This window comes from Trematomus bernacchii, unplaced genomic scaffold, assembly GCF_902827165.1.
Source record: "Trematomus bernacchii unplaced genomic scaffold, fTreBer1.1, whole genome shotgun sequence".
NCBI lineage: Eukaryota > Metazoa > Chordata > Actinopteri > Perciformes > Nototheniidae > Trematomus > Trematomus bernacchii.
In genome coordinates this window covers 12,674,186-12,933,560 of record NW_022987828.1, presented here as the reverse complement: position 1 = coordinate 12,933,560, position 259,375 = coordinate 12,674,186, and the positions used below count along the sequence as shown (strand labels likewise).

General features: G+C 40.3%; 7 protein-coding genes and 1 pseudogene across 20 annotated transcripts; 6 read left to right on the top strand and 2 right to left on the bottom strand.

Annotated features, from left to right (window-relative positions):
- Positions 1–320: 320 nt before the first annotated feature.
- rgs17 (regulator of G protein signaling 17) lies at positions 321–21,199 on the bottom strand. 2 transcript variants are annotated; one of them, XM_034152464.1, is made up of 6 exons: positions 21,043–21,199; positions 18,092–18,433; positions 13,747–13,877; positions 8,761–8,832; positions 8,441–8,672; positions 321–7,965 (listed from the first exon to the last, which is right to left on the bottom strand). In XM_034152464.1, the coding sequence occupies exons 2-6, from the start codon at positions 18,092–18,094 to the stop codon at positions 7,777–7,779; spliced, it is 627 nt and encodes a 208-aa protein (XP_034008355.1). In that variant the 5' UTR covers positions 18,095–18,433; positions 21,043–21,199; the 3' UTR covers positions 321–7,776. The 2 variants fall into 2 exon arrangements, with proteins under 2 accessions (XP_034008355.1, XP_034008354.1); XM_034152463.1 differs by lacking the exons at positions 18,092–18,433; positions 21,043–21,199 and adding an exon at positions 15,632–15,712.
- Positions 21,200–40,684: 19,485 nt separating this feature from the next.
- On the top strand, positions 40,685–50,974 carry LOC117499742 (annotated as a pseudogene).
- A 34,992-nt stretch (positions 50,975–85,966) lies between these two features.
- Positions 85,967–116,164, top strand: oprm1 (opioid receptor, mu 1). The gene is made up of 6 exons (XM_034151825.1): positions 85,967–86,439; positions 108,643–108,992; positions 110,091–110,266; positions 110,949–111,127; positions 112,882–113,065; positions 113,526–116,164. Exons 1-6 carry the CDS (start codon positions 86,174–86,176, stop codon positions 113,529–113,531), a joined length of 1,161 nt encoding a protein of 386 aa, XP_034007716.1. The 5' UTR covers positions 85,967–86,173; the 3' UTR covers positions 113,532–116,164.
- Positions 116,165–123,265: 7,101 nt separating this feature from the next.
- Positions 123,266–124,699, top strand: sf3b5 (splicing factor 3b, subunit 5). Its single transcript, XM_034152716.1, has 2 exons — positions 123,266–123,410; positions 124,018–124,699. The coding sequence occupies exon 2, from the start codon at positions 124,044–124,046 to the stop codon at positions 124,302–124,304; it is 261 nt and encodes an 86-aa protein (XP_034008607.1). The 5' UTR covers positions 123,266–123,410; positions 124,018–124,043; the 3' UTR covers positions 124,305–124,699.
- Positions 124,700–134,499: 9,800 nt separating this feature from the next.
- On the bottom strand, positions 134,500–176,003 carry phactr2 (phosphatase and actin regulator 2). Of its 4 annotated transcripts, XR_004557733.1 has the most exons (13): positions 175,752–176,003; positions 152,238–152,423; positions 150,643–150,717; positions 150,279–150,419; positions 146,469–146,997; positions 146,084–146,259; positions 145,430–145,586; positions 145,020–145,075; positions 142,182–142,243; positions 141,652–141,789; positions 140,543–140,619; positions 138,222–138,289; positions 137,585–137,719 (listed from the first exon to the last, which is right to left on the bottom strand). XR_004557733.1 is itself a non-coding variant. In XM_034152575.1 (12 exons), the coding sequence occupies exons 1-12, from the start codon at positions 175,885–175,887 to the stop codon at positions 135,803–135,805; spliced, it is 1,749 nt and encodes a 582-aa protein (XP_034008466.1). In that variant the 5' UTR covers positions 175,888–176,001; the 3' UTR covers positions 134,500–135,802. The 4 variants fall into 4 exon arrangements, 3 of the variants coding, with proteins under 3 accessions (XP_034008466.1, XP_034008468.1, XP_034008467.1); XM_034152575.1 differs by lacking the exons at positions 137,585–137,719; positions 138,222–138,289 and adding an exon at positions 134,500–135,818 and having other exon boundaries at positions 175,752–176,001; XM_034152577.1 differs by lacking the exons at positions 137,585–137,719; positions 138,222–138,289; positions 175,752–176,003 and adding exons at positions 134,500–135,818; positions 167,919–168,056.
- A 2,316-nt stretch (positions 176,004–178,319) lies between these two features.
- Positions 178,320–195,530, top strand: LOC117499906 (pleckstrin homology domain-containing family A member 1-like). 9 transcript variants are annotated; one of them, XM_034152580.1, is made up of 14 exons: positions 178,320–178,432; positions 182,109–182,337; positions 183,113–183,169; positions 183,298–183,343; positions 186,804–186,901; positions 187,319–187,450; positions 188,044–188,184; positions 189,628–189,696; positions 190,219–190,283; positions 190,424–190,487; positions 190,600–190,689; positions 191,759–191,832; positions 192,638–192,712; positions 193,702–195,530. In XM_034152580.1, exons 2-14 carry the CDS (start codon positions 182,197–182,199, stop codon positions 193,931–193,933), a joined length of 1,284 nt encoding a protein of 427 aa, XP_034008471.1. In that variant the 5' UTR covers positions 178,320–178,432; positions 182,109–182,196; the 3' UTR covers positions 193,934–195,530. The 9 variants fall into 9 exon arrangements, 8 of the variants coding, with proteins under 8 accessions (XP_034008471.1, XP_034008474.1, XP_034008473.1 ...); XM_034152583.1 differs by lacking the exon at positions 193,702–195,530 and adding an exon at positions 193,307–193,356; XR_004557734.1 differs by lacking the exons at positions 191,759–191,832; positions 192,638–192,712 and adding an exon at positions 193,307–193,590 and having other exon boundaries at positions 193,702–193,871.
- A 3,093-nt stretch (positions 195,531–198,623) lies between these two features.
- On the top strand, positions 198,624–222,155 carry htra1a (HtrA serine peptidase 1a). Its single transcript, XM_034152656.1, has 9 exons — positions 198,624–199,083; positions 206,837–206,936; positions 207,817–208,021; positions 218,128–218,322; positions 218,403–218,435; positions 218,521–218,635; positions 219,313–219,370; positions 219,515–219,610; positions 221,486–222,155. The coding sequence occupies exons 1-9, from the start codon at positions 198,624–198,626 to the stop codon at positions 221,652–221,654; spliced, it is 1,431 nt and encodes a 476-aa protein (XP_034008547.1). The 3' UTR covers positions 221,655–222,155.
- A 2,886-nt stretch (positions 222,156–225,041) lies between these two features.
- wapla (WAPL cohesin release factor a) lies at positions 225,042–241,203 on the top strand. Of its 2 annotated transcripts, none has more exons than XM_034152169.1 (20): positions 225,042–225,346; positions 225,982–226,375; positions 226,559–227,261; positions 227,975–228,273; positions 228,414–228,535; positions 230,480–230,611; positions 231,220–231,381; positions 232,061–232,197; positions 232,992–233,103; positions 234,402–234,632; positions 235,046–235,157; positions 235,299–235,396; positions 235,671–235,747; positions 236,216–236,391; positions 236,703–236,818; positions 236,914–237,141; positions 237,877–238,093; positions 238,881–238,969; positions 239,069–239,164; positions 240,055–241,203. In XM_034152169.1, the coding sequence occupies exons 2-20, from the start codon at positions 226,009–226,011 to the stop codon at positions 240,118–240,120; spliced, it is 3,540 nt and encodes a 1,179-aa protein (XP_034008060.1). In that variant the 5' UTR covers positions 225,042–225,346; positions 225,982–226,008; the 3' UTR covers positions 240,121–241,203. The 2 variants fall into 2 exon arrangements, with proteins under 2 accessions (XP_034008060.1, XP_034008061.1); XM_034152170.1 differs by having other exon boundaries at positions 225,043–225,346; positions 230,516–230,611.
- The last annotated feature ends 18,172 nt before the right edge of the window (positions 241,204–259,375 follow it).

Sequence of the window (259,375 nt, the reverse complement as noted above, 5' to 3'; positions counted from 1 at the left end):
TATTAAATCCTGACTATAGCCATACATATGTGATGAAGGGTAATTGAGTCACTAAATGGCCACTATTGTCTACGAAACAAATGTGTGTTGGACAAGAAATACAACGTGTATAATATAATTTAAACACATCAATTCATTTACATATGGTCGGATAAGGAAATGTGATTTATTTTTTGCTGAGAAAGGGGCCTTTGAAATGTGGAAACCTTAATATTTGTGGTGTTGTAAAATTGCACCCTCACAGAACAATGTTTTAAAAAAACTGCATACAGGAACTACATCGCACACCTCCAGTCAAAGAAAGACACAGGCACATTTGGCAAAAATCTATTAAGTATTTATTGTAAGTTGTTACATTTAGATTTCTTTCTCTAGCAGCACTATTTAAATTACAGATATTCAAGGGCAGTTACCATAGATTGGAGTTTTCTCTTAATACAAGATGTCATCATGTAAAGAAAGACAGAGACTGAACCTCAAAATGAACCACAACTGAACACGCTGGTCATGTGACTCGTGTGAAGATAAAGGTGAATAAACAACACTTTCTGTGAACTGAAAGAAAACATGACTGAAATAAACCTGCTGTTAAAATAATTTATAAGAATACAAAACATTTTTTAAATAGTTCACAGGTTTTTTGTGACAATTACAATTTCAGTTGGATCGGTTGCTTGTAATCCAGATTTGTCAAAATGCTGTTTACAGAGTCTTGTAAAGGTATGTTAGTTACATGTCCATGAAGTAGATTACATGTGGATGATTCAGAGAAATGACACAAAAACCCACGACAGCAACGTGAAAAGACAGATAACAGAATGTGATTCTTAAGGAACATTTGCAACAGAATATATGATTTCATATTCCAACAATACCTTTGACCCTTTTGCATTATAACAAAAGTTAGATTATAAATTTGGCACATTTTATTTCCTAATACGTATCCTGGGAGAGTTGCATTGATAAGTTTGTCAGGGCAATTTCATCCTTTTTCCTTTTGACTTTACGTAGCTCAACAATTTATTTTAAAAGGATTTTACATTATTTTTGCTTATTTGAGTTAAACGGCACTCTCATGTCAGGAAAAAGGTAATCATCAAAAAAAGGGTGTTTTACAATTTTGCAACTTTTGGAAATGCTAACCAGCCAAAATAATAATAATAATAATAAAAAAAGGCATATTTATGTATTGAACTGGTGACAGGGTTGCACTCCAAAATCTCCTTGTATATTTTTGTACAATGACAATAAAGGCTTTCTATTCATGCAGAGGATTGCCAACACCAACATGATTAAATGTTTCTCACAATGTACAAATTCCCAAATGCTCAGTTGTGTTAAATCTGTTCAATCCTGTTAGACTCTACAACAGAAGATGGTGTTCAATCGAGGTTGGACTAATAACACAGGAATGTATTTTCTTTGCTACAGTGAAGAGATTCCTGCATATCGGGGCGTTCCAGACAGCGACTTCTGTTCAAGGATTGATTTACTTTTGAAAAAACTCAAAATGATGAAAACCCATCATATCCTTGGCAACATCTGTTAAACTCTTCAGCTTACTGGCTGCTGTTCGAAGCTCCAGCATCATTTTTTTTCACCTAAACATTTTACATCTGAAGCCTTGAGGTCACATTTGCGTTGTGTGGCAAGATGATACATTAACTCTGCATTTTGTTGACCATTAGTGCACAAGGAAAACATCTTCCTTCATGTGAAATAAACTCAGTCATCATCACATTTTTTAAGCTTCCAGTGGACAATAGTAAAAGTGAAGCTGGCTGCACTTTAACTGTCCAGGTAAAATTACTCTGTGAGTCATGCATGTGGAAATAACCAACCATAGTGTATATTTGTTAATACAGAGGGGGTCATTTAGTCATTCTGGCAATTCACGAGACACTCGAACAAGAATTAGGAACCCATAACCGTCAATATTAGTGAAACATACTAGAAGGAAAATATGAACCTCTCAAGAGAGTTTCTGATATTTTTAATGTCTGCATACTGCAGTACTTGAATACATACTCATACAGTATCGTTTATAGCAAATAACTGAATTATTTCATTTATTTAGCAAAAAGCATGCTGAATAGAAAAATGTCACTTGTATTTTATCGCGTAAAGTGACAGTAAAATTCTTTTTATTTTCACCTGCGGATCATCTCTTAACGACTGTGATCTATCTACAAAGGCATGACAAAAACCAGGAGGTTTAGGCATCTAAATCAATAAAGAGAAAAGTGATTGCCTAAAACTGTTGAAACTTCAACCAGGTACCTGCACAAATATAAACTCTTCCTTCAAGTAGCACAAACACCTCTCGAAGAGGTACAAAAGAGACAATATGAGGGTGTCAGTAGGAGGAATAAACATTGGTGTTATATTTGCTGTAAAACAGGACCATCTCACTTTAACTGCTATTTTATTTGAGAGACAGAAAGAGATCTTGAGGTCTGTTGTGAAGCGTAAAGAGGCACCAAATCACGTTTCTAACCACCATCAGTCGATAAACCTGTCTCTGTTCAGTCATGATGCACTGTGAGTACTTAAGGAGAAAAATCTATACATCAACCCTCCTATTGTCATTTCCACGGAGCTAAATCTTCTGTACAAATAAGAGTTAAAAAATAAATTATCAGACCTAAATCAACCCTCAACTCGAAGCTTAAAGTGAACGGTCTTAGAAGTAACATAGTATTGACTTTTCTTACACCTTGCATTAGGGGAGTATTAAAAAAACAGAAAGCCCACTTCTGCTGATGTGTCCTAAATCAATGCTACTGTATTAGCACAGTGATAGTCTGACTGGATGTGGCTACATAAAGAATAACAAGATGAAGGATTGTAGAGTAACTTCCTGCTGTTTGCTGACGACATGGTGCTGCACACTTTGAATTATTAACTCACACTAACATCTGTGCAGGCTCCACTGACGCACAACAAAAAGATTATTACCATCAAATGTTTATCATTTCATATAACATGGATTTTCTTTTTTATTAACGGATTACTGGATAAAGAATGTGACTTAATATGGACAGTGTCCATGCTCAAATTCAGCCGTTCAAAGAGAGACTATGCAACTTTTCAACAAAAATAACAAAAGCGTATGTAGTCCTAATGAAAAGTTTAATTAATGAGCAGTAAACTCAACATTTTCTCATTTTGATCAGCTCAAACATTTTGGCGTTGCAGCTTTACTTAGATTGAGTGTAGCCACGAGCGGCTAATCTTAGCTAATGCTAGCAATATTTTCCTAGATCTCACCCTTTTATTGATATTACAGTCAGTTGCTGACTTTATGACTTGTCTCTATTTCTGACACAATGTTTTGGCTTCCACCCATTTACTGTCATCAGTGGCATCTATAGCTTCAGTTAAGCAAAAGATACATAGTCTTGCTTTAAAATTGACCAAATGTTACACTGAAAAATGAAAAAGACATAATTCTGGGCAACCCGACTAACTTATCACCTCACAGGCTCAGGGCTGGAATAAAGTACTTGTCACAGAACGTCATGATGTGGTTTCTCCTTAGATAAATAAACGTGTTTCCCCTCAGTTAGGGAATACTGCAAAGGGTCAGCCACTGGTTTTGTATCCTGTTGTAGTCAAGAGAGTTAGTGAGTAAACTCTTCTGTCAGTCGTCATTTTACCAAGACTCCAGCACACAGCCACATGTCAGACAACACATTTATTTGTTTTCAGCAAGGTTTCTTTTTTATCATCACGAAGGCATATACTATTTTCTCTGTATATTAATTGTTATATATACAGTATATCTATATATATAGATATATAATATTTATATAGAAACAAAAGAAAGCGTACATTTTTGCTGAATAAGATTGAAGAATATCAGCAAAGGGCATTGTAAACCATGGTCCATCAAACAGGTGAAAGGTGCGGTAGCTCGCCCTTTCCCAACTCACCCACAGTAACAGATTTGCATAGGCAAAAATGGGATTAGCCCTTAGACAGTGGATTCCTGAATTCTTTATAGAGATGCAAAATCTAGTTCAGCTCAACACAATTAAAAACAAACATACAAACAAACAAAGAAATAATGTCGACTAGGCCAAGCTCTCTTTAACCCCTCTGGTCATATACATAGTCATTTTTCTGTGCACATTTTTGTTTACAGTGTTAGGCTTCAAGTAGATCTAAAAACAACTTGTACATTGACAACTAGATGTGAAATAAATTAACCAACATGAGAGGTAGTGAAAAGCCTACGGAGACGCTTGTTGTTTTTTTTATACAAAGGAAAAAGAATAAAACGTGTCAGTAAGGCCAAAGCTTCGCAAACCTCCTCCAACCAATCAGGACACTTCAGCTCACAACCTTTTTTTTTTGTAGTCGATAAAACCACAGCCACGTTTCAAAATCCCACTCACTTAAACCCATGGAAAGTCAAAGACACAAATCTAAAGTCAGCGATGACACTACATCACTTCACATCATCATCATTGCTTGTAAAATCTACATTTGAAATGCAGTTATTCAAAATAAACAACCGTGTACTTTTCCCCACTGTGTAAAAGTCACAATAAATGATGAGGAAAGGACGTGAGGCTCTGCTGCGTCTGTCCTCCCTGTAAACCCTGTAAAGTGCTAATGGAGTTAGCACTAGGCAGAGACTGGCTCTCTGCTCACACTGAGGACAGTTGGCTCGCCGCGGTTATTCAATAAGGTACACACATCTCACTATTTATAAATGTAAACTTGGTTTAATTGCACCACGATTTCATTATCTGGTTGTTGGTGAAACATTCTCATGTTAAATTACTGTGTAGTCAGCAACAAGGAGACGTAGCTGTACTGTGCAGAAGAAGACATTTTCTGCTTTTTATGAGTTACAGGCATTCTTCTATTCAGTCAAAAAGTGATAGAGTTGTCCAAATGCAACGTCTAAAGTGTGATTACTGATCCCTCAGTATCAGATTTGGCTAGTTACTCTGAATTCTTATGGATCTGATAAAGTCGGTGTAAGCATGCAGAGCTCTTCATTATAGCCGCCAAGCAATATCAATCAAGGTAGTAATGTATTGCCCATAGCATCGTTTCAATAAGGAACATTGTAAAAATGTTTGGTGATTATTAGTTTAGACTCGACTTCTTGACTTTAAAGTGTCAGTTTTACCGATTTAAAATCAATATTTGACAACAAAACACTTATATTGTCACTTTTATTTGACTTGGCAGATTCATCTAGTTAGCATTTTCAACACTGCAAATGTAAATAAGGGTTGAGGAAAACTCAACTATGGATAATCTTTTCTAGCAGAGGACCTGCAAGATAAAATAAATTATTTCTTACAATATTTTATTTAAATCCTCTAGTTAAACTGGCAAATGTTAATTGAATACGGCAAGATTTTTGAATAATCCAACAGTGGCCTTAAACATTTTGAGTATCCTAACAGGTGTCATGGTTAGTCATTTATAAGATAAACCTTTCAAAATGTATCTAACACAATTGCACTTCATTAGTCTGTGGACATCCTGCACCGTCTACTCTTTAATTTGATCTAGACCAAACTTGGCACATGGACTTCAGGTAGTTAAAAGAGGTGGCAACATGGACGCCTAGATTTATCAATGAGGAGTGGCACTGTTTTAATTGACACTTTAAGACTGCACTAACCACCTAACCAAGAGGTCAGCTATCCATCATGTAACACAATGAATATACTCGGAGGCCGGGTTCATTAAACAAAATAGCATATACTGCACTCATGCACTTTCTACTGCACATCCACAGGCCAGGAGCAAGGTTCAAATGTTCACACCATCTAAAAAAACAAAATGTCCTTTTATATACTAAAAATGTTAATGGGACATTTGGCAAGACCCTCTTAAAGTTATTTTTTTTCCTACATTTTCCTGTTAAGTGTGTAACTACACCATACACACACATAGCCATTATCATCGCATGCTGTGAAAGTCAGATTAGAAAAACAAACCAGAGTGTGTGAGGGCTGGCAGTTGGCTGGAGGGTTATCATTGGCTAGCACAAGCATGCTGACTGCTTGCCTAAAGCATGCTAACACCTAGTTAGCCTTTTTTTCGAGAAGGCTAGCATGTAGCATGACTACGCAAACGTCTTCGCTAGCCCGGCACGGTAGCTTGTTAGCATTATACCAACCCTCTTCACTAGCTCTGGAAAAAAGGAGTGTCTTGAATGGGTGGTAGCTAACTGAAGGACAACCATACATTCTCCCAGCTCAATCTGCAGGAGACACCGACATGCACCAGAAATACAGAGAGTCTCAACCTGGTGACCTCGTCACATCTGATATCACAGCATCTTTAAAATCATGTTTGGCACCCGGGTTACGTATCTGCAGCGTGAAACTGGACAACAAACTGCAGAGACTGCCATGTAACCTACAGCATCTAAAGGTAAAGCCTTACAGTCAAAGGCCAGGGCTCCAAAACCCTATCAGTTGGATCAGTGCCTGCTGCATCTGCGTATGTCCTCCAACCAGTTTTTCCTAATTAAAACACTAAAAGGTAAACCCTATTTATCTGCGCAAAAATGTCAAGATGTATCTGCAGTCAATGTGGGTCTGTTTCAATTCTCTCCAGCGGTGGTTTCTTCCCCCCCGTTGGGCACCTTGCCAGGCTGTGATGGTCAGAGTCGGAGGGAAAAAGATGGGAGGTAGGGATCGTTGGACAAACTGTGGTTGCTTTCCAGAAAAACTCCAGCAGCGCCTGTGCTGCCTTTTCTTACATGTAAAGGCATTGTGATTTTCTCGGTGGAGAGATTTTTTGTCTAAAGTTAACGAGTTATAATAATACATGTAGCTGCCCAACCACAATTCTAGCCCTTACTTCTCCCAGTTAAAGAATCCTAAAGAAGGAAAGTGCTTGGACGGACGGACGGACGGATGGACAGTGGGATGGACGGGTAGGTGCTGCTGCCTTTACTGCAGAAGCCATCAAATCTGCTCAATAAAAAAAACTGCAGTATGCTTCAAATTGGCAGAAGTGTACTTTTTCCCTTCACCGAATAAAGACACCCAGACAACGAGACAGGACCCCTGTCTAAATACATCTCAATATTCAAAAATAGTTGCAGTCCGCGGCTTACATCGTCAAGCTACTGTAGAGAGAGAGAGAGTTACATGCAGAGCCAGTGCTTCAATTGGTTAAACGGGCAGAGACACCCCGACTCCCACCAACTACTAAGTGTCATGTTTGGACAGTGAAGAAATAAAACTTTTTACACATCGGAGGAATGTGACAGAGATAGAAAAACAAAACAATATGACAGAATGAGTTTGAGAGAGAGAGTATTAAAGTGAGGATAGAAAGCATGAGGTCTAGATATTACAGTACAGGAACAGTTGGCGTGTCCTTTTCGTCTCTCTCTCTCTTTCTGTCCCCACCGCCTGAGGAGTCCTTGTCCACAGTTAACCAGCAGCTGGCCGTCAAGTTGGCCATTTCAACCGACAGCTGACAAGTGGGTTGGCCAGTAACAAACAGCACAAATCGCTAGCAAAACAATCACTGGCCAGCATTCATGGCCTTAAATTGACCAAAAACCAACCAGCAAAGCCCGACCTCGCTCCAGCGGAGAACTGGATATAAATTGCTTAAAAAATATAAATAAAAAAACAACCAGCTATCTTGGATGTCGTTCAGTCTTTTCAATCAAAAAAGAGGGAGAGATTTTTCCAAACCCGACTTCTGGCACCATAGTAGTATTTGAAATTTAAGTAGTAGTCTCGTTGGCGTACGATGGCGATGAGGGAGGGTCGAGGGGGTCTAGGTCTCCAGGCAGGTGCGCCTCTTGTTGGCCAGGAGGTCTCTGTAAACGGAGGAGTTGAGGAAACGGGGGAAGGAGTCGCGGTGCATCAGGGTGTAGATCTGGAACTGGGCCTCCTCGTACATCAGGTTGCTGGGCTCTGCCAGGGTCAGATTGATTCCTTCTCTGACCCGCGAGTCCAGACTCACCTGAGGAAGACAGATGATACAGGCTCAAAATGACTATGCTAAGACACTCTGATCAACAATGGTTTACCACTTTCAACATCTTCGTATAGCGTGTTGGCATGCTAACATTCAGTTTTGCTAACATTTAAATAGGATTAAAGCAAAAAAACAAAACAAGGTTAATGGGAATACTTTGAGTTTTAGTGAGCACCAGGAAAAGCGCTATATAAATCACATGTATTATTATTATTATTATTATTATAAACCAAAGTATTTTGACAATTTGACACATTTTCATGATAAAGGCACAACATAGAAGGTTAGTGAGAGGCATCTTCTAGAAAATGAATGTCCAAATGTAACCAATTTCATAACAAAAATGGATTTATGGGGTGGACTGACTGAAAAACAAACCAGCTTTACCATCACTAGAGCCATTTTTCTAACGTATGATTACAGCTTACATTTGCTGATCCAACACAAATACATCCGGTACCTCTTTGGGTGATAATATGGACACGTAGTCTTCATATATGATCCTGGACTTCTCCTCCACCACTGAGGGATCCGTCTCCTTCCTCAGCTCTTCACAGGCCAACCAGAACAGCAGATTGTCCTCGCTGTACTCCGAGCGCAGGAACTCCCTGAAGACCTCCCGGCCCCCCAGCGAGCGCAGCATCAGCTCAAAGCTCCGAGCCCACGACAGCGCCTCGTCTAGAGTGGGTTGTCTACAGACGGAAAAATTAGGACATGCATTTGTGAAAGATTACGAAACAATCGCACCACACAAAAGATTTGAGGGTTTGCTGGACTTACTGTTCTTCTGCCTCGATACTATCCATCTTGGTGCAGGTCTCTCGCTCACTCCTCTCAATCCTGTCCTCGGTCCTGGAAACAAGAATCACAAGAAATGATTAGCTCAGCAAAACAAAAGTCTGGACACGATTGAAAATGGATGAGGTATTACTGTATCATTTGATTTAAATTTGCAGACAGTCTCACTTAGATCAGGATTTCTCCCATTTAAGTTACATATTTTACAAGTTGTTGGCTATATTATTATAGAAACAATGTGTTAAAAACAGGTTAAATATTTCATTTCTAAAAGGTCCAAAGTGATATTTAACAATCACCATGTAAATAATAAGCATTCAATAACCTTAGTACCACCCAAGGAAAAATAACGAAACACCATTTCCAAACAACTTAATTTCTGTCTCACTGGGGATATCCAGAACCGATCGACAGTTCAGTATCAAAGCTCATTTATCTTGATTATAGTCCACATCGACTCTCAAAATACCTAAATGCATGAATAGTTTTACAATTGAATTCAGAACATCAGTAGCAGGTGAACCACAGGGCAGAACGAGCAAATAAATGTCCGCCACAAGTTTCAATTAACTTTATTTACACTGACAGCATGCACCAGTGACTGTCAGCAAGCACGGCTGCTCTGGGTTAATAAACGTTATTTGTCCAAACCTTCCAACCACTAAGCTACATTTGTGAAACAGTACAAAAGGACATGATGAAATTGTGTGTTTATTTTCAGGACGAAGGTAAAAACTCAAGAGGCATCGCATTATTTGTCGTGCTCAGCATTCACCTACTTAACAAGCTCTGATCACATGGTGTGAATTTGGCAGGTTCTTAAACTGATTTCCAATGGTTTTTTTACAATTTTTTTTTTAGGATTTTTTTCCTGTTATGCTTTATTATGTGATGTCACGAATGGTGGTTGATGATCTTTTGATACACTGTTATGCTCTTTGTGCACAGCAAATTCCACTGGGGGAAATAAAAGTTTGATTCATTCAAATATAGGATCAGCAGATAAAAGATGACCTCATACTGTATAATCCCAACAAGGATCAGGATCCAGAGATGGATGGAATCTTTGTAACACATAAAAACAAGTAAATCTCTCTAAAATAGAACAACCACCCTACAGTATGCAGACTGAAATAGGGGGCTAAGGTCCAGCAATATTCAGCCCCTAATGCACTAATCTCTCAGATCAGAAAACTTCAGAACCCTAAACTTAATTTTTATTTAAGTGATCACTTAATCAAACATTTGATCGCTGGAAAATAAGTCCGAACCAATTTTTATAATCAATACATTTTTCAAGTACTTTTCAAGCAAAGAAACAAATATCAACTCGTGAAAGCCTCTCACATTGCCTGCATTTGTTATTTGTCATAGTCATCTGAATATCTCTGGGTTTGGTGTTGGACTCGTGTCGGACAAAACAATCAATTTGAGGACATCAGGTTGGTCTATTGGAAATTGTAATAGTAATTATTTACAATTTCCTGACAAATAAATGCCTAAATAAGGAATTACTAATTAAAATGTGGTGAGTAGATAAAAAAAATTATTAATATTTGCATCACTTCAGTTGTACAAAACTTGTTGAAAGTCCATAAAACAATAAAGCTACTGTACAGTGCAAACCTTTATGTAAACACTTGAAACACACAGGGTAGCCTCGCTGTCTGTCGTAGCTCGGTCACACATGCTGAGTCCACAAAGCAACACACACTGAGATGTCTATTTATGTCCCACCACGGAGGATCTTTCCTTCCTCTTGCTGTCTCTTGTCAAAGTCCCCATTGTGCGGCGGTAATGGGCTAAGCTAGCCACAGCCCCGGGCGCCCTCACGATACAGCTAAATATACAGGCTGTTCTTCACAGCTGTTTTGCATGTGATGTGGTGATGGAAATAGAAGGAACCCCAGCTAGATAAGGGCCTTGTGTGAGGACAGATGAGGAGTGGTTAGAAAGTAGAGAGAAAAAAGAATAAATAAAAAACGAAATGTAACACTATGTCGTGACCCATTAACACTTTCCTAGTCCCTCGTTCCCTAAAACTTAACCAAAAAGGCAGATGACTGAGGCCCCGGCTCCAAGGGAACGCATACGGCAAAACGCATCGGAGTAACGCAAATGCAACCGCAAAAAACCTTCCGCCCACACGCAATATACACCGGATTGTGTCAAGCTCCACGAGACGGCTCCGTTTAAATCCAAACGCTGGAAAAGCTGCAGTACATATGCCGAACCTGTACGTGGCGCTGTAACTTCCTCCACAAAAGCAGCAACTTCCTCCACAAAAGCAGCGAAGAAGAATGGTTGTCATGGCTGCACTTCTGTTTATTCTCCGCAGTGGGGGCGGAGGGAACCGCGCAGAGTTTTTCGCCGGTCAATGTGTGTTAAAGTTTAAATCTTCATGCTTCCTCATGCAGCAGCTGATCCAGTAAGTAAACCCGACAGTAAAAATAAACATATTTATAACTAGTTTAGGTAGTTTGAGAGGTAATTAAAATAGCTAAGGGTGGTGATCTGACTTGAAGTGTGTGTTTTGCTCCCGCTGCTTCACAGCCGGAGGAGCTGCGTGTCTCCGTCCTGTCAGATTAGACTTCACTCGCGTTTATGTTCATATCGAGATAAAGATAAATAATCTGAATTCAGTGTGCAGTGTACTTTTGCGGGGGTGAGCAGCAGAGGTGGGGAGAGGCGGGGCTATGAAACGCATGACCGTATAGGCGACCCCACGGCCCCGTTGGACCCCCCAGAGCGCTCCGTACCCAGATCTATCCACCTTTGGACCCGTTGTCGTTTGCGGGGTCTGTTTCTACGTTTCTGTTACAGCGTCGTCGAGCTTAAAGGGCTATACGCATGAGAAATATGCGGATTCAACACGTTTTCGTCCTCGTGGAGCCTACGCCTCACACAAATAAATCCACTGTGGTAGTAAAAAGAGAGCATTCAGTAATTAACAGCCATAATGCTAAAATAAATAAACATATTCTGTACTGAAGTAACATTTCCAGGCTCATTCTGGATATGTGACACCAGCGTTTGATTGAGAAACACACAGCGCCTTCACTGCAGGCCCACAAGCTGCCACCACTTCAGATGGAGTGGTGTGAAAGAAGCAGCACATTCACCATTCACTGCCTGAACACAATGTTTCATTCACTGCTCTCTCCTGGCAAGAGTGCAGCGGCGGAGATACACTGCAGCTACTGGACTCAGTGCCTTGCTCAGAGGCAGTTGGTACAGGTTGGCAATCTGGAAGTATGAGGTTTAAAAATGTAAGGCTGGAACAATGTCCATTATTATTTATCTAGCAACAGATAGTGGATTTGTTTACTCCATATTTAAGTGATAGAAATCCTAATTTTGATAACTTTGATTTTGTTTATTTAATTTATTCTGTTTCGATATTCTGGTCAAACAGTATATATTTTTTTGTCGTTATAAATAAAACTTTTTGAGCTTAAATCAACAGACTACGCCTATGTTTACGAACGGACAAAGAGAACCCCGATTAACGAACCAATTGTTGGGTTTGTAAAATGTTTACCAAAGTCTTAGTAGACATATTTAAATGGCTTGTTTTGCTTCAAAAGCCAAATCAATTCCGTTTACAGTCACAGAAGATTAGTCATCATTTCGGGGAATTTCATATAAATGAATGACACAGTTTTCTGCTGAGTGAGGTAACACTGAGCCCATGACCCACTAATAAAGCCCCTTCCCTTTGAAGTTATGCAAACTGGATATCAGTGGTGATGCTCCTTGGAAAAATCTCACGCAACATTTTGGGACTTTTTCCTTATCCGAACAGAGGGTCTACAGATGGAGGAAGCCCTTGTGTGTCTTTTTTCAAATGCTTTTCTAGGAACTTAACATCAGCGTAACATCGCAGATAAGATTTGAAGCAGCAACTGTTTCATGTTTCAGGCAGAGGGGGATTTTCTTTCTTCCAAATACAACTATAAAAAAGGATGAAGTTGTAAAATGAAGTGTTCGAAAAATAAAGAAATTGCACCCATGAATGTGTGAAAGGATGTCAAAGTCAACTTTAATGTCAATTTTACTCAGTTTGTGTTTACAGATCGAAATGACGTTTCCAACCATTCCAAATATATGTCCAATAACACTTGGGAATATAAACTAGCAATCTCTCTATTTATATTATTTTACAATTAAATTAGTTTAATTCAGAAACTGCTTTGGCTGGGTCGTTGAATGTATACTTATGCTACTTCTAACAATTCAAAATGTAATTCATTTATGAGGTCAAAAGTCCAAACTCCATATTATGAATTACAAGCAACATTGCATATTGTTTTTCAATTGCAAAAAAGTTATTGGCTACTGAGGAAACCTGCTTAAATTCAGCAGAAGATATGATACATAGTTGCTTCAGTCTGCAAGCCCTTGAAGTGGCAAAATGAACATCTATACACATATAGATTTTATTAACAGTATTCTTTTCCTGGGCCACAGTCTACCTGAAATACCAAATTATAAGAAAACACAGAATTAAAGGTGGGGTAGGTAATTTTGGAGAAACCAGCTCGAGCGCGCTAGAATTTGAAAATACACAACCGGAACAAATCTGCCACTTCCTTACAGAGCCCCTCCTCCAACACACACAAACGCGCACATGACCAATGAGGGCACGAGATAAGTTTGTGCACAGATGGAAGGCTGACAGGCAGGTAGGCCATCCAGTTACTTTAGCCGAGCCGGCTAAAATGATTGGTCGTGCTTTTTACAGTACTACGGCTTCCACAGATGAAATTTTTTTATGGATTTTTTGTCAAAGCACTTAAGATATTCATTGCTATCGGGATGTTAAGAGCATTCCATGGAATATAACAAAAAGTGTATCTCGAGCCGGTTTCTCAAACTTACCTACCCCACCTTTAAAGTAGAAGAAAGGTAGAATAAAGTAGAGTATAGTATAGTATATAACTGCATAGCATAGCAGTATTTTCCTACCAGAGACACTTGCAGCAGCCGCACCAGCAGAGGCAGCAGGCGTTGGGTCGGGGCTGTCCGGGGGCCGGGGGGGGGGCCTCGATGTGCGCCGCCTGCCTTTTTCTCATCTCCACTCCACTCACACTGCGGGGCTTCACAATGCACACAGAAAATAAACACCGTTACATACCCTTCAAGTTAATAATAACATAAAAAGATATTATAGTTTCAAATTTGGTTCCCATGTTTCACTTTTGGCTCTCAATATGACTTATTAGAGGGAAAACAAAAAATAAACAATGTGTGATCGGTGTGTGTGTGTGTGTGTGTGTGTGTGTGTGTGTGTGTGTGTGTGTGTGTGTGTGTGTGTGTGTGTGAGAAAAAAAGAGAGATGAAGCGAGAGAGAGAGAGGGATCACTCAAGCAGGACAGAGAGGATTCCCTTCCTTATACGGTACGAGGGTTTCTGACGTCCAGCCAAGTCTTTCACTTGGCTTTGAGGGACACGACGCACATTTCAATGCAGCGGACCCAAACAGAGACACAGGATCTACACATCACATGCACACGGACAAACCTATGCAGTAAACACAGAAACTGATGCACACTCACATCAACCTGCTTTTGCATCAGAGGAGATGAGGATCCTCCCTCTATATAGGCACCCTGTTTCATGGGTTTTCTTTCATGTAGAACCATGTTATTAAACTGCATACATTCTCTTTTTAAGGAGAACAAAAATGCCTGTACGCAGTTACATGACTATCTACCAAATAACTGTAGAGACATTTGAATCAAAACCCCCGATGTTGGCCCCAGAAAAGTCAGGGGATCACTATCCTATCCTATCATCATTAAGTCCTATCATAAGTCATTACGATAACTCATCCGGGGACCATGAGTATGCAAATTACCACATTTTGTGCCAATCCATCTATAGGCCATGGTAATGTCTTCAATTAGCTTGTTTTGTATTAAAACGTTAGACCTAAAAGAGAATAGTTGTTGCTTGAAAAAATACTACAATTCCTTATAAATTATCAAAATATTTGCAGATTAGCTTTTCAGTCAGCGATTAATAGACTGACCTCGCTGTTAACATATTTCATTCCGAGTTATTTTAGGAATATTGTGGAGTTAAGCTGGTCGATGAAAAGTCCATAGAACACATTATATATATTTATTATTGAGTGCAAGACTCAACAAAAAGGGCCAGTTTTGTTTTCAAGCGCTGAAATGGTGGAAGAGTCAAACGGTATTACTATAATTGTATGACTTTCCACCATCAGCTGCTCTTAGACTGTATAATGTTTACAAAAACCTTACATTTGAACAGTTTAACAGGCTTTCATGAGATAGTTCTCCGCTAACACACTGCTCACTATCTAATAAAAGTCACTGGACGATGTGCCTGTCATGCCCCGGGGGTTTCACCTGGTCTTCAGAGAGGCTTTTGAAGGAGTATGAGGAGCAAACAACACTGATGGGCAAACAACCCTTAAGGCTACTCAAAATAAAAATACCACTCTCTAAAAACTGACTCTAATGAGATAATGATACACAATATAGTCTAGTCTGGCAATACTATTGTTCCTCTTCCTCCAAGCAGAACATAATAACACTTGGCTGGCTTTTTACGAGCTAAATTGCCCGGAAAACCCTGATCCAGCTATAACTAAAACCGCTCTGTCACAGACAGTCCAAAAGCCAAAAACAAGAAACACTGTGAAAATCAGACGAAGAAGAAGATGTCGGAAACAATTCATCCTCTGTGACCACATAGAGAAACTCCACTTCACAATTTGGTCATTTAAGCTTAATTTCACCAAGGGAGTGAAAAATGAACCTAATTACTTAATTAATTGAAGTCTTGTTGGCTTGTGAAATGAATGAAAGAGAACTCTTACCTCCAAAGCCATAATTAAAACTCCTTATTAAACAGTGGGCTCCAGTACCAACAGTGGAGTTTTCTATCTCACTTCCTCTACAATGCATACACACATGGGATTCACTCCAATAATGACACAGTGCATGGCAGGTCTAAGGCTAAGACAACCAGCCTGACATGCAAATGTTGTCACCTGACCAGCAGAGTGGTCATCAGTTATTCAGCGACCATGCAGCATCCGTGGAAAACCAGAGTGCTAAATGCAAACGACAGCGAGGGAACGGCGTTGTTGTGAGCGTGTAGAGGGAGGCCGCAATGACAGGACATGCAAATATGGAGTGTAAATACAAATACACCCAGATGAGAGGCGAAAAAAAACATTACAACAAGATCTGCCACAAATGCAAAGGATTTGGAAAGTACTCGGATGACCCCTGCCTTTTTTCGACATTCTATTAATGTAGACATAATTTAGGTGGATTAAGGATGCAATATTTAAGACTAAAATATCAGACATCATATCAACCAAAATCATTTTAATGTATGAAACCAAATGCGCAGCACTACACACAGGCTAAGAAGCGTATTGTATAGTATAAATGATGGCATTGCCTTCTGCTGCTGTGCTCCTGTCGAGCTCCAGTGGGGCGAGTGACTGAGAAAGTAGCACGATCAGAGGCTTGAACCCACCCAAACCTCACAAAATAGCCTAAGAAAAAAATTCTGCTAGGAGAGATTTGTCGACGATGTAGATATTTATGCAATATAGCAAATAATGCATTCTGCGTCGTTATTTGAAAATCAAACGTTTCCTGCAGCTTCACTAAAAGTGTTTTTAACTGGGGCAACACAAGTTGACTTTTTTTTAAAGTAGTCACGGGAAATCCAATGTTTGTCAGTGAGCTTAACACAAACTATAATTCGTCAGACATGCGTCTACAAAACAACAGCTGCAGGTAACACGCTGCTACACACCTCCAACTTCTCAGCGATATAACTACTTTCACAACTACTAATGCTGAGTGAAGCAAAAAATCTGATCATAGTTGCTCACAGAGGCTAATAAGTGTCTGACTTAAATAATAAACTGACAGCAGTTTTGTTGCCTCTAGTATTCCAATACCTGTAGTATTAAACCACATTTGCTGTTTCCCACCAGTGGATAAGGTGTCGCCAAAATCAACAAGTATGGAAACCTGGAACACATTTCCCCTTTGAACAAGCAAGGTGGATCATAGTTGTCTACATGTGGACAGCCATCCATGATCTGACTGAGCAGGACTAATGACAATACAGAATTTGCAATGAGATGTATTTTCATTTGGGAGTATCTTTGCTAGTTTGTGTAAGTCAATAATGCTCTTGTGGAAGTTTTAATATAAGTTTGCTGCTTTTATACTCAGAACCTCATGCAGAGGTGGAAGAAGTACTCAAATCAGATTTGTACTTAAAGGGGACCTATAATGCAAAATGCACTTTTGTACGTCTTTTATACATGAATATGTGTCCCCGGTGTTCCAGGGAACTCACCAAGTGTCAGAAAACACAACCCTCTCTATTTTCCTCCATACCCAAATCTCTAAAAAAGGGGCTGCAACGGATCTGATAAAAACTGATCCAGATTTGAACACTTCACTGACGTCACAGAAGTGGTGCTACGGCTATTGGGCCAACTCTCCACCTATCAGGGGAATGTGGGGTTGGGCCACGGCTGGCCATTGCCGCTCGAAAGCGCTGGAGACGCTGTAGTACATATGCCAGGCCTGTAAGTGGCGCTGTAGTCTGCCACAAAAGCAGCGAAGAAGACTTCCCGCCCATAGTTACCATGGTTACCCTTCTGTTTATTCTCCGCTGTGGCTTTCTTTCTCCCTCCCCGAGGCAAGCGTTTGCTCCCGCTGCTTTAATTCAATGCAATCCCTCCCCGTCGAGGCAAGCACTGTAATTCTCTCCGGTTAGTCCACCAGCAGATGACAAACACCCACCTCTCCGCCTCTTCCAAGGAAAGAGGGGACCGTGCGGCAGAGTTTCAGTTTCAGTTTCTTTCGCCGGTCAAGATGTCCGTTAAAGTTTAAATCTTCCGGACAAAATTAGAAAAGTGCCGGTCAAAGGTCTTCTTTGTTATTTATTGAGCTTTAAAACAAATGAATAACGACTCTATAGGCCTATAATAATATAATAAAACACGGAGGACGGAGATCTTTTTTTCTCCCCCTCTTGACTTGATCAGAGCACGGCTCCCCTCTCCTGCAGGGGGGCTTGGTCAGCTGCAGCTCACAGAATCAGCCCCGTAGACAGCAAACAGCACATAGAGCGAAATGAGGCATGGCTAAAATGCATGATCTGTTTGGTATTTTGAAAACAGAAACGTATAAATATACCTTATATAGGTATGGCCCTACAATATATCATTTAAATATAGCATGATAGGTCCACTTTAAGTGAAAGGAGTGATACCACAACGGACAGAAGTGCAACTTACCATGAATTAGTGATTTTCTGGAAACAGGTGAGACAGCGCAGTCATGGCGTGAGGTAACAGGTTGCTGGATGCTAGCAGGCTGGTTGAAGCAGTGAGGGTCTGGGCGTCTGATTGGCTAACGGATCGGCTGTCTGGCTCGTTGGAGGGGAGGGTCTTTTCACCACAGGGAAGAGAAGTTACTCGTCTCACCATCCCTGAAGACACTGGAGCTGAGGTGAAATGTAACTACTTCCTCTCCTCGTGTCCTGATTTAACTCGCCGTCGCCTCCTAGGCTTCCTCAGATCTCGGTGAAAGGGTCATTTATAGACTCGAGAGTGCAGGGAGCAGCGAAAGTACAGCATCTGAAAAGCACACAGGACAAAGAGTCAGAATCACAACAGAACCATTTGATCCAGCAAGTAAAGGTGCAGAAATGTTTGGTGACAACGATGTGGAGATATATCCACTGCTTGTGCAATGACATAGTGCATACTGTATGATGCAGTGAGAGCAGAAACTACACTACATACTTATCGCTGCATACTAACGATCTTATATTGGTTCTATCAGCTGATATACATTTTTAATACATCAACACTTTTGATAACAATCCCTGAAATGTGTTTTTGACCAGAAATGTTCGTACTCTACTTTAGTTTTGAAAAAAAAGTGTAAATGCTCTCTTGGGACACATGAGGAAACAGCCACACTGTTTAAGGCTAAAACAATTAGCTTATTAATCCATTACCTATCGACTACATTTTAATGTTGTAATAATGTTGGTCATCACATTATAGCATCTAGTGCTATTTTATTTTGATGTTATTGAAAAGGTATTTTCAAAAGGGCATGTTTCCTTTCCATCTTTTTAAATGTAGAAAAATACAATTTAGAGATTTATCAATAATGGCAACAATAATTTGTGACATTCCAATACTTTTATCAAATCTACCTCAACCATAACCTTGGCATTTATGCATTTATTTCCTATGATGCATCTCCCAACATATGCACTGAATACCGATATATCTGTAATAAGCTCAGTGATGTAGTCGAAAAAAGATGAAATAAACTGAATCAGGAAATGCATTATCATCATGATGGAAAAGGCTACCTTTAAAAATAAATCCCTGGGTTTATGTGGGGACTAGGCCTCAGTTTAGACACTCATCATGAATAGATTAGGCCAATCGTTGGTGTCACAACCCGACACTCAATCACAGTCAGATGCCATTAGCGTGATTTTGTCCCTGACGGAAACTGACTAAGAGCCTGAAGGAGACAGAGCAGCTCGGACACTCTCATGCTGCCTGTTTTCATGTTTTTTTACATGAATTACTGTTCAGACAATTTGCTTCCTCATAACATTAGCTCAGAAGTGTTCAGATGTTGACCGCAACACTGGATACTCAGAAACGGGTTTATTGCCAGGTAGGTTCACACGTACGAGGAATTATCTTTTATGTCTTTGTGTTGTGAACTATCAGCAGGCTGTTACATTTAGTGACTCAGATCAGGAAGTTAAGGTCATTGAAGAACAACCAATTATCACCGATAATCACTTATATTACTTATGAAACATTTGTTGTATTTATTTACTACTGTGTTTCTGAATCACCTTAATTGCAAAGTCAAGTCATGTATTTTTCTTTAGTTGTTTTTCCTGAATGTAGATCATTTTTCCTTTCAACAAATAGCAAACTGTTAAACCATTCCTGTAGCGAGGAGCCTCGATAGGTTTGAAAACAAAAGTTCCCCTTGTATATTAGAAGTCTATGATGAGTGATTTTCTTCATATCTGTGTGTAAAGAAAGGATTATGTGTAGTACTTATGAAAGTTCCCAGGAGGAAGATGGCCATTATATGCTTCCAAAAAAAGATGATAATTACCAAAGTGTTGGAAATGTCAACAATGGAACAAGAAAATATGAGGAAAATCCCAGTGTCAATTGATAATGAAAGTAAGTGTTATTTTGCAGACCTAATACAATATTTGACTTATAAGCTATTGAATCATGTTATTGATGATTTACATAAAAGCAGCTTGGCCTCCACATCACAATGATCTATCAAAAAAGAATAAGCCCTATAGCCATTTTAGCTCTATGAGATCAATTAGGATATCACTCGCACTGCATTTAGGGATCATTGAAGTGTTTGAAGTACATACATCAAGTCAAATATATCCACCCTAGAACCACACAACCTCAATAAGTAGATAAGAGAGCTTGTATTGTATAAAACCTCTCTGATGGAAGAGTAAAAGCTGAATGAGAAGATAAATCAGAAAGTGTCAGGATGTAGTAGCTCCCTTCACTCAAAAGGTCAACAACAGCACAACTTTATTGTAAGAAAAACGCGTTGTGGCCTTCATCAGATCAGGGTCATCCTCCTGTGACTCAACACACCCATGGGAGACTGCAGTGTGGGTGCTCCCTCAGCTGGGCACGACACCCTCTCTAGTCAGTGCATGACAGTAAAGGAATAAAAAAGGTTGATAGACACTTAGCTAAATCAACTTTAAAGTGGAGAGAGGTGGATGCATGATGCAGGGAGCTGTCGCAGCACCGTTGCATCTGCCCGAAGGCCCGTGCATATCTTCAGATAACAAGTAGGCTGATCGGACCCTGTGCAGTAGCTCTGCTAGCTGCTGGCTGTTTGCATGGTTCCTCCTGCAGCTGTCCGAAACATCTGAGCCGCTGCAGGTCGGACCAGCCTGGAGAGGAGTTCCCCCTCCCAGCTGACACCTCGGTGCCATAACGCGATTACAGAGAGGGCTGCACGGTGCTCACTGTCGCACCGAACATTTTTCAGGAATCAAACACCACCCACTTTCTCCTCGCTAGCTTTAGCCGACAGATCCGCTATCTCTTTGCAGCGAGAGGAGGAGGTGAAGCAGCAGCTAGCGCCGTGCTAACGTCAGCTAGCCTGCCCGTGTGGAGCTTTTTACGCACAATAATCAGCATCTTACCCCATTTGCGTCCGGCTGTCAGCGTCCTAGGGTGATGGGTGTGAAAACGCGACGTCCCGATGCTTATTTAACGACATCGTAAATGGGAATCCTGCGGTGTAATGTCCATCGCCGCTGTTTTTCTGCCATCCGCCCCACTTCAGCACCGATCGCCGCCGAGCCCCTGGATGCACTGCGCAGGCGCGCTGCTCCGGGGCTGCGGAGCGAGAGGATGCACCGGAGGCTCCACACGTACAGGGGATAATGCACAGAGGGTCACTATTACATCACTGCTGTTGCACAACAACTACAAAACACAGGATATTCTTTATAAAACCGTTGCTGCATTCAGTTTTATTTCAGTATATTTTGGGACAGAAATCCTTGAAATATCTGAAATGATGGAGAGATACACAGTCACTTAGTAATGACCTCAAGAGACAGAGGAAATGCATCCTTAGGTTATAAAACAGTAACATATATATATTTGAAATGCCTCCATGACCCACACACAATGTGTCATGCAATACATGGTGACCTCAGGAATGTAGTGTCACCCTTATCAAATCACAGAATATCTTACATTATTTTATTTATCTTTAAACACAGCCTTCTATTAGTTTTGTGTGTTTCTATAAGGGGCTTATTCAGATAGTGACCATACCACATTTTTGTATACTAATAAAATACTTGTTTGTCTACTTTATGAACAGATACGGTACATCTGAGAAAACATTTTATTTCAGCTGTATTAAGTTTGAGATCTTATAAATGAATATGTGAAATAAGGATGCTACAGAGATGGATTTCAGAAATATTTTCTCTGTTTTCAATTGGCAATCCTTTATTTTAAGTCAAACAGCACGGCCTGTAAATAGGTGTTTGATTGTCATTATTATTATGTTTTTTTTGGAATTCATACTCTAGCGCTGAGGCAGCTATTATAAATCACTACCAATCCTGACACAAGAAAGAAAAATAACTCCGGTTATGACTTCACCCATCCATTAATATATTCATTTGTTGAGTAATCTCTGCTACATATTATCAGAGACCAGACCGTCTTTTTCTGACTCAATATACTATTCTGTAGCTTATGAAGTCATGTATCATCTACTCAGTTGAAGTCTAATGTTTAAGAATACGTCATTAGTGTGAACATTTGAATGAGTGTCTCTCTGGGTTTTGTGTTCGGATGTTTTACTTGCAGCGTGACTCAGAGAGCCTCAGTAGTGATGACTGTTCAAACTAGATTTTCCTACCATTAACACAGGGGGGCACCAAAACTCTGCTCTCTCTCTCTCCCTCACACACACACACACACACACACACACACACACACACACACACACACACACACACACACACACACACACACACACACACACACACACACACACACACACACACACACACACACACACACACACACACACACACACACACAGAGATGTACTGATGCGGCAGTGAAAAATCGTTATGCATGTATGTGACCATTGCGTGAAAGGAAAATGGAAAACACATTATTACCGCTACAGTGGCAATAAGAGGCTTTTATCTGACAGATAACACACTTTGTTGCGCGAGTGCATAGAGAGAGTCATTCTCATGGTTTGGTGTTTATGAAAACTAGGCTAAAGTGTGCATGGACTTCATACTGGAATAGACATATTGAATATTTTTACATAGGCTATTTAGCGTTAGTCCTCCATCTTTATGCATACACTACACTCAGACATGAGGGACTCTACAGAGGGAGGGTGCAGGGGAAAAGGTGGAACATGTTCCCTGACACCATTGGTTCATTGAAAGGGATCTAAAGTGGCTTGGATCAACTCCTTTTTTCTTCATGCACTGAGGACTGTTGCACTGATTTGCATGTGAGAAGGTCAAGACAGTGCTCCGCTTCATTGTGGCTTTCAAACACGCAGCAGGGGTTAGAGAGGGGAGCCTCTATAAACAAGACAACTGCGTGTCAGTGTGTCTAAGGGATGAACATTTAAGTCCAAACATGTCTGTGCATTGTCTGAATTCTAATACTCTGCATGATCAACTAAGCAAAAACTACCCTTTGTATGCAAAGAAATCAAATGTGTGGATGTGGGTATTTGTTTGAAAGACATAAGATCAAAGGGGTTGGACAGTTTATGAAAGGTAATCCATTAGGGCAGCAACTAATTATTATTTTCATTATTAATTGATTTACAGATTGTTTTTTTAATTAAACAATGAATTGGTCTTTAAAATGCCAGAAAATAATAAAAAGAAAAAAAAGGCCATTCAATGTTTTTATGGTGCAAGGGGAAGTTTTGAAATGTCTTGTTAGGTCAGTCCAAAACTTAAGATATACATATAGATATGATATAAAATAGAGCAATATTTCTCCACATTTGAGCAGCTAAAAACTGTTAATAGCATGGTTGGCTAATTATCTTTCTTACCCTGACTTATCAATTAGTGCACTGATCCTTGCAGCTCTAAAACCCCTCTAACAGTTGTTGAGAGATTTCAGTCTGGATTGAAGCACTGGATCGACAGACAGTGGCCTCCCTGGAGCCTCACTGCTGTGTGTCACTTCAATCACATCCCAACCTGCAGACCATAACACCATCTCTGCTCCAAGACACTGTTCGACTGTTATCTTCCAGCCTGGGGTCATTGTGTTTGTGTGATTTCTCAAGTTGAGCTCAGACTGCCTTCTGGGGCTTTCTCTGGCGTTAATTCGGTTCACTGCTGTTGGAATATATGTGTGTGTGAGATACAGCGAGGGAGAGAAGGAGGAGTGATGGACCTACAGCCTGTAGGTATACGTATGGTACCTGTCAGGTTGTCTGAAAGTCTCACAGAGAATGCTTCAGCGCTGAATGCGCGGTTACAAGAGCATAGTTTGGGGAAATCAATAGCTTACAACAACGGCAAGTGTCTGTGAATCTCCTGTGTGTGTGTGTGTGTGTGTGTGTGTGTGTGTGTGTGTGTCATTCTAGGAAATACAATGATTTGAACAGCTTGAGTGCGATTCCACAAACAAAATCAAAGGGCAGTTGATTTTCATCTAGATCAAGAAGAGTCAAAAATAGTATATTGTTATGTCCATTAAAACAACATTTAATAATGAATACACAGTGAGCTTCTAACAGCTGTCTGATCCTTTCCCCAGATGTGTGCATATCTAGCATTTTTAATATGCCACAGAGAAAAAAAAATGAAAAAGAAATGAGATGGCTGTTAAAGATGCAATAGCTATCTCTCTGTCAGAGGCTCCTGTTCAGTAAAGCATTCAGTATTCACTGCCTCCCTTTTCCACTGAGCTGGATTTGAAGCCTGCCCAGACGAGTGTGAAGTCTTTTTGTAGGTGAGAAGGCTAGATAATATAAGGCTTAATAATCCCTGGCTGTCTATGGTCTAGCGGTAAAACTTAATTTTGTATTACGTTGAGAGATTCTGAGCAAGTTTCATCCATTTACGGTTACATAGTCTGCCCTCGGCATTTCAATTTGCAGTATCTCAACAACCTCTCTAAAATCTGCTATCCTGTCTGGGTTGTATACTTAGTCTCTTCTAAATTAGATTTTTACTTACATGACTTTTCAATCAGACCATCGTTGTTCATGAGGAGTTCAGTCCACCAGTATTATGCACTCTGAGTATCAAAACAACCTAAGTTTGTCATACAATTCTGCACATTGTGACGTTCATGTTTACCAGATCGTAAGACAGTAGTGTTCCCTGTCTTCTCCTTCAGATTTAGGTTGACATTTAGGGTCTTGAATGAAATGTCTCAACAACTCTTGGACAGATTGCTTTGACATTTAGTCCTTTTAAAGTCAGTTTTGTTGTTTTCCTTTTTTCACCCACACAAAAAACACAGTTTCTGGGAAAGCAATTCAAGGCTGGACACAAACTCAGAATTGTTGTTCAGGATATTATCTCAGCGGGACAAAGTGACAGCTCAGAAATTGCCCTTTACATTTCAGCACTGCCTCCCACTGAGTCTCATCTTACCTCAGGCCTGACTGATAAAGACTATTAGTCAGAAGCAGGTGCAGTATTACCGCTATTTTATATTTCTATATGATATCAGATTGATGTGATTTGATTTAGATAATATTTTAGATAGAGGTATTTTTACAGTATAACATTGCTTTGTGACACTGCTGTTGCCTTCTCAATCTACTACCTTGTTGGAATAAGACCGTATACATTTACATCACAACTTTATGGATATACTTTTGTATTTACTTTGATTTTTTTTACAAATAATAAAAAGTCCACAGAGCTATGAACACATCCATGCGATGTATTCTCTAAGCAAGAAAGGTATTCTTAATCATGGGGCAAGCATTACTAATGATAAATGAGGTTATTATCAGCTCCTCCAAAGAGTTAGTGTTTTCTATTTGTTTTGTGTGTCTGACAGCAGGATAACGGTGAAAATTAACGGACTGATTTTCATGAAACTTGGTGGAAGGGTAAAGCATAGGACAAGGAAGAACCCATTTCATTTCGGAGTGGATTAGCCTTAGCAGTAATCTGTGCTCTCTAAGTGCCTCTGTAGAAACAGTATGTGGGAGTCTGGGTCCTGACCTGTATAGCTGCTGTTATTACGCCCTACGACACAGAACAGCATGAGAGGATAATTATGGTATTAAGCATGTGAAAAGGTTTATTTATCTGTATATATAAATGTAATATTTGTTCACTTTAAGTAATGTAGTATAATGATAAACCCTATCCACGACGTACTGTAGTATCTCACTGAGAAAGAGAGGAAATAAAAAGGACAGAGCTGCATAAATAATATATCATCTTCAACACCTTTTTCAGATTGGACCAGAGAAACCTTTTCTCACCATCAGTCCTGCTCTTCTTATGTAAAAAAAAGTTGAATGTGAGACATTGAAGCAGCCTGGCAGTCTTCGGGGAGATAGCTTAGTGGGAACAAAGCTCTCCATTTTCACTTAGTGCTGATGCTGAAAGTGAAGCATATTATGAAGGTAATGTTCAAATACACAGTGAAGCACATGGTTAATGATATCATCAAAAAATAACTTCCCAGTACATGCAGTATCAAACGTCTGCACCTCATAATTAGGAAGATGAATGAGTCTCCAAACTATGAAGAATTGTAATGTTGTAATGGCAGTCCTGTTCAATCACAGTCACAGTCTGGTTCACAGGTGAATGAGTTTTAATCCAAGAGGCGTTGAGGCAGAATAAAAGCATTTTACTACCCAACTTGTTTCTGTAGCACTGAGGTAGTTTAACATGACAGCTCAAGTTGTTTGGAAATAAACCCTTTTCTTAGTCGGCACAGTGTTTCACATTTAATTTGACACATTTCTTGAAAAGTTCATGCTCTCAGTCAACACAACAATGAAAACAGACTTTCAGTGGAGCCCAACAAACCTGAAATTAAATTCTGCTTCAACTCAGGAACATTAAAACAACCAGGAACGTAATATGTTGAATAAAACATTCAGAGACGGCAGGTGGTAAAACAGTTTCAAAAGAGTGTTCAGCACAATACGTACCGAATGAGTTGTTCTTGACTAAGTTTATTTTGTTATCACCATTTAATGTGGGTTAAATGTTTATAAAAACGTTTAAAATAATTCTTATGTATTTATTACCAATCATATTGTCACCATGTTTATCTAAGTAATTAAAGCTCTTTTCTGACCACTATACTTTATTATAGCTGTTTGTTTGTTCTTCTTATCCATAAATCCCATGTAAAGACCCAAGCAGCATTCAATATATTACATATCAGCAAGTTGCATCCAAGTAAAGCAGGATTTTGATTTTTATGAATAATTTCAGAGGTCACAGGAGTCTTGCAGGAAGCAAACACAGAGATGCTCACTCTACTTCCAATTTTTAGCTTAAACCTTCAACCATTTTTCAAAATGGACACCAATGGTCAAGGTGACGAAGCACACAGTAACACAGCACTTCCAACCTCCTACGCTCTAGCATACACAGACACACAAACACACACACACTTATATAAAGATCCCTTCAACAGCATAATCAGCTAATGAATATAAATATATATTTTGCACCATTATAAGCCTTGACCAAAACACCATCAATCTTGTGTTTATGAACTGTCCCATTTTAGTCTAATTGCTGAAGTAACAAAATATCTTCTAGACCTGGCTGTTTTATTTTCCTTTGCAGGATCCTTTCTTTGTCCTGATGGCTTGAACCTATTGTGTAAAGGGTGAGTTTGGTCACTGAGGACTTACTCAGCTTTACTCAGAATAGGATCTTCACCGTACACAACTGACATCTGGTCACCCTTAAGGACCCTAATCGCCTCGCATGTGCTACACCTGTTTTATTCTGGGTTGCACATGTTTCCAAACACGCAAATCCGACCGGAGTAAAGGGTGCTATGTAAGGATCCACATTGAAAACAATTTCCATAGGAAGAACTATCACCGTCTGCTTCTTTCCCATTTCACTCCTCCCACCTCCACCTCACACCACCGGGCAGCCGCTCCTACCTTATCAGCCCACCTGGGCTCCCAGCTGCTTCTCATTGTTAATCAAGCCGGTATATAAGCCTCTCTTCCTTAGACGCTCATTGCCAGATTGTTGCAACAGTTTCCAGCACTGGTTCCCAGACTGATTCTCTGTTGCCGATCCTTCCTGCCTATGACCTGCTCAGGTTACAAACAAAAAAGTACTCAATAGAGAGCTAATAATATATCTGAATGTAAATAATGGCTATCACTGAAAAATGGCACCCATAAAAATAGAGAGATTTGTTTCTGGTGCCGGTTTGCCTGTTAATGCTATTTACCGGCTCATTGATCCACTGCCTGGCTTCAGCCTGGCTTCAACCTGTCTTCTGCTTTCTCCCTGTCTTTGATTCTGATTGGAAATGTACCTTATATAAACTTAACACAAAAAGTAAGGACATTTGTGTTTTGTAGATAATTTCTTTGTTGTAACAATGCTTCTTGGCATAAATCTTATACTGTTGGAAAGCCTGTGTAATTATCTTTCAAATGGTGCAACATTTATGAGGAACATGCATGTGACAAATCTCCTCTGCCAAGAAATTATCTACCAAACACAAAGGTCCTTACTTTTTGTGGTAAGTGTGTTAGCTGTCCTGCTCTGTACCTGTGGAGCTTTGGTATTAAATGTCATTATAAACTGTTACCTGCTATCCAGTGTGCTGCATTTTGGTCCTCAAACAACCCGTTTCAAGAACAACAGAGTAGCAGTTTTTTGACCGTTAGAGTGGTGCATTCATGGCTATTGATAATACGGAATTGTGACTGCTGTGTTGCAGAATAACTGAAATAACAGAATTTACAATTACAAAAAGATCCAATGAAATTAGTGAAATTCTAACCAACAAACTGAAAGGCAGCCATGATGTTTTTTTGTAGTTTGAACTCTTCATAACTTTCCAAAACGTACTCCCCCCACCATTTAGATCTCTATACAAGTATGATTTTTCTCAGTTGACATTTCGATGATGGAAAATCTTTGCATTTGACAGCAGTGATATACAGCTGCTGTGGAGATTTTAGGAAAGCCAAGATAATTAGTTCTGCAGTAAAGCAGTACAATCTGGGGCTCTGAAGTCACACACACACACACACACACACACACACACACACACACACACACACACACACACACACACACACACACACACACACACACACACACACACAGAGTTTGGCCCTTACTCTCTTTTGCTTAAACTCTCTGTCAGACCTTTTTTAATATATATTTAATAATGTATCTTCATTGCTGTGAAGCTGTGCTTGAAATGCATAATTCATTGTGTTTTTGGAAACATTCACCAGTTGCTTTCGAAGTCAATGATACGTCCCATCTCCTCATGGCTCATTAGCAAATTTGAAACATAACATTTAAAAACGTTGCAGCTCTCTGAATTACACCCCTTCAGATGCATAACACATCAACAAGAAAATCATTGTGCCAGAAATTGCCACATAATAAGATTAGATAAGATGTGGTATATTTTGCCAAATTCAGTTTGGTAATGGAAAATTGCAAATGCACACAGACACAGAGATGGCCTGTTTTCACAGAAATGTCTCATTACGTATCTTCAGAGATAGATTATACTTTTGACCTTTTAGAAACTTGGCCACATGTCTCTGCATCACACGATTGATGTCATTTTGTTTAACAACACCCTTTGCCAAGAGTTCGATAAGAAGATTGATACAACTCTTAAACTGGAAAGACTGGAAAAAGCGATAACAGCTAGCCTGGTGAGACCTTTGGAGGCAGACAAGTTTCTGCACAACATGAGTTGGAAAACCTTCAAAAGTCTTCTAGTAAAATACTTTTACAATTTAGACTTGGTCATATTTATTTGTTTTATTTATACATTTCTCATACTGAGACTGCAAACACTTCAGTTGTTGTCATGCGGGAATATGAAGCCATTCAGCATGCTCTCTGCAGCTCTCCTGTCTGAATGAATCATACTTAATATATCATTCAGCGGTAAACAACCCAGGAGGAAATCATAAACACAGAAGGAGAACATGAAAATGAGGCCCCTATAAATATCTGTGTTATTTTTGTTCAACCATCTAATTTTCTGAATATTTACAGAACTTTGGAGATATCATTTACATTTTCTCAAACAGAAAATAAATATTTATTGAAAACATTGAGACGCAGCGTAGTTTGTTGTTGTGAATGCAGTGTGTTTTAAACTTGGTTTCCTTCACATATTAAATGTCAACTCAGTCTTGTAAGTGTGTGTCACATCTTACAACAAGAGCATCATAATAATGGTAGAGGAGCAGTTGTATCACTCACTATGCTTACCTGCTAAAGTGCAACTATAGATTTAATGTCGTAATCCTTTTTTGCTGAGAAAAAGAAAACTGATGTGTGTTATCCCTGAAGTATATTTAGAATCGAGTGTCTAGAAATGTAATCATATGAATACAACTATGTTATATATGAAATAACGCTCTGAAGACGCAGCGTGTTCGACATGTGAGGGGACCAACCCACTCTAACTCTTGAACCACAGTCAAAGCTGAAAATCAATATTACACACTGCTCTTTTGTGACCCTGTACTACACGTTATTGATGTAAGACTCACATCACAAGCACATTAAATGTCAAGTGATTGAACCTGTGTCTGGTTTTTCAAAATGTATGTGTTACAGTAAAAGACACATCTTCTGTCATATAAGATAAATGAAACCGACCTATTTGGAGCCAGGGTTGGGGATATTTAATAACAGAATCATATGAGCTGAACATTTGGTAAATAAATCCTGTGCTGGTGATTGTGACTAAAATCATTTCCCTCCGACTTGTTTTATGGCCCCTTTAATAATCATTTGAGCCTCATTTATTCCCTTCCCACCCCCCACAATAATGTTGCAACCCATGACTCATGCACTGTTTGGTTTCCATGGCTACTCTTATGTCGATCTCAGAAGCTCTAGGGTAGAAAATTAGCAATAAACGAGTGACTGTCTCTCTCCCAATCATCCACATGTCCTCTTTCTGCATAACACGTTGTACATCCTCTCATACTCTGCTCTTCAATTCCTCCTCTCCTTATTTTCCCCTTCCCCTCCCCAGGTCCTCACCTTTGACACTAATGAATTTCAGCGGGTTGAAATGAACAAAAGGTCAAATTAAGGGGAAAAAAAGCCAGAGGTGCTGTGTTTGATCCTGCAGAAGAACATGATGTAGCTGAGCTCTACATAAACCATCACCCTTTGAGTCTTGGTCATGTCCATGGTCCACATGTTTGTGTTTTTTTAAAGATACCATTACTTTAAAGGATCATTTTCTGCGACATAGGGTTGCCCAACTGAATGCAGCACTTGAATGGTCTATTTATGCTACAAAAGAAAAACATGAAGAAGCAGAAGGAAAACAGTAGTGAACTCCTTTATAGCATATTTCAAATTAGCATAAAGAAGATTGTAGCAACAGCAGTAATGATGAGTTCCCCATGATTGACACATTGAGATATTGAATACTTTTTTTTTGTAACCAGGTTGTGGGTTGTGTCCATGTTTTTACTGGATTAAAATCACATGAAATGAGGCATGCCTGTGACCCAGCATTACTCTTCTCAGTACTGCTATTTCACACTGAACATCCCACTGCTGCTGCTTTACATAACAATAACAAGTTTAATTTTTATTGTGAAGCAGCCACAGAAGACCCATTGTAATGCTCATCGATGATCTATAATCAACCAAAAAACATTTATTTTTGGCTTATTTTTTTCTCTTTTTGGGAGTATTGAAACATGAACGAGTAGCCACACTGAGCTGTAAGACAAATACATATTTGATGTAAGGGATAATGTGCAGCGAGGCGGTCATTAATGAAAAATAACACAGACAGGGTGATCCCAGACCCTGTCCCCATTAGTTTGACTTCCTGTCTGTCTTCTGCTGCTGATTTCTCGGACATCCCGCTTCCTCTTTTAACCTCTCTCCTTCTCCTGCCTATAAATCCAGAGCTTTGTGATATTTTTTTAATTGAGTATTCAATTCCATGATGTTTTCTGATAGAGAAAATGTATGTTTGTCGTCCACAGCTGATTTGAAATTGAACAGACTTCTTTCTGCGGATTGATATGATTACACATCCCTTGGCAATGGTCTGTTCTCCTTCGCAGCAGTGTGTTAGCGATAATTAACAAACACTCGACCAATCAGAATCGAGTTCTCAACTAAGCAGTGCAATATCTAAACATTGTTAATTTAAATTATTTAACAGCTTGCCACAGGATTTCTCTTACTTTTACGAAAATTCCATTCTTTGTGTACATAAACATTTCCAAGTCACTTTTGTGTAAATAATATATTCAACACTGGAGTGCCAAGAAACTCTCTGAACTAACTACAGTAGTCTCGAGAATAAATGCATAAACAAAACTTTAGTGGTGTTCACACTGCTATGCAACATGGAGTTTTTTCATTTGTTCTTGATAAGTTTCCACCTCTAACTCATCTGCATTCAACGCCTGCCTTTGCCTTCTCTGCGCACTCTTCCATATTCTCTCTTATCGTTTGTTTTTTCTGGCTTGCCCTTTTCTTCAACCCTCTTCTTCCTCAACTCTTCTATCCAATGCATACCCCAGTGGAGCTTATAAGGCCTCCTTTTCTAAAACTAACAATACATTCCTGTTTTCACTCCCTATCCGCACAGACAACACACAGTAGGATGTGATTTGAAATGTGAAAACCAGGCAGCGAGTCAAAATACCAGTTGGTGAAAATAAAAAAACAACAGGTGGTAAGAGTTGATAGATGAATCCTGTCATATGGTCGAAACATAACATATTGCAGATTAGAAAATCACACATACAGTATACACACGATTCCTTTTGACTGGCTGACATTTAAGGTGAAAAACGTGAAAAAGCAATGTAAAATCATGGTGCACAATTACCTGTCAACTGTCAGAACCAAGAAAAATAACAGCATCAAGAAGACATCAATGTGCTTCAAACTAAGAACTTGACATATCATTTTACATACTCAGACCCCTGATTGACAATCTGAAACCTGTCTCCTTTAAAAAAAACTAAATGGCTTTCCCTTATGATAAAAGGGGAAGATGTATCTCATCCCGGCTTACGGTTTAAGTTTCGAACATGTGGTTGTATTTTGAAACAAAACCAAACAGCAACCAAACTACTAACGTTATTGTGAGTAAATCATCATAGTTTGAATATAATTATATGAATTCAACATCGACCTGTGTGAAATTAATCATACTTAAAAAAAAACACATGTTCCAAAACACAACACGTCAAAAATAAACTGTAATCCAGGATAAAAAAAGTTTCTCTCGTAATTGACAAAGTAATTTTGTTGAACTGTATCGTAACTTTTCAGACGAGTGCCCCCATTTTAGAGCAATTTGTCAGATGTGCCGAGGTGTGAAAGTATACCAGAGTTGCCCTATTCTCTCTAGTTCTTTTTCTTCTCCACTTTTCACACAATTATTTCTGACAATTTAAACCACTGAGGGAAATACCTTGAATACCTTTGATCAAAGAACGTTGAAAAGTGTGCGCCGTAATTCCCATTTGTACCAATCATCTTAAAAACTACAAACCTACTACAGCCTTACAGCATGGTTCTAAACGTGTTATTCCTGCACCACAAATGAGACGCACACAGGTGTGAATTAAGCCTTTATACCTTCTGCTTTGTAGGAATACTCATGGTTTATCTTGGAAAACAGGTGCTATAACCACGTCAACTCTAACATTTCACATGACATAACGTCGGATGAATCATCAAATGTTTAAAACTGAGCATACGTCAAACTGAGTAAAGACAATAATGGATTTCTGTTATTCAGAGAGCACAATGGGGAAAACTGTAAAGTCAGATATTCATCCATGAGAGGTAAAATGCATAATTGCCCAACTTTTTGAACTGTCGAGATAAAATGACTCAGCCCATTACAGCTACAGGGAACCTGATTATAATAATTTGGGTGTACAATGACTCAACACCATACAATGGTCCTTGACAATGGGTTCCTTACTTATGTGATGACGCTCAGGGACTTTTCTTTACTTGGATTTTCACTCTGAAACAGGAAGCATACTATGTAAAAGATCAACCTCTTTACCTTTCTGTAACGCATAAAGAACCATAACTTATTTTCAGACTGCTGTGAATTATTACCTTTTCAAAAATCCGTAGAAAAAATTGAAATCTTGTCCTCTTGCTGACGAACGTATCGAAAATAATCTAGCTTTGCAGATCTTGAACCCTTTGACACGATTACTTTTCTATCGCCTCTGCTCGGCGGTTGCCTCAGTGCAAGTCTACATGAATAGCATCTCCACTCAGTAATTAAAAAGCCTAATTAAAACCAGAGGGATGATGGTCCTCTCAGTCCTGTCTGCCCACTCGGTGCAGAGAGAGGAGGGGGACATTCAGCCGGGAGAAGTCTCATGGCAGAGACGACAGACTGATGATCCGCTGGGACTCTGAGCCGAGGAGGAATGACTGCCTTTGTGTTCACCGTAACAACCTCTTTAAACCCTAACAAACTAATTAACTACTGTAAGTGGGAAACGTCTCCTGCAAGAAAAGGAATCAATCATGCCCAGAGGAGAGCTGCGGTCCCTCATCACTGACAGCACCTCCCGAAGGCCCAATCAGTCAAAACCATGATCTCACATCACGCTCCTCACACTGAGCTGCTGGGTTTGTCGTTCACACACTTCACCGTCTGCAACTTTCAAGAAATACTCAGGGTTGGAATTATTTTCTTTTAACGACAGCAGCAGGTGGATTTTTTTCTGGGCTGTGACAGAAAACTGCAGCAGTTTAAGATGTTTAAGAATGAGGATGTGTGTTTTTGCTTCGAGGGGACTGTGTTACCCAGCATTTCTACAGATTATGAATTAACATGTTGTGCATTTTAATGCTTTTAGGGGTTTTCCTTTCCAATCAGAGCAGACTGGGCTCTGGTTTCAGACAGAGGGTGAAAAGGCAGGCAGTATGAGGAAAATACAGAGCTTTTTGTACATTAAAGCATGGAGACATGTCACAGTAGAGGCACAAAATACAATGTGCAGAAGCAGCAATGTAATGTGGTTTACAGGGAATTACAATGTGCATGGTTTTCTAACTTTTTATTGAAAGCCACAGTCAACCCATCTGCCTCGAACATCTGGGCAGCAGCATCTCTGCTGCTTGCCTAGCAACCTTGCCGTGATGACAAGAGATGGCAAGAAATACCTACGACTCGAGATTGGTTTTCTCATCTAAAGAAGATGAACAAGCATATTTTGTAAAATGATAAACCTTACCTTTTATATATGTGTGGTCCTGTTAGTAGAAATAACTTATTGTTATTGATCTATTAACTTCTTCAATTAAGGAATACTAAAGTCTTATTAAACATGGAGAGTATATTTTGAGGGTTATTTCCATGATGTTATTGTGGCCATTAGTTTCAGGAAGGTTGAATTTGTGTTTCTGGAAATGTCATGTGCATTTACAAAGAATTCTTCAGGGAAGGCAATTAAAACCTCCTTCAGATGCTGCACCGGTTTGGATGAGCAGGCACAATGTTTTGATTAAAAATCTGCAGTAGCAGACAGGAGTGCTTATAATTATTTGTGTATTTATGTGTCTGAGGGTGTGCACACTCATCAATAAAATGAGTCAGCATCCTTAGGGGTTTATTACACTCATCTCAGCGGCTTGGCTTCGATGGTGATTAGGAGAACCTCCCTGAAGCTACTTCCTAGAACACATTGTTTGCGTGTGTGTGTGTGTGTGTGTGTGTATATATCTGTGTGTGTGTGTGTTTGTTTGTCCATCTAGAGACAACAGGTTTGTTTGTGCCAGTAACACTATTAAATCTCTGTGTAACATTTCTTCCACTTTCACTAATCTGTTCAATATTTTATATTTAATATTCCATATGTCATAAATGTATGTATATATATATATTTGTATATATAATATCTAATAATAATAATTCTTGTTTATTTCTAGTTTTGTTTTATTGGCCTAGCCTTGTCTTTTATGCTGCTGCTGCAACAAAAACAATTTCCCAAATTGGGATCAATAAAGTACCATCTCATCTTATCTTATCTTATCTTATCTTATTAAGTGTGACTGGCACCTAAATGTGGAAAAAGACAACAATATAATAGGATGGATAATGCAAATAACTGGGAGCATCAAATGCATTTCTTTGTAATCTACCTGCTCCTTTATGTGGAGAAAGGTCACATCAGCTCTCTGAAACACCTTGGACAGCATTGCTATGTGGGGCAGCACATCTGCCTGAAGGTAGAGGGCAGCCACAAAGCGGTATGTGGCACAGAAGGTGTATAGACCTTTGGCCACTTGTGCTCGCTTCTTCCGCCAGAGCAGCCAGCACAGCTGGAAGGTTCCTCTGGAGGTTTTGAATGGCTAGGTCCTGCGATAGCCACCTTGTATCTTTCACCTCCAAACAACAAGTAGAAACACTGGTAAGTATAAAATAAATAATATGACCACAATAGTATTATGAAAATTGGTGAAAACACACCTTAACTTTCAAGTCGTTCAGTCCAAGAGTGGTAGCGGCAGCTCTGATTGTGGCTGACCTATTTGCACTATGTCTGAAGAATAGTTGCAGTTCCTGCAGCTGGCTCCTGAAGTTTGCCATATATCTGACAGCATATGAGGCATCTTGGCATGCCAGTGCTAGTCTGTGAGCAGCACACGCTACAGAAACCAGCTTTGGAAAACTGTCTGTGAGCTGCTTTGCCACTCCATTCACACGGCCTAAGTTTAAGAAGTACATTTAGTGTTGAGGGTGTCATTTTGTTTCCTTTAATAACAGCTGACAATAGGCGCGTTCACACCAAGTACTTTTCCCACAATAGTTCATGAGAACTTTAGTTCATGAGAACTCTTTTAGTTCTGATGAACTAAAGCAGATCGTGTTCACACCAAAATGAGTTCCTGGGTGTGGATTAGGCAAATGAGCCGCTGACGTCACTTCTTCTTCTTCTGCTTTGGGTTTACTGGCAGGCCGCAAACAACTTCACGGCGAGTACAGTAGGTGGCGGTATGCACCTTAAAGTTGCAATCCGCCAAAAAAACCGAGAGAAGAAGAAGAAGAAAAACCTCCCGCGTATACTGCCACGCCCACCTGCTGTATATGAGGCGTCTGTTTTACCTTCCGACCTCAGACATGAGCTTCGTCTGAGTTATTTAAGCAAACACAAATACAGATCATCGACCAGTCAAATGCAATAGCAATGCTGATTCGGAGTAGACGGCGGTTAAGAAGGATTGACAAAAGGATTGGACGACGACATGCACGCGCTATGGATTGCGTAACCTGTGTGAAATGAATAAACTGTGCCAGGTGTGTCGTATGCACACTAAATAGGCTCAGCAGTTAACACACCTTTATTATATATCCTCCTGAGAGCAACTGCATCCGTCTGCCATGAACCCTACAGAAACCTACGTGTTAGTTTTGGCCCATAGTGGCCTCCATTTGTGTCGTGTAAAATGGGGGAAATCAAAAGTTAGGAAATCCCCATGTCATGTTCATAAAAACATTTAGTTTTAGGTCAAATAATTATTACACTGCTCTGAAACTCACTACACTAACTCCTAAGATGTTCCCTTACTATAATGAATTAAAAATATTGAACTCACAACACTGGTAATAACAAACATAACCATTTATCTTTCTATAAATAAATAGTGGTTGTGTTGATGGACGCCATTTTGAAATACAATGAAATTATCTTTTTGAATAAATAAAGCTTCGCCAGTTTATAACCGATGAAACATGATGGTATCAGAATAATCACTTACATGTGATGTATAGGATGCTACACAGGTCACTGTAAAGATAAAGTGTCAGAGGAGAAATAAGCAAGCTTAGTTACATGAAATGTAATGAAAAATGTAAGATACAGGCTCTGTTTAATCGCCATGTAGGTTCTCTTTTATTGCACACTCAAGACAATATCAATAACAGCATCACACTGTCCCAGGTGTGTCGTATGCATGTAAATAGAAGTTAACATTTTCAATATAAAATAAAGTGTCAGTAGTATCAAAACATATATATATATATATATATATATATATATATATATATATAATAACAATAGGTAGGCTCAGCAGCAGACACACCTTAGTGCAAAGTGAAGTGTCAGTATTAATAACAGTGGCATATATATAATCACAATAATACAAAATTAACTGTCCCAGGTGTAGGCAATTTGGGGGGAAGTGTCTTGCCCAGGGACACAACGACATGCTGACTGCAGTGGGGTTCCGAACACCAACGCACCAGACCACTGCACAACACGCCTCCCAACAAGTCATTGTACAGTTTATCAACGAAGACAAGTTTTTCTTTATTTTTTTATTGAAGGCCTGTTGGATTTAATCAGCTCGCTTAGCACTGCCAGAAGCCCAGCCTGAAAGGTATTTTGTTGCTCCACCTGGCGCGCCGACACCTCCACCTGGCACGCCGCCGAGTCAGCATGGCGCGGCATCACCATGAGCAGCTGGTCGTCTGATTCCAGAGCCTTGTGTGAATGCAGCAGCCGTTCGTCGTGCATCTCCTTGGCACGCAGGTCCTCATTCTCCTTGCTGACCATGGCACGGCGGTCCATCGCCATGATGGTGTCAAGGAAGCTGTCATCCCGTGCCCGCTTTCCTAAGGAGAAATAAGCAAGATACAAGATCAGTTTAATCGCCTAGTAGGTTGTCAACAGAGACAACATTGGACATGGTGCAGGCAGGGACAGTGTACAAAATGCAGGTGTAAAGTAGAAGATAAGATAGGATCAAATAATATCAAATAAAAAATAAATATCAAAGTGCCCTTATTTATTGTTTTGTGCTTAATGTATGCTTGAACTTTGTTTTATAGGGATTAGTGGACATCAGTTAGATGCGTAACCTTCTTTCAAGGCCAGAGTAGTTAGAGTGTAAGTGGATTGACATCTAACATAACATGGCTGAGTACAATTATAACAATCAATAGAAAAAAGGAAAAATAAATTGAATTTCAATTACATTTTTACTTAAATGTGCAAAATATTAGAACATCAGTCTTTGTGGCATGCAGGTAATCAACTGTTTAAGCTTTTACCATTAACATGTAGAATGAATGTTGCAAATGACTCATGAAATTATAGCAACTACAATGTATTGTTAGAGGTAGCATTATGTCCAGCTAGCATGCTAATTGCTAACGTTATATTATCGTTTTATCCCGGAGGGGAAAGCTAATTAGTTTCCAATCCAGAGAGAAACACCTCGCCTGAAACACACGATTAGTGCCATGAGTTAGTGAAGCAAATTACAGAACATTGCACACTTATTCACAAGTCAAAACGTTTTCATAGCGGGCGCGGCTGAGAATAGCTAGCTAGCTAGATGTTGTTAGCCAGCTTGGAGCTATGATAGCCAGTTCAGCTAGCATGGCTAGCTCGATCTACTGAGCAAACAAAAGTACATCTAAGACCAGTATTGTGCAGATTAAAACAGTGCAGTGCATGTAGTTGATTTTACCTTTGTCGTCGTCCCGGCATGACTTTGTGCTGTGGACGGTTCCCAGGTCGGCTAACTTTGAACAACATTCCTACATTTTGCAGTAGAAGCTTCTGGATCGAGTCCTCCGAGTAAATCGCCAGAAGCGCCGACACATCCTCATCACTCCACCGCTCCGAGGATTTATTTAGTGTTGCTATAATAACTGCTTTCACAAAAGTAATCTCTTCGTTGGTGGCTGCGGCGCTGAGCTTTTAATGAGCAAATACAATGGCGGCCTTAAAAAAAAATTCACATACTCACGGGGCGTGGTTTGCATTCCGCACAGCCAATCACACGTATGAACTTTTTTCTCCCACGTAAGTCCCTGCTCTCGAGCAGGGACTGAAAACGGCGTAAAAATGGTTCTGATTAATTAATTTAGTTCCTGGGGCTTTTTGATGTGAACGCAAATATATCGTATATCTGATGAACTATTGTGGGAAAAGTACTCCGGTGTGAACGCGCTAAATACAAATTTCACACAATCCATTAGATTTAACATTAAACTCCTTACCCGTCATCACCACTGCACCGTCTGTCCCGAGTCCGTAGAGCCTGTCTACCGGGAGCTCCTTCTTCAACCTGGTCTCACCAGAATGCGTGACTCCACCACGACTCCTTAACACCGCAGTACGTGGTGGATTCACGCACTCTGCTACATTTACGTGTCGGCACCACGCAAACAACCCCAATGTAAAGTGAATGAGGCTCCTTTGTCGTGGTGCACACACACAGATTTCTACAACGTCCCACAGTGAGCTTTTATTCTATAAAACGTTAAATTAGTTAGTTTTTAAGGAAGGCCTCATCAACGTTTCATGTCGTTTCATCAACCTCTAGGCTGATTGCTTGAGATGACCTTATCTCTTCCAAAATAGGCAACTCTACTATATGTGCAAGGATCTCCAGCATATCATCCACTATTCTGTGTGATTGGTAATTGTTTCTTTGATCCACCTGAGAAAAGGAGATCTTTTAGCATTTAGCTGGGTAAAGTTCTTAGTTTCACAAGCATCAATTTGTAATAGGTTTTCAAAGTAATCACAACCCAAAAAAAACACTCCTTTTTAAATAAAAAAAGATCTTGTAGTTGCAATGATATAAACTAATACTTCCGTCATTTCCAACCGGTGCCTGAGCGAGGGCCAGGGTCCACTTGAAAAAATAAAGATTTCTTCTAGTAGAATAGTTAATGTATCCATTTAATAACCTCAAATGTGCATCTAATTAAAAAAGTCACGTCCTTCAAAATTATACAACAATAACATGCAACAAAGGTAGTCAACCTGTGAAATCACACACACACACACACACACACACACACACACACACACACACACACACACACACACACACACACACACACACACACACACACACACACACACACACACACACACACACACACACACACACACACACTATATATGGCCCCTTGCCTCGTTTTATTACAGTTTTGTAAGTCAAAGTCTCTATGCTGTCTGTTAATGTTTGACTTGAGTTGCTCCAGGTTGTTGGTTCCAAAGTTCAGATGTGCTCTGTGATTGTATTTCAGCTGAAGATGAATTCACAGAGTTAGACTGTATGTGAATCAGTAGAGCTGTGGAAACATCCTGCCTGGATTTAAACATTTGTTCTGTCTCTGCTTGGTTTCCTGCTTGGAGCTGCTGATTCATCTCACCTTCACTCTGCTTGATGCAGATCATCTTCAGCATCAGAAGGTAACGTAAGAACAGTTTTCATCATGTGTGTCAGCCGCTGTTAAACAGAGAACAGTAGAGATGATGCTGTACTGATGTGTTGTGTTCACTGCATTGGTGGAGGCATCAACAACAGTTTAGTTTAGATGAAGCTGAAACTCAGCCTGTTGGTACGTCACACTAAGTGAGCAGAACATAGATACAGCTTGATGAGATCAATACCACAGAGCTGCAGGAAATGTCGACTTTAGTTCAGATGACTTTAGGATTACAGTTTTTAGCTAGTTCTATTGACTTGGTCAGGTTTGGTGGCCAAAATCCAAACGTTTGTCTTGTAACTCGATACTTCAAAAGTTATTGTTCTTGGCCACATGTAGAGCTTGGGGATGGGAAGCAGTGTCAGACTCGCAGTACAAAATCCACTGGACGTTTCGGTTGCTTTTCAACGTTTTATTTCCAGCAAAAAACAAAACAAAATACGAAAACAATATTTAACGTAAATTTAAACAGAAGATCCTAGTAATCCGTCTTTTACTAAACATACTGTAAGGCTTCGTCTGCGTGTCAATGACGGTATTGCTGCTGCCTGCTGCCCTCCGTCACACACCGCACCTCCAACTTAAAGCTTTAGCCCCGCCCCCTTCACCTGAGCAAAGCGCACCTCTCACTGACACAGAAACATTTATTAATAAAGGTTCCAGATAAATCAAAACAAAATAATCTTAAATGCGGCGTCTGCAGTTACAATTACTTTAGGGTCATTAGGGTTAGGGTTGCAAATTAGGGTAGTTATGATGACTAGGGTTAGGGTTTAGGCTAGATCTGATGACTTTGTTTTCACCTCATTCTGTGGTTGATTTTGAGCCTCTACTTTGTGCTGCTGTTGTCGTTATGGGTCTAATGTTGTGTCTCCAAGATTTACATTTGCTATAGAGAAGCAGATATATTAGAAACAGCTGCACAATAAATGTATTCCTGTACATCACCACCATGACACAACAGGAGCACATATTGTAGAACTCTCCTGACAAACACAGTTTTCACACAGGTTGGATTTACTACAGGACTGTTGGTATTTTTCTGTCTCTCTGTATGTTGTCAGTCGCAGCCACACTATATCTTGTTTCCACGAATTGTCATTAGTTAAACGGGTTGTATCCGCATTTTTCTCTTGCGTATAGCCCTTTTTGCCACACGAGGCCGTAACTAAACGATAGAAACGGACCCCGCAAACGATAACGGGTCCAAAGGTGGATAGATCTGGGAACGGAGCGCTCTGGGGGGTCATACGGCTCTGTGTGATCGCCTCTATACGATCATTTTGTGATAATGATGACGCAATAGCCCTGCCTCCCCCCACCTCTGCTGCTCACCCCCGCAAAAGTAAACTGCACACTGAATTCAGATTATTTATCTTTATCTCGATATGGACATAAACGCGAGTGAAGTCTAATCTGACAGGACGGAGACACACAGCTCCACGCAGCTCCTGTGTGTGCTGCATCACAGCGGGAGGAGCAAAACACACACTTCAAGTCAGATCATCACCCTTAGCTATTTTAATTAGCCTACCTCTCAAACTACCTAAACTAGTTATAAATATGTTTATTTGTTACTGTCGGCCGGGTCACTCATTACTGGATCAGCTGCTGCATGAGACAGACACTGACGCTGTCAGAAGAGAGGAAAAAGAGAGGACAGGCTCCGTGTATTTTATTATTATATATAGTCGTTATTCATTTGTTTTAAAGCTTAATAAGTAACAAACTACTTGATCTGAGAGTAATTTTTCTTCACAACATCATTTAACTAGGCTGAGAGCTGCAGCTACACAAACTGTTCCAATCAATAACTTTCATCATATTTAGATATATAATATTATAACATAGAATAACAGATACATTATATAAACTTCAACATGAGCAATTTTAATCAAACTGTAAATTCAGTTTCTGGAATATCTTCATCGGCCTGCATGTTGTGTGTATTAAGATTTTACTTTACACTCTCTTATTGTTGCACTATATTATGAATATGTAATGTTATTAATGTGAAGGCTCTACTAATGTATCCCTAAAATCACTCAAAGCTCTGAACCAACATCTTTAATTCACAACCCTGGTTAGAGGGCAGAATTCAGATGAAGGTCAAAGAGATAAGATAAAATACGCCACGACTGCAGCAACTATAAAAGATAAACACATCAAATATAAACACATGATGCATCGATGTTAACCAAGAATCATAGTCCAAGCTCAATTTGATGGCCATGTGTAATAAATCGTTGTCCTCAGTGCCCTCTGCCTTACACAAGGAACACACACCCTCAGACAATAAACACTACATACAATACAAATACAACATACAATATAAAGTACAAACAATATGCAAAATCAGCCTGATCTTCTAAAAAATGATATCCCCATATACCAAAGTGAACTGTTTCCGTAGATTACATCTTATTTTGATTTCCAATCAGTCAGTGAAAGGGTTGGGGTTAGCTTTGTAGATCATTGTTGTAATACAAGTCTTTAACTGCATTTATATAACAAACGTGCATAAAACAAGACAAACCATGATCTTTTTTCCAAACATAATGCAACGTATTACAGGTTTTCTGTAATACGTTGTGACACAAATATATTTAGGGGTAACTGAGTCTCTGTGTGGGCCTGGGGCTGAGGGACACATGTTGGCCTGATCAGATCCTGTTGAGGCTCCATCAAGGTTCCTGTCAGCCCGAATATCTGAGAGGAGAAGCACTGATGTGTCCTGTGATGTGAAGCTTGTTGTAATGAATAACCACGTTGTTGTGATTGTGTGAAGGTGGAGGCTCTGCTATGGATCAGTGTGAGGACCGAGAGGAGGGAGACCGCCCCTCTAAAAGGTCTCTGTGTGGGGAACATGACCACCAGACCAAAGCTCAGAGGTGAGATCTCCAACTGTCCATGACTCTTCTCCATATCACAGCTCAGCACTCATTATTCACACTCAAAGCGTTAGCCTGTTTAAAATGTGAGTTTGATCATAAGTCCAATAAAAAGAAGAGCACAAAGATGAATTATTCTCTATTTGTATCAGGATCCAGCAGCAGAGTCCTGATCCCAGCTGTGAGTCCATGAAGAGTGACTTTTCTATGGAGTCTCCTCCTTACTTTAAAGCTGGACAAAGTGCTGATGAAAGGTAAGAATTTCAAACTGGACTCTGTTACTATCTGACTCTATTTGGAGAAGAGTACATCCTGCTCCAGCCTCCAACGTACCTCTCTAGGCAGCGAGCTGTTAATGGCATGAAGGGCGGCGTGAGGTGTCTGGTGGTTTTATTACTCTGTTCTTTATCAGGATTAGCATCCAGCAGCAGAGACCTGGACCCAGCTGTGAGTCCATGAAGAGTGACTTTTCTATGGAGTCTCCTCCTTACTTTAAAGCTGGACAAAGTGCTGATGAAAGGTAAGAATTTAAAACTGGACTCTGTTACCATCTGACTCTCTTTGGATAAGGCACCACAGATTGGTTCAAATCAGGCCCCAGATAATAATGGGGCTTTCTGTTCCTTGCACCATCAGCTGCTGTGAGGCTTTTGATGGTCGGACGCTTTCAGGCCTCAGTAATGTTGGTGTTTTTATAACCCACCCCCTCCCCGCTGATCCATAGTTACCCTGTTATTCTGTCTTCATCTCAGAACACCTTCAGTCAGCTGTGTGCAGATTAGAGTCTTTAAATGTTCTTGATGTTTTCTCCACAGAGTTCTGCAGGAGTTCTCAGAGGTTCCCAGTGATCAGTCTGCCCCGAAGCATCACACAGACCTGGACTCCATATTTATGGTGTGTACAAATATACATTTACTATGAACTACAGATGAACTACCATTCAGGTCCTGACAGTGTCCGTGCTGCTCTGTTTAGACCAGCAGGCCTTCAGACGGACAGATAATCACATGTTGTGTTCTTTAAATGAACTGTTGTTGCGTCGGGGGACCTGTATCAATCTCTGACTATTAATCAGACCTACTGATTGACATATCAGAAGCTATTGAGTCTATGCAAGTTTACCACCAGGCTCAGATTCACCTCTGAAAGGTCTCACCTCTACTAACTTCTGGAGAACCAGGTTCAATGAACTGCTGATTGAAGGCAGACGACTAAATCTGTTTAAGAGATCCCAGAGGATTCTGTAGTGAGGTGTGGCCCTAGCTAAGTGTGAGTGTGGCAGTCGTGCAATCCAAGAGGGTGGGATGATTATAGAAAAAAGAGGATATCAAGATTTGCGTTGGGTGTTCTTTGTTCAATAAAGTCTGCCTTGCTGCACATTATCCCTAACATAATAACTTTAGTTTTAACGTTATTCATCTGATCAATGTTCATCAATCTGTTCCAGCTGCTGGAGGAGAAGATCGCCACTTTTGTGAAGAACGAGAAGATCCAGAAGGCTCTGAGTTCAGATTACCCAGAAGGCTTAGAGAGTCAGAGTGAGGAAGAGGAGGTGTTGGACGGTGAGAATGAAGAGCAGAGGAGCAGCAGAAAGGCATTTCTGAACATCACACTGCACTTCCTGAGGAGCATGAAGCAGGAGGAGCTGGCTGACCGTCTGCAGAGCAGTAAGAGGGTTTAACACATTTAACATGATGGAGAGGAGATGGAGGAACATGGAGAAGTTTACATTTACAAACTCTGCTGTTAATATGCTGCACACATCTGCACCAGTGTGTCCTCTGAGGAGCTGATTCAAACTATACAGCCACACTTAAATGTTCAGAGTCTCAGTGTTTCTGCAGGATCCACTCACTGATTCCACTTGTTGTTTGTTCATTCAGGAACTCCTGCTGCAGTGTGCAGTCAACTTAAATCCACCCTGAAGGAGAAGTTCCAGTGTGTGTTTGAGGGCATTGCTAAAGCAGGAAACCCAATCCTTCTGAACCAGATCTACACATAGCTCTACATCACAGAGGGGGGGTCTGCAGAGGTCAATGATGAACATGAGGTCAGACAGATTGAACCAGCATCCAGGAAACCAGACAGACCAGAAACAACCATCAGACAAGAAGACCTCTTTAAAGCCTCACCTGGAAGAGGTGCACCAATCAGAGCAGTGATGACAAAGGGAGTGGCTGACATTGGGAAAACATTCTTAACACAGAAGTTCACTCTGGACTGGGCTGAAGGCAAAGCCCACCAGGACATCCAGTTCATATTTCCATTCACTTTCAGAGAGCTGAATGTGGTGAGAGAGAACAAGTACAGCTTGGTGGAACTTGTTCATCACTTCTTCTCTGAAACCAGAGAAGCAGGAATCTGCAGGTTTGATCAGTTCTCGGTCGTGTTCATCTTTGACGGTCTGGATGAGTGTCGACTTCCTCTGGACTTCCACAACACTGAGGTCCTGACTGATGTCACAGAGTCCACCTCAGTGGATGTGCTGCTGACAAACCTCATGAGGGGGAAGCTGCTTCCCTCTGCTCGCCTCTGGATAACCACACGACCTGCAGCAGCCAATCAGATCCCTCCTGAGTGTGTGGACATGGTGACAGAGGTCCGAGGGTTCACTGACCCACAGAAGGAGGAGTACTTCAGGAAGAGATTCAGAGATCAGAAGCAGGCCGGCACCATCATCTCTCACATCAAGACCTCACGAAGCCTCCACATCATGTGCCACATCCCAGTCTTCTGCTGGATCTCCGCTTCAGTTCTGGAGAACAAACCAGAGAGGGAGGAGAGCTGCCCAAGACCCTGACTGAGATGTACATCCACTTCCTGGTGGTTCAGTCCAAAGTGAAGAACATCAAGTATCATGGAGGAGCTGAGACAGATCAACACTGGAGTCCAGAGAGCAGGAAGATGATGGAGTCTCTGGGAAAACTGGCTTTTGAGCAGCTGCAGAAAGGCAACCTGATCTTCTATGAGTCCGACCTGACAGAGTGTGGCATCGATATCAGAGCAGCCTCAGTGTACTCAGGAGTGTTCACACAGGTCTTTAGAGAGGAGAGAGGACTGTACCAGGACAAGGTGTTCTGCTTCGTCCATCTGAGCGTTCAGGAGTTTCTGGCTGCTCTTCATGTCCATCTGACCTTCATCAACTCTGGGCTCAACCTGCTGAAAGAAGAACCATCAACCTCCCAGAAGTCTGAAGTCAAACCTGAACTAACACATCTGTACCAGAGTGCTGTGGACCAGGCCTTACAGAGTCTAAACGGACACCTGGACCTGTTCCTCCGCTTCCTCCTGGGTCTTTCACTGCAGACCAATCAGAAACTGCTACGAGGCCTGCTGACACAGACAGGAAGTGACTCAGAGACTGAAGAGGAAACAGCCCAGTACATCAAGATGAAGATAGAAGAGGCTCCCTCTGCAGAGAGAAGCATCAACCTGTTCCACTGTCTGAATGAACTCAATGATCGTTCTCTAGTGAAGCAGATCCAACAGTCCCTGAGATCAGGATGTCTCGCTGAAGAGAATCTCTCTCCTTCTCTGTGGTCAGCTCTGGCCTTCATCTTACTGTCATCAGGAGAAGATCTGGACGTGTTTGACCTGAAGAAATACTCTGCTTCAGAGGAAGCTCTTCTCAGGCTGCTGCCAGTGGTCAAAGCCTCCAACAAAGCTCTGTACGTGAACACATAACTATCCAGATTAAATGTATTTATTATTTAATCAGAAAATGATAAATGTGTATAATTGATTTCTACTGAATTACTGATTCCTCTCCAGACTGAGTGGCTGTAACCTGTCAGAGAGAAGCTGTGAAGCTCTGTCCTCAGTCCTCAGCTCCCAGTCCTCTAGTCTGAGAGAGCTGGACCTGAGTAACAACGACCTGCAGGATTCAGGAGTGAAGCTGCTGTCTGCTGGACTGGAGAGTCCACACTGTGAACTGGAGACTCTCAGGTTAGTGAAAAGCTGTTAACAAATGTTGACCCTCTGAACTCCTAATTACTTAATATTTGAACTATAGGATGGACCTTTAATTTAATTATTTTAGTGTTTGTACATTGTCAGAGAGAAGTTGTGAAGCTCTGTCCTCTGTCCTCAGTCCTCAGCTCCTGGTCCTCTAGAGCTGGACCTGAGGAACAAGTCAAATGTTGAAGTTTTCTTATCATCCAGTATTAAACGTGGCAGCAATGTTATACTGAAGTTGTTTGCTAATTTAGTAACTTTGATCATATTAGTCTGGATTTAAACTTGTTTGTGGTCCAAAGAGAATAATACATAGGTTCGGTTGTGATGTCGGTTCAACTAATTGCCATTTAATCCCATTGGTTAAAATGGTGACTGTAAAAAGCATTTTGATCTATTAGGCTATAGAAATGTTACTGCAGACCTGCAGATCTGATGATACCACCACATAGTTGGTCATCACTATTTGGTTGAAGGTTTTCAGCAACAAAAGACGAAGATGATCCACTGTGTGTGTGTGTGTGTGTGTGTATGTGTATGTGTATATGTGTGTGTGTGTGTGTGTGTGTGTGTGTGTGTGTGTGTGTGTGTGTGTGTGTGTGTGTGTGTGTGTGTGTGTGTGTGTGTGTGTAGTGTGTGTGTGTGTGTGTGTAGTCTGTCAGGCTGTCTGGTCACAGAGGAAGGCTGTGTTTCTCTGGCTTCAGCTCTGAGCTCCAACCCCTCCCATCTGCGAGAGCTGGACCTGAGCTACAATCATCCAGGAGACTCAGGAGAGAAGCTGCTGTCTGCTGGACTGGAGACACTCAGGTACAGACAGACAGACAGACAGACAGACAGACAGACAGACAGACAGACAGACAGACAGTGTCTCTGTCACTAACTGAGGGGCTTCCTGTTTGACTGGAGACACTTGGGTATGGACAGACAGACAGACAGACAGACAGACAGACTGTGTCTCTGTCACTGACTGAGGGACTCAGCTTCCTGTTTAATGGTGGATATGAGTGAAGGTGTATGAAGTTGATTCTGACTGTGTTTCTTCCCGCAGGATGGACCATGGTGGACTGCAGTGGTTGAAACCTGGTCTGAGGAAGTGTGAGTGTGTTTTCAGTTTGATTCCTCAGAGCTGCACATGTTACACTGCACATGAGATCCACAAACACACTGTGAACTGGAGACTCTCAGGTTAGTGAAAAGCTGTTAACAAATGTTGACCCTCTGAACTCCTAATTACTTAATATTTGAACTATAGGATGGACCTTTAATTTAATTATTTTAGTGTTTGTACATTGTCAGAGAGAAGTTGTGAAGCTCTGTCCTCTGTCCTCAGTCCTCAGCTCCTGGTCCTCTAGAGCTGGACCTGAGGAACAAGTCAAATGTTGAGGTTTTCTTATCATCCAGTATTAAACGTGGCAGCAATGTTATACTGAAGTTGTTTGCTAATTTAGTAACTTTGATCATATTAGTCTGGATTTAAACTTGTTTGTGGTCCAAAGAGAATAATACATAGGTTCGGTTGTGATGTCGGTTCAACTAATTGCCATTTAATCCCATTGGTTAAAATGGTGACTGTAAAAAGCATTTTGATCTATTAGGCTATAGAAATGTTACTGCAGACCTGCAGATCTGATGATACCACCACATAGTTAGTCATCACTATTTGGTTGAAGGTTTTCAGCAACAAAAGACGAAGATGATCCACTGTATGTGTGTGTGTGTGTGTGTATGTGTATGTGTATATGTGTATATGTGTGTATGTGTGTGTGTGTGTGTGTGTGTGTGTGTGTGTAGTGTGTGTGTGTGTAGTCTGTCAGGCTGTCTGGTCACAGAGGAAGGCTGTGTTTCTCTGGCTTCAGCTCTGAGCTCCAACCCCTCCCATCTGCGAGAGCTGGACCTGAGCTACAATCATCCAGGAGACTCAGGAGAGAAGCTGCTGTCTGCTGGACTGGAGACACTCAGGTACAGACAGACAGACAGACAGACAGACAGACAGACAGACAGACAGTGTCTCTGTCACTAACTGAGGGGCTTCCTGTTTGACTGGAGACACTCGGGTATGGACAGACAGACAGACAGACAGACAGACAGACAGACAGACTGTGTCTCTGTCACTGACTGAGGGACTCAGCTTCCTGTTTAATGGTGGATATGAGTGAAGGTGTATGAAGTTGATTCTGACTGTGTTTCTTCCCGCAGGATGGACCATGGTGGACTGCAGTGGTTGAAACCTGGTCTGAGGAAGTGTGAGTGTGTTTTCAGTTTGATTCCTCAGAGCTGCACATGTTACACTGCACATGAGATCCACAAACACAACAAAGTGAACACGGAACCAACAGAACCAACAGATACACATGTCTTAACTTCTTCTCATCCTCTCTCTCTCTCTGATCCTCCCTGTTCTCTCCATCAGATGCCTGTGAACTGGAGCTGGACACAAACACAGCAGAGAGGAAACTCAAACTGTCTGAAGACAACAGGAGGGTGACACATATGACGAAGCAGCCATATCCTGATCATCCAGAGAGGTTTGAGTACTGGGGTCAGCTGATGTGTAGAGAAGCTCTGACTGGTCGCTGTTACTGGGAGGTCGAGTGGAGAACACAGGTTTCTATAGCAGTGACTTACAGAGGAATCAGCCGGAGAGGAAAGAGTGATGACAGTGTTTTTGGAAGGAATGATCAGTCCTGGAGACTGGACTGCTCTAATGTTACTTACTATGTCTGGCACAATAACAGAGTAACAAACATCCCCCCCACCTTCTCCTCCTCCTCCCTGTACTCACCCCCCCCCCCCCCCCCCTCTGGTAGAGTAGCAGTGTATCTGGATCATCCTGCTGGCTCTCTCTCCTTCTACAGAGTCTCCTCTGACACACTGATCCACCTCCACACCTGCAGAACCACATTCACTGAACCTCTCTATGCTGGGTTTGGGTTCTGGCCTGATGGTTCCTCAGCGTCTCTGGTTCCTCTGCAGGTCTGAGAGTCTCTCCTCAGTGTCTCTGGTTCCTCTGCAGGTCTGAGAGTCTCTCCTCAGTGTCTCTGGTTCCTCTGCAGGTCTGAGAGTCTCTCCTCAGTGTCTCTGGTTCCTCTGCAGGTCTGAGAGTCTCTCCTCAGTGTCTCTGGTTCCTCTGCAGGTCTGAGAGTCTCTCCTGACGACAGAAACTGCACTGCAGACTGACTGTAATATCTGGAATAATACTGTAATGTTCTAAATGTCAAACTGTGATCTGTTTCTTCCAATGTTTCTAAATATTGTTGAATAAAAGACTCTCTTTTTATTCTGAGGCTGAGCTTTAGTTTATTGATCACTTTGATCACTAATGGTGTGTTCACCAGGCAGCGACGTTTAACTCTTTAAACTACGGACCGGCTAATCAAGTCCCTGCTTTATTTATGTCTCTCTGACCTTATGGGCCACCATATACATCGAGAGAGAGAGAGAGATTTGTTTTTTAATTTTAAAAAACACTTTTATTTTGATTTTCAACAAACAATGAACTTATCTACCTAGAGACATTGAGAGAAGAAACACAGCTGTAGTGAAACACCACCGGTTTAAAAACTCTTCCATACTTCTCATCAGACAGTGAAATCTAAAATCTACACTCACTCGTGCCTTCACCAAAGATAAAAACATGTTAGTGAGTTGCTGACCGGCTGTACTGATCACTTTATTTTTCCTACTTTTGTAGATTGATATTTTTGCCTGCCCCACAATAAAATTCAACAGTTCCCACTTACCTGCATTCTGTTTCTTGTAGCCAGCACCAACAATAAAAGCAGTCTCTGTAAAAACCTCCCCACAGTCTAAAAACACAGTTTTTAAAACATTAAAAAGAGGCTTCAGTCTGTGACAGTCCAGGTAGCAGTGTGTGATTGTCTCTTTGTCGATGCAGAACGGACACTCGGAGGACACGGTGGGGTTTATTTTCGACACAAAGGCGTTAACGCCCAGGGCCCCGTGGAGGATCCTCCACTGCAGGTCTCCTGACCGCTTGTTCAGTGGAGGTTTGTAGAAGAGCCTCCATACAGGTTCACAGCCCTCTGGGACGTTAAGCCTCTGTTTCCACACCGTGTCTCTCCTCTCACTTAGTTTCTGTTTGTTCAGGGCCAGAGTGCAGAGTCTATAAAAACCTTTTCCATTTTGCATTTGGGAGTCTGAATGAGTTCTGGGTCCTGGTCTGCTAAAATCCCAATGTCTGGAAAAGGGTCCCCTTCGTCAGGGGTTTCTTTTCTGTTAGAATACTCCCGCAGCATCTCCATCTCATCATCAGTTAGTCTTTTAGTCCACTCGTTCAGGATGGTTCTGGTGTGGCGGGCCGACTTCAGGCCGATCAGAGAGGCCACGGCCTCGGTGTTGTGGAGTCCAGGACCTGCAGCATCCACGATGTTCCTCAGCTTCACGACCCCAACGGACCGAAGCCTCTCATAGAGTGCAGGTCTGCTGCCGTCCTGGACATCCAGCCGGGCCCCCCACACCAGAGGCTCTTCCAGGAGCCAGAACAGAGATGCTGCGGGACCCACTCTGGCCCATTTAAAAAGTGTCCATACTTTAAAAAGTCTTTTGTAAAACGGAGGCAAAACGCGCACACGAGTAAAATCACAGTTTGTTAAAAACAATGACGCATCCAAACCCAGGCCTGCTACCCCCCTTAAAATGGTGCTGGCTACCGGCCTCCAGACGACATTATCGTTTCCTGTCAGGTATCTTTGTAAAAACTGTAGTTTAAAAGCAGCTGCTCGACTCTCTAAGTGCACCAGCCCTTGCCCCCCCTCTTCCTTTGGTAGGTACAGCGTGCACTGAGGAACCCAGTGCAACTTATCCCAAAATAAATTTAAAATAATAATTTGCAACTTTTTTAAAAGACCAGCAGGGGGGTCCACACACTTTAGCTTATGCCAGAGGCTGGATGCTATCAGGTTGTTGATGACTAGCACCCTGCCTCTGTAGGACATGTGGGGAAGCAACCAGCGCCACTTGTTGAGTTTCCCCTCCACCTTTTCTAAAACTCCTTCCCAGTTTTTCCCCAGTGTGACCTCATCTCCAAGATGGACCCCCAGATACTTTAGGCCCCCCCTTTTCCATGTCAACCCACCTGGGAGTTGAGGGAGACCACCAGTCCACTCCCCCATTGCTAGGGCCTCACTTTTGGCCCAGTTGACCTTTGCAGAGGAGATTTGTTGGAAAGTGTCCACTACCTGCCCTAACTTTAAAACATCCTGTTGATTTTTTATAAAAACAATTATGTCGTCTGCATAGGCCGATAAAATAAAACGTGTATTAAAACCAGGTAAAAACAGGCCCTCATTAAAAGAGCGGATATTGTGTAGCATGGGTTCTATTGCCAGTGTGTACAACATATTGGACATTGAGCAGCCTTGTCTTATCCCCCTGGTCACATTAAAGGGTCTAGACTATGGAGCTAATTTCCTGCCATAACTCCACAAACAAACTAAACAGGTTTTGCAAATGCCTCATGATTCACTAACAAACACAATGTGGTTTGCAAATACAAAACACCATCTACAAACTAATGCATTTAGTTTTGTAAAGAAAAAACGTATCTGTCAAACAAACACATAACATTTTTCGAATAAATCATGTTTCAGAGACAAATTCAGCATAGGTTTTACAAGTACACAACTTTTTTTTACAAGTACAAAACTTTTTCTTCTCACGGCGGAATATTACTGCCAAAAGTCACATGAGTGAGTCACGTGACTTTTGGCAGTAATATTATTAGTAGTATTGTGTACTTGTAAAAAAAAGTTGTGTACTTGTAAAACCTATGCTGAATTTGTCTCTGAAACATGATTTATTAGAAAAATGTTATGTGTTTGTTTGATAGATACGTTTTTTCTTTGCAAAGCTAAATGCATTAGTTTGTAGATGGTGTTTTGTATTTGCAAACCACATTGTGTTTGTTTTAGGCATTTGTAAAACCTGTTTAGTTTGTTTGTGGAGTTATGGCAGGAAATTAGCTCCATACTAGACAGACCGCCATTTATCTTAAGCACACTCTCAATGTTCACAAACATCACCTTTATCTTGGCGATGAAGCCCGGGCTGAGGCCGAACCTCTCCAGCACCTTACACAGGTAACGGTGCTCAACCCGGTCGAAAGCCTTTTCCTGGTCCAATGAAACCAGACCAGTGTCGAAACCCAATGAACCAGAGACTTCCAAAATATCTCGAATTAGTGACACATTGTCAACAATTGACCTGCCGGGCACACAGTAGGTCTGGGTCCGGTCTACCACCTGGTCCATCACCTTCCTCAGCCTGGAGGACAGGGCCCTGGACAGCAGCTTGTAGTCGGTGCACAGCAGAGAGACGGGCCTCCAGTTCTTTATTTCCTGTAAGTCACCTTTTTTCGGAAGGGGGGTTAAAACAGCTCTTCTGCAGCTCAGAGGGAGTAAAGAGTCATTAAAACTTTCATTAAAAAGGTCCATTAGATCCTCTTTTAAAAAGTCCCAAAATGTCTTGTAAAACTCTGGGGGGAGGCCATCTATTCCAGGGGCCTTCCCCCCCTGCATGCTCTAGAGTGCTGCACACAGTTCCTCCTCAGTCAGGGGCCAGTCCAGCTCTTTGTTTGTCTCTTCAGAGACTGTTGGTAGGCCCCTGCAGAACAGATTAAAACCTCCATCATCTTCGGTGTACTCACTGGTGAAGAGGTCGCAGTAGAAGTCCACCGCTCTCTGCCGGATCTGGCTGTTTCCTGTCAGCTGCTGTCCTCCTGCTGACCTCAGAGCGTGGATCAGCCTGCCCTGCCCGTTCTTCTTCTCCAGACTGAAGAAGCACTTTGTTGGTGAATCCATCATGGAAGCGCTCTGGAATCGGGACCGGACCAGCGCCCCCTGTGCTCTAGAACAGGGGTTCCCAACCTTTATTGTGCCAAGGACCGGTAGATACATTAAAAAAAAATCGCGGACCGGTTGTCAATTTTAACTGATTTTAATATTTACTCACCACCAGCAGGTAGCAACAGAGGCTAATTGTATGTAACAGCCTGAACAAATACTAGAACAATATGCATCCAAAACATATTAACAACGTTTAAAAAAGAACCGGTGTTGTTTTTTGGTTTTTCGGAAAACCAAAAAACCGACGTTATTCAGTTTTTAAACCAAAACGGGAAAACAGATAAATCAACGTTTTGGTTTTGTTTGTATGATTTACGGATAATCCAGTGAATGCTGGGGAAACGAGGAGAAGGCGCATTATGAAGGAGATGTCCGGTCGTGTGTGGTGTGTGTGTGTGTGTATGTGTGTGTGTGTGTGTGTGTGTGTGTGTGTGTGTGTGTGTGTGTGTGTGTGTGTGTGTGTGTGTGTGTGTGTGTGTGTGTGTGTGTGTGTGTGTGTGTGTGTGTGTGTGTGTGTGTGACACTGGCATTTGTTTTCAGAAGATATTATGATAGTGTCGTTCGTTCCGGTGCACTCCCGACAGCATAGCACTACATCGAGATTAAGATTAAACTAATTTATTTTGGGAACAGCCGCATATATGGAGTTAGCCATATGTGTGTAAATTACTGTTCATAAACATTTGAAAACAAATGCCGGTGTCGGACAGACACAAACACACCGAACACACAGAGCTGAGCTGAGCAGAGCACATACACACACACATCTAATGCGCCTTGGTGACTGACTGGACATCTCCTTCATAAAACTAATAAAAGGGGGAGTAATCGGGCAGTTCGATGTGTGTAGATGTGTGTGTGGTTAACACGTAGCAGCCTGCAGTCACTCTTAAACTGTTCTGATTAAGTTAAACACAGCGAAGGCGGTGCGTAAAAAAGGCACAGCTCTTTACCGAGTACGTCCCGCTGCCTCCTGATGCTGCAGCCATTTCATGAAGTGAAGGAGGTTTTCCTTCTATAAAACAGCTGCGGGCAGCAGATACCGTGAGAGTCCCGGACATGAATTCATAGATCAAGGCAGACTGGTTTACTCTGCTGTTTTGCCAATCCGGTGCTTAAACAAATAGCTCTACACCCCTGGCCGACATGTCCTTAAAATGAAGTCTGAGTTTGAAATATATCTCAAATAATGTGGGCACCACCATTTCGCCACATAAACATAACAGTCTGCAATCAAACGGTTGTCTCCTGTGCGCTCCTCTTCCTACTTGGCGCACCGGTAACATGCTCGTGCGCACAAGAGGCTGAGACCTTATAGGCTGAGCCGCCGAATCCCTCTGAACATCATAAAAGCCATTTTCAACAGTTTTCTGGTGAAAGATTAACTAGCTACTGGATGAAATAATATGACTGGTGGCATAGGTGCGAAAATTATATATATTATGATAAAATATTTTTATATATTTATAATTCTGCAAATATTACGATAAACTCACAGCTATTTTGCGGCCCGGCAGTAACACCTCCGCGGCCCGGTACCGGTCCGCGGACCGGGGGTTGGGAACCCCTGCTCTAGAACCCAGCAGGTCTGCCAAAATGGCTTTTTTAGATTTTAGGTCTTCAATACAACCTGGATTTTCTGTGGACTATGCAAAGCTCTGCAGTTCCACTATTTCCGTCTCCAGATCTCTCATAGACTTGGTGATATCACGAGAAACATTGAGAGTGTACTGAAGACAAAGCTGCTTGATGTCAGCTTTCCCACAATCCCACCACTGCTTCAATGAGTTACAATCCCCCTTCCTTTCTCTAAAACCTTTCCAAAAATAAATAAAAACCTCTCTAAAATGTGTATCTAAAAGCAGAGCAGTGTTAAAATGCCAATATGCAGATTTGCTTTTTATGTTGGCAATAAAAACATCACACAACACAAGGGAGTGGTCAGAGAAACCAACAGGCAATATAGCACACTTTTTAAAAACATTCAAATGGTGCTTAAAACAATAAAAGCTGTCTAGCCTAGCCATTGATAAAAGGTTCTCCCTAGTGTGGACCCATGTGTCAGGGCTCTCGACTAACTTTTTTCACTATCCTCCCGGAACCGTCCCGAAATACAATCTAAGCCGTCCCGAAATTAATGTGGACCGTCCCGAATTAAAAAATATTTGTTTTTCTACATTATCATTAGTTATAATCATTCAAAGTGACCTTTAACATAAATAAAAGATCATACAAATCATTAGATGTTTATTCATCAACCTTTTTATTTAAAGGTAGGGTAGGTAAGTTTGAGAAACCGGCTCGAGATTCACTTTTTGTTATATTCCGTGGAATGCTCTTAACATCCCGATAGCAATGAATATCTTAAGTGCTGGCCCGGCTAAAATAACTGGATGGCCTACCTGCCTGTCAGACTTCCATCTGTGCACAAACTTATCTCGTGCCCTCATTGGTCATGTATGCGTTCGTGTGTGTTGGAGGAGGGGCTCTGTAAGGAAGTCTGAAGGAAGAGGTAGATTTTCTCCGGTTGTGTATTTTCAAATTCTAGCGATCTCGAGCCGGTTTCTCAAACTTACCTACCCTACCTTTAAGTAAATCAGTCAAACACATAAACAAAGGCCAAATATATATTAAAAAAACACACAAACGAGAAAGTTACTCTAATATTGAATCCAATCAAGTCCCATCCAATTAACAAAAAAATCCAACACTGTCCTGAAGACAGAACCCAGAGTAACCACTAACCAGGATGACAGTCTGTAACACAGTCAGGAGACCTTTACAAACTGCCCCGCCCCCTCGCACACAGACGGGAGAGAGATCTCTCGTCTGGATTAGAAAGATCGAAAATAAGATCGAAAATTCATCATAGACGCATTTTGTAGTCTTATTGCATATTAGAAACAGAGTTGGCGAAACTAAAACTGCAATATAATGTTCATGTAGCAATAATACTATATATATGACATATTTTTTAAATGTCTCCAGTAGCCTACCGATAAAAAGACCACTGTTGGTACCACTGTCTTTAATAATTCCGGCCCGGGGCCCGTTTAATACCGGGGCTCGGTACCCATCCCTACATGGGGAGAGGCGCAGCATATTGCTAAGGACTAAATGCGATGGAGAGTTCTCATCTCAGCTGCAATGACATGTCTGGAAACCCGCCCCATGCATAGCGCACCGTCAAAAGCTGCTTCATAAGTTAAGTTTCGTTTCTCCGCACCGCTCCGGGGTAAAATAATTGCAGTTACATCACAGCTGTGCGGCTGGCTGACAGCTGTAGTTACGTACTGTGTGTGTGTGTATTTCGCGGGTTGCTAAATGCTTTGTGCGTGTGTGTTTATGTTAACAAGGAGGTTTGATAACTGTGTGCTACACAAAACGTGCAGTCAGTTTCATTTTCATCGCCGTTCATAGTAGAGTTAGCAGGGTATTTTTATTTTAACTCTCGTCCCAAATTCGTCCCAAAATTAATTTGTATCCTCCCCGACCCGATTTTTTTCGGCCCCGGGACGACGGGACGTCCTTAAGCTCGATCCCTGCCATGTGTACTGTCTGTGATGTGTGTGATGTTCTCTCAACACATTCTCACTCCCAACTCGGCCTATGTTGACGTTATGTCAGGGTCCCTGTCGTTACTTTCCAACGCAAGGGGGGGCCCTTTAGCGTCGAGTTTCAACTATCAGGGAGTCCCATTGACTTGCATAGAGCTCCCTGAACGTTGGTAATAGACGAGTTGGGAACCCAGGCGAAATGCTCTCCGCAGATCCATTCTCACAGCATTTATCAACCTTTTTCTTACTCAATATCAAGCCAAACTTATTGTTTTTACTTCTTTATTTTAATTGAATAATTTCGGGCTTTTGTTGCTGTCAGTTAGGGGGAGAGTAGGGGCTCAGAATACTGAAATCTGTATTGTTTCAAAGTTTTTTCCTTCTAATTTTCAGACTGAGCCTGAAGCAAACAGAGCTTCCTATGAAAAGTTATTAATTAGTAGCACAATCTGACCATTTCAAAAATACACAACACACAGAACTGGGGTTACGTACTGTAACCCAGTTTCTATGAGTATAGGCGCAGCCCTCTAAGGCTATCGCTATTGGGTAATCCCACTGCACGTGTGCAGCACTGACAGACTTAATCCATGCCCACCTATGACGTGGGCCCCACCTACTGACTCACTTCCGTATAAATAGGAAGTAGGCCCTCCAATCTGCTCCCACACAAACAGCTTTTCTTCAGCTATTCGCGGAGCCAGTGGGGCCCGAACCTTAGAGGGCTGCGCCTATACTCATAGAAACTGGGTTACAGTACGTAACCCCAGTTCTATATCGTATAAGGCTTCGCCCTCTAAGGCTATCGCTATTGGGTTAAGGGCGAAGCAGGATGTAGTCTACGCCCCACTGGTCCGTCCGTTACCAGAAGCACAAAACACACCTACTCAATTAATAACCCATGTCCATTTCGCCATGCCCAGGGAATATAGCATTAAAAAATGAATATTCTCCATCAGGGAATGAAGGTAGGCTAAATAGGCTACCTGACGTTATAGAAAGTAGAGACCAAAGTCCCACTTTCAAAGAGGAGAGGAATTCTCCTGAGCTAGGGGAGCGGGGAGATTTCTCTAGGCGGCCGCCTTAGAGATAATCTCCGGGAGTTCCAGGAGAATTCCGCCAATCGACGGCAGAGCCGTGGCGGCGGAGAGAGGGATCACTGGTTCATACGCCGGACCTACCCCGGGACCCATATCTGTCCCCTCTGTTCGGAGGGGAGAGATGATGGGGGAATCACCTGGTGATCCATGAATGGAGGGGACGTAGTCATCCGACTCGTGCCCGCCATTCGGATCCAGGAAATCAAGGGCTTTGTCCACGGAGTAAGCCTCCTGGACGGGCCAATCATCCTCGGCCGCAGCAGCAGCAGCGAGAGCGTCCGCTCTCTGCTGTCTGAGGGCCAGAGGGAAAACGGGCACAATGTGAGCATGACACCCCGGGAGTGAGAGCAGCGTTCGCATGCTCTACTCCCAGGCTGGACTCACACTGTGAGTGCCTGTCAAAGCTCATAATGTAGCCCGTCCCGCATGAAAGGCAATCTCTGACGCAACCCTGATTTTCCTGCCCAGTCTCCATCTTACCAGAAACAAAGCTTTTTAGAGGAATGTTTGCTTCTTAGTAAGTAGCTCTGAAAATAACTTGTTTTGCCTGACAATGCTTCTGCAACGGAGTGCTGAAGAAAAGTGGGAGCAGATTGGAGGGCCTACTTCCTATTTATACGGAAGTGAGTCCGTAGGTGGGGCCCACGTCATAGGTGGGCGTGGATTAAGTCTGTCAGTGCTGCACACGTGCAGTGGGATTACCCAATAGCGATAGCCTTAGAGGGCGAAGCCTTATACGATATAGAACCAGGGTACATACACACCATTTTTACCCGGGAATAGTGCTCAAAACATGGGTATATTAGTGTTAAAAGTCGGGGGGGGACTGTTTTAAATCAGGTGGAGAGGGCCATGCACTCATTAGTGTTGTTTTTAAATAGTGTACATTTGACTATATAAACATGCGGTGATATGGACAGAATAATGTCCATTTAGCCCAATTGTATGTCCTGAAATGTACAAGAACATAAAAACAGCAGAGTCACTGCTGTTAGCAGGGTAGGACACTCACAGACAGCCAGAGACCCAGAGATCCAGAGACCCAGGGACACAGAGACCCAGAGACCCGGGGAACAGGCCTCTGACCTGGGCTAAACTCACTGCAGACACCCGGAGACCCAGAGACCCAGAGACACAGAGACCCAGAGACCCGGGGAACAGGCCTCTGACCAGGGCTAAACTCACTGCAGACACCCAGAGACCCAGAGATCCAGAGACCCAGGGACACAGAGACCCATGGACCCGGGGAACAGGCCTCTGACCAGGGCTAAACTCACTGCAGACACCCAGAGACCCAGAGATCCAGAGACCCAGGGACACAGAGACCCATGGACCCGGGGAACAGGCCTCTGACCAGGGCTAAACTCACTGCAGACACCCAGAGACCCAGAGATCCAGAGACCCAGGGACACAAAATAACTTCCCAAAATACATTTTTGAGGGAAAATTCTGCGAAACTGAAATGTCTTTACCAAACACAGCAACAACAATCACACAGTGTTAGGTCTCAGCAGTGCAAATGTTCCACCATCATCCATCACCGTTAACGTTTAAAATATATTGGACATTGAATGGAAAAACAATTAGTGAACGTTCAGTTGAGCAGCTGGCAGAACAAATGCTACAAGTATAAACACAGATGCAGCCTGAATCATTAAAGGGGCCCCATTCTGCTCATTTTCAGGTTCATATTTACATTTTGTGTCTCTACTGTCACATGTTTACATGATTTAATGTTCAAAAAGGTCTTTATTTCTCTCATCCTGCCTGTGCTTCAGCACCTCTTTTCACCCTCTGTCTGAAACCAGAGCCCAGTCTGCTCTGATTGGTTAGCTCAGGGATTTAAGCCTTTGTAGATGATGCTCAAAAACCTTTGTAAACACACTATAGGAAAGGAAAAAAACAAAACAAAGCATGATTGGCCTTATGAATGCAACTATGAATCAGTGTGTCCTTTTAAATCGACACATGGTCATTTATCCTGTGTTTCCTCTTAAAAACGAATGAGGTTAGTTGACACTAATGCGAAAAACTATTTTCTCAAAATATGCTCTGAATAAATATGAAGGTTACACATAACTCGCAACAGTCATATTACTATTTTGGACTATTTTGGAAGACAAGTGCTTTTAATAATATACAATTTATATTTCTAGCAACAGAAAAAACACGCCTTCAAGACTTGAAATGCTGGAGCATCAAGGAAGCAGGGGGGGGGGGGAATTCAGAGGGAGAGCCTCCAAATATCAACCATACGATCTCTCTTAATGCTGTGCTGGATGTCATGGTCACACAGTTTATCACCAGGAGGAGAAGAGTCATGCTGAAGAAAGAGAAAGTGACAAAGTAATGACAGAAGTTTTAAATCGAAACTGGCTTGGCTCCTGGTGATTTAACCAAGCTTCCTATCTCTCCTCTGCGTCAGTCTCAATAGACTCCAATCAGCCTCAGGACAGATCGGCAGAATGAAACGAGGTGTTGGCCGCTCTTTAAGCTTTGGAGGAAAATCCTGTCTGAAAATGTGTCTGACACAAACAACAAAAACAATAGAAACCCCATGAGATGCTTGTAAACAACAGGAAGGTGGCCAAAAGTTGACTTGCTATTAGTAAAAAGACAAGCTTGGGAGATGGCAGAGTGCTGTTTCCATGGTTACATAAATTCAAAGGGATGTGGGTGGAGCAGATGACCCATGTTGGCATGTCTCATTAGGTGGAGGGTTTCGAGTTCACAGAGCAGCAAACAGTATTATTGGGAGAACACAAAGGGATATTAAGGCAGGAACGGCTGGGAACAAAGAGCTAGCTGCTATTAGCATTAGCATTTACTTTGTGCTGACTCGCCCTAAGTAAGAGAGCAACATTATGAAGATTTAATTAATAAATCAAACTTTATTTAAAAAGCTGTTCTCATAAACAAAAGGTAATGCAAAGAGCTTCACAAACTAAAAATATTCTAAAAAACAATTCAATGCCCCCCCCCCCCCCCCCCCCCTTCCAGTTCATAGACAGAGCAACACATAACTTTGCGATTAATAAAAACACACCACAATTTCTCTTTTGACTCACTTTGTGTTCCTGCACTCTTGCTGCAGCATTGATTCATGAAAGGGGTTCTTGCAATGTCAGAGATAAAAGCACTTTGTCAGTTCAATTAGTTACAAACAACATATATAAATAAAAAACTGAGTTTATTCCCAGTGTGACCTTGCTATCCTGAGAAAAATAAAGAATTCCTGGAACACAGACTAGTTGGAGCTCTACTTAAAGGGGACCTATCATGCAAAATGCACTTTTGTACGTCTTTTATACATGAATATGTGTCCCCGGTGTTCCAGGGAACTCACCAAGTGTCAGAAAACACAACCCTCTCTATTTTCCTCCATACCCAAATCTCTAAAAAAGGGGCTGCAACGGATCTGATAAAAACTGATCCAGATTTGAACACTGTCCTGACATCAGGACGGTGGCGCTACGGCTATTGGGCCAACTCCACCAATCAGGAGGAGACAGCCACGGCCATTGCCGTTCGAAAGCGCTGGAGACGCTGTAGTACATATGCCAGGCCTGTAGATGGTGCTGTTCTCACTGAATCTGCCCTTGCAAAAACAGAGCTAAAAAATGTCAAATTGAGCAAAATGAGGCATGGCTAAAATGCATGATCTGTTTGGTATTTTGAAAAAAATAAAAAGTATAAATATGCCTTATATAGATATGGTCCTACACTATATTATTCAAATATAGCATGATAGGTCCACTTTAACTTTTCTGAAATTAATGTGAAAACACATTCATCATATATGTTATTAACTGCTCAGAGAGTGTTTGGATTGTAAAATAAACACCCTGCAAGAATACATTCTTACTTTTATCAAATCAAATCAAGTTTTATTTATATAGCACATTTTTAAAACGATTTTTGGTCGAGCCAAAGTGCTGTACATATAATAATTACCTTACAGTAAGGACACTTTACAGCAAATATAACAGCACAGTTTGTACAGAATATCAGTATGACAATACGACACCCTCTGTCCTTAGACCCTCACATCGTACAAGGAAAAACTTCCAGAGAAAAACCCCACAGTTTAAAGGGGAGAAATGGGAGAAACCTCAGGGAGAGCAACAGAGGAGGGATCCCTCTCCCAGGACGGACAGACGTGCAATAGATGCCGTGTGTAAATCGAAGAGATAATACATTTGACAGCATAGGTAGACCAAATGTTTGGAAATGCATGTGTCTATAATAAGAAGATGAATCCACGAAGATGTCAAGAACAATCCTGTGGGAGCCATAAGGGAAGCAGCATGACGAGTACAACACTGTGGAAGCTTGTGTTTTTTCTTTAATCTCAATGTCTTTGTTGTGAGTATGACTACTCTTACTTTAATTACCTTTTGAGACCAAAAATGCATCCAATTACACACCCCGTATGTAATTACACCCTCCTGCACACGTCTGAAGTTGTGACTTTACATGTGTAATTGCACTCTTAATGATTACCTGGTGCAGGTGAGAACCCCTCTCTAATCAGCTGCATATTTTTTTAAAGCAGCAATGTATTTAACTTCTTTTTTTACACGCAATGACCATCAGAGGGGGATGGAATCATCACTCAAGTAGATGAAGTTGATTTAACTAAAACACAAAGCCATAGCCAGGAAACAGCAGGGAAAAGCCTACATTTGTTTTAGTTGTTTTCATAATTCCAACAAGGAGTTGTTTGAGAAATCCTAATATGGTAAGCTTGAAACTCAGCAAAGTCTCAACCCTGAAATGTACTGATTAATCCTGAGGGCACTCTGTTTCGTCCTTTCTTTTTGTCCTTTTTACACATGTCAACACAAGTCCACGAACAACACTGTAAGCGCTGTGGTTCATGAATATTCAATGCAGGCTTTGGTTTGATGTTAAACTGAAGCTTTGCGCTCTAGCGTTTGCTTCAGGCTGTTATAAAGCTGTTGCTTTTCCGGCCAGACACTTGTTTTTGTCTGTATATTCCGAATGATTCATATACACTGAGTGAACAACAGAGCTGTAAGGTTGTAAATACAGCTAGAAATTAAATTCATGCAGGGGTCATTTTGTGTCTGGGTTATTTCAGCATAATTGGTGACAAATACATGTTTGTGAAGTGAAGGAGAAAACAGATGCCCTATTACAATCTATCTAGAGGACTGCAAATTAGGTTTTGCATTAACTAAAAGAGAACCATGTCATACTGGTTTAAATTAGCTTACATAGTGCGACAGAGAAATTCCTTGATCTTCTATAGGCAAAGGCTAAGGACCAACTTCAGCACTGATCTGTTTCTCAAACAGGACCCCCTGGATCGTATTTATTGTCTCACTGGTATCTTAAACTAACACAGCCACCTGTTTCTTGGTCTAATCTCTGCTAACAGAACGTATAATAACAATTCCGCATTCATATTTCATTCATCCAGGCAGTGTATTTTTTTTAATTGCCACAATGAAGATACTATGTCAAAAAACAAATAATTGTGTATACTTGTCCACTTATTTGTTTGTGGTTGCTGGATGTCCAGAAACCAACAACAAACTGTTATCCAGCCACTGACTTATTGCTGGTTATTTTTCTTTTTCTCTGCTGGCCACCACTCTAATTGAAATCAGTGTGAGGAGAGGTGAAATATTGGGATTGTCTTGAGTGAAGAATGGTGCTACTTGTCAAATGTTTTTTTGATGGAAGCAGGGTATTCAATCAGTATTTACGATGTGACTTTCACAAACAACTTCTGGCCAAACTGATCAACTCACTGACCTTCTCTCTTATTGTCTTAATGCCGTTACTTTTTCTGACAAGCATACATTTGTGATATGCTGCTAGCTATGTACTGTCTGTATTGTTGTGTGTCTTGTAGCATGTTTTTACTCTGTACTGTTTGTTATTGTGCTTTCTTTATTTTGACCAGTTAAGGGACTACAGATGTGTATTACCATAAAGCTTTATTTAAAAATGTAAGAGTAAACAAATCAAAACAAGTCTGAACTTTAGCAGCAGCAGCGATGTTGACTTCAAGTGCAGTTAGATTTAAATGACATTTTCTCATTCAGTTGGTGAAAGGAGAGCTTTAATGTCAGACCTTTCTCCAAATGAAATGAAAAGGTTTTGTATGCCACCTAATAAGTTCTCTTTTTTTGTCCTCCACTCAGAGTCATTTACGGGTAAAGGTTGCCTATTTTTCAGCTCCACAAAGCTTTGCTTTTAAATTCCTGGAAGGGAAGAGAATATGAATTGTTTAATTAAAAGTAATCAGCATTAATCATAGTGCACCAGATTGGCTTCAGAGAAGACATTGATAAACACATACAGAAAAGGATGACCGATTATCATTCTTTGACCTTGGTAAAAGAAAGGAGCAAGTGGAGTGATTTGGAAGGAAAGTGAATTTGAGATAGAGAGAAAGAACGTGCTTACAGAAGGGCATTCAGTGACCATGAGGGTTGAAACATAGAAATTAAAATACAAGCGATGATGCAGTTGAAGATAGATGTTTACGTCATGTCATTCAATACCCATTCTTTCTTTTCATGCAGGTTTTCTGAAAAATTGTTTTTTAGAGAAAATGGAAATGATAAATGAAGCTTTGATGTACTGTACTCTACTGTCATTTAAATGAAAATACATGCAGTGCACTCATGGGTCTTGAGAAGAGGAAAAAATACACTCTGTATTTACATGAACGCAATGACATTCGTTTAAAAGAAATACAGAGTGTATTTTTTCTTTGTGTTTTAGTTTTGGATTTAGGTTGTAGCATTTGTTCCTGTTTAGCCACGAGAGCATCAGTGAGTTCGGTACGGATTTTGGGGGATAAGTCCTCGGGGTCTTTTTCCCAGCAGACATTTTGACAGGAAAATCTGTTATGCAAATCCCCTGTTTGCTGTAGCTTCATATTTAGTTGACAACGTAAGCAAGGCAATTATAAAACAATGGTCTTGCTAAAAATCTTATACTGTAGTTACTTTTTGAGAAAAATAATGCCAATAACGCTGGCATTCGCTATTCATTAAATAATGTTGACATTTTGTTTAGCTACAGTACACTGCCAGCTGTAGAGGTCTTTCTGTTTAAGCTTTATTAGGAACGCTTATTTAAAAACCACCACCAGACACCCGATTGTTGACGTGGATAATAATCAGATTACTCTGTGCACGGAAATTGTTGCCAAGCTACTTGCCTGCCACTCAGTGCCATTATCTTATTGGCACAGAAGGATATGCCAGTCGGCCAGTGACAAATTGCCTCAAACAGACACATCGAAAGCTTTTCCCCCCGTGGCTTTGTCCTTAAACAGTCGTGATTTATTTATCTTTTCAAATCTGTAAGACAATTGTCTGAAGAGGCTGAACGTCTTTGAGAAAACTGTTATGTACCAGAATATAAATAAAGGTTTCAGATTAGACCTTGGCTAAAGAGCTCATCTGGGAAAGCAGATTTCTAAAACAATTTAGTTTGACTGCAAGCGTGTTTAGGCTAACCTGGAGTCCCTCTGGAGGCTGTGTGGTGTATGGTCATTGTCCTCTAATGCCTGATGACAACATTAAACTGATTTATATAATGTATACTAATGAAATGTTGAGTTCATAACAAGTTGATGTTAATTAAAAGTGTCCTTCCTGCTCAGCGGACAGCGAGAGTCTGGGAGGAAAACACAAGCTCTCTTAAAGGATATTAATTAAAACCCATTAAGTGCCATTTAACTGTAAACACAGATGAGATACAGGATGCATGCTGAGCCTGTCTGTGTGTGTGTGTATGTATGTGTGTGTGTGTATAGTCAGGGAAAATTCAGACGGTGTACCAAGAACTGTCAAGTAATAAGTGTGACAAAATGAACGAGGATGCCAAATGTGTCAGTGACGATGATGCTGGACAGCGATTTTCCATTTGAAAGCATAAAAAATATATCAATCACAGATTTGAATAACAATATAGTGACAATAACAGCACGTCTGTATGGAGACTAATGAAATAAAGTCACTGGATGAAGGTCTGCATGCGTGTGTGCAACGTCTTTACATCTGAGTGTTGTAATCTGAGTGTATCATCAGTTGTCAGTAAACTGGCCTGCACTGTCAAACGCATATCTGGTTGGTTGCTGTTGTATTTATTCAGTATATCTGTTTTATTACATGCCAGTTCCTTGAATCACTATGACACGCTCAGAGTAAGTTCTCTGGAAATCAGGTGACGTAGAATAAAGAGCGGGATATCCGTAAACACAACGGGGGTGGATGAATGGGTTGATCGCCAGACACTGCAGTCAACATCTCAATGTCAGATTTGGCAACAACTAAACCTGCCTGTGATGGCATGGCCAACAGTGTGTGAATGTTAGTTTCTCCTATGCATGGGTGAAAGCAGACATATGTAAAAGCGTTTTGAGGGGTCATAAAGAAAATTGCTATATAAATGCAGTCATTGACCATTTAACGTTTGACTTAAAGAGGTGTTTTTCCCTCAGTGAACAGTACAAATACACACATACAAATTTGCACAAACACATTCATTTTTATAGAGAAGTGCCAGAGCAAAGAGGCTGCCAGGGTTTTTCGGCACCAGGGAGCAGTTTGGGGTTCGATGCCTTGCCTAAGGACACCTGAGTGTCCAGTAGTCGAACTGGCACCTCTCCATCTACCAGGCCTCACATTCTTTTTGGTCCGATTGGGACTTTTACCCCCAAGTTCCTGAGCCAATTTCCTACAAGCTGAGCTACATCCCCCAACTTACGTGACTTCATTTACGTAACAAACTAACTTATTTTACCCTTAAAGGTGGGGTAGGTAATTTGAAAATACACAGCCGGAAAAAATCTGCCACTTCCTTATAGAGCCCCTCCTCCAACACACACAAACGCGCACATGACCAATGAGGGCACGAGATAAATTTGTGCACAGATGGAAGGCTGACAGGCAGGTAGGCCATCCAGTTATTTTAGCCGGGCCGGCTAAAATGATTGGTCGTACTTTTTACAGTACCACGGCTTCCACAGATGACATTTTTTAATGGATTTTTTGTCAAAGCACTTAAGATATTCATTGCTATCGGGATGTTAAGAGCATTCCATGGAATATAACAAAAAGTGTATCTCGAGCCGGTTTCTCAAACTTACCTACCCCACCTTTAACAATCATCCTTTCCTAAACCAAGCCAGGTAGATTTAATGCCTAGATATATCCATGAAGTTTGGAATTCACAATGTATGTCAACCAAGTGTAAAGCTGCTACTGTACAGTGCGTTATGAAACGAAAAAGTATTGAAAAGCATAGATATGAAGCGCAAAATGTCCTTAAAAGTGACACGCTACTTACTGTATACGCCTTCTCATGAGATCGATCTTAAGGCAGTATTTTTCTGATTTATCTTTGAAGCTGGTCCTTGGAGGTGTCTCTTAACATCAGAAGTGGGCCTTAAGTTACAAAAGGTTGAGAAGCTCTGCAGGGAACAGAGAGCGTCACCTCACATTTGAAGTCACCTCACATTTACCTCTTTCCCTCGATCATTCACCAGTAAGAACGGAAATATTACTCATCCTTCAATTTTTTTACTTCTGGCTTCACTTGAGTGTCTGGAGATTAAACGATGAGAGGCACAGGGCTGTGGGGGGGAGACAGAGAGAATACTAAAAGCATAAAAGCAAATACACACAGCGATGGCTTGAATACAGAGGAGGATGGACGTAATTGACATCGCAGTTCTGGTGTATGGGGACACCATGTTTTAGCAGAGCAGGCTGGGTAGAGACATGGGCACGTTTGACCCTGTGACAGGATGATGTAAAAGAGAGAACAGTAGATATGATGTGTGTAATATGAAGATGGATGGCGAAGGGATGAATAATGGAGTTTTGTGTCATATTAATTGACAGTTCTCCAAATCTACGTCCTCTCTCTCTGTCTTTCTCTGAATTTGATTTATTGATCTTGGTTTTGATATATTCAGTCTGGATAAAAGTGGAGGAATAATACAAAACATATTCAGTTTCTAACTTTGAGAACACATGCATCAAAGTGAGCTTCAATGTCCAACAACATTAAAATGCGCTACACAACTCTTCTGCACTACACCATGCTTTGTACAGTACCTCGATCAGAGGGGTGATTGACGCTATTTCCACTTTCCTTACATATAGTTCATTGATCAGTCTTCATCCCTGTTCAACCTATAATAGCCCTGAAATATAAATACAAAATCTTAAATAAGACAACCAATTTTTTCAGAATATTCTCAATCAATACATTATTTAATCCTAACCCATCCATTTAAAAAATAACACTATTTGAAGCAGCAACATCTGTTTTATATCTACTTCATTTTTTAAAGCATAGCACACTCAAATCTTTCCCATCTCCAAATTGTCATAACGTAAATGACCTTAAACATAAAAATGTACAATTGTTCTAAAAATAAAATACAATCAAGTAGACTCTCAAAACAGTCCAATCCATTTGGTGAATACAAACTATTTTAGTTGCAATGAGCTGATAATTCCATATATTGACACGTTTGCATTGGTAAACATAGAACAAAGTGGTGTGTTGTCCTTTATAAGGCATTTATTGACCGTTAAATAACTGTATGGTAACATTACCTTCGGAGACATGGTTGTGCGATATAACTACATGTGTCTGCGGTTCTAAAATGTGTTTACAAAGTACTTAAAGTACTTCTGTCATGCTTCACATTTTTAACACACAGTCTGAATACTAAACAAAGACTTTGGCGCATTTGGAGTGAAGTGGGATGATTTCTTCCCCTCTTATCTGTGGACACAGGGGAGCATGTGCTGTTGGAAAAGAGCTGAACCAAGAAGTGATAGCTTGCTTGTTACACAGAGGAGGATATATTGGACAGATTGACAGATGAGAGCTACGAGCCAAGAGCCGGGCTAGCGATGCTCTTGCAGTGCTTAGAACTCAGGCTTTAATAGTATTTACTGCTACATCGATATCTCAAATAATTAAAATCGAATACACTTTCATAATCAGCTCCTGGTGTTAGAAAGGTTTCTCTCTATCTGTTTGTGTGGATGTCTAAAACCAGACTGAAAAAATAAAAGTAAATACAACACAAGGTCACAAGTTCCCGCACTGAAAGCGCCAAAGGGACTCACAAGATGAGTCATTCTGATCCTGTCATCGCATTGTCTCCCTCAAGGCCACACGACTTTCTGCTCAAAATGATTTGGACACATTCTCGTGCATCAAAGGCCACTTTTGTGGAATAAAAGAGTGTGCACAAGCTTTGCTGATCTCCTTTTTTCACACCTCAGCCTCCACCGTGTGTGTGAAACTCGAGAAAATAATAACGGGAACAGTTATCGAGGTTATTCTTTAGATTTTTTTTCTTTGAGTACAAGAGGTATTGTTGTTTCCCATAGAAGTGCTTCATTTTTGTCTTTAGGTTTACATTTGATGTGGATATTGCTTATTCTGGGTCAAACTTTACTTGCACAATCTCAGTTTTGTTTGTTTGGCTGCTTGTGTTTGTGCCTCATGTTGATACAGACTTTTGTGATATTCTCTACTCGTCTGGAGAGGCAGCAGACGTAAGATTTGAGCAAACAGACACATGCTGCTCTCTCTTTCTATACCGCTTTGTTTTTTATCACTTTTGGGAGTTGCAAATATAAAACGGCTGAAGGCTGTGGCAGTTTCCCAGACTGAAACTCAACGCATTTATCAAGAAAACAGGCTTTATCAAGGGTCCCTTCACTCTAGAGAGGGAGACCTGCAGCACAATGACATTTGCAGTATGAGCAGTTTAATGAGAAATTCAACAACACACTTCAAGGTGACCACTTCCAACGTCCCCGCAATGTTTTTGTAGTCAGTCATTTAGAAAAGAAGCTCTAAATCACAGTCTTGTGTCAAAACACGTTTTGCATTTCACAATCTCTGTGTCAGGGTTAAGTGTCTCAATTTGTTTTGGGTGACGGGAAGTGTCCAGCGGTTATGACCTTCAGGTATACTGAAAAAAATGAAAAATATGCAATGTAAAACATAGGGGTGAATTCTATTTTAGATATCACATTATATTAATATGACACTTTTGTTCAAAGCACTAAATCCATTCAAACTCTGTAGGAACAAAAGGTCACCAAAACCTGTTGTTTTTATCCCCCCCATGGGATAATGCAATATGTCACATGGTTTTACGATTAAGTGTGTGAGTAGTTGTGTAAGTAAGTATACAGTATAAGTGTGTGTCTGTGTTTGTCCACTACTAATTTGCATAAGACTGGACTATTTATATATATATATATATTTTGTGCTGATTTATGACTGTATGTTCAAGGAACTTTCACGGTCGCGCTGATTCACAAGTTTTTTTAAAGTATTTCAATTACTGTTTTATAGGTCAATGACTGACTCCTTATTACTTTTAACTGGCTTCTGTTTAGGACGGTGTGTTAGGCTAACAGCTAAAAGCTAACAGAACAAGACACACATCTGACCACATCGTTGTTGTTGTTTTTTGCAAACTTTTGTCTTTTCTTTTGTCTAATTAAGTGGTCTACCTCAAAACAATGCAAGCCACTCAGCCGTATACATTTTAGTACAACACCAGATGTTCTTTTGGCCGTTCTTCCTCTTCTCTTTTGCTAATTAACACTACAGTGTATGCCTCTGAAGAACAGGAGCTGCTGAGTCAGTGCCCAGCGGGGGGACAGAAAGAGAAAGAAAAGATAATACCCATCTGGAAAGAAAATGGGAACAGAAAGGCAAACATGTCTACTGGCAATGGGAAAGAAGTCTATTTCCTATTTTAGCAGGTTTTCCTGTGTTTAAAAACCTGCATATATAGGTTAATCTGGGTGGTACATGTTTGCCAGTTAGTAATAGATTGTGTGTAAATCTGTGGTAAGCTCGGCTAAGGTCAATAAGGGCGGTGGTGGCGAAGTAGATAGGGCTTGGCAACTGGAAGGTCACCAGTTCGAGTCCCGGCAAGACCAAGTGCTACCGAGGTGTCCCTGAGCAAGGCACCGTTTCCTACACTGCTCCCCGGGCGCCGTCCACGGCAGCACACTGCTCCTAACACTAGGATGGGTCAAATGCAGAGGAACAATTGTGTTACATAGTACCTGTACTGTGAAATGACAATAAGAGCAATTTCTTTATTATTTATTTATAAAGGTAAACTCAAATTACAAATGAAAGGAATTGTTTGAAAGTGAATTGATTCAAACTGAATTACTGTCTGGACGCAGGAAGAATGCTGTCCTGCTTTATCTTACAGGAAACACTACACTGATGGAAAGAGGAGGAAAATAAACATGTGGCGAGGTGGCTTTGTTTGACAAGACTTACACCAAAGAAAGACAAAGACTGTATATGGTCTGATTTAAGCAGCTTCCTCTACGTGGCAAATAAGTACCTGTGAGTCACTTGTTTACACTTGCTGGAAGCACTGCTGAGGTACGATTCCCAGAAGTGACGTTAACATAATCCATGACCACAGTAAATGCAGGAGCATCACTTTATGTTTACGCATGGTACAAACTGTGGGAGTCTGTTCTCTGTGCGAATATTGGAAGTAAAGCGAAACACAAACAATACAATTACACCCATTACTTAGTACATGGCTTTCAGGATGGCAATGTATATCTGTTTTTCAGAAGGTTGCTTTTGCCTGAAATACCTCAACAACTGCATTTCAGATGGATATGCGTGGTGCTGAGAGGACATGATAGATTGACAAATTATTTTGTACAAACACACATGTTCTCTCACGGATAAAAGAGAACATATTATGCTAGTTTTTTGGTTAACGAAAAGGAGGGAACTTTGAGCCTTTGCAGACCATTTACATGCACAACAACCTATATAACACACTAGAGAAAAGGCATAAGCGTAAAAAGCAGAAAAGGTACTACTTCATTATAACTTTAGTGATTTGTACGTTTTAATCATATAGCGTCATCATCAGGTCAACATTTCAACTCATTTAACACTGAGTTCTACTGTATGACCAAATTCCTGAAAAACTGATCAGCCTAAGCTTGTTAGCAATGATATTGTGAACATGTATGTTAAGAGCACCACCGTGCCTTAGAAGAGCCATACTGATAGCATTGCTGTAGAGTCTTCTGTTCCAAAGCTTGAATTATCACAAAACAAACACCACATGATAATACAAAAAAGGGAATTGCTACAACCTAGCCTGACTGCCAGGGATAGATGATAATGGTACATTGTCTCCAAAGTGTAGAGGAGCATGTCCATGCCAGTAATGTGATAGGAGTTAACACTTCAACAGCCACTCGATCAGTCACACCACTTCCTGTCAAAGGAGTGTGACTCTGCGATCAGTAACACAGCAGTACTACTTTCACCAAAGAGTGATTACAGTGGAGGAGGGGGGAGGGGCAGTACTGGATTTCATTACAATTTTGAGTAATAGGTTGCAGAATTTAATATACATTTTACAGCCGAAACACAGCTTTTCTGTGAGTTCTTTATCTCAAAGAGCCATTTGGGTGAATCCTTTAATTTATTACATTACTCAAGCATTTAGGATTCCTTCCCTCTATCATTCACATTGTTTTATTACAGCCGCTCATCATAATGTCGTGGTCACATATTTTATGGCAATCAATGTCAAAATGTTCTGTCACCCTCACTTCAGTGAGTGTAAAATATCCCATCAAAGTGAGGATCCATAAATCTGTTGAAGCAGAGGAAGTAAAAGCTGCCTGAGGCGACTTTCAAAGGGCAGTTTTCTCCAAAATGTCTAAGACCTAGTGTAAGACAGGTCAACACACAATATGATAGAACTAGTGGTTATGATTTTAAACAAGGAAATCAACCTGAGACAATTAACAGCTCAGGGAATAGAAAACTCATAAGAACAGTAAATTAAAGTCCTTAATCTCATGTTCTCTTCTTGGCCTTTTATTAGCTACAGGCTCCGTTGTTACTAGTTCTTTCATGTCTGTTGGTGTGTCTGGGCCTTTAGGTATGATTTACACTGTACTGTATTTCTTTTTATTACACAGATTAGTTTAATACTCGATTCTGATTGGTCAATTTGGACATTTCAGAGGTTGTTAACACTCGATAACACACCGCTGCTAAGCTAAATAATGACCGTTGCTAAGGAGGATCAAGGAAAGAGGTTAACAGACAGAGCGCTTGACGTCAAAGAAATCTTGTTAGTGGAAAAGAAAATGATTTGGATAAAGTCAAACGGTCGGTTTATTTAGTATGTGGCCAACTAAGGCCCCGGCTCCACGAGGACAAATACGGCAAAACGCATCGGAGTAACGCAAATGCAACCGCAAAAAACCTTCCGTCCCCACGCAATATACACCGGATTGTGTCAAGCTCCACGAGACGGCTCCGTTTACATCCAAACGCTGGAAAAGCTGCAGTACATATGCCGAACCTGTACGTGGCGCTGTAACTTCCTCCACAAAAGCAGCAACTTCCTCCACAAAAGCAGCGAAGAAGAATGGTTGTCATGGCTGCACTTCTGTGTATTCTCCGCGGTGGGGGCCGACAGAACCGGGCAGAGTTTTTCGCCGGTCAGCGTGTGTTAAAGTTTAAATCTTCCGGACAAAATTATAAAAGTGCCGGTCAAAGGTCTTCATTGTTATTTATTGAGCTTTAAAACAAATGAATAACGACGATATAATGATATATAATCATCAAATACACAGAGCCTGTCTCTTTTTCCTCTCTTCTCACAGCGTCAGTGTCTGTCTCATGCAGCAGCTGATCCTGTAATGAGTGACCCGACAGTAAAAATGAACATATTTATAACTAGTTTAGGTAGTTTGAGAGGTAATTAAAATAGCTAAGGGTGATGATCTGACTTGAAGTGTGTGTTTTGCTCCCGCTGCATCACAGCGGCAGGAGCTGCGTGTCTCCGTCCTGTCAGATTAGACTTCACTCGCGTTTATGTCCATATCGAGATAAAGATAAATAATCTGAATTCAAGGAGGAGCTCCTGTAGATGTTGCACAAAGAACTGTAGCATGGTCAGTAGCGACTGGAGCACGATAGCAACCCCGCGGGGGAGAGGCGGGGCTATGAAAACGAATGACCGTATAGGCGACTCCACGGCCCCGTTGGACCCCCCAGAGCGCTCAGTTCCCAGATCTATCCACCTTTGGACCCATTGTCGTTTGCGGGGTCTGTTTCTACGTTTCCCTTACGGCGTCGTGGAGCTTAGAGGGCTATACGCATGAGAAATATGCGGATTCAACCAGTTTCCGTCCTCGTGGAGCCGGGGCCTAATAAGCAGGATAATGTTCACAGAGGAGGTCACTAATGAGCAGGAACACCGTTCAGAGTGATCAACATCCTTTGATCCCTTTCAGAAGACCCTTACTAGGTTATTAAACCCACTTAAAATGCTTTTCCGTTTTCTTTTCATCTATAATCTTAATGACCACGCTTAATGACCACACTAAAAATGATTTGATTATTTTGCAGGTGCCGGCTTTATTTGCGCTGAGCTTGGAAAAAGCATTTTCTTTTCAATGTGTTTGGCAAAAAGGAATTGCATGCAGAGCCTACACTGACAACTCTTTTGTCCTCAGGGCAATTTGAATGTTTTATTCAATTCTATTAAAATCCCAGCTGTTCTTGCTGTAGTTGATTCGTTTGCCTTACATTGTAATTTATATATGTATTATTGAATGAAACCCAATAATCCACAGGGGTCTATACTTCTCTCCAAAACAAACCATCCCAGTGTTTAAAACCATGCAGTTAATGACAATAAGATGCCTTGTCTTGTGTTGTTGCACTTGATTGATGTTCAGATGTTTTATCAATGTTCGCTGACTCGTTGATTTCTTTAGATAATGTAAATCGTGTTATCATTCCAATATGTGCAACATAGCAGCTGTCCATATTATTATTACACTCGTGAATAAGTAAACTGCAACCTGGATGCTGAATTGCAAAAATACAGGATCTCACATTATGTTGCTTTAAGATCCAGATCCAGATCTATTCATTTTTGTACCCTTTATTTCGTAAATGTTACAATTTGTACCTTTTGTTTTTTGGTGCCTTTGATATTCTCCCTTTGTGTTTAAACCCTACTGTATTGTGAATCGCTCTCAAAGTATCTCCCAGTTAACAATAATGTCAATCTGTCATGACTGTAGTTAAAGGTCCCATGTCATGGCCATTTCTACTGATCATAATTCCATTGTTGAGGTCTACTAAAATAGATTTACATTGTGCAATGTTCCAAAATCTCATTGGTTTCTCATACAGCATCTCTGTATAGTATGTGTATTCACTCTCTGTCCTAAACGGCTTGTTGGAGCTCCTACAACCCCCTCCCTATGAGCCCAGTGGCCGTCTGCGAGACAGCGGGACACAGCGAAACCCAGCCCGAACACACACACACACCCGCAGCCTGGCTGGCTGGGAGTTTGTGTGTGTGCTCACACACCGACTCACAGCCTCACACTCAATCTTTTCTCAGCTGCAGCCCCGCCGATTTCTCCTCCCTGAGACGGCGGGGCTGCAGCTGAGAAAAGATTGAGTGTGTGTGTGTGAGGAAGTCCGCGGATTGGCCCATTTGGACCAATCCACGGACGTAACATAACGGCTCCACAGATTGGTCCATTTGGGTATGGGCATGTCACTGTACCCAGGAAGAAAACAATGGAAAAAGAGAAATCTCCAAAGAGGCGTTCTAGGGCAGCATAGACAGGTATTTTCTGTGTTAGAGTTTTACTCGCTACATTTCATTTCATCACGGGTAGTAACCAGAAAAGCATGACATTGGACCTTTAAAAAATCCTTTAAAGTAACATTTCTTACATACATTATATAAAAAGTGGACATCCTTTTACCACAATCTTTCAGTTTCACTTGTGTGAAAAATCCTATATTTTGTCCTCGTATTGGATTTTTCCTCACTTGTTTATATTCTATTCTTGTTTGCTTTCACATGTCAAACAATTGTACAAATACATGTGGCAGGTAGTAAAGTCTCAGAGGGGCTTATAGACAAGAGTTTCTGGACATCTTGTGCTGAAATTAGGTTTGCAATAAGTCAAGGAAAAATCAGAAAGCCCTAGCTGTACAATTTACTGGCTCTCGTGAGCGCTAAAGAAAGGGAATTGCAACATCCTAATTGGCCAAGTTGAGAAATACACCGAGATGCGTTCAATACTAACCAGAAGCCAGTCCCCCACACCTTCTGCAAACAACACTAGACATACATAGAAGGGTGTTATTACTCTAAATTGCTACGACAAAAAACGCTGCTGTCATTTATGATTACTGAAGTTATAGATCGGTTTGTCAAATCTCTTAACAAAATTAATTGAAACATTCTGTCCAAGCTTCCAAAATCTCCCCCAAAAAACAGTACTCAAAATCATGCCCCTCTTCTTAAAATAGCTTGATTTTACCAAAGTACAAAGCTATCATATATATCTTATAGGATCCAATAAACAATTGTGAAATATTTAAAACACTACCATCAAATAATGTTTACAGATGTATAAAACTTGTATAAAAACGGTTTATTTGTTCTCCTTATCAGATTTGAGGGTTTTGCCTGGTGCATTATCTTAATACAATACTGTGAATATATGATAACAAATATTGCATTGGCACAATTATTTAGTTGGAGTGTTTTGAAGTTATATTTGAGCAAAGAAAATGTTATTTTTAGAGTTTAACAGTCTGGAGTCTTGTGATACATGAGCTTCAAGAGCCAATAAAGAGTTGTAGCAAAGATAAAATGTAACATTATGTCAAAGAGTCATTTGTATCAGGTTGCATGAATAATACAGAAGTTCAAACAGTTCAGACTAAACTCTAGTAGAAAATAACCTGGAATATCCTCACATTCGCAAAGATTCATTTCCTTCTGATTGGCTCTTTTGGTTGAATGCCTCTGATTCATCCATTGGGTTGACTTTCCTCCACTGTCCCTCTGTATCAGTGCTGCTTGTCTGAATGTCGGATGCAATCATACTTTTTTTAGACTCTGTTCCTCTTGACCCATTAAATCAATCTGCGGTAATTTTAACTACTACACCCACACTTTGGCCTCAGATTAGTTCGTCAGCTTCACATATCTAGTGCCAGATTTTGATATAGCTGTCAAAAGCTGCAAAAGTGCATTCAAAATTATTTGTAAAGCGTACCAGGAATGGTGTAAGAGTTTAGCAGAACTGAATGAGTCACACTACCGTACATTTACAAATGATTTAATAGACAAAGACTGAGTGCTTTAAAGGGGGTATATTGAGGTCTGTTTCAGGTTTCTATTCAATCGGACCTTAAACATTTTGTCAAGCAGGTCCTTGTAGGTTTCCACAGGTTGGATTGTATCTGAACCATACACTGTATAACAGGTGCACATAGTCCCTGTAACGTCAAACATTGTTCGGTGTACTACAGTTTTAAAGCCTTGAGTTTCAAGCTTTGGCTTTGGTGTAGTTTGTTTAAAGCCTTCTGGCAAATGCATTAGCACTTAACATTCATAAAAGTGGTGTTCCTTTGTGAAGATTCACCTTCTGAACAAAGCTGTTTGCTGAAGAGCTTATTGTCTGCCATAATCCATGTTCCACTGGAAAATACCTGCATGCTTTAGAAACCCACACAGCTTACCTTTAGAGACTGTGAGGGTTTTGTTACTGTGACAGGCAGTGTTCATCTCACCATGGCAACAGGCTAAACCCCCCATAGCTCCAACTGCTGCACCCGAAATACGTGAATCTGCTGGCAGCGCTTCAAAGGAATATCAATGATACGAGTGACTTTCACTACAGCATCCCGCATCAACAGCTCCCCAGGCAAATTGCTTACTCGAGTATCTCTGTGGGAATGACAGAGTGTGTAAATAGACTTTAATGCATTTCTGTAATTCCTGCCACTTTTTTTGAAAACTCAAATCATTTTGTAATGTGTCTTATTGGAATACTTGCATTCCCAAATGTACATTAAAAGAGTTGAAGCAGTGGTGGAATTATTTGTTATTTTTCAAGTTTTATTTTAGCAGGAGTTAAAGGTTCCTTTAAAATAAACCTGTTTTAATGTATAGTATTTATATTTCAATTTGTTTCATCTTTATTTTATGTTTTATGACACAAAGCCTGTTGTGGCGAGAAAAAATGAGACGAGAGGCAGATCTGAAGAGTGAAGCCCGACGAGTTTTAGTTTCAAATATGGTACAACACAGCGACAATAACAAGATTATACAAATATCACACACATATATACTGCTTTTCCCCACCCACCTGGCATACGTAATGTAGTATGATAAGTTGCATGAGATGCCATGTTTTGTCATGACAAGAACATCCAAATGATCTTAACAAACTCTCCAGACCGCCTGTTCTTCCTGATGATTCCCTAGGGTCTTAGTTTGAAACCGTTCCCATGGTTCATAGTGTTGCAGACTATCTCTGGCACTGATTCAATCTTTGTTTCTCTAAACTCTCATGTCCCGCTGACCTGTTTTTGTTGACAACGAGAATACTTTTCTAAGTATTGCACTTAACAATCATATCGCGCAGACCATAGACTGTATATATAAATGGACGTAGGGTCCGTGACGTCACCCATAGGATTCTGCAGAGTTGCCGAGAAGCCCTTAGTAGGCGGAGTCGGCCACTAACGGCTCGACAGTGACGTCAGAGTCTAACTCCCGCCTGCTCCAAATAAGGGCAAAGAGGCGGAGCCGAGGCGGGACCTGCTGCCTCCAGCTGGGAAGTAACAGAGCTAGCTCAAGCTAAGAAGCTAAGCTAACATGCTCCCCATCTGCACACTGCCGTCACATTTTACGTTTCTAAGGTAAGCGGACATGAAACTATTCAGCAAAACTATAAATAATAATCTAAGTTATTAGCATAATACTTCAGAATCTTAAAATCCCTTAACGTTTGTATGCAATGTGCTAAATGCAACACTGGAATCAAGCAAATTAATATGTTTGCATGACATTAGTTATTTATATTTTGCTATCACTTAATTATACGTTTAATACATTTAAGTCAAGCTAAGGTACAGTACATGTGATGGTAGCTAGTTAGTGCTCTTACCTGTGAGGCCTCCTCCAAACAGCATTATAACCAGACTGTATCATTAAAACTATAAGTACCAGTTCTAGATCCTTGACTTTAGACAAACAATTCAAAAGACAAAATGTATTTAAAGACCAATCTTTATTTGAAGGTGCCTCTTAACCTGAGATATTAGTTATACAGTAATAGTATTGACAATCTAAAAAAACTGAGCAACTCAACAGTCAACTTTATATTTCTTATTGTCTAAAGCATTTATTATTTTCATTTTTCCCCTCTCATATTCAGTGTGGACGGATTGAGACAGCGTGGTGTCCAGAGAGCTGCAGAGACTTCAGGGAGAAACCTCAGTGTGATGGACGTCCTGTCTGTTGGTTTGGAGAGGACTGAGGGTCTTTCCTCTGCGAGGAGGACCAGGCCTGATGGAGGAGCCCATGCTGGGCATAGCTGATACCAACTGCACAGGCCTTGTCTGTCACTTTATTTGACTAAATGTGTTTACTTATACATTTAATAGGTTTACACCTTCTGTCCATATGTGCTTTTTTATTTAAAACATGTTTGATTAACTTTTGGTTCACATTTCAATAAATTGAATTTGCACTCCTTTTGTCCATTATTCTTACTGAAAATGTTAGATTACACATTCACATCCGACTGAAGATTGGCCCCATTTATTTGTGACGTTGCAAACTCTGCGGTACAAGGTACAGGTGTTGTGAAGCTCATAAAGTGAGGCAAATAGAATTAATCAGCTGATGGAGTGTAGATGTGGAAATAGGTGCATTCGATCAGCTGACTTCACAATAAAAGTAGTTTCTTAGTGAATGTCCTGTACTGGTCTTAAAATCTCATAAAATCTCATAACATCAGCTTTTAATTTTCCTCTTGGATGTTCTTCTTGACCCTCAGAGAAGGAGAAAATGTTGAGTCGTGTCTTTCAGGCATGTCCTTTCCTAACAAAAATTACAGGAAACATAAAACATATTATTGCAGAACAAGTGTGTTATTTATGAAAGAGGTGTGTTTGTGTTTAGGGGCTGTAGATATAATTATTTTGTAATTGTAATGTTTTATTTTATTTCAACAGTGAGCTACAAAGACAATCAGATTATGAATGAACAGTATGACATTCAACATTGAAATATATTTTATTATCAAAATAATATTTAACTGTTATCAAAACTTAGTGCAACTGTAGAAGCTTGCTCTGTTCTCTCACTGAAATCATAACTTTTACCACGTTTTTTACAGACAATATTGAGAGATAAATAGTAGCAGTTCTCACTAATAGAGTGGCGAAGTCACGCCCACCTACTTCCGGGTAATGGGACCTTATTTCGGAAAAATTATGCATTGAAGTCAATGGGGAGAGAAAACTTATCTTTCGATCCCGTTTGAATTGTGCCATGAATTACACATATGATGTTTGTCAATCTTAAAAAATAATTTCCATGTCAAAAAAGTCACAGTTTGTCGTAAAACTGTTGAAATATAAGACTATGAAAAATACGTAACTAGAAAGACTACAAATCCCAGAGTCGCGTAAGTGATGTCACAATTGTTTTCCTCCACCATTCAGATACCTAAGATCAGCGCAATATAGATATAATCTATCTATATGGCGCTGGCTAAGATAAGATAACTTTAACAAGATGCCTGTGTGCTTAGTACCAGGTTGTTATTATACCAGCAATGGGTCTTGCTCGTTCTTTTGCTTCCCGTCTGATGAAAGGACCAGGAGTGGCTTGATCAAGTTAGCTACCTAGCTAGTAGCTAGCACGTTAGTTAGCATTACAGCCTTGTCATTTTTATTAGCCTTAACATGAAGTAACATTAAGTAACCCAAAATGTTAAACAGTAAGAGTAGTAGTCATATTTCGTGAACCCTTTGAATAGTACTGTCACCGGTGTGATCATTCTATAATACACCATTTAAGCCCGGGGGAGAAATGCTAACGCTAACGTTAGCATCGGCAATCTTCTCTACTTCATGCTATCTGCACAAATGGTTGACATTAAACATTAAAACGACCAGGCAGTTCAGAGAGAATCAAAGGAAGGCAGGCAGGCAGCTTTGCATGACATTCTTCAGGACGTGTTTCATTGTGGTGATAGTCAATCGTTTTGTTGACAAGACAGTAGTGACGGCCATCTTGGTGACGTGTGTTGTTGACCAGAGATGTAGTTCATTGAGCGTTTCACACAAACAAATGTGTTACTTCACAGTTTTACTTCACAGTTTTACGACACTTTTTTTTTTTTGACTTGCAAAATTATCTTTTAAATTGACAAACATCATATGTGTAATTCGTGGCACAATTCAAACGGGATCGAAAGATAATCTTTCTCTCTCCATTGACTTCAATACATAATTTTTCCGAAATAAGGTCCCATGGAGGTCCACAGGAAGGGGAGGGACTTCGCCACTCTATAGCTTTGCCTTCAATACCTTAAATTAGAAAGCTGACAAAGTAATATTGCTTGTTAACATGTAACCCTTTGCATGGAAATAACCCTCAACTTCACTGATGTGTAGGTGATCTAGTATTTAGTATTGTTTAATTGAATGTATATCAGTGTATTAAAGTCAATACTTCATTTATTTAAACCAATATCTTTCTTGATTCTTTGTACAGTATGAAAAAAGAGTATTTGTACCTGTGCTGAAGTTCACTGCTGTGAGGAGTCCAGTTCTGTCTCTCACTCTCTGGTCCAGCCTGTCTGCATCACCTGGAAACTTTAAACAAACAGATATATATGTAAAGAACCATGTGTACAAACAATATAACTTATTCTCTTCTGTTGAACATGTTGGATTGTGTATTGTCCGAGTCAGGGTCCTTTTTATTTTACTGTAACTTTGGAAGTTGTGTTACCAATGCTTACTGTTTATTTGATACCAATTTGGTAATGCAATTAATAAAAACAACAAGGTTTGGGTTCGTTCTTCAGATGACTGTGACGTTAACGTGTAAGCTCAATAATGAACTCCAGCTCAACCAACCATATTGTAATATCTAAGTAATCATCTTGAAATATGACATTAATAATTGTAATATACACACATCTTATTGTGAGGTTGATTTCACATACACTACTTCGACGTTAGCTTGTCTACATACTTGAGCATAGCCAATTTAAATTAACCTTAGCGATGCATACAGTTCCTACCTACATAATAAAATATCTCTCTAAGTTACAAGGATAACCTTATTTGATCAACCTCAAACAGAAGCCTTTTGTTCTACAGTACTATCTCACTTAACGCTTAACACTTGTCTATTTCATTTTAACTTTTATATATACAGTCTATGGTTTTAAGTTAACTTGGAGGATACGATTAGCATCGTTAGCACCGATGTAGCTACCACTCGCTCACACGCTAACCCAAGCCTTAACATTCATTACGTAGCTGATTAAAATCATAAACACATAAATAAAGTACTCGAATTTCACTTACCGCAAAACGGCATTCATGCACCGTCTGTTTTAACCGCAGACCGAGTCACAATAGTCCGATATATAAGCATGAAGAACAAACAAACACGGCCAGGGTCAAGTTGTGTTCCCTGGATGAACTGAGCATGGAGAGTCCCTGTAGCTTCACGGAGACGGAGCAGCAAGCAGAGAGACAAGAAGCTAACAGCAGCAGTCACTTGACAGAGCTGTCACTCAATGTGACCACGCCCTAATTTATGCAAAAACTTTAAGACCTAATATAAATAAAAGGGTCATGTCAGAAAACAATTCACTCACAGATCCATAATCATGAAGGTGGAATCTAACTATATCTATAATAATATTTATTGGATCCATGGGTAGAAACATGTTTTTTTAGGCTGTAAAATTGGGCATTTTAACATGGGGGTCTATGGAAATTGCTCTTTTCTGCAGTCAGCGCCTATCGGCCAATATATGAACTGCAGTTTGTGGCACTTCCGTATTGGCGTCCCGGCTCTTCCCCAGAGTTTGCCGCTTGGCGCAGACCCATCCGAAACCTTGGAATATGGTTCTGAGAATAGAGATTCTCCTCATATCCCCCCTCTGCCAAAGCAACCTTGTCGGCATGGAGTGAACCCATCTTTACTTATGAGCTACACAAAACATTGTAATGTAAGAAAATGTTTAACAACTAAATTACATATTTATCACCTAGATGAAGGGGTTTCAAAGCCTTCTCTACAATGCGATGAATTACATTTTAGTGGATTCTGGGTCAAAGATTCCAGAAATTAAGCATTGAAAGTGTAGGTTTTACCTGTAGGATGTAAACTCCCTAAGGGTGCTTCAACTCTAGAAACATTACTAAATATATGACCAAATGTTTCCTATAAAGCTTTGCTATTAAGAGATACATTTGTAAAGTGCGAAAGGGAGAAAATACACAGTCCTTACTTCTTCATTCCTTATAAACAAGTGAAGTGTGTATTTCCGAAGGTTACAGTATTCTCCGTATGAAATTCCCTGTAGTGTTAAGACAGTCATGATGGATCAGAATCTGTCCTTGAAATTTGACGACCATCTGTGCTCTGTTTGTAGCGCCTACATCTCACACTGATGAATCATACTGTATACCTATCGGCACACAACACAGTACAGGAAGTTGACCTTTTTCAAAGACTGCTCAATCATAAGCCACATAAGTAAATCTACCTTGTAAAATATCAAGCTGAGAACTGAAAGGCCATTTTTCTTTGTATGAAAACCAAACAGAAGGGCAGCTGCAACATCCCAACTAAATGAAACCCTGTTTTTGGGTATTTGAAAACATCCCTATGCATTTAAAGTGATAGGATTATCTCTGCTTATCTGCAACATTAAAGCTTTAAAGTCCTGCCGCTGTTCAGGTTTTATCTGCTTTCACACATAATACCATTAGCTAACAAGGTTTTTTGTGGGAATTTTGTTGATTGAAGGGACTGTAAAACACATTTATAATAATGACTTTGAGTACGGGTAATGTTGAACAGTTTCACACCAAACAGGCCCCCAGCACGTTTAGTAAATGATCTTTGCCCATTTTGCGCCTCTCTGAAACTGTAATGAGACAAGCAGGGACATTATCTTGATTAAAATCAATCCCTATTGGATTACACTGTGCTACATTCCCGCGCTTGGCTTCACTGATTAGGATACAGCACAGGAAACCAAAATCAGGACTGAGGAGACTCATCAAATCGCTGCACGTACATGCACGGATAACTTGACAGATAATCCCAGAACTCCTTGTCATCGTGCATCACTGTCCCTTTTCCTGGTACTTGCTGCTGTCGTAGTGTTTTATTATCCAACATATTTAATGTTCTCTTGTGCTGTCGGATGTTTCACATGTAAAACATTTAGTTATAGGTCTAGTATGCTTCCATTACATTGCCCCCTAAAAAAAGAGGATGGAAGCAAGAGGGGGAGAAAATGAGGGAAATAATTAAGGGATGAACAAAGATCAGTGAAAACGGGGGAAAGGCCTTGAGGAAAGAAGAGAAGAAGGAATGATAGCCTACTATAGGTGTAAAAACAAGGAAGGAAAAAAGTATGGATGGAAGGGAGGAATGATATGAGCCAGGAAGAGGAAGCAAAAGGGGAGGACAGAAGGGAGGAAGGAGCCTAGGCAGGATTAAAGGAAGGTTGCGAACTAACTCATTTTCACGTCGTGGCTTCTGTACCGTGCAGGCTCAGTTTGCCGCGCGAGGGTCGTTAGTAAACTCGCGCATGCTGGTGTTCACCCGCCTCATCGCACGCGCCCACATTCTTCAACACGGTCAGCTTTACCGGCGGTGCGTCCCGCGGCTGAAACGCAGCGCTCGCGAAGGCAAAACAACAGAAAAGCACCCAGCGGGGCTTCACAGGCACACAGTCCGCTGACAGGCACCCGAGGACAGGCGAGACTCCCGTGCGCCACACAACACACGAGGACCATGGAGAGCGCAAGCAACAACTCGGAAACGCTCCTCCAGAGCCAGGTCTCCATGCTTTACAATAACAGCAGCTTCTGTGGGAACTTCAGCAGCAAAAACAACAACACCACCAGCGGCTTCGCGGAGGCGAGATGCGACAGGGAGCGAGGGCTGACCGAGGACGACACCAACCCGGTCATCATAGCCATCGTTATCACCGCTCTCTACTCCATAGTGTGCGTGGTGGGGCTAGTTGGAAACGTGCTGGTCATGTATATCATCGTCAGGTAAGACAGCAAAGTTCTTACAAAATGTGTGTGATACAGTAATTAGGCCTTTTACACAGTTGTAAGTGAGAAAGGACAGTACGGCGACCTGTTGCTGTGTTTATCATGCTGTAAAGACAGGTGTGCACGTGTGTTTATGTGAGAACATGGGAATGCAGTGCTGTTGACAACGCTCAGCTGCAGTGTGTGCGTAAAATATCTCCAACCTCACAGCAAGTTGCCCCAGCGCGCAAAACAGCGAGTCGAGTGAGGAGAAGGAGAGAAAATGTATACAGAAAGCACCCAATATATCCATAAAAACAGACAGAGGAATGACATGTTGTCTGTTGAAACAGCAAACAACGCTGTCTCTCTCTGTCTCCTTCGTCCAATTTACCACAATGGATAAAACGGGAAAAGACTGCAAATCATGTGAGCACATAACAAAAACATTATGCCTGCACCATATATCCAGTCAGATGCTTCTGGCTTCATGCTCTGTGGCAGTGTCCTGTTTCCTTGTACATTATTGTGCATGTAATGTAAATTAGATGAGGCCTGAATCAGTTTTGAACATGGTCTTACAACAAGCTGTTGCCATACAACCTGTGTGATGAAAGTTCTAAACACAACTTCAAACACATTACTACAAAAGAATACTATAGTAGTAAGTATTATTTGTTTTTTACATGACAACTTCAGAGACTTAAATTATATGTATTCAACTGCTTTCCCCACTTTAATGCCAAATGTGGTCGCTTGTGGACATCATTTAAAAAATATCTTCTGTAACCTGTCACAATTAGTCAGAGATAATAATAATACATGGTGAGTGGTCCACACTTCACTTGCTCTTTCATCTCTTCTGATCTCACAGTCATTTTGCACACTACATTAACTTCTGTTCATTACCCAGATAAACCAGCTGGCTTAGGACACTTGCAGGGAGAAATCACTCAGTATTAGGATGGTCTATTAGTTTAAAAGTGTCTTAATAAATGAATGACTAACTCTATATCTCCAAATAAATGACCTTTGGGTTACATTAAGACATTGTTACATTTACAATCACATATTGGGCTATTAACACCAGCCCCTAGTGTGGATTTCAAAGGTAGTGACTTTAATTACACATAAAAGTCTGACATTTATGTTGGTTAAATGCTCCCCAGCTGATGCAACGTCATTTCAGATGAGCCCCGTTTGAGGTAGCCTACTACAAATCACTAGATAGATGAAGCAGTGGGAGAATCACATGAGAGATGAACCTGAAAAACAAAGCTGGCCATGAGAGGAATCCTGAGAGGGAAAAGATTGATGGTGAGCAATGGGAACGCTGAGGAGAATTGAGAAAAAGCTGAGTGGTCCACCTCCGTTTTCCACTTGTGATTACCCACTTTGTCGGTGTGATAGAATCAGTTGAGAGTGGTCAAGTGGAAGATTTGCTGTGCTGAACCTGTCAGAAAAAGGGTTTTTAAATGGCTTTGAAATTGAAACAACACCATCATTAGATAAATGATAGTGGTAGAAAAAATTATTCTTTATTATTGCTATAAATTATCATGACCTTGTTTCACCAATATTTCTCCTCATTTCTCCACTGTTTTCAGGTCAGATGCAGTTCAAAATGAATGCTCATTTGCCAGAGTGCACACATCATCCCCTCAGTCCCCGAATAGTTCTCTTTTGCTTAAGAATTCTGACACACATCTACGCAGGATGTTACTGCATTTATGCCGGATGTTTTCTACCCCAAATTACTTACGCCAGAGCGGCCTATTGGGTCACAGATGGAAACAGTACGAGAATAATTTCCTCAAGTAAAATTCAAACTACTTGCATAACAAGGTTCTCAAATAAAAGGAAAAGGAAAATCTGTTGAAATGTAAATCAGAACATATAAAACCACATTGCATTTTGTAAAAAGGAGGTGAGACTATGATGTTGTATGATGAAACTATTGAATTAAATAACACTTCTAGAAATGTTTTAAAAGTGCATTGACATGTCAAAGTAAAATACGATGAAAGCAGTCTTTTTCAGTAAACACAGACATTGAAGCCTGCCAATAAAACTGTTGATTAATTATTAATATGACACCACCTTCCTCAGTATGGCATCACTCGAATGAACCAGAAGTGAGGACAACATCCAATACAATTACAAATAAACAGAAATGACAAATAATACATAAAAAAAGAGCAACGGACAACATGCGGTTGCAACAAGCATTATTTATCTATGTCAATAAAATACTGCAGAATAAGCATCACCAAGGCCACCAACACACATATCTATATACAATATAAACTTCAAAGCAGACACTAAAGCAAAACAAGGCATCACAATGCCACGTGCAAAATTAGATTCAATTTTTCCTGATCGATAGTTGACCTTCGTTAATCGACAACCGATAAGTGTCTTGCATGCAGGGCTGCAGTAATTGAAGCAACCAAAAAGCCGCCCAGCAGAAACAATAATCAATGGCACAATCAGATTAAATCCATTATGTATCGCCAGCTCTAACGTATGCGCTAAACAGGAACTGAATCCCAGTTCACCCACTGGGAGAGTTAGCAGCCTAGTTGTTGCGTTCATTGTATGGACGAATGCAGGTTCTTCACTACTTCGTCTCCACCTCTTCAATCAGTGTCGTTTTGAGATTGTCAGCTTGTGTATTGCAGGCCGGGCGGACTACAGTGTAATAGTGTGTAACGGTCGGTATTCATTTAGGGTTCACGCTATGCAACATTTTTCATTGCTTTTTACCGTCTCCTACAGCAACGCAGCAAAGACTCACATAAGTAGAAGTTCCTAAATGTATGTAAAAGTCACTTTGTTGGTGTGATTGATTTTCATTTTATTTGGAACACAAAAGGGTATAGTTGAGTATAGTAAGCTAGTAAGTTCTATAACAAAAACAAAGACAACACCCCGACCCGACAACATCGCGATAGTCAAACAAGGTAGCCACGCCTAAAGCATACGAAGCGATTTTCTTTTGGATTACGAAAAAACTTAATAGGAAAATGTTCACTGAAGTAATAATTTATTCCAAAGTAATAGTTATTTTTTCATTGTCTTCTATACAATCTGACTTCTTTTGAAACCAGTAGATTCCCTCTGTGATGGCCATGTAAATAAAGCCGGTTTAAGGCATTTCCCCATTGGCTTCACCTTTGGGACCCTCAGGTATCTTCTGTTCATGCACCGGCATCATTTTAAGAACTTCAGCTGTCTGGCGAGGGAACAAGAGTGTTACGATGTATGAGTTAGTATACAAGCTTGCATTATGTATTCCAAAGTACTTTATCTACAAAGCTGCTGTTAGATGTAAAGGGCATTACTTGAGCTCTCACATCCTTGACTATTTTGTGGGTGGGAACAGATTTAGGACACGCTCTGCATCCTCTCGAGGGTAATGAAACGATACTGACTCAACCAGCAGTGTGTGTATGTGTGTGTGTGTGTGTGTGTGTGTGTGTGTGTGTGTGTGTGTGTGTGTGTGTGTGTGTGTGTGTTTGTGTGTGTGTGTTCAAGCATGTACGGTTATGAGAGTGTTTGTGACCGAGAAAAGTTTGGTTGATTTGCCGGAATGAGGATTTAATGGAATTAGGAGGAAGGTGAAGGATGTGTCTCATTTCTCTGAGAACCACAATCCATTAACTTCCATCAACCTCAAAGTCTTCTATCTTTTTTCTGTCTGTATCTTTGTATTGTCTCTCTCTGTTGGCAGATCACACCCATTTAGCTAATGACACACAATGGATATTTACTGTTAAATGGAAATCTAGTCTTTTTATCTAGAACTTTTCATCCCCACTTGACAGTCATGGCCTTGGTTGCGTTTTGCTTGATTAAATAGAGACTGCATTGGATGAGAAGGTTTCCCACTCACTGTCTGAGTGCTGATAACCTTAAAGCCATAAAACGTTTCTCCCTCACTCTTTATGTCTCTGTCCTTCTGCTGTCCCTCGCCTGCTCGCTCGACACATCCGCAAACTTCTTGTGAACAAACAAACACAACCAGAGGTCTGCACGCTCAATCGGAAAAATAAATTGCGTTTGAACAGCAAACGGCTTGGCTCCCACAAGGAATATGCTGCCAGTGCAGAGTGCTTCCTGTTACCATGGAAACAATGGAAGGCATTTTGAGCTTGATGAGTGCAAAATGACTCCCCGTCCTTCCCAAATCCTGCCTTCATCCACCATGCACGCACTAGATGACCATCTTTCCCTGGTTAGTCAGAAGCAATTATAAAACGTTCTATGCTTAAGAGGCTTTTGAGTATATCAGTAAACAGCTGTTTTTATGGCATGTAGGAGCACAACGAATGTATAATCCTGTTGCAACTTAAAAGAAAAAGGCCAAGATCCTGCTCTGTGATGTCAGAGTAACTTCTAAACATCCGTGTCCCTGCTCTTAACGGGAGAATTTGAACCCAGTCACATGAAAGATGGTGTTATGATGAGAGTCAATACAATCTGCTTCACAAGACAAATGTCATATATCTCCGCTAATGTTTCCCTTTAATGGGTTTTTCATGGCTCCTGCTGCCTGACATGACAAATAGTCTCAGACTGAGTTTCAAAGGACTAACCTGCACTCTGCGAATGTGCTGTCGACAGCGTGGCTAATGCTCAGATAAGATCCAGAGAGCTTAAAGACTTTCCTAAAACAATCTCTCGTGTTTGAATCAATTGTAAGCAAACTAAAAGTCTTTGTGAATTTAAAGGACATGCGTATACCCATACAGTGAAAGGGTATTGGTTTGCTGTAATTGTTTCTCCAGTCCATTGCACACCCTACACTTCCTAAAAGCAACATCAGTTTAAGTGAAAGGGAAACTAAATTGTTTTGTGCATAAAGAACTTCTAAATTATAGCTGAAGTTAACAGACTAGTAAGAGTTATTTTGCCGTACCAATTTCCTTTCAGAAAGAAAGGCAAGCACAAAGAGGGAAATGTACGCAATAAAGACGATAATCACTTCATTTCTTTAAATTAGAAGCCACATTTTCACTTCAGATAACGAGAGAACTGCAAATTTTGTCCTCAATTATTGACATTGAAAAGCTTGAGGCAGGAGCCAGTATGTGCGTGAGGAAGGATAATAGCTGACAAAGGGCCAATCCTTTCAATGATTATACAACGACAGCATGGTGAAGCAGAGCGGACTTTATGCAAAACAAAATATCTGTTTTATCGCAGGTTCTGCTTTTGCATTCCAAGAAGTCTTCTTTACACACTCTAATTATAAACTACAGTTAAAGCAGGCGGGGGGGGATTAAAGAGAATGGCTTTCCCTTATTAACACAAATGAGTTAATGGGTATGCACAGTGGGTTCTATGCATACAAATCAACCACTGGGACCTCCTTTTAAAGCCACTCTTTGATGACACATGAATTTGAGTACCGTTCCTAGGTAATGCATGATAATGAGTCTGCTTATGTACCTGTGCATCCAGCTTACTCTTCTTTCAAGAGCTGTGATGGCAAACCTGAACGTCTAACCAGCATCCTTTGTGTGTTTGTGCGCTGTGCTCAGTACCTGGCACATCCTGCTCCTAACACTTCACACGCTGTAAACATTGGAAGCTGAGAGCTCTGAACTCAGTTTTCTAACAGCCGTACAGCGCTGAACATGTTAAGTGTGTACTATGGCATTGATTCTGGTAACTAATGATAAGTGGAGAGCTCGAGAATTGCCGATCGCCTGTGGATTTATGCTGCAATGACTTTGTTTGCTTTAGAGTACGGACGAAAATGACCTGGCAAAAGGAGTCGGGAAAAATGAATTCAGGGCTTAGACCTCTGCCCCGGGCTGCGATACAGAAAACAGTTGCTACTGAAGAGATAATGCTAGACGACTGCATTAATGAAAAAGCTGCCTGAAGTTAAATTATTGTTATCAGCATTTGACAGCACGTTGTTAGACTCAGAGATACTTTATGCTGCTCTTAATACATTTCTTTTTCAGCACACACCAGGGTGGTGCAGAGTCTAATTTCTTGTTAGGGATACAACAATGAGTAGAGTGCAGGGAGGTAATTAGATGGTCCTTCCAGTGTGTGTGTGTGTGTGTGTGTGTGTGTGTGTGTGTGTGTGTGTGTGTGTGTGTGTGTGTGTGTGTGTGTGTGTGTGTGTGTGTGTGTGTGTGTGTGTGTGTGTGTGTGTGTGTGTGTGTGTGTGTTAGGGCTGCACGATATTGGAAAAAACTGACATTGCGATATTTTCTTCCCCTGCGATATATATTGCGATATGAAAAAATACAGGAATTGAAGAAAAGACAGTTTCTTGAACTTTAATGCTATACAATTGGTATTTTTTTAACAATATTTAACCGGATGAAGGATTTTAGTCACGGACTTCTGGATCTTAAGTTATCAGAGCAACAAGCTGAGCTAGCTCGGTTATCCTGCTGTGATCTGATCAAGAATGGTTGTGATTGGTGGTTTGCTGTGCATGCAGAGCCTGCATGTCACTCACTCAAGTACCCCTGACATGAGAGCCGCGCAAGTTTTCCTTTTGTAGCAAGCAGCAAAATAATTGTAACATGATGTGTTTGAGTTCATTTGCCTACTTAATATCGCAAGTCCTAAAAATAAAAAATAAAGAAATTACAAAAGAAATTACAAAAATAAATGCAATAATCCCGCGTCCATGCGCATAACGCGATTATCGTCAGCCCTAGTGTGTGTGTGTGTGTGTGTGTGTGTGTGTGTGTGTGTGTGTGTGTGTGTGTGTGTGTGTATGGAGCTTCTGAACACCGGTGAACATTGGACAATGACACCCTTGTCAGTAGAGACATTATCGGAGGTGTTCTGCTGCAGGAAACGAACAGAAGATATAACGACAAAAAGGAAATATTGCTCATTGATGACAATTCTGAATTGTAGGAATGCACCCAAAGTCACTGTTCTGCTGAATTGGCGACAGAATTGTGGGACAATGATGAACTAAAGAGGAGGAAACAAAAGACAGATTCTTTGATGAGTGCTCTCGGCTCTTTTGTCCTCCTGTCAATTAAAAAGTGAGTCACTCTTACCCTACTTCAGATTCGTTATACTCTATGACAGGTGCAATTAAACATGTCCATCTTCATCACGGCTGGCATTTCAAACTCCCAGAGGGTATCCGTTTCACAAATCTATTTGACGATGTTGTTACACCCCCCTACTTGTAACCGCCTGAATCCTTCCATACATCCTTTAATCTTTTCTTAAACGTGGATTTCCACGAGAATCTCTCACAGTTGCAAAGTGCCAAGCAAACTAAACCACCCAAAGGGGTCAACTGATGGCCTCACCACAGTAAAAGTCAATAAAGTTTGAGAGCCACCAAACCTTTTTACTTAGAGGTTTGGTGGTCAGTGAGGTGGGCTGAAGATCGGAAGGTTGTGAGTTCAAATCCCGCCAACAACACCACCACTAGTGTGCCCTTGAGTAAGGCACTTAGCCCTTAGTTACTCCAGGGAGAATGTCCCTGTAATTGGTCATTGTAAGTCGCTTTGGATAAAAAGCGTCAGCTAAATGAAATGTAATGTAATGTAAAAAAAGGTAAAAACAGTTGCACTTGAGTTAAGAGAGAGAGACCCTTTGGAGAAGATCTTCAGTACATTACCAAAGTGTTCCTAAGCAACAAGCCAACAACCTCTTCTTGAGTTCCGCGTTTCCATTAACAGCTTTAGTGAGCCTATGGTTTAAATTAGTCTAACATTTTTAAATCATATTTCTGGTGATAGGAAACCATTATAGAAGTCAGGCCCATGAGCAAACCACAATGCTGTAGTGTTGAATAAATGCGATTGATGTCATTTGTGTAATTGTGACTTGCATGATCTCATGTGGCAGCAGTTTGAAGTGTTCCCAACCTACATTTGAGCATCTCTTAATGAGGCCATTGTTGTAAGTGGGTATATTATTGCTTAATTTCATCCTTTCATTTCTGACATCACCATGCTATAGCAAGGCATTGGCTCAGTCTCTGTCCCTCTGGGCTTTTCATGTCCACTTGCAACACATTGCATTACTAACTCCAAGAGAGAACCAGAATATTTTAAAAATGAATAAATAACCAGACTCAATCCTGGAATGAACTCTTCTCAACAACTTTGCTTGAACCAGACCTGAAACCTTGTCACATCGTTGACTGAGACATTAAGACTTAAATCATTAGTTGAGAAGCACCCAACTATAATTGGGTCACTCAAGTCACTGCAATTTAGTGGATTTGCAAAGTCATTACAACCAAAGCAAAGCAGAATAGTAACAAAACAGGCTATATACTTCTACAAAACAAAACAAATTGTAATGGAAACAATAAGATCTCAGCTGATAAGGAACAGCCTGAAAACTAGATCCCATCCAATACAAAGGAAGAAATATTACAAGTGCCTTCACATTAAAACATGCCCCTTAATAATAACAAAAAATGCCTTTTCAAAATGCTGAAAATATATCAGATTAAATGAGGTTTGCATCAAGGAAAGGTCAGAGAGCCCTGTGTGTGCACCAAGCTGCCATCAATATTAAATCAGGAGCCAGTACCAAGAGGGTTGGAATAACCCCGTTATCATTTCCACAATAGCAACAGCGACGGAAAAAAACCATTAAGCCATTAGTTTAAAGTGGACCTATCATGGTATATTTAAATGATATATTGTAGGGCCATACCTATATAAGGTATATTTATACGTTTCTGTTTTCAAAATACCAAACAGATCATGCATTTTAGCCATGCCTCATTTCGCTCAATTTGCACTTTTTTTTAGCTCTGCTCTGCAAGGGCAGATTCAGTGAGAACAGCACCATCTACTGGCCTGGCATATGTACTACAGCGCTTTCGAACGGCAATGGCCGTGTCTGTCTCCTCCTGATTGGTGGAGTTGGCCCAATAGCCGTAGCGCCACCGTCCTGACGTCAGGACAGTGTTCAAATCTGGATCAGTTTTGATCAGATCCGTTGCAGCCCCTTTTTTAGAGATTTGGGTATGGAGGAAAATAGAGAGGGTTGTGTTTTCTGACACTTGGTGAGTTCCCTGGAACACCGGGGACACATATTCATGTATAAAAGACGTACAAAAGTGCATTTTGCATGATAGGTCCCCTTTAAGACAAAAATCAATGTATTTGTTGTTCTTTTTCATTTAGTTTTGTTGCCGTTTGTCCCCCTGTTTTGTAAAGGAAAACAAATATTTCTTCATTACACTGTTTAAATCAGACCTTTGGTACACTGTCTTTAAATTAGCACAATTTCAACACATTTATGGAAAAACCTTCAATATGAAGTAATTTCTCATGGAAAAGGATTCATATTAAAGTGAGAGCGGTGAAGATTTGTAAATCTAACCTCATGGTCAAGAATGGTTGAACTACAGAGCAAATGCAATCCCTCCTTTGTATCTTTGTATAAAATATGAATGAATAAAGCGGATGTGCTTTCACACTTGACCTTGTGCTTTGTGTGTGTCTTTTATATTTTTATATTAGTAGAACTAAATGGTGTACATTTCTCTCTGACAGTCTTTTAAAAACCAACGATTCAGGGTAATAGCGTTTGTATCACCCATTGAGAGTCTCTATGACAACACGGCTTTTGTAATGAAGAACATTTGACAGTGGTTACTAAAACTCAATTTTAGAATGTGATGAGAAGCCATTACCAGCAACTCAACACGTTGCCTCAGATATCCCAATCCTATTCGACCCAAATACTAATTTTTCAGAACTTTTAATAAGAAAAATCTATTTCTAAAAGACTTTACATCAGACAAAAAGTGGATATCTCATTTAGTCTGCCACTGCCATTCACAATGTGTGTGTGGGGCCATTTTCAACATTTAAGGCAGGTTTGGGATCTGTTTCCCCTGCAGAGAATCCCCAGCGGCGGCTGTCTAATGACTTCCATTTACTGAGATGATTTCCAAGAGAGTTTTGGAAAAACAATAATGTGGGATTACTTCAATTGAGCTTTTACCATGAGGGAAATACAAACATATTAACACTAATAAAGTAATAACTATCCGTTTTCATGCAGACCGAAGATAGAAGTCGTTTATTTAATTCTCTTATGGCTGGTAATACTTGTTTTTGTTGGTCTGTTGTTGCCCAAGGCTGGAACATACAGTACTTTATAAACAGATCTGTCATTTAGCACAGCGTTATCACTCTCTGGGTATACACCTATAAGGGAACATTCACACCACAGTAGGCACAAAAGACACCACTCCTGCAAATTATATAAATGTGAGAAGTGCATTTAGCACAGACGACCCAACGTGATGCTGTGGCGGCAGGTCCAAGGCCGAAACCCTTTTATAAGTGAGCACAAAGACATTAAACCATGTGCAGCCATTTGGTGTTAATAGATACTAGTAGTGATACTGTCACTCACTGCCGCACAACGCTGTGCAAATCTCTGCATAACAAAATGAATAAACCTAATGGTTGACCTTAACGGAGGATGTGGCTCAGTGGATAGTGCGCTGAACTTCGAATCAGGGGGTAGCAAGTTCGAGTCCCACTGTAGTCAGCATGTCGTTGTGTCCCTGGGCAAGACACTTCACCCCAAATTGCTCCTGTGGGGATTGTCCACAGTACTGAATGTATGTAAGTCACTTTGGATAAAAGCGTCTAACAAGTCAAATGTAATAATGTAATGTTAACACTCTGAAGTCCTAATAACATCTTCACATCATGTACGGCTCTGAAGACAAATTATTCTATGATAAGTGTTTTACTGTCAAGAGTAATGCATATTATATCAAGTATTTTATTACACCACGTATTACATAGAACATAAACTACATTCAATTACGTATCCTATAAGTCCACTCTACTTTTTTATAATGACATTAAATGAAAATCTAATGATTCTCTTGAGAGGCAAATTAAAAGAAAACTTCATTACAAACTAACAGTGCCAGTTTTAAACACTGTTATGCTTTAAAAGTAGTTCTGAAAAGTGTAGCCTTCTGCTTTAGAGGACAACAGCTGTGGTGATTCAGGCGAGAAATAAAAGTATATAGAAACTATTCCTGCAGCATACATCTCCAGTGTCCATACGCTATTTTGTATGCGTGTTTGGCTAAAGTATCTTTTTGTAATTGCACAGTGAAGTCTGTTGCTTGCAAAAAACATAAAATGCTAATCATGCTTTGTGTATATTATTTATTTATGGGGCATTTAAGCCATGATAGCGCATGGTTCCAGGCGGGAAAATCTCAACAAATATTGGATGTAATGCCATGAAATTATGTACATTTTCATGATCCCCACATGATAGTTTGGTGATCCCCAGACTTTTCATCTCACCAGCAGGTCAAGAGTAATCCTGTGAAATCTCTCCATACTGAGATATTGCCATACTGCTTACATTAGGTCAGTGGTTCTCAAACTTTTTCTGTCAGGCCCCCCCTTTGGAGAAAAAAAAAAGTCGGGCCCCCCCAACACAAATAGTCACGTAATGGGCCAAGTTAACATTTATTAAAATACATCAATATGAACGTGAGCATTCCTTTCAAAAAAAATAAAAAATCACTTTGCTAGAACAGTGATAATAAAACAATGCTCCATAAGTCTGTGTGCTCAAAAAAAAAAATACATAATACAATTGTGTAATCCCTTTGCTAGAACAATAATAGGGATAATGTGCAGCGACGCGGTCATTATGGGGAAAAGAACACCGACAGGCTGATCAGGACCCGACGCGAAGCGGAGGGATCTAGATCTGCATGCAGTTTGCTTTTCAGCCAAACTGTATACAGATAAATCGACCGGACTTCTTTGTGCAGATGTGAGCGTCCTTAACAACGGTCAATAAGTCCTTGACAGCGGTCTGTCTGTTCTGGATTAACAACGTGTCACGTGTTCTGAATTGACCAATCAGAATCGAGTATTCAACTAAGCCATGTAATAAGTATTATAATACTTTGCCACTTTGCAATTTGTTCCAAAAAATGAAAAAAAATGAAAAAAAAATGAAAAGAAAGAAAATGCTGATATTTGGCAGAAAAGTGTGTCTTATCAGCATTAGTGGCTGCAATGAGCCTGTTTTGCACTGCACATTTCTTCAAAACGGGGTTGCAGGCTCAGTGGCGGCAGCAGAGATTTCTTTTGGGGGTGCTGTGGGGTATCTTGACGTTTCATAGAGGGTGCTCAAACATGTAGGGTTTCCCATTAATGTACCGGTCGCTACAGTGGAATTTTCTACTGCAACACTCCCCACACGCAAATACACAGTGTACCCGCGACTGTTACAATGAAGGCTCGATAATCAGCTCACGGCATATAGGTGTAAGCAGGGGTAAAGTGCTATTTCTATAAGTGGGGAGTGGACCTAACATCCTCTTGGGGGGTCCGGGGGCATGCTCCTCTGGGAAGACTTTTTTTTAAATATTGAAGTTAAAAGCATCAATCTGGTGCACTTTGAGAGCAACATTAAGAGATCTATGGATACATCTCTCAACACCCATATGAAACAGAACTCTAAACAGATTTACTTTTTCTTTATGGATATTTTACAAATCACTCCCCTTTTAAACTCTATTCTTGTTTTACTGTCATATAGTATTTCATACCTGTTTTGCATTTATTCTCTTGTTTTTTTATAACTATAATGATCATATAAACGTGTGCCTCGGAAATAATTGTTAACATTAATCGTGACCAAACTGTTTGAGACCCGGCCACTAGGTCGCTAACAACATCTATCTATATATCTATATATCTATCTCTATATATCTATATATCTCTCTCTCTATATATCTCTATATATCTCTCTCTCTCTCTCTATATATCTCTATATATCTCTCTCTCTCTCTCTATATATCTCTCTCTCTATATATCTCTATATATCTCTCTCTCTATATATCTCTCTCTCTCTCTCTCTATATATCTCTATATATCTCTCTCTCTCTCTCTATATATCTCTCTCTCTCTCTCTCTCTCTATATATATCTCTCTCTCTATATATATCTCTATATCTCTATATATCTCTCTATCTCTATATATCTCTCTATATATCTCTCTCTCTCTATATATATATCTCTATATATCTCTCTATATATCTCTCTCTCTATATATATATCTATATCTCTATATATATATATATATCTATATCTCTATATATATCTCTATATCTCTATATATATCTCTCTATATATATATATATATATATCATGCCTCTGGTCTCTCTGCCCCCCACTTTGAGAAACACTGCATTAGGTTGACTTTCCCTTTATCCCTCTGGGCCAGTAAGGTCACTGAGTACTTTGGCAAATCAATAAACAAGATATGTTCATGGCAATATTGGATTTTACATCGTCATCACTGTGATTTAGTGCGTTGATTTGACAGGTATATCATTAACTCAATCAGTCCAAAACGGTCTTTGTGATTGAAACGGTGTTTGAGAACTGTTATCCATATTGCACGCCAACATTAATACTACATGCATGTAGTAAACACAGATCTCATTTACCCGTGCCCAGCAGCCAGACATGCTAACAGCCAGCGCTTGCCAATCAATCACGCGCCCCGCTGTGTGCATGGACGATGTTATTGGTCGGAGCCAAGAGGCTTCCAGATGTCTGCTCACATAAGAAGTCTCTGTTGCTGCAACCTGGCCTTAATGGTTTGTCTGCCCCCAGCAGCAGCCCATGAATCATACGGGGCTTCACATACACCAGCATCGCAGACCAATGATGAATCATGTTTATCTTGCTGTGTAACAAAAGCCATGCAAATGAATCAGCTTCTGTCTCTAACTGTTGGCCACGAGTGTGTGGGTTTCATCTTGACAGTTGTTGAAATATGTTGACAAGACTGTTGATTCACTCAAGCCTTGTTCCAAATTTAGACACACAAAGTCCACACTGGTGTTTATAGGCTGGCTTTGAATGTCAAGCCACCATTCATCTCTTTGTATCTGTTAGCATTCCAGAGTTATCGATTTGACACATTAAACACCACGCCGTTCAACAAAACCAAGAGAAAATGTTTATTTTAAACCAGCTAACATGAGCAGGTCATGAGCTGTAAACTATAATAAATCCTCATCCAGTTTGTTTTATATAAACTCATTTGTTCTATCTCCCTTCACGCAAAATAATCACCACTTCTCCCTTTTGTTTACATACTGTGCCGTTAACTGAAGCAAATGAAAACGTAATTAGGTTAAAGATTTAATATTCTTGTTTAGGGCATGTGAATAATTGAAGTGAAGACGCAACACTCACTGCCTGATGTTAAACCCGTTAGACAGTATCAGATAGTGTGAGTATACTGTAGGAAGATATGAAGAAGAAAACCTGCCACACATTCATGCCATGTGCTTTTTAATTGGCCTCAGAAACATCAATGTTGTCTTTCGTGGCTGCCTCATGATTTTTAATGCGCTATAACTGTTATTTAATCACGACACAAGACACACTTCTGCCTTGTTGCGTCGGTTGCCATGGTGAAGCCCGGTCCAACACACAGTTATGAACTTATTAACATTGGCACAGCAGGAACCTTTGAATGGCTCCATGCAGCGTACCATATTCATGAACTGTGGACATGCTGGGTGTTTTTTCTCAGTCCTGTTTCATCCCTCATGTGTTCTGGTCAGTAATTGAACTCAAGAAGCTAGGTGTATTTTCTCCAGTCCTGTTCACATTTCCCTGGTGGGGAATCGAACTCAAGGATTGGAGATTATTGGCAGCGAGAAACAATTGGGCAGCTATTTGTGTGATTGAACAGCTGGGGTCAGCCTGGTTCATCCCAACGACACACACAGCGCCAAATAGTTTCAGTGTCTAAACATTCATGGCACTGATATCAAATAGGTCTGTTATTGTGTTATCGCAATTGAAAATGTGAGAACATTTGCCAAAGCATCTACAGTCACGGAAATATCTCAGCACCTGTTTTGTACAGACATCCATAGTTACAGGACAATAAATCCCAATGGTATTTCTCTCTGCTGCCAACATGAAGATATCATTTGTGGTTTTGCAAGAAATGTCTTCATAACTGATGCATGTATTGTATCCAAATTTGGTGCAGAACATGGATCTCTAAGGATGAATTATAATAACTTTGGTAATACCCTCCAATGTCACTATAGGGCCACCAATGGGTCCTTTTAGTTTTTATCTGTCACATTGCCAGGCTATATAAACCAAATAAGCCGGTTGATACTGAAATGTGGCATTTATATGTAGGATTAAAAAGGTGGTAACTTCTCTAATTGCAATTATGCGAAAGTCTAAATGTATTGCCATTGACCTTTTCATTAAGATCAACTTCACAAGGACTGAAAAGAGTAAAGAAATTGTCATTTACAAGAAAAATGGCAGACTATAAAGCTGCTTCTGGGTTTCCACATTACAGTTCCAGCAACAGATGAGGCTCATAAGGAAGCCAGGCTAGAGGTTATTGTGATTTTAGTTTCACTCATTTGTCATACAGCCTACATAAGATTAGTACGGGTCTTCAGTCATAGCAAGGCCGAAGCCAATGTACTTTATTATAATTACGTTTTTGTCCAAAAGACCACATTGAGCTCTGTTGAGCACATTAAACCAACCAATTATCATTTGAATGTTAAATAATGCATCTGGCTATGAAGTATGGCTGGAATTCTTCTTCTTTTGACTGGTACTTGTGAGTTTGTAATACCAATTTCTCATCAGAATGGCCTCAGGGACAATTACCGTCAATAATTGAATCTGTTTTTCTCAATTAAGGGGAAATAAAGAGGAATAAGAATGCATCTCACTCCCCAAGGGGGGAACCACAGCTAATGGGTAGATGGAAAGCTTTGAATTATACATTATTTCTCTGAAAGGACTGTTATGGATAATTTAAAGTCCAATACGGCACATTTATCTGCCGCCTCTTTGGTTCAGTGGTCCAGGAAAACACCAAGTCAAGGTAATTTAGAGACAGATCGTGCAATTTCTATTTTCAAGTGTTGTTTTCCTCACAGAGGCAAAATGAAGATTACTCAAATGGTCTCTGTGGCTTCACTGTCACTTTCCCTACCTGTCAATAATAGGCTAAGTATTTCCAGTAAACATTTTTCATTGTTCTCTGTTTACTGAAATATAACGAGACAATGCTCTTATCTAATGTGTGTGTGGAATGAAGACAGGATCAATTTCTTCTAGTCAAAATGAGAAACGGCCAGGGAGAGATATGTATCCTCTTTTTCAAAGATTCTAATCAAATGATTGCTGCTGGCAGGACAATTAATGTTTTATTGTGTTACATTTCCTCAGCAAAAATCTATATTGTAATTCTAATGAATGTTGCCAATTGACATGACACAACAGTCATTTAAGCTATGCACAGCTCATAGGTGTTTTGAATTCACCTAACTCAGAGAAATTACCTTTATACACTGAAAAATGCCAACCTAAATACATTTAACAACATCATAATGAGGATACATTTATTTACTGTCAGAATATATTGCAAAACAAATAGTTTTCCTTCAAAATCCATTAGTTTCAACTAAAACCTTTTAGTAGATGTCGTTCTGCACGCCCAATCTTAAGAGAAGTAGACAGGAGTACCAACACTGAAGCAACGCAATGTATTACTATGGACGGGATATGCATCAAAAGTACAACCAAATAAGGTTTAACAAAAAACTGAGTTTAAGTGTATGTTATGAGTAGAGTAATTCCACTGATTAACCATTGACTAAATATGTAATTATAGACACAGAAGTTTCAGGTCTAAAGCCGCCAATACTGATTATTAATCAGCTGTTTTTTGACTTTGTGGATACAAACTATCTTCCCTCTCTCCCTATTTCCTGTCAATCCTCTACTATCCATAAAAGCCAAAAGATGAATGCTTGAATAAAAACAACCACCACGTTACATGATAACACCAACAAAGAAGATGGAGGACCAGAGTTCATTGAGATCCAAGAGGAGACTGCAGGCATAGCGATGGTGGGAAGGATACAACGCTAGCCCAGTTTGCTCTGATTGGTTAGCTGGACAGCTTTGTTTTGATTGGATGTCCCACCCCTTTGCCCCCATCACTTACAATGTGCTGGAGCGCTAGCCAGTGAAGAGCAAGTGTTACATATTGATGTCACTATGATACAGATGTACGTTAATAAAAAGGAGTCCAATTGGGATTTTAGCCTTTGCAGACCATTTACATCCAAAAAATATATACACAAACATTTTGGTATTTGGTATTTGCTTCTCCGATTACTGTCTTTATATTCTCAGTGTGAAATGGTGGGTCACCACATGCACCACGTTTTATACCTGGCACAGCAACTTCTACCAGTGTTGGTACGGTTAATGAATACAATATTTTTTAGAGTCTTCATTGCCCACAATAGTGTAATGCTGGAAAAATGACCTATAATAACATGATATGCCAACAAGAATATGTTTAGGAAGTAAATTGTGAATTCTTCTGTACATTTATACTTATTGATTTTTGGATATACATCAGGTTTCAGAAATGTAGAGTAATAAAGAGTGCAAGAAATGTATTATATAATCAAAGCATGCTGACAATAATGTGGCAATCAGTGTGACAAAACCTCAAGGGCGAGGAATGAAATAAAAGATGAAAACTCATTAATACAACACCTCATTTAGTTAATTTCAGGATGTGGACGTACACAGTAAGCCTCAGACATACAACACACAGGAGAAACACAAGCAGCCATGTTAACGACAGCCTCAAAGTCAATAAGGAGATGTTGGAAAACACCAGCAGCACACAGCTCAGTGCAGGGCGACAGCTCTTACTGTATCTCCAGGTGTCTCATCGGTCCCCGCTCAAATAAAGCCTGAAATAACAAACACACTAAGCTGTCTGTGTTAAAGTTAATCAGAATTTAATGAACTCACTGTCATCTCTGGTTGTTAAGAGGATTTAGGATTATTGAAGCGAGGGCTGCAACAGATCAGGAGTGAACTACCTCGAGATAGAGGGACAGTTAGGGCTTAATAAACCAAGGCCAAAGGGTGTACTGTATCATTGTCACTTTGTGTGTGCAGATTAACTCAATAACATCATGGCAGTTTCGAATGGCATTGGATTACGAGGTATGATTACTGTTGAGCCTTGGAAATTACATTTAAAAACCTTTTTCAACATGTACATGTTTCACAAGAACATTTTGTCTTAGTCGTCTGTGGAGCTCTATGATAGCTCGCAGGCAGACTGACCTCACTGGGGACACCCAGCATAGAAATCACTCTCACATTTAACGTTATGAGAAATGAAAAGCAGCTTGATTTCAATCTCATACTGCACTTAAGACTCCTAAAATATTCAGATGTGGTGTCGAACTGCAAGCTAAACCTTTCAATCCATTAAATAAATTAAACTTGATTTGTATATCACTTTTTATACACAAAAGGTAACACAAAGTGCTTCACAAACCAAAAATAAAATCAATTCTACTGTAAGTAAAAGCCTGTCTCTGTGCTGAGAGAAACAGCATCAATACATATTCATGACTTTGCATGCCATTTGTTTATCTGAGAAAACATTTGAATATTTATTACACATTTAGTTTAATCGACAGGTTTTGATGTGCAAGATGCTTTTAGACCTTTTTTGACGTTATCCAGCTCCACCCACGTGTGATTGCTATGTGGACAGCCAACAATAACATATATCCCTTTGTTACCAGAGACATAAACAGAAGAGCCTTTCCATTGTCTGTCTTCCATCCTTAGCGCTAATGGCTGTACGCTCGTTCTCCTGTTTCATATAAACACCACAGCATCCTCTGCCCTCTTTGAACAACCTCTTTTCTCTGCACAATGTTGACCATAATGATGTCCATATAGTGATATACTATATAAAGAGACTGTCCCTGAGACCTTTTGATCACCCCTTCATTAAGATAGAAAGTAAAAGCGACTGCAGGTTTTAGAGTAGGATAAGTAGAGGAGGGACAGGTTTGTTCTTTCAGTCAATATTAACCTCTTCATTCATTTATCTAAACTCAAGCTTTTAAGACATTATGCACAGTATGCTCTGGAAAGCCCTAAGGGAAGTTATTTCTTTGAGATATCTTTTCAGATTTCAAGGACTGTGGGGCTCCTGTAGTCCAAATGTTTTCTATCCTAAAATGAGTTGGTAGCTGATGCATGGGGTCTGAATTATTCACAAAACATCCCAGAATACTCTGTCAAGCTCCAAAAAGGCACCTCCTGCTGACATACATAGGCCATCGAATACTTGTCGGCCATGCTCCAAATAAATGGTCCTCTTAAATCCCTCTGGTCTTCTGACACTAGCGTTAAATGATTATGAGTTAAATGACTTTGGACATTGGGGGGGGGGGGGGGGGGGGGGGGGGGGGGGGGGGGGGGCAGCACTTAGTGCCTCTGATCCTCCTCTCAGAACAGCCTCCCATAAATGCAGAGGTCATCACAATCTGTTGACCCCATACGAATCATTCACAATGCCAAATATCTTGATCACACTAATGAATTATTCCTGCAGTCAAAATTGTTAACATTCACAGACCTGGTAGAATTCCAAACGGCACAAATCATAACGTTTGGAGGGAAGGTGTTTGACTATGTGTATGTGTATATGTGTGAGTATGTAGGTGTGTATATGTATGTGTGCATATATGTATATCAGTGTATGTATGTATATGTGTATATGTCAATCAACAGGTAAAGCAGATTAATAATAATAACAATAATAATGCATAATAATGATAATTATTGCAGATTATAAATAAATCATTTAGGGACAAGGGGGTGAGATTAAATAAATTATACTTCTTCTCACTCCTTTTCGAACACTAGATGTGGCACTGTTTATGTTGCTAATGCTGTTGTTGTAGTTGTAAATGTCATTTTTTTGTTTTGATTTCTCTTACATGACTATGCACTGCAACATTTGTTTTGTTTTGTAATTATTTATTTTACTTGTTCGAAATAAATGTATCAATCAATCAAATCTGTTCATTTTGTTAACCTTGACTTTATTTTTATCTTAATCCACTGAAATATATTCTGTTATCCACCCGTTTTGATGGGTTGTGTTCACTGTACTGTTACATTGTATTGTCAAGCACCTTGTACATTTGCACAAAAGGCACTATATAAATAAATAAAGCTTAAAGGTGGGGTATGTAATTTATTTTAGAGACACTTTTTGTTATATTCCATGGAATGCTCTTAACATCCCGATAGCAATGAATAAATTAAATGCTTTGACAATAAATACATTAAAAAAATGTCATCTGTGGAAGCCGTAGCGCTTTAAAAAGCACAACCAATCATTTTAGCCGGCCCGGCTAAAATAACTGGATGGCCTACCTGCCTGTCAGCCTTCCATCTGTGCACAAACTTATCTCGTGCCCTCATTGGTCATGTGCGCGTTCGTGTGTGTTGGAGGAGGGGCTCTGTAAGGAAGTCTGAAGGAAGAGGCAGATTTTTTCCGGTTGTGTATTTTCAAATTCTAGCGCACTCGAGCCGGTTTCTCCAAAATGACCTACCCCACCTTTAAGTGTAATTTTGGCTGTGTATTCAAATCCTGCAAATGGTGCTCAAAAGTCAGGCGTTCAATGATTGAAGCTTTAGCTGTCCAGAAACAAACTGAACATTTCTTGGCACTTTACTTGTGTCCTTGTAGTGCCATCTCCTTTATTTACAGTGTGTTTATGAAGAGTACATTTTTATTTTATTATTTCCAGAAGTGCTTTTTTTCATTAAATTAAGTTCTACTTGTGTTTACAAATAAGATGATTAATTTACATATTTTTGTTTAGGGTAAATCAACTGAAGGAGATCTGTGCCGTAACATATATATCAATAGTAACACTCACAATTTAATGATTCTGTTGTTTCAATATAGATGTTGCAGCAGCCCTGTCGATAATTCACTTGGAGATCATTTAATGTTTTGTTTGTTGAGGAAGGAGGAGACATTTCTCAATTGATGTTTCAATTAGTCTCAAAAATGTTCAGAGTCAGCAACAATATCAAAATCCCATTATGCGGCAAGGAGACACACATGATGGTTTGCCAATGCTTTCACTCAAACTGAACCAAGTCTTTTGTACATCTTACTGATTTTCTGTCATGAGTTCATCATTGAATGGTCCATCAGCCCTAAGGGAGCCAGAGCATTTATGTGAAGTGACTGTTCCTGTTAAAAATGTGAAAGAGCTTCATTAAAAGAAAGGATGTCTTGAACACAGAAACTAAGAGGATATTCACAATACATTTGCAAAGACACACAAGATGAGCAAAGGAGACTGAATTTATACGAAAATACTCAATGACTACTTTTAAGATATTGGTACAAAGAGAACCTACACGACTAAGAGATTGAAGGTTACTCACTTCTAAGATGAAAATGATGACAAAGAGACGACTGCAAAGAGTAGAAAAACAACTACGGAGAAACATAAAGACTCACAAAATGACTGCAAAGAGACTCAAAATGATGACTGAGAGTATATATATAAATAAAAATACAACCCCAACACAAAATGACTACAAAAAGACTCAAATGACTACTCAGAGAAATGTGTACGGAGACACACAAAATGACTTCAAAGATTGAAGACTTCAAAAAGACTAGGAATCACTGACAACAAACACACAACATCACTGTTGGGGAAATATTTTCCAAGGAACTGTTGGGGAAATATTTTCCAAGGTCCATAACTTTGACCCAGTTGATCAGTTCATACTGTCCTGACTGAGCAGACGCACCTGTAACCTTGGCTGCTGTGCTCTCAGTGTTTTGTCTCCCTGTTCCTGCCTGTTGGCGTCAGCTGATAGACGTGTTATGATTCTATCTTGTTATGCACAATGTTGATTATTCTCTCTCAACTAGCTAAATACATGGGTCTGGGGTAGAGTTCTTCAGAATTGACGTGGCAACTCTCCCGTGAAGTCAGACCCTCTGGCTCGTGACTTGTGATGTGAATTCTCCGGCCGAAGCTCCTAATAAACCATCAGTGTTTGACATCAAAGCTCCAGCTCTATCCCGTGTCTCCTTCCTGAGTCGATGACTCCCACTGCATTGCTACACAGAAGTTTTCCCCCACAATCACTACAAAGAAACGTAGAATGATGGCAAAGACCATCAAATACAAAGAGTCACAAAGCAACCAGGATGATGCCGTCAGTAATAGCAATAGCAGTAGAAGTTGTTTTACAGGTCTGTGCAGTTTAGTCCAAAGTTTCATAATCAATCTACCATTTGTGTGCAGATACACTAAAATGAAGACCGCCACCAACATCTACATCTTCAACCTGGCTCTGGCGGACGCCCTGGTCACCAGCACGTTACCCTTCCAGAGCGTCAACTACCTGATGGGCACCTGGCCGTTTGGAAACATACTGTGCAAGATGGTGATGTCCATCGACTACTACAACATGTTCACCTCCATCTTCACGCTCACCACCATGAGCATCGACCGATACGTCGCTGTGTGCCACCCGGTCAAAGCGCTCGACTTCAGAACGCCGCGAAACGCCAAGATCGTCAACGTCTGCAACTGGATCCTCTCCTCGGCCATCGGGCTGCCCGTAATGTTCATGGCCTCCACTGCCGCCGCTCGTAAGCATGACACACACACACACAAGCAACTATTGTACCTACACTGCAGGAGGAATTGTGTTTATATTGTACATAAAACACCTCTAAACATTCAGTATGTGACGCATGAGTAGACATACTGTATACCTTTTGTAACAACTACAATACATAGATAAAATAAGCTCTCCTAGAAATGTCCTCGAAGCTAACAACAACAATGTGTTGAGCTCGAAAAGTAGCAGGCACAAAACAGGAAGAAAACAAATTAAGTTTACTTCTGCATTCCAGCTTTAAAGAGCAATTATGTAGGCATACTGCAGCAGGCTTTATAAAAGGAGACAAACCAGAAGAATCTTTGTAATTGCACAAAAGAACCAATTAATGCTTTGCCTGGCTGGAGACCCATAGAAGTGTCTGCATAGACAAGAGGCTACCTGCGTGTCTCCGTGTAATTGCAGAGGTAATGGAGATGAAAATTGCGAATGGAATAGTTAAAGTGTGTTTGGGGAAAAGAGGGTGGCGAGAGATTTACTGACTCGGTGAGGTTGCAACCCTGTGTGCTGCTTAAAGATGTTGTTTTTTAGTGCCACAAAAGAACGTTTTCAGACCTGACAGTGGTGTTTTTATGCCTTTTTTTAAAGAGATGACAGAAAAAGTAGGTAGAGAGATAGGGAATTAAATGCAACACTTTTGGACACTTAAAAGGATTATTTGCTTCATGGTTGAGGTATCATGAAGTTTATATATTCACTTTCAGAAAAAGAGATAATTCAAATTCCTATTAAAAATTAACCGGTTCCAGCCACTAAAATATGATGATTTAATGCATCTTCCTTTTTCGTTTCATTAACTTAATATCTTGTTTCTCATTATTGGTCTCAAAAAACAAGCAAATTAAACAAGCCACCTTCAACATTCAAGGACATTTTTTAGAGTCAATTATTGATCAATTAATCATAAGCCCTAAATATTGTTATTAACTTGTACAAAAACGCATTTGTTAGTGAAAAAAGGGTTGACACACGTAACCTCTTGTGAAATTGCTTATGTGGAAGTAATGATTTATTCCACTGTGCTCATGTATGTGTGTGTGTGTGTGTGTCTCCTCACCCTGCGCAGCCTCCAGCATTGTCGACTGCAAGCTGATATTCCCTCTCCCCCCCTGGTATTGGGAAACTCTGCTGAAGATCTGCGTGTTCATCTTTGCCTTCATCATGCCCGTCCTCATCATCACCGTCTGTTACGGCCTCATGATCCTCCGGCTGAAGAGTGTTCGCATGCTGTCGGGCTCCCAGGTTAACACAAATCTGTTTTCTTTTACATTGGATGCAAAATAAGTTCATACTGTGAGTATCACACGTATGTTTTAATCACATGCAAATGAGAATTGTAGAGCTTTTGTCTACGAACTACATTGCCTACGCTATTTAGACAATAACTAAATAGTTTTTTGCATTCAGAGCAATGAAGCAAAGTGCAAGGCTGCCCAAAGCTTGCATACAAATGTGGTACACGCAATGTTTTCAAGAGAAAGCAATTAGGGAAAAACAACTTAAGCCTGAGGTTGTGGTGCAGTTTTAATTCATTGCAGTAGAAGAAGAAATGACCCAACAACAGTAATTTTGAGAAAATGTACCAAATGCTGGAGGTAAAACATGAGCACATTCAAGCGAAGATGTATTTACAGAAATGGGAAATGGGATATCAAAGTGGAGGTATATGATTTGTTTCTACCCTTCAGCCATTATTGCACTTTCATGACCACTTTTCTTTCTTTCCATCATGCTTTTTCCTCTTTACCTCTACTCTCATTCCTCTCTGACCATTTCTTCTCTACCAATCCTCCACTTCACTGTCCTTCCTCCTTCATTATTCTCTTCACTACCTCTTACTCCTACTTTCCTCTTTGTCCTCCTTCCTCTTTTCCCCACCACTTAACACAAAACCCTTCTACACAAAACCCTTCTTCACAAACAGGAGAAGGACAGGAACCTGCGTCGGATCACGCGCATGGTCCTCGTGGTGGTTGCCGTCTTCATTGTATGCTGGACCCCTATCCACATCTTTGTCATCATCCAGGCTCTGATCAACATCCCCAGCTCCACGCTGCAGTCCATCACCTGGCATTTCTGCATTGCCTTGGGCTACACCAACAGGTAAGCACCCCATAAGAGCTTTAGATACATATATTTACTGTAATAATACAACTATTAGTCCTTGTGTGAATGTATAGAAAGTGGGGAAATCAATAAAGCCTTAGTAAGATTGATAAATGATGCTCAACTTAAAGGTCCGCTATTACGGTACGTCCACACAGCAGCGTTAAAAAAATCTTGGAGGTGGGCGTATCTGAAGCTTGAGGACTTTTAGCGAGCAACGCGACCAACAACCAATCACATGAATCTCCTGCCCCCGACATACAAAGCAAAAAAGCCCGAAGTAAACTGGATATAAACTCCCCAAACAGGCGAAAACCTACCACTGTCTCTGCCACCTCCCTCCATGCCTGGCTCCTCCGGTTTGTATCCCGGTAGGTAAATAGGGACTGGTCATAAAGCACCGGGTGATTCCCTACCGCTATAATTAATTTCTCCTCCATTTTTTGGAATATGAGGAAATGACCTGCGGTATGTCTCTCCCAGCATACACACGGTTTGATTGGCTAGCGCTTGTACTGTCAGATTTGCATAAACGGGATTTGATTGGCTGATGCTTCCACCTCAGCTTCAAAAGTTGAACATTGCTCAACTTTTGAAGCCTGAGATGCCTGGAAATCTCCACTTTGCTTCCCACAATGCAGTTCGGCGAAAAGTGAGGCAAAGTGACGTCACCCCATTCAAAGTGAATGGGCAGAAGCGTTGGAAGATTTTTTTAACACTGCTGTGTGGACGGGCCACTCTACTGTTTTTCATCAATATATTATTTATAGGTCTCAGATATATACAAAACATGTCTCTGAAGTTTTTGGCTCGAAAAACAGATCATTGTAGCATCCCATAAACCCCTCTGTTTCAGCCCCGTTTCAAAAGTGCTGACTTTAGATGAAAATAAGGAGCCACTCCCCACGCCCCTCTGAGAGATATTTGGTTAAATGGAACACAATAGGCGCTTTCACACCGGAGTATACTTTTCCCAGGAATAGTTCCGATAGTTCCTGGGATTTTGCGTTCACACCAAAAAGATCTCGAACTAGAACTTTTTTTCGGGAACCTTTTCACCCCTTTTCAGTCCCTGCTACTTGGTGGTACTTTCCTGGGGAGGAAAAGGTTCCAATTTCTGATTGGCTGGGCGAATTGCAAAACCACGCCCGTAAAACTCAGAAAAGTTTTTGTGAAGCCGCCATTTCATTTGCTCGCATTAGCATTAGCCCAGCGCACCAAGGGAGAGAGACTAACTTATGGCAACACAAAATAAAACGAACTAAAGAGAAATATGTTCCGGGAACTATTCCTGGGAAAAGTACTTGGTGTGAAAGCGCCTAATGGTGCTCTAGGAGGAGATTCAGGTGACCTTGGTTACCTTGGTTGGTGATTGGCTAATGGTTACACAAGACAAAAAATCATTATGACATCATAAAGTGGCCAAAATCTGATCAGCTCATTTTCAGACAGGTTTTTATATAAATGGATCAGGACAAAAAGAGAGGGGGTCTTTGTTCCTGAAACTTTCAGAATCTCTTTACACAGAGGGGACACATGTTGATGTAGAAGAGACATGAAAAAGTGGATTTTGCATAATAGGTAACCTTTAAGAAAAAGATTTGAGAAAATAGAATAGACTATTCAGCATTGTGCCTTTAATGATACAAGGTTTTATAGAATGACTAAGGTGCCCTTGTACTTTTCATAAAGGAGATAATTGAGCGGTATTTTCTATTGTTAAACTGTGACCTTGTTTCTGTCCTCTGCAGTAGTCTGAACCCAGTCCTTTACGGCTACCTGGATGAGAACTTCAAGCGTTGTTTCCGTGAGTTCTGCACCCCGAGTCCCTCTGTGGTGGAGATGCAAAACTCGTCCCGGACCGGATTAACCAGCCGCAAGCTCCCACAGCGCTCCCACAACAGCGCAAACACGGGAGATAGGTCCAATCAACAGGTAAACAGTGTCCGTGTGTTCATACACCACTACAGGCAGTTTCAGAAATACGCATAGTTGTTTAATTCAAAGGGTAAAATGAGAAGATCGATACTACTCTCATATCTGATCAGGGAATATGCTGTTAGCTTAGCTTAGAATAAGACTTATAGTAGCAATTAAGCACCGAAGACACTGAACAGAAGCCAATTCTTCTGGCTAAGGAATAGCCCGGCACATAAAACGACACTTTGATTTTTTTGGAGGACCGTTTTACATTTACAGAGAGCGACGCTATTTTCAGTCTATATGCTAAGCTAAGACTGCAGATTCAAATTGACCATACAGACAAGGAAGTGATATAAATCTGTATTTTAGCATTCTGGCTGTGAACACACATGCATGTAAGGGTGCATATACAGTATATCCTGTATACGACATAACATGAAGATACTTTCTCTTCTTCAACTCCTCTCTGCAGGTATGACTAGCCTTGGAGGGGTCGTCGGCGGACTCTCGCTGTTGTGGCGGCGTAACCAACGACGACCTCAACTCGGAGGTCACGCAGGTCACCACAGGGCTCTGACCTCACAAACAACATGACCCGTACAGACAACCAAGGACATGACCGAGACTCGATAGCAAAGCCCTTTTGTCGAGCAGCCCAATTCTTACTAAGTGCATGGCTGTGCAAGGCCTTTACTCTAAAACTGATTAAGAAATGGGTTTGAGATAGACAGAAAGTAATTACAGTGCGACTCCTAACTGAAGAAGCTTTTGCACTCAATTGCAGTCAACGCTATTTAAGTTTTCATTATCACTATGATAATATAGACTGTACCGAATGAAGATGTGCAGTGAACAAAGACAGCTGTATTTATTAAAAGCCACCCACACGAGAAACATAAATGATTTTGTTCTGTATGCTCCAGACAAAGCTTCGCCATCGATTTAATCCTCCTCTCATCCTACCGCTAATTGTCTAGGTTGTAAAAATAATCTATGATTTGTCTTGTTTGCAGAGAACAAATGACTTCCCTCCAATCTGTCATTCTTTTCTCCAGATGTTTTCTCCTTGAATTGTTAGTACGTTCGAGAGTGTAAATGTTGATTTATAGGAGTCACTGGACAATAATGGATCTAATCTGATTTTGGACTTGTGTTATCAAAAGCTCAAAGGCTTCACGGATCCCTCACCACACAAATACATCACCAGTCAGGAGGTATTTTTCAGTTCATTTACTCCACCAGCTGTTCTTTCTATCCATTCTGTATGGCTTCCACCGTATTGACACTGTTCTCCATTCATTGATCTGCACAGTAACACGCTGGCTTTGGCCACTTCAGGACGATCGACCGTGTTGACATGAAACTGTGCTCCCGCCTCTCGACACAGCTAACCTTGTGTTGTCCATCAAGCCCCCCTCAGTGTTCATTCTGTCCTTCTTCTATTTTGATAGAGTCCCTGTAAAGAAGTATTATACCCTTTTTCTGGACTTATCCATAAGCAGACTGAAGTTCTGCTGAACTGTACTAACCTCTGAATGTACAGAATGAAAGAAAACAGCTGTGTTTATCACACTGCGTCCTGAACTGTGGATCCTCCAAACCAGCAAAGACCATGCATTAAGCCTGTTTGCACAGCACAGAGCTGCTGGAGCATAAAGGGCGAACACATGGTACCACTAGTGTATCATTAACTACAGCCATTACACAAGGTATGGGTTTAATGGAGTCTTCTCCCGATTAAAGAAGTTAATAAGTGAGCCAAGCAGGATTGTACATTTCGCCGTAATATTTGAAATTGCTTGTGCTTATGTGTTGTGCTGTATGCTTCTCTTGCCTGTTGCCTTTACAGTAGCTCTACTCGATATTCTGTGTGCCAGTATTTTTTTAATGAAGATGAACTTGATTGTATTTAACTTATCTCCCATGTAACATACTGTAAGTATTATGTTGCTTTTTTTTTTTATAAACATGACATCATGAGGTTGCAAAGAAAGGATTTTGTGATGATCATGGTGGACGAGAAAGTTGCTGTGCTTTTAAATGTACATTTTGTCATATTGAATCAGCCATGTTACTGAAGAAATGTACATTAATCAGAAAACGTGTGTAAATCTTTTTGACTGAAAACCTATGAGAGGATGTTTCTCTGTACATACAGGTCTATATTTGGTATTGCTGCTTTCAGTGAATAAAAAAACTAAACTAAATAATTATTTTCAGTCATCAAGCCATGAGCTACAACAAAGAAGAAACTGTTAAAACCCATGTGGCCTAACTGTTAGAGATTGGTATATTACAAAACAGCAGCTGAGTCTTGTATTGAGTATTTAAGTGCGACAAAATGTACATTTTGTTTCACATAAAAGATGTGTACAAAAACATGTATAGGAGCCTAGTGTCACCTTTTAATGTTATTGAATGAGTTAAGAATTATGAAATATGTAGCATAAGTTTAAAAAGTAAACATACGCAGAATATTTTTCCAGAAGACATACAGTTTCAGCTTCTGTCTTTCAGTACATTATCATGATGTAGCAAATATTTTACATTCAGGTCCCCTTTTACAGGTTTCTTGTATTAAAATGGATGTTTTTAACCAGCCCATTGTTTAACATTAACTAGCTAACTACAGCTGATAACATATGAGATTTCTTTTAAACATCTACGTCTGTTTGAAGTTGAGCACAAGTTTGAAAGGTGCAGCATAACCTCATCCTAAATAAATGGTATTTATTCATCAAGTGATGAAGAGATTAATATACATTTTCCAGAAGAAAAATACATTTGTACTATTAAAACAAGCATCCCCCATGAAGGATATATTCTTGAAGATGAATTTAAATAAAATGTATTTGATGCTTTCCATGATCTGTACAGACACCACTATTAAACTCTTTTTTTATCATGTACTTGTTAACATGGCTTGTGAATCATAACTTGTCTTAAAATGGCATTTATTGTATGTTAATGTAAAAAAGACAATTTATTCTATATGTACAACACTATGGTAAACAAAACACACAATCTAACTGTTAATCAGTGCATTGTCTATGGAATAAATGTATTTCTGAATCTCACTGAATGCCTTTTTTCTTGCATCTGAATAAAGTATCATCTACATTGTAGTCTGTTCTTCTTTCATTCAGTACAACTACATCTTCCTGAAACACAACACAGCTTTCCTCACTGCACACTCAGTAGTACAAATAACAAACAATAAAAATGATTTGTGAGGTTGTCCTCCCAGGGCGGACCATCAATTTTAAGCTGGAGCTTTTCCCCATCAATCACTTCTTAATTTAACCCCATATGATTGTTGTAAAGCGACTGCCTAATATGCCATATTTCAGCCACAAAGTGCTGAGTCGGCTCAGTGTACAGTAGGTAACTTTATCTGGCAGAGGATTAAAATATCAAAGCAGGAACTTAAATTGTAAATGCAGTAAAAGCACAGCTGTGACACATAACATTAAAGCCAGCTCTCTTCTATTTTAAAGGGTCCCTATATGCTCATTTTCAGGTTCGTACATTATTGGTTTGTATTTTGTGCGTCTACTCTGACATGTTTCCATGCACTGCCTTTGATGCAGCACCTCTTTCCACCCTCTGTCTGAAACATGAGAGCAGGCTGCTCTGATTGGTTAGCTGGCCGGCTCTGTTGTGATTCGTCAACCGCTCGAAGATATCCCGCCCCTACGCTTATCACGTATAATGTGTTTGAGCGCTAGCCAATAGAAGCGGGAGTGTTACTTAGTGATGTCATTATGTAGAGGAAGTAAACAAAGGAGTACAATGGAAGCGTTTCAGGCACGGGGAGCAGGTGCTCTGGAGGGAGTTTTGGGATATTTTCATTTGCAGACCATTTACATGCAACATAATAGGGCCCTTTAACCCTTTATCTGGCGAGGAACTATATTTGGTAACTTCTGCACACACCAAACATGGCGTCCCCCCCGCGACTCAGTGAGGTCGAGAAGCATGTGGTTTTCTCCCAGCCGAAGATCAGCGAAGATCACTCTACGCCACAGAGTACGCCATTGGGGAATTTGACCAATCAGCAGAGGCCTGAAGCGGGTTAACCTAATAGTGCCCTATAAAAGGGTTAACTCCCCCGTATTCCAGTAAGCCAGCATGCAGGGCACTGGAACTAGTACACCTAAATGTGTGAGCAAAGATAAATGTCCTCCATGTCAGTGACAATTGAAAAAGTGGACTTCTGTAAGATTGACAGGTCAAGGGCTGAGGGAACCAAAATGTAGATTCAAAGGGCATATTTTAAATTCTGTATTTTCTGCACAATGCTAGACTGCATAAGGTATATTATAACAAATACATTCTACATAAGACCCTACAAACTTTTAATTTTATGTTTTAAAAAGTGAGTCATCTGCCGTCCTTTGCTCCTCCCTATTCTAAATCTTAAAGTATTATTCTCAGTTTTTGAATGCTCGTTTTATAGCAGGTGTGTTTCATTGAGAGTCCGATCCTGCCCCGTCGCTCAGCAAGAGGCCACTCCCTTGACATATGGCACTACGTATGTATTACCCGGTGTCGAGGGGAAGTGAATGAGGTAATGGAAAGGACTGAAAGCTGTTTCAGGTGTTTTTATGATTTCACACCGGGATGCATTGATTGCAAAGAAGTAAGCTTTGCTGCTTTCTAAAATAAAATGATTTCCCAAAATGAAGTAAAGTTGGAGCTGTTGTTGCAAAATGTCTAACATAAAAATGTGTTGTGTGACCATTATCAATCCCAGACATGTTGCCAGGTCACTGCGGTGTCAACGTGTAAGCATGCATGTGTAGTGTGCATGAGCTGTTTACACTGGTGTCTGTGTGAGAAAACGTCATCAGTGCGGTTTGTAGAGGGCGTGGGCGTGTTTGCGTCATGCATGTCTGCACACATGCACTAAACTCTATCCTGTCATGTACAGGGCTGTCAGGGAGCCAGGCATTATGTTATTGGAGTTGGCAGCATGATTATTCCTGTCATAGCGATTAATATCAAGCGGAGTTGAATGTCCCCTCTTTCTGCAGAGAAGGAGCGCTCGTTCAGACGTCATGTTGTGAGGATGCCCTTGTCTGTACGGAAAGCTATTCACCCAAACATAAGTTAAATGGCGAGGAATTCTCATTCATTTTTATGGAGAATGATAAGGCTCTTTATCAGAAGATTTAGAAACATTTCGCATTTACAGAAATGTAATACTGTGGCTCATTTATTTCCCCTACTGCAACATGCTGTTTATAGGATCACCTGCTAACTTAAAGATTTTCTATACATTGAACTCATTTAATGATCTCAAGCGATGCATTTAAATACAGTTATTCTGCACATACATATTAAGATGTGATATCAACGATTAAAAGTGCATGTTTTGTACATCCTGGAACTCATGTTTATTGAGTATCTGCCACAGGCATATACTAGATAATGCTCTTCAGCTCTGTATCTGTACTTAAAAGGAAATGTGCTTACTACTCAATTGAGAAAATATAGCAGTACTGAAGACCTTGTACTAATCTGCTTCATACTGTACATTGCTGTTACGCTCTGAAGGCTCCAAGGATATCGCCAAAGACTAGAGTCTCGTTGTATCTTTGACGCCGCTTATGGATTTTCTCAGGTCATAACCTAAACCACAGGCTCTTTACTGTTCGTAGCTTGTTTGAAAAATGGAAAAAGTAATGACTTTTTAACAGCAAAAAGACATAAATCCTTTATGAAACCCTAAACGACCTTGGGTCCCTTGAAAGGCGCTATATAAATGCAAGCTATTATTATTAAACGGCAAATGTAAGAGATTGTATGTTTAGAACCATGCCAAATCCAATTGGCTTTGAGCTTGAAACTTCGCACTGTCAAAGAGCGGCAGTTTCCTCAGGCTATTTCACAGCTTGATGAATGGCGTACTAGCTGACATCATCAGAATGAGGAACATTGTGTTTTGGTGTTGTGCTTCACAGCGTGTCGGGAGGATGAAAAGTGGACACTGACGAGAAAATCTCAGGTGTGTTTGGAAAATAAAAAGCCTTGGGCTGTTCAGGGAAAAACAGTCGGGAGGTTGCCTCAGCCAAAACAACAAACCATGTCAGCTGGTCGAGCTAATGAACCAGCAAACAAATGACCACTGAGTCCTGTAACGCTGATCATTACTTTGTCCGCCAATAAACCAGCCACCCAGCAAAAGCCTGCAGTTCGACAGCTGACAAATGAGACGCCTCGGTTTGTCTGTCGACTAACCAGCCATCACCGTAACAACCCAGCAGGGTGTCGTTTCTTATGGCTTCTTCCCCCTTAAGCCTGGTGGTTGATCTTTAGGCATTTGATTTAAATCACTGGACGTATCGCTGACTCCATTTTTTACTGGGCGATTACTCAGCAGGACTGTGGGGCACAGGAGCATTCCAGTCAGGCAATATTCCCATCCATCCACCTGATTTCATTACCCTCCTCTCCCGTAAGTGCTTTGCAGTTCCCAGGTCTGCAGAAAGATTGGCTATGAACATTTGATTATCATGCCCCTGTGACTATTATATTACCATAGATGTACCTCAACAAGAATGAGAAGAAACTACATATCTAACCGAGTGCAAAAGGGGAAAGGACAACCATTTAAATGAAAGTCTTTCCACGTGTGACTCATGCACACATGTCCCTATAGGTAAAAATGAGATGTGTACTCAATAAACACATTAGTGATACTTTAATGCATTAGATACTGGTATCCTGTATTTGAAGAGCATCTTCAGACTCTGGAGCTAGTGCACACTTGTGTACCTTTCTAAATGGCATTATAATATAATACAACCTCTGTAAACACAGTCCTCACTCCACAAAAACTAGGACAAGGTATTCCACTTAGGGATGTCCCGATCACCTTTTTTTGCTCCCGATCCGATTCCGATCATTTGATTTTGACAATCTGCCGATAGCGATTTTTCCCGATCCGATCTTTATGCAATGCATTAAGAGAAAAAAAAGGTAACAGATAACGGCTGGTCATCCAACGCGATGAATTCAGCTATCTTGGCTGTTTTTTTTTTGGCCTTTTCACTGTTCTGGGGCAGTTTCTCTTTCCTTTTAAAAGTCTCTGAAAGTGTCGGTTGTTTCAGTGCCGTTACCTGAGTGGCCGCTGTGTACTCGTCGTGTTGTTGTTGGTGGTGTTTGTATTAGATTGGTCATGTTGAACGTAGCTCTGTTCTTTCCACCACGCGGAACCTCCGCCTTGCAAACATTGCATCTGGCTGTTACACTGCCTTCGCTTTCAATTTTATAATACTTCCAAACTCCTGACATTTTCTCTGTCCCGACTCCCGAGGCACCAGCTGAACGTAGCCTCTTGTTAGCTTACTGCTACTATTAGACACTGCGCCCACTCTGTTGCCAGATTTGAGAGAAATAAGCAACCAGGTCTATGAAAACAAGCCCAAAAGAAGCAACACATACATGATGTTGTGTAATTTTAAACCAAAACTAAGGCCTCAGGATGACTTTACGTGAACATGGTCATTTTTGTTTTGTAACATTAAATACATTTAAAAAAATTATAAAAAAATTAATTAAAAAATTAAAATCCCGATCCCCGATTTTTTTCTCCCGATTCCGATCTTTTGAAAATCACGTGATCGGCTCCGATCCCCGATCACGTGATCGGATCGGGACATCTCTAATTCCACTTGTATGCTTGTATGCTTCAACTACTGTAAGTGGAGCTGAATGGATACAGATAATAGTCTTGTATAACCAGGTTGAATAACATATTTTCTGTTGTGTGCTAAGATGCTAAATTATTTAAACTTAAGATAGAGAAGCCCTCTTCTGTGCATTTGTCTCAACTGATTTTCGCATGAGCAACGGTTTACTCGTCATGAAGGACTACTAATTAGCTTGTTAACCATTGTTTAACGTCCTAAAAGTTATAAAATGCAACACTTTTTGAAACGACGGCCTGAATCATAAATTGGGTCATGGAGGTTAGGAGATTGAGTTGCATTATGGGAATTGTGGAATTTGGTCTTTTGGGGTAAATCATGAGACTATAAACGTCTGCATATACGGTATGAGCCTCTAACTCTTCAGTATGGACAATTCTTCATTTATTGTTTTACTATCACATTTTTGTGGGATGTTATTTAAAAATAATGATGATAACATTGGTCACGATCAAACACACATGGAGATAATGAGAAAGGAGTAGAATAATTGAACAGGCTGTATAGAGTGCGCATCTAATTGTTCCCTCTTCAAAGTCAGTTCTCCTTCAAATGGATGTGAGAGGTCTCATGACATCATATAAAGTCATTTGTATTCTCATTCTGATGTAAATCTAAAATCTTTTTCCCAACTGCTGCCCTCATTGTGCATTCAGCCAGATGGAGACCTTCTCACTGTATCCCTCAAAACGCATTGAAGTCCTTACTTTTCCTATTTCACACTAAAAGATTGAATACACTGCACTATGCCAGAAAAATAAAGGAATGAAAACCAATCAACGCTTACAATCTCCTCTCGGCATTCTCACTTTTTTCTCTTTGATGAAATAATGAAAATAAACCATCCCCACCACAGTTAAAGTGTTTTTGACCCCAGCAGCTTCTGTCAGGATGTGCTCCACAGAAAAGTCATTTCCACCTCTGTAGGAGAAGTCTGCAGAAGTGTGATAAATGGACCTTCCTCTCTTATTACCATTATCCTTCATACCAAGATATCTCCTCAGGTATTATTCTACAGAGCGCGTACAGACTATTAATAGTCATGAGAAGCAGTCTCCAAAGGATTACTTGAATAGGTGTGCTGTCTATAGTTCAATCATATATTAAAGTGAATCTCAATGATGTGATCTTACATCAAGATGGATCTTTTCTCTATATACCTTAACTTCTGACAATAGCGTCAAGCTTACAGCATGTTTATTGAATGCTGGATTAAAAACAGAAACAATACCACCCACATCTTAGGTTAATTAACCCCTTTCCCATATGTACCATAACTTATAAATACTCAGGCAATTGCCTCCTTATCTATCTATTGGGATAGGAAGCATTTACAAGGAGTTCATTTTCCATGAACACATTGCCACAACATGAAAAATAGCTGTAAATCTTCCACAGTGGCTCTGGTGGGGGGAAAAGCAGTAACGTTCCTGCGTAAGGTGGCAAAAAAACGATAATGTTTTATGTATGAGGCTTATGTACCATATCTGTGCTGATAGGATAGTCAGACCCAGTGGATGTTATCTGCTGAGGGACAGCACTACAACTGACTATTTATATGACAATTGCACTCCTGCTTCTAATGAAAATGGAGTGGACACAGGTCAACAAGCAACAAACTAATAAAAGAAACTTTAAATCGAAAAAGAAAATAACCTGTGCTAGAGCCAGGAAATTAATTATCCAAAGTGCAATGTGTTTCCATCAAGGGACTGGGGTTGGAAATGAGATTTTGGCTATAACAAAAATAAGATATACAAATACTCACTGATAACCCTAATTTAAAAAAGCTGCTTTTTCTGCATTATGGAGCTTAGGGGTTGAATGAACTTTATAAGCAGGATGAACAACAACTACACAAACAAACATCAATAGAGTTATTATAATAAAGATCAAATGTGCTTAATAAATACAAAATAAGCTTTTTTCAAGCTATTCTGCAACATTAGGGGAAATCCTTGAGAAAAGGTTTGCTTGTGATATTAATTTGTTTTAAATGTCATCTCAGAAGATACAGGCAGTGGCTTGATAAAAGGATATTAGAAACTGTGTTTACAATTTAAGCAATACTAGCAGGTGACACATGGGGTTACCTTAAATGTTGTATTAGCAACACATTAGCCTCATACAGTCAATCTCTTTACATATGCATGCATACAGCTAAAGCTATTAACCGTAGCTCAGTCAGCACTTAACTAATGGCAGGAAATGTAGCAACTCAAATTATTAATAACAGTTATAAAATAGCTAATAAAGTTAGCCTACCTGAAGATAATGGTCCAACGAGGGTCTCAGATACACCTTGCAGCCTGTATAGAGACTTACACATATTCTTGTTTGTTACCAAAAGCACACTTAATCACCAACATTTTAAACTTGCTCGTGTGCAAATAAAATGTTAAACTTACATGTGGGGGGGGGGGGGGGGGGGGGGGTTGCCAAAGAAACAGCGTGTCAGAAAGTTTCCAAATAATTTGAATCTGTAATTGAGAAGCGGAACGAAGGTTTCGACCTGTGTTTCTTACCGGTCCGTTTTACAGGGACACCCTACCAGAAGGCTTCACCATTTCAACGAAGTGAGGACGGACTTTAACATAACGAACATCTGTTACCTTTGCTCCTACACTGTTTAATACTATCAAGTAAGTATATGTTGCGTTTTAGAGACATGTCATTACTAAGAATCCTTTATTTTTACAAAACGTTCGGTTGATTTACCGTTAAAGAGACTTGTATGGTGGCTAACAACAACTAGCTAACATCACGTTACTGTTAGCCACAAATACATTGAAAACAACGTTAGCATGCTAACTGCTTCTTTGTGGAAGTGGTGCAAATGTATTCGACGCGAGGAAGCTATTTACTTTTGTACTTTTACGGTTATATGGAGCATGTAATGACGCAATTACATATACGCGGTTGTTTTTACGTGAATTATCGAGAGCATTTGTGTTAAAAAGATTACATTATAGTAGTTTTCACATTACATGTAATTGAGGAAATAACACTTATTTTTAGGTATAAAAAGATATATATATATTTAATTGTGTATATATAACAAATTATTCTTCAAAATAACCTGTATCGGCAAAAATATGTGAGACTAGAAGTGGAAGCAACTGTTAATAAGTATGGAAAATCACTTTGATTGTTTCAGATACATAATTGTACTTGCATTATGACTTTGATGTTATATTTTGGCCTCTGCATGAACATTTATAGTAACATTTAATTTGACTTTTGTCTTAGCCTCTGGGACTCTCCTCTCAGCAAGAATGACGGACAGATACAACATCCACAGTCAACTGGAACATCTTCAGTCTAAGTACATCGGCACAGGACACGCTGACACCAGCAAGTGGGAGTGGCTGGTGAACCAGCACCGTGACTCTTACTGCTCCTACATGGGACACTTCGACCTGCTCAACTACTTCTCCGTGGCTGAGAACGAGAGCAAAGCTCGCGTTCGCTTCAATCTGATGGAGAAGATGCTTCAACCATGTGGACCTCCATCAGATAAACCTGATGATGCATAGATTACCCTGGAGTGAGCTGCGAATATTTTCTACTCGGTTTTTTCTGCTAAACACATTTTATTTTGTCCTCTTCTAAAATGTCTGATCATCAACTTAACCCTGTATGACCCTGCCAAGACTGAATCAATTGTCCATTTACACAACACAGATACCTGGACAACGGTCTTAGTTTTTCTTACATCCGGACTCTATCACTGAAACACATGTTTTAATACCACATGCAACTGTAAGAGAGTTTTGTTCCAAGGGTGAAATCATTAGGAAATGGCTCCAAAATGTAAACATGTATTAAGGAAGATAACATAACAAATTGGTGTAACATCATCTGTTGGATATTTGTATTAACTAATATAAACGTCTGTTTTGATTTGATTAAAATCCATTACGCTTTAAAATGTAGTAACTTATTTTTCTTCTCGTCAAAATGTCAATACCCACACTATATACAGATCGGTGACAAATTCAAATTGGAAAAACAAAAAGGGACTTGGTTCAGTGTTGGGCCACCATGAGGAAGCAACGGGCCGTTTCTCAATGTCGAGTAAAGCTGCTACAGAGCCACTATTTCAAGCATACTACGTCATCGAGTGGCGCCGAATCACTGTTTAAATGCCCAGCATACATGTGCTACCAAGCAAGCCTCCTCGACATTGAGAAACGGCCACAGATTCAATGCTCCTTGGTTCAGCTTTCTCAAGTCTCTGTAATGCAATAGAAGGGATAAACTCTATCTGCTCAAAGATATTGCCTCATTCTGAATATGATGGTGGTGTAGCAAACTCATCTTCAGCTGTGTTAACATTTCCACTCCGATTCAACACATAATCATACCAATTTAATCCTTAAGTGACCTCTCATGTCCTGATTGGAGGCATTTGCATATATGGTATGGTTTAAATAAGATATGTTTTATTCCATCTCATGAATTTAAAAGAATGGGAAATAATTATACTCAGAAAAAACATTGACACATGTCAAATTATGTATTAAAGTGGGACTGAAAAGTGTTAGTCAGCCACTGTTGAAAACTATTTCTTATTTTGAAACATAAAGGCATTGTCTTTATACATGTTCATATGATACATGCAAGTATAAACTCAGACTTTCAAATTGCCCACCTACACAGTCTCACATTTTCTGTACCCAATCATCCACCCACACGGTAGTGCCCACAGATCAGCTGTGCATGACATAAACACACATCCTGACATGCGTTGTCATTATATTTCTGATTGCAATCTGAAGTTGCAACGTGATAAACATGCGATTGTTTATTTCCATGGAGATTCTTATGTCACTCAAATCCAGAAACAATTTTCAAGGAACGTAATTTGAAGAGACGGCTGATTATATACGATGTCAGTGGTAAATAGAGCTTCTCATTGCCTGGTCTCGTACTCTGAATTTACATATCTGTAGAGCAAGTGATAGCAATTAGATCCCAAAGTGCAAATTATCTTCTGTTTGAGCAGTCGCAGCGTGAAAGAAGAAAATCGGTTCAGTGTTGAATTTGAATCAGTCCCTTTGAACAGGAGTTTAATATGCTACCAGTCATGAGAGAAGGCTGTTATAATGCAAATGGCCTCAGGGTTGTTGAAATATAATAGATGTTTGAAGTTGCAGTCGGTACAATGACTCTTGTTTATACTGAGGTCCGCTGCGTGGCCAGAAAAGAGCAGCAGGGGCCGAGGTTTGTCTCGCTGACTTCAGGTGAATCATCAAAGCATACTGCGGGCTACATTCACACACAAACACAGAACCTTACTTTGGAGAGGATGCTATGCATGACTCATTGTTGGATTGAGAGACAAGTCAGTGGGTGCCAAGGAAGTTCCTGTGTGGTGCATCTCGTCTGTGAGTGTGTTTGTTGGAGGGTTGCTTAGTGGGGTAAGTCCTTGCCATCTGTCCACACTGTGAGAGTCGTGAAGTCAGTGCTGCCAAGTCAGGCATGAAAGCAGCGAGAGGTCTGTCTGTGTGCCGCCACACTCCCACATTAAACACTCACATAAAGAGACGCCTCAGTTTCCAGCGACATCAGTGGAGATGGACTTTTTAATGGGAATGTGGCTTGCAGGTGGGTGTACTTTAATTATAGGCTCTCACTGACACAACATGCACTCAGTAAGTGAAGCACTCTGACAGAGACCTTTCTGCACACCTTTCTTTTATTTGCATGTTGTTCAGGGGAAAATATTGTGTTGAACCACTGATAAATAAACAAGAAGAAATGATTGTATCAGAAACACGTCTCAATTTCTCACCCCTGCAGCTTTCAGCCTGAGAAAGAACTCACAAGGTGCATTTTACAGTGGTAAGAAATGTTTCTGTGGTATGTGATATATTTCTGTACCAAAAGCAATAAAAACGGTGTATAATGTTTTTTCCTGCAGCAGAGGGTAAGGGGCAGAGTAGGTGAAACCGCTCGTTCAGTGTTGTTTATTCCTTCTGGAGACCTTACAACGACCATAAATATTTTGTCCTGCACTGTATTTATAGTCACTTCACAAAGACTTCAACACTGCAGGGAAATAAAAAAGTTTAATACAATCATAATACACATCCTATATTTGAAAGTAAAACTGTTTGCAATTCCTGGAACTTAATGATCACATGTCAAATGCAGCTATAACGTTGTTGAATACCCATTAGGGCCACTAGCTGATGGATGGACCCTAATAATAATGGAATCAAATGTTCTTTTGTTTTCCCTCAGTGTGTGCTTGAAATGCGTTATACTTCCATTTCTACTCCGGTTATGAAGGTGTTGATCTAAATCTACAAAATTAAAAAAAGGAATAAAACTAGAAGAATAGTACAGCAGCTGTAAAGAAAACATGAGCCAGAAGAAATGTGGCTAAACATTTCATTCTCATCATAGTTTTTTCATCCTTCTGCTTTTGGAGTTATGACCCAAACACACCCGTAAACTATGAATAAGCCGTGGTTGAAAGTAATTAAGTATATCTACTTTTTTTGACATTTGTACATATCCTTTACTTGAGTATTTCCATTTAATGCCACTTAATACTTCATTTTTTAGGCAAATAATATATTTGTTTACTCCACTACATCTATTTTAACACTCCGTTATTTTTGTACTTATATAAAAACACATGATAAGCTGATATGGCATAATGCAGTACTGTACTACTAACCTATACACAGTATTTCACGTACTTCTTCCAACACTGCCAATAATGAAATGCTCAATTTGAAGTAGTCTAACTGTACTACCTCACAGCCCAACACCCACTGGATCGATCTCCTCTCACATAGCAGTTCATTATCACCCCCCTCTGTGAACACTCAGGACCCCACAGCTTCTTTATGGTTCAAGCAATTAATGTCATCCACTCACATGACCCTTTAAAAGCCATAGTTAGAACAATACATTCATGGGCATTGGTGCATGTTTGCATTTGTAATAGTCGTTGAAACAGTGATAGGCATCTTTTAACCACTCTGTGTTCGTGCTGATGTGAGCGTCTTGTTTGCGCTCTCTGATTACACAAGACATCGGTTGAAAAGGTCCAGGAAGTACATTCACCCTTGTCAAATATGAATGTTCCCACAATCCAATTATCTCTGACCTTCTATACCACCCACCTGTTTTCTCCGTCTATCTGCCTTAACCTTCCTTCTCCATTGTTCTTCTCCAAGCTCTCTACTCTCATCTTCTGTTCTTCTTCAACCCCTCCTACCATAACATCCCTTTCTGTTTCCTTCTCCATCTTTGATGATACAGATGCTTGCCAGTAGAGTGGAAATACCCGAGATAACAAACACAAGTAATGGACTCTTCAGTGGGGAAAGAACACATGAATATTTTCTGTGAAGAATGCAGACTAAAATGCAAAAAGGGATAGAATAGTGACGCACAGAGGAGAGAAGCTAATGGATGCTGGATGTGTCTGATAAAACCTACATTGATGCGATGACCGGATTTTTCATCGCACGTCTCATATGTGCGATGACAAATCCGGTTTTATCCGGTTTTGCAAAATAATGGTTATCACCCTCGCTTCTTATAGGGCTATCCTTTTCATTACACAAGCAGGGAATGTTAAAAGCCAACCTTTCATGCATTTTATGCAAATAATGCAAGGAATTGGATGAGGGCAATGACTGCAATAAGACTGGGTGGGAAAGACCTTTTAATAACACACTTTTTGTTACCTTGTGTGATATTTAACTGATGATTTATATCCACTCCATTTTCCAGTCGAGTAGAAGTCCTGCATTACAGTCGAGATCACCAGGCAGTGTGCCAGAGACCAAACTGCCTTTCCACTCTGCCTGGGGAACTTCATTACCTTGGGTGTGTGTGTGTGTGTGTGTGTGTGTGTGTGTGTGTGTGTGTGTGTGTGTGTGTGTGTGTGTGTGTGTGTGTGTGTGTGTGTGTGTGTGTGTGTGTGTGTGTGTGTGTGTGTGTGTGTGTGTGTGTGTGTGTGTGTGTGTGTGTGTGTGTTTTTTTTTTGCAGCTTCTGACTCTTGGGGGATTAAAAGAGGACACTTTTGGAGGAGATTGGCTGTTTATTACTTTATAAAAAAAAGAGCCCAGTTTGGATTTAAGGTCTATGTGCAGAGTTCAGGTCGGTAAACAGCACCGAGATACACTTTACAGCCAAGATAAAGTTGAGGATTTAAGGGAATAGTGTGTTCAGGTGAGAAAAGTAATAACTTTAATCAACACGTTTTCTGTCATTGACACACGGTAGCACTATGTTCTGTAAAATCAATTCCAAAGCCAGCAGGTTACCAGATAAGTTAAATATCCCTGCTGGCAATTCAAGTCTTTGACTCTGATTTCCTACCACCTCTCTTTACCAATCTCCCTGTCTCTTGTCTCCTTCAATCTCTTCCATTTTCTTCTTCAGAACCAACTCCATTACGACTGAATGCTCTTAAAAAGCTGGCAGGCTCCGACTCGTCCTCTGAATGAGACTGAATAGATAGGCTGCTGGTACTTTGATACTTTAATGGTCATAGATGCTGCTCCCATACAAACCGAAATAGGTTCGGAGCTGTCTGCAGCATACGCTTAAGATGCCAAGCAGTATGGGACCTCACAATCTATTTAGGAAAATGTAGTTTTAATGGCACAGCAGAATAGAGTCTCAGTCCTGTCACATTGTATACGCAAATTGGTTTGCTGAAAACACATTTGAATTAATGAGTCCCTGTTTTGGAAGCAGCTATTACTATTAGTGACTGGAATTGTCTTATTTTGCATAAGTCATATTCAATTGATGTGTATAACAGCTTGAAAAATATTTGATTATTTTATTTTCAATATACTCAGCCACAAGGGCGAAAAGACAAGTGGAGAAGCATGAGCAGACTAAATTAATTATCTTTATGTTGTTTTAACTGCGGCAGACAGTGTAATTGGATACATGACATTTATCAATGTGACATAAAGAAAGACTATAAATCATTAACACAAGAATCTACAGACATGCCTGGGCTCTGTGAGGCTGTACAGAAACACACAAGTGCTTTGAGCTAAATGCTAACGGATGCTAACAATGACAAGATTCAACGTGTCTTATCAGAATTCCTTTATTCGTCCCACAAAGGGGAAATGAACGGTGTTACAGCAAAGTATAGAGACAAAGAGAATAGAACACTATTATAAAAAGGAGTGCAAATTGTATTTCAAGCATTTAAGAATTTACAGACGTACAAATTCAAGTAGAAAGTAAGTAGCAGGTTTAGCTAGCATTTGCTAATTTGCACTGGATGTAAAGCATGTCAAGCTATGCTAAAAAGCTATTTATAGGAGAAAGTCATTCGTTTTGCAGGTTTTCAGTCAAAGGATTGCACAAATACATTTTTTTTTACATGATTGGTGTTTGTTGAACATTTTTGTACAATAAATCATGAAATGTATAATAGTGAAAGTATTTTACTCCACATGTAGTTTTTGTGATGACACTGGATGAAAGTTTAGAGGATCACGTTTCATGTTTAGGGGTTCATCCTTCTGGAACAATGAACTTCTCTCCAACAGTTTCTCTCTGGACCAAAGTGGTAGACTGAACAACACTCCATATTCCTCTGAGCCAGACAGCTTCCTTGGCGGAAAAGAAAATCCATATGCGTCTCCTCTCTTTGGGGAGAAAGTTATGAGAGCCAAAAGGCACAGCAATGTTCAAGGCAGATTTCTCAGGATAATTACAGTGTCATCCTCCACAATTATTCAAATACTGAGTACATGGAAGGTGATGAGAAGAGATTGAGTTAAAGGCTTTCTTCATTAAAGAAACAAATCTAATACCCTAGAAAGGCTTAATTGACACTAATTGCTCCACTAATGAGTTTCTAAATAGGCTCTTAAGATGTTTTACAGCCGTCCTTGTGATACAAGTGGAAATCCAAAAGATTGGCTGCCTTTTTAATTATTTTAGGAAATCTGCTAGGAATGATGTATTTAAAGAAAAACCCTTCTGACACTGTCTTTCCATTTCATGTCTCTGAATAGTGAATTAGGAAATGTAGCCTCCTAGCTCTAAAAAGGAGTGCAGAGTGATCAATGCAATAAAAAAAAAATCTGACATTGGCTTTGTGAATGTTAAAAGATTGTAAACAAATTATTTCCATAATCATCTCTACATTGTGCACTCCTGCATGTGCTGTATTCTATTACTTCATTGATAAAGGTAAAACTGCTCATGTGACAAGAAAAAAAACAGGCTGACAAAATCAATGTTTTTCAATGATTCTTTATATACAAAAACAATATACAGTCTGGACATAACAATAGCTGTTTTGGGGATATACTGTATGACATCATCCTTTGACTTCACAGATCATAAAAGAAAAAATCAATGCATTTCAATGGCTGTTTTTCAAATTGGAGGCTTAACATTGTGACTGACACTTGTGAATCTCCAGCAAATCACTACACCTTCCTGTGAATCGCACATGATGAAGATAAAATAACATGTTGACGATTAAAGGCTTTTGGCAGTCAGATTATGGCTCTCTGATTTGATTTGTGAATGTGATAAAGGAAGCCTCAAGAACCATCACAAGAGCAGACATCCTCAAATGTAAACATTTTCATGAACTGGTGGTAGTTCTGCAAATAAACAGCAGCACCTGGGAAAAGTTTGTTGATGTCTGTGTTTAAACCACCTCAACTGGAATTTTAGAGAAGTTTTTTTTTAAATCTAATGGCAGGAATTGTTTGTTTGCATCTTTAATTTCACATGATCAACAATGCAAGCGCTGTGTGGTGTGCTAACACTTTGATTTGGTCTCAATAAGGTTAATTGTGTTTATCTTACAGCTTCATTTAAGATGAGATGAGACAGACTGCAGTCATAAACGTTTGACAGGACTCGCTCCTTGTGATTAATACTGTCTGGTTCAACCATCTGTCAATGCTCGTCCACACTAGACGCAATACCTAATTCTATACTAAAGTATGGATGTGTGCATCGGTGAACAGAATAAAAAGGGCCCCTAAATAGAGATATGGTGACAGCCCAGACCAGCACTCCATGGTATTAAAAAGTCACCTGTGTAATAAAATAGACAACACCAGATGCAAGCAGCATATTCATGTTTACTAAGCCATGACTGGATCGAAGCTTTCCAAGTAAGACTTTTGATTGTATCTAAAGCGTTATTTATTTGTTTACAGTATTTGCTGTATTATGTTCAGCTTTATACACAAGAGGCTGATATAGTTTTCTTAAGATATGTTTCTGGACGCTGTTTCCTTTATATATAGCATAGCTAAAGAGGTATGGGAGATTTGGAGGGGACTATATGCAGCAAAGGGTCGAGGGTGGGAGTCGAACCCGCGCCTCTGCGGTTCGGACTCAGCATTAGTACACGGTACATAAAGAAGCTAATTTCACTCTATGTGCAGACAACCAAATTGACTGTGCCCAAGCCAATGTAGTTTACATTTTCATATCCTACTTTGTGCAAGGTGACCTAAGGTTATCGGAAGAAATAAATCCAACTTAAAGTCCGGAACGGATAATAAATTGCTTTTCAACTGAGTCTTCATCCATCAAAAACCTACTGCACTGCACCTGCTGACTAAAGTTGAAGTGGACATGGAACAGACTAGGAAATAAGCCGTGAAAGATGATTTTGTCAGTGATCTATTTAGGAAACAGGAAGGTCTGGTAACAGGACAGTCCTTGAATGAACTGTTCTCTGTATGAAGGGAACTGTTGATTTCATTATTATTGTCTGGGGATAATAAAACATAAGACCATTAAAATCAGAGCTTAACACATGTACATGTTCTATTGTATCATACTGGTAGTAAAAGTGATTTCAATGTATGCACATGCTCGATATACATTATGTACAAAATAACAACATAGGCATTGACATGAAGGAATACTGTTGGTTGTTTTCCATCACTGTACATCATTTCATGAGACAACCTCCGCACAGATCCAGAAGCACAAAGAAGAAATGTGTCCTTTTCAGTTACTATTGTGAATAATGACGGGTCATGTTGAGGTCTGTGGTCTATTGTGAGAACACAAGCCTTTGGACGTCAGCAAGCTTAATCTGTCAATCAGTATTCAGCAAAAATATCTCCTTGACAGTTCAATGTGCTGGGGAGAAAAATCACTTTTTGTGTGTTTTGTTTTTCTTCTCAAATTATTCCTTAAAATACATCTGAGAGCAAGTTATAAATTCAGATTATCTGTGTTTCTACACCAACTTTCTTTTTGCGTAGGCTCAGCAAACATTCTGGCTTTCACACACACAACAATAAAATCATTATTAATTGACCGCTTTTGCATTTTGCTTCAACACACACCTTAAGCAGAACATCTTAAATTGCACCGAAGGGGAACATTAAAGCATAAACAGCTTGACATCTTTATATTTAAACTCCTCACATTAAATATCAATTTAGATGTAAGACAGTCTTCTTTTTAAGAGTGCAAAAGGAAATCCCATTAATAATACATAGAGCCGTTTACTAATCTCCACAATGACTGCTTAGATAACTACAACACAGAGACATTTTATTTTACCTTAAATGTGAAATTAAAGGAATAGTTTAACATTTGGCGATAAGCTAACATTCACATTATTTGCCAGGAGTTAGATGAGAAGATTAATACCACTCTCATGCTCTGTGATAAAGAAAAAAGTCTACCATCACCTTTACCATCCCCCCTGCTCCCAGTGTTCATGCTAAGCTAAACTAAGCTAATCACATGCTAGTGGAATCGATCTTCTTATCCAACACAAAGCAAGAAAGTGAACAAGTGCCTTTCATCACTGGAACAATGATTTTGACTGACAATGTATTTGCTGATTATTTTCTCAAGAAATATGATTAAATGTTTCATCTATAAATCATCAGAAAAAGATGCAAAGTACTGAAAAACCAACCAGTATTCAGTTTGATGTTGTTTAGGGTTAAAAAAGAAAATCACAATCTCTCTAGCAATTTCTTGGCAGTGTTGCTTAAAATCTGACTGAAATGACTTGCACATTACGTTTTGCAAAATGAATCAATTGTTTCAGCTCTAGTCTATTTCCCAAAGTTAAACAATTCCTTTAAAAGGGCCCATGTCATGCTTTTCCGGTTATTACCCGTCCCCTTGTGTGTTATGAAGGTTTGTATGCATGTGAACGGTCTGCAGAGTCACAAACCCTCAAAGTACACCCTGTAGCGAGTAAAACTCTAAAGACAGAAAAGACCTGTCTATGCTGCCCCAGAACGCCTCGTTGGAGATTTCTCATTTTCCATTGTGTGCTTCCTGGGTACTGTGACGTGTAAACACCCAAATCAACAACAAATGACCGGATTGGCCCAAATGGACCAATCCGCGGAGCACCTCACACACCAGGATCCCTTGGCTAACTAACAGGGAGTCCCCATTCACTTGCATAGAGCTCCCTGAACGCTGGTAATAGACGAGTTGGGATCGCGGAGAAATGCTCTCCGCAGACCCATTCTCACAGCGTTATAAACCTTTTTCTTACTCAATATCAAGCCACACTTATTGTTTTTACTTCGGCTGTGAGTGTTTGTGTGTGCTCAGGATGAGTTTCGCTTGTTCTCGCTGTATCGCCGACCCGAAAACCTGTCCGCTCCTCGCAGCAGCACACTGGGCTCACAGGGAGGGGGGGGGCAGGAGCTCCAAAAAGCCGTTTAGGACAGAGAGTGAATACACGTACTATACAGAGATGCTGTATGAGAAACCAATGTGAGTTTGGAAAATTGCACAATTTAAATCTATTCTAGTAGACCTCAACAATGGGAAATATGATCAGTAGAAATGGCCATGACATGGGACCTTTAAATGTTCTGGTTTGAAATAGAATCAAACACATCTTCAGCGCTGGATACAAGGTGCATGTAAGGACAAGATTGAAAAAGGACCACTTGTGAGGAAATCTCCTGCGTATCTACCGCGGGCTGACAGCTTAAATGCAAAAGCATGTTCGAGGAAATGGAAAATAAAGTACTTCTTTGAGAGGACTGTTCTTTGCTTCAGAGGTGAAAGCATCGTTCCTCTATTCATAAAACCATCAAAGGGAATCTGCCAGATGAAATCACTGAAATAAGAAGATCAACATTTAAAATGTCTGCTTTTTCTTTGGAGGTCAAGTTAAAAGCCACAAATGAAAAACTGGAGTCAAAGCTTAAAGTGGATCCAACAGCAAGTCGAGCACTTTGTGACCAGGCACTAAAATACTCAACACAATAAATATGATGGTACATGATCAGTGTGTATCATCAGGAGGACTGCTGAGGGATTACCATTGGCCAGAGCTGGAGTCATTTCCATTGCACTTCACTGTGAGGGCCTCAGGTGCCGAGCAACCCGTCATCTTTAGCCATTATAAATATAACACTCGCAGATTATTCTTTATCTATATACACATCTTCATCCTCACAGTCTATAACTCTTATGATATAATGCCCTCTAGTGGCCATATACTTTAAATATGTCTATGAATTGAACTGCAGTATTTCAGATACAGCGCCAAGAGGCCCTCTCCTTCCCTCTGATCTATGACATAGGCACTGACATCAGCACACACACACCCAATCACTGCCGTTTCCTGCTCTGTGAGGATGTCCTTATATGGACATTTGGCAGCTTTATGACAAGGCATACCTCGGCCAATACACAAACCATTGAGTACAATTAAGCCACATTCACTGCTAAGAGGGTTATCATTTCAACCCTTAGGACTTCTCAAGACAAATCCTGAAGTGAACCAAAAACAAACATACTAGCAGGTTTTTGCTATCTACAATAAATAATCTAATCGGAGCGCTATACACACTACTGGTCTGCTGACTGTAGATATGTACAAATGTTTCACTGGTGTCCATGATGGCCGAGGCCTTAAGACACACCTGTAGCCGTCACTAAAGACAGAAGTACATAACATCAGGTGCACGAGGGTCCCCAAGCAGAGTGAGCTGTCCTGCAGGGAGCCGTGCACGAGAGCTTGTGCTGCTGACGTCCAACTGGCAGAGAGAGCACTTAGGGCCGATGGAATCTGGAGAAAAAAAACAATACACAAACACACAGTCTTAGTTCATTCAAAAGCAACACACATACAGTTTAAAATTACTCAATCAATAGAAATCACACGTGTAGTTGCTGTCAACGCAGAGATAGTCATTTAGGGTTTTATGGGTTGCAATCAAATTGCACTTAAATTGTTTGTTATTAATCTTCCCATAAAGTTGATTTAAGTGAAAGCCCTGAACCACATAGAGAAAAATTATTTAGCAGGTGCTTAAAAAGCAGAAAGATAAGAACCTGCACAGCGTTTAATAATCCAGTAATACATTCAATGATCTACTGCTGCCACAATTTCATCTGATATGGATTTTTACCAGGCGCAGAAACACTTCTTAAGCACCTGCCTTCACAGATTTCAATGTATCGTGTGCTGCAGTGTATTGCTTTAGAGAATGAAAATGGTCTGATGTGATGATTTTTCTGTTCTCTTTTTTTTGTGATGAAGATGAATGATGTAGATTCTGCAGGAATAGATGAAGGTGATATTGGTTTCACTTAATATTATGGAATACAAAAGATATGGTAAGATTATATTGTGTTTATCCCTTGGGGACATTGATGTGCAGCAGTTGCAATAAAAAAGGGGGGGAAAGTGCAACATAATAATAACAACATTAGGGTGAAAATCCCAAATAAATTATATACAATATACTGTAAGGTAAACAGTTTGGATAATAGAAATATAAACAGGTTAATGTTAACAGTGTTTGTATTCTATTTTTGTATTGAAAAGCTGTTCTTTAGGACTTTCACGCTCACAATATTTGTCAAAAGACATTGGCGAAACAACAACTATGTAATGTAACACATATTGAGCATCTTCTACTCAAGGTAAAGCCACCATATTAACTGATTTGAGTCAGAGTGTAGTTCATTTGGAAAAATATATTAGACTCAAATGTGTATCACTTTTTACTGGTGGATTAAATCCCTCTGCCACACAGATTACATTACATTACATTACATGTTACTTGTTAGACGCTTTTATCCAAAGCGACTTACATACTCAATACTGTGGGCAATCCCCAGAGGAGCAATTTGGGGTGAAGTGTCTTGCCCAGGGACACAACGACATGCTGACTGCAGTGGGGTCTGAACCTGTGCTCCCTTGATCCGAACACCAACGCTCTATCCACTGCGCCACACGCCTCCCAGATCTAATAACATACGAGAGCGTGAACCTGCACTTTATTGGCAATCAATGGCGGAGGCTAGTGAACTGGAGCAGCAGACGCAGGTGTGTATATCATCATGACTTTACTGTTGGAGGAAATGTCTTCTGAGGACAAGAGTCGTATAAATATTGATCAATGTGATCTAATAAAACAGTAGGATTTACGGTGATACATTACTAATGAAGCAGGAGCATAGACTGTATATATAAATGGATGTAGTGTCCGTGACGTCACCCATAAGTTTCTGCAGAGTTGCTGTGAAGCCCGAAGCAAAAAGTCAAAATCAACAAAATGTATTGAAAGACCAATCTTTATTTTCAGGTGACACTTCTTTTAAATTAAACCTTCAGACATGAGATATTATTTTGCAGTAATAGTATTGACAATCTCAAAAGACTGAGCAACTCAACAGCTAACTTTACATTTCTTATTGTCTAAGCATTTGTTACACTCATTTGTTCCCCTCTCATATTCACAGTGTGGACGGATTGAGACAGTGTGGTGTCCAGAGAGCTGCAGGGACTTCAGGGAGAAACCTCAGTGTGATGGACGTCCTGTCTGTGCCGGAGAGGACTGAGGTAGAGAGGTATTTCCTCTGCGAGGAGGACCAGGATTCATTTTCCTCGTGGATGTTCTTCTTGACCCTCGGAGAAGGAGACAGTGGTGAGGCAGTCGTGGCTTTCAGGCATGTCCTTTCCTAAGAGAAATTACAAGAAATATAAAACATGACATTATTGCAGAGCAAGTGTTTTATTTATGAAAGAGGTGTGTTTGTGTGTTTAGAATGAACAGTATGAAGTTCATCAACATTAAAATATATTTGATTATCAAAATAATATTTAACTTATCAAAACTTAGTGCAACTGTAGTTTCTTGCTCTGTTCGGCTGTCTCACTGAAATAATCACTTTTACCACATATACACAATATAAAGAGATAAATAGTAGCAATTCTTACTATGTGTTAAATCATTTTTTCCTTCAATACATTGAAATAAGAAAGCTGACAAAAGTAATGTTGCTTGTTAGCATCTAAAATGTAACCTTTTGCATGCAAAGAACCTTCAACTTCATTGATGTGTAGGTGATCTAGCATGAGGTAAAGTTTAATGGAATGTATATCAGTGTATTATAGTCAATACTTCATATTTTTTAAATGTTTCTTGATTCTTCGTACAGTATGAAAAAAGGGTATTTGTACCTTGGAGTATGTGAAGTCCACTTCTGTCTCACTCTATGGTCCAGCCTGTCTGGATCACCTAGAGGAGACTTAAAACAAAGATATATGTAAAGTAACATGTGTTGGTTACAAGCTGATGTACATGCAAACAATACAACTTATTCTCTTCTGTTGAACATGTTGGATTGAGTCTAGTCAGGGTCCTTTTTATTTCACTGACTTGGAAGAACAAATGTAATGCAATGTATAAGCTTCATTTTAACTGAAGCACACATAACGTCATATCTAATATTTAAACAAATCATTTCCTTGTCCCTGAAGACCTGACTACGCTATTCATCGTCCTTAAATGCAGGCATTAAGTTACATGTTCACGATCTACAGCCACAATAAGTCAGTTTCTCGAGTGTTATAATAAAATAAATAGTAAGCATTGGCAATCAAATTAATTAAAACAACAAAGTTTGGGTTCGTTCGTTTAATATGATGGTAACGTTAACTCACGAGCAAACTAACTCTCTAATGTACGAGGATGACCTTATTTTACTAACCTCACACAGAAGCCTTTTGTTCTACAGTACAATCCCTCTTAATGATTAACACTTCTCTATTATGTTTTAACTTGGATGCTACGGATAGCATCGTTAGCACTTATGTAGCTTCTTCTCGTTCAAATGCTAACCCAAGTCTAAACATTCACGTTAGCTCAATACAAACAGTAAGAAATAAAGTGCTTGAATTTCACTTACCGAAGAAACCGCATTCATGGACGGTAAGTTAAGTCCGATATGTACATGAAGAACACTCCACCAGGCACCAACACAATATACACGTCTAGGGCTGCAACTAACAACTATTTTGATCATCGATTAATCTGTCGATTATTTCTACGATTAATCGATTAATCGGATAAAAAACACGCAAAAAAAAAGGTTTTCCATTATCATAACATCAACACACAAAAACAACCCAAATGTAGGCTATAAAACTTATGCAAAAGCGACAGCTTGTTTTGAACAAAAAATATGTCTCTTTAGGTTGCTCGAACAAAAACAATGTTCTTTCAAATGATCAACAATGATAACTAACCTAAAAAAAAGGTTGCTTGAATGGACCTGAGCCGTTATAAATAATAATACATTATAAACTATTATTATTATTTACTCCTTAAATACAGCACACAGTGTCTCAACCCAACCTACAGTAGGCTACTTTCTGCAAATTTGCAATGACTTTGAAATAGCTGAATCAATAAATTGGCATAGTTAAAATAAGTTAAAATAAGTCAAGTTAGTCGTTAGTTTGTTTAGTATTTGGCCGTGTATTAGCCGGATAATGTGCAGCGAGCCGGTCATTATTGAAAAAAAACAAACACCGACAGTATGATCACAGAGACCGACGCAAAGCGCAGGGATCTTGATCGGTTGTTTTTATTTTTTTTTCAATGACCACTTCGCTGCACATTATCCCTTACTTGTCATGCAATATTGAGCAAACAACCATATTAGATAAACGAGAAGCTTGATGTGAAACGCAATACATGCCATCAGTCTAGTTTCTAGTAACCGTAAGTTACGGTTGTGCTGATCATGGCTCCAACATGTTTACGTTTGAGATGTTCCCGCATCACTGTGTTGCTCCCGTGCCATGCAAGTTCGATTTTACACAGTTTGCAGGTAACACACCTTTTACTGTTGTTTAAAGTGAAGTGCTCCCACGCTGTTGAAGATTTTAGTCGGACCGTGCTTCTCTCAGCCTCCGCCATTTTTCGAATGTTTATTTTTTCTTCGAGTAATGTAGCCAGCTCCGCAAACAGAGAGTAACAACATAGACCCAACGAATCGATAACTGAATTCGTTGCCAACTTTTTTAGCAATCGATTTTTATCGATTCGTTTTTGCAGCCCTATACACGTCCAAGTTCAAGTTGTTTTCCCCGGATCAGCCGAGCAGCTGAGCCCCTGTAGCAGCCTGGAGCTAACGGAGCTACTAGCAGAGACAGAAAGATAGGAGCAGCAGTCACAGCAGAGACCTGTCCCTCGAGGTGAAAAGAAAACTCCCTGAACCATTGTCAGGAAGGTGGAAATCTAAGTATATCCAGAATATGTTTTTTTGGATCCAGGCTAGAAACATGTTTATTTCTGCTGTAAAGTTGGGCATTTTAACATGGGGGTCTATGGAAATAGCGCCTTTCTGCATCCATCCCCTATCGGCCACTAGATGAACTGCAGTCTGTGGCACTTCCTTATGGGCTTCACGGCTCTGCCCCAGAGTTTGCCGCTTGAGAACGGGAGTTAGTGGCATGCCTGACTAAATGGTGGAGGTCATTGACCGCTGGCGTACCTGGTGAACTGTTTGCTGTCTTCATGAACCGCCATCTCACGGCTCTTAAACTCGTTCAGCTCCTTACGGATAGCAGCCTGAGGGAAGAACACAAACACAAACACACACACACACAAGGATAAAATGTACCTAGCAGGACAAGGCCACCTGTTCCCCTAACCCACACACTCACAACACATCCAAACAGCTAATACACAGCTGTGTTTTTCTACTCTAATCACATCCAGCCTGTGGCCTCTCATTTGGACTTTCAAACTCTTTTGCATACTTTCCATAAATGTGCCCAGATACAGTCTTTACTTCAGGGAGCTACCTACAATTTATAGTGCTATGTAAACATGTAAATAAGTACTGGCATGAACAATATACATGACAATGTACACAGCAGAACAAAGATGCATTGTTTTTCCTTCTTTTAGATATATTGATTTGATTTTGTCTGTTTTTATAAAACACCATCAATAATTGAATATAGAACTATTGTATTCAGAAAGTAAATAACAAACTCTTAAGTGTTATTAAACTATATATGAAATCCTAACTATTTATGAGCTTGCAGTAATGATTTGTAGTTCTTAACATCAACAGCAGAGGGCATGCTTGGCATAAAAACTGCCCTCCAACCCACCCTGAGGGCCTCTATCCTTCTATGAGGTTTTGAAAGACATGAGGCCCTTTGAACAGGAGTGATGGTGCATGCACTAAAATTCTTTCTGACACATGTTTCATCTTGCATGTGTGCAAGTGATCAAAAATATATAGTGTGTACTTTATATCTTAGTAGTTTTATCATGTATCTTAATGCACCAAGCCAGTTCCATAAGAATACATTCTTCTGAGTCCTATTTGTTGTTTATTACAACAGTAATGCCCACAGTTTTGAAATGATATACTTAACAAATGCATAAAGGCAAATGTTCAGGTGTCTTTTGTCAATGCATTGACATACTTTAACCACTTAAAGTTGCATTTAGAGGCCGATCTAAAGCTTAATCTAACAATTAAAAAAAGTATGGACGCGGACTAATGCTTACATAAAAAAGTGAAACAGTAATCATCTATTAACCAATAAATCAAGGTTTAACAATGCAGCATATTCAGTTAAGCACCTTGTCGGAGGGAGTAAGCCGGGTCCAGGGTTTGTCCGCCCGCCGGTCATAATCCTTGGCGTCCGTTACCTCCACATACTCGTTGAAACGAAGGATCCTGCGGGCCACGAGCTCTGCGACTGTAGGCCTCACACTCAGCTACACATACAGAGGAAGAAGCACATTAACATCAAGAACAGTCTTCTCAGTTAAAGTCAAACAAGCTGGTCATGCTCTGTATTTATTATGTACATTTCTTTTCATGTGAGCATATGTTCATTTAACCAAGAGCTGCACAGGAAGAATACTCCACAGTTTCAAAAGTGTTAGCTCCATTTGTGACCACTAGAGGGGCTGTTATGTTCACATAAGCATCTTTTCTGCACATCACCCAAAAGGTGGAGCAAAACACATTAGCAGCTAAATATAGACTGTCTCCGTCCTATCTGATCTTTCTAATGTGTGTGTGTGTGTGTGTGTGTGTGTGTGTGTGTGTGTGTGTGTGTGTGTGTGTGTGTGTGTGTGTGTGTGTGTGCACGTGTTTACAGTACCTTTCTGGAGAGTCTCCTTTTAATCTCTTGCCTGGCTTCTTGCTCCTCAGATTCATTTTTTTCTGCACGCAGAGAAGCAACAGAGTCATTTCACACCTACAGTACTGTGTCTGCAAGAGCCTCTGCTACTATTTATAACAGCAAGATGTGATTCGCCATACAAGCGTGGCCATCCATGGCTGTAGAGTGGTGTGATGCCTGAACATAAACAACAGCTAAAGGGGATATATGTATTCTGAATTTTTCAAGAGAGAGAATAAATCATATTAGTAATGCATTCTCTCCTGTGGCGTCGTCATGGATATTTATTATATTCTCTACACTCACACTCTATCACTCAATGCATTAAAGGTGGGGTAGGTAAGTTTGAGAAACCGGTTCGAGTGCGCAAGAATTTGAAAATACACAGCCGGAAAAAATCTGCCACTTCCTTACAGAGCCCCTCCTCCAACACACACGAACGCGCACATGACCAATGAGGGCACGAGATAAGTTTGTGCACAGATGGAAGGCTGACAGGCAGGTAGGCCATCCAGTTATTTTAGCCGGGCCGGCTAAAATGATTGGTCGTGCTTTTTACAGTACTACGGCTTCCACAGATGACATTTTTTTATGGATTTTTTGTCAAAGCACTTAAGATATTCATTGCTATCGGGATGTTAAGAGCATTCCATGGAATATAACAAAAAGTGTATCTCGAGCCGGTTTCTCAAACTTACCTACCCTACCTTTAAGGCATGGTTGAGAATATCTGCTCAAACTAAGCATCACAATAGAGAAGGAAAAAGGATTTAAACTAATTGGCATGGTTGTTGGTGCCAGACAAACTGGTTTTGAGTATTTCAGAAGCTTCTGACCTACATGGATTCTCACGCACAACCACATCTAAAGTTGACAGACACAAAGAGAAAATATCTAGATTTTAGCATGTCTAAAACGAGGTCAAAGGAGCAGGTTGTACTGATTTGAGCTGATACAAAGGCAACAGTGACTCAAATAACCGTGTTATCACAAAGGAAAGCAGAAGAGAACACAAAGATGTCAAACATTAAGCAGATGGGCTACAGCAGCAGAGGACCACACCGATAGTTACTGCTGTCAGCTAACAACAAGGAAACTGAAGCTACAATTGGCCAATTAAAGAATGAGGAAATGGGGCCTTGTCTGACAAATATTGATTTATGCTGCTACACTCACAGGGTAGGGTCAGAATTAGGTGTAAACAGCATGGAGGCATGGATCCATACTGCATTGTACCATCAACGGAGGCTGGGGATAATTTTTTGGGCAAACTTTGGCTCCGAAATTGACAAAATTTATACGTCACAGCCTATTGGAGTATTTCTGCCCTTGTCCATTCCTGTATGAGCAACCAATCTTCTGATGGCTACTTTTAGCACAATACACGCCATTACATGTTTACATCATCTAAAACTAGTTTGTTTTAACATAGAAATGTGTTTATTGAACTCAAGTGATGTTCATTCATTAGATGCTGGCCTCATTCTACTGGTGTTGACCAGGCTGGGGCTGTGTTGCACTGTAAACACTTAGTATCAAGTAAGTATCAACACCTTCAGATGGATGCCATGCACTGAAGTTGCAAACCAACTGGTTGCAAAATCTTGTTATGAAGATGTGTCAGTAGATCAGTATCACATCCTGGCCGTTTAGCAGCTGTTGTGTATTTAATGTGTTCAGTTACAGCCTCAAATAACTGTCATTTCAAAGGGATACACTTGATCAAAACAATGATCAGATATATTTGAAAGTCATGTTATACCTCTTGGGTTATGCCATAGTTGTTTGGACATACCTTAGATATAATCAACGGTTTCAGAGTTTTACTTTTAATGTGTTGTATCCAACACAAACTGGTGATTGTTGTTGGTTGCTATTTTTTGTGTGTTTTCCACTTAGCAATAAGCATATTATATTCAGTCTTTAGTAGGAGAAAAAGCAGTTTGAACTGGTTTGGATAGGCCAAGAGCAAAACAAGTTATTACCCAATATACTTAGCTGAAAGCCTTCTTTTTGGTCTCAGAAATGCAAAGTTGGCAAAAAAAGCAATCCTGCTAACCCTCTAGCAGAATGATTTAAGTCCTGCTTGGTAGTATAACACATATTTATTTGACAGTCATTTTATCAGGGTAAGTGTGTATTGTGCAAAATGCAGCCCTACTAAGTGACCTGAACTAACTTGACTTTTATTAACGCAGTATACTAGTCCGTAAACTCACTTTTGATCCAGCCTGTGAAATAATACAGACCTCAGTGTGACACAGCTTCTAATAGACTGTAACTCATAATTTAGACGGGCATATCTGTGTAATCTCTTTGCTTAATGAAGCACGCGAGTCTGTATCTGGCAATTTGTTGCAGCCACAGCTGGAACACCACAAAATCTGTTCTAACAACATATTTTCTTTGTCAGATATGAAACTTTATGTCATAAGGACACACAATATTGGTGTTGCAATCATCAGCTATTCCTGCCTTTTACTTGTGCGAAAATGGACATAAAAACAGCTTTGCAGAAAATAAAGTCAGGATTGGATGGACATTTTATGATTCACTATTATCAAATCTAGCTGTTTATAGTATATAATTGTATTAATTGTAATCCCCCAACAGTTATTTTGCCAGATCTTTCTATTTTGAGCTAATTCTATGATAGATGATTATACAGTATGTTGTGACAGTACTTCATACCTTTATCTGGTGTCTTTTTATGTATTACGTTCATAATATTGCAATAGCTAAAAAAAAACATGATGACACCCTAGAAAAGCTGCATTACATCACCCCTCAGTGTTATAGTGTATTTCAGAAACTCACGCTTGAGGATGTTTCTCTGCTCCAGCTCGTCTGTGCTGGGTCTTTGGCTCAGGCGCCTGAAAAGAGAAAACTGTGTTCACGTACTTCCTTACACGCAGCTGATAAGAAATCATTCAAACATAACACTGAATAATACACATCAATTATAACAGTTACATTTGGGAAAAAACATAATTATTTCACACCCTCTTCTTGTTGCTAATCCAAGTGCTGTTTGCCACCAGCCTTTCTGCCTCGTCTGGTAGTAAACTTAAGAACTTTTTTTTTTTTTTTTAAACTAATAAACCGCCCACAACTACATCATAACACAGTTAACAGTCTCTCTTATTACCGTAAAGCCCTGCCAAATCAAATATGAAAATTCACACCTAGCTACAGTTTCACAGCATGGTGAGTGTGTGAGTGTGTACCTGACTAGTTTGGAGCCAATCATCTGGCGGAACTCACTTCTCTCCATCTCAGAGCTCCGCGGCAGAATGTTTTTCTCCTCCAGCTCTCTCTGGCTGGGTCTGTTCCCGAGCTTGATGTTCAGGGTGTCTCGTCGGCGGATCTTAATGGCCAAGGGGCCTGGAACAGAGACGAGCTAGTCAAAGGCTTTTAAATGCCTTAAAAAACCTGCATCATGTTCACATCAACTGCTAGCTCAGATTAGCCTATAGCTACATTTATCATCAACTATCACAACACCTTCAAAGTGAATATGTTCTGTTTTTCCTGGTTGAAAGCTCAACTGAACCGTTAATGATACTGATTCATACCACAAACTTCAGGTGAACAACTTTGAATTGCTGGAATATAAGAGGAGCCTAATAAACTGGTCAGTGTACTCTTAAAACCATCAATCACTTCAATTGTAATTCAAACCAAGAGCTGCTTGGGTCTCTCTAGTTTGTACGCTGCTTTTACAAAACTAATAGCATGTCCTTGTGAAATACCAAACACAAGCACCCTACACATCATCACGTGACAGTCGATGTGTCACGAGGAGCTTCTCTAAAATGTTTGTACTACAGGCGCTTTCCTGTGTTCCTGTTATGTGATGCTTAACAAAACTCATGCCGTACTGGTTGTGTACTCGTCTTCCTCCTCATCTTCCTCCTCATCGCGGTACAGGATTGGTCCATCAGAGTCAGAGTCGCTAGTTGTGCTGTATCTCGGCCTATCGGGGATCACCGTCACTTCGGCTTTCTCTGTGTTCACAGTGAGGCCCTGTGTCCTTTCTGACTGGCCCTCTGCAGACCTGCGGGGAACGACAAAGAAACAAATACTGAGACATTTTAAGCTGTAAATGTTAATACTTGTAGTTATTTGCACACACAAACTATTGATATATTGCCAGTATTGACTGTTAAGACCAGCAATGTTCTATAGAATTATCAGAACTGACATTCGGAGAACACGAATGTGAGGAATGTTTCACCAACTCTCATGGCCTCGCTAAATTTTTACCTGGGGCTGTTCTCCACTGCAAACTCGGTTTCTCCTGTCTTCTTTTCTTCCTCTCCTCCCTCCCCTCCTGTTCTCCCCCGTTTCTCCCCTTGTAAGTTGTTGCCCATCTCTCCGTCAGTGAACGAAGTGTCCTCTGTGGCACCGTTGATATGGGGAGACTGGGCAGTGGACTCAGAGGCCACACCCTTTTGTGTCTCCTCACCAGCAGTGGAGCATTTGGGAACAGATTTAGGCTCTCCAGCCGGTTGAGAGGCAGCGTGAGATCCCTCTGTGTTACTGCCTGAGGCTTTAGAGGAGGCATGCTTGGTTTCTGAGGAAAAGGACGAGCTTTTTAACTGCCCGGGGGTGCTAGGAGTCTCTGCGGGGGCCTTTTGAGGTACGGAGGAAGAGCTGTTTGATTTCCGGATGGTCCTTGCACTGGTCCCCCCAGTTTCTGATCCACCGTCTTTGGACGCACGAGAACGAGGGGTGGTGGCGGGGGCGGTTTTTGTCGTGGATCCTGTCTTTGTCTTTGGCTGGGTGGATTTGTCTGAGAAGAAGCCGGAGCAAAAGAGAAAGAGAAAGAGAAAGAGAGAAGGGTAATATTAGACTTTCCAGTTTCCTCCAACAGGAAAACGTGCAGGTTTTGTAAACATAAACTCAATATCTGCTGGTGTGTATACATATTCTGTGTCTTACATATTTACTTTAAAGTCAAACAATGATGACATTGAGTCCTCTTTTTTCCATTAAAACTGTTTCGGTTGTCTTAAATGTACTGTTCATATAAATGTTATTATTAAAAAAGGAGGAAAAGGGGCTTTGGGGAAATGTTTCTTTTGTCTCAGTTGGCTGGAGGAGTCTGTGTTTCACTGACAGCCGCCTGCAGGTTTGGCTCCGGTGGGGGGACGAGGGAAAAAGTTGTAAAACTTGCGCTGAAGCAAACAAATCATGGGCAGAAATATAATCGTTTGGTTTCTACATTTTACTAAAAGGAAAACTTAGAACCGGTGATTTACTGAACAGATATGTATGAAAGAGGAATGTGACATAATCCATCATTATTGATTACATAATAAATGCAACCTTTGATGTTTTGGCTATAAAAACATTCACATTGCCATTTGTATGTCCTTGACAAATCCATTAAAAGGCTTATCATTTTGTCCCAAATCTACAGTATATGGGCATAACAAATGTTATCTAGTTCAATGCAGTAATGATTGCACCAATAATATTTCAGTATTAGAATTAAAGTTTCTAAATGCATCATCAAAATGCTAAAAATGTAGATGACCTAAGTGAATACTGACTGTAGCTTTGTGTTGGTGAAAGCAGCCCGAGGAGGGGTGTTTAATTACTAAAAACACTAGTGAAACACATATTTTCACACGTCTCCAGTCACTAAAAATAAAATGCACAAATGCGTTTTTCAGAAAAGCCTGCATGAAAAGCACATGTAATATTCTGACTCTGGGCTGCTTAGTTCAAGCATGCTGCAAGACACGCGCATGCTGCAAGACACGCGCATGCTGCAAGACACGCGCATGCTGCAACACACACACATGCTGCAACACACACACACACACACACACACACACACACACACACACACACACACACACACACACACACACACACACACACACACACACACACACACACACACACACACACACACACACACACACACACACACACACACACACACACACACACACACACACACACACACACACACACACACACACACACACACACACACACACACACACACACACACACACACACACACACACACACACACACACACACACACACACACACACACACACACACACACACACACACACACACACACACACACACACACACACACACACACACACACACACAGATGGAAGGGATAAATGGATGAAGGGTGATGATCATGCCCTAGCATCATGCCATCAATCAAAACCACAGGAGCTTGACAGAGACCATTTTATGCTACACTGACCTCAGTCACACTCATGTGCTCTGGCTCACACAAACACACACACACACACACACACTCACAGTGAGGTTGCACTGGCCATTTACAGAGCTGAAAAAAACAAACACATTTTCACTTCTGCTTTCTCAGAAACAGATATCATAAACCCTTACTCACATTTACTCACTTGACCTGAAATACCTTCTGGTTATAAAAGGACAGTTTCAAGAGGGAGGGATGGGGAATTCTATCAATAAGCTTGACTCACTAGTTTCAGACGGCTCTCTTTATTCTATTTAATAGTGTAACAGGCACAGTTTCCATGCAGGGAGGCAAGCAGGCAAGAACACTGACAGGCAAACTAGCTTCAGTCCCAGCTAGCCGAACTTACCAATCACACGACTAGTGGTGTTAGTGCTCCGCGGGTTAGCTTTAGCCTGAGTGGACGTGCCTGTCTTGCCTGTGGTTTTAGTAGTCTTTTTATTCCCCGAAGCACCCTCCCTGTGCTTGGTGGTGGCTGCAGTGCTACCCGCAGGTGTGGAAGGAGCCGGCAGAGTGGCGCTTTGCTGTCTTTGTTTTTGCACATCTCGAGGTCTCACCTGCTTTCCCCGGGTGAGGGGTTTAGGGGCGGACCTCTCTGAGCAAATCAGTGGAAACAGGAAGGTTTTGAGAGGTTAAAAAAGGGATTCAAAGCAAGAAAGAAGATGCACATCGGATTCAGAAATTGTTATTTAGTCAAGCAAAGAAAGAGAATGAAAGATAAGAGGTGATTAGGACAGAGCTGAGATGTTTGATCTGTTAGTCTTGTAGTTTTTATATAGTTTTGCTACAAATGAAGGATGTATCAAGCTTGGAATATGTTAGATAAAATGTACAGATTGACCTTCCCTATCCTTCACCATGAAGGCATGTGTGTTCTGTTACTATATTAGTAGTGTTTGTTCCCTTTGCCTTTCTGCTTATCGACAAATGGACAAACAAATGGCTCTGAGCTCAATGCTAACAGGGTTGAAATGAGCACAGTGCAACACTTAAGCATTAGACAGAAGCACAGTGGCTGTCTCCTGAGGGAGAGGGAGGCATTAGCAGAGGGCTGCTGCTGTGTTTAGACTGAGAATGCCTGCTGCAGCTGATATAATGGGAATATATATCTGAACACATTAGACTCCGTCAGAGATCCCACAGAGGATTTAATATCAGCCAGAAACATGCTGCCGGCCGGTACAAATGCATTCCCCGAAAGAGGGGAGAAAGACTTCAAAGCAACAAACATCTAAAAAAAAACTGCAACAATTAGTTCTAACTTATAAATATTATCTTTGTTGAACTGGACACATTAATACCAATACAGAATATCTCCATATCCCAGAAAAAAAAACTTTGAACTTGGAGCCTTTTATGCTTCAGGTGTCAAAGTTCTTCATAGACACCCTTCTACCCACCTAACCATTGTTTTAATGGGTGAACCTCCCATTGATTGATGTCAGACATCTCATTTAGTTTTTCTACACCTCGCACTCTCCAAAACCACACACCCCTTCAAGAGAAAGAGCCTCTTTCTTACTCTTTTCTCTCCTTTTTTCATTCGTATTTTGCCCCCGACCATTCTTTCTTTTCTGTCCAGGTATAACAAACTTGAAAATATCGAGAACTTATTGGGGGCTTTCATATTGTATAATTTATGCTTAGTTCTAAGTGTTATTCCTTGGACAATTGTTCCGGTATTATAGATAGAATTGGAGGATGAAACCTCAATTCAATGGATAACTAGTACAGAGTTCCTATAGTAAAGTCTCCAAGTAGACTTATATTACAGGACACATACCAAAAGCTGGCGTTTGGCCTCCATTAGTTACCTGTTTTGTTTTCAGTGCTGGCGGGCCTGCTGGCCTGCTCCTCTGGCGCCGTTTCTGGAGACTCAATGTCAACTTTGACCTCTTCTGATGTCACACTTGATGTGGCATGGCCATTCTGATTTTCACTGCTGATTGGTTCCTCTAGAAAAGGTAAAACATTGTTAACAGTGAAACTGAGATGCTAGAAAGCAAGTCCAAACACAGTTTAAGTGGCCACAGGAAACTGTATTCATATTTGACAGCTGAACTTTAAAGTGTGAAGGACAGTGTTCTGTATTGTATAATGATAATAAAGCTGAACATTGCACCTTGGATACGTTGCAATAATTAAATGAACAACATGTGAATGAATGATCAGGCAAACCTTGGTCAATAATCAGAACTCCTTTCTTGATGAGCTCCTCCCTCGTTTGTCTGGTGGAGATTTTTCTCTCTAGAACTGAATAAAAGACAAGATCAAAGCCTTTGTTTAGTCTTATAGCTGAAGCAATACATACTACACAGAGTTCTACAAAAGCATTGCACAACATCGACTTTCCTCTTGTGATTGCCAAATCCTCAATGCACGTGACAGCGCCACATAATAGAGGAACCAAACCGTTCACCCTTAAACTGTTTCTTTTATATCTAAAACCTCTTGAGAATGGGACCATGAGGAATTAATCGGCCTTGTTGACAACAAGATCTGTTCACAGCGGAGACACAGAGAGCTGAGATGTGCAGCTATTAACCCTTAGATGCACTAAGTGGGTCTAAAAGGACCCGTATTAGAATAATATGTGTTTTTATGCAATTTTTGTCATTTTGGTTAAGAAAAATCTCTTGTATAATATTTAGTATTACATTTTGGTTCACACTAGAAATATTTTATATTTAACTTTTCACTATTTATAATTTTAGAAATGTCTTTTACATTTTGAACAAAAACGTTTTCCCATAGGATTCAATAGAAAATGCATGCGGGTCAGTTTTGACCCACTTATGGAATATGAAATGATAAAAAAATGTAATTACAAAGATACTTCAAGAAAACCACCTCACCGGGTCCAAAAAGACCCACTTATGGAAGCTTGGGGTAGTAATACAAAAACTACAATTTCTTAAAATGTATAAAATGTAAATTTAAAATTAGAATGGCATGATATCCAAAACATGTTTTTTGAGGAATAGCTGGAATATGAAATGATAAAAAAATGTAATTACAAAGATACTTCAAGAAAACCACCTCACCGGGTCCAAAAAGACCCACTTATGCATCTAAGGGTTAAGATAATAGTATTGTGTCATAATAATAATAATAATAAAAACGTTATCTATATAGCACCTTTCAAATGATACTGTAGTTACAAAGTGCTTTACCATACAAATACACAGACAGCAAGTGAATTAAACAACAGCATTTAAACATGAGAATACAAAGTATAACACAGAAAATAATAAAACAGAGAATACAATTCAAATAAGACAAATACAATCACATAAAAGCAATTATACAAAAGTGACTTTTTGCCGCCCTGGTCGTTACAATATAAAGGTAGTTATATAGGTTTGTGTGCATGTAAACGGTCTGCAAAGGCTAATATCCCACAGTTCCTCATAGGGAGTCCAACACCCTTTTAAACATGAAAGCATAGAGACATGTCACAGTAGAGGGACAACATACTAATATGAACCTAAAAAAAGAGCAGAATTTGTCTTCTTTGAGTATAAATAATGAAGAAGACATAACCTGGCAGCCATGAAAAATGTGTGTCTTTGCTTTTTGTATTCACTCTTGTCCCTCTTTCTTTCCCAGCCAACACTTCAGGAATAATTAAGTGAGAGCTACTAACCACATTTTCCTTTTAAAGGCCTTCTGGGAGCAACTGCTCCTGTTCACACTTAATGTTGAGCATAAATCCAAAAATGTGCGCCAAAATGTTTTATGGACACTCTGAAACAAACACACAGATATCCTACCTTTGGAAAGATCCTGGAACTTGTCGCTTGTCTTCTTCTTTCTCCACTTCCAGGGTTTGAAAAGTTGTCCTATTGACGACAGCTTGCCTCGCTGCTGCCGGGATGTAGGGGCATTCTGGGTATTTGCGGCGCTGTCAACCACCACGTCACAGCTGGCCAGGGATGAGGATTTCTCCAACCCATCAACTGTAAGACACACATGCAGGAATTAAAAACATACAACATCAATCATCTGATTTTGATCGTGATACAAACACAACCATGCAGTCCAGTTCTCTATATGCCATTCATGTCTTGTGATGCATGGATTTAAATACACATGCTATCGTATAAATAAACAACATAGTTTGTGCTATTAACAGCTAATGCTTGATTTAAATATGTTTGGGAACACTATGTCCAGATTAATTTCAAGCAAACAAAGCCTTCTTTTCACTCGTTCATACTGCATAACACTGACTACACACTCCGTTATTAAATGAAATATGGGAGGAAACCGCAGGGTAACTCATGACACACTTCTATCAGGGTATCTTGCACATTGCTATTAAGGTACCAATGTGTCTTTTATGTACTAAAGGACTTGCCTTACAGGATTTAAGATGTTTAACAAGATAGGATGCAAAACAAGTTTTTGTTTTACCGAACGCTATTCTTGTTGTGAAATGCTGAAAAAATATTTATGCCACTAAAATGTAACAACTGATCAGTCCGAGAAGAGCCCTCTTTGCTTTAACAAAACTCAATGCTTGCAGAAATATATTCAATATATTAGTTTTCTTATTTTTTGACAATGCAGCTTCACATTGCTGCATCAAATACTTATTTCACGGGTTAGGGGAAATATTATTTCTAACTCTGTCTTCATACAGTGCATTTGCCGTGTGTGTGTGTGTGTGTGTGTGTGTGTCTTGGCTAGATCCCTGTCCTTCCACAACTCCTCCTCTTCCTGTTGAAAGATTAGAAGTCCTGTGAACTCTCTGGAAGACTGCTGAGTGTGCGTGTGCGTGTGCGTGCGTGTGTGTGTGTGTGTGTGCAGAGGAAAGAGAGGTGGTGTGTGATTCTTCAGATTTAGGCAGAGGAAGGCTTTTTGTTTTTTCAGCTACATAACAGCTGCTGCTGAAACACTCGTGTCTCCTGACTGTAGAAACTCCAGCTGGGATAAAAAGTTTTAAAGTATACAAACATATACTTTTGAGCGCAATTTGTCACAAAATCTTTTTCCCTCAAAAATGTGTTCCCTAAAAGATTGTCAAGTTACTGTAGCAGCAGAACTGAAGTCTAAACCTGTGGCTGATATGGTCAGTTATCAGTCGATGTGTTTGAGTGTACAGGAAAATGACAACACAAATAATAACTTAAAAACAGAACCACAGATATTGTCTTTTCAAAGCATTGCACAGACATTACTGACAAAGCAACTTGACCACTGACAGTTTGGTCTAAGATGTTGTATGCTAGAAGCTGTTGAAAAAATACTGGAGGTCAGCTATTTTACCCTTGCAGGGGTCAATATAGATTACACTATTATATATAACTATGGCGATTTTATTTGATGTGTTAAACATTTTTCCTTTTGAAATTGGGATTTATAACTGTGCTTATTTTCTTGATGTTTGTAAACTACTTCTGATCAGCCTGTCTAAGAAATGTTCCTACCATAATGTAATTGACTGGCTCCTTATGTCTGTAGTGTTTGTGTTCACATTAATGTTCCAAGATTATTATATTTTCAGAGAGCGAGATGGTGGAAGGCATTTCATTCACGCTTCATTCACAGGCCAGTCTTAACCTTTGCTGTTAAAGCATGTGCACAGATACACAGAAACAGTGATGTGACTAAATCAGATGTTTGCTGATGATGGGTAAAGATGTAAAGACCGACAGCTCATGACCCTCTCAATAACGGTGGCTACAAACATAATACAGTTCGGTTGAAAAGTCAACAGCGCAGTTTTTTCTGAGTTCTATCTAAGAGGCTTATGCAGCAACATAGTCAGCAAAAAAACAGCTGAAACTCACTTAGCAGTTTGGCCGGATGATCCAGATGTTTAGCACATTTATAAGGAATTATTAGTTGGGCCACCTTTTGCCAAAAAGGTAAATTAATGATTCCAGGTGAAGTGCAGGAAATAAAATACACAATTTGGAACGTATCTGTATTTGTTCTTACATCTGATGGAGCCTTCGGATCAATAGTAAACAATCAATACTCTGTTGGTTGGCTCTCGGTAGATTTAGCTGGCCATCTGCTGCTCATTAGACTCCACTGATGGACCTGAGCTGAGAGCGATGATCTGCCTCTGACTGCTGAAGGCCGATCAATGTGCTGTTTCAGGTAAAGAGCACCCTGAATATATCACATGTAAACATTCGGTGGTCTGCAGGAGACGTATGTTATTGAACGTTATAAAGTGCGGCTGTTATATCAAGAGCAATTAGAGCAGTTGTTGGATAAAGCAATTCTTAGTCAACTCATACGATTTTCTCGACATATAGATCAGGCCTAGTGGGTTCAATCAACATTTCTCAGGATTCACAAAAGAGTCATGCACAAGGTCACCTTTAAATCTTGTGTTTACTGCAAAGGTTCTCAAAGGTTTCTTGGAAATAAGACTTTCAGAGTGGAAGATCATAAAATATGATTGATCAACGAGAAATTCTAATCAACAAACACTAAAAACACATCAGTGGACTAATCTACTAAGAAGGAGCAGCCCTAAGCCATGCTAACTGCACAATGTTCATGTTGTCAACGCATTTACTGTGAAATCCTGCATAAAATAAACAAACAAAAGGGCAATTAAAAGCACAAAAAAACCAAGAGTGAAGACATGGAAAAGTGCAGTGCAGAGCCCAGTACATGCTCTCCCCTGACACCAATTTAATTCGCTCTCTCACACACACATATCCACACACACACACACACACAGTCATTTCCTGTTCCTGTGTTGATATCAAATCGCAACAATAGGAACATTTCAGCAGCTGCTTCGCGCAGCTAATGATGGGAAAATCAGTAACAGAGATTATCATCACCATTACGGTAACACTGCTAGTGGGAACCAAATAGGGGCAAAATAACATTTATCATGGACTATAGACTTTAAATCAAATAGGAAGGGGAGAGAGAAGGAGATAGTGAAAGTAAACGGACAGTCTTTTTATAGGCAGAAAATCCTCTCTATCAACAGACATTGGCCTCATTGCTTTTATTATTAGTAATTATAAGTATTTTAAGCAAAAAAGACAGATGACATGTTTGATTTCCTTTGCTGTTTACAAAAAGGCCCAACTGTATCCTTCAGGAATAAATGGATAGGGAAGATTTGTGACTGATACGTGTCATGTGTTACAGGAAGTGGATATTTTCTTAAGCCTACATTCCCAGGAAACTGGATACATTGGCCAAGAGAAAACATTTAGTAAATATATATAAATAGGTCCCATTTTGTGTTGTAACAAGTTTTTAGCTTTTATGTTCATTTTTCAGACACATTCAAATATATTTAATAAGCAATGGACATCAGAATCACAATATTTAAATACATATTACTTTTAAAAACTGCATTAGCCACTATCAGTACACAGATAGCTTTATAAATAATACAATAGAGCTTAACCTCAAAGCCTCAGGAAGACAAACTTGAACACTACAGTTTCACTACAGTAAGTCAAATTAAAATTAAACATACTGTAAACCTCAGCGAAGAGGCAACAAGAAAAGCTTCAGTTTATTGATCAGCTGAATAATACAACATTTTGTATATGCTTCAGCAAGTCAATTACCAGTATTAAAATCCATTCATTAGACAAAAGAACTGCAAACATCCGCAGTTTTACTACAATCCTGCATTCCAGGCAAGACAGATCTGTTCAAGAAAAGCAATATAATATTGACTACAGCTTTTTAATCACAGAAATGCAGCTTCAGTCTACCTCAGTTACTTAGGGACTTTATTACAAAATAAACCTGCTGACTCGACGCCACGATTCCACACTATATTTCACAGAGGCGTTTATTTTTGTAACAGATGACTCGCGATGTCATGCTAGAAGGGTGAGTCAGGATTTGGATAAATCGCAGCTGTGGAAATGCGTGGGATAATCAGGAACTCAACTTGGGGCACGACAGACAACTCAATGAAGAAGTCACACACAGGATTTATTAAGTTAACTTTTAAGCTACATTAATGTAGAAGAACAGAAGTAATGTTAGGGTTAAAGTGCATATATATTTTGGCAAATCCTGTCTGTTTTGTTAGACGTTATAGCAGGAACATGTGTGTAGGAGGAGGGGAAAGGGAGAGGCTTCCTTCCTTCACTGAAAGTCACCAGGGAGGGAAGAACCAGACGTCACCAACAGAGGAAGAGGGATGGAAGGGGGAGAAAAAAAAGAGACAAAAAAGAGGAGAAGAAGGTGAGAGGTGGAAACAGAGGTGGGGCAAAACAAATGTGGGAAAGAAAGCAGAAACTAGGTAGGAAAAAAAGGCAAAAAGAGGTGTTGGACGAGAGCAGAGGGAGGGGCGTCGCTGGGCTTTAGCTGAAGTTTCAACACTTTGGTCATTTCTTCCAACTCTTTCTCCAATAGGCCAGAGAAGCACAGTACTGTTTAACTCATGATACTCACAGGACCTACTGTAGCAGCTTGAATTAGGCTTAAGTAACAGACCATAAAGTAATCAAACAGGAAACTGAAGCTTTATAGTGTTTAAACGCAGCGCCATAAGTCATTAACGTTAGGAGGATATCCGTTTTATGTTGATGATCTTCCAATACGACTATGGCAGAATCCCTTCTCATCTCCTGCTATTAGTACTGTACATTCAGCATTTAAATCACAACACAGCCTCATAATGTAACCCATAATGCAGCCATGCACAGCATATAGATCATAATTACAGCCTCAGGTTCCTATGCATGTTGGTTTAAGTGAGCTACAAAACAGTCTGCGATTTACTCTAAATGCTGACAGCGTCATAAAGAATGTTCAATGTTGTTTTCATCCGGAATCCTTCGTCCCTTCCTGTGCCTCTCTGCCTTAAAGCATTCCCATAAAAACTGTTAACAAATGTGAAATGCGCACTTTTATTGCTCATTGACAGACAAAGGACTACAGATTGCCAAAAAACGAGTTGCAAGTGTGGAGGTTTTCACACTCTCATGTGCTACTCTTGTGTTTTATATGTTTAGGCTTCATAAGCTTCATGATTCATCCACAGGTTTTTTTCTTCTAATACTTCAGTTACAGACTGGAGTAATGTTGTAACCATAATCAAAACAGGTTGGCTTTTCTTGAAGAATTTCGCCAATTTCTGATTGATGTAGTCATAGATGTATACATTAGTACATACAGTTCTTTATCCTGCAAACATCAACAGACAACATCTCACCACAAGGGCATACTATTGCTCAAGAGCTCTGATCACATGACACAATCTTCCTCTGCAGACTGAGAGACAGATATGACAACAGATTAACTCCATTTGCTGGGGAACGCTATGTTATATGATCAAAAGCTGTAAAACAGCTATGAAGCGGACCATGTGGGGTTTTTTCAGCAAGCAACATAATCATTTGAATCAGGAGAATAATGATCAGGTCTCCATCCAACTGAACACATTTTTTATTCACACTATAGCACTCCCTCCCACCATCATCATAACACCAAATGAGGAAAAATCTTTTGAAAGCATCGTGTTCATGCCAATGAAACTTGGACAATCGATATCAAGGAGTATTGGATAACACTTTGATGTGTTGTTCTCTAAATATGAAACTAATTTGACACTGACTGATGAACTGTTCATCTAAAGCAGAGGTTCATATTAATGTGGTGTGTATTGAGCTGTTTTATATTTCGACTTTAATGTTTAAAACATGAAATAATGACAGAAATAGAGATAATACAACTATAACAACTAGACCTGAAACACTAGGATGCTTTTACTTGACAATTAAAGGTTCAAGTGATATCATTGGGGATTTTTGGTGGGAAAAAAACAAGACATTTTGAAGACATGTCCATGTGTTTGCTCAAATTGATGTGGTCATTTGTCACTATTTTCTGACATTCTATTGGAAAAACCTCAAATCAATTAATTGAAAAGATAGTCAGCAGAATAATCAATGAGGTAAAAACTTGTTGGAGCCCTTATATGTAGATCCAGCCGTTCAATTATAAACATGTGCTGCATTCCTGTTTCATATCATAGTTGTAAAACTAAGTACTTTCTTTAAGTGTTGGTTAGAAAAATAAATATTACAATAAGTACTAGCTGCAGTCCTACAGATAGCTACAGTGCCTTTACACGATGACAACATAAAAAGTGTGTGCAACTTAAACTATAAGAGATGACCTTTGCTACAGAGTCTTTACAGAGATAAGTAGTGTTGATTGTAACGTGATGTTGTGTTGGTCAACAGGGTCCTGACTTTGAATTAAATGCAAGTCCACCCAGATTACATTGAGTTAGACAGGCTTCAGATAGCTCTCTTGTCAATTTCAGGTCTCCAGTAGGAAAACAAACTAAGCTGTTCATTTGGACTCATGTCAAACTGGTTGCTAAATACATAAACTCACATAAACTAAACAGTGCACTTCATTACATAGCAGCAACTAATTGATTACACAACGCACAAGTAGCCTGCTTTAACAGTGAGTATTTCAGCAGTTTTACAACAGTTGGATAACACAACAAGCGATACATTTAGAAAGAGAGATAGTAATGATGCAAGAGTGTATTAATTCATTTACAACACCACTAGCCAGTGATGGAAAGTAACTACGTGCATTTACTCAAGGACTGTACTTAATCACACATTTGTATTTTATACTACTATACACTTTTACTCTACTACATTTTGGAAACAAATGTCATAATTTTTAGTCTTTTATGTGTATTTTCCAGATTTATTTAGTTATTCCATATTTTGACACACTGCTTTAAAAGTAGGATTATTTGATATGGATTACACCCTCCAACATCATATTTATGTAACTAAAAGTTACCTTGTCCTCATCGTACTTAAATACTTTTACTCAAGTAGGCTACCACTCTTGATGCAGTACTTTTTCTTGAAATTGAGTTTGTTTACAGTGTGGTATTAGTACTTCAACTCAAGCAAAGAATATGAATACTTTTCCCACCACTGCTACCAGCTAACCAACAATTAGCATGAACCCATAACGCGCTTTGTTTGAGTTGAGCTGTGAGGAAGTTTCCTTGAAATAAGCGTCACATATGTTAAAAGAGGAAAGCAGAAATTAGCAGACATCCTGACATACAAATAGCGGAATGTGTGTACGTGCCTCGCTCTTGTCTATCTCACACACACACACACACACACACACACACACACACACACACACACACACACACACACACACACACACACACACACACACACACACACACACACACACACACACACACACACACACACACACAAAACACTCACCGCTCGCAGGCTGAGACACGGCTAACACAGCAGTCTGACCCATATTCAGACTCTCCGGGTCGGACCGAGCCCCTGCAGAAAGTACACCCGAGCTCACGGCCTCCTATCGCCGCTTAAATCCCCTTCGCAGCTGCCGCGTGAGGAGTGCATTTCAGAAAAGTTTGAGACCGTGATGGCTGAGTCGCTGGAAACTTTGGTTCCCTGACTGACTCGCTACTACGTCGTTACTTCCCCTCCCTCCTCCGCCGCCTCCTCCTCCTGTGAGCAGTTGCAGAATGCCTCTCATTCCTCGCTGCAGATTAGAGGCGCTGCTGGGGTCAATGCCAGGGTGAGGAGGTCTGACACCTTCAGTTCAGCCACTAGTTTATACACTTACCCCATGCACGGTGAGGGAGGTATTAAGATATTGAAGCCTGCTTAACTACCAATTTGATTTATTTGTTTTATGTCCTATAATTATATATTCATGTTGCATTGTTGGAGGAGCCTGTGACTTAAGTTTTTCATTGCCATATCTAGCTACTGTGCACATGACAATAAAGCCTCAAATCAATACACCAATATATAAAGGTTGGCTACTACTCCACTTGTAAGTAAAAGCCCACAACATTTATTCAAGTGTTGCCTACAAAGTACAATTGCAAAAGTACAGTACTTTCCCTTTCCCTCTACTTCCTGTATTTCTAGTAACATAATACTTGTTCTTCTATTCTTTTCATAGAGAATTTGGTAGCCTATAGTTGTTTACTTTACTTCATTTATTTGAAAAATGTAGGCCTGCTTGTTAATTTACAGATAAAATAGTGATCTACATGTGTTTTGCTTTCATTATATATTATTTTGTTTCTTTTGCTGTCTTTAAGGTGTCTAATTGTCTTACAGTAGGGCTATGGTTTCAAAACATGTCGCAAAAGGACTGCAATTGAATAGCCAACTGGCATACACTGGCACATTTACAAAAATGTCAATTATGTGTGTTGTCCTTTTCAATAAATAAAGGTAAATTACGTATTGATTGCACAATGAAACAGCTAATAATGACTCAATAAGCTTTAAGATTGGTGCCCTAAGCATCACTTTCATATTAAATTCTGACTGCCACTAAGTACAATCTCTCGGCTCAATTTAAGACACAAAGGAAAAATCTCAACAACTGTGAAACCAGAACAGGAAGGGTAAATCACTTTTCATTTCCAGGTAGCTATCGGTAAAGCTAACCCCAGTTACCCTTTTGAAATCCCCTGCATCGGAAATGGCTAACGGTGAAAAAAACACAGTAAATGTAGATCAAAAAGCAGTGTGTCCTGTGTTTTTGGTAGTTGCTAGGCTCTGAGAAAAACAAAAAGTGATCAGGTTTTCGTTACTACAGTACAATGGCCCCAACAGTAATACCACTTGGAAACCCTAGGGGGGAGTTTAAAAGTTGTCTATTTCGACTTAGACATCATATTAAAAGAAATGAGCTCATACAATACAACCAATTGGCTTGAGACTATATTGTCTGTTTGGGGCCTTTTCCCTCTTAAATTCTCAGATGGTTTCATTCAAATAACTGTTAGAGGCCCAAAGGGGTACATTTACCAAGTCTTAAGCAACAACAACATAAAAACTAAAAATATGGAGTGGACTGACCGCTGCGTTGGAAACCACTGGACTACATTTCCAAACTGCGGCCTACAGTAGCTGAAACTCAAAATGCTGCCTGCGAAAAATCTTATATTGTTTTAATAAATAACTGTTAAAAAGAGCAGAACAAGTAGTTTTACTTATTTCTTATAGTTTTATAACAGCAAAACAGTATTTGTGAGTGTTCAGTTTTCACACTGTACAGCCTGTGGTACAGACTTGCAAAGGATATTACACAGAGATCCACAAATAGACTCACTCCTTGTCCATTGAAACAGAAAGAGATAAGAGGGATGGAGGTATGATAGCTGTTAGAGTAAAAGCTATGATGTAATGCTGATTCAATCCTTTGTTGTCTTCAATTAAGCGTTTGTTGTATGACATTTTAGTACAAGGTACAGAGGCCAGAGGGATGAAATGAAATTGCACAGTCCAAAAATGATATTTAGTTTGAAATAATGTCCTTATATTTAACATGTAATCCCTATTTAAATATGACTTTATATATTACTTTCTGTTTCTGTTACATCCTGTCCCAAATACGTTTGTGTCTTCTTATGTAAGACGAATATGCTTGGTTTAATGTTAGACATCTTACAACTTCTTCTGGCAAACAAACCTGCCCCAGACTGTGTGTGTGTGTGTGTGTGTGTGTGTGTGTGTGTGTGTGTGTGTGTGTGTGTGTGTGTGTGTGTGTGTGTGTGTGTGTGTGTGTGTGTGTGTGTGTGTGTGTGTGTGTGTGTGTGTGTTTATGAGAGAGAGAGCGTTTTCTGTTATCTGTCACCACTGTCCAAAAAGTGTCAGTTGATGCCTTTCAAAAACCAGCCAGGCAGAATTTGGCAGTCAGACAGCAGTCAGTGTAACACACACACACACACACACACACACACACACACACACACACACACACACACACACACACACACACACACACACACACACACACACACACACACACACACACACACACACACACACACACACACACACACACACACACACACACACACACACACACACACACACACACACACACACATCAAACTTGCCTTATCTGGAAGTGAAGTTATTTTCCAACACTGCCATCTAGTGATAACAGCTGCACTCAAATAACGAAAGATGATATGCCATTAAGTTATTCTTAATAATTGTTAATGTGAAACAACCTTTACTCACCTAATTCATTAAAGTGCAAGAAAACACATACAAAATAAGATAATATATAAGTACATAACAGACACATTATGCTATGTATTGCTGTCATAGAAAGAATAAAGCCAGCAGCAAGCTCTAAGCAAAAAAAAAAGAATTGGCAATATCATATGAGGGATAATGGGGCAATCAAAAATGAAGAACCACATTTAGCTCCTGCAGCAATGTGTACAGACCGGAGTTATTTAATTAGTTTGCACAACCTCACTCACCACCTCTTAATACAGTCATCTGACTCATCTGCAATAGGTGAACAACATCATATGATTGGCTGTTTTTCTACATGTGCACATTGTGACTAACACAGACAATATAAACAAAATGACCTTGATTATATTTAATGAATTTGGGGCATAATACTTGATAGCAGGTTAAAGCCTTTGCAAAGAGTCCAAATCAACGTTTGTTTGTAGCATACAATAATGCAAGCCGTATACTGTCACACCTGGAAGCTGCAATAATGACTGCAATCTAACAGGGTTGTTAGTGAATGAGATGGAAGTGAATAATTGAGACAGGAAGAAAGCCATTAAAGGAAAAAGACAGGACAGGAGGACGGGAGTACTTAGTAAAGTAAACACAGGAAAGTGACTGTGTTAGTATCGACTGGGAGCTAATGTCATTAACTTGATATATACTGACTTTATTGGAAGCTACACCTGTGTTAAACTGTGGAAAATACTGTGATGTTGAGATTCAGATCAGCAGAGATGAATCTAAGGATGGCTCTTGATCAGTCTTCCAATATTATTGGGGACTGATGATACTCAATGATTAATTAATCATTGAGTTGGATGCAGCTAAAATCCAATTCAATACTTTTGTTAATTTGGTGGGTTATACTTCCTCAAAACACACCATTTATTCCTGTAGTGATTATTATATGCCATGTCATAATGGATCAGCTTGACACACACACACCCTATACTTATGGCAGTAAGAGTAATATACTTCAACACTGGAAAACAAAATACTGACAACTTGAGTCTTTTTTTTGACAAATATTCATAGCGACAGAAGAAATTATACTGGCTCAGTAGAGTTGAGATGTTTAGGGAAAGGGGTTATGGGAGGGGCATTGAGTTGTTTGCAATCTGAAACCTCACCACTAGATGGCACTAAATCATACACCCTGCTCCTTGAACGGTAATTTTTTTATCAGAAAAATGTAATCTTATTATTATTTTGCTCATATGTTAATCTGTGTTCAATTCCTATTGTAAGAATTTCAGTAATGTCAAAGTTTTCTTCACTGTGTTCCTTTAAAATAATACCTTACTAGTTACTTACAAGAGAATCCACAATCCCTTGTATTCACTTTAATATATTGACCTGATGACCAAAAGAGATGGGCATGGAAAAGTCAGGAAGGTCAACGCTTTCAACCAGGAAACCCACAAATAGAGAAAGTACTGTATGTTGATGTTAACATGTGTTTTCTTTGGGAACTTCTGATCACAAAATCACTATTGACCCTCTTTGCTTTAAACTCCTTGTTCCTCTGTGTCATTTACTGATCAAACAAATGCAGGGAAGAGCTCTCCTTGTATTGAGCTTAAATCAATCTGATGCTTTTACTGCAAATCTGTATACAACATACAAAATGGAGATCTTTGGAGATATACCCAAAGTCAATATGACAGACACCATGCTCTCAGTACAGGAATTGGTAAATGTGACGCTTTTCAGGAAGTCCTGTCTGCCCTGACACTAAATAACAGAGATCAACTGAGGGAGGCTGACCTTTTTATTGACCGGAACAGCAAAAATAAAGACAGGAGAGAAGGAGGACAAGAAGGTGGAGGAGGAGGAGGCAAAGGGCCAGAGTCATCAAATATTAAGTAGAAGCCTCAGCGGAACAAGGAGGTAATAATTGTTTAAGTGGTACTTTTCAGACCCTTTCTCCCCTCTCCCCTTGATTTATTTTTTATACTGAGTGACTACCAGGGAACAGTCTCATATTCTTGTCATAGCCAAAGGACAGGGGTGTGTGTGAGTTTGTCATTAAGGCCTGTTTACTAAATTGACTTGGAGCATTTAGTGATTGCCTAAAAAAGAGGAAGGCACTTGGTTACACTAGTGGATTTGTCATGTTATATGGAGCAGTTAACCTTTTCAAGAGTCAGTGGCAGACATCTCTGCGCCATTACGGTCTGTATCAAACTGTCATAACAGTGAAGTGTGACTCAGCAAGGACCAGAGTCTGTTGCACAAGCACAGCAAGCAGAGCAGAGAGGAACTACTACTTTGTTCTTAAATGGTCTCAGCAAACAACCAAATCATAGTTTGTAAAGACATAGGGTTCGCAAAATGTCCATAACCATTGTTGTAAAAGGTACTGTGCATGCTTTATGTATTCAGACTGTCACGCAAAATGTAATGCCCAGATATACAAAGTTGGTAGCGGTAATTCGACACTCCTGTGTAATTAAACCATTGCGGAAGAAGGAGTAACACAATACATATTTTAAAGGCTTAATAATATAATTCTTCATTGTCTTTAATGTGAACATGAATCCCAAAACACTTCTGCTGCTCTAAATAGGTCTGACTTTATGGTGTTTTTACAGTTTGATCCCCAAATATAAATCACTGACAGACATTTATCGCTTATCTGTTTACAGAAATTACAATGATTGTGGCTGCTGATCATAATGTAAAACTGTAACTTAAAATTGGACAATTTCCTGCACATGATCACTGCATACAGTAAGAGGAAGCATTTCAACAGTAACTAAAACAAACCAGTGTTCAATCATTCCTCCTTACAAACACAGCTATTTCCCTTTTCTCGTCCATCATTACCTGTACATCCCTATTAAAGGCCATTATCCTTATTTGTTCTTCAATTGAAACAATGCAGCAGTGGTTACTGTCATTTTGCTTCCTCTTCACGTATGCCAGCCAGCTTGTCTGAAACCTGATCTCCTGTTTGTTGTATTCTATTTGGCACAAGCCTTAAGCCGCCATCATCGCTAAAATGTTGCTTGTATAAATCAATAGTTGACATCCTGCCAGACAGGCAGTGAGAGAGCTTGAGATAAAGCAAGCTCCAAACAGACAGAATAAGAAAGAGACGGAGACAGGGACAGACAGAGCTGGAGAAAAGATTGATACTGTAGTATGGGGTCTTATATAATAACCTCAAAAGCAAAGGGGAAATGTGAAAGCTACATCACTATACACATTTTTCACAAGGAAAAGACAAGAATGTGCTTTAGAAGTGTGTCATTTGAGGTCATTAGAGGTCAGTAAATGGGAAACATAAACAGTAGGATGCACTTATCTAAACACCTTTATATTCTTTGATATATGATTTATAAGTCCATGTCTGTGAAGGTTTACTGGAGTCAGTTGAAAAACAGCTGTCCAACATCAGTTATGTTTTCTGTATTGTGTCAAGTGATCCTATTTAGGATTTGTTTTACTAAATGAAGACTTGGTAAGGTTTGTGTCTCCAAATGTTGATGATTATTGCTTTTGCCAACTTCTAGCCAGCTTTAACCAGACTGAGGTTTGTTACCAGACTGTGGCTCCAGAGGTCTCACCCAGAACCAAACTACCCTTTTTTCAGTTTTGACACATTCATTCAATATTTACAGTAACTTCTCACAAGAACCAACACTGAAAAAGGCAATCTTACTACAGATTACAGATGTGCAGATAAGCCAGACAAGATAACATTATACAACATTAGAACAAGATGAACATGAGGGGGGGAAAAAGTGCCTAAAACCTGTCAAACAAGTAAATCACTGTGCCAAGCTAGAAGTATGTTGTTTTGACAGGGCAGTCCTATCCAACCAAATGAGTGTCGGAGAGAGATAAACAAAGACACTTGAAAACTAAACAGCTGAAAAAGCTTCACCTGAATTTAGGAGTAATATTATTTTTAAAGAGCTCCTATTACTCAAATGGAACTTTCCTTTCTTATATCGCTTTCTGCATGAGGCCGATTGAGTCGTATCAGCATTGTCTTTTGAATGTTCACGCACATAAAAGATGACAATCAACAGTGAGCAGCAAAGCATGCAAACAATGCATTATAGCCAAACATTAGTACTCACTGCAGACACACACACACACACACACACACACACACACACACACACACACACACACACACACACACACACACACACCACATGCAAATGCAATTGGCGCACTTAGAAATGCTGCTTTTCCTTGCAAAATACTGTTTCACAAATTCCCAAAAGCGATAATATGTCATGTCCCCATCCAATACCATGGCCACATCTCCAATAACACAAACACACACACATAGGAGTGAAGATTCAATTGAATATATTGCCGTAAATCCTACCTGGGACAACAATTAATAAAAAAACGACTTGAGTCTTAACATCATCTCGGCCCCAAATGTCTGGCTTTATTTATTAACACATAGCAACAGAGGAATTTTGCCTATTGACCTGTTATGACAACCCCAGTAAACAGTAAATATATTAGATAACGTAGGCCCGATATAGCCTGCCTGGCTCCTCCAGATGGTTACATTAACCAATGCATCAACGTATACTTGTCATTTAGTCTAATACACCACAGACACCTATTAGTGAACATATTACAATTTGAGTTACTGCCATGGGTTTTTCTAAGCCAAATGAGAAATTATAATAACATATTTTAACTTTGGGCAGACTAACAAAACCAATAGTTTCTTTTAAAGTGACTTCATACGCATTACCAAACTTCCTGTATCCAAACTGGCACTAACAGCACAACAGAAGCTTGGTTAAGTGAAGATATAGGCAACCTTAATGTCATTAAGTGTAGCAGCATTAGCATCTTATTAATATTGCACACAGCTTTGTTGCTTATGTTTTTAAGGTAGTGTTCCTGTACATAATGCATGACTGTGTTTTGTTCTCATTGATATATGGCGCTATTTGTTTATTTAAATGAATGAAAAAGGTTAATATTAGAAAAAGCTACTCTGCGTTTCTGAGACAGAGAAAGCCAAATCATCCGTGAAAACATCAGTTACTGACTCAAATAAGCTTATGTAGGAAAACCGACAAAGCTGACTCATGTTTAAATGCACTATAACTCCCTTTTCAATGTGTTGAACTGAGAGGTCTTTACAATGCTAACTTCAAACTAAAGACGGTTAGCCGGCTGGTCCATAACTCACGATATAGGCCTAAAGGCTGAAGATTTACAGCTTGTGTGTACACTAACACTTTACCCGTAAACCAATCAGCGGCTAACAGGTGACAAATGACAGAATGGGAAAAGAGGAAATAATCTCTCTCTGTACCCACAATGCCTTTAGGTACATAAACAGAGACACAGAAAGCCAATGGACAACATCACAGAGGAAGAGAAGGATACAGCTGATGATATAGGAAGAAGACTCACCGTCATGTTCCATGACTTGACCCAGGGAATATTATCAGCAGTGTGAATTGATCCCTGCCTCTTCCCGACACACCACCTCTCTGCCTCCCTCCCTCCCCTTTACTGACTCCCCCTCCTCCATTCCTCTCCTATTCTCACTCCTCTCCCCTTCTCTCTCACTCTCCGTCTACTTCCTCTCTGCACTGTCTGCTCCTCACCCGCCCCTCCCGCCTCCATCCCTCCCCGCCCTGCCTCCAATAACGAGCATTAAAAGTTAATGTTTGTTTCCATCTCAGATCATCGTTCTCCCTCCCCATCTGTGCCTCCTCCTGCGTTAATCTCCATCTCCCTGCATGTCAAGTTTTTCCTCCTTCCTCTGGCTGCTGTCTGGCTCCAGTCTCACCCTTTTTATTCACTCACCCTCCTGTGTTGAGGTCCCATAGTGACGTAGGGAATATAAGGAGGAGAGGAGGGGAGATAAGAGCAATAGAGAAGGATAATCGAAGGGAGAGCTGTATGTTTACTTTCCATTGTCTCTCTTTGCTACAGTACATCTATATTTGTATAGCAGTAAGTAATCAACAGCAGATATTAAAAGACCTCACGTTTTAATAAGAGAGATGGTAAACAAAATACATGCTTCTGTCAATTGAGTAATCAGTTGACTAAATCTAATTGATTTAGTTTTTGCTGCCAAGGCAATTAGCACGTCATTTTATTCTAATATAGAAAGATATAAACAATTAAGAACATGTATATTATTTTAAGATTGTTTTTACATTTAATTTCAGCGCGAGCTTTAATGCTGTTATTTCCATAATTTTTAAGAAATTACACATTTCATCAATTATCAAAAAGGGAAACCTGTTATGAACAATTGATACCGCCTTCATTTATGTTTGCATACTATAACACCAATAATACATCGGTATCGAGTTTTCTGTATTTCCTCTATAGGCTGTTGTTTCTGGTTTGAAGTGGGCTGGTTTAATCACGCACATTAGTTACGGTGTTGAGTGTTGAATTCCAAATCAATACTTTAACTGTGTCTTAGTAGCACAATATTTGTAGAAAAAATTTGAAGTAAAAAAAGGTTTTCAGGAGATTTAAAAGCAGACTTCTGCTCAGAGAACACACCTGAAGCCCAAGGCGCCAAAGTGACTGCACCATTATGAAAAACCATGTGGATATTAAACCCATGGGTCATAAAACACAGCTTCAGTAATAATCGCAACACTTAATGAATCAATACACAATGCACTCATTGATACACAGGATAGATAGAAATAAATCAAGATAAAGATAGCAAGAAGGATTAAGACAGAAGATGGCCATTCTGACACACACACACACACACACACACACACACACACACACACACACACACACACACACACACACACACACACACACACACACACACACACACACACACACACACACACACACACACACACACTTGTGGAGTCGTGGTGCCTCAAGTGTTGTAAAGAGCCACTCAACACGGTCATCTGTATGCTAGTGACTGTGTGATGCTGGATGTTGCGTGAAAGAATAGGTGGAGCAGGACATAATAAAATACAATGATGGACTGAATAGATGTGTATCTGTGTGTGACTGCGTCTGTAAGCCAATGTAAACACAAGTGAGCTGGACTGAGAGGAAACATAATGTCCACACAACATCACATTATTGACCACATAAGTGCAGCAGTTATCATGCAATGTGGTATAGTGCTCTTGTATTTCCTGTTTTATTCCTTAACATTTCCTTTTCCTCCCTTTAAACATTCCTCTTCTTCTCTTGTATCCTCTACCCGACTGTTTAAACATCTTAAATATTTTGTTTCCTGTTTGTGTCCATAATGTCTCCGCCTTTTTTAATTAACCAGTAATTGCTGGTCTTTATTACATTTCCATTCCGCCAATACACTATGTACACAGCATTATTTGAGGCTGTGCAGCGTAATGTTAACATCCTGTTTGAGGCGTGAAACACTTATTAATAGAGTTAAAGGCTTAGTAAGTAACCACACTGAGTTACTGATAGACAGATGCAGTCCAATGAAATAGCTCACAACAAGAAAAATGAAAAACAACTGGCTCATCAACTCCAACAACACCTACCCACACATGATCGCTCACCAAAAAAGCGAAGTAGGTGGAAAACATGAAAGTGCCATAAACCCACAAGGTCAACTGGTTTTTAAAGACATGCCGTTTAACTTATTTCTTGCCGGAGAATTAAGAAAACAACACATGCAGTACAGTCCAACCGAAAAAACCAGAGACAAGAGACATCACATTCTAGGTTGAGTGCGGTTAGAAGAGAAATAGGGAAGAGGAGGTCTGTTTTCAAAAGTGTTCAAATGTACATCATCATGCATCACCTTAATAAGAAGGACTACAATAACGTGTTTGTTGCCAATCAGTATAATCATGGGATGTATGGTGGGTTTTTTTCAATCATGTTGGGGATTCAAGATGTACGATATTAGAAAGCCTACATTTTCCTCTAAGAAAAATGTGAATAAACATAAGAAAAACGTACTCACACCGATCGTCCCTCTAATTCCTCTGCTCATTATGTATATGACAATAAAGGTTGGGATGCAAGAAAATAAAAACAAAAGGTTAAAATAATGAATGGACAGTTGACAACACTGGTTGTTTCTGAAGGAACACACAGATTATTAGGCGCATTCAAACCGCAGTACTTTTCCCAAGGTTAATCAGAACTTAGTTCATCAGAACTCTTTAGTTCTCATGAACTAAGTACAGATCGCGTTCACACCGGAATAAGTTCCTGGGGGAAGGATTAGGCAAATGAAGCCGCTGACGTCACTTCTTCTTCTTCTGATTTGGGTTTACTGGCAGGCCGCAAACAACTTCACGGCGTATACTGCCACCCGGAGTCCCCGGCCAGAAGTCCCCGGAGTTGGGGACTGGCTTCAGTAGAAGCTGCTGGGACTCCCAGCAGCTTCTACTGAAGCCTTCCGAGTAAATCGCCAGAACACCGACACCTCCTCATCTCCACCGCTCCCATGTTTTCTTTTGTGTTGCCATAAGTTAGTCTCTCTGCGTTTCTGCGCTGGGCTAATGCTAATGCTAATAATGCTAATGCGAGGATAATAAAATGGCGGCTTCACAAAACGTTTTGGGAGTTTTACGGGGCGTGGTTTGCAATCCGCCCAGCCAATCAGACATAGGAACCTTTTTCTCCCACGAAAGTACCTGCTCTCTAGCAGGGACGGAAAAGGGGGTAAAAAAGGTTCTGATGAACTAATTTTAGTTCCGGCTCTTTTTGGTGTGAAGTCTGTGAACGTGAAATTTTGGAACTATATCGGAACTAAAGTGGGAAAAGTACTGCGGTGTGAACGCGCCTAATTGAATTGTGACTCTTTATCTCTAAGAGAAAAGCTTATTTTTTCAAGGTGATTGGTAAAGGTCATATCATTGAGCCACAGCTTACAAGTATGCACTTCTTTCTTCTTTGAGAACATTACAATTATAATTTGTTTTACTGTAATCAGGTGATAAGAAGGATGTTGTTAGGCTCTTTTGTAGTGTTTGACCAGAACATCTAGTCCTTCAAATTAGTAATAACTATAATGTCCATGTGGTTAAGGTCAGGAGAAGAGAATTGAGGAAAACTCTTGCAAGACTCACTACTTCCATAACAAATTTAAAGGTCACCTATCATGCTATTTTTAGGCAATAGCATAGGTCTCAGATATATAAAAATATATAAAAAACATGTCTATGAAGTGTTTTGCTCAAAATACCAAACAGATCACCCATTCTAGCCATGCCTCATATCCCTCTATTTCACTTCCTGTTTAAAAAGTGCTGATTTTGGGTATAAAGCTTTAAAAAAAAAAAGAATTGATAAAAAAAAAGGAGGGGGCTGAGCTCATGCGGGACCCGGCAGCTACTGTCTAAACTAAATACTGCGGTGATGAAACGCCATATCATGGATTATCAAGGATTATTTCTGAAACAGCATGGAGCTCAAAGGCTTTCTCTCTTGCCGGTTATACCACAAGGTGAGTTCCTTTTTATTTCCTGCTTCTTCACACACATGCTCTCCAGTACAGGTTAGCTCTGAGTGTTAGCGATGCTAATGTAAACATGCACCGACCATATTACGTCCAAAACAGTCGGGCATTGTTTCTGATAGCAAAGTTTCTGATAGGGCCGTGGGTGTAAAGCCAGCCTACATTTCCGATATTACGTCATATCGGACGCAAATCTGGATCAGCTCCGTTGTAGCCCCGTTTTTAGAGATTTGGGTACGGAGGAAAAGAGAGAGGGTTTTATTTTCTGACGCTGCGTGAGTTCCCTGACACACCGGGGACACATATTTATGTATAAAAGACATCAAAAAGTGCATTTTGCATGATAGGTCCCCTTTAAAACTTATTTTTGATAGATATGAATTTTGAAATGTTTTTTAAGCTCACACGTTTTTTTATCATGAGCTTTAACATACTGGGCCATCTGCAATATATATATAAAAATGACATACTTTACTTTAAAAACAGCTGAAGGTGGTGGTAAAGTGGTAACACAATTACTGAAGAATCTTTTTATGTCGGTATGGCGGTGGATGTTACAGCTGCTACCACAGTGGCTGAGGATAGACTGTGTGTGGGCAGTGAGGGGGAACAGCTGATCCCAGAACATTTTAACAAGTAGTTATTGCACTAAAAGGGTCTGTAATCAATGTTATTTCGAGAGAGTACCCACACAGAGCAGAGTGTACCATGCTGACACTCCACTGTTGTCTTCATCTTCTCTTCCGCCTTTCATCTGTCCTCTCCTCCTCCTTAATAATCCTGTCCTATCCCTTCTTGCCTCCTCTCCTCCCGCACTGTTTTCATCATTTCCACTTGTCCCCATCAAACTGTCTCCTTTAATTTGAGCTCTTTGACTCTCTTCCCCTCTCGTCTTTTTGCTTCTTATTGTTCTCTTTTGTCTGAACACTCACTTACTGGCCCTCCCTTCCATTTTCTTTTCTCTTTTTAACCCTTTTTTCTCTTATTCCCTTTTATCCCTCTCTTGTATTCGTTCTCCTTGTCTCTGCCTATATAATTACAACAGTGATACAGCACCCATCTGGAGAACAGCATGCTATTTACAACAAATAGCAAAGAGCATCCCAGCCTACGCATTATCCCAAATTGAATTTTCCAAAACATGTTGGTGCATTCCTTTCTTCTTATATACCTTAGATTCATGATATGAAATAACATTACATTCTAAACCATCACTAACCTAACACCCAAATTAGAAACTTCAATCAATGGGAGGCGTGTGGCGCAGTGGACTAGTGCCCACTGCAGTCAGCATGTCGTTGTGTCCCTGGGCAAGACACTTCACCCCAAATTGCTCCTGTGGGGATTGCCCACAGTATGTAAGTCGCTTTGGATAAAAGCGTCTAACAAGTAACATGTAATGTAATAATGTAATCACACATTATCTTTCTTAATATATAATAATAATAATAATAATAATGGGTTTCATTTATAAAGCACTTCATATTTGACTTCAAATCCCGGAGTGCTACAAGCAGTGAGCGTGAACAGTATAAAAACAGTACACAACACGGTAGAATGAATAAAAAGCAATAAAAATAAAAATAAAATAAAATAAATGGGTGGTAATAAATAAAAGGTCTAGGGAAAGGCTCTATTGAATAGATGGGTTTTGAGGCCTTTTTTAAAAGCTTCCACGGTCGGTGGTGCTCTTATGTAGTCGGGGAGAGCATTCCACAGACTGAAGATTTACAGCTTGTGTGTACACTTTACCCGTAAACCAATCAGCGGCTAACGGGTGACAAATGAGTAGACAGAATGGGAAAAGAGGAAATAATCTCTCTCTGTACCCACAAATATATGGTGCAAATGCCCACAAATATATGGTGTAAATGCAGTAAGATTTTCTTTTGTCAGCTGATTTTCAAAAGGTCAAAAAGTGATCTCAATAGACATTTATATCTATGTTTTTTATGATAAATTATTTGATTTGATGGAGTCTGAGAGGGAATATTCTTCTCTACTCAAACTCAAAACTGCTGATATATTGATATTAAATATTATGAATTAATAAGTTCAAGTTTTCCACAACCCTTAAAGAATAAAGTGCTAACCTTCAAGTTAAAAGAAATGCTGCAATTCATTTGTTGCAGTGGAAAAAAGGTTAATATTTCAAGTTTAGATTTGCACGTCAGATCTTATTCATGTCGCAGGTATTTTTCAAACATGTTTTTTATGTTCGCCTTCTGTCCCCCCAACCTGTTTTCAAGCTTCACCCAGTGGGATGTATGCAACAATGGTCAACATATGTGATCTGCCATTTTAATGCACATGGTTTTTCAGGGACTCTGAGAAAAGGTTAATTAGCTCCCTCTGCTGCTTGATTTTCAAACTGTTGTAAAGAGATTTTTTTCTGTCTGGAACATTTTCAATTGGAAAATCTAAATTGTAATCTCAATCTGTATCACATAAGACTATTATAAATAAATGTGATGACTGTAAATGAAGTATCTAAAAATCAATTTGAGTGTTTAATTTTCAGTCAAAGCCAAGTCATTCTTAGATGGTTTAAACCGTGAAGCCCAAAATCCAAACTGACAAGAGACATAAACAACGTTGGACATCTAATGTAATGACTCCATGATCATTTCCTGTAATCACGACTTAACCATAAACACAGAACTCTTCTGAATGCAGCTGAAGATGAGCCAGATAACTGCAACTTTTAGTATAAGTTTTACTGCAAGGTCAAAATAAAATAATGTGTACTGCAGAGCCAGACAGCCCTTATAGAAAAGCAGTATATGTATACACTTCATGGCTGCAGTATAGAAAGTGTAGGCGTGTTTTTGGAGGGAGAGCAGAGCTGCAGGCTGAGTTCAATGCTGAAAGGCTGCCTTATGACGGGCCAATAGGAAGTGGTTTAACCACAGAAACCATTTAAGACTGCCAGGGCTCTATAGCCAAAGGCTTCAGGCACAAAAACTGTGACACTGACATTTAAATAAAACGCTGAGGATTCATTGTTGGTGTACTTTGCGGCTGAATTTCTACAAAGCCTGACAAAAAGTTATTTTTTTCTAACTTTTTGACACCTACAGAAAAACGCCTAACGTCAAAGGTAAACTTAATACGTACATTGATGCAAACTAAGTACGAATATAGCACACTGAATTTCTAACCACATAGAAGCTGCTTTTGGCTGCATTTTGCGCTTCACAAGACTGTGAATTTGTTTATAATGTTGCACATATTGTACTTTTATCCAGGATAATCACAGACCAGTGTGTTAACATTTCAGTTACTGGTTTTATGACAAATAAAATGACTTCACCTAAAATATAATCTCCATTCAACCCATTTTGTTGTGCGGGTGTAACAGTGATGATTTAGGTGGGTGTGTAAAAATAAAGGAGTGTACTTACACTTATGCAATTAATCATAGTTTGTTATGATGAACTTCAATAAAAAAGGAGAAAACACTTTGTCTGTAAATATTAATACAGACAAAGTTGAATGTGTCTTATTTGTGATATTGAAAGTGAAATATTGAAAGGAAGAGGAAAGTGTGTCTGTGTCTGAGAGCAGGAAGCCACTCCGCTGCTGAATTAGTCATATAGAGATGCACTGCAGGAGCAACAAGTATAGCTTGCTGCACCAAAAGAAACAAGAGTCATTATATACACCCAAAAAACCAAAATGATTTTAAATCTGAAGTCTCAGAAAATAGGTTGTAATATAAAAAACAAACAGCATCATATGGTTAGATTTAGTTAAGACGGTTGGCTCTGTAGTTCAGTTTTTGTGATTTATCCTACCTGATCGAGCTCCTCGGAGCCTGAACAGCACTCTGGAGCGAAATCCTGAAGTGTCACTTCGGGAGCGAAGCCTGGGAAGAGGCCACGGCACAGAAAAATGCTTCATCTCCGGATGGGTGTCCCCCTCCTCTTCCATGGTCTCCTCCTCTGTCAGCCTGCAGGACTGTGAAGCAGTGACAAGAAGACGAGACCAACCTCACTTGAACCTTATTTACATCAGCAGCAGCCTGCCAACAACTCCTCCTCCTCCACCACTCACTCAGTCAAACTTTTTTTCTGCAGCTGACAAATTGACTGTGTGCGTGTGCGTGTGCGTGTGCGTGTGCGTGTGCATGTGCGTGTGCGTGTGTTTGTGTGTGTGTGTGTGTGTGTGTGTGTGTGTCTTTGCTTTATATACTGATACATGTCCACACACCCACACACTACACACATTACTGATTAACTGACTTCATAATTAACTTAGTTTCTTTAAATAAATGCACTTTAATTGGATATGAATCATGTGTGGTCTCCTTCTTTTGTCCGTCTTGAGCCAGGGCGTGACAACAGGTTTGAAGTGTGATCTGACTACACAGTGGAAGGTGATAGTGGCTGCATGCCCATTATATGAGTGATGGCTGAACCTATTCTTTTAAAAATGATAAGTGTATATAATGCAATGCAGGATATTTGCAATAAAACAAATAAAGCACTTAAAGGCTAACCTCACCTGTATGGATTTGCATCACTTCTCCCATTGCTGTCATTTTTGCTTTGCTTGCATGACAAATCTATTTCTTTAATACATCCTGGGCCTCTGATGCAGGTGTTTGAAATTGTCAAGGCATTATCTTTAGGAAGTGAGGACGCCTCCAGCTGTTGGCAACACAAAACAAAAACATTTTTGAAGCATTTAGATGCAGGGCCTTAACTCCTGGAACACCAGTGTTAAAAGAATGATCTTGTTATTATAGTTAGTCAAATGTGCGTTTGCTTAAAGGCAAGGCAAGGCACGTTTATTTATATAGCACCTTTCAACACAAGGCAATTCAAAGTGCTTTACAAAAATGACATTAAGAGCATTAAGAAACATATTATAAAATGCTATCTAGAAACACTCATTTAAAAGCAATGATAACAAATGACATTTAAAAACACTCATTTAAAAGCAAAGATAAAAAGCAAAGATAATAATAATGAATAATGAATATATCAATTAAAAGCAGCGGCAAAAAGAAAAGTCTTCAGCCTGGATTTAAAAGTCAGAGTTGCAGCGGACCTGCAGGTTTCTGGGAGTTTGTTGTTCCAGATATTTGGAGCATAATAACTGAACGCTGCTTCTCCATGTTTATTTCTGACTCTGGGGACAGAAAGCTGACCAGTCCCTGAAGACCTGAGAGATCTGGATGGTTCATAATTTAGCAGGAGGTCAGAAATGTATTTTGGGCCTAAACCATTCAATGCTTTATAAACCAGTATCAGTATTTTGAAATCAATTATTTGACACACATGAAGCCAGTGTAAAGACTTCAGAACAGGAGTGATGTGATCCACTTTCTTAGTGTTGGTGAGGACTCGAGCAGCGGCGTTCTGAATTAGCTGCAGCTTTCTAATAGATTTTTTTGTGAGACCTGTGAAGACACCATTACAGTAGTCGAGTCTACTGAAGATAAAAGAATGGACAAGTTTTTCCAAATCCTGCTGTGACATTAGTCTTTTAATCCTAGATATATTCTTTAGGTGATAGTAGGCTGATGTAGTAACTGTTTTAATGTGACTGTTGAAAGTCAGGTCAGAGTCCATGACTACACCTAGATTTCTGGCTTTAAAGGAAGATTTGATTTGTAAAGTGGCTTACCGATAGACAAACCAAAATGACTGCAGCTTTTAAACGCTAAGTAAAGTCCCCACTCTGCTCTCCATATGTTGAGACAATACAGTCTGTGGTTCACACCCAATGCTCCTAATAAAAAAGAAGGGAAAGAACTCTCACTCTGATCTATTTTTCAGGGCAACACATATTTTAAAAACTTTGAATATGCAAATTGCATATTCCAGATAATGTCTGGAATATGCAAATTGCATATTCCAGACATTATCTGGAATATTGTCTGCTTAGTAAGCAGACAATATTCCAGATAATGTCTAAGGTTCAAAGCAGAATAATTAAATTAGTGCCAGTTTGTTATTATAATATAACAGGATGATTAGAGACATTTCTAATTCAGTTAGAACAATTCTTCTTCTAGGACTATTTATTTAGTCATTCTTTTTTTTATAATTTACTTGTAAAGCGTCTTTGAGTACCAGGAAAAGCGCTAAATAAATGTTAGGTATTATTATTAATAGTTTAAAAAGTTTATGAATATTCCCTGAGTAAGAATAAAGTATATTTTTTGGCTAATCATTATTGGCGATGTAAAAACTCAAAATATAAAAAACTAGGGATTGAATTTGGGGTTAGTTTTATGATTTATATTATAAGTTTTTTCTAAACCCCTGGTTTTGGCCCTTACTACCAACCACATCTTCTATATTTGTTTAAACCCCAGAGTGATCATCTTCACTATACACCATCTATGCTCGCCTCTCAGTAGCAGTAGCAGCTCTGTCTGGATCAGTGGAGATGGGCTGAGGCAGAGACCCGACAACACCGAGACCAACACCCGCTGACTTCAGCAGTTACAGGAGGGAACACTCGGGTAAGATGACCCGTAATGTTTAACACAAGTAGATAAACTAATAAACATGGGTTCCGTGAAGCTAAACATGCCAGTTATAGTTAACGGGACTAGCTAAGGAGAGTCTCCAACGGTAGCTAGGTTATCGTGTATGACTAAACTTCTCAGCCAGTTAGCTAACGTATGGTTGTAGCATGTTTAACAGCACAGGAGTGGCAGTTTTAAGTGACAAATTAATACAATTTTGAATGTTTTGTTAGTCGTTTTACAAGTTTGAGACGTGAAGAAACAGTAGTTGCTAACAACGAGCTAACCTGAGCCGTGTTTCCCAGTTAACTTCAGGCCAGAGTCCTGATGCTGCTAACACTAATGTTGTCAACGTGTTGTGGTATTCTGACGTTAGCTAGCTCAAACGTTAGCTGTCTGTCATTCTAACGTAAAGTGTTATTTTAACGTTAACCTGCTCAGAATGTGGAAGCTCGTCGGTTTTAGGCAAAGGTGGAAGAAGTACTCAGATATTGTATTTGAGTAAAAGTAGAAGTCCCAGAGTGTAGGAATACTCAGTTACAAGTAAAAGTCCTGCATTCAAAATTACTCAAGTAAAAGTATTAGCGTCAGAATATACTTAAAGTACCAACAGTAAAAGTACTTATTATGCAAATCGGTCCATTTCAGAATAATATATATTATGTGTTTTCATGTTAATCATTGATGCATTAAAGTGTTATCAAAGCTGGTAAAGGTGGAGCTAGTTTTAATGACTTTGTACACTTCAGGGTCGTTTGGGAATGTTACTCCAGGTGTAACTAAAGTCTTATTTAAGAGTTGTTTATATTTCACTACATTAATCCAAATCTGTAAAGTAACTCAAGGTATTTAATAAATGTAGTGGAGTAAAAGTACACTTTTAACTCTGAATGATAGTTGGATAGAAGTACAAAGTAGTAACACATTGAAATACTCAAGTAAAGTACAAGTCTCTTAGAATTGTACTTAAGTGCAGAGTTTGAGTAAATCTACTTAGTTACTTTACACCACTGGTTTAAGGTCGTAATTCAAGAGTCAGTGTTACTAGTTAACCCTACCTACTGAATATCTACATTTTGTGCAGCTCTTGAAATGAAAACCCCACACGAGCATTTAGCTGTGATAAACAAGACCCGCCTGACTGAGTAAATGAAGGCCGAAGCCTGTAAAACCTGCTTTAGAGAAAGACGCTAACCAACAATTACTTATTTTTTTGTTATGGAAATGACTTGTCCCAGCCTTCACCTGTAGAGTACCAATACATTAAGCTTATTAAGCTTACATTTATACCCCAGTGCTTAATCTCATAGAGAATGATTTCATTGGTCCTCAAACTAAATGCTTAGTACTACTTTACTGCACAATGAAATGTGATCTCCTTAACACCTAGATTAGTGATTTGTAAGTAGGCATTAAAACATTTAAGCTTCTCCTTCACATTTATTTCCAGCTGTTGTTTGGATTCGATGACACAGCAGTAGCCTTAAACCATGGAAAGAAACCTGCTGGGAAACCCAGCTGGTCCCAACTGTTGTTTTATGACTTGTCTTGTGTGACCAGTTGGCCGGCATGTGTAAAGACTCGGACTGAGCTTATCTTTGCTGTCTCATGGTTGTGACTCTGCATATTTTCTGGTATTACTTGTTACAGTATTTCTTGCATCATAAAGGAAGTGCTGGTCTTTAACCTCCCACTTGTGAGCACACAGAATGAGTTCATTTGTACATTAGTAACCTGGCAATGATCTGTTTTTAAAGTATCCTGGTTATGTGCTTGAGCATTCAGACATCATATCATGGCTTCAGAAACCAAGCTATGACACCTAGACTACTCAAATAGAAACTAGGATAGTGTGGATTTGTCCTCAACATAATGGATAGATAACACAAGTAATACGTCTATAAAAAGCCAATGTAAGATTGCTATGCAGTTGTATTGTCAATTTGTCTTTTAACTTCGTATGAATGGGGATAAGATTGCAAAGCCAAATCCAAAATAGTCGTGAACTTCATGCAGTCATGTCTATCAGCCAGATACCAAACTGAGTTTATTCCTTAACTGCTGAGGTAACTCTGCCTTTATAGATAAGACAATGATTGACTACCCCCTGAGAAGAAGAAGAAGAAGAAGAATAGAGAGGGATGAGACCCTCTTTAATGGTCACACATGCAGAGCACACAGCACACACAGTGAAATTTGTTCTCTGCTTTTAACCCATCCTAGTACCGGGAGTCTAGTACTAGGAGCAGTGGGCAGCTATTGTACAGCGCCCGGGGAGCAATGGGAGTGAGGGGGGAAGAGGGGTGTCCGGTGCCTTGCTCATGGGCACCACGGCAGTGCAGGAGGTGAACTGCATAATGTTGTCAGCTTACATATCAATTTGGGTTACAACTTCATAAATCCAATATTACTATATACTTAGTATACATGTGTTTCCATACTTTGAAGGTAGCCCACCAACATATTTGTTTAATTGAATGAAAAGCAGTAGGGAACAGGGTTGCCTTTCACCTTGTTAGGATCTTGTTTTGCATTATCTCTAACATCTATTCTGCCTCACTGAAATGCATGGGCATGCATGCAGATTAACTTGTGCACATCACCTCATTTACAGGATCACTAAACTCTCCACAGAGACGTCTCTCACGGTCACATAACAATCACTGTTTGTGCGGAGCTCAGATAGTCGTCTCTGACACAGTTGCTCTCTTCTCGTGCCTGTGATGACTCGGTAGATGCAGGGACTAACTGAGATGCTCTCAGCTCAGAGTCCATGCACAACAACCAGGCCTTTTGTCCCTGCTTTGCCCCCATCCGCCCACACAGTGCTCATAATGTCCTGGAGAAAGAGCGTCTTTATCTTTGCTTTCCAAAGACTCATCTCGATCACATATTTTAGGCTGGGTCCAAAAAAGACAGCAGCTTAAACAGTCTAATGCGACAATATGCCCACAGTAATGCTGCACCCACCCACACAGGGTTTGACATTGACATGAGTGCATTCACACACGTAGGCCCAAACAGATGAACTATTATCATTTACTTTTTTGCTTATTTTCAGAGAGCTGTAGGTTTCAGGGATGTGTCAGGTTAAATATTGCACATTCTTTCCTGCGTGGCTCCTGAGGGGGTTTGAGTTGTTTCTTTGTGTCAAACATGGCTGAGCTTAGTGGCGTATATATATTTTTTCAACTCTGCTCAATTGGGTGCTCAGCTGTGGAGGGAGGGAGAGAGGGAGGGGATAGAAGGGGCTGGCTAGAGGCTTGCCAAATCGGATGAGAGAGCATTTGGGAGGAGATAGCCCAGAAAGTGAGAGAGGAGAGGACTGCAAAAAAAAGAAAGAGCAAGCCAGGGTGGGTGGAGATGTGAGTAACAGTGTGTAGTGAGTGTTTAGGGAGGGAAAAGAGGGACACGGCGGGAGCAAAAGAGGGAGAGAGAGAGTGGGTGAGGCTGATATAAGAGGATAAAGGCGGGGTTGTGGTTTGTGTCACATGATCCTCTGGCAGGCTGCAGCCCAGTGAGCTCCAGGTGGCAGAGATACAGCAGATACAGAGAGAGAGAGAGAGAGAGGGAGCGGGTCACACTAGCAAAGCCTCTCCACAAAGACAACTGCAATTCTTCTTTTCCCCTCGTGACACATCTCTCCTTCCACTCTTTCTCTGTCCTTCAGGACTTCTTCCCGGTCCCGCTTCCCCCCCCCCCCCCCCTCTCCTCTCCAATCCCGGCCCCCGCAGGCCAGGGAATGTCCCGGCAGCGAGATGCCTTACACGGACCGACAGAACCGCACCTGTGGCTTCCTGGACATCGAAGAGAGCGAGAGCAGTGGCAAGTTCCTGCGGCGATACTTCATACTGGACACGCAGCTGGGGAGCTTGGTGTGGTTCATGGACAACCCTCAGGTAACTACACAGGGCGGTGTTAGCTTAGCTCTTAGCTTTATGTTGGAGAGCAAATCACAAAAATAACGGCACAGGCCAAATAAACAACAATTGTAAAACTTACAGGCAACTGCATCCCAGCTAACGTTGGTGAACAGTGTGGATGATTAGCTCTCATGCGATGCAGGGTAACTGCAGGCCACTTCTAGCTAAACTGTCGTCATTCATTATGAACACAAAACTAAGTACAGGCTGAATGTTTCCATTTCCAGACAGTCATACATGGATGGGAGAGTTTGTACAATTATGTAATTCTAGCTGATGGCAATAAGACCCATATTACAGGCATGGGAGTAGGTCAGGGCTAGTAGTGTATTTGTGTTTTAGCTGTTTACAGTTATTACAGTGTCAGTGTCCTGTTGGCGTGTACATCATGCTGGTTTGGAGATGCTGTGTTTTTTCAAGTGCTCTGTTGTATGAAGTATTCATAAATCATGTAGTGCATGAGCGATTTTAAATAATTCAGCAAGTCTCTTTCTTTTTATAGATTGAAAAAGCTTAAATTTTAATGATGTTAAATCTGGATCCTGTAGTTTCAGAAGCACAGAAAGAAACGATCATGGGGTAAATGTCATAGTTATATATACTTGTGCTTTAATATTGACTTCCTCTGCAGTATTTGATTACACTCTCTAAACAAATGATATGATTCATAACTAAAGCTGCTGGTAATTAGCTAGTTTTAGCTTTCAGTTTATTTATTTTTCACACAGTATATTGTTCTCTTTCCCCACAGAACCTGCCTGTTGGCACAGAGTGTGTTGGCTCCCTTAAACTCACTTACATCTCCAAGGTGAGAATACATTTTACCACTGAAGTGCAACTGACGATACCATGATACGGTTATGCATGAATATTACTCATTGACAGTATTTGGTTTTACTGACTAAACTGACAAATGTGTTCTTTGTCCTCCTTTAGGTCAGCGACGCCACTAAGCTGAGGCCTAAGGCAGAATTCTGCTTCGGTAAGAAAACACTGATCATCACAGTCTTTCTATCTGTCTTTAATGTTTCAGCATTAGGCGCTTTCACACCGGAGAACTTTTCCCCGTACTTTTCCCTTTTAGTTCCGATATTTCCTGGGATTTTGCGTTCACACCAAAAAGAGAACTTAGTTCATGAGAACTTCCCCCCCCCTTTTTAGTCCCTGCTAGAGAGGTGGTACTTTCCTGGGGAGAAAAAAGTTCCAATTTCTGATTGGCTGGGCGGATTGCAAACCACGCCCCGTAAAACTCTTGTGAAGCCGCCATTGTATTTGCTGGCATTAGCATTATTAGCATTAGCATTAGCCCCGCGCACCAACGGAGAGAGACTAACTTATGGCAATACAAAAAAAAACATGGGAGCGGTGGAGATGAGGAGGTGTCGGCGTTCTGGCGATTTTCAGTAGAAGCTGCTGGGAGTCCCAGCAGCTTCTACTGAAGCCAGTCCCCAACTCCGGGGACTTCCGGCCGGGGACTTCGGGTGGCAGTATACGCCGTGAAGTTGTTTGCGGCCTGCCAGTAAACCCAAAGCAGAAGAAGAAGTGACGTCAGCGGCTTCATTTGCGTAATCTTCCCTCAGGAACTTATTCCGGTGTGAATGCGATCTGCTCTTTAGTTCCATGGGGGAACTAAGTGCTGGGAACTAAGTACGGCAAAGTACTTGGTGTGAAAGCGGCTCTTGGGAACACTAATTTGAGTCAAATGATATAACTTATAAAGAAAGATTTCACTGTTTTCTCTACAGTTGAAATCTTTTAACATTTACATTAGGAGTAGCTAATGTGTTTTGGAAAATATGATTGACATTATGAGTCATATTAAGCGGTGAATCAACTTTTTCTAATAATCTTGTTTGGAACTTGCCTGCAGTGCGTTGCTAACAGCAGCAGTGGTGGTGTGATTTATCACATGTTGACTAAGCTAAGTACACCTAATATAACCTAAGGGAGAAATGTTTACTGTCCTTCCTCAACCTCTAAACCCTTTTCAGCCCTGCTCTCTACAAACTCTCTCCACCATTGACCAGGCAGCCAACACCATCTGTTTAGCCGACACACAAAGATGCTGGAGGCTGCAGCAGCTAGTGATCCGTGTTAGGTTCAACTATTTTAGTAATGTTTTTGGATTACATAACCTTAAACAACCTGATGCGTCTCTTGGATTATGTTTTTAAATCTGAAGCCCAGCAATTGGACATTTCTCCATCCATATTTTGCTGCAGAGAAGCCTTTCACAAGCATGTTGAATTCATTCCCCCCTCCAATAACATTTGGATTTTTCTTAATCGTTTTAAACCTTTATTGTTTTCATTAGCTTGTGGTCCATTATAGCTTGTTATACCAATAGCTTTTGAGGTACATTACAACCGAGTAATGTTGATGCATGCAAATATTATACCTTGGGTGGGTTTTGCTTGAAAATATCTAGTTTTTGAATGTCTGTTGTGAATCTTTTGCAACAAAGATAGTTTGTCTTTACATTTGTCCAAACCTTCTTATCCTTTGTGGTCAAAACCAGAATGTAAATATAATCCATTCCCAGGTCATTTAGCAGTGCACCTCCAATCCCTGTTATTGTTTACCAGCCCCTCTCCTCCTCTTCCATCTGCTTCTATAGCAGGAAACAGTGTGATGAGCGCCTGAGTCTGGCTCTGTGTGCGCACCAGTTGCCTTGTTGAGGTTTGGACAGGATGCCTGCATCCTAATCGGAACCTGATTCTGAGATGTATGAAGTTATTTTTAAACAGCCGTTTCTATGCCACATGTTTTGGTAATATCTACGAACTCTGGTGCTCCCCCTCCTCCTGCATCGAGCAACAAGAAACATAGCAGGGTGTCCGCGGGGTCTTAAAAAGTATTAAAAGTTGATAAATCAATTTAGCGAAAATGAAGGCTATTAAAAAGTATTAAACGGCATTTTCCAAGGTATTACATTTTGTAGCTTGTTTTCAATAAGTATATAAATAGTCCAAAGAGGTTGTATTCTACAGTCTGCCTGAATGTAATCATTGCGTAGGTGTGTAGTGTGATTCTGTGGAGTTTATTTATGGCATCCCGTTGGATTGGACGTCATCTGAACAGGACATCGCACGCTCACTGCTTGATAGCGCGCAAATGTCCGTTTACGCCGGTTGTTAAACAACATCGTTATGGGGAAATGCAAGTTTGCGTCCAAATGGTTGGAAGATAAGGAGGAAGGACAATCAATACTGTATATAGTAAATGTGAGGTAAAGTGTGTCGCCAATGTAACCGGTTAAAACTCGAAGTGGTGATGAGGTCTTAAAATGTATGGAAAGGGTCTTAAAAAAGGTCTTAAAAGGTATTGCATTTGACTTCAGGATTCCTGCATATACCCTGCATAGGGTGGTGAAGTATTTAGCGACGTCCAAGTTAGGTCATAGACGTCACCCGTACAGATGTTTTTACAGTAAGGAATAGAGACTTGATTGAAGTCTGGGATGATGATGGTTATGGGTCTGTTCCTTTTGTGTGGGGAGAGACATCAGAGCGGAGCATCGTGTGAACTTTGCTGCTTGGCTGCGTTTCTCAGCAGCACACATTGTTTTCTCATGTCTAACTATGAGTCAGATCTGATACCCTCCCAGATTGTTCTTCCCATTGCTCAATAGACCACCACACTTTCACCACTACCACGCAAGTTAGCTCTTCCAAACATACAAAGAACACATTTCAAGTCAAAATGAATCTGCCCACAGATTCTTTTACATTGAAGTGGAAAAGAAGATGTCTTGCATGTGTCTAAAAGCTGGACAAAAAGACCCAGAACAAGGAAGAATGATCCTCATTGTGCCACTGAGTTTGAGCTCCCTTAGCCTTTTGCAGCTCGCCCCCGCCAGATTTACCAGTCCAGCTTCAATGTAATTCATTCCCATGGTGTCAAAGAGAAATAGAAGACACGCAAGCATGGATTGAGCTGCAGATTTATGGAAAGAGAGAGAGAGAGAGAGACTTGAGTTATTTCAGCTCCTAAATCCTGATCCATAGCTAATCAGCATTTGGCGCAAACATTTCTTTTGTGATTGAAAAGGACATTTTCTCATGTTCACATGGGTGTGAAAATGTGTGAGAATATGTAATGGTTGGTAGCCATGGGCTTTTTTTCCCTCCGTCTTGGTTGGAAGAGGGAAGGTGGTGGCAGACTGAAGCAGCTGGGTCATCCTCCACATGTAAAGGGAGTGCTGCTAGTGTGTGGGAGAGTCCCTTGCCCCAGTTATTGTTCACTTCCAGAGAAATCTGTGGCTGCTGACACCCCAGCAATTAGTCAACACCCACTTCATGCTACTCCTGTACTTTACCGTGTATTTCCTTGTGATTCAGAGTGAATCGGATGATGAAGTGTAGGGAATGAAGTCTGATTGTCTCTCAATATACTTTCACTATCTTTATTGTTCCCACTGCTCTTTTTTTATGATCCATTAGTCATCAATGCTGGGATGAGGAAGTTCTTCCTGCAGGCCAACGACCAGCAGGACCTTGTGGACTGGGTTGAAGCTCTCAATAAAGCCACCAAAATCACTGTAAGACAAACACACACCTACACACACATAGACACACAGCTTACAGAGCAGAGAAGCACAAGACACCCCTCTCCTGAGTCAGCTCCACTGATCTGTTCATGTGTTATCACTCAGAGAAACTTGAATTCCTTCCTCTTCTGTAGAATTGAGCGGACTGTCAAGAAACTAGATATGAGTGAGTCAGAGCATGACTAACAGGATGCCGTATTGTTGTACTGAGTGCTGGGATAAAGGACTTTTTCCATTGTTCTCCATGAGGCATAACAGAAAGGAAATGGATATTAAATGTGGTAAAGGCACACTGTATTTCAACTATAGAGGAAACGATTTATTCTATTCTACATCTGAATTCCACAAGTTGGTAAAAATGCATGTGTTCAATAAATAAATGTCACCAAACCTCTGTGTTTTCCTAAGGTGCCAAAGTCGTCTGATGGGCAGCAGAATGCAGAGAACCTCAAGTCTTTGCCGGACGTCGTAGGGCCCAAGAAACAAGTCTCCTATCGGACAGAGATCATTGCAGGAGTCCCCATTGTCACCCAGACACAGGTAAACACAACACACATGTACACCACAAGCTGTATTTACATGAATGCAGAATGTACTCGATTCAAAGATGTTAAACCTACAAGGAAACACAACAGTTACCAAATAAAGGCAGAACACTTCATATCGATTTTAATATAATATTGCTCTAAATAAAAGTAAGAAAATATAACTTTAGGCAAACACATTTGACTTTTTAAAATGTCATTCAACTATTAAAGCTGATATGTATATAGATTACGCAAACATTTAGATTATTGATAAGTCATTAGTCAAGCTAAATTCCCAGTTCAAAATGTTAGAATGAGCTGATTTTTAATAACAAAACAAAAAATGTTTTAACTGAATATTGGTTTACGACTGTCCTGTATGACAAATAAAATATTTTAAATCATCACCTTGATCTCTTAGAAAATGTGATGGGCATTTTTCACACATTTCCGTAATATAAATCTAATACCTTTTACTTTAAATTAGTCTGACAATGATTGAAGCTTTGTGGTCGTACAAACTGCGCAAAATCTGTGCTGGTGTTTTTATTTTGTATTTTGTTGGAACTAACAATTACAATCTTTCCGCTGTCCTTCACCCTGAAGCATGACCGAGGTGACGTTGCCGACAAAGCGGAGCGTGAGGCCATGCATCGCTCTCACAGCCAGCTGCCGTACTTCCTGGGCAGGCCGACTCAGGAACACACCGTCATAAAGTCCGGCTACTGCGTCAAGCAGGGAGCGGTGGTGAGTTCACTTTGTTTCACACGGCCTGCTGGTATCGCTCAGAGAAATGTTTATGGTCACTCTTAATTAAACATCTTTTGGCTGCAGCACTGGCGGCATAAAGTGCAACAAGGATATTTAGGTCTTATGACTTGCGGAGTGTCGGATGATGAGATTTCGGCTTGATTATTGTAAAGAACAGTTTAAAGAAATGAAGCCACTGTGATAAATCATCTTCCTCTTTATGTATGTAGACTAGGCCTGTCACGATAATTAATTTTGTTGGACGATACTTTTTCCTGGAAATTATTGCGATAAACGATAATATTGTCGGCACCGTTGTAAGACCATTTTAGACCACTGACATAATGATAATATACAATAATAATTAGTACATCCTTTCAAACAGAACTTTTTATTGAACATCCAACATTGCAAATGAAATGTGAAATAATATTCAAATATATAAATTATATATAATAAATAAAACAAATACATTTAATTATAACAAATTAATAAAAATCACACACAACCAAAACAATCAATTAAATAGACTCAGGCTGGAAAACAGAGCTCTCTCTCATATATAAATAAATAAATATGAGCACACATTGTCTCACAAGCAAAAAAAAAACCCTCCTTAAAACAACAGTCAAGTGTGCAGTCCACTGTCCATACAAAGACCCAGATGCCTCAACAGGCCATATCCATATCTGTATTTCAAAGAGTTCGAGCAAGGAACACCAACATGTTTGCATTGTCGGGCAAATGCATCTTTGATTGTAAACTGTCGGGAAGGTGGGGGCTCTCCATCTCCAGCTGCCGTGTTTGCTCCCAGCTGGGAAAACGGAATGGGGTGGTTGTGTTTCAGGTGCAGTTTAAGGTTGGTCGTATTGCTAGCTTTTGTTGCTACCTTTTTAAAACAAATACGACACACCGCCCGGCTCATTCAAGTCCGTAGGTTCGCCTCGTTGATTTGGCTTAAATCCAAAATATTCCCACACCGGAGATGTGGAATTAGGTTTTGCAACCACTTCCATTTAACTTCAAATTCCCCTCGAGTAAGTCACACGTTGTCTCCTGCTTGTCTCTATATTATTCATTTGGCTGCTGCACGCGGAGTGTCCTGACCTGGCTGTGTCATGGGCTGTGTGTGAGCCCCGCCCCTCACAGCGCGCCTTGCTAAAATGCTGGTCACATCCTTATGTAAACAAACACGCATGTAAACGGCAATTTATCGAGCTCAGAAAAGTTATCGAGTCCATTTTTATTTATAGTACGATAAGTCAATTTATTGATTATCGCGACAGGCCTAAAGTAGACATTGTAAAATGTGTCTGGGACTAGATTATAACTAGAATCAAATTAGTGCTTATATTCTTGTAGCCAATTGGCAAATGTGGCATATTGTTTGCTTTGAAAATATGCAAAATGTCTGAATATCTTTTCCTTTTTTTTCTCCAGATGAGGAACTGGAAAAGGCGGTATTTCCTCCTGGAGGAAAACTCAATGAGTTACTTCAAGTCAGATTTGGTAATTAACTTTAAGTGTTGTTTAGCCTTAGGGAATGTTTGTATTGATGATGAATGAGGTTATGGATGCACCCCCACAGTCTGAGGCAGAGTAACAGCAAACACACAGACCTGCGTTCCAACATGTTTTATCTGCAGCCTGTGGAATTCAATGCTTTCACTTCACATGTCCGATCATGCCTTGTTCCCCCCCCCGGCCTTTCTTACACACACACACGTTCTGTCCTCAGGATGATACCGCACATCCCTACCCTGTCCTTGTCTGGGTCTGCCCTTATTTGACAGCTCTATCCATTTACTTGGCTATCAACAGGCCCCTAGGACATAGACTCTCTGTCTGCTGTATGAAAGAAAACAAAGTTACAACCATTAGTATACAGTATGTTACTTTTAAAACAGTTCAAGGTCTTCTGTCCAAATGAAACAAAAACAATCTCAGCAAGAATTTCTGATATACTTGCAAATGGTGATATGTAACATTTGGTTTCTTTTTCTCATGAACTCTTGTTGTCCTTCCTTTCAGGAGAAAGAACCTCTGAGAATGATCCCACTGAAGGAAGTTCACAAAGTCCAGGAGTGCAAACAGAGGTATGTAACGTGTCCCAGCGTTCTCCCATCGTACATCAGAAAAGCCTTTTGTCCAGGAGGATGGTGTTTACCTCTCCTGACTCAGATAGAGATATAGATGGGATAAATATGATCTGACTTGTTTCCCACTTTTGTTGCAGCGATATTATGATGAGAGATAATCTGTTTGAAGTCGTCACGACATCAAGGACGTTTTACATACAGGTAGGATGCTTTCTTTCAGCTCAAAGGAATGTCCGGTTGATTCTCATTCAAACCCTGGGATTGCTCTTCTCTCTCTGTCACTCACTTTTCTGTTCTGTTATGTCTCCACCAGGCGGACAGTCCAGAGGACATGCACAGCTGGATCAAGGCCGTCTCAGGGGCCATCGTGGCCCAGCGGGGGCCCGGGAGGTCGGCTGCTACAGTATGTATTTTGCAGTACACTATAAAACAGGGTCACCATCGTATGGGCTCAGACTTCAGACTTGATCATCATCTAGTGGTCCAAAGAGTCGAGTCAGGACTGTTCCCATGACTTATTTGTGTTGTTACACTCATGTCATTTATTGATTACTGTTTGCAGTTTCTTGCTCTCACAAGATCTCACACAGCTGCAGAGAATCTCCTTTTTGACCTCATCTCAAACTCATGCGAAGAAGCAGACACTTTGTTTCAGATGAGTTCCCCCCGTGACTTTATTGATGTATCTCCAATATATTTAGCCCAGCAGTTGCGGCTGTGAAAAGATGAATCGAGCTTAATTCTGCTCACAGCCCTGGTACATTTGCTACCAGGCTCTAAGAAAATGATTATATGTATTAATATATCTTTTGAATGAGCTATTTTCAAGGTATTTACCTTGAACTTGAAACAGCCTTTCCGGCATTTGCCTCACCCCTACGCAATACCCAACAGCCAAATACAGATTTAGCTTTTTGGCCGTATTGTTCTTTTCTCACTCACTAATTGAAAAATACCAGGAAATAACAGGGGAGAGAGACGTTGCGTGTTTTGGGCCTGAGCCACCATGCCCCCGTATACAGATTTTTTGAAGTAAGTCATGAGTAGGCCATAAATGTTGAATGACTACTGTACTTACTGTACCATAGAAATGAATCTGTGTGGGAACTCTCCCTGAGTTTTAGAGCCACATAATGAGCTCCATCAGCCTGAGAGCGGCAGCCCGAGCTGAGCAGGAGGACGTTAAGCAGATCCACATCCTGACTGCAGAGGAGAGCGTGTCCTCTGACGTCCTCTGGCTGTCAGTTTCTCTACAGTCCCCTCTTTCTTCCCTCCTGTGTCTCTCTCTCTCTCTTCTGCTTGTTTTACTCTCACCCCCATGTTCCTCTACTCTCTCTCTCTCTCTCTCTCTCTCTCTCTCTCTCTCTCCCTCTTCTGTACTTTTCTCCTCCTCACGTTCTCTCCACCTGCTCCTCTCCCTGTGGGCAGACAGCCCATCTGCTCTAATACTGCTTTGCACTGTGTTGTTGCAGATGCGGCAGGCCAGACGGCTGTCGAACCCCTGTATACAGAGGTATACGTCTCGAATCGGGGAGTGCAGCAGCACGTATGTCAGCTCGTCTAAATCCCCCCCCCCCCCCCCCCCCAAGCTATAAGTTGACCTTTTTTTAATACTGTTTTCCACTCACTGGCTGGCCCCTCTGTGGTTGTCGATATTATGAGAGCAGATCAGATCTGACGGCACATCTGATGCTCCTTTTTTTCCAACCACATCCTAAGTATGGCTCTGATAACCCAACAAGCGCTCCTCCCTTCACGCCCTTGTCCTCGCTGCTTCTCTCATCCACCCCTCCTCCTCCTCCTCCTCCTCCTTTGCTTTCCTTTTACTTTTTGCCGCACCGTCACTTTAAGCTGAGCTCAAAGTTTGAGCCTATTTCCCTCCGTGCACTCAGACAGTTCCTATTTGAAAGGAAAAATCTTGTTTCGGGAGTTTTTTTGACTTGAGGTGGGCTTGATTTATCTTCCCTCACATGTGATGACATTCTCCACAAGCAGGGCAACTGAAATCAAGCAGACCTCAAGTTAAGGAAATGCAATGAAGTCATATTTGTACTCTTTTAACAGCTGAGATATGACGAACTAACCTCGGAGAGACCTGCAGTCACTGCCACCTCCCCTTCCTCCTTTGTAGCTTGACCTGCACAGCTTCCACCTGTCTTCACTGTTATTGATGATGCTTCAGTGTAAAGAAAATAAGAATATACATGAATTCATATACAACTCATACTGCATGACCTACCTGACCAGCTTAGCTATGATGTGTGAAGCCTGTTTCTGTGTCTTTGTGACTGGGTCCATGTGTCTTTCACACCTTCTGTTTCTCTTCCCCTCATGCTCTGTTATCTCTGCAGTCTGCTGCAGCTGTGTACCTGTCTTAGATGTGTGACATCCTGCTTGTCTCTCCTCCTCCCTCCTGTGCGCTGCCTGTATGTTTCTTTCTCTTTCTGATATACACCATAGTAGAATACTTGTTTCCATGTTGACTTCTTTTACCTTCTGTGTGCTCAGTGTTTTTTTTAACTGTTTGAAATGAGGACTCAACAATGCCCAAGTCACAAACTAATGTTTTTTTTTATAGAAGTCTGTTGATTTACATGTGAATATGTTGATGTGTGAAAGTGAAAGGCTTATTATCTGATCTGACAAGTTAATAGCCCCTAAAACTTAGTATAAGCTTAATTTCTGACCTTTGAAATCAGCATAAATCATTTCTTAAATATCTGTGAGTCTCCATAGTCCCTAAGATTGTTAGATATCCTTGTGCTAGGAAATGTATTCTTACATTTTGTGATGCTTAAGTGGTACTTTGTGGATTTACTGACCATTTTCACTAACCTTTAAAGTCACAATGCTGCTGTTGTAGAAACTACAAATGTGGATCTTATTAGTTATATTTGGGTCTTGATGCTTTATAGTTGGGATGTTTTTTTTCTAACCAACATAACACCAACTTCTCAGTGCCATCCCGCTCTGCTTTTGGGACTACTTTCTTTTTCCTATGCTTCTGTTTTCTTTTACAGAGATTGAAATCTGACAATGAAAAGCTGTGAAATAATGAGCAACAACCAACACCTGCTTTCTAAGGCACTCTGCTCCTCCACTTCAACCTGTTGAGACTACCAAAACTAAAACCTGCTGACACTACTACCACTATTCCTGCTACCTCTACTGCTACTACTACTACTACTACTACTACTACCACCATCTCTACTCTCTAGCAATGCTACATTCTTCAGCATCTTCAACCTTCAGTACCAACTCTGCTTAATCTGCGTCAGGCTCCACATGCCGGTGCTAATTCCAAGTCTGTAACTTTCGGTTTCTCCATTAAACTCCACAGGATTCCACGTTGCTTACTAACACCCACTGTCTTTGTTCCTGCTCTCTCTGTGTCCTCTTGCTGTTTCTGCTGCAGGAGCACGGCCGTTCCACTTTCTACCGCAGCCCCGCGGGCCCCCCTGCCCCTCGCTCGCCCATATCTGCCATGCCACCATGCTACCCAGAGTGGGGGGCTGCTGTCCCGTGCGGTCCACGCTCGCAGCCTGGCGTGGGACAGCGAGCACTTCATGAGTCTGCTGCCACGGCCCAGTCACAGCCGCACGCCAGCGCGCCTGTCCCTGCAGGAGACACCGCGCCTGGCAAAGTGACCCCCCACCCACCTGAGACCACCATCAATCACCCCGAGGAGTCACCGTGGCGACGGCGGAGCAGCTTCGAGCCCCATATGCCTGAACCGCCCCTGGACCTGGATGACGCCGACCTGCCGGTGAGCGAGGTCTGAGACGCTGAACTGGACATTTTGAAACTTGCTTTTCAGGTTGGATGCTGACAGCGATTTAAAAAAAAAAAAAGGAAACCGTGCGAGACAGGTAATAAAAAATGGGAAGACGTTGGCGGACAATTTATAATGTCACAAACTTCCTCCGTCAGTGTGCTAAAGAAAGAAGCTGGGTCACCACTGAACTGCCAAAGACGACCCAGTTTCACCCCCCACCCTTCCTGCTGTCACAATTACAATGGTGTATTTACAAGAGGATGTTGTCAAACAAAACCACACATTTGGGTTATTTTGTGCTGATTAGAATTCAATGACGGAGCTTCATTTGAACCTGTACAGGTGAAGTGATGTGACGGAGGATTTTTGTAAACCACTTTGTGCCAAGAAAATAAGGGAAATGTCATGGTTGCAAACTATTTCCTGTATCCTAGAGAGAGAAAGTGTTCAAACTGAGGAATGGATATTCATCACCTCCTATATACTGATTAAGAGTGTGTAGTCCATTCATACACTCACATTGTAACCCTGGATTTCACTTCTAATGTTGGCCGGCAATAGAGATATGGTTTAAACCGGAGTCTGAGATTGAATGATTTTGGACTCTTCTAGGACAAGATGCAAACATTGTAGGTATTCCACATAAGCCATTGTGTAGTATAATGTACTACAGCCACATTCAGTCAGAAAGAATAATTCCGAAGAACAAGTAGCTCACATGTAAATCTAGTTTCTACAGTTGATCAGTTATTGTTATTTTGAAAGCTCAAACAGTACATGCATCACTTCAGTTCAGAAACAGCATATTTTGCAAGCTAGATTCACGCACACCAGACTTTGTGAAGCTCGAGGACACGGGAGGCAAACAAGACATACAAGGAGTACGCTTGTAAGCGTTTTGTAATTCTCATAGTAATAAAAACGTCAACAATAGGGCTCTGTCAGATATAGGTAAGGTTCCTTACAGATAATAACTCACGTAATAAAACCTGCAGTCCATCGTTTGAAGATGAGTATAAACACCATGCAAACTATTTGGTTCATAGTTAAACAGACAACAACCTTTAAGCTCAGACTCTTCCGTTGCATGTTAACCTTTTAATGATTCCTCAGATTGTCTTTCTGTGTTTTAGTTTTTATTAACGGCGGCTCTGTGTGTTGTGTGTTTGCAGAATAGAGCTGTGTGAAGCAGATTTATTTTTTATATGCTCTGTAGATGTTTCCTAATCTAATTCTGTGTACTTTTTTTGCCAACCCAGCAACAGGCAGCTGCCTTGTGGTTTAATTTAAGGATGTTTCACTGTAGTCCTGTTAAATAATACACACTAACCTTTTTTTTGTTAAGTGCCTGCTTAATTTCAGACCAACCTAGTCAAGCTGTTCCACCCCATTTCAGTCTGGTGTAATCGGTTTGAATTGTCTCTATTTATTATGTGGATGACTTGAAAGAAATAAACACTGAAAATGTGCTCAGGTTTCCTGGAGAAACATTCTGTGTTTTGCTTTTATATATTCACACAGCACAATTAGTCTCTGAGGGTAAAGTCAGAGCTGTAGGAAATAATATTTGGGGTAACTCTTCAAGGCTTCTTCTGCCCTCTTGTGGTGAGAGAATATCTTCACTCTGGTTCTCTTCCATTTACTGCTGCACAAGTCATCAGTTATACATGATTTACTGACACAATGACTGAGTTATCAGTGATATAAGATATCCTCTTGGAAAACACCTGCAACAAGCACAGAAGCACATATGTATTTATTTATAGAAATTCATTTAGGAGAAAGTTATTTTTTGTAAGCATATACTATATTTGTACTAATCTACCAATAAAATAATCGGATAAATTATACATTAATTTAACCGTTTAAACTGATAAGTGCCCAATCAGTTCACTTAAGTACTATGTGCTTAAATGTTTTATGATCAAATGATCACAAGATGATTCCCCTGAAAGCTGAATAAATATAATATTGAGTTGTGAGTATCAATATGAAAACATATCTTTCTTTGCATGGACATAGTGTGAATGAACTAAATATTTACTTATTTTAAAGTATGTATAATTGGCCAAATGTCCTTATCAAAAGTATTCCTAAAGCAAAAATAGCCCCTGCAAATGTTATTATGGTATTGATTATTCAACTTTTATTACAGGGTTGTATGTTTTTTGTTTGAAAAAAATCTTAATTTGCACTAAAGCTAAGTACAATATTTCTCTTTGAATCATAGAGGAGTCGAACTATAAAGTCATACGAAATGAAGTAACTCACATGTCTACACTACTTGAGTTAATATACTCAATCACTGCACAAAGTATGCATTTCCTGGACACTGATGAATTAGACATGCGTGTCTGCCTATCATTCATCAGCTCCTAATGAGGTGCTATGCAGCCTCTGGCTTTATAGCTGCAATATGTGTAGGAAGATTTACAGAGTGTGGTCATACAGCAACACTGCATATGTATCGCCTCTTTTAATCTGTCAGATAACCAGCGGCGACATATTCTGGGCTCCAGTCTGAGTGTGCAGCGTGATGGGGATACTGCATTTGAAGGCACCAGAGGGTTGATAAGAGTGATGTCAAGTGTTTTCACAGAAAGATTTGAAAACAACATGGCTGGTGTGTTTCGTCAGGAAGCAAGTTGTCTTTACTCATTCTCCTCATAGATCTCAGCTCCTTATTGGAGGATGCAACACTTTGGTGTGGCTTCGACGTGGAAGCGAAGCCCCATTTGGACTTTTAGGGGCCCGACTCACATCCAGAGACATCACTGCAGACTGGAGAGATCACACAGACCTCAGTGGAGTCCATCATTGGTTAAACTCTAGCCTTGGTTGGAGAATGGGTGGTCCTTATGGATGAGGTTGTTTTCATCTGACGATTTTCCCACCACTTCTCGCCTACATCCTTGTGCTCTACAAGAATTGCAACATAATGGTTCTGGAGATGCTGCAAGGTCTATACTTATTCTTTTTTTAGATGGGTCAACAGTGTGTGTCGTCATGCTCTAAAATGACATGGTTCTCTGAAAACAATTAGCCAACCTGGAATTCTGGGAAACAAGTTTAAATTGTACACTTTCTCTGTTTCCTGTACAAGGAAGTCCAGTCTTTAAGAGCATATGACTGCCCTTTATCCCGTTATGCCCCGCTTTAATTGCCTTTAGGATAGAGAGGCTTGTGTTACCCTGAGCTCTGGTGCACCGCAGGGAGCCTCAATTCTCTCCATTTTGAGGCAATGCATCTGAGAGGTGCTCCCCTGCCCAGTCATTCCAACCTTTAGACATGTATTAAACCCCTTGCCTGTACTCAATCACAGTATATTGAGGCGGTTTATGACACTGATTCATTGCCTCTTTTTAACTGGATTCCTTTACAGCTCACAGCAGACGTCTAAACCTAACAGAGATTTGTTGTTCACCAGGACTAAAGGTTGCTCCCTTAATATGTGAAACGTGTGTTATTTTAACAAATAATAAATGTCAAGCTTATTTTATTGTATTTTCTGAGAAATTTAGTTTTCCAATGTAGGGCAGATTCGTATAGAAATACATATTAAGATTACTTGTTGAGTTATTTACACTTGAACGTGGGGAGCTGTAATTATAGTTATTTGGATATCCCCATAGATGTTGTTTATATTCCTGCTAGCTGGGTGCTTATAACCCACAGAGCTGGGATAGGATCATAAATAAATAAATGTGCTCGTGCAATTTTCCAATTAGAACAAATTTGACTGTTTATAAGGGTTGTTCACAAAGTGCTACATTAACTCCACAAATCCCACAATCCACCCAACTTGTTTTCCACTACTGATTTTCCCAATTAGCCATAGGGCTTGAGGGGATGCCAGGAGTGACTAATTCATAAAGGGAGTAGTAAAGGTACAAAAACAAGCAGGAACTAGGCCTGCAGGATGTGTGGAGGTCTGTGCAGCTTATAAAACATCTGGGCTCTGTGGCTCATTCCCCTACTGGGTTGTACATTTTCTTTTTTGTAAATAAAAAAATCCGAGTTGATGCCAATATCTGCCATGAAAGACCTTAGAGCTTTTCTCTGATTTTCTGCAAGAGGTTCTGTTGGATAACATTGACCTTGTCAATACACCTTGGAGGGAAACAGGAGCAAGGATCATTTACATAATACTTGGCAAGTCTTTTTGCCATGCTGCTACTTTAAAATATTACATTTGAGTGATTCAGCTCTTGTATCCCATGCAGGCTTTTTTCTGCTATTTATTTTTATTTGTATTTTACCCTCACACTTCTGAGGACCAATCAATAACCCAGTTCTTCTGATTCCTACGTTACGTGAACGCACCAATCACCAGGCTTGTTGTGATTATCTAGAAAGTGAGTTGCGTCTGATGTGGAGCCAGTAAAAACGTAGAGTCGCGTAATTGGTTGTGCAGTGAAGTTCAGTTAAATGCCTCTCCAGCTCAAGTGACTCCCCCCTCATTACTACTGAGCTCTCTCATCCCATTACACTGCAAGCAGAGAGCGAGCTTTAGGAACTTTTTTAAACTTTATATTTAAATTTGAAGACTTTAGTTTTATACCATGTTTTGGTCACTTCTGTGCGTAATGGTAGTCTTTTCTTCCGTGCCGGCAGATGCGCAGATCTCCACCCGGTATGTTGTCGGATGTCCTGCTCGGTGTGACAAGTCGATGTGTCCCCGGATACCGGCGTACTGCCCGGCGGGACAGAGCCTCGACGCCTGCCACTGCTGCACGGTGTGCGCGTCCGGCGAGGGCGAAGGCTGCGGCGGCTTGGGGAAGCTCGGGGACCCGGTGTGCGGAGAGGGGCTGGACTGCTCGATCCCTGGCGGGGTGGGATACAGTATCACGGTGAGGAGGAGAAGCAAAAGTGGGACTTGCGTGTGCAAAACCACCGACCCGGTTTGTGGAAGCGATGGGGTGTCCTACCGGAATATCTGCGAGCTGAAGAGGGTCAGCCGCCGCGCGCAGAAGCTGCAGCAGCCACCTGTCCTCTTCATTCAGCGGGGAGCCTGCGGGAAAGGTAACGCTGCTAGGGTCGTATTAATCACCATCAAAGACCCCAACACTAACTGAGAAGTTGATTTGGTAGAAAGTTGTGAGGGTAAAACAGTATAGGCCACTCTGTATTTACAATAGTTATGCTAAGTAAAACATATTTTTTAAATCTCACTTTCAGATCAAGTTTGTTCAGTCACAGCATGTGCAGATAGGCTAAAGTAAATATGTAAATGTTCTTTATGGTGTGATGTTGAGCCTGAAGCTGCATTCAGTGGCACACAATCCCCATGTGTCCATGATAACAACAGCCACCATTCAACTGTGTTTCCCTCTTGTTGCTGAATAACAATTAGTCTCCCATCAGAGAACTGTTTAAACCTTTGCCCAGTTGAATGAAGTCATTATCTCTCCCTGATGTAAAGCTTTATGTGCAGTCACATGGATATGATCCGTATGATTGTTTTATACAATACAGTTCATGCCAGTGCAGTCTGCATTAGCTGAACAGAAAGGAATTTGATAAGAAGGATATGTAGGCCGTTATTAAGCAGTACTGAAGCAATACATTGGTAATAACTGGTATTTGTGGGTGTTTCAGTATGGAGCAGCTGAGTGTCATGTGAAAAGTATTTCACCCTAACCAGTGGAGCTAACAAATAAACTGACATCATTCTTCACTTGTTCTGCTGCTTTATGAAACAGCCCAACTGAGAACTCAAATGTCAATGTATTCAGTGAGTCATTTATCATTATTTACGGTAAACAGAATGTATATTATCGACACATCAGGACTGAAAAACATTAGCACAAACACACAGGTGTTAAAGACATTGAACTGAAGTGTGCACCACATCTGCAGCTGAAAAATTCTTCAACACCTGTTGCCTCAAAGACCTTACCTCAAAGCTTGGAAACGTACTTATTCCCCCCTCCAGCAACCCTCCAAACTCTTTCCTCTCTCTTCTTTTTCTCTTTCAATGGGTCTTTCCCTCTCTATTTCTCTCCGTTTCTGTTGTCACTCGTAAATCACACTTCAGTCACATGAAGGAACGTCTGGCGCTGATTCAAAGCCATAATTCCTCCTCCGTTGAAGACAGTTTAAAACAGGCAGGAGACACAGAGGAAAACACAAAATTAGCAACCTATATTTTTGGGAAAGGTTTACATGTACATCAAAAACTGTGTGGGCGCGGTAGTAGCACAGACTGTATCGCCACATTTGTTTTTGAGTCATGTACACAACTCAAATTGTTAAGTTTCGCCCAAAGAACTAACCATGTCTGAAACAGAGCAAGTCTGCGGTAAGCTCTACTCATTTTCCAAGGTTCCCGAAGTGAACATTTCCATACCTGCAATAAGCATTTCACATTTAATTTGATACATCAGACATCCAAGCATGTCTCCTGATTTAAACTTCAGCATTATATTTGATGTGCAGGGGTTGACACTGAAAATAAACTCAACTCCCCCTTTGAGAGACTTTAACTACCCTGCAATTTGGCCCCATTTTAAGAAAACATATGCAAGTAGGCCTACGTTATGCATGATGTCCTATTTTGTATGGATGGTAATGCAAGACGTATGCAAGTTGTCAAAAAAAACCATTGGGTCAAACATGTCTGTGTGTCTGGGTTCAAATAAAATGACCCACATTTAATTTATTTGGCATTTTCAAGACTTTACTAATGGTGAAAATGGAGACTGACAGGAAAATGCTGCCTAGTAGAACTGGATGACATGCAACTTACATGGTGTTTATCGAAGACCACCAGAATACCCCCAAAAAGCTATTTTTGTTGAAAAGTTCACTGGATGAATATGGATGTACTTTCTTGATTATCTGTATCGACGTTAATCCGATCTGCTGAGTGACTGTTCTGTCAGGTTGCACTCTGTGACTCCGGCTTGTGACATTTGCTGAATGTGCACAATCTTCCCAGACTTTTTCTCAGCCAACAATAATATGAAAATATCATATGTTTTTCTATCAGTCTGCTCCTGCATGTTTCCGTCTGTTTTCCTCATTTATCTTCCTTACTGCTCATGATGCCTGTGATTCTCTTGCTGATCATTCTCTTAATTCTCTCTCTGCTCAACCATCTTTTCTGCATGCCTCTTTTATAGATCTCCTTTATTCATATTTATCTCATCTTTTTCTGACCACAATATGTTTGTATGTTCTCTTTCCTGTAATAAATGTCAACAAAGGTTACTATAATCCCAAGCTTTGGAGTATTTATATCAACATATAAACCGTTTTATAGTTATCAAATTGATGTTTGAACCTAGTGAGGCCATTTTAGTTTGACAGCTGTGTATCTCTTTGATCCTTATACAGAATGTTCCACAACAAAATGGGAAATAGTTTAAATTGGGTTCTTACTGTTACGCTGCAAAAAATATCCTTATTTTATAAACAGCAGCAAAGCACAACTATATATCTATAACTGCAGAAAAACAGGGTCTCAATGAGTCATGATCTTACACTTTAGTGGCATAACATAGGCATCTGTCAAAAATGAGTTTTGAGCCAAACAAACTATGACTAACTGGAAATTATTTTTTTAAATGGTCTACACAGAGTGACTCTCTGTCACAAAAATACTTTTTTATTTTCAACAAAATGAAAATGTGCTTCCATTTTATACATTTAGCATAAGCATGGTGGACCTCAGTTTGCTAAACAGTATAGAACCTGTGTGTGTGAGTACATGAGAAGGAGGGGCTGACCTTACTGTACTCATTTAGTATTTAGAGTCTAGGGAATAAAGAATAAACTGCTTCCGCCTGCGGGTGCCAATAAAACAGTGGGAATTATGTAAGGGAAAATTGAAAAATAAAAGAGGCCCAAAGCCATGCTATGAAGGTCAATGTATAGAGAGCGGATTAGGATAGGAGGTGTGTGTGTGTGTGTGTGTGTGTGTGTGTGTCTGTGTCTGTGTGTGTGTGTGTGTGTGTGTGTGTGTGTGTGTGTGTGTGTGTGTGTGTGTGTGTGTGTGTGTGTGTGTGTGTGTGTGTGTGTGTGTGTGTGTGTGTTTTTCTTTAAACAACTTGTGTTTAAATGGTTTCCCATCACTGAACGCTTGATTTAACTTTAGGACATGTGCATATTGTAAACTGACGCTTAACTTTATTAGCACATTTTATTAAACACTAATAAAGCAAGGATCAAACCTCAATATGTCTTCCATATGGGAGCCACTTTTACTTTGCACGACTGAAACTGACTGAAGTTACTGCCGAGGAGGAATTTGATCATCTCCAACGTAAGACTTTAGTCTAGACATATGACTATAATCATTTTTCCTCTTTCCCGTTCCTCACCCCTGTGCCATGGTCTCCTTAATAATGAACTCACCATCACGCACCATCAGTCAATACCTACTGCTGTGCCTCATATAGTACTGCGAGTCGTCACTAATCACAGGGTCGGATGTACAATCTCCATCTCCTAAATTGAGTGTCATCTCCAAAATATTTAAATTGTGGTAGCTGAACACCTCTTAAATGTCTGATGTTCACCAGAGTGCCAGACTTGTTGGCAAATGATCACGAGCACTGAAAAAGTGTATCTTGCATGACACGTCTGATCAAATACAATTGCAAAACCTCTACAAATAGGTTTTGGGCTCCTTCCTCTATAGATAAAGTGTTATTCCTTGAACTTAAGGGGTTATTTCTGGTGTCCTTTTTATTTTGTTCCTGTTTTACCAAATTAAAATAGACTATTTCCAAATGACTCATTCAATTATTCATGCCTTCTGTCTGTAACTTGCTCACATGCCTAAATGAATAATCCAACTGCAGCTGATGAAACACAGTTGTTAAAATACAGGATTGCTGACAACTTAATGTTGTTCATAACTTTTTAATGCTTAAAAAATACTTGAACCCTCAAAACCGTTTTATATTGTCAGGTCGGCCATTGATGTTGCAAGTGTTTTCTTTTTATTTATTCAGTTTTGTCCGGTTTTAATAGATTTGTGAAGTGCTTTTTGACCCGTAACAAAAAAAGCTATATTAAGTTTAAAGGTATTTTTGAACTAACAACATAATTTTTCCACATCAGCTTGTTGTAAGTATTTTGGCTTTTAATCAAAGCACTGACGACGCATTTCTGACCTAACCTCCTACATTGTCTGCGGTAACTCCTTATTTCTTGCCCTGCACTATCCATATCCAAATATAGATATCGTTTTCCCACACAGTGGAAAGCCTGCAACTACAGACGTTCTGGAGTCAGCTTCTGGCATCCATTCACTTGATGGTGAAATATTACCAAAGCAATATAGGGTTTAGACACTAATCAGTAAGATTTAAATGCCGACTTTCTATCCACACATCAGGGCTTCAAAGTTAAGGATGAATTAGTATGAAGACAGCGAATTAGACTTAATTATACAAAAGTAAGGCTTTATAAAGCTCAGTTCCGCAGTGAAATAAAGTACAGTGTTTAAATCTGGCAACAATGCCTTGGCAACGCTCTTTAATGTAACTGAAGTGTGCACAACGTGTGATTCATGATTTCCCATCAGCTCATCACCACTGGGCCTATAACTCTGCTATCATCACATTATAGCTGTGGTAGTGTGCCTCTAGAAATACAGTTCCCCATGCGTGAGGAGGCAGCCTAACAGGAACACAGTAAAGTGAAAGAAACTGAGAGCCTGTATGGAGGCTCCAGAACCAACACAGTTTCTGGCCAGAATAACCCTCTCAGAGCTGACCATGAACACCCCCGGGTGTTAGTAGGAGGTACATTACTCCAATCTTTCCATTAATTCTCTCTCGTACCGTGGACCTGTGTTTAATTTATGAGATTTAATGTTTAATTTATATCTTTCAAAGGAAATATATGTGGAGGGTTGGAGAAAAGTTGTTAAATAATTTTTTGCTAGCGGCATGGCAGGGGTACTATGTAACGAAACGGTTTTGTTGCATTTGACCCATCCTAGTGTTAGGAGCAGTGGGCTGCCATTATGTACGGCGCCCGGGGAGCAGTGTAGGGAATGGTGCCTTGCTCAGGGACACCTCGGTAGCACTTGGTATTTCCGGGACTTGAGCTGGTGACCTTCCAGTTGCCAAGCCAAGTCCCTATGGACTTTGGTTATCCTTAACGTTTTCTCTAGCCCCTCCAGCCCCTCCAGCAGGTCCAGATGTTCGGGTATCTAATGAAATATCTCAACATTTTTTAGATGGATTATCAGAGCATTTATAAAGAAGTTCATGGTTCCCAGAGGATGTTTCCCACTGATTTTAGCGCACCCCCTGACTTTTGTTCTAGTGCCACCATGAAGTCAGTTTAGGTTGAGTAAAATACCTCAACCACCACACACACAAGAGTGCCATGATTTTGTTTGAATACAGACTTTCATGTCCCTCTCTGGGTAAATAGTAAATGACCTGCAAAATATCTGAGATTTCCTTCTGTCTCAGCTGTACTCTGTGCTTCATGCTAATACGCAAATATTAGCATGCTGACACCATACTTATGGTTAATATGGTGACTGTTGGTGAATAATTTCCCCTGCATGTCATCTTTCGCCCTCTGACGCAAATGCCCAGCCTTGAGCAGCCGTTATCTCCCTTAAAGGGGACCTATCATGCAAAATGCACTTTTGTACGTCTTTTATACATGAATATGTGTCCCCGGTGTTCCAGGGAACTCACCAAGTGTCAGAAAACACAACCCTCTCTATTTTCCTCCATACCCAAATCTCTAAAAAAGGGGCTGCAACGGATCTGATACAGACTGATCCAGATTTGAACACTTCTATGTCGTCACAGAAGTGGCGCTACGGCTATTGGGCCAACTCTCCACCTATCAGGGGAATGTGGGGTTGGGCCACGGCCGGCCATTGCCGCTCGAAAGCGCTGGAGACGATGTAGTACATATGCCAGGCCTGTAAGTGGCGCTGTAGTTTGCCACAAAAGCAGCGAAGAAGACTTCCCGCCCATAGTTACCATGGTTACCCTTCTGTTTATTCTCCGCTGTGGCTTTTTTTCTCCCTCCCCGAGGCAAGCGTTTGCTCCCGCTGCTTTAATTCAATGCAATCCCTCCCCGTCGAGGCAAGCACTGTAATTCTCTCCGGTTAGTCCACCAGCAGATGACAAACACCCACCTCTCCGCCTCTTCCAAGGAACGAGGGGACCGTGCGGCAGAGTTTCAGTTTCAGTTTCTTTCGCCGGTCAAGATGTCCGTTAAAGTTTAAATCTTCCGGACAAAATTAGAAAAGTGCCGGTCAAAGGTCTTCTTTGTTATTTCCCGTAGACAGCAAACAGCACATAGAGCGAAATGAGGCATGGCTAAAATGCATGATCTGTTTGGTATTTTGAAAACAGAAACGTATAAATATACCTTATATAGGTATGGCCCTACAATATATCATTTAAATATAGCATGATAGGTCCACTTTAAGGAGGGGCTGCCCAAGCATTTTGTTGTTGTTACCAGTTTATGACCGGGCAACTTCGGTCAGAGATAGTTATTGCTGTGGGACACCTGGAACACATCCTTCTCGGGGTGTAGATGACCCGAGCCATAAGCGACAACAAATGTGATTCAGTGTCCTTAGCTGTTTAGTCTATCTATTGAAGAATGACTCTGAACTAGTTAAAACCTGGAACTACAGGAGGGTTCTTCAGAATTGATTGTGGCATCTCAACCGTGTGGTCAACTCGTGGCCCGTGACATGTCTTGTGAATTCTCCGGCCGAAGCTCCAAATAAACCGTCAGTGTTTGCCATCAAAGCTCCAGCTCTCCATCGTGTCTCTCTTTGAGTCCTGACTCCAATTGCATCAGAAGTTTCCCCCACAGTGAATGTTAGCTAATTTTAACAGCATTATCAGCTAAGCATTGTCATTTGGAGCATCTTTGCATGCATTTGCTCAAAGCAGTACAGTCTAACGTATAGCATGGCAGTATACACCAGCATTTTCCCCTTGAGGTTTGACAATTTTTTTAATACTGTATAATTTATGGATATTCAGTACGGCAAGACACCGCTCATTCCATGCCTCTGTTAGCTTACAGGCACCTAAAGTGGAAAACCTCTTTCTTCTTTCTTAACCCTTCACTGCAATCAGAGATATCCCAGGGCTTATGGGTGCCTTTGACTTTCGTAAGTTCTGTTCTTTAGGAGAAGAATTAATGAAAAGTGTCTTTGTGAGACAAAATGGTTTTAGGTACGTGGCAAAAAAAGGGTTTATGCATGGAAGGATGAGACACTCAGGGAAAGGTCTGGGGAGTCTTGATTCATAGCTTTGGTTAAACTGTCGTCTGGATAGACCGTAATTACCAGGTAAATCAGTCAACATTTCCTGACTTGCCCAACGCTGTATGGATATGGTGGGACGGGTGATTCAGTACATTTGGCAGTCCACATACATACAGTGCCAGACAGTGTGTTTGTGTGTGTGTCAGTGGTGTTATACTTGTGAAGAGCAGTTTGGTCTTGACAAAAGATGCTTTGAGAATTTAGATTCTGTGTTTACAATCAACTAAAGGCTAAGGTGAGGGTAAAGGTCAAGGTTATGTATTTATTTGTGAGGTTTATAGCCAGGATTACAGGTTTGTAAATCAGTGAGTGTGTATGTGAATGCATGCCAGACCTGACCTAGACAGTTGCAAACCACAATTTTTTTATTTTCCTCTCTGTGTTATGTTGGTTTTCTATGTTCACACAGCTCTTACATCAGGCAGTATTTCTGTGCATCTTCTGTTTGTTTTGTAATCGTCAAGTGTGTGCGCTTGTGTGTGTTTTTTTCATTTTCAGGTCATGATAACCCAGACAGCCCAAGACACAAATACAACTTCATTGCCGACGTGGTGGAGAAAATTGCTCCGGCTGTGGTTCACATTGAACTCTTCCGCAAGTAAGATCCACGCACCTGTGTGTGTGTGTGTGTGTGTGTGTGTGTGTGTGTGTGTGTGTGTGTGTGTGTGTGTGTGTGTGTGTGTGTGTGTGTGTGTGTGTGTGTGTGTGTGTGTGTGTGTGTGTGTGTGTGTGTGTGTGTGTGTGTGTGTGTGTGTGGTGTGTGTGTGTGTGTGTGTGTGTGTGTGTGTGGTGTGTGTGTGTGTGTGTGTGTCTCAGTGTGTGTGGGACAGACCAAAACACACTAGAGTTTACAGCCCACCTGTGTACTTAACTAGACCACACCAGTTGCACATCACTTACGCTCCACTTTAGTCTGTCATCGTATTTTCTTCTCATTGTCTCACTAGCTTTCATGCTCTGTTATCTTTTATGCCCGCTTCTCATCCTTTGTTTTGACAACTCCATTCTTCATCTGTGTCACCTCCATCGTGTCTGTCACTGTGCTTGTAAAGTGATTCTTTGAACGTCGGCAGCTCTCTGATTTCAACGTTTCCGCCTTTCTCTCACTGTCTTTTTTCTTTCGTGTCGCTTTTTCTTCTCTCCTTCGCTGTCATTGCTTTAGTTTGACATGGAAACAGTTTTGCATTGAGGTTTTTCTGTATACTAATGCTGCAGTGTGTGTTTGTTTCCTTTTAATACTATGTTTATTTATACATTATCAAGCTCACCTTTGAATACTTACCTGCCTACTGTTTACATATTTACCTCCTGTGGAGACAGGCTTTAACTTTGTTTGCTTTCAGCTCTCAAGTGTTACACTGCTGTTACATCATGCATTGATTTTGCTGTCTTTTCAGGGTTTCTAGGTAAGAGATAAGATGAAAAAGTGAACTAAATTGAAAATTCTCTCCTCCTCCATCCCTCCCTTTCCCCAACAGGATGACCTATTCCAAGCGAGAGGTGGCGGTGGCCAGTGGTTCTGGCTTCATTGTGGCAGAAGATGGCCAGATTGTGACCAATGCCCACGTCGTGGCCAATAAGCATCGAGTGAAAGTGGAGCTGAAGGGCGGTGGTACCTATGATGCCAAAATCAAAGACGTAGATGAGAAATCAGACATCGCCCTCATCAAGATCGAAGCACCGGTCAGTCAAAGCTTGTCAATTTGGGAAATATGCTTAATCATTTTAATGCTGACGGTAAAAGATCAATACCACTTCATGACTTTTTAGGGGTTAGAAGCAGGAAGTGAATTAGCATAAAGGCTTAATGCTCGTAAAACCACAGCTTGTCTTTTTTCATTTCCGTTTGTGTACAGATACAAACAAAGCAGGGACAGGCCAGCTGTCTCCCTCTGCTTACAGTGTTTATGCTAAGCTAAGCTAAGCTAATGCCGCATGGCTCTAGCTTCATAGTTAGCATGCAAACATTTAAATAGTATTGATCTTTGCATTTAACTCCAAGCAAGAAAGCCAATAAGGGTATTTCCTAACATCTTACCCTAATCCATAAAAGAAAAAATAATGGTTGTGATGCAACAACATTTTCTGTCAGGTTATTTAAGCTAACTAAATCCGTTTTATAGACAACTGAATTTATGATTCAAACAAACCTTAGTGGTTTCACAAATGAGCTTTAATACAAGGATTTCTAAGTCAGGTAGAATTGGATACTTCTCTGCGCTCTCAACCACTGAAACAAGATCAAACGTTAACTCTCAGTTTTGTAATGATCCTGTTGGGAAATCAGTCTCACATGAAAGTGGTCTAAATCTGGGAGATCATTCACAGTGCAAGTGAAGGAAAGTGAGAATGCAGGTGCAGCTAAATGGGTCTTAAAAGACAGCTGGCCGGCAGTCGGTCCAGATCCTGGAGGTGTGCAAGCTGCAATAACAACAACTTGTAGAAACAATTACAAACCTGTGGTCAGTTTAAAGACTATGATGATATTTAAAGGAAAATAGGTATATCTTTCTAAACTTTGTTGCATTTACCATATTTGTTCTCCACTTTCTCTCCACTTCTCTATTTCTCTGTCTCCTGGACTAGAGGGATCCACATTACAATATAATCACAGTCAACAGTCATTTGAAGGAATGTGTGGCAGAGATCCAGGGCCTTTTGCCTGGGAGTCATAGCAGAGCAGAGTGCAATATGGAGCTTACTCTCATGGCTGGGTGACACAGCTGAATAGATGTTCATGACAGCAACACAAGGTGTATTACAAAGACCTCCAATTCTGAAAGAGGTTGAAACATTCAGGTTTTTGTTTGGCCGACAATGTGGGGGAAGACTGCGGAAAAGAGCTGTGACAGGCGCTTTGTTTTTGTTCATCCCACAATAAAAGCGGTTCCGTCTCTTAATGACAGGCCGGTCTTCATTCGGGGGATTTGTTTTCAACACATGCTCAGTGTGTACAGCCTTTTCAAAATTGATGCATATTCGGGAATAATTCATGTTGTAGAAGCATGAAAGATGATGGATGCTTCATCACTGCAGAAGTCGTTGTTTAAAATGTATTTGTAGCATTCCCTGCACAACGCATTGGTTGGAAAACAACAGGTGTTTGTAATAAAGCAGGTTAATGGTAATGAAATGACAGCCAGATGTATCCAGGGTGTCATACTGGCAGAAAACACATTCTCCGTAATGAATATCCTTGTAAAGATAAAGCGTGTAAGTGATTGTGTGAAGTCAGAGCAGGTTATCCCGGCCATGAGGCTGCGATGAGGCTCCAGAAGACCTGTGGTCTCTTTGTAAATGCCACAAGATTAAGATGGATTTGGCATTTCCGCAATGTGTGTGTGTGTGTGTGTGTGTGTGTGTGTGTGTGTGTGTGTGTGTGGTGTGTGTGTGTGTGTGTGTGTGTGTGTGTGTGTGTGTGTGTGTGTGTGTGTGTGTGTGTGTGTGTGTGTGTGTGTGTGTGTGTGTGTGTGTGTGTGTGTGTGTGTGTGTGTGTGTGTGTGTGTGTGTGTGTGTGTGTGTGTGTGTGTGTGTGTGTGTGTGTGTGTGTGTGTGTGTGTGTGTGTGTGTGTGTGTGTGTGTGTGTGTGTGTGTGTGTGATTTAGCAAGAGTTAATCGAGGGCAAAATGAGAGGATGAGTGCGTTATAATGAGAGGATAGCAGGGCAAGCCAACTTGTCATTTTGAATGACATTTAAAAGGGAAAGTATAGTCGTCCATACTTATAGCTTCTGGGTATTTAATTTCATAAACCTAAAGAGTAGTAATAACTACAAATTTCAGCTTATTCAAAGACAGTTCACTGAAAGTAGATAACGGATTGCAGTCGACACAAGTGTCAATTAAAATCTGGAGTCCTTGAGGGCAAGACAGGGTCAAGTTACAGAAAATGACTGGCAGGTTATAAAAAATAATCACAGTTGCAGCCACAGCCAAAACCCTTTTAATGAAAGATAAATGGAGAGTAATGAATCACCTTTTTGCTTATAAGACTTCATTTTAAGTCAATCAAGCCTTCAGAAAGGCTAACCTCACCATGGTATACTCCAAGTCAAGTCTCAAGTCTTTGCACCAAGTAACTGTGACTGCAACAGAGCAAGAAAAGAGAAAGATGTCCATAATTTCTTGCTGCAAACAACATTCATAGAGATTCCTTGAGCACAAATTGGACTGTTTTGTAGCTAAACATTCGTGAGTTTATAAATCCATATCCTGTCTGGAGCAGATTATGTATCTCTTTAATCTTCCATCCTTCCCTCCCTCATTCCTATGCCTCGCTCTCTGCTCCTTACTCTTCTCTCTGTTCAATTAAAGCTAAAAACTGTCAACGTCAGCACTCCAGAAGCGGCCATAGATAATCAACGAACAATTGGAGCAGTTTACGAGTGAGAACATTCAAACTTAGGTTTTTCCTGAGTAAAATGACTGGCTTCCTTTATTTTTCCTTTTCTATGTGAAATTGGAGTTTATTGGTAGCAAGACCCAGTGCGTTCTTGAGGCTGTGGTCTATCCTTCAACTCTGGGGAATACATTAGTCCATCTACAGCAGCTGGAACTTCAGAGGGGAAGGGGGGGGGGGGGGGGACAGTGCTGTACTCACTTGTTCCTGAGCGGAGAGTATGGGGGAAAAGGAGAAATCAAGAGGGACAGAGAAAAAGCGAGCGATGTGGTCAAGGCCTGGAAAATGGATCCACATGTCTGCAGGACTATGTGAGCTAATAGGCTAATGAGTGCATTGTGTGATGAGGCAAAGGAACAATCATGATATAACTCATTATGGCTGTAGCTCTTAAAAAGCCTTTCATCAACCTCTGAACTTGGACACGGTCACATTCACTTGGAAGTGTTTACGATGAATTGGACGCGTTCACATTTACCTGCTTTCACTCTGACTTGAAAAGCTTGCTGACTTGGAAGAACATTTATTTAATCACATCGACTGATATTGACCCCAGCGGACTTGGAAGCAATGCTGCCTTGGAATGACTTCAAACACTCGTGCAACGTACTGTGCAATGAAATGTTCCGTATCATTCCAGATCATTTTACTGCATGGCCTGTGCAGTCATTAACCTTGGCTTTGAGTGCTTTGTACTGCAAATGAACGCAGTGAACACATTGATCCTTGCCTTTATTCACACTGCAGGTCGAAACAAAAGTTCAAAGGATGGAATGGAAGTCCTGTAGCTTAAGGTATTTTGATAAAAACAAAAAACACAACAGTTACAATTGGGATTTGCGTATATGACATGTTAAAATGGAAAGGTAAACCCTTTTTTCTTAGGTGGGGTAATGATAATTGCTTTTAAAATAATAATGCAATCCTGCTGTAATTGTCATTAAGTCAACACACATGCTTAAAGTTAGCTTTACAAGAAGTGCAGTGTGGCAGGGAGAACTGACCTCATATTTCCCCTGAAACAATGGCACTGTTTGTCTCTGTATTATCCATCACCTGCTATTAAGAGTCTCAAACCGTTCTCTCTGGGAAAATTGCCTAGTGCTGGTTTGGACTGAACTATTATTTGTGTGTGTGTGCGTGTGTGTGTGTGTGTGTGCGCGCATGCGTGTTTCATTTCATTTCATTTTTATTTGTCCCGCTCATGGTACGCAAAACCCAATGTACAATAATTGCCAACAAAACATGTCTCTACAAACACACCATTGAGCGAAAAGGAGCAGGGAGAAGAAAAATATCTTATATGACCTGCCCCTTTCTAAAAAAATAATAAATAGAAATAGATGGGTTTTTTTTCACAGCCAAACATAACAGTATCTTAGGATACTAAGGGAAACACAAAAAATACTTATTTCCCACTTGACGGTTATATAGAGAGGAAAGCAAAGGAATGTGCCTCTGTGTAGCCATGTGGCCCTGCATTTATCCATCTGTTTATCAGCAACATTGGATAAATGTTTCCCCAGGAAGGCTGCATATCCCTTTGATGAACAGTCCTGACAGACAAATGCAAGCTTGCAATCAATTATTCGTGTCTGTGTGTCTGTGTGTCTGTACATGGATGGGTTTAAAACAGCTTACCACAGGGACCTGGGTGACTCGCTCCATTGCCAGTGGAAAGACACTGCATGTTGTCCTTCAGAGACAGGCAGAGGGGAAATGAATCATGTCCTCCTCTCCTCCTGAGTCCTGACCCAACCTTACTCCTTCATCTCTGTTCCCTGTGACCAAAAAAGTTCCCATGCTAAAGGATGCAGTCGTGTGGGAATAGAGCCAAGGAAAATACATACACTCCTGTCGCCCTGCTGGGTCTCGATGCACTTTCCCTTGGTCTACTTGTGGCTGCGTAATTGTTTTCCAAGCCGTCTGAACAGACCTTACCCAACGCTGTTTCAGGTTACTGTTTAATGGCGTCACTTTAGATGAGGCATGATAGAAACGGTTTAAATAAACCACAGCTATGGGCAGATGGTTGATAACCAACAGTGTGTTTTACTGACTTTCAGTTTATTCAGTTTTTGGAATTCATAAAGATAAGTCTATTATAAAATCTATCCAAAACGTATTTTTGAGGGGATTAGGAGCATATGATATAATCTTAATTAATTAATTCCTTATAGCGCTTTTTCCATGACGCAAAGCGCTTTACAGATACATACATGTAACGGTCATGTACTGTGGACAATACCCACAGGAGCAAATTCAGGTGAAGTGTCTTGCCCAAGGACACAACGGCTTTACAGACGCAGCGGCAGCGGGTTTCGCCCCCTTGATCAATGCACAGCCCACTGCGCCACACCGCCCATCTTCACACCTCAAAGTCATCAAGGCGCTTTTACAAGTACACATTAGTATCATACAAGTACTGTGGACAATACCCACAGGAGCAAATTCGGGTGAATTGTCTTGCCCAAGGACACAACGGCCTGACGCAGTGGCGGCGGGAGCGGGTTTCGAACTGGAATTCCCCAACACCCCCTTGATCTGATGATCAAACGCACAGCCCGCTGCGCCAATCTTACCTTGCCTTTAAGGGTTACTTCACCCAATTGACATCACATCATTCACTTTTTTTAATTTCAGGAGCAATGGTACTTCTTTCTCACAGAGACATTGTATTTATGGAAACATATTTAAATCAAATTAACATTTTTTGTGGAAAGAGATGTTGCTTTCTATTTTATTTGTATCCTTTTTCATTACTAGGCACCGTGAACAATTTCATTCACCTGCACTGTATTATTAAAAGATGATATCTTAAATGCCAGAACATTAAACTGTCTGCATAGCTGGATTTCATGCAAGGTAAATGAGGAAATACTTTTCTTATAATTTCGCCGCTTGTGCCTTTTTATTATCTACCAACTAATTAACTCAACATTCCACAATGTGGGTGTAGTCTTTTGAAAAGAGGAACACATACAGGCAGTGCTATAACCCTCTGGTTTTTAAACTGTGATCCAGGGACCCTCAAAGATGCTTTAGGAGATTCCAGTGTGCTCCCCAAACCATATAAAGAAGAGTCTAGACTACAATATAGCTGCCCTAGACATATAAACACTTAAAGTTACTGTGATCGTTTTCACTCACTTTTATCTCTGCATGCACATTGTAAACAATTATTTGTGCATCAACTTTCCAAAATCTGTTCTCCTGTTCAAGGTCATGGCAGTAACATATTTCAGGAAACAAGATGCAGAGTAATTACTGCATAGGTTGCCTTTCATTACAGACTACAGTAAGATTCAACTATATAAATACAAGTATGATCTAATACTTCAAACAGAGTTGTAGTTCACATACGCTAGGCTGTCTTGCTCAAGCAAATAAAGACCTCATGTCATAATTTGCTCGGTTCAAAGTTTTTGTGGTGTCTAGCTGGAGCCATGACGCCCCCAAGTCCTCCGAGCTCTCGTGCAAACCTTCACGGAGTGTAACATACACACGAAACTCACAGACATATGTTTGCTCTTATAGAGACTGAAAACCTCTCCAACAACATATGGAAACCATAGTGGTTTCCGTACTGGTGTCAGCAAGGATATGGTTTAGCCAGTGTGATTACATGTTGATGTTACAAACAGTGCCAAGGAGTGCTGAGCGGAGCAAAGATCTGGTTCATGTGTGGAGTGTAAAACTCATGGGCACAACTTATCTGTTTTTCAGTCGACCAAATATGCTCACACAGGCATTCATAAACGAGTCAATAAGATACCACAACCAGACTTGCAGACAAACTCATATTCACGATATGCCCTCTCTTACCCCTCAGCCTGATCTTATGATCCTCCAACTAGATGTTCTGTATGAGCTTGCTGAATCCTGCCCCATTTGTTATCTACATTAGCACAACCCCTGAGGACACACATTCAGAAGTCAGCAGTAAAACCTTATAACTTTGAATGTTGCAAGGTGGAACTTATAAAAGTATGTTCCCTGCTTTGAAGTCATCTGTATGAAAGGAATAGGAGAGCTTAAGTTACTCCAGTTGAGCTTACAGTACAGGTCACTGACCCAATCAAAGCAGCTTCTCAGTGTGAGTGAAAGTGGTCTGACTGTATATATTTTAGTGCCAGGTGTGAGGGTTTTAATTTACACACTTGAGTTTGTGAGGGTTCATGCCCTGGCAGGCTCCTCCCTCTCTGTGTGTGTTTGTATGAGTGTGTGTGGTGGCCTATATGTACACATGTGCCTCAAAAAACTATTAAGGCTCAGTCCATCGCGCTTTGACTGGAGTTCAAAGTTTGCACCTGGTCCTCTGGTCATAAAACGGTAGTTAGTGTAATGCCTTTTAAATGAGCTTCCAAACGAGCATGGCTGTAACATTAAACAATGACGCATCTCTACGGCAACTCTGCTGCTATTTTCAAAGCGGTCTGTTTGTCTGACGGCTTATCTTTCTTATTGTCCCTTGCATGGTGTCCCTGATAACATAAATGTGATCAAACCTGGAAAGTGAATCAAATCTCAGCTACAGAACATGGGAAAAAGTCTGGAATCTTTTACAGCCTGTGCCCTGTGCAACTACTTCTTCAGTAAAAGCTGTTTAGTCCTCCATCCTTTTATCTGATGCCCCACTTTTCTCACTTATCTAAGCACACAAACTTGGAAAGCAAAGTTTTCTTTTCATTTCAGATCCTATCCTTTTTCAAAACCCTCCGCAGTGTTTCTGGTTTATTTTTCTGAGATTTTCTCAAACTACTGCTCTCTTGCATCCTAAACCAAAAACAATTGTAGGTCATAAACTGCATTTTGCATACACGTGCAGCACGCATCGCCTACTATCAAACAAAACTGCTTTTGTCTCATTCGTCTCACATTCCCAGACTCTTTCCCTGTGGTTTGTGGTGTTTGTTATTCCCTTCTTTCACCTTGCCTCCTTTCTTTAAGTGTGGGTGAAGTCCGAGAGCAATCGTAACCTTCTTCTGAAATAGCATGGTGATTCACTTGGGTGGTCAGGAGAGGCGGGCTCACATGGCGAGATCATTTTCCACAACTGATTCCAGATTGCTGACCTGTCGTGATTAGTAAGTGTTATGTAAACTAGGGGTTTTATAAAAAAGGGCAGTCTGCATGTTCAGTCTCTCCTCTCACCTAGGCGCTGTTGGTTGTCAGCACACTGATGCTTTTTACACTCTTTCTACATCATTTTTTCTGAATGTATTTCATTGTATTTCATGTGGGTTAGTGTGAACTCTGCTCCTCGTTAAAGTTGGCATTTTGGAGACACAATTGGGTTTTTACTATATAGCAACTGTCACCATGGCACCACCAGTATCACTAACTGTTATCATACAGTAATCAGGGTGACTGCCGGCAGTGGCCCAGTCCTGAATTTCCTGGCATTGACTCACATCCACCTGACGTCCTCCCTCTCTCAGCTGTGTTTCTCTGCTTCCTCCCTCCATCTGGTTATACTCTTATCTTCCAGGGAGTGTGAAGGGAGAGGGGCAGCGGGGGTGATTATACAGACTGCTACTCTGTGTCAGGTGTCTGTTTGTGTGTGTTGGCACGCGCCAAATGCATGTTTTCTGATGTATGCACATGCTTCTACAGCCTGCCTGTGTGTTTACTTTCAACATCCGAACAATGTAAAAACAAGCCAACAGGAATCAGGAACATGGGGTTGGACATCTGTGTTTTAAATTTGTGTGTGTGTGTGTGTGTGTGTGTGTGTGTGTGTGTGTGTGTGTGTGTGTGTGTGTTGTGTGTGTGTGGTGTGTGTGTGTGTGTGTGTGTGTGTGTGTGTGTGTGTGTGTGTGTGTGTGTGTGTGTGTGTTGTGTGTGTGTGTGTGTGGTGTGTGTTGTGTGTGTGTGTGTGTGTGTGTGTGTGTGTGTGTGTGTGTGTGTGTGTGTGTGTGTGTGTGTGTGTGTGGAAAGTCGGTTCGAAAACGCTCTCTTCCTCAGTTACCAGCTATCTTTGTCATCTTCTAATAATAACTTCACCTTAAGGGTCGAGATCGTTTACAAAACAACAAAACACAGCGACGACTGAACTTGTCCTACAATCCAGTTTTCTAATTTAATTAACACTTGTTTTGGAATCTGGTGTCTGTAAATGCATTTTGTCTTTTTCTGCAATTATCTATGAACCCAGAGCAAAAGTTTTCCATGCGTTAGCAGAGACACGTCAAGTATTATGACTGAAAATTATATGATTTATGATTTGCCTGCAATTTCTGAGCGTTTGCATGGGTGTGTGTATTTCACATAAATCCTTTGTCTGTGTGGGCCTACTTGTGTTGCTGTCTGAGTTACCTTGCAGTCTCCTGTGGCTTCTATTTATAGCCCTGAGTAAACAAAATGGATACATAGGAGAAGCACACGGGACAAGTCCTTTAGTCTAGTGCTTGCCTGCCATAAGAGCATTTGAGTCTCTCCAAGGATCCTCCATGATGTGCCTGCGCTTTGGCTTTGACTGTGGGTTTGTCCAACAGAGATGATTTCATTCAGAAAAAAGGAAAATGTAACTGGGGACGGATGAATATATCCATTGTGTCTGTAGGGGCCAGCTCTCAGCAGCCTGGTTTCCACTGCAGAGTGGAACAGACCTAACCAGAGCTTAAGGTTACTCATTATGTATTGTATATCAGTCAATTTCCAGCATCTGTGGCCTGTGGCACACACCCACTATTAGTAATGATTTGTCAGCTGGGCTACACTTTCCTTTAAACCAAAAAGCGTTTGATCCTGATATAAGCATTTTGAGCTGTGATGTTTGGCGTACATGTCACTTCTTACTGCTTACTGTGGAAAAGGAATAATTTTCTTTGTGTGGGAGCATTGAGTGGGATGTGTTTAGAATACTGTCAGTGGTTTTGCTATAATTATTTTCCTTCTGTCCGCTCATAAAACACATGATCATGATTAGTCCTTGAAGCTCAGCAGGGATATGGCAGTTAAAATAGAGCAGGGTTTGTGATCAAGAACTGTTCTCATTAGAAATGTTTAAAATGTCTTACGTTATATTGTTTTTTGTGTCCATCAGTCACCAAAACATATATGAAATAGTAATGAAATGTATTAACAATGTCACAAAAAATACTTTTTCACATTTTTTACTTCCTAACCCTTCATACATACCACGTTCAACTAACAGGCCAAGTTAGATCCCTCATGTAGAAGCCGCTGAGGGACATGTCAGTCATGCAATAATGTATTTTCCGTTCATAAACGTATGCATTTCTGAACTCCTCTGGAATCTCATGTCATTTTAATTTATAATTGTATTTTATGTTTTCATGACTATGAGATGTAGAGCCATTTTCTTCTCAGTAACTTTGACCTCCAGTAATGTGAACACTCTCTCCCTCTGCTTTTCTCACACGCAGAACAAGCTTCATGTCCTGCCGCTGGGCCGTTCATCTGACCTGAGACCAGGGGAGTTTGTGGTTGCTATCGGCAGCCCGTTTTCCCTCCAGAACACGGTTACCACGGGGATCGTCAGCACCACTCAGCGAGAGGGGAGAGAGCTGGGCCTCCCCAACTCCGACATGGAGTACATTCAGACTGATGCCATCATAAATGTACGTCAATACAAGTGCAGACATACACTTGATTTTTCTCCAAATCAAAATAATAAGTCATGTTTCCTTTCGGTTCACAGTACGGCAACTCTGGAGGGCCTCTGGTAAATCTGGTAAGCCATTTTTGTTTTGTTGGCAGATTCGTTTTACATTCCCATAATGTTTCTTCTCACAACAAATTTCACGTTGATGTTTTAGGATGGCGAGGTTATTGGGATCAACACGTTGAAAGTGACAGCTGGCATCTCCTTTGCCATCCCCTCCGACAAAATTCGAGAGTTCCTGGCGGAGGCTTACGACAGGCTTCAAAGAGGTGTGAGCTCTCAATGACACACCTTGTTATGTTTTCATTTCACTGCTTTTATTCAATCAACGAGACAGACTGTAGGAGGCAAATACAAATAAATTGGCTTCCAGAGTTGGACCAGGATGCACAGAGTAAAGCAGCTTATAATTAAGCATGCCTTTCTTTGGTTGTTTTTTCCATCTCTGTGTGCGCTCTTGAGATATATTGACGACATTTCTAGCTTTATGAATCCATGCCAAGCATTACCTAACAGGATTATGACATTGCAAATAAACTACACGGAGGAAAAAGCCAGAAGGTTGTTCTTTTATTTTATTGCTTTTCACCCTCTACCTCACGTAGAGTTTTGGAACAGCACAAACATGAATTATTACGTGCTTTATTGATTAGATTTTATTCTATAAATGATGAAATCACTTAAAAACAAGATGATGAAACACATAAAAGATGGAGTTTGTAGATATGTGCATGTGCGCACTCTCTTGCAAGACAATTGCAAGATAAGTGAGACTATCTGTAATCCACTGCTTTATCTAAAATAATATTTTCTATCACTCACATACATAAAACAATACCCTAGAGCACTTTTATGTATTTGGAGTTCAAAACCAAATCCCTCATGAAACAAAACCCAGGCTTTTGCAGGAGAGACTATTCATGATTGTGTTGTTGTCCATCTTTAGGAAGAGCCGGTGCCAAGAAGAAGTATATTGGTGTGAGGATGATGACTCTCACTCCAGCGTACGTTGCATACTTTTTTGTGCATCAGCAATGAAATTGCACCAATACACCTTTAATCATGCTTAGAAAATGGTAAATGCACATTTCTTGTTTACTGCTAGATACAAATTATGATGAACTCTCTGTCCCATTTTCTTTCTGTAGGCTGGCGAAAGAGCTGAAGACTAGACACCGTGACTTCCCTGACATCACGTCTGGAGCGTACGTCATGGAGGTCATTGCAAAGACACCAGCTGCAACGTAAGGAGGATATTATGCCCATATGGCTTCATAAGAGTGTGCTCAGTTCAAAATGTGCAAGAGCAAACGTTTTTTTTCTTTCTAAGCAATGGGATATTGTCTTTGGCACTTCATGCTACACACGTGCACCTAACTCCCTCTCATCACTCTCCATGCAGCCCCTTCTCCCCTTTCGCAATGCAAATAGACAGTATATTTCATTTCCTTGCCTTCAGATTATTGCTCTCCTCTAACTGTCAAGGGTGCATACACACTTGTGGAGAAACACACACGGCTTCCTACACAACTGTCTTAGTAGAACATAAATTCATGGCTCACTCTGGCGTGCCTGGAGTGCCTGGCCATCTAAAATATCCCCCCTCCTCCCACAATCACGGGCCCACTCCAATCAGCCACCACCACAGCTCCAGCAGAGTGGGGCTCAGAAGACGCTGAGGTCGGCTATTTCCTTCAAACCTCATGCAGGGAGGTTACGAGCTGCGCTGTGGTTTTCCTGCGCCGGCTCACCCAGCCCTTTCCGAAATGAGTTTCCCCCTGCCGGGCCTTGTCAGAGTTTACTCATGCCTTAATCACCCTGCTCTTTGCATAATAACATTTCTGTGGTTCCTTCTTTTTTTTTATAATTCTTGCTTTTTTCTGGCCTTCGCTTCCTTTCTTTTGATCTCATTCTCGTTTGTGTTGCTTTATGGCCTTTTGAAATCTTGACCCTGCTGCAGAAAGCTATCCATTTGCCCTGTGAGAGGTGTTAGAGCAGCTGGGTGTAATGAGGGGAGTGCTGAGCTGCAGTTGTGTTTATGGATGTTGTTACAAGTGAAGGTGTGACGGTCTGTGTTCACATGAGGCTGTGATTAAGCAGCTGTGTTGAGAGGCAGCTTTTGATACTGCCCTGGTCTGCGTGTGATTTCATGTTTACTGGTTTGTTTGCAACCTTTTTTAGTTGTACGTTTGGCCACAATGTTTTTTTTTTTACCTATTTTAGCTATTATTCCCATCATGATCACTCACATCGTTAAAATAGTTCCAACAGATGTCAAGATTGTGCTCACGGATCTGTAAACAAACCTGACCAAAATACAAGAAGTCAGATACGCTTGTATAAAGAAGTAGGAAAACATGATTTGAACTTGTTTTGGCGTTCGATTGGTGTGTGGTTTGTGATACTTGACATCTGTAGGCTATTAAAATAATCGGTGGTTTTTATTCTTTCAGCTAAAATCTGAATAGGGAATTATATTACCACGGTATGCAAAAAGAAAAGGAACACATTTCCTCATTAAAGGATTTAGCGTGATATTGTATATTTTTATCATGGTCAACAATCCCATGAATAGACCAAAACCAATTAAGTGTATGTCTGTCTTTCTTCGTCTAAATTAATCTCTTTAAACAGCTTGGCACTGTTTGTAGTCAATATTTCCAGCACCAGACAGAGCTCTACTACAGTGCCTGTATTACCCAGTGCAACAGTTTGGTTCATTGATGTGTTTTTGACAACTGAAGAAGCATAAGAACAAAGGAAGAAATGATATTGTGCTTAAATGTATCCGTAATAGTAGTTTATTTTTATAGAATAAGGTCATGGTTACGGTCTTCTCCTAGGATTTAGTTGTCTTTAGGAAAATATTGCATATTTCCATAATTAAATATCAAGTTGGTACACACTGTAAACTGATTAAGATGACAGAACAGCATTAGGCTTTATGTGGTTTGTGTGGCATCTTTGCATTCATTAAACAATTTACAGGGTAGAGATAAAAGGAAAGGAGGTTGCGAGGTCATAACGCTCTACAAAGATAATTAGGACTATGAGGATTACAATGGCATATTTTTCTTTTATCATTGGTCATATCTTCTTCTTCTTCTTTTCTCTTCCAGTGCTGGACTCAAAGAGCACGACGTCATCATCTCGATCAACGGCCAGAGGATCTCATCAGCGACTGACGTCAGCGCCATCATCAAGAAGGAAAACACACTGAGAGTAGTTGTGCGCCGGGGAAATGAGGACGCTATCCTTACGGTTGTTCCAGTGGAGATCGACCCCTGATCCTCCACAAATCACAGGAGCAGGAGCGAGGTTTTACTTATCGCCAGTGGACCTTATATTGGAGAGGGGCTTCGACTGACACGCCCTCTCCCTGGTGCCAAAGGCCAGTGGTGCCACACATCCAGAAAGAAATCTGGCTATGCCTTGAAAGAAACGACTGTACAGGTGCTCCAGAAGCAGTGCTGTACTCACGTGTGTGTTCACTTTTAGTCTTTAATGCTTTGATCAATGCTAGTATACTGTTTGGTCACAAACATAACAAATTGGTCAATGGCATACAGTTTTAATGCGGTTTTATTTCATGTTTTGTGTCTTTTTTAAATGGACTTTTGCTAGGTCAGGCCTTCCACTGCAATTTTAAGCAATCTGAGCAAATCTGGTTTGTATAGTTGTCATTTTTAACTCCTTTTTTAAAGTACTGTAGAATGTTTTTTGTTGAATTTGTGATGTATACTGAGAAGAAAATAAAGGGTTTTCCTTATTTAGTTTTCAAACACTCTATCTTGGCTTTCTCTTTTTCTTTCCATCTTTCTTTCACACTCATTTTGGAAATGACTGCACCCAGGCTGACATTACAATATTTTCTTTGTGTGTGTGAGCTTTGCTTAACCATTGCTGGGGCTCACGCTCACAAACACAAAGGGGACATAAAACCAATTGAGATCTGGTTTAAATTCTATTTTATTGCCTTCATATGGGCTTGATAGCTGTGTGGTATGACTGTTGGGCCCGGGGCTGTGCAGGCTGACCTCAGAGACAGGAGCGCGAGCCAAGCACAGATCCGACCCCTCGATGCAGTGGCTCGCATGAATACACTCAATGTTTTGGTAGAGATTTTTGTTTACCACATCGATTTGGATGAAGATGACTAAGTAGATTTCATAGCTACAGAAACCAGCACACAAGAAAGTCTCTGACCACTACATGTGAAATCTAGTGTGGAAACACTGTGCTTTTATTTTCTATTTTAACCCATAACTCAAATGAAAAGTCTGCCATACTCCACCGTCTACAGGAAGATAAAACTGAACTTCAACAGATTTACAAGTATGTGTTCAAGTCATAGAGGAAGATATTTTGGCATTCAGCAATGCGGTTACCCAGTTTCTGCATTTGAATTTGAGACCATACCTCTAATAACCAGTGGATGTTTATCCTTCACACCCCATTTTCCATTCCCATACACCACATGGAAGCTACATTACAGATGCTTTCCCATGATGTTGAGCGTCCTACATACACATTATCTTCAGGATCTAGTGGATATTAAAAAAATATTTGGACTTGTCATCATATACTGGTCACTGAATGATGGATGTGTACATTTGTAGTCAGAGGCCAAAGGTGCAATTGAAAAAATAATAATGAAATACTGAGAGAAGCGTGACAGAAAGTGGTGCTGCCATCTCATGGTCCTGTATCAGAGTTGCAGTTTCTCTGATTAACCCATCCAACTATGTTGCAAACCATTTGAGACAGATGTTACACACAACATTAAAGGTCTATGTTTTTTATTTCACTTGGCATTTGCCTGATTTCTGACTCATTTATTCCAACATTCAGGGAGATTACAGCATACATAGCATTGGACTCAGCAGTAGAGTTGGCCTGTTGAATTGAGTAATGACTGCCAAACTGCCATGACCTGCGCTCAAAAATAATCACTCATCGAGGCAAGGCCTTATTACCTCACCACCTCTGAGTGACTCCCTGTCACTTGCGGATGCCAAAAACAATCTATATGTTAAAAACTGACCGAATATGGTGTGTTTTTCTTTCTCTTATCTTTGTCCAAATGTTGCATTATGATGATTAAACATTTGGTCATTTGGTTCATTCTGATTAAAGACAGAACTCATGTGAATCTTGGGAACAGAAATATGATTATGCATGTGGCTCTTTGCCATTAATGTCATGATATTACAGTAATATAGAGAACAACTGTGACCCCATGACATAATTAAAACAAATATAGAGCTATACAGTATGAGTTATTTTGTTTTCTTGCCTTCCAATAGAAGTTTGTATCCCTATGTTTTTTAACTGAAACCAGCCATTTCCGCAGAGCTGACCCCAGCTGTATCTTTGTAAGGACTTCCATGATTTGAAGTGAATGTTGTGATGTCTGTTCAGGCTGAGTAATGGTCATTTCAGTGTTGATTCAGTTGGGATCACTTTACCTTGCAGATCCAAGCTGTTTATAACACACTATTTAATGATTTGACACCATCTGCACCCCAGATCAGTGCCAATGTTGGTGATATATGTGTGATTCCAGCAAGCTGCAGGTCTTTGAACATTCAGTCTAGTGAACACATTGATCAAACTTGGCTGCATAAAAAGTCATGTTTTAGTGTGTTTTAATCAAGATAGCAAACATTTGGTAAACAGAATGATGTGATTGAAAGTGAATTGAGCATGAAATAGCTTCAATAAGTAGTAAAACAAGATATTTGTTCTCCTTGGCAGACCAATTCAACCACTAAACGCTGCTCATTCACGATGCACCTGAGGGGTTTAAATGGTTGTTTCACTCAAATGAAAGAAAAACAAACAAATTGTTATTTTTCTTACTTATGTGTGGTGCCCAGCCATGCATAGTTTAGTTTATTTTCCACTGGTTAGAGGTGAATGGAAATGTATTTGTGGACCCAATAATACATTTCCTATAAATCAAAAATTATCAGCAATTTCCAAAACAGTTTTCATTGGAATTGTACCAAATAAAGAATCCCCATGAAAACCTTTAATTTGAGTTGAGCAACATGTGTTGCTAAAACAATGATTAGGCCTAATATGCTTTGATTGTATTGCCATCAGAATTTTGGAAACTGAATTTATCATTATGCTAGTCATAAAGTGAATTGGAGTTAATACTATCAATAATGATAATGATGAGTACATTCTTTAAGTATGGGTACAGTGCCAAAACAAAATGAAAAAGGTTTCTGTGAGTGCATCACAAAATTAATAATATACATTTGTATCCTTTGACATTTGGTAATGATTAGTCAATGTCTAATCTGTGAATGACATTAAATTACTTTCTTTTAGCATAAGTCAGTCAATACTATAGTGTACATTTCAAATATTTCGCCAATGAAGGTATTTTGTGAAGATTTTCCAATAAGTAACAAAACAGTGAACAGAGAAATCACTTTTACACAATCTACATATCAAAGAACAATACATTTTGGGCTAAATAATAGAAACAATCGGCACCATCTGTACCATTTGTATTTGGCACGTCTTCAAGTTGAAATGAACAAAAATTGACATCCAGCGCCCCCTATCGTTTGTTATGGTTTGACTTTTTAACCAATCAGAGTCACGTTTGCTGACGCACAAGGAAAACATCCCTGACGCTGATTGGTCCCTCTCTCGTAGCTCTCTACACGGGGGTCTTGCCAAGGATCGAGGAGGGAGGGGATATTTTAATGGCCGTCAGTAGCACTACGAAATGCAAAAAGTGTGAATTATCCTCTTTACTTAGACTATACTAGCCACGGGTGCGTTTGGGCATCCTCTCTTTGGTAACGAGCATTGCTTTTGAGACACATTGGTGTTGGAGACGGGTTTCAAGTGTTGTTTAAACGGACTTTACCCGCTTGATTTGTGAGCGAGTGGGAGATCAGGCCTAGCCGGCTGGCTAACAAACAAGCGGACGTTCAGCTAGTCGCCGGAGTTGAAAGGTAACAGTTTGCTATTATTTTGTACTCACGACGATATTTAATATCTCTGCAATAAAATGTGTATGTTGAATGTGTTAATTATATTTAAAATACGATATTCCAACATTGGATGCATTCAAGTGCTAAATGTAAACAGAGTACTACCGTTAGCATAGATCAGCAGTGTGGAAGCTAACGGCTAACTGCTAACTTTTGAGTAACTTTACAAGCAGGAGCAGGCCTAGCTACGGTTAGCTGTTGGTGAATTAGCGGTAACTCAACTGTCAGTGTGACGTTAGGTAACGCCAATATGTCAAAGTTTCCCTAAAGTTCATCCAAGGCGTTTTAGTTTCTTAACGTAGTGCACATAATACTACAGTTTATGCTATTTGCAAGCTTTTCTGCATGAGCTAGCGAGCTAGCCAAGCAAACTTAGTGGGCTATCAAATATAGTTTACACATCATTTATATGCTAAAGCCAAGTTCATTAATCCAACATTGGCAGTGTAATTGTGGAGCATTTGTTGTTGTAAAAATGGAGTGCAATGCTCCGTGCTGAGGGTTATATGCTATTTAACGTGAACTTGCTTGTCTAACACATTTCCTCCAGCTAGCTTTCGAATGATGTGTTGATTCATCTCTGCTTATATTTACAGGGAATATGTAACATAAAGCAACCGATCATGACATCCAGATTTGGTAAAACGTACAACCGCAAGGGAGGGGAGGCCAACTCGAAATTTGACGAGGTCTTCAACAATAAGAAGCCCACCCTAACCACCAAATGGGGGGAGACCACCTACAAGGCTCAGTTGGGTACCAAAAGGCCTGTTTTAAAACCGGAAGTGTCTGAGCTTTCCAAGAGGCCCAGGCTTGAGGACAGCGACAGTGATGATGACCCATTTGGATTTGACAGTGATGATGAGTCCAAGACTGTTACCACTCAAAGTGTGTCCCCGTCTGGGGTCAAAGAAGGGTCGCTATCAAATACCACTACAGTACAGAGGAGTGTAGTTTCTTCTGCACAGGGCTCAACATCCTCATTAACAAGTGAGTAATCAATACATAAAGAAGACCAACAACGCATGTGATTGTCTTGATGGTTTATTTACTATAGGTTGCCAACCTGTCATTTCATTATTTACCTACACCTTGTTTATTTGATAGATTTTCCTGCTGTTTTGTCGCTTTTTAAGTAACCACCTGTATCTTTTTTTTTTTTACCATTCACAGCCAAGCAAACTTCTGAAGAGAGGGTTCTTAAAAATAACCAGCCCAGGTTCAAAAGTACATCAGATGGCAACCAAAAACCTGCATGCAAGGCCTCTTTGGTAAACACAGTCCCGTCTGTTAAACAGAATGTCTCGATGTACCAGAGGCACATCCCCGCATCTTCTAATGTAGTCACCAATATCAGACTGTCCACTAATGCACCAGGTGGTAGCAGAGACTTCCACACCACTTGCTCTTATGATGAAATGTCTTCGGTACAAATCCAAAATGCTGAGCTAGAGCCTCCACCAGAACTAGTGGACAACATTCCCCCATCCCCATTTATCCTGAGGGCCTCAAACTGCAAGAAATACCAGCGACCCACCAAGGCTAACAAAATGTCCTCTGAACCGGCTGAGAACAACAGCATCCAGCCCACTGAAACAGCGAACGCCCAAGATAAACCCAACAGTGTCCTTTCTGCTAACGCAAGTGTTCCTGCTGCCAAAGCTAAAACAGCAGCCAAGCCCGCAGGCAGGGGCGGCGGGAGGGTACGGGACTACACGGTCCTGCACCCTTCCTGTCTGTCGGTGTGCAACGTCACCATCCAGGACTCAATTGAGCGGAGCATCGATGAACTAGTCACCCCAGCTGCCCCGGTTGACCTGGGAGATTCAGGCCAGATGAAGAAGAAATCAGACGCTCCCCCGATCAAACCCACCAGGTAAGTCATTTCAATATATGTATCTTAAATGCCGTCGATGTACGGAATATCACTACGAAGTTGTCTTTAAAACTACTTTCATCAAACACACGTTGACACTATGACATGAAAAGATTATCCATGTTCCTTCAACTCACTATGTTAACATAATCAGATCCTATAGCTTTGACATATTGCACCCATCACCATTGGTTTATTAAGATGTATGTCTTTTAAGATTAGAATAACTATTAATAAGTCATTTGATAGTGTAGGTCAGCTCTTTGGAGAGACTGCCAATGTATGCGTAATGTCTCGTTATGCATCATGCTCAAGTGGTTTCTCAACAGTAATATGGCGTCCTAACAGGGAACTATTCTTGAAATTTAAAAGGTTTTGTTTCGAAGTTGAGCCAAAGTGTGGACCCCTACTTTGTTTTCTTTGTATTAGTTTAGCTTTAATGTTTTATTTTTGTTATGTTTGTCCTGCTCCAGTTTCCCCCTCTTAAATTTCTTTCCTTTTGTTTTTCTTTTAATTCTGCTTTTGTTAATATTCCTTTTATTGTTTTGTTTCTGCTTTATGAATTGTGCATGATTTCACGCTGTGTGTTCTCATGCATCTTTATTATTGACTGTGAAGCACTTTGGAACCGCTTTTTGCAGTGCAATATATAACGTGCTAAATAAATACATGTTTTAACCTACTTAACAAATCATCTCATTGCATCTTTCCAGGTTCAGACCCACCCAGACAAAGACCAAGAAGACAAAGGCTGAGACCAAGCTAGAGTTCTTTGGCTTTGAGGACAAAGAGGAGCATGGGGGCGAGGAGGGTCCTGAAGCTGGGAAGAGTAACTACAAGATCAAGTACTTTGGCTTTGACGACCTGAGCGAGAGTGACAGCGATGATGAGGAGTCTATCCGCAAAGAGAAGAAGGCCAAGAAGGCGGCTGCAGCCTTAGCGGCTCTGAGCTCCAGCGTGGACAGCCCGCAAACCAGCGACTCTCAGGACAGCCAGGCCAGCAGCAACACAGGTGAGCTCATCCCTCTTTTATTGTTGATGTCATTAGCTGAAGAATCAATGCCTTTGCTGTTTTGATCAAGATGTTTGTAGACTTTTATTTTCAAAACTTAACTAAAAGCTTAACATTTTCAATCCTGGTTTATCCAACAGAAGCTTTTGACTTGTCTGAAGACTCTGGCGCCGAGGGACAAAAAGGACGACCAGGGAAGGCAGGCGAAAAGTCCAAGGATAATGCAAGTGGACTAAAAAAGATCTTCAGTGGACCCAAAAAGGTATATGAGCTTCCTAGAAATATTTTTCTTTCTCTGCCTGATTTTCATAACCTGCCTTCATGACCTTCACCATGGCCAGGCTTGATCTAGCGTTTGAAACGGATTAGTTTTGAACAAGCAAAGCTAATCATTTCAATATAAAGAACATTGTTTTACCATCTTCATATTTAAGTGACATTAACATAAGTTATGATTTGGTTTGCTAGATTGACTCCTGCCTAAACTTGAAAATGGCTTGATTCACTCCAAAAGGACACACGGGACAACTCAAATTTGAATCTTTCCTCTTTATTTGAGTTATTGTAGATTTCTTGTTGCTTCATTCAGCCTTCATTTAGCTTCCCGTCGCATCATTTAGGTTGAAAACCTTTAACACAAAACACACTTTCATTCACTTTAGGCAAATAAACATTTCAATGAAAACCATGCCATCCTTAAACAAGCACTTTCATTTCTGCTCTATGGTTTTAAATGTAATCAAGTTACAATTAAACTTAACATTTAATCAAAAGTAAAATCATCTCAACAAAGTAAATTATATTCCAGCTTCTTATATTTTAGCTTAATACCTCATAAGACTAGAAATCATAATTCATTTAATCAAACATGTCTTCAATACATTTACAAATATATCACCAGCAGCGTCTTTGGTCGAATCCTTGAGTCTCCTCTCTCACAGTGAATTGTTTGTCCTCTGCTGAGAGTGTGCATTCCCAGGTGTGTTGCATCAAGCTCTTTTAAATAGGAGACTCACACTCGTCTTTGAGCCACATCTCCAGTGGAATCACAGATTTTAGGCTCCCTGTCACCACTTGCTGGACTGGAGCCAGATTTTGAATTGCCCTTCTCTGGTTCTGACAAAACAATAACTCTGCTTGGATTTGTGGTATCTTATACCCATACTGCTGTGCTTATCTAAATCACGTTTGACAATGGCTTTAGGTTATTTATCTGTTTTTCTAATTCTTTGTGTTTCACTACTACTGTAATCTTTAGAATATATATAATTGAGTTGCACAATGCGTCATTTTCAGGAAATGTTTCTTACCGCTTTGGGAGTGCTACACACTGAGGCTGCTGTCGTCTCAGTCTATCATCGTGATGAAGCATGCAATATTTATGTCTTCAATTGAGCCAATGCACAACAATAACTTAAAGTGCACCTATCATGCTATTTGTAGGCAATAGCATAGGTCTCAGATATATACAAATATATAAAAAACATGTCTATGAAGTGTTTTGCTCAAAATACCAAACGGATCACCCATTCTAGCCATGCTTCATATCCCTCTATTTCACTTCCTGTTTCAAAAGTGCTGATTTGGGGTATAAAGCTTAAAAAAAAGGGAGGGGGCTGAGCTCATGCGGGACCCGGCAGCTACTGTCTAAACTAAATACTGCCGTGATGAAACGCCATATCATGGATTATCAAGGATTATTTCTGAAACAGTATGGAGCTCAAAGGCTTTCTCTCTTGCCAGTTATACCACAAGGTGAGTTCCTTTTTATATCCTGCTTCTTCACACACATGCTCTCCAGTACAGGTTAGCTCTGAGTGTTAGCGATGCTAATGTAAACATGCACCGACCATATTACGTCCAAAACAGTCGGGCATTGTTTCTGATAGCAATGTTTCTGATAGGGCCGTGGGTCCACATTTCCGATATTACGTCATATCGGACGCAAATCTGGATCAGCTCCGTTGTAGCCCCGTTTTTAGAGATTTGGGTACGGAGGAAAAGAGAGGGTTTTATTTTCTGACGCTGCGTGAGTTCCCAGACACACCGGGGACACATATTTATGTCAAAAAGTGCATTTTGCATGATAGGTCCCCTTTAAGCTTTGTGCTAGAACTTCTCTATGCAGCTTCACATTTCTCTACATTGTCTTTGTTCATGTTTGAATTGCATGCATTTGGTAATTTGAGTTTTTGGTGTCCCTTAGATAACTACCCAATCTCAATTTTTTTCTGGGTTCCAGTCACCGGCTAAGGCCGTGTACAACGCTCGCCACTGGAACCAACCTGAACCTGAGGAGGTACCTGTGCCTCCACTGTCCCGTGCTCAAACTGCTCCGGTAAGATATCTCTCTTTTAGTGGTTATTGAATTGAGTTTTGCTTTATTGTGTTGTTCTCTAGGCCCAATAAAGGCGTCTCAGTGTGTGGAAAGGGAGAATTAATGATGTTTAAGTTCTCATCTGAAATCTATGCATTTGTTTTTACAAACAAAGCAGGCTAACAATATTAAAAGAGTATTTATGTGAAACAAATGCTCATAACTCGTACCATTTGTTTACATTATTTTATTATAATTCTCCGTTATTGTCTACAACCCGGGAGATTGTTTAATGGAGTCAACCGTTTTGTTTAATTGCTCTAATTAGTCTCCTTCTGTTCATATATTTTCCCAGACAAGTAAACCTGGTTTATTTGTATTTGCTGCGTTAATTCTCCCCCACCTCTCATTGAAATAAATGTTGGAAGAACTCATTCCAGTCTGGAAAATGGGATTTTAATATATCTTTTTTGACTTTGCACTACCTCATCTGTCACCCGTTAACAACACTTATTAAAGACTTGTGTGCTTAGCAGACAGTTCAGCTGTGGTAAATCTTGCGGATATGTCGTTAAACACATTTGTTACTTTGGTATGAGCCCGCTTTCTCCGCCTCTGTTCTTCCTCAGGCTATTTTATCGAGCAGCAGCAAGGACAGCAACTCCCATAAAGATGATGGCTTGTTCAAAGCCCCCCCACCGCCGCCTAAAGTCATTAAGTCGGAGACCCTCCCCACGCGACTCAACCAGGATATTGTAACTGCGCTGAAATGCAGGAAGGAGCACAAGGAGGTGAGTCCGGAGCAAACTGAGATGTTTTTTTAGAGGAAAAACTGATTTTAAAGGCATTTTTTATTCAGTTCTACTACATTTATTTGCATGCTGCTATGATTTGAATGTATTTGTCATTCTTTACCAAGCTCCTTTCACCATTTGATGCAGGTTATGCAGTACATACATAGTATTCATTTGATGTTTATCAGGCTCAATGATGTTTCATTGAACCCTTTTGTAATTTCGAGGTAGAAATGAGCACTGTAGCTGTTAGTTTAAACTCTCCTACAGCTCGTGTCATTTACAGATGGGCCTTCTGGCTCCAGTTCAAGCTGTTAGTCAGAGATCCCCTGCAGTAAAATGGATTCAGCTAAGCTGTCGCCACACACTGGGGTTATCTTAAACCCGGGTGCTTCCTCATGGGTTTTGCTGAGTGCACACAAATAATGACTGTTGACACTGGTAAACATACAGAGGCAACTGCTGATCAGGCCCCAACTCCACATGCTGAGCTTTTATTGATGAGGGGTATTAGCACAGTCAGCTATTTCTGTTAATGGAACCAATGGTGAGGAATTTAACAATAAGAGAGAGCGCTCACTGGGTGTGTGTGTGTTTATGTGTGAGTTGATTGTGAATCTGGACAGATGCACTGCTTCCCAATTCGCTGTAATTAACCCCACTCCCCTTCCACCAGCTGTACACGGTGGTGCAGCATGTGAAGCACTTCAATGACGTGGTGGAGTTTGGAGAAAATCAAGAGTTCACTGATGATTTTGAGTACCTGGAGACGGGGCTTAAGAGCAGTCAGCCACTCAACACCAGATGCCTTAGGTAAGTGCAGTAAAATACTAAGTGCTGCCTTTTTGTGCAGTTCTACAGAATAGCACTTGGATGCTCTAAGACTGCTCCGACATAGATTACCTTCTCTGGTAGCTCGTACTAAGTTGTGAGTGCCAAGTACCTCACTGAGTTGTTTGAGTGGTTTAAGCACCTGCCATCTGACATCTGTCACCTAGTATAAGCAAAGCTATTCCATGATCAAGTGCTTAAGTTGATCAAAGCTTTGAAATTTGACCCCTAAATAAATAAATAAAACTTCTCCTTTAAAAGCACAGCAGGACCTGGAGATACAAAGTAAGAGTCTTGTTCATATGCTGTATACTAACAGTGAAGACCATTTTTTAATATAATGGTCTTTTATTTATCAAATGTTTTCATTATCCCATACATAATGAGCCCTATAGAGGCAGTTTATGGACCTATATTTTGTTTCGTCTTTGCACTTTACTATTTATGAATCTCAATGGTTAAAAAAAAAAAAAAAAAAAAATTATTATATGCTCAGATAAAACTTGTTTTTCTGCAGTATCATAAAGTGCACAGCCGTTCTGTTAAGAAAATGAAATCCGTTAAGAAGAGACAACCTTGACTACAGAAAAAGCTGCATACTTCAGGGCTTCAGTCTTTACACATGCAGAGAGAGGATAGGGGGAACATGTAGCAGAAAGAAATCAGAAATGGTGATATTCATTGATGAAGTAGGCTGTGCCACATTTTGTCTCATTCATTTGGGTTTCTGAGAACTAACCTGACATTTCTGCACCCCTTCCTCTCTCTCTCTCCAGTATAATCAGCCTGGCCACGCGCTGTGCCATGCCCGGTTTCAGAATGCACCTGCGGGCCAGAGGGAAAGTGGCACAAGTCTTCAATATGCTCAGTGATGCTCCACAACACCCGGTCAGTAACACTCTGCAGTCACTTACTGCCTCAATTTCAATTTGTTATCTGCCTCGCAAAATGTTTGTAAAGAATGATAAATGGAAAGGTGTTTGCCATGTTTGATTGATTTCTGCTTCTGTTGTTTACTCGTGTCCTTGGTGGAAATGATTTCTGCTAAGGTTCACTTCCAAAGCTATGAATCAGGGTGTTTTATGTGAGATGACAGGGTGACAGTGATCCCTACCTAATGCACTTAGCTGCTAGTAAAATAAGAAAAAGAACTGTGGCGAGCCTTCCTCCACCCCCTTTCTAATAAGGGGGCTCTGAGTTTTGAAGATACTTTTCTGATTCAGGTGCAAATACAGTTGTTTCAGAAACTAATTCTCAAGTAACTCAAGCATTTTTTGTCTGAAAAATTGTGTCTGTTAGTTTTTACAAATACACTTAAATATAATGTTATATTGTTCCATATATATCACTGCCTTATGATGTGGATTTTTCTGACAGGATATGCTGACCTGCAATGGTAGTCTTTGCTGTCGACATGTCAGTTTCATTTATTTGTATCTGGCCCAGTTAGCTTGCATTGGCTGTGTGTTGGAGAGCAGAAGAAAATGTTCCATTTCATCTGGAGAGTGTGATGTTTGTTTTCATATCTTTTTTAACACCTCTGCAATATTTGCTAATGAATAGGATGTTTAAGGTCGCATTCCTGGAGTTATTTATGTCTTAATTATGAAATGGTTATATTCAAATGCAGCTATTCAGTACAGTTTAATTGCCTTTATGCTCCTTTAGATATCTTTTTATTTTATTTATTTTATTATTTTATCCTTATAGCTTTGTGAAGCACCTTGAGATAACGTTGTCTTTAAAGTGTGCTATATAAATCAAATTTATTATTATTTAATAAGTTCAGTATTTCTATTTCTCTAGTTAAAACTCGACGAAACAAAACTTGTCTGTCTCTGCGTGTTCTGGTTTCAGAGTTTAAAACAGACGGATATATTTACAGTTGTAAAACTGCAGCCACTTTCTCCTGTTCACCAACCTTGGTTTCTGTTTTATTCATAACATTGAATGGACACACCAAAAAAACCCTGCTTGAAATAGGAAAGGAGCTCAATCCTCACCATTCTAATACAAATCTAATTGTAATGCTAAAAGGGTCAAAATGATTGAATGCATTGGTGATAGTGGCCATGTATTCGAATGTTCCCAGCGTCAGGTTGTCATTGAACATCATGTCTCACCTCTGTATGCTCGACACACAACATACACTTTTTAAAAATAGCCTTTCTCTATCTTCCTATCAGAACTTGGGTCTGTGCACGGCTTCCCTGATGTACATTCTGAGTCGGGATCGTCTTAACATGGATCTGGACAGGGCCTGTCTGGAGCTTATGATCAAGCTGCTGGAGATAGACCAGGACTACTCGGCCCACCAGGATCAGCTCACTCCCAAGGAGGTGGAAAAGGTCAAGGAGAAGATCAGGAAGCTGTGTGAGACCGTGCATAACAAGCACCTCGACTTGGAAAACATCACGGTGGGTTTGTCCTTGAACAACAACATAAATATAACTAAAAAGCTTCACTGCTGGATGTACTTAGTCATAAACCACTTATCAAGTTTGTAATGGTCTCTCTTCAACTAGCACCTTTTCATAAATACTTAAATGGCTAAAGGTAGGGTAGGTAAGAATGGAGAATTCCCCCAATATCTTGAAGTGATGACATTATTCAATGTTTTTCCTTTTTAACATCCTTATTAGCCATCTTAAATGTTGGGTGTCATCTTATAATGTATGCATTCCAGGATAATATTATCAAAAATGTGCTAATGTCCTCATTAAAAACTGTCAGATTTAAGGTCTCCCAAGGTCCAAAAGAGTTGTCCACCTGCCAAATAAGTGAATGCAGGGTTTGAAGATTTTACAAGTTGTTTTTTTTCCTGTTGTAGACGGGCCACCTTGCCATGGAAACTCTGCTCTCTCTAACCTCCAAGAGAGCGGGGGATTGGTTCAAAGAAGAACTGAGACTTCTGGGAGGGTTGGACCATATTGTAGACAAAGGTAGGTGTATGGGCAGCTTTGAAGTCTCTCTACTTCTGTAACATTGCAAAAAGATTCCCTTTCCAATGTCAAGTACCAGACCTGTTGAGTATCATGTACGTGTCAGGGTGTCTAATAGTTCTGTTCTTGTGCGTGCCACAGTTAAGGAGTATGTGCAGAACCTGAGCCAAGAGGACGACAAGGAGAACCTGGTCGTATCGTTATGGGGAGCAGAGCGCTGTCTGAGAGTACTTGAAAGTGTAAGTACTGCTCGGTCAGGTTTTCCTCTTCCACCAAAGTCGTACAAAAGTCATGCTAAAGGACAAAAGTAATTGAGTCCTGCAGAGTGGATGGTCACTTTTATTGTTAGCTTTATGAAAGACGGAATGTTTTTTTTCAATGTCACATAAAATGTCACTGATCTGTGCCAAAAGAAAGTGTCTCTCCTCATTTTCTGTTTCTTGTACCCTTTTCTGCCCCTTAATGTACTTTCCCCTCCATTGATTTCCTCTTTCTTTCATCTTCTGCCAACAGGTGACAGTGCAGAACCCAGAAAACCAGGCGTACTTGATTGCCTACAAAGAATCACAACTCATCGTCTCCTCCGCCAGGTGAGCACAGGATGCAGCTCGGAGCTATTATTGACTGGACACACATACATACTGAGAACCTGACTGAAATAACAACAGTTCACTTTGTCTTTGTACTTTTTGTACCACTATTGTACCCTTCACATTAAACGCTGTCCTCAGGTGTGTTGTCTTCCGTCTGGGTCTGTTACTCAAAAACATCTTGATTTTAAAGGAACAATTATCAGATCACAGACTTTTAAAGTGATGGACGATAACAGAATTAGCCGATTACCATAATTGTTAGCGTCAGAGCCAATAAAGATCAGCAAGTTTAGATCTGATAAAGCTTGGTTTGCTATTCCTGTATTAGAGGACACAAAATGGCATTGAGGGTTGTGCCGTACACAGAGGAACAGTTTTTAAATATTTTTCGTTTGTCCTCAAAATGTGCCCATTTACTGTCTTATAGCTTTTTTCTCATCAGTATGTTTTTCTCCCTTTCACCAGAGCTTTACGGTACTGTGAAGATATGATTCAGCGATACAGCAGGTCGCTAAATAACAGCTCTCTGTCATTGTCGGGGGCAGCGCTGCCCCACTGCAGCTTCAGTAACGTGGGCAAGGCTGTGGAGGACTGCATGCGGGCCGTCATAGGAGTGCTGCTCAACCTCACCCACGATAATGGTATTCTGATTTAATACCAACTCATATTTGTTTGCCTTTGTTCTTAATTTGTTCTATCTGGCATGTTTAGCCACTCAGAGCTGGGAAATGACTCAGTTTGATGGCTTATTGTTGCAGATGTGGTGCATAACAATGAAGCACAGTTTATTGAATTAAACCAAAGTTTGATTGTGTGATATGACATCGTTTTTCAATATGGGTTATATTCAGATTGATGTGCTCATTTACACTTGAAGCCTGTCACTCAGGTGCTTAGCAGGGTATTGACTAGTATTAGCAGAGGTCAATAATGATGTTATTTTAATCTGCAGAGTGGGGCAGCACTAAGACGGGTGAGCAGGAACAGCTTACCGTAACTGCTTTGAATTGCGTCCTCCGAGTTCCACGCTACATCCCCCAGGAGCAGCGGTTCGACGTGCGAGTTTTGGTAATGCGCTCATGAACAGAACACCTAATTGCTCAACAGATACTCTACGTATACATGTGTCTTATGTATTTCTTTGTGTTGTGTGTGTGTACCAGGGTCTGGGTCTACTTATCAACCTGGTGGAGTACAGCTCCAGAAACCGCCACTGCCTGGTGGACATGGAGTACATAATGGACGACAGCTTTCTGGAAGACAGCCTGTTGCAGCCGGCTGACCCGCCAGCAGCAGAGACAGCGAACGCACCGCCGGCCGCTGCTGCTGAGTCTCAGGGAGACGATCCTGTCAAGCCCAAGCCCTCCGGTGCTCTGGCTGCCCTGGTGCAGGTAGGATTTGTGAAAGGACTTATCAATGAATATTTTAACAGCGTTCTTTTTGTCTTGGCTACAGGTATATTTTTCATCATTTCTTTTGAAGTGAAGATGTGAGCAGAAACTGTTACAGCCATGAGAAAAAAAAATCAATGTTATTACTGTTGAAAGAAGACCTTGTATTGAATAAGCGGGTGAGACGGTGTTTCACCCGGTTTCTCAGGGAGAACGTGGAAGCATTACTCTGATACATGCATAATGAATATGGATGAGGCTGTATCATTTCAAATATCCCCTCTGCGCTACATGCACGACCACACAACCGTCAGCTGAACCCCTGAGTGCATTTTCAGTAAAAGTCCGATGTTGCATATTTTTAACAGCCTGAAGATAAGTGTAAATCGATGCATACTCATTTGTGGATTCGGATTTTCAAGATAAATATGACATTTTATTAAACATGTTTCTTTTATATTGACATAACTTTCCCCTGACTTCTTCTCCTCATTAGCGCTACATTCTGAAAGCCTAAAAGGAACCTCTGAGCGTAAAGTAGTGATTCACTTCAAAATGAGCTTTCACTGTCAACTGAGTTTTGGCAGTTGCTTTTTGACCGGCCACAAAGCAGTACCTTTGCTATCGTGATGAACGGCTATCCCTTTATACCCTCTGAAATAATAAAGATCTGCTGTTCCAATTAAAAAGTTTGTGTTTGGAGTCACATCTGTTTATTTCTCTTTTAAATCCTAGTTCTTACTTGAGAGGGAGCGCGCCGCCATCCTGGCCGAGGCCAAGACGGACGACCTCATCAGCGAGGCGCCAAAGCCGGCACTCGACAAAAGTGGAGAGTGGAAGGAGACGTCGGGGGAGATACAGTGGGTGGCGGCCGAACCCAACGACAACCAAACGGAGACGAAAGAGGACGAGAAGAAAGAGGAGGAAGAGGAAGAGTTGGATCTGAATAAAGGTAGACGTTTGAAGTTGTGTCTGTGTAAGAGGAGCTCTGGCTGGAGTTCTAATCAAGATAGAAATGTGGTTAATGTTGCAGTAATGATTGCTGTGTAGCGGCAACTTCATTACCCTTCTTGCTTCTCAACTAATTAAGGCTGAAGCAACAGAAATCTGACATGTGAGAGATTGTCTTAGGTCTACGAATGGCAGTATAACAAAGCATTGCAAAGCCTGTATACAGGGTGTATCCACACTGTCTGAAGGGATTAGGACATGAATTACTGAGGGCGGAACATTCAATATATTGTGATTTTTCAAGCGAGTTTCTCAACGGACATTTCTACCATTTTCTTACATTGCAAAAAGCAAATAATGCATTGAGAAAGTAACTTATAATAAAAACAATCACTAGTTCCCACTCTACACCCACATTATTTCTTTGCCATGTAGCTTCTCTATGTTTTAAATGAATTGTGCAAACACAACTGAACCAATGTGCTCATGTACGTTGCTGTTCACATGGTTGGGAAATGCAGACCTGCTTTCTTTCTGCTGTTCCATCGAGCCAAACGGCACAGTAAAAAGTGCCCTATTGACTATTTTAATCCCCGAACGTGTCACAGTGCAGCCTGTTGAGGAGCTGGGAAGTGAATTATCGCTGCAAAGTTGCTCTCACAGCAATGTTTCCAGCCAACATTTATTTTCAGCAGTTCTTACCATCATAGGTTGAAACCTTCAGAAAGACGCAGTGTATGTATCCGTGAAATGTGAATCTTTTTCTATCTCCCCTGTGTCTGCTGTAGCTCTGCAGCACTCAGGCAAGCATATGGAGGACAGCATTGTTGCCTCCTACACCGCTCTGCTGCTGGGCTGCCTCTGCCAGGGAAGCCAGGTGAGACACACACACACACACACAGAGTTTATGATTTAAGATTTATTTCCCCACTCAAAGATATTTATGTCGTTGCTCACCCACCTTTTTGCCCCTCAGATAAATTTGACTACTGTGAGACAGCATCTACCTAAAGGGGACTTCTCCATCATGACAGAAATGCTGAAGAAGTTCTTGAGTTTCATGAACCTCACTGTGAGTATGACTGTAAAGACTGACCTTCTGTCATCAGCAATGCTTTCCTCATTACGATGACTGGCACTTGTTAGAATTAAATTATGGTATAGAGCTATAGGGACACATTGAATACATTCTCCTTCCTAAAAAAATTGCAATCATTTTCATCAACATCAGTATTTTCTGTATTCATCTCAAAGTGTTGATGCAATCAAAGCTCCAGGCAAATTGTACTGAAGTCAAAAAGGGGGCTTTAATTGGACTTATTGAGGGAAAAGCACATTTTGTGCCCTCTATTAAGTCAACATTTTTGACGGTTCTCACACAACTGCAGTTCTCAATCTCATTTTTTTTTGGCACCTTTTATTCGGTTCAGAAAATACTAAAGGAAGCTTTTATTCTGTTTATCTCATTAACCCTGAGATTTAGTTGTGAATAATGTCTGGAATGGCTGTAAAAACCAATGAAATATAAAAAGACACTGTGATTGTCTTCAAAAATATCTCATTAGCTTCTTAGCCAGTCTAAAAGCACTTGCAAAGCACTTAGCTTATATAAAGCCTCTGTGCAAGTAATGTGTCATTATCACACACAATACGACAAATAAATTGTTATCAATTAATTCTTGTGTCTCCAGGCAGCCTGATTCAAGTAGTGATACGAAGGATCATTTAAAAATAAGTCCAGCCTTATTATTAAACTGGACAGATGTGCGTTTTGCAGCAGCTTTGAAAGTGACTCATCCCGTCAGAGCTGAAGACTGGAACCATCTGTTTCATAAATATCCCCTTTTAATGAACAGAAGCTCAAACATCCTCCAAAATGTTTGCCGTCTGTTTCTAAAGACTGAACAAGTACAGTAGTATGTTTCCTCAAACTCTTGTCTTTCTCATTCTGTTTGCTCTCAGTGTGCGATGGGCACCACGGGACAGAAGTCCATCACTCGGGTCATCGAATACCTGGAGCACTGTTAACAGACAGCCAGACCAGGACCTCACACTCTGCACATTAAAGGGACCCCTGGCTCTTCTGGTGCCCCGTCCCCGACAGGAGCCACAGGGGGGGGGGGGTCCATCGGAGACTCAGCAGCGTTCCTTTGACTTCACCAGATCAACAAATGCTGCGCTCACTCTGAATTGCTACCGATGAAGGCGTGAACTCGCAAAAAGTTTCCCTCTCTCTGGAGCACAGCCCGAACCAAAGCCCTGCTAGCTGACAGACATCACATTTCTTCAGTTCCACATTTGATTAGTCAGGAGATTCATCCTCAGGTTCCTGGGAATCAGGCAGAGGCTAACGTGTCATAATAATCTGTGGAATCATCTTATATGATAATGGACTCACAGACGTGTTCTTGAAACATCTTTAAGAGGTTTAACGGTCTGATGGTCCGCAGCCTGGTCTCATTCCCGGTCACTTAGCCCGAGTGTAAACCTCTGAATGAAATGTTATGGATCATTACATTTTAATCTCATCCACATCAAAGCCAAGGATGAAATCATTGATAAGCATGAAACACAATCATTTTCATGGATGTTAGAATGACGTCTCTATGTAAACTCGTGTGGAATGATTTTGGACGCTTACACCCGTTAAGCTTAATGTTTGCAGTTGGCTTGAATGTTGAAGGGAAGCAGAGTTTTTTTTTAAATCTTTGATTTTTATGTTTTAATTGTGCCCGTTAATTTTGTAAAACGGTGCGGGTTAGCAAGTTGCTTAGGCGCAATGTTATGCGCGTATCTTATATGTTTTTAGACTTGTTTTAAGTTTTTCTTCAGGGCATTTTTTCCTCACCCAACTCATCAATGACGTTTAAAGGACTGCGCGATATGCTCGCTTTGATAGGGGGAAATTACACGCTATTATGAATTTAAATTTTCATTCTTACAAATCATTAATTTGATCCTATTTTACTTTGTTTTGCTTATTTAAATTCAAATAAAATGAAGAGTTTGTAATAACAATATGCATTGAAACTAGGGCTGCACGATATTGAAAAAAACTGACATTGCGATTTCCCCCCCCCCTGCGATATATATATATATATATATTGAAACATATGAAAACATACAGGAATTGAAGAAAAGACAGTTTTTTTTCCCCCGCAAACCATCCTTTCTTGAACTTTAATGCTATACAATTGGTATTTTTTTAACTATTTAACCGGATGAAGGATTTTAGTCACGGACTTCTGGATCTTAAGTTATCAGAGCAACAAGCTGAGTTAGCTCGGTTATCCTGCTGTGATCTGATCAAGAATGATTGTGATTGGTGGTTTGCTGTGCATGCAGAGCCTGCATGTCACTCACTCAAGTACCCCTGACATGAGAGCCGCGCAAGTTTTCCTTTTGTAGCAAGCAGGAAAATAATTGTAACATGACGTGTTTGAGTTCATTTGCCTACTTAATATCGCACGTCCTAAAAAATAATTTGAAAGAAATTTTAAAAAATCGTCACGTCCTGCGATGTGAATATCGCGCATGCGCATATCGCGGTTATCGTCACGACACGATATATCGTGCAGCCCTAATTGAAACTCACAGGTATAACAGATGTGATGAATTACTCAAACATGTGATGGTTGTGCTTCCTTTTTGAATTTGAAATGAAGTTATTTTTTTCTTTTTAAATGTATTTAATTTAATGCTTTCTCCTCCTGTTTGTAAATGCAACGTTTTTACCTAGTGAGATGCCATTAGTGTCTAAAGTTTCCCATCCTGTTTCATTAAGATATATCCCATATGACACAGCTCAGTGGCTGGACAAAGAACATGCGGAGCAGTTACTTTTTTCTCTCATGTTAATTGGCATTGGGGATTTACTGATGGCGCCACATTTCTGTATGTCCAGCCACATGTAGCTTCATGTTTTAGTCTACACAACATTCATTAAGCTCCCATTAATTTATTATTTTGGTGTCATTGTACTTGTGCACATTAATCTTCAAACGCCTCTGTCTTGTACTGCTCACATGTACGATCACTGATTTGAATGACAGCCATACCTGTAAAAGCAGATTAGTTGTATCTGGTTTGTAGGCGGCAGTGAACATAGTTGCTACTGTGTTTACTGCGTCCGATTACTTTGCAAAATTCTGGTCTGAATGGAATTTTAGATTGTAAATACTCCTGTACATAGCGGTTAATGGACATTTAAAAATGCTTAGACTACTTTTTTCCCTGAAGCTGATATTTTTATTTTATACAATATTTCTGGGTTGTCATTTGGAAAAACAAAAATCGCAGGAAGTGGAGAAAAAAAAAAGTTTGTACTCGTTTCAAGGACACTGTCTTTGGTTACAATGTAAATAATTGTATCTGAAAAAGAAAAAAAAGTTGCTACTTTCAATACACTCCCTGTGTTTCCTTCCTTGAGCTGTTTAACAACAGGAATGCATTCTCTCATTTCCTGACTCGATTTGTCGACTGTTGTGAGGGAAACACTTTACCAAACAGAAGCGGTGTTTAGTTTCCTTTTGGTATTCATGCATGTGGCCGCCACTGAAAGCTTACATTTGTATTCCAGCTCGACTGTTATACCTTCAACGCTTTAAGTGAGAGAGTGTGTGTGGTGAAGGGTCCCTCTCCGCGTGTGTCCGTGCGTGACCTCGATTTGTTTCTCGTCCCTGACAAACTGGCTGGGATGGAGTGAGAGTCCAAAGCGTGGTCGGTATACTTAACAGCACTCAGCGGGGACAGTTTGTGGACGCAGACCCTCAGTTTGACTGACTGCTGCATAATGGAAACAAGAGATTCTTGGTGCCGTTGCACACTGAGAGGCAAACTTACAAATAGCTCGGGGCGCCTGGGGACTGTAGTAAAATACTATCTGGAAACAGTGATCCCACGCAGGCGACAGCTGTGTCAACCGTGATACAACAAGCGGGGACAAATGCGGGATTTAAATAAGAAAAGTCAGGATTTGCCAAGACAGGGTTATACATTTGATAAACAGTGCACAAATAACATGTAATTATGTCTCGCGTGCAAATATATGATTAGACTAAGGTGGTGGCACAGATTTAAATACCAAAGAGCCGTTATGTAGATGCCAGGCACCTCTGCCTTTCATCTGCTGCTATACATTATACATGACGCTCCTTCAGCTGTGGGAAGTCAAAGGCAGAGCGAGCGTTTCTCCTGTGATGATCAGTAGCAGGAAGGTGGATGAGGGTAAACAAGAGGGGGGGGAGAGCGCATTGCTTCCTATGTGTTTACAAGATTGATAAGAAGTCCTCCACTGAGAGAGAATGCGAGGGAAGAAAGAGGGCGAAAGGGATGCAGAAGAAGGGATTAACGTTTCCCAGCTGCCAATCAAAAGCCTCTCTGTGAAGCTGTGTAGCTAAGGGGGAGAACTACAACTGCATTTTGCAGCATTCATCCTTTCATCTCCCTCCGCTCTGGACGTGTTTTTCCCTGCCTCGACTCAATTGTCTCTTCAGCCTTCCCTCTCTCTCCCCTGAGCTCATGCTGTTACTTTTTTTATAACCTGTTTTTCTTTTTCCTGAGCTGTTCATTGCAACATTTTCTGCAGCAGAACTGATCTTCTTCAACTTGATTTTCTGTCTTGTAAATGGGAATTTTGAATTAGTCTGCAGGTGTACATTTTGTCTTCTCATCTTCCTGCTGTTTCCTCTGAAGGCAGAAGGCCTCAGAGCCACTAGGTGGTGTGAGTACTCTGACCGCAGTGCCTGAGCAGCTGGAGTGAAGTACACGGTACACCCACATGCATTTTTTGTACCAGCAAACACACACACACACACACACACACAAGTATCTTCTCATCAGCGGTGTTGCCTACTGATTTCCCCTCGAGCTGTAAGAACCATGCTGTCTTTGGAGAGATTACCGCCCTCGCCTCACTGATGCAGTCTCACATGCACACACACTCAGTCTCACATGCACACACACTCCCGCAGAGTGCAGCTGAAACATTTATGAAGAGGCTCAATTGTTACGTTGCTAGCCATTGACACCCAGATGCAGTTCATTTAAATCAAGCTGTCACATGGCGGAAACAGTGTGCCGCATGTGCACCAACACATGAAACGGACGGGGAAGTGCAGAAGTGTTCATCTCTGAAATCTGCAGGGCTCTGAGGGATTTAGATGAAGTGGTTGAAGATTTATAAAAAAAGAAATTGCCTTTTTGCTCCTTTTTAAGAAGTTGTATTCATATTGCAGCATATCTAATGTGTGTTTAACAGATGTAGCTATTCAAGGACACCTCCTTTAAGGAATATACTGGAGCATTCAAACACAGAGAATAGCAGGCTTTTAAAAGTAGCTACTTCAATAACTATTTCAATGTGTTACCGTGAAAAGAACTAAGAGCCATACAACAATGTATAAATACTTCTTTAAATGTTATATTCCTTACCATTCATGGCCAATCTCATAGTAAGACCTAAATCCACAGTTTATCAGACTTCTTTAGCCTGTCTTGCTTCTAATGCTGCATTTACTTCATGTCAGATGGACGGGAAAGATGGTAAAGGTTCCCATGGTAACTAATGGTGATGTTTATCTCACTGGTCACTTCAGGACAACAGCGTGGAGAGTCGGTTGTTTGAGAGTTAAAAATAATGTTTACTTACCATTCAACACTAAATCCACTATGTTGACTTCATTTTATTGTTAGTGGAACTTTAGCAGAAGTGAGATCATGTTTGCTTGGTTTTCAGGCACCCTTATATTGCTCTAATTCAGATATTTTAGATACAAAAATGCCAAGCTATAACAACTTGAGTTGGCATGAGGGCAATTTACGATAGAAAGCCTATTATATATTTTGTATGATAACTCCAATGTGGCTTGAACACATCATACGCCAAAAGCTTACTGGTTTCAAAAGCTACTCACAGTTTTTGTATAAGGCTGATTCATTTGCTAATTATCCTGGGCTCTGAATATTTATGGCAGTAGGAAGGTGTGTGGCAAAAGGACTAAACGTGAACTACAATGCCCTAATTCAACTAAGGGATATGTCGCAAACAGTGTGATTAACGGGTGTGTTTTATGTTTTTACGACGTGAATTGCTGTCCAGTGTAGCTTAATCAGGCAATACTTTTAAGTAGAATCGACCCATGGTTTGTTCTTGCACAATAAGAAAAATCAAGTTTTAAAGTGAATGTTATCATTATGACTGTCTTAAAACATTGATATCAACTTTCATTTCATTTCAAACCTTTATTTATCCAGGTGTATCCCATTGAGATCATTGATCTCTTTTTCAAGGGAGACCTGCTCAAGTAGGTTCCACATGAAACAAAAACAGAACAACAAAAAGGACATCATACAGCATCATTACAGGGATTACAATTTACATAACTATCCATGAACAGGTACCAACAGCTTCCGATTGAGTAGCATCCAACCAGTGGCGGCGCCAGGGTATGGCTGGGGTAGTCTACAGCCATACCAAGAAATGGCTTAGCCCCACCTTAGCCCCACCATGAAAAGTGATGCAAATTCAATTAAATAATAAGCGAAATGCTAAATGTTGAGAACACGGATTGCGAAAATATACGGGTCGTGTCCACAGCACACAAACTGATCCTGCTGTAACAACAAGTGCACCTTACTGATGCAATATATGCTATAAGAGGGGTGCAAGGAATAGTCTAAGTAGTGGGGGAGTTTTATACACTAAAGGTGTGGAAATTCTCTGGCGTTATAATATCAGCGCGGCCGCGGTCAGATCAAAATGCCTCCGAATGCAATTTGAATAGACCTACAGCCAGAGCAACGAAACGTTGGATCTGCGTCATGCCTTATTGATTGAGATCAATCGAAACCGCCATTCAGTATCCCCATTGGATCTTCAACGTGTACTATCATACGTCACGTTCACAGTGATCCCTTTTTATTTACTACAAGACAAATGTGCCGTTTTATTTCATACAGTTCCATTTTGATTGAGACAGGGAAATAATCTAAACCTCACGCGTGGCGTTTCACTGTCAAGGGGGGCGATATAGCGTGTATGTAATTACATTGCAAATACTGACTTGAGCACCACCACTGTATGGGTTAGCCCTACCATAGATTACCCAACAAAAATGCTCTGGCGCCGCCACTGCATCCAACCGAGCTTTAAAAACATTTAGTGGCACCAGATTGCTCAGTTTCCATTTCAATTGCAGACTATTCCAAGACAGCGGAGCTGCGCATCTAAATGCTGGTTCATAGTGATGCATTAACATGTAAGCAGTATTTTAATATTGTAGCTGGCCAGGGGGAAGATATGTACGCTTAAAAAGCTAAACAAATACATTTGGTTGGGGATTTATAACTATATGAAAAAATATATTTATTAGCTATAAAACATGTGAGTCTCGATATTTACCTTCACATTTCGTTTTTAAAGTATAAAGTAGCAATATATCTTCCCAATACCCAACAGTGCTCAAATGATTGTTTTGGGTTGGTTTTCCAAGAAAATCTCCTTTCCCGCCAACTCTCTTTTCAATTTCTTGTCCTGTGTCAAGACGGATTAAGTCAGAAGGTAAACAGTGAAGCTGAACTGAGCGTATTATCTTGAAAATGCAGAAGAACCTCAAGCCAAGGCCGAGCATCGCACTGTCAACTGAATGAAGAACTTTGCACTTGACCACCCTGCAGAGCGGTGATGGACCCGGCGCTCACTGATTTGTGTACTAGTCTTGGATTATTCCGCTTTTACGACAGAGGATTTATTCAAACAGTTTGTGCACCAGTGCTGCACTATTCTGCTGCCACAGCACACAGTGCTCTGCAGCCTAAATGGATGTTTTTGCCGGTGTCTTGTTTACTCACACACAAGTACACATTTGCAGGGATACACACATCCATTCAGGCGTTTGCAAACAACACACTGCAAACACCTCGCAGTAAAAGCAGCAATCAAATGCATACAGTAAGTACACGTGCACTGCATTGAAAGAGTAAACACCCTGCTATAAATACATTTACATCCTCACAAAACTAAACCAGTACACATCGTTTTTATGCTCTTACACGTGCAGGCAGCTCCTCTTGTTTAATCTCACTCCTTAAACCATTGAGTGGCAGGACAGAAAGACTCCGCAGCCCATCTGTACTCCTGGATGTGCGTGACCTGCACTCTAACGGATAGGCTTTGTCCACGGGCGAGCCAGATGAGGAGCAGAGCAGAGAGTAATATTACTACTCCACACACTGCCTTTTGCTATTCTCCAGCTCCTCCAGGCTCCTCCTTCTGCCTCCTTCCTGTCTGCAGTAGCAGGGTGGAGGCTGATGAGTGTGGTGCAGGGTCAGAAGGGTTGCTGTTTGCGTGTTTATGTCTGTCCATCTGTGTGTATGCATTGGGGCTGGAAGCAGTGTGTGTTTGTGTGTGTGTTGAGATGATAATTTGAGACGGACATCATTGCACACTCCTTCAGTTCATCCCGAGTGGAAGTTCTTGAGCTTACTGCAAACAGATTGTTACATTTCAAGGCACAGCACAAATCACTAACATAAACTGCATATATCTGCAAGGAAGTTCCCCCAACGTGCTCGCGCAGGATCAGAATACACATTTACAAATCAGCATATGAATAATAGTCTATCTGTGATCATCTTTAGGGTGTTGAATTTTCTTTTCCTTCACACTGCCGAGTCTGAGGCTGGTTGCTGTGTGGAAGCAGGCTAAGTGTGTGGGTTGGGTTGAAAGAACGCTATGAGTAGCTTAGGGACACTTGCTCATTCACAGCATCTGTGCCTGTGCGTTGGTCCTGGGATCATAAGATCGGGGGGGAGATAAAGATGAATTTGTCTAACAGAGGGAATAAATGAATAGCAATTAACGAAACACGTACATTTCTCTCCTGCTGTGCAAAACATGATATGTTCCAAGTTACAGAATCGGATGCCGTCCAAGTCATGCACACACATTTGCATGCAGGACTACTTATTATTTTGGCATTTCGCCTTGTTATTTGAAGGGAGATAGTGGAGACTTGGTAGGAAACAGCGAGAAAGTTAGCTGACTGTTCCCCGGCCGCTTTGAATCCTGCAGTTTCAGTGTTTCTCATAGATATCATTATCTTTGTGGTATTTCTGATCACATGGTGACAGCCTGACTAAGATAATTTATCCTGCCATGTTTAACTACTAAAACACATTTATTGTCAGAAGAGAGCAGTAGATAATAGGGTACAGCACAGTGCCAGGTTCTCTTTGGTGGAAGATTGTTTCTGTCTACTGGAGCTTTTGTTTTTAAAAGGCACACTCCAGTGATAAAGAATTGCACTTTTATAAAGTTGAGGGACTCACAGGAGACATGCTTTTAAAAAGGGAAGTACAAATCGATGCAGCAGAGGCTGAGAAATCCTGAACTTTAGCCCCTATGAATAAAAAAACAACACTTGTTGCTATACTCACTGTGTTTATTCAGCCCAAAGCAAGTGTTTGTGTAATTTCCCAGACTTGACAAAGCTGCTCTAGAGCGACAGACATCACACAACTGTATGCAGAGTTTTAGTAGGCTAGTCCTCACATGACTTGGATAAATCATGGTCAAAACAGAAACTGCTCTTCAAGAAATACTTGTATGTATGTATTATAATAAACAACAACAAAGGGACTAGCAACCAATTCAATTAAGTATTCAGACCAGAATTCTAAAAGCAACTAAAAATATATTAAAATATTTATATATATTGTGATTTCTTCTAATGCTGCTAAGAGTAATCCACCCATGGCTCTTCTGCTAACAGCACAGAGTCTTTCCCCCCTCCTCTTTCGTCATATGGCTTTATTTACAAATATTTATTTAAAGGTTTTGCTCGCTGTTTTTTTAAATCATTTTGTCACCTCATAAATGCCCCAAATCATCAGTGTTTGCACCCAATTTCTAACCCTTCTGTGTTGTACAACCAGACCTATGTGACTAACCTGATCTATGTTGTCTTGCTTGTTTAAAGTGGACCTATCATGCTATATTTGAATAATATAGTGTAGGGCCATACCTATATAAGGCATATTTATACTTTTTTTTTTTCAAAATACCAAACAGATCATGCATTTTAGCCATGCCTCATTTCGCTCAATTTGCACTATTGTAACCCTGTTTTTGCAAGGGCAGATTCAGTGAGAACAGCACCACCTACAGGCCTGGCATATGTACTACAGCGTCTCCAGCGCTTTTGAACGGCAATGGCCGTGGCTGTCTCCTCCTGATTGGTGGAGTTGGCCCAATAGCCGTAGCGCCACTGTCCTGACGTCAGGACAGTGTTCAAATCTGGATCAGTTTTGATCAGATCCGTTGGAGCCCCTTTTTTAGAGATTTGGGTATGGAGGAAAATAGAGAGGGTTGTGTTTTCTGACACTTGGTGAGTTCCCTGGAACACCGGGGACACATATTCATGTATAAAAGACGTACACAAGTGCATTTTGCATGATAGGTCCCCTTTAAAGAACACAAGTTGGTGTAAATGTAGTTATAAGCAAGTAGCCTAGTAAATGTGAACTAATAACGTGTTTATTGTTAGCGACACCAGGCAAACATTTTGCCAATCACTTTCTTACTGAGGATATGCTACATTTTCAAAAATACGTTTGTTTATTTTATGCAGTAGCTACGTGTTACATTACGTTCTGTTCCCATCTAGACTCCCCCCCCCCCCCCCCCCTCTCCCCCACTTCCCTCTATGGTGGTCTCTCTTTTATATTTCTTTCTCCCTTGGCCTGGCTGTTTTTTGGTTGTTGCTCGAGATCTAAGTGATTAACTGCCAGTGTGAAGCATCTGAGGGCATGCCAGCCCAACTAGCAGAGACCCCTGTGGCTTGAGAAAATCAAACCAAAACATCAGCCGCAGCAAAAGCCTCTAAACACAGTTTGAAGACCTCCCTTTTTTTCTGATCTAATGGTCCCAGTGATACTTCCCCGGAGTCTGGCTTTTAGCTAAGCAAAACTCTAAATGCAACACTGAGAAATGACAAGTTAGCAAAGTTTTGGTTGCATTATACATAAGCAGTGGCAACATCTTTTAGATATGTCACGGACACTGAGAGGAGAATCCCTAAAGGTGCACAAAAAAGCAGTGTCTGAAAATGCTGATCCAATTGGTCGATTGTTTGACTTTTGTGTGTGTGGGAAGTAAATCAGCACTGAAAGACTCAGTGTTTGCATTATCTTGCATAATTGAATCTCTGAGTAATTTGAAAGGAATTAATATTAATCCTTTCCCCGTGGCAGGGTGCCCTGAAAGGCTGCAGTGCTTGGGGGAGAACAGAGAGACAGTGGGAAGAACATGCCAGGATCCTCCTTGAGTAAAACATTCAGCATCACAGGGAAGGTGTCTAAACGGTGCTTTGCAGGGTTTTGCTTAAAAGCTCTCGAGAGTCTGAGCTCAATGGGGGGGAGGTGTAATAAAGTCACTTCAAATCTTGAGTACTGTACGGTTTTAGGAACTACTGTTCTACAGCAGCAGCAGCAAGTGTATCTCACCATGGCTCTTATATACTGTAACATATCCTGGGCTTTTAATGTAAAATGTGTAAAGGCAATAGAAAGAAGCCATTATCACAAACCTGGAAGCTCAAACCTTACCTTTTTTAAAAGATTCACTTCCTCTTAATGTAATTAATAAAGCTTTTTAGGTAACACATTACTTTATCCCCGCTTTTCTTCTACACAGTCATTTGACCCAGAATAAATTATTCATAATACACTATAATCTAGCTGTGAAACCAATATAATAGATGTTAAAATAAATTACATTTATCATTAACAATAATAACTTATTTACAGCTTTTAACTGCACTGGATGACCTTCGTTAGTAGCTAGAGTTGGTCCAGTTTGCATAAAAAGTAAACTTTATTTAGTGCTACATATTTGTTAATGGTGTTGTATTAATGTATAGGTTTGGTTAAAATAATCTTACATGTTAGTAAAAACCTGAATGAAAGGATAAAACATGGATAAATGGTAAATCTATTATTACATTGTAGGAGTAGAATACCTGCCAATATGATAACGTGTTAAAATGATGGAATACTTAAACATAGGTGACCATAACATCTTTCTGGTACGATACTCCTGGGATGCATCTTGTTGGCCACAAAGGCAGAGAAACAAGAAAGAACGTTTGTTTTTTTTAAATCCCTTTTTGTTAAGAAACAAAAACAGTTTAGCGCCTGAGGGTGAGGAACAGTTTGTGTTAATGCTTTCAACAAAAGAAAGCATCGATCTGGGAGTATCTAGACTGCTGTAGCTAAGTGGAATATGTTTTGCATGTTATTTGCCTGAATGGATTCACTGCTGGACTGCTTAGGATTTTCTTAAACTGAGCTAACCTGCAGAGAGCTTTTACTCAGATACACTTTCATTTCAGGAACCTGTTTTGGATTTGAAGTTTTCTTTTAAGCTGATGACACTTGTTGATAAGCTGTAAATTCCCGTTGAGAGTGTTAACAGTTTAGAGGCAAACTTTCAGGCATGTATCTCCCATGTGTGGTATTGTGCTTCTAGCTTCATGACAACACTAAACATATTCATATTTCTACAGCATGTATGTATTTATAACCTGACTGCTTATCACTCCATATAAAGCCATACAGACACCTTTTATATTTCTGCCTTCATCATCCAAATCCAAAGGTCTTTTCGATGTATAATAAGGAAGCAGGGAGAAGGTGCAGTGCTTTTTTTATTTTTTGTATTTGTCCAAACCCCTTGCTTGGCACATTATCGCACATCGACAACAGATAGAGACGAGAAAACAAATAAAAGGTTGGTGTGTTCATCAGAGCCTGAATGGATTGGAACGATGATAAACACCCAGCTTGATACACTCTTCAGTTCAGCATTGTTACCCTTTGTCTCTTCAGGTAACCATTTTCCAGTCCCTTCTGCATTTTCATGAGCACATTACGAGGACATTTGAAATTCAACATTTGCAGGAGAGAGCTCCTCTGCCATCACAATTAAGGATTCATTTTAAATATCTCATGTTTATTGTATGACAGCTGTAATTCAAATCTGTAAACATGACTGACTTCCCCCAAGGCTAAAAACTAAAGATTCAAGATTTTAATCTGTCATGCAATTTTCCAGGAGCTAAAAATCATGAATCCCCTCAACTACAGAATACACCTTACTTCATGTTTTTGAGCAGTGGGATTAAACATGTAAACTGTAAAAACGTGCCTAATAAACCAAATCACCTCAGACTTCAAACCTGTTGAGCACAGAGGAGCAACAAATGTGAAAAAGTAATTCTACCTGGAGTTAAAACAAAGAATTATCGACAAGGTGTTTGCTATTCTGAGTCCATTTGTAATGTGTTTTAATTTCGCCTGCAATGGCTCCATTGGACTCCTTTTTTTACTTCCGTAACATAATGTAACACTTGCGCTTCTATTGGCTAGCGCTCCAACACATTGTACGGGAAAGGATAAGGGGCGGGACATCTCTAAGCGGTTGACCAATCACAACAGAGCCAGCCAGCTAACCGATCAGAGCAGACTGGGCTCTGGTTTCAGACAGAGGGTGAAAAGAGGTGCTGCAGCACAGGCAGTACGAGAAAAATAAAGAGCTTTTTGAACATTAAAGCATGGAGACATGTCACAGGAGAGACACTAAATACTGATATGAACCTGAAAGCATTATACGTCCTCTTAAAGACATTTGTACCTGGCACATCCGCATCTTTGTGGTCATTTCCTATCCTCATATCCATTTGTGATTCTATGTGTGTGTCTTCATAGTCTTACGGTTTCTCTTTGTAGTCATTCTATGTTTCTCTTCATCATGTTGAGTCCCTACTGGGTTCCAACATGTCTATTTCAGTGACCTTTTGTACAGTGAAGGCCGGGTAGACCTGCTTAGTAATTCATCCATGGCTGCAATGGTGGCAAGATGGATTTTCAGTTAACTAAAGCAAACATAATCAGAAGGTTTATTTAGAAAGCATTTTTTTCCTTTTGAAACTCTACAGTTTGCACCGACAGTCAACAACAATGCAGGAAGAGAAAGCTATTATAACCACAGACTGTATGAAATAAATCACAACAGAGGCAGACATGCCAGTTTCTCCTCCAGCAGCACCTGTAACAGACCATGATGCAATTGAGGAGACATGCAGTGTTTATTAAAAAAACAAACAGGTCTTGCTTTATTTTATTGGAAGAGAAATCTGTCACTAGGTCTCATTATGCCATTATTGTACCTGTCTAGTTATTTTTCAGCTAAATTGAACAATTTCACAAAAACATTTCTCAGAAAAGTTGGAAGTCTGAAGTGCAAATGTAGACTAGATATTTTTATGGAAAGTGGGAAAAAAGTGTAATTCATCCTAGAATACACTACCTCATATTTGTGTCATGTGGTACTCTGTGCACACTGTCCTCCACTGCAGTAGTGAGAGATAATTGAAATAATGTTCACACTACACCAACAATGGAAGAGCTGTTGTGTGACTGTCATATTTTATCAGCAAAAACACAAACAGGGTGTGAAACTTGATATTTCCAGTTTGTTGACCTCTGTTGAACACACTTTATTGGCATCATGTTATTATAATAAGTAACTGCAACTGTAGTTGTGTTGGTTGTTGTGTTCTTTTAAAACTCCACCATTATAACAATTATATATACATCTACCTAAAACAGACGCCAGCTTTAAGACATCCAGGGCTGGACTTTTCTGTGGATATTTGTACTAAATGCTACTGAATATAGTAGACAAATTATTTGCCTATGATTTCTACTAACAGAACATTTAGTCCCACTCCCCATAATGCAGTCAAGATCAGCGCCACGCAAACAACTATGAGAGGCTGTACAAACTTAGAGCTAAATGCTAACTTCAGTGTAAAACCACACTCACCTTGACGATGCTAACAGCAGTTATAATGTTAAATCTTTGTTTAGCCTTCAAAACAAAGGACACTATATGGGAAGGTGAATAGCTATGCTGCCAATACATGAAAAGTTATTGCATTTTCTCCCAAAGGGGTCTAAAATGCAATGTCTAAAGTTTAGACAAGGAATTGGTTGCCATGAAATTTGGTTTAGACTCCAAACCAAATTTCATGGCAACCAATTCCTTTTCTTCCTGAGATAATTCACTCAATTCAACAAATGTCAACCTTATTGTGGCATTTGAGAAAAAGTCAGGCGATCCAAATTCATTCGGGTACAGAAATGTCTGTATAAAGCATCATGGCAATCGATCCCAACAGATGAGACGTTTCAGTCTGGACCAAAGTTGTGGACTGTCTGGTGCCATCCCGAGAGGCTCGCTTCCAGGGTGGCGAGGACATGTTTTTCAATAGTTAAAAAGTGGCCTTTCTTGCCTGATGGCTATATACCATCGTGAGCTGATGAAATATGGCCTGGTAAACCCAACACAAGAAAAACATCACTATGTACTTCTAAAGAAACACATGTGTTTGGAAAAGCTGAGAAATGCTGAGGGCTGAAGCTTTTTTGGAAACTGTAATGCATGCATACTCATTTCTAATACATTTACATATGTTCTGAATGAATCTGAGGGGAGGGTTTCTATTAACCACTAGGAAATGAACATGAAAAATATTAACTTGCTTTGCTCCACTGTAGCATCACTCCTACAACAGCTCTGGGGATTTGCATTAAACATTTTGATTGATGTGATCTGGGTCCGAGCCATAAGACCTGAAGGGCAAAGAGAATGATTGAGTCTACTTAACATCCAGAACATATCTCTCAGTGTAATCAGAAAAAAGTATTGCTTTTTGAAAATCATTCATGGAGATAGAAACATTTACATGTGACGACAACTTTCACTTCTTCCTTTCGCACGATGAATATCAACCTTGGATGCCTGTAAGGGTAAATCTGTCCATCATTCATCAACTAAGGGCACAACATGAGCATTGCTGACACTTTTTCCGTATCTTTTTAAGAGGAAAGGTGAGTCTACCAGGCATGAAAACATTTTAAACTGAGGTTGTCAGTGTTACTGTGGCTTTGTTGATTATATCCCTGCGTGACTAAAATCATTTGCATGGTAAATCCAGAACAACAGAGTGAGCCTCCCTTTGCTCTCCCTAAGCTGCTGCTCGTATTAAACTAGCCCGGTAGATTTTGCAAAGTTCACTTGGAGTTTCTGCATCTCTGCTCTGATTATCCTCGCTAGTCCAGGCAGAGCTACACCTGACCCTTAAAAAAAATAGGAGAATACATATCCATTTTTTACTCTCTTCTTTCTCACCACCTCCGCTTTCCTTTTCTGACTATACTCACATATTCTTATTCATTCTCACAATCACACTGTCCGCAATGTTTTCAATCCTTTTTCTCATATTCTATTCCTGCTCTGACTTTGACAGCACACAGACTGAGAAAAGTAGGCTGCTGGAACAAGAATCCATGAACCATTTTGGACGGAAAAACACATTTATTGTTACCTCCTGTGAATGCAATTACACTACTATGCTCCTTATTGATTTTAACTCCTTTTGTTGTGCTGAATCTCCATGTTTTATTTGGTTTGATACGAATATACTTTGTGTGTATTTCTGGGTGTCTCTTTGGTTGCCATGGCAGCAGTGACAGTGGAGAGTGGAAGATGAAAACCTGTGCATGTTCCTCAGGCTGCCCTTTCTGACCTGTTCTTCACAAGTGTAATTTATGAACACACACACACACACACACACACACACACACACACACACACACACACACACACACACACACACACACACACACACACACACACACACACACACACACACACTCTCACACTCTCACACTCTCACACTGTCTAATGCACTATTAATTACCCCCTACATCAGAGCCAGGTTGCCACGTCCCTCAGGGCGTCACAGGCCCAACTTCCTGCTGGGATGCTGCACTCATTTCCACGCCTGCTGAGCTGCTTGATTGTTGGGGCGCAGCGATGATGGCTGTGCAACGTGCATTGAATCACACTGTGGTGAGTGATTGGTGATAGCAATAATAGAGTGGCGCTGTTGACCAATGGATGGTCCTGAGAGCCCTGTGCATCAGATAGCAGAGGTAATATTGTGGTTGAATGACAAACAACTATTTTGATTTTAGATGTGCAGGTGGGGAGGATATGCATGAGTCCTCTTGTTTGCTGCTGCAGTCGATTCATTAGCTTTTTTAACGAGACAGAAAGAAGATATGCACTGCTCTGCGTGAATTCACTAATCATACAGCTAATTTCATTAAGGTCGCCTAAGGAATGTCATAATCATCCCTGTGAATTAAAAAATGATTAGTACTGATTTACTTTACTCAATTGAGAGCACTGATGTTATAGTAAATATGTAAAATTATGCAATGCTTTTCAAGGTGTTCAAAACACAGAGTCCAGCCTACACCAATAGACACTCTTGCATTCTTTATTTAGCTATGTAAAAACATTTCCTTTGAGAGATATATATTTTCCTTTAAAGCTGTCTTTCAGGATGTGAAGCACAAGCCCACAAAAGTTTTCTAAGGAAATGCATGCCGTTTGAAGTGCATCCCTTTGCCACAAACAGATCTATTGATCCGAGTCAATACACAGTTGATGCCCAGGGTAATAAGAGAACTGTGCAGTGTGTTATGATGTACTTGTTTGCAAAAGTGCCCAGCACAGCAAAGTTCAACATTCGGCAAGCAATCAATAAAGGAAGACAAATCCAAAAGGTAGCATGCAGGGAAACAAGACCAGCAGCTGGACCACTAAATCTACCCAGCAAAAATAATCCGGCAAGGGGCCAGTGTGTGTGAGCAGCAGGTATGTATACTGGAGGGCCAGTAAAGGGGATTGTGTGTGTGAGCAGCAGGTATTTATACTGGAGGGCCAGTAAAGGGGATTGTGTTCAGACAGGTGAGTGGAAGGGCTTAAGAAAGACAGGGAATTCATGTGTGAATTGAAATGTTAAACTGGCTGGACGTGGCTGACCAAGCAAGGAGTCAACATTGTGTCTAATTAAAATACTCAAAGTCAGACTAAACCAGACATATTTTATAGGGAAAAACAGAACAAATCCTAATAACTGTGTTGTTTTTTTAATTTTCTGCTGCTCTTACATCTCACAGTTCAAACATCTCCAGTTTATGGTGGATAATTATCAACAGGTGTGACTGATTAAGGTATGTAATGTAGAAAACAATAAGGTAGTTTATAACGGACACTGTGTTAATACTTCTGACCACTTTCCTAGTTAATCATTGCTAATTAGCTCTAAATTAGTTGCTTAGTGAACACATACAATAATCAATCATGTCTTCCTTATTATGCACAAATAGTTGTTTTGCCCCCTTTCCCTCTCAAATGTGCATCATAAACCAAACTGTCAAATTATTTCCTGATTATGTTTTCTTTCTCGTGACTGCTTAAGATTTGTTTACTTGAATATAGTATTACCAACCCCCTAGAGCACAGTTCAATACTAACAGATGGATTTTGGGATTTGTGTGTTTGTTATTTTTGGCAGCATCTCTTGTGTTTTTAATTTAATGTAAAACCTCTAATTATTTATCTCTTTCCCCGTTTTATCGCCATGCTGTCAGTCAGTATATGCCGATTAACCTCACTATTTAGTTTGCCAGAAAAAGATGTTGTGTGTTCCAATACATTATATATCAAAAGCAGTATGCCTTAAATACCAGGATGTCCGACTGCATCTGGTCGCATTTTGCATTATACAAACTAGGATTGCTTTTCTGGCTATTCTGACCAACAATTAATTAAGCAAATAACATTAGCAAAGGGGTCAAAGTTCAAGGCTTGATGTATGTGAAGTAGTAAGTCCCAATTGCTTGCAGAATTGCAGCTGCACTATACTTACAAAAAGCAAAAAGCATAAGCAACTGATTTTGAAAGCAGCCTTAGTCTGGGCTTCACCTGAATCACTATCAGACCAAAACAGTGTTCACAGGGCCTTGGAAATACATTGTATATTCCAACGGTCATCTGTGATTGAAAAAAATAAAGAACTTGAGCTTTCATGTTGAAGCTTCAGAAGCAGTGATGATAATTTCCACCCTGCGGAAAACTGAGATTTGATTGAGCAGAGAGATAGAGGGAGGCTGTGGCTCAGTGGGGAGTGTGCTGGACTTCAAATCAGGGGATAGCAAGTTCGAGTCCCACTGCAATCAACATGTCATTGTGTCCCTGGGCAAGACACTTCACCCCAAATTGCTCCTGTGGGGATTGTCCACAGTACTGAATGTATGTAAGTCGCTTTGGATAAAAGCATCTAACAAGTAACATGTAATGTAATGTAAAAAGAAACCCCAGACTCACTGAAAGTTAAAGTGGAGAATCAGGGTTTAGGGGAAATGCAGTGATCAAGATGCTTTGGGATGTTCAATCAAACGCCAACTCAACACAACATTTGATTAATCTAGTTTTTTCCCTCCATTTTGTGTCACCACATTGGAAGTCCTTGCAGGTGTTTTCGCTTACCCTGCCTGATTAGACCTCTGCTCAGGTTAATTAAAATCACCTGTGAGATTGTGACATGGGCTTTAACATATGTCAGATATAGTACGTCTGCTTATCTTGTTTTATTCACAGTGTCTTATCTTTAAAAACGTCTACATTTAAAACCAGGGGTTGTATAATAAAAGGGACAGGGTGTCATCTTTAATAACTGGCCAAGTGAAAAAGAGGGCAGGACTTTGTCTCCCTGTCTTTATTCTGAAGGTGTTTCATGCTCTCTGTAGTATTCAGGGCTTGTCTGTTGAACAGAGGCTCATATAGTCAAAATGTTTCACATCTTTATTTGCCGCTGGAGATTGTTGTTGGTTTAAAGAAAGTGTCTTAACTACTTTGACTAAGCTGCACTGCTTTACTCAATGGGGTATTCCCTGAAATGTTGGAGTTGATTTGGTTGGATGTGTTTTTTCTTACCTCCCAACATCCCTCTGAACCCACTTAACAATATTCCCATACACCATTTGCAAGTATGATTTATAAAAGGCTCATGCTGCCTTTTGCGAATTGCAGATAAGTACAAAGACAGCTATCCAGTTGAAATATCCTGATTTCGGCTTCAGATTTAAGTTTTTTTCATTTATGACAGCATAGAAGATGAAGTATGTTGCTCATATTCTGTTGTGTTGCTGATGTTGAATACACATCAGGGGCTAGATAAAACGTAAATCAGGCACCCGAATCTTGTTTGTTTTACTTCTCATTCCAAGGCACCGTGACTTCGCCCCTTTACTTTCACTCTCAGATCCCGAGCTCACAAAGTGAAAGCGGCACAGCAATCTCTAG

Coding starts and splice junctions, on each gene's coding strand:
- sf3b5 (XM_034152716.1), top strand. CDS start 124,044: ATGACGGACAGATACAACATCCACAGTCAACTGGAACATCTTCAGTCT.
- oprm1 (XM_034151825.1), top strand. CDS start 86,174: ATGGAGAGCGCAAGCAACAACTCGGAAACGCTCCTCCAGAGCCAGGTC. Junction 86,440..108,642: donor GTCATGTATATCATCGTCAG/GTAAGACAGCAA, acceptor ATTTGTGTGCAG/ATACACTAAAATGAAGACCG. Junction 111,128..112,881: donor GCCTTGGGCTACACCAACAG/GTAAGCACCCCA, acceptor TGTCCTCTGCAG/TAGTCTGAACCCAGTCCTTT.
- htra1a (XM_034152656.1), top strand. CDS start 198,624: ATGTTTTGGTCACTTCTGTGCGTAATGGTAGTCTTTTCTTCCGTGCCG. Junction 208,022..218,127: donor TCATCAAGATCGAAGCACCG/GTCAGTCAAAGC, acceptor TCTCACACGCAG/AACAAGCTTCATGTCCTGCC. Junction 218,436..218,520: donor GAGGGCCTCTGGTAAATCTG/GTAAGCCATTTT, acceptor TTGATGTTTTAG/GATGGCGAGGTTATTGGGAT.
- wapla (XM_034152169.1), top strand. CDS start 226,009: ATGACATCCAGATTTGGTAAAACGTACAACCGCAAGGGAGGGGAGGCC. Junction 235,397..235,670: donor GTCTGAGAGTACTTGAAAGT/GTAAGTACTGCT, acceptor TTCTGCCAACAG/GTGACAGTGCAGAACCCAGA. Junction 238,094..238,880: donor AGAGTTGGATCTGAATAAAG/GTAGACGTTTGA, acceptor TGTCTGCTGTAG/CTCTGCAGCACTCAGGCAAG.
- rgs17 (XM_034152463.1), bottom strand. Junction 8,833..13,746: donor GGCTGCTGCAAGTGTCTCTG/GTAGGAAAATAC, acceptor TCTTGTTTCCAG/GACCGAGGACAGGATTGAGA. Junction 8,673..8,760: donor AGTATCGAGGCAGAAGAACA/GTAAGTCCAGCA, acceptor TTCCGTCTGTAG/ACAACCCACTCTAGACGAGG.
- LOC117499906 (XM_034152578.1), top strand. CDS start 182,197: ATGCCTTACACGGACCGACAGAACCGCACCTGTGGCTTCCTGGACATC. Junction 189,697..190,218: donor GTTACTTCAAGTCAGATTTG/GTAATTAACTTT, acceptor CCTTCCTTTCAG/GAGAAAGAACCTCTGAGAAT. Junction 190,690..191,758: donor CCGGGAGGTCGGCTGCTACA/GTATGTATTTTG, acceptor GTGTTGTTGCAG/ATGCGGCAGGCCAGACGGCT.
- phactr2 (XM_034152575.1), bottom strand. CDS start 175,887: ATGGAAGAGGAGGGGGACACCCATCCGGAGATGAAGCATTTTTCTGTG. Junction 152,424..175,751: donor GCTCCGAGGAGCTCGATCAG/GTAGGATAAATC, acceptor TGTGTCTTACAG/TTGATGGGTTGGAGAAATCC. Junction 142,244..145,019: donor GCAGAGAAACATCCTCAAGC/GTGAGTTTCTGA, acceptor CTCTGCGTGCAG/AAAAAAATGAATCTGAGGAG.